Source organism: Semicossyphus pulcher, unplaced genomic scaffold (assembly GCF_022749685.1).
Source record: "Semicossyphus pulcher isolate SPU_LCO1_2020_fin unplaced genomic scaffold, fSemPul1.0.p SCAF_1, whole genome shotgun sequence".
Classification (NCBI taxonomy): Eukaryota; Metazoa; Chordata; class Actinopteri; order Labriformes; family Labridae; genus Semicossyphus; species Semicossyphus pulcher.
Genome location: NW_027211603.1, coordinates 26,262,919 through 26,551,276, shown reverse-complemented (window position 1 = coordinate 26,551,276; position 288,358 = coordinate 26,262,919). Strand labels below are relative to the sequence as shown.

The 288,358-nt window shown below is 44.1% G+C and overlaps 6 protein-coding genes across 9 annotated transcripts in view; 5 read left to right on the top strand and 1 right to left on the bottom strand.

Annotated features, from left to right (window-relative positions):
• LOC138589823 (serine/threonine-protein kinase pim-2-like) overlaps positions 1–395 on the top strand; it is a 3,186-nt gene extending 2,791 nt beyond the window's left edge. The window contains exons 7-8 of the mRNA XM_069660288.1: positions 30–206; positions 304–395. Coding sequence (XP_069516389.1) covers positions 30–206; positions 304–395 — 269 coding nt within the window. The remainder of the gene's footprint in view (positions 1–29; positions 207–303) is intronic.
• Positions 396–39,345: 38,950 nt separating this feature from the next.
• LOC138589805 (serine/threonine-protein kinase pim-2-like) lies at positions 39,346–42,492 on the top strand. Its single transcript, XM_069660263.1, has 8 exons — positions 39,346–39,409; positions 39,557–39,730; positions 40,140–40,406; positions 41,004–41,098; positions 41,480–41,695; positions 41,792–41,969; positions 42,127–42,303; positions 42,401–42,492. The coding sequence occupies exons 1-8, from the start codon at positions 39,346–39,348 to the stop codon at positions 42,490–42,492; spliced, it is 1,263 nt and encodes a 420-aa protein (XP_069516364.1).
• Positions 42,493–67,974: 25,482 nt separating this feature from the next.
• LOC138589784 (serine/threonine-protein kinase pim-1-like) lies at positions 67,975–71,152 on the top strand. Its single transcript, XM_069660240.1, has 9 exons — positions 67,975–68,038; positions 68,221–68,394; positions 68,802–68,936; positions 69,666–69,760; positions 69,884–69,931; positions 70,141–70,356; positions 70,453–70,630; positions 70,787–70,963; positions 71,061–71,152. Exons 1-9 carry the CDS (start codon positions 67,975–67,977, stop codon positions 71,150–71,152), a joined length of 1,179 nt encoding a protein of 392 aa, XP_069516341.1.
• A 37,478-nt stretch (positions 71,153–108,630) lies between these two features.
• Positions 108,631–111,823, top strand: LOC138589768 (serine/threonine-protein kinase pim-2-like). The gene is made up of 8 exons (XM_069660216.1): positions 108,631–108,694; positions 108,877–109,050; positions 109,458–109,592; positions 110,322–110,416; positions 110,812–111,027; positions 111,124–111,301; positions 111,458–111,634; positions 111,732–111,823. The coding sequence occupies exons 1-8, from the start codon at positions 108,631–108,633 to the stop codon at positions 111,821–111,823; spliced, it is 1,131 nt and encodes a 376-aa protein (XP_069516317.1).
• Positions 111,824–117,174: 5,351 nt separating this feature from the next.
• On the top strand, positions 117,175–119,732 carry gins2 (GINS complex subunit 2). Its single transcript, XM_069663819.1, has 5 exons — positions 117,175–117,294; positions 117,542–117,656; positions 118,074–118,173; positions 118,285–118,411; positions 119,375–119,732. The coding sequence occupies exons 1-5, from the start codon at positions 117,205–117,207 to the stop codon at positions 119,501–119,503; spliced, it is 561 nt and encodes a 186-aa protein (XP_069519920.1). The 5' UTR covers positions 117,175–117,204; the 3' UTR covers positions 119,504–119,732.
• Positions 119,733–122,951: 3,219 nt separating this feature from the next.
• On the bottom strand, positions 122,952–259,097 carry gse1b (Gse1 coiled-coil protein b). 4 transcript variants are annotated; one of them, XM_069658380.1, is made up of 16 exons: positions 259,019–259,097; positions 151,028–151,225; positions 142,843–143,051; positions 137,051–137,217; positions 136,674–136,874; positions 134,407–134,574; positions 133,897–134,255; positions 133,423–133,753; positions 131,425–132,068; positions 130,638–130,750; positions 130,271–130,538; positions 128,184–128,297; positions 127,650–128,024; positions 126,953–127,288; positions 126,364–126,467; positions 122,952–125,516 (listed from the first exon to the last, which is right to left on the bottom strand). In XM_069658380.1, exons 2-16 carry the CDS (start codon positions 151,221–151,223, stop codon positions 125,376–125,378), a joined length of 3,726 nt encoding a protein of 1,241 aa, XP_069514481.1. In that variant the 5' UTR covers positions 151,224–151,225; positions 259,019–259,097; the 3' UTR covers positions 122,952–125,375. The 4 variants fall into 4 exon arrangements, with proteins under 4 accessions (XP_069514481.1, XP_069514454.1, XP_069514471.1 ...); XM_069658353.1 differs by lacking the exon at positions 259,019–259,097 and adding an exon at positions 195,166–195,241; XM_069658370.1 differs by lacking the exon at positions 259,019–259,097 and adding an exon at positions 167,590–167,730.
• Positions 259,098–288,358: the final 29,261 nt, after the last annotated feature.

Sequence of the window (288,358 nt, the reverse complement as noted above, 5' to 3'; positions counted from 1 at the left end):
TTCTTACTTTGTGGCTGGTTGAATTGTAGGAACTTATGTGTACGTCTCCCCTGAGTGGTTCACGAAAAAGATGTACAGGGCCGTACCAGCTACAGTGTGGCAGCTTGGTGTTGTGCTTTTTGAGATCCTGCATGGTACTGTCCCCTTTACTGACAGCACTGAGATTGTTTATGTAAACCCTGACATCAGTGAAAGTCTTTCCATCGGTAAGTTATTAACACCCACATGCAGTCAAATTAAGCACAGGGAAACACATATTAAGTACAGTGTGTATTCAACCATGATTCTTTTTTGTCTGTCCAGACTGTCAGGGGTTTCTACGAAGCTGTCTGACCAAGACCCCGGAGGCCCGACCCACCCTGGAGACACTAAAGGACCACCCCTGGCTGAAATGAATCTCCACACCCTCCCAGAAGCACAGAAGAACACCCCAGGACAACAAATAGACATATAGACAGACATATAGACAGACATTTCGACAAACAGACAGACATATAGACGAGCAGAGAGACATATAGACAAACATACAAACAGGGCTGCACGGTGACTGCAGTGGTTAGCGCTGTTGCCTCACAGCTAGAAGTTTACTTGTTCAAACCCCGGTTTGGACAAAGTTGTGCGGAGTTTGCATGTTCTCCCCGTGCATGCGTGGGTTCTCTCCGGGGTCTCCGGCTTCCTCCCACAGTCCAAAGACATGTTTGTTAGGTTAATTGGTGACTCTAAATTGCCCATCGGTGTGGGTGTGATTGCAAAAAGTTGTCTTTCTCTATATGTCATCCCTGTGATTGACTGGTGACTAGTCCAAGGTGTACCCCGCCTTTCGCCCGAACACACACACACACACACACACACACACACACACACACTAACTAACTACCAATGATTCATGTATCCACATTGTACGATAAATATAATATGTAATATATTATATGTAATAAACATGTAATAAACTAAACAAATGTATGTCTTTATTTTTTGTAGGTTGCCAGAAAACGCATTCAACAGGAAGAAGTTGAACGCACATCTATGGTAAGTGATATATTCTTCTTTCTCATTCCAGCATGTTGATACATTGTTTAAATACTTAGAGCAACATTTATTAACATTTCTCTTTTTTCATAATGAATACAAAGAGAAAATGCCCATGTTCTTCCTTTACCTCATACAATGTAGAAGTTTACTTTTATTATGTAAACATATGAGATTCATCTTTTTCCCACTTTGGCTCTATGTATAAAGCTGCTGGACGGGGAAAACAGCATGGTCCCTCTGGAAGTTGCACTGCTGCTGAAAGTCAAGCCACCAGCAGCAGAGACCAGTGCAGCCGTGACCCTGCTGGACTGGACCGTGAGCCACATAATTTCAATCTCCAACTGATGATAAAACATGGTTGAAAAAATAAATAAATAAAAATACGTAACAAACTTGGTGGAAAAACTCTTAAAAATGGGTTATAAAACTTGGTTAAAAAACTCTTAAAAATATAATCAAAGTCTTGAAAAACTCAGACAAGCAAACACTAGAGACTGGCAGAATCTGATGCAAAAAGACTTTATTCCTGTATAAATACAAAGAAATAAACCCGAGTCCATCCGGATGAGACTGCCCACAGGTCAGCCGCTCGGGTCTTATATACTCTAAACCAGTGGTTCCCAAACGGTGTGGCGCGGCACACTGGTGTGCCGTTAGGCAAGTCCGGGTGTGCTGTGGGATTTTGTGACAATCATACGTTATTATTGCAATATACAACTACACAAAAAAAAAAATATTTTTAATTTACTATATCAGTACTTTATATGCGCTCATTTCATAATACAGAGGCAAACTCTATACCTAAAAACAATTATTTAAAAAAAAATCCTCAGTGAACCCCATATTTCGCTGTTAACGCAGTTGCGCAAGTGGGAATTATAAGACTGTGACACATCAAAGGCTGAAGGACAACATTAAAAAAAGAGGGAAAATGAAGCGCTTTCTTGTGCGGAGCAAACCACCAACCACCAGTGCAGAGACTGCCGACAATCCACCACCGAAAGAAAAGAAGAAAAAAACTGTCAGCAGGCAGTATCATGACAGTTACCTGTCTTATGGCTTCAGTTGGACCGGGGATGTCAACAAACCGCAGCCCGAGTGCGTCCTCTGTGGGCAAACTTACCCTGTGGCGCGAGGCTTTGGAACAGGGCTGCATGGACATGTTCCCGCTGGCATCAGCTGCGCCACAGGCAGCGAGGGAGCGCGCTATATATGCCGAACACCTTCAGACCTTAAACGAGAGGTTTGAGCGCTATTTTCCATGTGTGGCTGACATCGAGGACTATGACTGGATCCGAGACCCATTCAACCAGGAATCCTCAACAGAAAAGCTCACTATGAAAGAGAGAGAGGAGTGCGCAGAGCTCCGTGTGGACCGCACACTGAAACTCAAATTTAGTGAGCTCCCACTGGATCAGTTTTGGTTGGCTTCTGCATCAGAGTACCCAAGCATCTCCCACCACGCAATTGAGCAACTTCTTCTTTTCCCCACTACCTACCTGTGTGAGTTGGCGTTCTCTACGCTGGTTTACATGAAGAACAACAGGAGGTCATGGCTCTCTGTTGAACAGGACTTGTGAGTGGCCCTCTCCTCAGTGCCACCAAGGATTAAAAAAATCTGCGCGCCCCGACAGGCACATGTATCTCACTCATTTGTAAGTAGGCAAAAATATTTACAATAGCACATGTTTCAATGCTGATTGCTGAAATGTTACATTTATATTTTGTAGTTCAGAACCATGGACAGTGCAGCTTCCTTGCATTGACAGTTCTCTGTGCTGAATTTCTGCCGAGTTTCCTTTGCCTCATTTTTAATTTTGTGACCTGTCTGGTTTGAATGAGTGAGTTGCTGCTTTGATGAAGCCTAATTTGATAAAGTTTCAAATTCATTTTTGAAATATTTCGTTAATAAATATTTCATGAGTAATATAGTTGTCTTTGTCACATTTTATTTGACATTAGTAAATAATTATGCACATTTACAGATATTATACATGATATGAGTGATAACACGTGTTATAAGGGCTATTTGCACAATAGGTGTGCCTTGAGATTTTTACTTGTCCTTTGGTGTGCCTTGGGCACAAAAAGTTTGGGAACCACTGCTCTAAACCCCTCCCTCGCTGGGCTTCAGCGTGCATCAACACCTGTTGGAGCCCCCCCCTCGCTCTGGCTCTCTGCCCTCAGTTTGTTTCCTTTCAGTTTTGCCCGACCCATTTCCAACTTTTCCACAGGACTCTTCCTCACTCCGGCCAATTAGGCACGTTCATGCACTGTACAACAGATAAGGGAGGGGCTCGGGGGGACACCTGTTTTTCTTGGACACCCTGCACCTGGTTTTTATACTGAGCCCAGCGAGTTTCTCAGCTTAGGATTCTAGTTTTAGTGTTTTAACACTTCAGATTATAAAAACTTATTATAAAACATTAGAATATAAAACCTTAACTATAAAACATTTGACTGTAAAACCTTAACTATAAAACATTTGACTGTAAAACTTTAACTTTAAGACATTTGACTGTAAAACTTTGACTTTAAGGCTTTAGACTATAGAAAAGTTAACTATAAGACATTTTAACTATAAAATCTTAAACTTTAAGGCATTAAAACATTTAATTTATAAATCTTATGGATATATAACTTGGACTCTAAAACATTTGATTATAAAGCTTCAACATTTTTTCCAACATTCCCTCCTGTGGGACTGGAAAGTCACATACTAACAATTTTAAGTGATCATCAAGACGATTAATATCACTCATGACAAATGCATCCTTCAGGCAAAAGTTTTTTCAACATTTCCCTCCTGTGGGACTGAAAAGTCACATATCAAAAACTTTAAGTGATCATTCAGGAATAACATAATTTCATAACAGATATATTCAAAAGCTTATCCTGTACCAGGCCTATTAGTTCTGCCCCCAAAGCCAACATGGGCGTCAGTTACCAAGTAAATATCTCACCAACTCAAGATGTGTTTGAGAGAGCTATTGGCAGAAGTAACAGGTCCCGCACAGACCTACTGACAAGAGGACAAACCGCCACCTCCCTAAGAGTAGCCTGTAGTTGTAGTGTGGGCAAACTCTCTTGACTAACATTGTGGGCTGTGGAAAAAAGACCTCCTGCGACTAGCTACTCTATCTGGGCAGAACAAAAGGGAAAACCTTATATCGGCGAAAAAAAGGAAAAAACCCTATGATGCTCAATCCCTAACAAAGAAAGCTATCTTTAAAAGATATCAAATATTCACAAACAAAAACAAAAACTGTGCTCTTTAAAAAATCTACTGCAGTGGGCTGATTTTGGTGCTAACATAAGTTTGTGGCAAGCAAAACCTATTCTATCATAACTACAAACTGTGAGTATACTATAAGTCTCACTTAAACTCAAATAGAAACAACAAACAAACATGTGATGAAGAAAACAGTAGATAATGTAGATGCTATACTATGCACCCTAAGGTGCACACAGATTGTTGAGTATACAACACACAATTCAAATCACTCAAAAGTCGATACATACAAGTTATCATCACTGCACTTGAAATAAATCAGGAACCCTATCACTCAGCAAGGTATTGGACTTTTATGGTCATGATATGCAGTCCTTTGATGGTGAAGATTACTCATATGGGGGCAGGTCCAATCATGGGTGCGTGACCCCAGTGTATGCTGTGCCAGTTCAGTTCATCCCGGTAGAACAGCATTTGCTCCACAGCAAAGTCCTTCTGTCGTCCAAGGAACTCACTCTTTTGCTCACACTCATGATTCTGGCGTGACACATTGTCATAGGCATCCTCTAACTCCCTAATACGACTACGTTGGCGTACAATTAAAGCAATTCTTACCTTTCTGGCATGTCCCTCAGCACTTAGTTAAAATTTGAACAAGAACTCCGCCTCCCTTCAAAGTCCCACCCTCTTCCCCCTGCCTGACCTCTGACGCTCCCCTCCCTCCCTCCCTCCCTCCTCCATGCATCCCTGACGCGTGCGGTGAGAGAAGCAGCGCGAGTGAAACGGGTCAATGGAGTCAGAGTCAGAGGCACAGGTAAGTGAAAACTAACCAACGGTAATTAAATAATATTCAATTCTGCATGTGGTATAAAATAAAATTCCCTCCCTCGTAACGTTTAGTTACCTTTTGTAGTCTGACGAACTACCAACGTTACTATCGTAATTATAGCATTTCATCGCCTGTTTGTTTACAGTCAAATGCGTCGTTTTTCGGCAGAATTAATATTTTCTTGCTGTCATAACGTCTTACCTTGCCTGAATTGTCCCGGTAACGTTTGTCATTAAATTAGGAGCAGTTGAAGCAGTTTGTTTACAGGTTAACTTTGTTGAGAACCTGTTTGTCAGCTAATGGTAGCTAACTTTAGCCCTCGTTCAGACGTTTAGCTTCAACATTTTTTCCTTTCAACTTTATGTTATATAGTCACAAAGTAAAAGGCTCTTTCTTTTTTTAAATTGTGGTGCTTCTTGGAGGAGAGTGTGGTTGGAGATCCTGACTACGTTCCGGATCTTCAGAGGCAGGGGCCGACAGCAGCAGCCTACAGCAGGAACCAGCACAGGAGGTGTAAGAGCCCCGAGAAGGGCGGGTCCTTCCAGGTTAGGAGCAGCAGGGCCGTGGGGTGATGCAGAGTGGGGAATCTGCTGAGGAGAGGCCCGGAACCAGCAGACATGCTGCACCAAGATCCACAACAAGAGTCAGAGGTCGGAGGGCACGTGGACCTGCTGTACTCAGTCCTGACGATCTCATCCAACTCCAGCAGTTCATATAGTTTTGTATTTTTTCTTATTCACGTTGTTCAATAAAACCTTGCATTGTATAATTGCCTTTGTCTTTTTACTCACATAAAGTAATGTTTATTATGCTTTACTTCCATTATGCCCCTTTTTTCATATTCCCACTTCATCTGAATGAACTGCAGTGAATTGCTAAAATCAATTTTTTAGAAAAACATTTATTATTGTTCACAGCTTATCTTTTTTTAAATTTTTTTTTTACAGCTGTCTTCTATAACAAATTAGTCATTTGGTCCCAATAAATAACATAAGGCACTTGCAAGTTTACTTAGTAATGCAAACAAATCTTTTAGATGTCACATTCAGCTCTTCATGAGTTCCAGGGGTACTAAGTCTTGGCTGGTGCTGGATGTCCTCCATTACTGTGGGAGTGGTGTACCTTGACAAAGAGTAAAAAAAAATAGAAACGTGACACAGGATATAAATTGCATAAACTCAAACAGGCTAGATTTTATATAGATCTTAGGCTGTTTTTTCACAGAGTGATGTTATAATGTACAGTAAGTGGAGCAAGTGTATGTATCAACTTATAACAATTTAAAATTCCATACTGGTAAATAGTACTTCTTCCCAAGGATGGAAAAAGTCACAAACATAGACAGATCGGTCTTATTTACACAGATGTCAGCTAGCCAGCATGATCTATTAGCCGGAGAAGTCTTCTAGCAATATGCTGAACTACCTCTGGTTACTGTACAACCAACCAAGTCAAACGCAACCCCGGAGTTATAATACTAGAACTGGGTTAATGACAACTTCCACAATAAACACTGAGGCTAACGCTGAAGCTAACGTCACCGGTAGTGTAACGTTTAACAAACCAAGCTGTGGAGTCAGTTTGTTTACACTACCGGCGCTAACGCTAACGCTAGGCTAAATTTTCCCTGCACAAATAACATAATATTACAGAACGATATGGTAACTGATGTTATCACATGTAATGTTGTGTTCTAGGATTAGGTAAACTAAAAGTACCTGTCCAGCAGAAACTCCACCACCATCTCATCTCTTTTTAGCTCCGGATGTAGCTGCATTAGCCTCCTCCATTGCTGGAAAGCAGAGCCGATGTTGACTCGAGTCTTGCCTCTTGCCGCATCAAGCTCTTTCTTTATGGCAGCTTTTTGTGAAATAGTCTTCTTTGTCCTGATACTTTTCTCTGTGGGGGCAGCTGATGATGGAAGTGGCGGCTAGCCTTGGTCAGTCATTGTCAGTTCTCCGTTCCTTGCTCTCTCTCACCACTCTACTGCTCTGCCAGAGAGGCGCGCAACTTGCGAGCCGTGACAGCGGTGCAACTGGGAGGGACGCGGCGACGGATGACAGACAGGAAGCTCGGCAAATCAATTTACTCGGACCAAATAAAATGATTGGTCAGACTTTTATCAGAAATATATGAGAATTAAATATTGATGAGTTTCAACGCCTAGTGGATTTCTTTTACATTTTATTGTGCTATACGCTTATTAGGAGCATTTTATGATTACAAAAGAAAAGTGGAAAAATGCCAGAAAGGTAAGAATTGCTTTAATTGACTTGTCTCCCTTTGTCGACGTTCATTTTGGGCCTTATAAAGCTTGACCTTCCTTTTCCTCCTCTCATTTTTAACTCCCTTCTGAAACTGTGGTGGCGCTGTATTGAAGAATTGCTTGAACTGCGGGATGGACATTGTGTCCAGGTCATGTGGTAGGTAAGGTATTGGCGGGACATCATCAGGATTTGGAGGACTGACGACGGGCTTGTTCTCAGGTTGATCAGGTGCAACTGGGGATGGATGAGGAGGAGTTGGGGGAAAAGGGGAGGGGGTCAAACTTGATTTTCATAACATAGTCACAGTCATGAAGCTTCATCTTCAGCCAACTACATAAGATTCAAAGTGCTGCATTGCTGGGAATCAAATTCAGGAACACAAAATACTACTTCATTGTTAGTTTTCCTGGTTCGTGTGTGACAGCTGGGTTATGCTCTAGCGCCCCTGTGACCCTGAACAGGATAAGCGGTATAGATAATAATGGATGGATATAGACAAACACAGACAGACATGTAGACAGACAGACAGACAGACAAATAGACAGACAGATAGACATATAAACAGACATATAGACAGCAAGGACAGACGGATAGAGCCACTGTTTGGTCAGACTTTATCTTTGACGCAGCTACTGTTTCAAACACCCAGCCGTCCGTGGAAGGGGGTTCTCTCTTTGAATTGCCTCTCCTGAGGTTTCTCCTGTTTACTTGTATATGAAGGTTTTTCAGGAGTTTTTCCTTGTCTTCTTAGAGAGCTTGGGCTGGGTTCAGAGCTGCTAATCGGGACCTTAGTTTTCATATACATTGGAGTACAGGATTAAGACCCTCATTAGATGAATTTGCTAGCGATTTAATGGTAACTAGAAGAGGATCCCACAAATTAATTGACATGTCTTAGATAGTATTGGTCCCAAACTATTATTTTCAGCCCAATGCAATTCAGTATTATTGGAATTTAAAAACTAACATCTGAAAAAAATGTATTTTATGCTAAATTGATTTCTCTTCTTGAGCCTAACAATGAGGTTATTTAATTAGGAGATTTTAATATAATTTGGAACTTGATTTTAAGTAGAAGGTCCCAGTAGGATAATTAATACTACACAAGACTACAAAAGAGTTAAACATTATATAATTTGGACATCATAAAATGTGTTAACTAATCTTGAAAATTGAATAAAAGTAAAATAAATCAGCATCTTACTCATTAAAGTTTTGCTCAGAACTGTAATTCTTTCAAGGCTGGAATTCAAACATGGGAGAACATGAGAGGCATTTATTTCCTACAATCTGACATAAAACAATAAAGCAAGGTATAGAGGGAAATATGAACCATGATCCAAGTAAAGTGGCGGCTGCATTTAATACTTATTAAATTTATTGTGTAAAAACAATTTTTCCTGTTATTCTTCTAGATACTGATGGTGTGATTGTGACGCCAACGCACATTTTCTCTCATTTCCTCTCTTAAAGTTCCAGGATGCCTTTGGGATAAAAAGTATTTGTCAAAACCCATGGTTATTTCAAGTGCTTGGAAACTGCAATAATTATTCTATTGTTAAATCATGTTAACACATGAAAATAAGTAACTACAGACCCATCAGTATTTTTCTGGCAGTATCAAAACTTGCCTGGGAACAAGTCATATTTATGTATGTTGGATATTTATGTTGGTTTACCTCAAAGCTCAACATTGGATTGTCTGTTAGTCTGTATATTAAATGTATTATATACCTTAGGGTTGTTGCCCGACTGTAACATCCAGTCTAGATATTATTATAGTAGTAGGGTGAAAACAATCAGTTCTGCATGACTTGAAATATTTACTCATAATAATAGATGACCAATGTCTGTGAAGGTTTTCAGTCATCCAGGTCACGGTAATTCTAAACTTAATCCAAAAGGCAACTGGACTTGGTAGATGTGTTACACATCTCTTAGCATACTAATGACCTACAGAGGCTTATATTTCTAGCTCTGTCCACCAGTCAGAACTGAAGAAGCCTTTCGGATGAGAGATGAAATATCGTCAAGAACTTCAACCAAGTCCAGTTGCTTTTTGGATTAAGCTTAAAATAGATGAACTACTTACATTCATAACAAGGTTTCAAAGAGTTATGAACAAAATCAAATTCAATTTGGTAAATTTGGACATTTTAGGCACAATTTAATTTCAGAGGCCTCAAAGCTGAACCTTAATGACATGGTTTTCTTTTATATGAACTAGTATGTTAGCAGATGGGTAGACCACATAACAAGCTAAGTACTTTGTAAGTACTGCTCATGGTGGAATCATGCTGGGTCTATACAGTCTAGACTTGCTGTGTTTGTAAAGTGTACTGAGATAAATGTATAAATGATACATTTAATAAAATGTGATCGAATCAATCTGCTGCACTGTTGCCTTTTCCAGTTGCTATGTACTGAGATACTGTGATACTACTAACAATGTGTTTAACTTTAAGTTACATAGAGGCTGTTGACTAAAACACTCTTTTGTATTTGAACTAAAAATGCAATTATTCAGCACATTTCCTGTCATCAGTAATGTTGTCAGGTGGTGCGACCAGGTAAATAGTAATTTAAAGCAGTAATTAAAGGTTAAAGTGAACAAATGGTTGCTAATTATAATGTAAATAACTTCTGTAATTAATGCATTTTTTTGTACACATATATGTATCATTGTTTTTCTGTCTTGAAATGTAAAATCGATAGTAAATTCCATGGACAGTAGAACGCAATAATCCTAAATTATTATAAGTACAAAACACTCACAAAATAAAAAGGTGAAAGTCACTAAGGACACTCTAAGGCAGTGGTCTCCAATACTCGCTTGCGAGCTACCGGTAGCTTTCAACCTGGTTTTTAGTAGCTCACCAATAGTACAAAACATCTCATGACAATAATCGTACCTTGAAAACGTCTTCAAACTTCAATACAATCAAACACACAGATGCCCCACCCCCTCCAATACAAAATAATAGGATTGGCCTATCAACTGTTAATAATAACAGTGATGCCCTTGTCAAGTTTCTCAACTTCTGAACTTAACCAATCAGAGCAATGGTGCAGCAACCTCCATTGACAGGTCAGGTCAGTTTCACTGTACACTAGTTGAGCTACAGTTCAGTGCTATTAGCCAGCCTGTTAAGATTTACAATGGACAAAAGAAGGTGGCCACGCCAAGAAAAATATATTTTTCCAACATATATATTCAATATATTTCCACGGGGAGTGGGAAAGCAAGTGTTTATCCATGAATGTAAAGGACAAGTGTGTGTGCCTCGTGTGGTACCAGCGTTTCAGTCGACAAACGAAGCAACGTGGTGTGCTACCACACTCCAGTAAACGGTAACTTTGCACGGGACTTCTACGGCAGCACACTACGAACTAAAAAAGGTTTAAAGACATGCATACCTTTGTGAAGCAGCTTGAATGTCATGAAATCTAAATTCTGAACAAGACTAAACATTTAAATTACTCATTAAGTTTCAACTTAAGTGGATACACTCCAGCATACACCTCTAATGTGGACTCAATGCAGTGCCAGTCATCTCACCAACTGTAGAAAAGACTGAATGTACTTATTTTTTGTGTACTTATTATGTGGGCCATAAACGAGTATTCACTTTTTTGTGAATGAAGGTGATGTGATACACTGATATGAGAACACAGAAAATAAGTTTAAGAAAAGAATAAGAAGTGATTTTGACTGACTTTGATGTGATATGATGTTTGACGCATTGAAATTTGAAACATTGATGCAGAACATACATTTGACATGGTAGTGAAGTTAATAAAGATAAGATGCTCTGATCCAAAATGTAAGCTTTGGGTATTGACAGTTGACCAGGTATACAAAAAATAGTTTTATTAAGCTGGTTCATTTGTTTTGATACGTCGTGTAAATAAACGCAAGTGATGTATTGCAAGTAGCTCTTGGCCACTTTCATTATTTCAAAATAGCGCTCAGGTAAAAAAAAATCCGGGGCCAGGTCGCGGTGGCAGCAGGCTCAGCAAGGTGAACCAGGCGTCCCTCTCCCCAGCAACATTTTGCAGTTCCTCCTGGGGGATTCCGAGGCCTCTCCAGGCCAGATGGGATATTGAATCCCTCCAGCGAGCTCTGGGTCTGCCCCGAGGTCTCCTCCCAGTTGGACTTGCCCGGAAAACCTCCAAAGGGAGGTGCCCAGGAGGCATCCTTACTTTAAATAAAATAATAGGACAATACATACATATTTACAAATGGTTGTGCCACCTGTTTTTAGGCGATAAATGTAAAAATACTGTTAAATCATTTTAACTCTTTGAAAAGTTATTTTACATAAAAGACTTAAACACATTGTTTCAGACAGAAACACATGCATTACATCCATTTTAAATTCCTTTTGAAATTACATTTTTGGAAGCCTTATTTGTCATTGACCCATATAACGCACTTAGTCACTATTTAATTACTGTCACAGTACATTTTTTGAAGGTTTATTTGTACAGGGGCAAGTAATATTTCCTTTGTAGATAACAACACAAAATCAACAATAGCCAATAATTCCACTGATAGCGAGCTAATTAATAAATATAACTAATGTAACATGGTAGTACAGTGAAGTGAATCTTAAATATTTACTTGTTAAAAATGTGGGAAAATATAATTGTTTTGGAATTATGGGAGTTAGAGTATCAGCATGTTCAGTCTCAAGCTACACTACAATGTTCAGGTAAACGACAACACTGATTTCATATTCAGTGTTTTTAAATTTAACAGCAAATTGACTATTGTCTTTGGTGAGCCTTGGACATCTTCTTTGGAGAGGAGCTTGATAAGACCGGCCATTTCCTTCTCAGAATCTTCGGGCAGGTATGGTTTTCTTCCTGATGCATTGCCAGAGCCAGCAACTTTAATGTGCCTTTGTAATGTGGTCATTGGAATATCCCAAGCCCTTGCTAAAAAGTTAATCAATCAAATTCAATCAAAATGTATTTGTATAACGCCAAATCGTAACCAGAGTTATCTCAAGACACTTCACAAAAAGAGCAGGCAGGCACTGACTCTTTGTTATGTTATTTAAAGAGAGGCCCAACATGAATCACCATGAGTTGTCTTTTACTCTTCTCCCTTTCTTTTCCCCGTCTCTGCCTGTCCTCCTGCCATACTGTCTACAACAAACAAAAACAAAAAAGGATGATTAAGATTGCAGGGACACATATTTTGACCTATGAACTGGTTTTGCATCCTTAATTTTTGTCTTTCTTTTGGGAAAGAGTGTTTATTTATGAGTCCCATTTTAGCTGAAAAACGTGGCCCATTTTAGCAAGCTGCTTAAGCAAAAATGGGCTAGTGCCTAAAATCAAAGTGTCTTTTTAGATTTCAACCTTTTATTTATGAACATTGTGCTTTGTTGGTGAACTTACTTTAAATTGATTTATCCCCCTTGTCAGTGATTCATGAAATGAGTCATTTTGCCATGTCAAGCTCACTTACTGTACAATTTCCCTCCTTCACTTCATTTGACAGTCTGATAAATGTCAATTAGTGTTGTCGCAACATTTCATGATAAGTTGTTGTGATTGGCTGTAAACTTCTAAAGAGCTATGATGGTAGGGTAACCAGATCCCAATTCACCAGATGTGGGACAAAGACTACGTTTGTGTGGGACAGTGTGGGACAATGTGGGATACCAATGCATCGAGGTAGTCAAAAATAACTTTAAAAAAAATAAACATTTCTATTCTGCCCCTTAGCTTATAACATTACTATGCTTTGCAATCTGCTTGATTCAGTAGCACATAACAAGACTGCAAATAAAAACTTAACAAATATATCTTATTTAAATGCAACTTTCCCAAGTTCTCTCACGTGAGAAAACATAGTAAGCATGGAGCTTTCATGCTATTTCAAAATGCCTCTCAAGTTAATCTTGCTTTTCAAACCCAGCTCTGGTGTCCACTATCTCAAAGACAGTGGGAAGAGTTTTGTAGTGCCATGATTAGATGCATCTGAAGCCACTGAAAAAAATGACTTTTTTATCACTTGGGAGCTCTCGAACCACTGGCGTTTTTAATTCTCTCAAACAACTCTCCACAGAGGCAGGTGCAAGAACATCTGTAACTATGGATGCTGCCTTTGTGCGACCACATGACATTTTCTTTGCAATCTCAGAGTCTGGAAACATGGTCGATGTTAGTTTATTACCACAGTCTTCTGACCTATATGATAGGGAGTGTTTCACAGTGTGTTAAACGCTAGTTACTTCAGCTGCTGTTACCTTATCTGTGTTTGAATCTTGTTTGGGTTTTAGCTGGAACGTCTGCATGGACTGGGAAGCCTCCTTTTGAGCAACACGTTTTTTGTGAGTCTCGTATTGTCTGTGTTGTTTCACGTCGTATTCACCTCCATGTGAAACAGAAAAATGACTCAAGCAAACTTCACACAAGACTCGCCTTGCACTGGTTTCACCCAGGGATAGATAGTTTCCCAGTCTTTGTTGTAGCTGCATTTCCTTTTCTTAGCCGTACGGGTCATGCTTTCCCTTTCCTCCATGTCTCGTGCTGCATGCCGGTGTAGTTCTGACCTGATTTGCATTGTTTGTTGTTGTGGGCGTGTCCCTCTCACCAGCAACGTTTTCCAGTTCCTCCTTGGGGATTCCGAGGCATTCCCAGGCCAGACGTGATATATAATCCCTCCAGCTGTAGATGTTTTGCTTGATATATTTATGATTGTGGTGGTTTTAGACAAAGTCTGTACTTGTTATTTCATGTCTTTTATTGTATTATAGTCACATATTCTGTGTTATGTTTGTATGTATGGCTGCTCACTGTTTGTCAGAAACTTTGTTAATGTGCTGCGGCCTGTCTTGGATAGGACGCTCTTGAAAAAGAGATTTTTAATCTCAAGAGCTTTTTCCTGGACTTCCGGTGGCACGCTACACGGCATGGCAGCATAGTAACTGAGCTCCGGGCATCAGCCTTAAATTCAATTATCTTTACTCATTAATACTACACACAAACAAACAAATTACATTTCGCTTCGATGATGGATGGGGACAAAGGCAAGAAAGGAGGATATGGACTACGCAGTAACTCTGAAAGAGAACCCGAGATGGAGGCTGAAGCTAGCGAAACTCCAAAACAAGATGGAGGCCGCAGAGAGACCGAAACTTTGGATTCAATACGTATGGCGGTGAGTGAAGTTATGACTACGGGAATGGCAGCGCTCCAGGCCGAATTGAAAAAAGACCTCTCAGACCTCCGCGCGGGCTTCAGGGAAGATATTAAAAAACAAATGGACGAATTTGTATCAGAAGTAAACCGGAAAATACAAGGTGTGACAGGCCAAATTGAAGGGGCAGTGGAACGCGTAGGCCAGATGGAGGAAAACATGCTCGTCATGGAAAGATGGGACATCGGAGTCAAAGATACTCTCACCCAGCTACTCGCTAAACAGCGGGCGCTACAGGAAAAAGTGACCGATCTGGAGGGGCGCTCTAGGCGCAATATGGCATCCCCGAGGACGCCGAGGGCACGTCAGCAGTGACTTTTATTGAAAACTTCATCAAGACAGAGCTGGGGAGCGAACTCGACCGTAGACTGGGGATTGAGCGCGCGCACTGCGCCATGGCACCGAAACCACCACCGAGTGCCCTGCCACGCTCTATGGTGGTCCGTTTCCTCCAGTTCTCTGTCAAAGAAAAGATCCTTCACGCCGCCTGGAAAAAAGAGCTCTGTGTCCAAAACAAACGGGTGTATTTTGATCATGATTATGCAACGGAGGTGCAGAACAAAAGGAAGGAATATATACCCATCAAGAAAATACTACGGGATAATGGCGTACGTTTCCAGACCCCACTAACAAGAATGTGTGCTTTTTTTGAAACGGGCCCTGTAACGTACAACAGCGCTGCACACGCAGCAGAAGACCTGCGGAGGAGAGGATACACGGTGGGTGAGATCCCCGGCGGCAGGACCAAGAGCAAAGACATCTCGGAGGAGACGCTGGCTCGGCTTCTACCCTGGGAGACAACGGAGGCCCGACCCGGTGGAGAAAAGCACTGGTTCCAGAAGCAGATTCGGGAGAAGCTGAAGGAGTACCGCAGAACGGAACCAGGAGCCACAGCAAGGGATGAGTGAGACATGTAATCATAACTTCCCCATTATCTCATTATAATGATGTTCAGTTAAAACATAGGCTGATGCCCACGGGCAAAAGACACAGCCACCAAACTCTCTTTTTTTCCCACTACTGAGGGCCCCCACCTTGTGGCCAGCCCCCTCACTGTCTAAAGCGACATGACAGCTTTTCTGATGGAAGTTCAGTTCACTGTTCTACAAAGTTCTGTTCTATACTGTGTTGTTTATTACCACTGGTCCGGGGTGATAGAAGAATGGTTTAAATGTAAGACTGACGCATTATCAACACTATAATATACTGTCTCTGAATGTAAATGGGCTGAATAACCCGGTCAAAAGAAGCAAAATGATAGCTAAAATAAAAAGGGAAAAGATAAATGTGGCATTTTGGCAGGAGACGCACCTTTCAGGTGCTGAACATGAAAAACTTAAAAAGATGGGATTTAGAAACACCTTCTTTTCATCATATAAGAAAGGAAAAAGAAGGGGAGTAGCTATATTGATTTCTAATGCTGTCAAATTCGAATTAATATCTCAAATTAATGATAGAGAAGGTAGATTCGTTTTGGTAAAAGGAAAAATAGACCAGAAAGAAGTAACATTATTTAATGTCTATGCTCCCCCTGGGAGCAATATAACCTTTTTCAGAAGGATATTTGAACTAATTACATCACAAACGTATGGGACTCTTATATGTGCAGGAGATTTTAACATACTTCTGAACCCTTCTCTAGATACAACTAATAGAACAAGAAGAAGGAATTTGATTGAAAAACGCATAAACAAAGTACTTAAAGACTTGGGACTTATTGATGTATGGCGGGCTCTGAATGGTTCAACTCCTGGATATACTTTTTATTCTGCAAGACACACAGCCCACTCAAGGATTGACTATTTTTTCATGTATAACAAAGATCTACATAGGCTGAAATATTGCAGAATAGGTCAGAGGGATCTTTCAGACCACTCAGGGATTTTTCTAACTTTACATTTAGATGGTAGACAGCGAAAAACTTTGTGGCGACTTAATACCGGTTTGCTAAATGACCATACCTTTAGAAATTCAATGGAGAAGGACTTAGCATTATACATGCAGGACAATAATAATGGAGAAGTGAACCCCAGTATATTATGGGACGCAGCTAAAGCTGTTCTCAGGGGGAAGATTATAGCTAGGACAGCTGCACTAAAAAAGGTGAAAACTCAAAAATTAATTGGTTTACAGGAAAAACTGAGAGACCTGGAACAAATACACATAACAAATAAAGAACCCTCGATTATACAACAAATCAGACATACTAAACAGGAAATAGATAAAATATTAGGTGAGGAGGTGGAGAAAAATATAAGATTCATGAAACCAAGATATTACGAGGCGGGCCCTAGGGCTGCAAAATTGTTGGCTTGGAGGCTCAAAAAACAACAGGCAGAAAACACTATCCACAAGATTAGAGACCCTACCACAAATAAAATTACTAACAATTTGGACGGCATACAAAAAGCATTTGAAAGATATTATAAATCTTTATATTCTCAATCAGAACAGGTTAATAACCACTCAGCTGCTGAATTTCTGAGCTCCTTAGACCTTACCACACTAGGTAAAGAAGCTAATGATAAACTCATCTCACCAATTACAAAGGAGGAAATAAGTAAAGCTATCTCAAGTTTAAACACTAACAAATCACCTGGCACGGATGGCTTTCCTCCAGAATGGTATAAGTCAATGAAAGATCACCTGCTCCCTTATTTGGAGTCCAGTTTTAATTACATTCTAAAAGGAGGCTCCCTCCCTCCCTCCTGGAGAGAGGCCTTCATATCTGTGATCCCCAAAGAAGGTAAGGACAGAGCGGACTGTAAAGGGTACAGACCTATTAGTGTTTTAAATTCAGACTATAAATTGTATGCCACCATTTTAGCAAAAAGAATGGAACCTGTAATGCCCTTGCTAATAGACGAGGACCAAACAGGATTCATAAAGAATAGACAGACACAGGACAACATAAGAAGAGCCTTACATACCATCGAACAGATTAACAAAGACCAAATTAGTGCCATCATTCTTAGTTTAGATGCTGAAAAAGCTTTTGATTCAGTAGGGTGGGAATTTCTGTATTTAGTTATGAAGAGATTTAACTTTAGTAAGGATTTTATACATTGTATCCAGGCACTTTACACCTCCCCCACTGCGAGAATTAAAGTTAATGGCAGTCTGTCTGATTCTATAACTTTACAACGTGGTTGCAGGCAGGGCTGCCCCCTCAGCCCCAACCTATTTAATTTATTCATCGAACCTTTAGCCCAAGCAATACGTCAGGAGACAGAATTAGAAGGTTTATCCATGGGACGAGAGGAATATAAAATAAGTCTGTACGCGGACGATGTATTGATCACAATAAAAAATCCTAATTCAGGCCTGCCTCTATTAATAAAAATGCTGGAAACATATGGGGAATATTCAGGATATGCCCTAAATATACATAAAACACAGGTTATGACATTTAACTACACACCTACAGAAGAACTCAACGTAATGTATAGTTTTAATTGGAACGCACCCTTCATTAAATATCTGGGAGTGAGTTTGCCTAAAGATATGTCACAATTACTCAATATTAACTATAACTGTATTAACAAAAAAATATATGATGATCTTGATGGGTGGAGCCTGTTGCCTCTTGACTTTGGAAGCAGAATTAGATCAATAAAAATGAATATCCTCCCTAGGTTATTATATCTCTTTTTATCATTGCCAGTGGAAATCCCTCTGAAACAATTTAGAGAGTGGAATAAACATATTTCACAATTCATCTGGAATAAACAGAGACCAAGGGTTAAATTTTCCACCCTTCAGCTTCCGGAGGAGAGGGGCGGTAAGGCCCTCCCATCTTTAAGGGACTACTATTTAGCAGCCCAACTGAGACCTCTAATATATTGGTGTAATTCTTCTTATGTAGCTAAATGGAAAACCATGGAGTTATCATTAACAGATGCACCAATACAATCACTGCTTGGTAGTGTAGGAATGGAGAAAAAAATACTACAAACGGAGAGCCAATGGGTGAACTGCTCTTTGAAGGTATGGGCCGAGGTGGTTAAAAAATTTGAACTCCAAAAACAGATAAAACTACTTACATGGCCAGCGTATGACCCCGAATTCACACCAGCATTACTAGATCATAGATATAAACAATGGACCTATTATGGTGTTACTGCTGTATGCAAAATTGTTAAAAAATGGGAGCTTAATAGCTTTAACAATTTATGTCAAATGTATGGACTAGGTGGGCATGACTTTTATAGGTACTTACAGTTCCGTGACTATTTTTGTAAAAAGCTGAAAGGTGGTAACCCAGCAGAGCCACCAGCGATTATTCATATATTTATGGATGCATACAACTCTGGGAATATTAAAGGACTTGTAAGCAAGTTATACCACAGCATTACCTCATTGAAGAAGGATTCTACAGACTATGTGAAACAACGATGGGAAAAAGAGTTGAACATTGTGATAACAGAGGACATGTGGCTGAACGCTTGGGAAACGCAGTCATCCTCCACCAACTCCTGGACTTGGAGAGACTTCTGTTGGAAAAGCTTGATTCGTTTTTTTATAACTCCCAAGTAGAAGTCCAAACAGACTGGTACACAACTGGCCTGCTGGAGAGAATGCGGAGAGGTCTTTGCTGATCATGCCCATATTTTTTGGTCTTGCCCCTCCATCCAGTCTTTCTGGAGAGAAGTGGCAAAAATTATCTCAAAGGTTCTATGCTTTAATATGAATGTATTATTCACAACACTTTATCTCAGGAATATGCCAGATGGGTTGAGTAAAGCTGATATATATCTACTTAGGGTCCTGCTGGCTGCAAGTAAAAAGGCCATCACAAAATGTTGGCTCCAGAAAAATGCTCCCACTACAGAATCTTTTGTTAATATCGTAAAACAACTACATGTACTAAAGCAAATGACTTACTCAGTCAGACTCCAAAAAGATCTAGGTGAAAAACGATGGCAGAAATGGCAAGCCTATTTGGCCAATGAGTGAGACTGTATGCACGTACTGGGTTTGATACTTTGTCTTTTGTATTTACTGATCACCCCCGGACCTTGAATATGGGTAATTGTTCAATGTTTTGTATTTGTCTTTTGTTTTACCTTCCTGTACTAAAAGATGAAAATGATCTATAAATAAAGAGTTTAAAAAAAAAAAGAGAGAGCTTTTTCCTGGTTAAATAAAGGTTGAATGAAATACATTAAAAAAGATAAAGCCAAGACATTCAAATTGTTTATGGCCTTTACACTCATGTAGAAAGGGCTGCAGGTAACCTTAGCTCCATGTCCATAGTTCACACCATGTTATTAGTTATATATTTGAAAACCTTCTCAGCCTATTCGGCAGGCTCTGCACACTCAGCTGTGTGTTAATTTTGACAATAGCATGAAGTTTGGGAATCATCCATGTGAAAAATAGGGGCACCATGACAGCAGAAAAGTAAATTAAGTTTAAATTCCTCTTGTTGTTGTTAAAGTCTCGATCAACTAATTACAAAAGTAAAAACAAAACACCAACACTATATAATTGAAACCAGATTACTGTAATAAAATTGGAATATTCTACATGCATCCCAAAATTTTCTTTAAGGATTTTTTCCGTTGACAGTTCTCTTAATAACTGATTTTCCCTCAACAGTAACCATTTTTTCTGATCTGATTACATGTAATACCCCTCCAGTCTTATAAGTTTCAGATTTCTTTTATTATCAGTTGTCATCACTTTTTATTTTGCTGTCTTTTTCCCCAAAAATGCCTCAAAATTACATTTACAGGGGCGCTGGTTTAGCTCAGTTGATAGAGCAGGCGCCCCTTATACAGAGGCAATATCATATAAATGTAATTTGATGTTACCTGAATGAGCATGTGTATATAATACCACCAAAACAGTATGATCATATCTGAGTCTGAACATTTTGGAAAAAACCTAAAAAGTAGCTGAAACCACATGAAAATTGTTTTCAATAATCTTCACAGATATTTTAGCCTTTGACAATCAGGAAGAAACTTTTACCTTACAACTGAGTAAATACACTAATAAAACACATCATGATTTCACCTATGTATTGATTAGAGGTCTGAGGTTTCTTTCATAACTTAATTGTACCAACTCTAACGACCTCATGAAATCATCAATGCGGAAATTTAATGTTTGCATTTTTATTTATTTATTTATTTATTTATGTTTTAGATCTTAGTGGAATATTTGTGACAATTTCGACTACCCAAATTTTAATTTTGTAAAAATGTTTTAATTAAAAAAGAAAAAATGTAAAAAATGTGGGGAAACCGGAGCATCCTGGAGAAAAACCAAAAGGAGGTGGGGGGGGTTGTGGGGCTGGGGGGTTAGGGGAGGATTGATGGGAGACGGGCTAGATGGGGGTTAAGGAGGGGTCAGCGGGATCAGGGTGAGGGTGAGGAGTTGAGGATGAGTTCCTCTTCCACCTCTTTAGTTTCAACAACCCCAGAAAATGTATGAACCTCGTCCAGAGTGACTTCTTTTTAGTCACTCGGACTGGTTGTTCCTTGGCTGTTCTCTCCTCCTGGTTATCCGTCTGCTCTGCAGAGTCGTCGCTGAGTCCCTGGTATCCACCTGCTGGTGACTCAGGGAGGTTCAAATATTTCTCCAAGGTCTTAAACTGAGAGTCTTCAACTTCCGCTTTCTTAGCGTCAAGCTGGAGCCTCAGCTGTTCCAGCTCTATCAAGTAAACCCTCTCTTTTTCAGTGAAGGCTTGGTGCAGGAAGGGACAGAGAGACAGTGGGAGAGAGGTTTGAGGTTTAAAAAAATCCCTTTATTAACCGTTAGCAGGAGAAACATGTCACTGTCACATTCTTTAAATGCAACACAACATCAACAAAGAAAATTTTCCTCAAATCAAATATTCACAACGAGCTCTCCGTCCCCTTCCACAGAGCACAAAACCCCCCCTACAGCCCACACACGAGCGAAGGCCTGCACATTGTCCATCATAGAGGCATAGGCATATTCCACCCTCAGTCTGGCCTTAAAAAGTCCCTCCAGAACCGATACCAGCTCCACACTACCGGCACCCTGAGCCCGGTTCCTGCGAGTCAGCCAAATGGCCAGCTTGGCAGAAGCAGATAAAAAGTTCACCATCGTGTGTGCAGTCTTTTTCTTGGCCGAATATTTTGGGCCAAAGATGAACATAGCAAAAGAAAAATCCTCTCTGATGGCCTGAAACCAAGATTTCAAGAGCACAAAGAAACATGACAGGCTGGGACACTCAACAAACAAATGTACAAGGGTTTCAACCTGGGAACAAAACAGACACTCCTCTCCCATCCCAGGATCAATGTGCACTCTGTATCTGTTCGTAGCTATTGCCCCGTGTACAACCTTCCATTGGAGGTCTGCTGACCGCCAGCTGCCTTCCGGGGTAACGTCTGGGCCAAAGAACTCTGTCCACCTCGACTCCTTCATCCCTGACAGAGCCTGCAGGTGAAGGACTTTGACACAGGTCTGATAAAGTTCCTTTTTGCCTGCACCCTTAAACTTGTCCGGGTGAGGTGTTGTAAAGGACAGCAGCTGGCCTCCTCCTTCCCGCCATTCCCCCACGGCTGGAGTAACGGACAGAGAGGGGAAGCCATACTCACCGTCCTCGCTCCACTGGTCATACAGAGTTTGGTCTCTTACAAAGGCCCTCAGATGTTGGGGTAGAGCAGTGCAGACCTCCTCCACCACTCAGTTGACCAACCTGATGGAGGTGATGTTGCTCCTCTCTCTCAGGATGTCCACAGAGGTAGCTGTCAGCCTCATTACATGGCCCAGTTTTGTACAGCCGGCCTCTCTGAGACCGGACCTCAAACTGGCAGACTGCAGGGTTTGAGTCCTGATGAGGTTGTTATAAAATAGAGGCTCCTCAAACACCCACATGCCCAGAGTCTCATTTACTGCATGTGAAGATTTTAGAGTCTGCCAGGCCTGCAGCACAGAGCCGTAAAATGGAGTCAGGCCAGTGATGTCCATATCCTCACTTCTTAAAAGGAAAAGCTGCTTGTCGTAGCCCAGGCTACCAGCTCTCCTCAGCAGCAGACGAGCAGTGTCCGGCCAGCTTGGACCACAGTTGTAGAGCAGCCTCTGTGCAGTCTGGAGTCTGAAAGAGGCGACTTTGGACCGGATGTTGATAAGTCCCTGCCCTCCTTCAGCCACTGGCAGATAGAGGGCTGCTGCCCTGACCCAATGATTGCCAGACCAAAAGAAGTCCAGGATGACCCTCTGAATGTCCTCCATCAGGCCTCTAGGTGGAGTCAGAGCGATGAGTCTGTGCCAAAGAGTCGAGGCGACCAAGTTATTGACGACCAGAACTCTTCCCCTATACGACAACTGTGGCAGCAACCATTTCCATTTAGACAACCGAGCACACACCTTCTCCTTAACTCCCTCCCAGTTCTTTGTTTTGTAACCCTCTGTGCCCAAAAAAACCCCAGCACCTTCAGCCCCTCCCTCCCCCACTCAAGTCCTCCAGGCAGACTGGGCACCGCCTGATCCCTCCACTGTCCCACCAGCAGAGCCTCGCTCTTTGCCCAGTTCACCCGTGCAGAAGTTGCTTTTTCATACAGGGACAGGGTGTCCTGCAGACACCGAACATCCCCCTGGCTGGAAACAAAAATATTCACATTATCCGCATAAGCAGAGAGTGTTGGGGGACGCTCAATGCCACAGGACCCGGGCAAAGAGAGTCCGCTGAGCCGGTCCCTCAACCTGCACTGCAAGGGCTCAATAGCTAAGCTATATGTCATGGGTAAGCCTTCCCCTTTCCATTTTACCCCACCCCTCAATCATGGCAAGGAGGAAGGAAACCAGTGTCAGCTGCTTCCAGTTAGTAGCCCCTTAAAGGAAACAGTTTGTGGCTCGATGCGAGCTCACCTTGCCATTCCTCCCCTGTTGCGGTCGGAGGAAGATTTGGACAGACTGCTTGCAGTATTAGAGTGCGGTGTGTATGTGTGCGTGTGTCGGATCATACAGAAGCCTAGTTCAGTCACCGTAACTCGCAGGCTTCCAGGTATGCATTGTTTGGTTTCAACTTGTGATAGTTTGAATATTATTGGTACCGGTAATCATGTGTGCTTCTCGCAATAGAAACAAGGACATGGTGTTGGCGTCCCTCATCATCTAGCGGTGCTGTACTTGGCGAAGGTAATCAGATAGAATCGCCTTGTGCTTCTCCATTGATTTAAATAACAATTTTTAAAAAATCAAAATTTTGTTCTTTTGCCCTATTAGGAGGAGCTCGGTTGCCACTGCTGTTTTTGTCCCTTTAGTTAGTTCCTTTACTTACTTTCTTATAAATTTGGGTATTTTGCGTTTAGTTTAGTTTGTTTATTTGTCTCACATTGTTGGTTTATTTACTTGAAGGTTTTGCTTATTTTTGCTTATTGTTGTTCTTGCTTTAGTCAATTTTTTCCCATTAAGTAGAGTGAAGGCCCCCAGTTCTTCAGTTAGGCCAGGTCTCCTTTCTATGGCAACAAAGAAAGCACCGCTCGCTGACAGGAAACAGGAAGAGATCCTGTTTTAAAGCACTCCACCAAAACACTGTGTAAATCGTGACCAAGAACGTTCCAGAACCCTTTATAAAAGTCAGTAGAAAGGCCATCAATCCCTGGTGCCCGCCCAGATGTCATCTGATTGATGGCAGACGTTAACTCCTCCAGAGTCAGCTCACAGTCCAGAGCAGCTGTTTCCTCCTGGCTGAGCTGAGGAAGACCCTCCAGGAGCTCCCCACGGCACTCCAAGCTGCAGGTTTCTGCCCCAAAAAGGTGCGAGTAGAACTCCACAGCATGGCTCCTCATCTCGGCCGGATCTGTGGTCACTCTGCCCCCTGGCAGCTTCAGACAAGACATCAGCTTCTCTACGCCACCGATCTCTCCAGGTTGAAGAAGAAAGAGCTCGGGGCGTCCATGTCTTTAAGCTGGAGGAAGCGTGACCGGACCAGGGCTCCCTTTACGTTCTCCTGCAGGGAGGAGCTCAACTCCAACCTCTTCTCCCGCAGCAGAGGACAAGTGGTGGGTTCGGAGCTCCTATTTAAACCCCCCTCAATGTTTTTAGTTTGGACCTCCAAATCTTTGACAGCTGCCTTTATCCTGGCAGAAGAGTGAGAGGTGTACTGCTGGCAGAAGACCCAAACCTGACATTTGCCTACCTCCCACCACAACTTCAGGTAACCAAATTCAGCTTTTTTTGTTTTCCACTGTTTCCAAAAGCGCTCAAAACTTTGGCAGAAAACACTATCCTGTAAGAGTCTGTTATTAAAGTGTGTTACGTGTATAGAGTGGTGTGTGCAGGTGTCTCTCTCTCTCTCTCTTGCTCTCTTCTCCATTTGTCCTGCAGGTGAGAAGTGGAAGATTGGCTGCCACCTCGGAGCTCCAGAAGAGCTGTGGATTGGTTCACACTCCAGCCAGTTAGCCAATCAGAGACGGAGGGCACCATTTTAAAAGCCTCTCTTTTGCTTTGTTCGCCCCTATGTTGCTTGGCTGTCTAAGATGGTTTGTGGTGGGGAGGTAGAGCTGAGGTAAGGCTGGGGTACCCTATACATTCACGCACTTAGCAGGAAATTGTTACTACACCAGGTTATGGGTTGTTGCCACTGTTGTACTTTTATTATATTCAGACACTTTGTAGATAAGGTAGTCAGGCCTTTTGTTTTCGTTTTCTTTCCTCACAGATGGAGTTGAGCTAGGCCCTATTTTGTTGTACTTTGTTTATTTCGTTTGGCACAACCCCCACAGTTCCTCCTTCCCCCCACATTTTTCAAACCTACGTTTGTTGTTTACCTTCATTTAAATATTGTGAATAAACCTTTTTTCTTTGACTGCCTCACGTCCGCCCTGAGCTCTTTCTTTGTTGGTTGTCAGCGTTATTGTTTCTGCTTAAAGGGAAACAAAGTGCCAGTAGGATTGAACCTTTTCACCTGGCGAAATGATCAACCCTGCTGTGGTAAGGTGATGGTCTGTGAAGCCCACTGGACTGATGTTACCGTTAACTAATTTGGGGCTGAGGCTTTTTGACATGTATATTCTATCCAGTCTGGCTGCACACCTTACATCCCAAACTCACAGCCTTAAACCCGCTGGCAAACTTTCCTTTTCGTTCTCTAACAGCTCGTTAGAAAGAAACGGGGGAACACCGGATACGGTGATCCGTGTGGAGGGAACTGACAGCTCTCAATCAGCTGATGAGCAAGAGGCTCATTTTTCAGGAACACGACCACAGCGTTGTTCATCCGGGATGCATACGATAGGTTATCATGTCCTACCTGCTCTCCGACAGCCAAAAGAACCTCCTCCACAGAAACGTTGGCGTCCGGCGGGACTATCCGCACTCCCTGCCGGATTGACGGAGGTGGCGTCTCGGTGGATGCCATTCCTTCCGAAAACACGAGGGAACACAACCAACGATCTGTCAGTCACAGTCAAACACTCAAAAACACCAGTAAAAGGCTTACCTGGCCATGCAGTAGGAAACAGTGGAAAATACAGGTTAAAAAACAGGGACAGAAACAATTCAAAGAGAGAGAGAGAGCGAGAGAGACAGAGGGAGAGAGGAGCTTGGTGTGTCAGATCCCCCCTGGCAGTCTAAACCTATAGCAGGATAACTATAGGCTAGACCAAGCCTGAGCCAGCCCTAACTATAAGCTTTATCAAAGAGGAAAGTTTTAAGTCTACTCTTCCTGGTAATTGAAGGCTCTACCTCCAACACTACTCTTAGAGGGGTAATATGGCACTATGAGCTCTTTAAGATATGATGGTGCCTGACCATTAAGAGCTTTGTAAGTAAGAAGAAGGATTTTAAATTATATTCTAGATTTTACAGGAAGCCAGTGCAGAGAGGCTAATACAGGAGAGATGTGATCTCTCTTCCTAGTTCTTGTCAGCACATGTGCTGCAGCATTTTGTACCAGCTGAAGAGTTTTTAGTGACCTATTAGGGCAGCCTGATAGTAACGAGTTACAATAATCCAGCCTGGAAGTAACAAATGCATGGACTAGTTTTTTTGCATCGTTTTGAGACGAGATGTGTATGATTTTTGCTATGTTGCGAAGATGAAAGAAGACTGTCCTTGATATGTGTTTTATGTGGGAGATGAAGGACATATCCTAATCAAATAGAACTCCCAGATTCTTAACAGTAGTGCTGGATGCCAGGCTGATGCCATCTAGGGAAGCTATATCATGGGAGAAAGAGTCTCTGAGGTGTTTTGGGCTGAGCACAATAACTTCAGTTTTGTCTGAATCAATAGTAGTCTATGTTTATTCACTTTTGGGTTAATTGACCACAAAGAATTTTCACATTGTATCTAATAAAAGGGAAAGTTAAGATTGTGGACAGTTTAGGAAAGCACAACCTGCATTCACTTGCTATCTACAGTAAAAGATGGGACAAAAAGTGATTTCCATTGAATCATAGTAGCTCTTTCGAACTGGTTTATAACATTATAATCTCCGTAGACGGATCATGAGAGTTGCACACCAACCATGTTTTGATTCGAATTAAGAATCCCAATCTGTCGCTTTTGTTTCTGTGTAAGTACTATAAAGCCTTTGAATGTGTTTATGTTTGATTAAACACATCTCTTGCATTTGAATCCACTCAACATTCTGAATGTATTCTATAGAACACGACACACAGCAGAATATTGTGAGGTCAAATTTGTGTGGCCAAAGCATTCCGGAACAACCTCTTCAAAGGCATTCTGGAACAACCTCTTCAAAGGCATTCTGGAACATAACATAACTTACACTTGAATGATCCAAATTAGTTCATTTTCATTTGTCATTTCAACGGAGAAGCATTACTTTTTGAGAGTCATGTCATCCAAATCGTGGACACCAAAAAGGACCGTTCAGTGGTGGGCCTCAGTTGCAAAACGGAGTAAGTATTGAGGAACACAATTCTGGCAAAAAAAAAAATGCTATTTTCCTTTCTCTTTAAACCACATGATTAAACTGGTTCACTCAGAACATAAATAATGTAATGGACTGTATTAAGCACATACTGAATTGTCGTTTTCTGTTCTTGCAGGTTGCCGCACTGACCCCATCATCTACACAGAGAAAGACTGCAACTCAGATCGAAAAAACATCTCGAAGAGAAAATCTGAGGAGAGTCTTGAAAGAGCCAGCAAGAGGAGCAGGACAAGTCAAAGTCCCTGCGAGGGCTGCAGCAGGGACCTCACTGGCCCAACTACCAGCACAGGTAAGCTCAGAAAAATCCTAAAAAGATTCATTGTATTTGTTTTCAGTTAAGTAAATGTTAAACTAAAAGAGGAGAATAATTGCACGCTCAGTAAAGGGGTACTTTGTTAAATAAAGCCCATTTACAAGAAGCTATATTGAGAGTCAGCAACTAAAGTTGACTCATTCTCACCTAGATCGAAATGTATTTGGCATAGTTATCTGAAATCAGGCTTTTGCTGAACTTTATGTGTTATGTCTTTTGTCTTCATTATATTTTCAAATTATTTAAACCACCAAAAAAATTGTATAGGGCTGAATTGTCTACAGATAAATACCTCTGATTTGTCTGAATACCAATGTGCACAATTTGTTTTTAACTCCTAATACTCGCATGCTCATGATTTGGCTTTATCTGTTGAATGTCACAGTTTCAGGAGAAACTCCAAGCTCCTCTGGACCCAGCCATGGTGCTGTGTTGGGTTCTGGGAAGACCAGCAGCAAGAGGAAGTCCAACGACGACATCCCCGATGACAACGTACCATCCACATCTGCCAACATCTCGAGTAGAAAGAGGAAATCTGAGGAGACAGAGGGTCCCAGGAAAAGGAGCAGAAAGACCCATTATCCCTCTGAGGCCTCCAGTGACAACCCTGACACTTCCTCTTCAGCAAATACGGCCCATCGTCACAGGAGAGGCAAGCTAGGATAGGCAGAATTATATTTAGCCTGTAGAGAATGATGTAAATGTCTACTTTGGATGTGGAGGGAGGTCTCCAAAGTCAAAATAGCCGTGATTGTGTCATCATGGGGTTTGAAAAAAATCTGCAATTAGAAGACAGAGTGACCAATGACATATGCTTATGAGTTCTATTATTGGAAGTGAAGAATCCAGTGTTTATGGAGTTCGACACATGCAAGAGACTAAAATCTGGATACCTTGGCTGCTGCAAAATCAGTTTCTACCATTTTTGTTTCAATGTATCTTCTGTGAGAAGCACAACTGAATGCTATGACATGCAGTTGCTTAACTTAGCATAAAGACTGGAAATAGTATAAGTCAGTTTTTTGTACTGATTTATCGATCATGACAACTAGTGAGCTTTAGAAATGTTGGTAGGTGGATTTATTATGTTTCCTTTGGACGGATTCTGGCATGCTTTGTCCAGCCATGATGCTCAGCTACGCTAATAAAATGAGGTTATTGTGAGAGATTAGTTTTATGTATTAGTATGTATATTTAAACTGTATATGTTTGTTATATATTTCTGCAGATGCCTTTGAGTCCAAGTACGAGGAGGGGAAACTGCTTGGTGAAGGAGGCTTCGGGGCAGTCTTTGCTGGCTTCCGCAAAAAGGACAATCTACCTGTAAGATTCATTGTCATGCTATACAACACACACACACACACACACACACACACAAACTACCTATGATTCATGTATCCACATTGTACGACTAATAAACTAAACAAATGTATGTCTTTATTTTTTGTAGGTTGCCATAAAAAAAATTGAACAGGAAGAAGTTGAACGCACATCTATGGTAAGTGATATATTCTTCTTTCTCATTCCAACATGTTGATACATTGTTTAATACTTAGAGCAACATTTATGAACATTTCTCTTTTTTCATAATGAATACAAAGAGAAAATGCCCATGTTCTTCCTTTGCCTCATACAATGTAGAAGTTTACTTTTATTATGAAAACATATGAGATTCATCTTTTTCCCAATTTGGCTCTATGTATAAAGCTGCTGGACGGGGAAAACAGCATGGTCCCTCTGGAAGTTGCACTGCTGCTGAAAGTCAAGCCACCAGCAGCAGAGACCAGTGCAGCCGTGACCCTGCTGGACTGGTACGATCTGGATCGCGACCTGATACTCGTCCTAGAGAGACCAGTCCCCTGCTGTGACCTGTATGATTATGTCGAATCTAGAGGGTCCTCCCTGCAGGAGCACGAGGCTAAAGTAAGTAGCTGATACAAACTGTGATTCAGTGTTTTTGTATCTGTGTCCATGAACACCATGTCACTCAGTCTTGATGTCTCTCTCTTTCTCCCCCAGACCATAGCCAAACAGCTGGTGGATGCTGTCATTGAGATCCACTCCAGAGGAGTATTTCACAGGGACATCAAGCTGGAGAACATCCTCCTTGAAACCGGCTCTGATGTCCCTCGAGTACGGCTCATTGACTTTGGCTGTGGAACATTTCTGTCAGAGGAGAATTACATTTCAGGTCCAGGTAGGCTGTCCCTCTTATTGTTCTTATTATTAGTTAGTCTTAGTCTCTTATATTTGTATTGCTTGAGCTGATGATCATTGCATAATTGCTATCTCTGTCCTTTATCTCTGTCTCTTACCATTATATTTTCTTACTTTGTGGCTGGTTGAATTGTAGCAACTTATGTGTACACCTCCCCTGAGTGGTTCGAGAATGGGATGTGCAGGGCCGTACCAACTACAGTGTGGCAGCTTGGTGTTGTGCTTTTTGAGATCCTGCATGGTACTGTCCCCTTTACTGACAGCACTGAGATTGTTTATGTAAACCCTGACATCAGTGAAAGTCTTTCCATCGGTAAGTTATTAACACCCACATGCAGTCAAATTAAGCACAGGGAAACGCATATTAAGTACAGTGTGTATTCAACCATGATTCTTTTTTGTCTGTCCAGACTGTCAGGGGTTTCTACGAAGCTGTCTAACCAAGACCCCGGAGGCCCGACCCACCCTGGAGACACTAAAGGACCACCCCTGGCTGAAATGAATCTCCACACCCTCCCAGAAGCACAGAAGAACACCCCAGGACAACAAATAGACATATAGACAGACATATAGACAGACATTTCGACAAACAGACAGACATATAGACGAGCAGAGAGACATATAGACAAACATACAAACAGGGCTGCACGGTGACTGCAGTGGTTAGCGCTGTTGCCTCACAGCTAGAAGTTTACTTGTTCAAACCCCGGTTTGGACAAAGTTGTGCGGAGTTTGCATGTTCTCCCCGTGCATGCGTGGGTTCTCTCCGGGGTCTCCGGCTTCCTCCCACAGTCCAAAGACATGCTTGTTAGGTTAATTGGTGACTCTAAATTGCCCATCGGTGTGGGTGTGATTGCAAAAAGTTGTCTTTCTCTATATGTCATCCCTGTGATTGACTGGTGACTAGTCCAAGGTGTACCCCGCCTTTCGCCCGAACACACACACACACGAACACACACACACACACACACACACAAACTACCAATGATTCATGTATCCACATTGTACGATAAATATAATATGTAATATATTATATGTAATAAATATGTAATAAGCTAAACAAATGTGTGTCTTTATTTTTTGTAGGTTGCCAGAAAACGCATTCAACAGGAAGAAGTTGAACGCACATCTATGGTAAGTGATATATTCTTCTTTCTCATTCCAACATGTTGATACATTGTTTAAATACTTAGAGCAACATTTATTAACATTTCTCTTTTTTCATAATGAATACAAAGAGAAAATGCCCATGTTCTTCCTTTACCTCATACAATGTAGAAGTTTACTTTTATTATGTAAACATATGAGATTCGTCTTTTTCCCACTTTGGCTCTATGTATAAAGCTGCTGGACGGGGAAAACAGCATGGTCCCTCTGGAAGTTGCACTGCTGCTGAAAGTCAAGCCACCAGCAGCAGAGACCAGTGCAGCCGTGACTCTGCTGGACTGGACCGTGAGCCACATAATGTCAATCTCCAATTGATGATAAAACATGGTTGAAAAAATAAATAAATAAAAATACGTAACAAACTTGGTTGAAAACTCTTAAAAATGTTCAAAAACTTCAACTCTAAAACATTTGATTATAAAGCTTCAACATTTTTTCCAACATTCCCTCCTGTGGGACTGGAAAGTCACATACTAACAATTTTAAGTGATCATCAAGACGATTAATATCACTCATGACAAATGCATCCTTCAGGCAAAAGTTTTCCCTCCTGTGGGACTGAAAAGTCAAATATCAAAAACTTTAAGTGATCATTCAGGAATAACATAATTTCATAACAGATATATTCAAAAGCTTGTACCAGGCCCGGACCCGGGTCGGACCGTACAGAGCCGCGCTGCTCCGGGGGCCTGGACCCCCCAGGTCCCGCGCCGCCACGAGGCCACGAGCTCCGGGGGCCGGACCCCCCAGGTCCCGCGCCGCTCCGGAGGCCTGGACTCTCCAGGTCGGACCGCAGAGCCGCGCCGCTCCAGGGGCCTGGAGGGTCCAGGTCGCACAGCATGGAGCCGCGCTGCTCCGGGGGCCTGGACCCTCCAGGTCCCGCGCCGTTCCGGAGGCCCGGAGGGTCCAGGCCCTCGGGCCGCGTGGAGCCGCGCCGCTCCGGAGGGTCCAGGTCTCAGCATTGTGAGCTCCTTTCCTCGTCCATCAGGACACGCATGAGTGGTTCTTTAACGTCGTACACATTAGTCACAACCAAAGGGGAATAATGGAACCGTAAAATAATCAAGTAATAAAAGTGCATTAGGTGCGAGAAAGGGAAAGTGAAGGCTGTTGTGTTTGAAAGACATGTTGGAGAAAATATGTGAATCTGAAGCAGAGAGATGCAGACGTACCTCATAGTAGAAATAAGAGACCGAAGAAAACTTTTAGGATAGATGCCACAATTTTATTTTGAAATCAAGCCAGCTTATGACACGCAAAATTGATAAACAGGCTTCGTATGCAGTAACAGGCCATATAAATGTATTAACAGAGGTGAAGATTAAATGATCAAGATCAGGATAATAAGAAAAATGTAAAGCAAACTCACCAAAACCCGCTGTGTGGTGCTTCTTTCTCATAAAGAATCCATGGATGTTTGCTCTTCTTTAAAGTATCCATACTGATAACCTGAGTCTCACTGTTTAAACCCTTCTATAAATCCAGATTGGTCAGTGTTACAAGCTCTTTAGATCAATTTCCGGGTGACAAACGCAGATGCAACCACAGCCCAAAGCTCCCCTCGAGTCCAGCCTGAGATCGTCCGAGTGTTCCCAAACCCCCTCCTCTGTCTCTTCAGGCAAACCTGATTTGCTCAAACAAAGCCTCTGGAGGAATGTATGTCCTGGTCCACTCATCAATAAGCCATCCGTCAGTGTTTGACCACCTTGAGAGTCAACACATCACTGGGGAGAGACAGCAGGTTTCCAAAATGACTGTGAGTCTGCTGGGGGTAACAGAGACACAAACCTCACAGACAAGCCCTCAGTGGTTAACCATTTAAAGAGGCCAAGTTAGTCGGGACCCAGGAGGGTTAACATTGGTGACTCACGCCCCAGGACAATTCAGCTGAGCTTTCATAATGAGGAATAGAAGATGTTAAAGTAGCCCATGTGTATTACAAATACTCAAATGTGACACAAAAGGAAACACAAGCTAAATAAGTTGTCGTACAGTTATAGCCTCACAGACTTGTATAACTAATGCTGTTTAATTATTGCCTCAGCACCTTTGCTCACCACTTCAGCGAGCATGAGCTAACAGAGCGGCCTCCCACTATGTTTAATGAAGGTATCAGGTCCCAGTGGAGTCTGGTCTGCAGGGCAGTTCCTTGCGCCTGGTCTAATATTAGACCAACACACACTAGTAGCTCACAGTGTAACTGGCTCTAATATCTACATCATTCATCTGACACATGATGCAACAACCAGAAATGGACAACAGGTAATACAGGTATATAACAAGAAGACACCTCGACTTACCACCGCAAGAAAAACAACATTAGGACGGCCTTGCTCCATTCAGGTAATACTCTTATTTCATCTTATCTAATCATATTTAATGCTCAAACATAAAAAGTGCATCAAAATAGAACACAAAACAAGCAAATATTGTCTTACATGAAAGATATGGCACCTTTATTGGATTCCCTTTTTGCAGGGAGGGGGTCACAAACTATACAGTTAACATATCAACTATGTTATTTGACATCAATAAAGGTTACAAGACTTTCAAACACTAAAATATAAATGTAAAAATGTAAAAAATAATCCTTTAAACTGCAGCAATTAACTGCAGGCTGTTAAAACAGAACTGAAATATTCACCTTATATAGTTGATGTGGTTTGTCTTTGAATGCTTTGAGCAATGCAATTCTTTTAAAGCAAACAATTCAACATCGACTGCAGCATTACAGCACTCACTATAAACACAGTGTCCAATGTGGTAAGAACACGTGCCATCTCCATGAAAGACTGCTTATTGTAGGCCTTCATAATAGTATACAGTGTCAATGCTTATTTTGTGCCTGAAAACTGCATTTTTGCACAAGGGCAGATCAGAGCAGATTTTTAGATATTTAGCAATGTACTCTAGGTTTTTAGATGTTCGCTGCCACTCACTCTGACACTATGATCCCTAATGGGGGAATGGCTGTGGGCAGTAATTCACTTTGGCTTTTTTCGGCTTCTTCGCACCATATGCAGGACTGCATTTGCCATCAGGTTTGTGTTTTAAGGCATTCACAGTAACTTCAGGGCATCCAAGCCGCCTGAGTTTTGTTCGGTAGTTACCAAGTTTATACTTCAGGCTCGTCTTCCATCAGCCATACCCGGTGACCGAACCTGGCTCTTTCAAACACGGATGTGTTGTTACAAGAGCTTCTGCTGCCTCATCAAACTCCCTGTCAGAGAGGTACACTTTGTACTGGACGATCGCTTCAGCTAAGCCATCAAGAATGGCAGATTTAAGTTTAGTATCAGGATTCAACAAAGCTCCAGTTTCTTTGAAAGCAGCGTTGGCCCTGTCCAGCTGTAGCTGAGTATCATAAGAGAACCGGGGCATGGGGAAGACAATGGGCCATGCAGTGGATCTTGAGGAGGTGGACTCAGGAGAAGACAATATGTCTGTATCAAATGAGCTACCAGCAGATGAAAGGGATGAGGAGTCATCTACAGGGCAGGAGGTGGCAGCAGCTGAGTAGGGAGGGAGCAGGGAGGTGGCAGCAACTGAATAGGGAAGAGGCTGGGCAGGTGCAACTGAGTTAAAGATGACCTTGATGGAACTTTTGTCCTGGATGTCTGATATTTAGACCAAGTTGGTGAATTCATTCCCAAACTCAGCATCCATGAATTGAAGCCTGAAGTCCCCATCTACTCCACACTGTCTCTTTATTTGCTGTGCAAGTTCACTGACAGACTCTGGCATCCCATCTGGAAGGATCAATCTCCGGGAATCGTTTTCTCCAAGAATGACTCCGAGTTTCACTGGAGCAGCCATTTCACGACAGTCTGATTGAGGAAAGAAAAGATGAACTGTTTTAACAAGGGTAGATCTGATTTCAACAGAGCAATGAGGGCAAAAGTATGGAATGCCATGTCCATTAAATAAATCCTGAAACAAATGAGGGAACTTTGATTTCATAATGCCACATTTATTTCCCAGCTGTTTTTAATTTCCATTTCTAATATTCAAATTAATGGGGCCTGGTTATCACAGATTCAGAACAAAGCAACAAGAGTGGGGCAGCACTACCACCACCAGTTGGAGGAGAGGAGAAGATGAGAAAGAGGCGGAGGAGAGGGAAAAGGAGGAGAGGAGGAGAAGAAGAAGAAGAAGACGAAGAAGAAGAAGAAGAAGAAGAAGAGGAGGAGGAGGAGGAGGAGGAGTGGGGAGAAGATGAGAAAGAGGAGGAGGAGGAGATGAAGAAGAAGAAGAAGAGGAGGAGTGGGGAGAAGATGAGAAAGAGGAGGAGGAGAAGAAGAAGAGGAGTGGAGTGGGGAGAAGATGAGAAAGAGGAGGAGAAGAAGAGGAGAAGGAGGGGGAGAAGAAGAAAAGGACGAGGAGAAGCAAGAGTAGAAGAAGAGTGCTGCTGTATGTGATTCAGTGCCATCCCTCTGCTGTTGCTATGGTCTGAATCTATGATAACGCCCCATTCATTTGAATATAAGAAATCAAAATAAAAAGAGATGGGAAATGAATGTGGCATTATGAAATCACAGTCCCCTGAAATAACAGAGTCCTTTGAAACTTTAATGTAAATGATGTGTATTCATACCTGTGATGTGAACCAGTTGAGGATGACCCTTGCACAGTCACTGCTAAGCTGGAGGGACAGAAGATACAAGCAGTAATTAACAGGATGCCTAGAAACTGTTGGAAATATGTCATTATCAAATTAATAAACCAGCCTGTCACACTCCAACATCAAACTCAAGGATTTCCCCCAATTTTTAAAAATGGCATCATAGTGTAGCAGGACAAACTACTGAAATAGCTTATATGCATTTCACCTGTTAATAAGTAAGCCGGAATAAAAACCAGCAGGTAACGCCACGCACGGCTCATGCATGTAATGTGAACAAGCCGTTGCAACCTTGGGAGCCTTGCGAGCTTTGACGCACCTGTGTTGCGTAGTGGCAACACAAAGCAGCACATTCAATGCAAACTAGTGATGTGCATGTCATGAGTCAATCGAAACTGGAGATTCACTTCAGTAAACCGGGAGTGCCGATTCCTCATCCCAGTGAACTCGTTCACTGGGCTTTTACACTACAGAGCCGCGCCGCTCTGGGGGCCTGGACCCAGGCTTGACCAGAGCAGCGCCGCTCCGGGGGCCTGGACCCAGGTCGGACCGTATAGGGGAAGAAGAAAGAGCTCAGGGCGTCCATGTCTTTAAGCTGGAGGAAGCGTGACCAGACCAGGGCTCCCTTTACTTTCTCCTGCAGGAAGGAGCTCAACTCCAACCTCTTCTCCCGCAGCAGAGGAGCAGTGGTGGGTTCGGAGCTCCTATTTAAACCCCCCTCAATGTTTTTAATTTGGACCTCCAAATCTTTGACAGCTGCCTTTATCCTGGCAGAAGAGCTAGAGGTGTACTGCTGGCAGAAGACCCAAACCTGAGCTTTGCCAACCTCCCACCACAACTTCAGGGAACCAAATTCAGCTTTTTTTTGTTTTCCACCGTTTCCAAAAGCACTCAAAACCTTGGCAGAAAACACTATCCTGTAAGAGTCTGTTATTAAAGTGTGTTACGTGTATAGAGTGGTGTGTGCAGGTGTCTCTCTCTCTCTCTCTTGCTCTCTTCTCCCTTTGTACTGCAGGTGAGAAGTGGAAGATTGGCTGCCACCTGTGAGCTCCAGAAGAGCTGTGGATTGGTTCACACTCCAGCCAGTTAGCCAATCAGAGACGGAGGGCACCATTTTAAAAGCCTCTCTTTTGCTTTGTTCGCCCCTATGTTGCTTGGCTGTCTAAGGCTGAGGTAAGGCTGGGGTACCCTATACATTCACGCACTTAGCAGGAAATTGTTACTACACCAGGTTATGGGTTGTTGCCACTGTTGTACTTTTATTATATTCAGACACTTTGTAGATAAGGTAGTCAGGCCTTTCGTTTTCGTTTTCTTTCCTCACAGATGGAGTTGAGCTAGGCCCTATTTTGTTGTACTTTGTTTATTTCTTTTGGCACAACCCCCACAGTTCCTCCTTCCCCCCACATTTTTCAAACCTACGTTTGTTGTTTACCTTCATTTAAATATTGTGAATAAACCTTTTTTCTTTGACTGCCTCACGTCCGCCCTGAGCTCTTTCTTTGTTGGTTGTCAGCGTTATCGTTTCTGCTTAAAGGGAAACAAAGTGCCAGTAGGATTGAACCTTTTCACCTGGCGAAATGATCAGCCCTGCTGTGGTAAGGTGATGGTCTGTGAAGCCCACTGGACTGATGTTACTATTAACTAATTTGGGGCTGAGGCTTTTTGACATGTATATTCTATCCAGTCTGGCTGCACACATTACATCCCAATTTGACAGCCTTAAACCCGCTGGCAAACTTTCCTTTTCGTTCTCTAACAGCTTGTTAGAAATAAACGGGGGAACACCGGATACGGTGATCCGCGTGGAGGGAACTGACAGCGGGGAAACCTGCACAAATAAATCCCAGATAACCACACCGCTCTCAATCAGCTGATGAGCAAGAGGCTCATTTTTCAGGAACACGACCACAGCGTTGTTCATCCGGGATGCATACGATAGGTTATCATGTCCTACCTGCTCTCCGACAGCCAAAAGAACCTCCTCCACAGAAACGTTGGCGTCCGGCGGGTCTATCCGCACTCCCTGCCGGATTGACGGAGGTGGCGTCTCGGTGGACGCCATTCCTCCCGAAAACACAAGGGAACACGACCAACGATCTGTCAGTCACAGTCAAACACTCAAAAATACCAGTAAAAGGCTTACCTGGCCATGCAGTAGGAAACAGTGGAAAATACAGGTGAAAAACAGGGACAGAAACAATTCAAAGAGAGAGAGCGAGAGAGAGAGAGAGATGGAGAGAGGGAGAGAGGAGCTTGGTGTGTCAGATCCCCCCGGCAGTCTAAACCTATAGCAGGATAACTATAGGCTAGACCAAGCCTGAGCCAGCCCTAACTATAAGCTTTATCAAAGAGGAAAGTTTTAAGTCTACTCTTCCTGGTAATTGAAGGCTCTACCTCCAGCACTACTCTTAGAGACTTTAGGTACCACAAGCAGGCCTGCATCCTGGGAGCGCAATGTTCTAGAGGGGTAATATGGCACTATGAGCTCTTTAAGATATGATGGTGCCTGACCATTAAGAGCTTTGTAAGTAAGAAGAAGGATTTTAAATTCTATTCTAGATTTTACAGGAAGCCAGTGCAGAGAGGCTAATACAGGAGAGATGTGGTCTCTCTTCCTAGTTCTTGTCAGCACACGTGCTGTAGCATTTTGTACCAGCTGAAGAGTTTTTAGTGACCTATTAGGGCAGCCTGATAGTAACGAGTTACAATAATCCAGCCTGGAAGAAACAAATGCATGGACAAGTTTTTCTGCATCGTTTTGAGACAAGATGTGTATGACTTTTGCTATGTTGCGAAGATGAAAGAAGACTGTCCTTGATATGTGTTTTATGTGGGAGGTGAAGGACATATCCTGATCAAATAGAACTCCCAGATTCTTAACAGTAGTGCTGGATGCCAGGCTGATGCCATCTAGGGAAGCTATATCATGGGAGAAAGAATCTCTAAGGTGTTTTGGGCTGAGCACAATAACTTCAGTTTTGTCTGAATCAATAGTAGTCTATGTCTATTCACTTTTGGGTTAATTGACCACAAAGAATTTTCACATTGTATCTAATAAAAGGGAAAGTTAAGATTGTGGACAGTTTAGGAAAGCACAACCTGCATTCACTTGCTATCTACAGTAAAAGATGGGACAAAAAGTGATTTCCATTGAATCATAGTAGCTCTTTCAAACTGGTTTATAACATTATAATCTCTGTGGACGGATCATGAGAGTTGCACACCAACCATGTTTTGATTCGAATTAAGAATCCCAATCTGTCGCTTTTGTTTCTGTGTAAGTACTATAAAGCCTTTGAATGTGTTTATGTTTGATTAAACACATCTCTTGCATTTGAATCCACTCAACATTCTGAATGTATTCTATAGAACACGACACACAGCAGAATATTGTGAGGTCAAATTTGTGTGGCCAAAGCATTCCGGAATAACCTCTTCAAAGGCATTCTGGAACAACCTCTTCAAAGGCATTCTGGAACATGACATAACTTACACTTGAATGATCCAAGTTAGTTCATTTTCATTTGTCATTTCAACGGAGAAGCATTACTTTTTGAGAGACATGTCATCCAAATCGTGGACACCAAAAAGGACCGTTCAGTGGTGGGCCTCAGTTGCACAACGGAGTAAGTATTGAGGAACACAATTCTGGCAAAAAAAATGCTATTTTCCTTTCTCTTTAAACCACATGATTAAACTGGTTCACTCAGAACATAAATAATGTAATGGATTGTATTAAGCACATACTGAATTGTCGTTTTCTGTTCTTGCAGGTTGCCGCACTGACCCCATCATATATACAGAGAAAGACTGCAACTCGGATCAAAAAAACATCTCGAAGAGAAAATCTGAGGAGAGTCTTGAAAGAGCCAGCAAGAGGAGCAGGACAAGTCAAAGTCCCTGCGAGGGCTGCAGCAGGGACCTCACTGGCCCAACTACCAGCACAGGTAAGCTCAGAAAAATCCTAAAAAGATTCATTGTATTTGTTTTCAGTTAAGTAAATGTTAAACTAAAAGAGGAGAATAATTGCACGCTCAGTAAAGGGGTACTTTGTTAAATAAAGCCCATTTACAAGAAGCTATATTGAGAGTCAGCAACTAAAGTTGACTCATTCTCACCTAAATCGAAATGTATTTGGCATAGTTATCTGAAATCAGGCTTTTGCTGTACTTTATGTGTTATGTCTTTTGTCTTCATTAAATTTTCAAATTATTTAAACCACCAAAAAAATTGTATAGGGCTGAATTGTCTACAGATAAATACCTCTGATTTGTCTGAATACCAATGTGCACAATTTGTTTTTAACTCCTAATACTCGCATGCTCATGATTTGGCTTTATCTGTTGAATGTCACAGTTTCAGGAGAAACTCCAAGCTCCTCTGGACCCAGCCATGGTGCTGTGTTGGGTTCTGGGAAGACCAGCAGCAAGAGGAAGTCCAACGATGACATCCCCGACGACAACGTACCATCCACATCTACCAACATCTCGAGCAGAAAGAGGAAGTCTGAGGAGACACAGGGTCCCAGGAAAAGGAGCAGAAAGACCCATTATCTCTCTGAGGTCTCCAGTGACAACCCTGACACTTCCTCTTCAGCAAATACGGTCCATCGTCGCAGCAGAGGTAAGCTAGGATAGGCAGAATTATACTTAGCCTGTAGAGAATGATGTAAATGTCTACTTTGGATGTGGAAGGAGGTCTCCAAAGTCAAAATAGCCATGATTGTGTCATCATGGGGTTTGAAAAAAATCTGCAATTAGAAGACAGAGTGACCAATGACATATGCTTATGAGTTCTATTACTGGAAGTGAAGAATCCAGTGTTTATGGAGTTCGACACATGCAAGGGACTAAAATCTGGATACCTTGGCTGCTGCAAAATCAATTTCTACCATTTTTGTTTAAATGTATCTTCTGTGAGAAGCACAACTGAATGCTATGACATGCAGTTGCTTAACTTAGCATAAAGACTGGAAATAGTATAAGTCAGTTTTTTGTACTGATTTATCGATCATGACAACTAGTGAGCTTTAGAAATGTTGGTAGGTGGATTTATTATGTTTCCTTTGGATGGATTCTGGCATGCTTTGTGCAGCCATGATGCTCAGCTACGCTAATAAAATGAGGTTATTGTGAGAGATTAGTTTTATGTATTAGTATTCCGATGAAAGTCCTGAGCATGTATATTTAAACTGTATATGTTTGTTACATATTTCTGCAGATGCCTTTGAGTCCAAGTACAAGGAGGGGAAACTGCTTGGTGAAGGAGGCTTCGGGGCAGTCTTTGCTGGCTTCCGCAAAAAGGACAATCTACCTGTAAGATTCATTGTCATGCTATACAACACACACACACACACACACACACAAACTACCAATGATTCATGTATCCACACTGTACGACTAATAAACTAAACAAATGTATGTCTTTATTTTTTGTAGGTTGCCATAAAACACATTGAACAGGAAAAAGTTGTACGCACATCTATGGTAAGTGATATATTCTTCTTTCTCATTCCAACATGTTGATACATTGTTTAAATACTTAGAGCAACATTTATTAACATTTCTCTTTTTTCATAATGAATACAAAGAGAAAATGCCCATGTTCTTCCTTTGCCTCATTCAATGTAGAAGTTTACTTTTATTATGTAAACATATGAGATTCATCTTTTTCCCACTTTGGCTCTATGTATAAAGCTGCTGGACGGGGAAAACAGCATGGTCCCTCTGGAAGTTGCACTGCTGCTGAAAGTCAAGCCACCAGCAGCAGAGACCAGTGCAATCGTGACCCTGCTGGACTGGTACGATCTGGATCGCGACCTGATACTCGTCCTAGAGAGACCAGTCCCCTGCTGTGACCTGTATGATTATGTCGAATCTAGAGGGTCCTCCCTGCAGGAGCACGAGGCTAAAGTAAGTAGCTGATACAAACTGTGATTCAGTGTTTTTGTATCTGTGTCCATGAACACCATGTCACTCAGTCTTTATGTCTCTCTCTTTCTCCCCCAGAACATAGCCAAACAGCTGGTGGATGCTGTCATTGAGATCCACTCCAGAGGAGTATTTCACAGGGACATCAAGCTGGAGAACATCCTCCTTGAAACCGGCTCTGATGTCCCTCGAGTACGGCTTATTGACTTTGGCTGTGGAACATTTCTGTCAGAGGAGAATTACATTTCAGGTCCAGGTAGGCTGTCCCTCTTATTGTTCTTATTATTAGTTAGTCTTAGTCTCTTATATTTGTATTGCTTCGAGCTGATGATCATTGCATAATTGCTATCTCTGTCCTTTATCTCTGTCTCTTACCATTATATTTTCTTACTTTGTGGCTGGTTGAATTGTAGGAACTTATGTGTACGTCTCCCCTGAGTGGTTCACGAAAAAGATGTACAGGGCCGTACCAGCTACAGTGTGGCAGCTTGGTGTTGTGCTTTTTGAGATCCTGCATGGTACTGTCCCCTTTACTGACAGCACTGAGATTGTTTATGTAAACCCTGACATCAGTGAAAGTCTTTCCATCGGTAAGTTATTAACACCCACATGCAGTCAAATTCAGCACAGGGAAACACATATTAAGTACAGTGTGTATTCAACCATGATTCTTTTTTGTCTGTCCAGACTGTCAGGGGTTTCTACGAAGCTGTCTAACCAAGACCCCGGAGGCCCGACCCACCCTGGAGACACTTAAGGACCACCCCTGGCTGAAATGAATCTCCACACCCTCCCAGAAGCACAGAAGAACACCCCAGGACAACAAATAGACATATAGACAGACATATAGACAGACATTTCGACAAACAGACAGACATATAGACGAGCAGAGAGACATATAGACAAACATACAAACAGGGCTGCACGGTGACTGCAGTGGTTAGCACTGTTGCCTCACAGCTAGAAGTTTACTTGTTCAAACCCCGGTTTGGACAAAGTTGTGCGGAGTTTGCATGTTCTCCCCGTGCATGCGTGGGTTCTCTCCGGGGTCTCCGGCTTCCTCCCACAGTCCAAAGACATGCTTGTTAGGTTAATTGGTGACTCTAAATTGCCCATCGGTGTGGGTGTGATTGCAAAAAGTTGTCTTTCTCTATATGTCATCCCTGTGATTGACTGGTGACTAGTCCAAGGTGTACCCCGCCTTTCGCCCGAACACACACACACACACACACACACACACACACACACAAACTACCAATGATTCATGTATCCACATTGTACGATAAATATAATATGTAATATATTATATGTAATAAATATGTAATAAACTAAACAAATGTATGTCTTTATTTTTTGTAGGTTGCCAGAAAACGCATTCAACAGGAAGAAGTTGAACGCACATCTATGGTAAGTGATATATTCTTCTTTCTCATTCCAACATGTTGATACATTGTTTAAATACTTAGAGCAACATTTATTAACATTTCTCTTTTTTCATAATGAATACAAAGAGAAAATGCCCATGTTCTTCCTTTACCTCATACAATGTAGAAGTTTACTTTTATTATGTAAACATATGAGATTCATCTTTTTCCCACTTTGGCTCTATGTATAAAGCTGCTGGACGGGGAAAACAGCATGGTCCCTCTGGAAGTTGCACTGCTGCTGAAAGTCAGGCCACCAGCAGCAGAGACCAGTGCAGCCGTGACTCTGCTGGACTGGACCGTGAGCCACATAATGTCAATCTCCAATTGATGATAAAACATGGTTGAAAAAATAAATAAATAAAAATACGTAACAAACTTGGTTGAAAAACTCTTAAAAATGGGTTATTAAACTTGGTTAAAAAACTCTTAAAAATATAATCAAAGTCTTGAAAAACTCAGACAAGCAAACACTAGAGACTGGCAGAATCTGATGCAAAAAGACTTTATTCCTGTATAAATACAAAGAAATAAACCCGAGTCCATCCGGATGAGACTGCCTACAGGTCAGCCGCTCGGGTCTTATATACTCTAAACCCCTCCCTCGCTGGGCTTCAGCGTGCATCAACACCTGTTGGAGCCCCCCCCTCGCTCTGGCTCTCTGCCCTCAGTTTGTTTCCTTTCAGTTTTGCCCGACCCATTTCCAACTTTTCCACAGGACTCTTCCTCACTCCGGCCAATTAGGCACGTTCATGCACTGTACAACAGATAAGGGAGGGGCTCGGGGGGACACCTGTTTTTCTTGGCCAGCTGCCCACCCTGCACCTGGTTTTTATACTGAGCCCAGCGAGTTTCTCAGCTTAGGATTCTAGTTTTAGTGTTTTAACACTTCAGATTATAAAAAGTTATTATAAAACATTAGAATATAAAACCTTAACTATAAAACATTTGACTGTAAAACCTTAACTATAAAACATTTGACTGTCAAACTTTAACTTTAAGACATTTGACTGTAAAACTTTGACTTTAAGGCTTTAGACTATAGAAAAGTTAACTATAAGACATTTTAACTATAAAATCTTAAACTTTAAGGCATTAAAACATTTAATTTATAAATCTTATGGATATATAACTTGGACTCTAAAACATTTGATTATAAAGCTTCAACATTTTTTCCAACATTCCCTCCTGTGGGACTGGAAAGTCACATACTAACAATTTTAAGTGATCATCAAGACGATTAATATCACTCATGACAAATGCATCCTTCAGGCAAAAGTTTTTCAACATTTCCCTCCTGTGGGACTGAAAAGTCACATATCAAAAACTTTAAGTGATCATTCAGGAATAACATAATTTCATAACAGATATATTCAAAAGCTTATCCTGTACCAGGCCTATTAGTTCTGCCCCCAAAGCCAACATGGGCGTCAGTTACCAAGTAAATATCTCACCAACTCAAGATGTGTTTGAGAGAGCTATTGGCAGAAGTAACAGGTCCCGCACAGACCTACTGACAAGAGGACAAACCGCCACCTCCCTAAGAGTAGCCTGTAGTTGTAGTGTGGGCAAACTCTCTTGACTAACATTGTGGGCTGTGGAAAAAAGACCTCCTGCGACTAGCTACTCTATCTGGGCAGAACAAAAGGGAAAACCTTATATCGGCGAAAAAAAGGAAAAAACCCTATGATGCTCAATCCCTAACAAAGAAAGCTATCTTTAAAAGATGTCAAATATTCACAAACAAAAACAAAAACTGTGCTCTTTAAAAAATCTACTGCAGTGGGCTGTTTTTGGTGCTAACATAAGTTTGTGGCAAGCAAAACCTATTCTATCATAACTACAAACTGTGAGTATACTATAAGTCTCACTTAAACTCAAATAGAAACAACAAACAAACATGTGATGAAGAAAACAGTAGATAATGTAGATGCTATACTATGCACCCTAAGGTGCACACAGATTGTTGAGTATACAACACACAATTCAAATCACTCAAAAGTCGATACATACAAGTTATCATCACTGCACTTGAAATAAATCAGGAACCCTATCACTCAGCAAGGTATTGGACTTTTATGGTCATGATATGCAGTCCTTTGATGGTGAAGATTACTCATATGGGGGCAGGTCCAATCATGGGTGCGTGACCCCAGTGTATGCTGTGCCAGTTCAGTTCATCCCGGTAGAACAGCATTTGCTCCACAGCAAAGTCCTTCTGTCGTCCAAGGAACTCACTCTTTTGCTCACACTCATGATTCTGGCGTGACACATTGTCATAGGCATCCTCTAACTCCCTAATACGACTACGTTGGCGTACAATTAAAGCAATTCTTACCTTTCTGGCATGTCCCTCAGCACTTAGTTAAAATTTGAACAAGAACTCCGCCTCCCTTCAAAGTCCCACCCTCTTCCCCCTGCCTGACCTCTGACGCTCCCCTCCCTCCCTCCCTCCCTCCTCCATGCATCCCTGACGCGTGCGGTGAGAGAAGCAGCGCGAGTGAAACGGGTCAATGGAGTCAGAGTCAGAGGCACAGGTAAGTGAAAACTAACCAACGGTAATTAAATAATATTCAATTCTGCATGTGGTATAAAATAAAATTCCCTCCCTCGTAACGTTTAGTTACCTTTTGTAGTCTGACGAACTACCAACGTTACTATCGTAATTATAGCATTTCATCGCCTGTTTGTTTACAGTCAAATGCGTCGTTTTTCGGCAGAATTAATATTTTCTTGCTGTCATAACGTCTTACCTTGCCTGAATTGTCCCGGTAACGTTTGTCATTAAATTAGGAGCAGTTGAAGCAGTTTGTTTACAGGTTAACTTTGTTGAGAACCTGTTTGTCAGCTAATGGTAGCTAACTTTAGCCCTCGTTCAGACGTTTAGCTTCAACATTTTTTCCTTTTAACTTTATGTTATATAGTCACAAAGTAAAAGGCTCTTTCTTTTTTTAAATTGTGGTGCTTCTTGGAGGAGAGTGTGGTTGGAGATCCTGACTACGTTCCGGATCTTCAGAGGCAGGGGCCGACAGCAGCAGCCTACAGCAGGAACCAGCACAGGAGGTGTAAGAGCCCCGAGAAGGGCGGGTCCTTCCAGGTTAGGAGCAGCAGGGCCGTGGGGTGATGCAGAGTGGGGAATCTGCTGAGGAGAGGCCCGGAACCAGCAGACATGCTGCACCAAGATCCACAACAAGAGCCAGAGGTCAGAGGGCACGTGGACCTGCTGTACTCAGTCCTGACGATCTCATCCAACTCCAGCAGTTCATATAGTTTTGTATTTTTTCTTATTCACGTTGTTCAATAAAACCTTGCATTGTATAATTGCCTTTGTCTTTTTACTCACATAAAGTAATGTTTATTATGCTTTACTTCCATTATGCCCCTTTTTTCATATTCCCACTTCATCTGAATGAACTGCAGTGAATTGCTAAAATCAATTTTTTAGAAAAACATTTATTATTGTTCACAGCTTATCTTTTTTTTTTTTTTTTTTTTTTTTTTTACAGCTGTCTTCTATAACAAATTAGTCATTTGGTCCCAATAAAAAAGAAAATAAATAACATAAGGCACTTGCAAGATTATTTAGTAATGCAAACAAATCTTTTAGATGTCACATTCAGCTCTTCATGAGTTCCAGGGGTACCAAGTCTTGGCTGGTGCTGGATGTCCTCCATTACTGTGGGAGTGGTGTACCTTGACAAAGAGTAAAAAAAAATAGAAACGTGACACAGGATATAAATTGCATAAATTCAAACAGGCTAGATTTTATATAGATCTTAGGCTGTTTTGTCACAGAGTGATGTTATAATGCACAGTAAGTGGAGCAAGTGTATGTATCAACTTATAACAATTTAAAATTCCATACTGGTAAATAGTACTTCTTCCCAAGGATGGAAAAAGTCACAAACATAGACTGATCGGTCTTATTTACACAGATGTCAGCTAGCCAGCATGATCTATTAGCCGGAGAAGTCTTCTAGCAATGTGCTGAACTACCTCTGGTTACTGTACAACCAACCAAGTCAAACGCAACCCCGGAGTTATAATACTAGAACTGGGTTAATGACAACTTCCACAATAAACACTGAGGCTAACGCTGAAGCTAACGTCACCGGTAGTGTAACGTTTAACAAACCAAGCTGTGGAGTCAGTTTGTTTACACTACCGGCGCTAACGCTAACGCTAGGCTAAATTTTCCCTGCACAAATAACATAATATTACAGAACGATATGGTAACTGATGTTATCACATATAATGTGTTCTAGGATTAGGTAAACTAAAAGTACCTGTCCAGCAGAAACTCCACGACCATCTCATCTCTTTTTAGCTCCGGATGTAGCTGCATTAGCCTCCTCCATTGCTGGAAAGCAGAGCCGATGTTGACTCGAGTCTTGCCTCTTGCCGCATCAAGCTCTTTCTTTATGGCAGCTTTTTGTGAAATAGTCTTCTTTGTCCTGATACTTTTCTCTGTGGGGGCAGCTGATGATGGAAGTGGCGGCTCGCCTTGGTCAGTCATTGTCAGTTCTCCGTTCCTTGCTCTCTCTCACCGCTCTACTGCTCTACCAGAGAGGCGCGCAACTTGTGAGCCATGACAGCGGTGCAACTGGGAGGGACGCGGCGACGGATGACAGACAGGAAGCTCGGCAAATCAATTTACTCGGACCAAATAAAATGATTGGTCAGACTTTTATCAGAAATATATGAGAATTAAATATTGATGAGTTTCAACGCCTAGTGGATTTCTTTTACATTTTATTGTGCTATACGCTTATTAGGAGCATTTTATGATTACAAAAGAAAAGTGGAAAAATGCCAGAAAGGTAAGAATTGCTTTAATTGACTTGTCTCCCTTTGTCGACGTTCATTTTGGGCCTTACAAAGCTTGACCTTCCTTTTCCTCCTCTCATTTTTAACTCCCTTCTGAAACTGTGGTGGCGCTATATTGAAGAATTGCTTGAACTGCGGGATGGACATTGTGTCCAGGTCATGTGGTAGGTAAGGTATTGGCGGGACATCATCAGGATTTGGAGGACTGACGACGGGCTTGTTCTCAGGTTGATCAGGTGCAACTGGGGATGGATGAGGAGGAGTTGGGGGAAAAGGGGAGGGGGTCAAACTTGATTTTCATAACATAGTCACAGTCATGAAGCTTCATCTTCAGCCAACTACATAAGATTCAAAGTGCTGCATCGCTGGGAATCAAATTCAGGAACACAAAATACTACTTCATTGTTAGTTTTCCTGGTTCGTGTGTGACAGCTGGGTTATGCTCTAGCGCCCCTGTGACCCTGAACAGGATAAGCGGTATAGATAATAATGGATGGATATAGACAAACACAGACAGACATGTAGACAGACAGACAGACAGACAAATAGACAGACAGATAGACATATAAACAGACATATAGACAGCAAGGACAGACGGATAGAGCCACTGTTTGGTCAGACTTTATCTTTGACGCAGCTACTGTTTCAAACACCCAGCCGTCCGTGGAAGGGGGTTCTCTCTTTGAATTGCCTCTCCTGAGGTTTCTCCTGTTTACTTGTATATGAAGGTTTTTCAGGAGTTTTTCCTTGTCTTCTTAGAGAGCTTGGGCTGGGTTCAGAGCTGCTAATCGGGACCTTAGTTTTCATATACATTGGAGTACAGGATTAAGACCCTCATTAGATGAATTTGCTAGCGATTTAATGGTAACTAGAAGAGGATCCCACAAATTAATTGACATGTCTTAGATAGTATTGGTCCCAAACTATTATTTTCAGCCCAATGCAATTCAGTATTATTGGAATTTAAAAACTAACATCTGAAAAAAATGTATTTTATGCTAAATTGATTTCTCTTCTTGAGCCTAACAATGAGGTTATTTAATTAGGAGATTTTAATATAATTTGGAACTTGATTTTAAGTAGAAGGTCCCAGTAGGATAATTAATACTACACAAGACTACAAAAGAGTTAAACATTATATAATTTGGACATCATAAAATGTGTTAACTAATCTTGAAAATTGAATAAAAGTAAAATGAATCAGCATCTTACTCATTAAAGTTTTGCTCAGAACTGTAATTCTTTCAAGGCTGGAATTCAAACATGGGAGAACATGAGAGGCATTTATTTCCTACAATCTGACATAAAACAATAAAGCAAGGTATAGAGGGAAATATGAACCATGATCCAAGTAAAGTGGCGGCTGCATTTAATACTTATTAAATTTATTGTGTAAAAACAATTTATCCAGTTATTCTTCTAGATACTGATGGTGTGATTGTGACGCCAACGCACATTTTCTCTCATTTCCTCTCTTAAAGTTCCAGGATGTCTTTGGGATAAAAAGTATTTGTCAAAACCCATGGTTATTTCAAGTGCTTGGAAACTGCAATAATTACTCTATTGTTAAATCATGTTAACACATGAAAATAAGTAACTACAGACCCATCAGTATTTTTCTGGCAGTATCAAAACTTGCCTGGGAACAAGTCATATTTATGTATGTTGGATATTTATGTTGGTTTACCTCAAAGCTCAACATTGGATTGTCTGTTAGTCTGTATATTAAATGTATTATATACCTTAGGGTTGTTGCCCTACTGTTACATCCAGTCTAGATATTATTATAGTAGTAGGGTGAAAACAATCAGTTCTGCATGACTTGAAATATTTACTCATAATAATAGATGAACAATGTCTGTGAAGGTTTTCAGTCATCCAGGTCATGGTAATTCTAAACTTAATCCAAAAGGCAACTGGACTTGGTAGATGTGTTACACATCTCTTAGCATACTAATGACCTACAGAGGCTTATATTTCTAGCTCTGTCCACCAGTCAGAACTGAAGAAGCCTTTCGGATGAGAGATGAAATATCGTCAAGAACTTCAACCAAGTCCAGTTGCTTTTTGGATTAAGCTTAAAATAGATGAACTACTTACATTCATAACAAGGTTTCAAAGAGTTATGAACAAAATCAAATTCAATTTGGTAAATTTGGACATTTTAGGCACAATTTAATTTCAGAGGCCTCAAAGCTGAACCTTAATGACATGGTTTTCTTTTATATGAACTAGTATGTTAGCAGATGGGTAGACCACATAACAAGCTAAGTACTTTGTAAGTACTGCTCATGGTGGAATCATGCTGGGTCTATACAGTCTAGACTTGCTGTGTTTGTAAAGTGTACTGAGATAAATGTATAAATGATACATTTAATAAAATGTGATCGAATCAATCTGCTGCACTGTTGCCTTTTCCAGTTGCTATGTACTGAGATACTGTGATACTACTAACAATGTGTTTAACTTTAACTTACATAGAGGCTGTTGACTAAAACACTCTTTTGTATTTGAACTAAAAATGCAATTATTCAGCACATTTCCTGTCATCAGTAATGTTGTCAGGTGGTGCGACCAGGTAAATAGTAATTTAAAGCAGTAATTAAAGGTTAAAGTGAACAAATGGTTGCTAATTATAATGTAAATAACTTCTGTAATTAATGCATTTTTTTGTACACATATATGTATCATTGTTTTTCTGTCTTGAAATGTAAAATCGATAGTAAATTCCATGGACAGTAGAACGCAATAATCCTAAATTATTATAAGTACAAAACACTCACAAAATAAAAAGGTGAAAGTCACTAAGGACACTCTAAGGCAGTGGTCTCCAATACTCGCTTGCGAGCTACCGGTAGCTTTCAACCTGGTTTTTAGTAGCTCACCAATAGTACAAAACATCTCATGACAATAATCGTACCTTGAAAACGTCTTCAAACTTCAATACAATCAAACACACAGATGCCCCACCCCCTCCAATACAAAATAATAGGATTGGCCTATCAACTGTTAATAATAACAGTGATGCCCTTGTCAAGTTTCTCAACTTCTGAACTTAACCAATCAGAGCAATGGTGCAGCAACCTCCATTGACAGGTCAGGTCAGTTTCACTGTACACTAGTTGAGCTACAGTTCAGTGCTATTAGCCAGCCTGTTAAGATTTACAATGGACAAAAGAAGGTGGCCACGCCAAGAAAAATATATTTTTCCAACATATATATTCAATATATTTCCACGGGGAGTGGGAAAGCAAGTGTTTATCCATGAATGTAAAGGACAAGTGTGTGTGCCTCGTGTGGTACCAGCGTTTCAGTCGACAAACGAAGCAACGTGGTGTGCTACCACACTCCAGTAAACGGTAACTTTGCACGGGACTTCTACGGCAGGACACTACGAACTAAAAAAAGGTTTAAAGACATGCATACTTTTGTGAAGCAGCTTGAATGTCATGAAATCTAAATTCTGAACAAGACTAAACATTAAAATTACTCATTAAGTTTCAACTTAAGTGGATACACTCCAGCATACACCTCTAATGTGGACTCAATGCAGTGCCAGTCATCTCACCAACTGTAGAAAAGACTGATTGTACTTATTTTTTGTGTACTTATTATGTGGGCCATAAACGAGTATTCACTTTTTTGTGAATGAAGGTGATGTGATACACTGATATGAGAACACAGAAAATAAGTTTAAGAAAAGAATAAGAAGTGATTTTGACTGACTTTGATGTGATATGATGTTTGACGCATTGAAATTTGAAACATTGATGCAGAACATACATTTGACATGGTAGTGAAGTTAATAAAGATAAGATGCTCTGATCCAAAATGTAAGCTTTGGGTATTGACAGTTGACCAGGTATACAAAAAATAGTTTTATTAAGCTGGTTCATTTGTTTTGATACGTCGTGTAAATAAACGCAAGTGATGTATTGCAAGTAGCTCTTGGCCACTTTCATTATTTCAAAATAGCGCTCAGGTAAAAAAAAATCCGGGGCCAGGTCGCGGTGGCAGCAGGCTCAGCAAGGTGAACCAGGCGTCCCTCTCCCCAGCAACATTTTGCAGTTCCTCCTGGGGGATTCCGAGGCCTCTCCAGGCCAGATGGGATATTGAATCCCTCCAGCGAGCTCTGGGTCTGCCCCGAGGTCTCCTCCCAGTTGGACTTGCCCGGAAAACCTCCAAAGGGAGGTGCCCAGGAGGCATCCTTACTTTAAATAAAATAATAGGACAATACATACATATTTACAAATGGTTGTGCCACCTGTTTTTAGGCGATAAATGTAAAAATACTGTTAAATCATTTTAACTCTTTGAAAAGTTATTTTACATAAAAGACTTAAACACATTGTTTCAGACAGAAACACATGCATTACATCCATTTTAAATTCCTTTTGAAATTACATTTTTGGAAGCCTTATTTGTCATTGACCCATATAACGCACTTAGTCACTATTTAATTACTGTCACAGTACATTTTTTGAAGGTTTATTTGTACAGGGGCAAGTAATATTTCCTTTGTAGATAACAACACAAAATCAACAATAGCCAATAATTCCACTGATAGCGAGCTAATTAATAAATATAACTAATGTAACATGGTAGTACAGTGAAGTGAATCTTAAATATTTACTTGTTAAAAATGTGGGAAAATATAATTGTTTTGGAATTATGGGAGTTAGAGTATCAGCATGTTCAGTCTCAAGCTACACTACAATGTTCAGGTAAACGACAACACTGATTTCATATTCAGTGTTTTTAAATTTAACAGCAAATTGACTATTGTCTTTGGTGAGCCTTGGACATCTTCTTTGGAGAGGAGCTTGATAAGAACGGCCATTTCCTTCTCAGAATCTTCGGGCAGGTATGGTTTTCTTCCTGATGCATTGCCAGAGCCAGCAACTTTAATGTGCCTTTGTAATGTGGTCATTGGAATATCCCAAGCCCTTGCTAAAAAGTTAATCAATCAAATTCAATCAAAATGTATTTGTATAACGCCAAATCGTAACCAGAGTTATCTCAAGACACTTCACAAAAAGAGCAGGCAGGCACTGACTCTTTGTTATGTTATTTAAAGAGAGGCCCAACATGAATCACCATGAGTTGTCTTTTACTCTTCTCCCTTTCTTTTCCCCGTCTCTGCCTGTCCTCCTGCCATACTGTCTACAACAAACAAAAACAAAAAAGGATGATTAAGATTGCAGGGACACATATTTTGACCTATGAACTGGTTTTGCATCCTTAATTTTTGTCTTTCTTTTGGGAAAGAGTGTTTATTTATGAGTCCCATTTTAGCTGAAAAACGTGGCCCATTTTAGCAAGCTGCTTAAGCAAAAATGGGCTAGTGCCTAAAATCAAAGTGTCTTTTTAGATTTCAACCTTTTATTTATGAACATTGTGCTTTGTTGGTGAACTTACTTTAAATTGATTTATCCCCCTTGTCAGTGATTCATGAAATGAGTCATTTTGCCATGTCAAGCTCACTTACTGTACAATTTCCCTCCTTCACTTCATTTGACAGTCTGATAAATGTCAATTAGTGTTGTCGCAACATTTCATGATAAGTTGTTGTGATTGGCTGTAAACTTCTAAAGAGCTATGATGGTAGGGTAACCAGATCCCAATTCACCAGATGTGGGACAAAGACTACGTTTGTGTGGGACAGTGTGGGACAATGTGGGATACCAATGCATCGAGGTAGTCAAAAATAACTTTAAAAAAAATAAACATTTCTATTCTGCCCCTTAGCTTATAACATTACTATGCTTTGCAATCTGCTTGATTCAGTAGCACATAACAAGACTGCAAATAAAAACTTAACAAATATATCTTATTTAAATGCAACTTTCCCAAGTTCTCTCACGTGAGAAAACATAGTAAGCATGGAGCTTTCATGCTATTTCAAAATGCCTCTCAAGTTAATCTTGCTTTTCAAACCCAGCTCTGGTGTCCACTATCTCAAAGACAGTGGGAAGAGTTTTGTAGTGCCATGATTAGATGCATCTGAAGCCACTGAAAAAAATGACTTTTTTATCACTTGGGAGCTCTCGAACCACTGGCGTTTTTAATTCTCTCAAACAACTCTCCACAGAGGCAGGTGCAAGAACATCTGTAACTATGGATGCTGCCTTTGTGCGACCACATGACATTTTCTTTGCAATCTCAGAGTCTGGAAACATGGTCGATGTTAGTTTATTACCACAGTCTTCTGACCTATATGATAGGGAGTGTTTCACAGTGTGTTAAACGCTAGTTAGTTCAGCTGCTGTTACCTTATCTGTGTTTGAATCTTGTTTGGGTTTTAGCTGGAACGTCTGCATGGACTGGGAAGCCTCCTTTTGAGCAACACGTTTTTTGTGAGTCTCGTATTGTCTGTGTTGTTTCACGTCGTATTCACCTCCATGTGAAACAGAAAAATGACTCAAGCAAACTTCACACAAGACTCGCCTTGCACTGGTTTCACCCAGGGATAGATAGTTTCCCAGTCTTTGTTGTAGCTGCATTTCCTTTTCTTAGCCGTACGGGTCATGCTTTCCCTTTCCTCCATGTCTCGTGCTGCATGCCGGTGTAGTTCTGACCTGATTTGCATTGTTTGTTGTTGTGGGCGTGTCCCTCTCACCAGCAACGTTTTCCAGTTCCTCCTTGGGGATTCCGAGGCATTCCCAGGCCAGACGTGATATATAATCCCTCCAGCTGTAGATGTTTTGCTTGATATATTTATGATTGTGGTGGTTTTAGACAAAGTTTTTACTTGTTATTTCATGTCTTTTATTGTATTATAGTCACATATTCTGTGTTATGTTTGTATGTATGGCTGCTCACTGTTTGTCAGAAACTTTGTTAATGTGCTGCGGCCTGTCTTGGATAGGACGCTCTTGAAAAAGAGATTTTTAATCTCAAGAGCTTTTTCCTGGACTTCCGGTGGCACGCTACACGGCATGGCAGCATAGTAACTGAGCTCCGGGCATCAGCCTTAAATTCAATTATCTTTACTCATTAATACTACACACAAACAAACAAATTACATTTCGCTTCGATGATGGATGGGGACAAAGGCAAGAAAGGAGGATATGGACTACGCAGTAACTCTGAAAGAGAACCCGAGATGGAGGCTGAAGCTAGCGAAACTCCAAAACAAGATGGAGGCCGCAGAGAGACCGAAACTTTGGATTCAATACGTATGGCGGTGAGTGAAGTTATGACTACGGGAATGGCAGCGCTCCAGGCCGAATTGAAAAAAGACCTCTCAGACCTCCGCGCGGGCTTCAGGGAAGATATTAAAAAACAAATGGACGAATTTGTATCAGAAGTAAACCGGAAAATACAAGGTGTGACAGGCCAAATTGAAGGGGCAGTGGAACGCGTAGGCCAGATGGAGGAAAACATGCTCGTCATGGAAAGATGGGACATCGGAGTCAAAGATACTCTCACCCAGCTACTCGCTAAACAGCGGGCGCTACAGGAAAAAGTGACCGATCTGGAGGGGCGCTCTAGGCGCAATATGGCATCCCCGAGGACGCCGAGGGCACGTCAGCAGTGACTTTTATTGAAAACTTCATCAAGACAGAGCTGGGGAGCGAACTCGACCGTAGACTGGGGATTGAGCGCGCGCACTGCGCCATGGCACCGAAACCACCACCGAGTGCCCTGCCACGCTCTATGGTGGTCCGTTTCCTCCAGTTCTCTGTCAAAGAAAAGATCCTTCACGCCGCCTGGAAAAAAGAGCTCTGTGTCCAAAACAAACGGGTGTATTTTGATCATGATTATGCAACGGAGGTGCAGAACAAAAGGAAGGAATATATACCCATCAAGAAAATACTACGGGATAATGGCGTACGTTTCCAGACCCCACTAACAAGAATGTGTGCTTTTTTTGAAACGGGCCCTGTAACGTACAACAGCGCTGCACACGCAGCAGAAGACCTGCGGAGGAGAGGATACACGGTGGGTGAGATCCCCGGCGGCAGGACCAAGAGCAAAGACATCTCGGAGGAGACGCTGGCTCGGCTTCTACCCTGGGAGACAACGGAGGCCCGACCCGGTGGAGAAAAGCACTGGTTCCAGAAGCAGATTCGGGAGAAGCTGAAGGAGTACCGCAGAACGGAACCAGGAGCCACAGCAAGGGATGAGTGAGACATGTAATCATAACTTCCCCATTATCTCATTATAATGATGTTCAGTTAAAACATAGGCTGATGCCCACGGGCAAAAGACACAGCCACCAAACTCTCTTTTTTTCCCACTACTGAGGGCCCCCACCTTGTGGCCAGCCCCCTCACTGTCTAAAGCGACATGACAGCTTTTCTGATGGAAGTTCAGTTCACTGTTCTACAAAGTTCTGTTCTATACTGTGTTGTTTATTACCACTGGTCCGGGGTGATAGAAGAATGGTTTAAATGTAAGACTGACGCATTATCAACACTATAATATACTGTCTCTGAATGTAAATGGGCTGAATAACCCGGTCAAAAGAAGCAAAATGATAGCTAAAATAAAAAGGGAAAAGATAAATGTGGCATTTTGGCAGGAGACGCACCTTTCAGGTGCTGAACATGAAAAACTTAAAAAGATGGGATTTAGAAACACCTTCTTTTCATCATATAAGAAAGGAAAAAGAAGGGGAGTAGCTATATTGATTTCTAATGCTGTCAAATTCGAATTAATATCTCAAATTAATGATAGAGAAGGTAGATTCGTTTTGGTAAAAGGAAAAATAGACCAGAAAGAAGTAACATTATTTAATGTCTATGCTCCCCCTGGGAGCAATATAACCTTTTTCAGAAGGATATTTGAACTAATTACATCACAAACGTATGGGACTCTTATATGTGCAGGAGATTTTAACATACTTCTGAACCCTTCTCTAGATACAACTAATAGAACAAGAAGAAGGAATTTGATTGAAAAACGCATAAACAAAGTACTTAAAGACTTGGGACTTATTGATGTATGGCGGGCTCTGAATGGTTCAACTCCTGGATATACTTTTTATTCTGCAAGACACACAGCCCACTCAAGGATTGACTATTTTTTCATGTATAACAAAGATCTACATAGGCTGAAATATTGCAGAATAGGTCAGAGGGATCTTTCAGACCACTCAGGGATTTTTCTAACTTTACATTTAGATGGTAGACAGCGAAAAACTTTGTGGCGACTTAATACCGGTTTGCTAAATGACCATACCTTTAGAAATTCAATGGAGAAGGACTTAGCATTATACATGCAGGACAATAATAATGGAGAAGTGAACCCCAGTATATTATGGGACGCAGCTAAAGCTGTTCTCAGGGGGAAGATTATAGCTAGGACAGCTGCACTAAAAAAGGTGAAAACTCAAAAATTAATTGGTTTACAGGAAAAACTGAGAGACCTGGAACAAATACACATAACAAATAAAGAACCCTCGATTATACAACAAATCAGACATACTAAACAGGAAATAGATAAAATATTAGGTGAGGAGGTGGAGAAAAATATAAGATTCATGAAACCAAAATATTACGAGGCGGGCCCTAGGGCTGCAAAATTGTTGGCTTGGAGGCTCAAAAAACAACAGGCAGAAAACACTATCCACAAGATTAGAGACCCTACCACAAATAAAATTACTAACAATTTGGACGGCATACAAAAAGCATTTGAAAGATATTATAAATCTTTATATTCTCAATCAGAACAGGTTAATAACCACTCAGCTGCTGAATTTCTGAGCTCCTTAGACCTTACCACACTAGGTAAAGAAGCTAATGATAAACTCATCTCACCAATTACAAAGGAGGAAATAAGTAAAGCTATCTCAAGTTTAAACACTAACAAATCACCTGGCACGGATGGCTTTCCTCCAGAATGGTATAAGTCAATGAAAGATCACCTGCTCCCTTATTTGGAGTCCAGTTTTAATTACATTCTAAAAGGAGGCTCCCTCCCTCCCTCCTGGAGAGAGGCCTTCATATCTGTGATCCCCAAAGAAGGTAAGGACAGAGCGGACTGTAAAGGGTACAGACCTATTAGTGTTTTAAATTCAGACTATAAATTGTATGCCACCATTTTAGCAAAAAGAATGGAACCTGTAATGCCCTTGCTAATAGACGAGGACCAAACAGGATTCATAAAGAATAGACAGACACAGGACAACATAAGAAGAGCCTTACATACCATCGAACAGATTAACAAAGACCAAATTAGTGCCATCATTCTTAGTTTAGATGCTGAAAAAGCTTTTGATTCAGTAGGGTGGGAATTTCTGTATTTAGTTATGAAGAGATTTAACTTTAGTAAGGATTTTATACATTGTATCCAGGCACTTTACACCTCCCCCACTGCGAGAATTAAAGTTAATGGCAGTCTGTCTGATTCTATAACTTTACAACGTGGTTGCAGGCAGGGCTGCCCCCTCAGCCCCAACCTATTTAATTTATTCATCGAACCTTTAGCCCAAGCAATACGTCAGGAGACAGAATTAGAAGGTTTATCCATGGGACGAGAGGAATATAAAATAAGTCTGTACGCGGACGATGTATTGATCACAATAAAAAATCCTAATTCAGGCCTGCCTCTATTAATAAAAATGCTGGAAACATATGGGGAATATTCAGGATATGCCCTAAATATACATAAAACACAGGTTATGACATTTAACTACACACCTACAGAAGAACTCAACGTAATGTATAGTTTTAATTGGAACGCACCCTTCATTAAATATCTGGGAGTGAGTTTGCCTAAAGATATGTCACAATTACTCAATATTAACTATAACTGTATTAACAAAAAAATATATGATGATCTTGATGGGTGGAGCCTGTTGCCTCTTGACTTTGGAAGCAGAATTAGATCAATAAAAATGAATATCCTCCCTAGGTTATTATATCTCTTTTTATCATTGCCAGTGGAAATCCCTCTGAAACAATTTAGAGAGTGGAATAAACATATTTCACAATTCATCTGGAATAAACAGAGACCAAGGGTTAAATTTTCCACCCTTCAGCTTCCGGAGGAGAGGGGCGGTAAGGCCCTCCCATCTTTAAGGGACTACTATTTAGCAGCCCAACTGAGACCTCTAATATATTGGTGTAATTCTTCTTATGTAGCTAAATGGAAAACCATGGAGTTATCATTAACAGATGCACCAATACAATCACTGCTTGGTAGTGTAGGAATGGAGAAAAAAATACTACAAACGGAGAGCCAATGGGTGAACTGCTCTTTGAAGGTATGGGCCGAGGTGGTTAAAAAATTTGAACTCCAAAAACAGATAAAACTACTTACATGGCCAGCGTATGACCCCGAATTCACACCAGCATTACTAGATCATAGATATAAACAATGGACCTATTATGGTGTTACTGCTGTATGCAAAATTGTTAAAAAATGGGAGCTTAATAGCTTTAACAATTTATGTCAAATGTATGGACTAGGTGGGCATGACTTTTATAGGTACTTACAGTTCCGTGACTATTTTTGTAAAAAGCTGAAAGGTGGTAACCCAGCAGAGCCACCAGCGATTATTCATATATTTATGGATGCATACAACTCTGGGAATATTAAAGGACTTGTAAGCAAGTTATACCACAGCATTACCTCATTGAAGAAGGATTCTACAGACTATGTGAAACAACGATGGGAAAAAGAGTTGAACATTGTGATAACAGAGGACATGTGGCTGAACGCTTGGGAAACGCAGTCATCCTCCACCAACTCCTGGACTTGGAGAGACTTCTGTTGGAAAAGCTTGATTCGTTTTTTTATAACTCCCAAGTAGAAGTCCAAACAGACTGGTACACAACTGGCCTGCTGGAGAGAATGCGGAGAGGTCTTTGCTGATCATGCCCATATTTTTTGGTCTTGCCCCTCCATCCAGTCTTTCTGGAGAGAAGTGGCAAAAATTATCTCAAAGGTTCTATGCTTTAATATGAATGTATTATTCACAACACTTTATCTCAGGAATATGCCAGATGGGTTGAGTAAAGCTGATATATATCTACTTAGGGTCCTGCTGGCTGCAAGTAAAAAGGCCATCACAAAATGTTGGCTCCAGAAAAATGCTCCCACTACAGAATCTTTTGTTAATATCGTAAAACAACTACATGTACTAAAGCAAATGACTTACTCAGTCAGACTCCAAAAAGATCTAGGTGAAAAACGATGGCAGAAATGGCAAGCCTATTTGGCCAATGAGTGAGACTGTATGCACGTACTGGGTTTGATACTTTGTCTTTTGTATTTACTGATCACCCCCGGACCTTGAATATGGGTAATTGTTCAATGTTTTGTATTTGTCTTTTGTTTTACCTTCCTGTACTAAAAGATGAAAATGATCTATAAATAAAGAGTTTAAAAAAAAAAAGAGAGAGCTTTTTCCTGGTTAAATAAAGGTTGAATGAAATACATTAAAAAAGATAAAGCCAAGACATTCAAATTGTTTATGGCCTTTACACTCATGTAGAAAGGGCTGCAGGTAACCTTAGCTCCATGTCCATAGTTCACACCATGTTATTAGTTATATATTTGAAAACCTTCTCAGCCTATTCGGCAGGCTCTGCACACTCAGCTGTGTGTTAATTTTGACAATAGCATGAAGTTTGGGAATCATCCATGTGAAAAATAGGGGCACCATGACAGCAGAAAAGTAAATTAAGTTTAAATTCCTCTTGTTGTTGTTAAAGTCTCGATCAACTAATTACAAAAGTAAAAACAAAACACCAACACTATATAATTGAAACCAGATTACTGTAATAAAATTGGAATATTCTACATGCATCCCAAAATTTTCTTTAAGGATTTTTTCCGTTGACAGTTCTCTTAATAACTGATTTTCCCTCAACAGTAACCATTTTTTCTGATCTGATTACATGTAATACCCCTCCAGTCTTATAAGTTTCAGATTTCTTTTATTATCAGTTGTCATCACTTTTTATTTTGCTGTCTTTTTCCCCAAAAATGCCTCAAAATTACATTTACAGGGGCGCTGGTTTAGCTCAGTTGATAGAGCAGGCGCCCCTTATACAGAGGCAATATCATATAAATGTAATTTGATGTTACCTGAATGAGCATGTGTATATAATACCACCAAAACAGTATGATCATATCTGAGTCTGAACATTTTGGAAAAAACCTAAAAAGTAGCTGAAACCACATGAAAATTGTTTTCAATAATCTTCACAGATATTTTAGCCTTTGACAATCAGGAAGAAACTTTTACCTTACAACTGAGTAAATACACTAATAAAACACATCATGATTTCACCTATGTATTGATTAGAGGTCTGAGGTTTCTTTCATAACTTAATTGTACCAACTCTAACGACCTCATGAAATCATCAATGCGGAAATTTAATGTTTGCATTTTTATTTATTTATTTATTTATTTATGTTTTAGATCTTAGTGGAATATTTGTGACAATTTCGACTACCCAAATTTTAATTTTGTAAAAATGTTTTAATTAAAAAAGAAAAAATGTAAAAAATGTGGGGAAACCGGAGCATCCTGGAGAAAAACCAAAAGGAGGTGGGGGGGGTTGTGGGGCTGGGGGGTTAGGGGAGGATTGATGGGAGACGGGCTAGATGGGGGTTAAGGAGGGGTCAGCGGGATCAGGGTGAGGGTGAGGAGTTGAGGATGAGTTCCTCTTCCACCTCTTTAGTTTCAACAACCCCAGAAAATGTATGAACCTCGTCCAGAGTGACTTCTTTTTAGTCACTCGGACTGGTTGTTCCTTGGCTGTTCTCTCCTCCTGGTTATCCGTCTGCTCTGCAGAGTCGTCGCTGAGCCCCTGGTATCCACCTGCTGGTGACTCAGGGAGGTTCAAATATTTCTCCAAGGTCTTAAACTGAGAGTCTTCAACTTCCGCTTTCTTAGCGTCAAGCTGGAGCCTCAGCTGTTCCAGCTCTATCAAGTAAACCCTCTCTTTTTCAGTGAAGGCTTGGTGCAGGAAGGGACAGAGAGACAGTGGGAGAGAGGTTTGAGGTTTAAAAAAATCCCTTTATTAACCGTTAGCAGGAGAAACATGTCACTGTCACATTCTTTAAATGCAACACAACATCAACAAAGAAAATTTTCCTCAAATCAAATATTCACAACGAGCTCTCCGTCCCCTTCCACAGAGCACAAAACCCCCCCTACAGCCCACACACGAGCGAAGGCCTGCACATTGTCCATCATAGAGGCATAGGCATATTCCACCCTCAGTCTGGCCTTAAAAAGTCCCTCCAGAACCGATACCAGCTCCACACTACCGGCACCCTGAGCCCGGTTCCTGCGAGTCAGCCAAATGGCCAGCTTGGCAGAAGCAGATAAAAAGTTCACCATCGTGTGTGCAGTCTTTTTCTTGGCCGAATATTTTGGGCCAAAGATGAACATAGCAAAAGAAAAATCCTCTCTGATGGCCTGAAACCAAGATTTCAAGAGCACAAAGAAACATGACAGGCTGGGACACTCAACAAACAAATGTACAAGGGTTTCAACCTGGGAACAAAACAGACACTCCTCTCCCATCCCAGGATCAATGTGCACTCTGTATCTGTTCGTAGCTATTGCCCCGTGTACAACCTTCCATTGGAGGTCTGCTGACCGCCAGCTGCCTTCCGGGGTAACGTCTGGGCCAAAGAACTCTGTCCACCTCGACTCCTTCATCCCTGACAGAGCCTGCAGGTGAAGGACTTTGACACAGGTCTGATAAAGTTCCTTTTTGCCTGCACCCTTAAACTTGTCCGGGTGAGGTGTTGTAAAGGACAGCAGCTGGCCTCCTCCTTCCCGCCATTCCCCCACGGCTGGAGTAACGGACAGAGAGGGGAAGCCATACTCACCGTCCTCGCTCCACTGGTCATACAGAGTTTGGTCTCTTACAAAGGCCCTCAGATGTTGGGGTAGAGCAGTGCAGACCTCCTCCACCACTCAGTTGACCAACCTGATGGAGGTGATGTTGCTCCTCTCTCTCAGGATGTCCACAGAGGTAGCTGTCAGCCTCATTACATGGCCCAGTTTTGTACAGCCGGCCTCTCTGAGACCGGACCTCAAACTGGCAGACTGCAGGGTTTGAGTCCTGATGAGGTTGTTATAAAATAGAGGCTCCTCAAACACCCACATGCCCAGAGTCTCATTTACTGCATGTGAAGATTTTAGAGTCTGCCAGGCCTGCAGCACAGAGCCGTAAAATGGAGTCAGGCCAGTGATGTCCATATCCTCACTTCTTAAAAGGAAAAGCTGCTTGTCGTAGCCCAGGCTACCAGCTCTCCTCAGCAGCAGACGAGCAGTGTCCGGCCAGCTTGGACCACAGTTGTAGAGCAGCCTCTGTGCAGTCTGGAGTCTGAAAGAGGCGACTTTGGACCGGATGTTGATAAGTCCCTGCCCTCCTTCAGCCACTGGCAGATAGAGGGCTGCTGCCCTGACCCAATGATTGCCAGACCAAAAGAAGTCCAGGATGACCCTCTGAATGTCCTCCATCAGGCCTCTAGGTGGAGTCAGAGCGATGAGTCTGTGCCAAAGAGTCGAGGCGACCAAGTTATTGACGACCAGAACTCTTCCCCTATACGACAACTGTGGCAGCAACCATTTCCATTTAGACAACCGAGCACACACCTTCTCCTTAACTCCCTCCCAGTTCTTTGTTTTGTAACCCTCTGTGCCCAAAAAAACCCCAGCACCTTCAGCCCCTCCCTCCCCCACTCAAGTCCTCCAGGCAGACTGGGCACCGCCTGATCCCTCCACTGTCCCACCAGCAGAGCCTCGCTCTTTGCCCAGTTCACCCGTGCAGAAGTTGCTTTTTCATACAGGGACAGGGTGTCCTGCAGACACCGAACATCCCCCTGGCTGGAAACAAAAATATTCACATTATCCGCATAAGCAGAGAGTGTTGGGGGACGCTCAATGCCACAGGACCCGGGCAAAGAGAGTCCGCTGAGCCGGTCCCTCAACCTGCACTGCAAGGGCTCAATAGCTAAGCTATATGTCATGGGTAAGCCTTCCCCTTTCCATTTTACCCCACCCCTCAATCATGGCAAGGAGGAAGGAAACCAGTGTCAGCTGCTTCCAGTTAGTAGCCCCTTAAAGGAAACAGTTTGTGGCTCGATGCGAGCTCACCTTGCCATTCCTCCCCTGTTGCGGTCGGAGGAAGATTTGGACAGACTGCTTGCAGTATTAGAGTGCGGTGTGTATGTGTGCGTGTGTTGGATCATACAGAAGCCTAGTTCAGTCACCGTAACTCGCAGGCTTCCAGGTATGCATTGTTTGGTTTCAACTTGTGATAGTTTGAATATTATTGGTACCGGTAATCATGTGTGCTTCTCGCAATAGAAACAAGGACATGGTGTTGGCGTCCCTCATCATCTAGCGGTGCTGTACTTGGCGAAGGTAATCAGATAGAATCGCCTTGTGCTTCTCCATTGATTTAAATAACAATTTTTAAAAAATCAAAATTTTGTTCTTTTGCCCTATTAGGAGGAGCTCGGTTGCCACTGCTGTTTTTGTCCCTTTAGTTAGTTCCTTTACTTACTTTCTTATAAATTTGGGTATTTTGCGTTTAGTTTAGTTTGTTTATTTGTCTCACATTGTTGGTTTATTTACTTGAAGGTTTTGCTTATTTTTGCTTATTGTTGTTCTTGCTTTAGTCAATTTTTTCCCATTAAGTAGAGTGAAGGCCCCCAGTTCTTCAGTTAGGCCAGGTCTCCTTTCTATGGCAACAAAGAAAGCACCGCTCGCTGACAGGAAACAGGAAGAGATCCTGTTTTAAAGCACTCCACCAAAACACTGTGTAAATCGTGACCAAGAACGTTCCAGAACCCTTTATAAAAGTCAGTAGAAAGGCCATCAATCCCTGGTGCCCGCCCAGATGTCATCTGATTGATGGCAGACGTTAACTCCTCCAGAGTCAGCTCACAGTCCAGAGCAGCTGTTTCCTCCTGGCTGAGCTGAGGAAGACCCTCCAGGAGCTCCCCACGGCACTCCAAGCTGCAGGTTTCTGCCCCAAAAAGGTGCGAGTAGAACTCCACAGCATGGCTCCTCATCTCGGCCGGATCTGTGGTCACTCTGCCCCCTGGCAGCTTCAGACAAGACATCAGCTTCTCTACGCCACCGATCTCTCCAGGTTGAAGAAGAAAGAGCTCGGGGCGTCCATGTCTTTAAGCTGGAGGAAGCGTGACCGGACCAGGGCTCCCTTTACGTTCTCCTGCAGGGAGGAGCTCAACTCCAACCTCTTCTCCCGCAGCAGAGGACAAGTGGTGGGTTCGGAGCTCCTATTTAAACCCCCCTCAATGTTTTTAGTTTGGACCTCCAAATCTTTGACAGCTGCCTTTATCCTGGCAGAAGAGTGAGAGGTGTACTGCTGGCAGAAGACCCAAACCTGACATTTGCCTACCTCCCACCACAACTTCAGGTAACCAAATTCAGCTTTTTTTGTTTTCCACTGTTTCCAAAAGCGCTCAAAACTTTGGCAGAAAACACTATCCTGTAAGAGTCTGTTATTAAAGTGTGTTACGTGTATAGAGTGGTGTGTGCAGGTGTCTCTCTCTCTCTCTCTTGCTCTCTTCTCCATTTGTCCTGCAGGTGAGAAGTGGAAGATTGGCTGCCACCTCGGAGCTCCAGAAGAGCTGTGGATTGGTTCACACTCCAGCCAGTTAGCCAATCAGAGACGGAGGGCACCATTTTAAAAGCCTCTCTTTTGCTTTGTTCGCCCCTATGTTGCTTGGCTGTCTAAGATGGTTTGTGGTGGGGAGGTAGAGCTGAGGTAAGGCTGGGGTACCCTATACATTCACGCACTTAGCAGGAAATTGTTACTACACCAGGTTATGGGTTGTTGCCACTGTTGTACTTTTATTATATTCAGACACTTTGTAGATAAGGTAGTCAGGCCTTTTGTTTTCGTTTTCTTTCCTCACAGATGGAGTTGAGCTAGGCCCTATTTTGTTGTACTTTGTTTATTTCGTTTGGCACAACCCCCACAGTTCCTCCTTCCCCCCACATTTTTCAAACCTACGTTTGTTGTTTACCTTCATTTAAATATTGTGAATAAACCTTTTTTCTTTGACTGCCTCACGTCCGCCCTGAGCTCTTTCTTTGTTGGTTGTCAGCGTTATTGTTTCTGCTTAAAGGGAAACAAAGTGCCAGTAGGATTGAACCTTTTCACCTGGCGAAATGATCAACCCTGCTGTGGTAAGGTGATGGTCTGTGAAGCCCACTGGACTGATGTTACCGTTAACTAATTTGGGGCTGAGGCTTTTTGACATGTATATTCTATCCAGTCTGGCTGCACACCTTACATCCCAAACTCACAGCCTTAAACCCGCTGGCAAACTTTCCTTTTCGTTCTCTAACAGCTCGTTAGAAAGAAACGGGGGAACACCGGATACGGTGATCCGTGTGGAGGGAACTGACAGCTCTCAATCAGCTGATGAGCAAGAGGCTCATTTTTCAGGAACACGACCACAGCGTTGTTCATCCGGGATGCATACGATAGGTTATCATGTCCTACCTGCTCTCCGACAGCCAAAAGAACCTCCTCCACAGAAACGTTGGCGTCCGGCGGGACTATCCGCACTCCCTGCCGGATTGACGGAGGTGGCGTCTCGGTGGATGCCATTCCTTCCGAAAACACGAGGGAACACAACCAACGATCTGTCAGTCACAGTCAAACACTCAAAAACACCAGTAAAAGGCTTACCTGGCCATGCAGTAGGAAACAGTGGAAAATACAGGTTAAAAAACAGGGACAGAAACAATTCAAAGAGAGAGAGAGAGCGAGAGAGACAGAGGGAGAGAGGAGCTTGGTGTGTCAGATCCCCCCTGGCAGTCTAAACCTATAGCAGGATAACTATAGGCTAGACCAAGCCTGAGCCAGCCCTAACTATAAGCTTTATCAAAGAGGAAAGTTTTAAGTCTACTCTTCCTGGTAATTGAAGGCTCTACCTCCAACACTACTCTTAGAGGGGTAATATGGCACTATGAGCTCTTTAAGATATGATGGTGCCTGACCATTAAGAGCTTTGTAAGTAAGAAGAAGGATTTTAAATTATATTCTAGATTTTACAGGAAGCCAGTGCAGAGAGGCTAATACAGGAGAGATGTGATCTCTCTTCCTAGTTCTTGTCAGCACACGTGCTGCAGCATTTTGTACCAGCTGAAGAGTTTTTAGTGACCTATTAGGGCAGCCTGATAGTAACGAGTTACAATAATCCAGCCTGGAAGTAACAAATGCATGGACTAGTTTTTCTGCATCGTTTTGAGACAAGATGTGTATGATTTTTGCTATGTTGCGAAGATGAAAGAAGACTGTCCTTGATATGTGTTTTATGTGGGAGATGAAGGACATATCCTAATCAAATAGAACTCCCAGATTTTTAACAGTAGTGCTGGATGCCAGGCTGATGCCATCTAGGGCAGCTATATCATGGGAGAAAGAGTCTCTAAGGTGTTTTGGGCTGAGCACAATAACTTCAGTTTTGTCTGAATCAATAGTAGTCTATGTTTATTCACTTTTGGGTTAATTGACCACAAAGAATTTTCACATTGTATCTAATAAAAGGGAAAGTTAAGATTGTGGACAGTTTAGGAAAGCACAACCTGCATTCACTTGCTATCTGCAGGAAAAGATGGGACAAAAAGTGATTTCCATTGAATCATAGTAGCTCTTTCGAACTGGTTTATAACATTATAATCTCCGTAGACGGATCATGAGAGTTGCACACCAACCATGTTTTGATTCGAATTAAGAATCCCAATCTGTCGCTTTTGTTTCTGTGTAAGTACTATAAAGCCTTTGAATGTGTTTATGTTTGATTAAACACATCTCTTGCATTTGAATCCACTCAACATTCTGAATGTATTCTATAGAACAGGACACAGCAGAATATTGTGAGGTCAAATTTGTTTGGCCAAAGCATTCCGGAATAACCTCTTCAAAGGCATTCTGGAACAACCTCTTCAAAGGCATTCTGGAACATGACATAACTTACACTTGAATGATCCAAGTTAGTTCATTTTCATTTGTCATTTCAACGGAGAAGCATTACTTTTTGAGAGACATGTCATCCAAATCGTGGACACCAAAAAGGACCGTTCAGTGGTGGGCCTCAGTTGCACAACGGAGTAAGTATTGAGGAACACAATTCTGGCAAAAAAAATGCTATTTTCCTTTCTCTTTAAACCACATGATTAAACTGGTAGATTAATAAGTTAGAGTGCTGCCACTTACTTAATTCCCTCAGAACATAAATAATGTAATGGATTGTATTAAGCACATACTGAATTGTCGTTTTCTGTTCTTGCAGGTTGCCGCACTGACCCCATCATATATACAGAGAAAGACTGCAACTCAGATCGAAAAAACATCTCGAAGAGAAAATCTGAGGAGAGTCTTGAAAGAGCCAGCAAGAGGAGCAGGACAAGTCAAAGTCCCTGCGAGGGCTGCAGCAGGGACCTCACTGGCCCAACTACCAGCACAGGTAAGCTCAGAAAAATCCTAAAAAGATTAATTGTATTTGTTTTCAGTTAAGTAAATGTTAAACTAAAAGAGGAGAATAATTGCACGCTCAGTAAAGGGGTACTTTGTTAAATAAAGCCCATTTACAAGAAGCTATATTGAGAGTCAGCAACTAAAGTTGACTCATTCTCACCTAAATCGAAATGTATTTGGCATAGTTATCTGAAATCAGGCTTTTGCTGAACTTTGTGTTATGTCTTTTGTCTTCATTATATTTTCAAATTATTTAAACCACCAAAAAAATTGTATAGGGCTGAATTGTCTACAGATAAATACCTCTGATTTGTCTGAATACCAATGTGCACAAATTGTTTTTAACTCCTAATACTTGCATGCTCATGATTTGGCTTTATCTGTTGAATGTCACAGTTTCAGGAGAAACTCCAAGCTCCTCTGGACCCAGCCATGGTGCTGTGTTGGGTTCTGGGAAGACCAGCAGCCAGAGGAAGTCCAACGACGACATCCCCGACGACAACGTACCATCCACATCTACCAACATCTCGAGTAGAAAGAGGAAGTCTGAGGAGACAGAGGGTCCCAGGAAAAGGAGCAGAAAGACCCATTATCCCTCTGAGGCCTCCAGTGACAACCCTGACACTTCCTCTACAGCAAATACGGTCCATCGTCACAGCAGAGGCAAGCTAGGATAGGCAGAATTATACTTAGCCTGTAGAGAATGATGTAAATGTCTACTTTGGATGTGGAGGGAGGTCTCCAAAGTCAAAATAGCCATGATTGTGTCATCATGGGGTTTGAAAAAAATCTGCAATTAGAAGACAGAGTGACCAATGACATATGCTTATGAGTTCTATTATTGGAAGTGAAGAATCCAGTGTTTATGGAGTTCGACACATGCAAGGGACTAAAATCTGGATACCTTGGCTGCTGCAAAATCAGTTTCTACCATTTCTGTTTCAATGTATCTTCTGTGAGAAGCACAACTGAATGCTATGACATGCAGTTGCTTAACTTAGCATAAAGACTGGAAATAGTATAAGTCAGTTTTTTGTACTGATTTATCGATCATGACAACTAGTGAGCTTTAGAAATGTTGGTAGGTGGATTTATTATGTTTCCTTTGGACGGATTCTGGCGTGCTTTGTCCAGCCATGATGCTCAGCTACGCTAATAAAATGAGGTTATTGTGAGAGATTAGTTTTATGTATTAGTATTCCGATGAAAGTCCTGAGCATGTATATTTAAACGGAATATGTTTGTTATATATTTCTGCAGATGCCTTTGAGTCCAAGTACGAGGAGGGGAAACTGCTTGGTGAAGGAGGCTTCGGGGCAGTCTTTGCTGGCTTCCGCAAAAAGGACAATCTACCTGTAAGATTCATTGTCATGCTATACAACACACACACACACACACACACACAAACTACCAATGATTCATGTATCCACACTGTACGACTAATAAACGAAACAAATGTATGTCTTTATTTTTTGTAGGTTGCCATAAAACACATTGAACAGGAAAAAGTTGTACGCACATCTATGGTAAGTGATATATTCTTCTTTCTCATTCCAACATGTTGATACATTGTTTAATACTTAGAGCAACATTTATTAACATTTCTCTTTTTTCATAATGAATACAAAGAGAAAATGCCCATGTTCTTCCTTTACCTCATACAATGTAGAAGTTCACTTTTATTATGTAAACATATGAGATTCATCTTTTTCCCACTTTGGCTCTATGTATAAAGCTGCTGGACGGGGAAAACAGCATGGTCCCTCTGGAAGTTGCACTGCTGCTGAAAGTCAAGCCACCAGCAGCAGAGACCAGTGCAATCGTGACCCTGCTGGACTGGTACGATCTGGATCGCGACCTGATACTCGTCCTAGAGAGACCAGTCCCCTGCTGTGACCTGTATGATTATGTCGAATCTAGAGGGTCCTCCCTGCAGGAGCACGAGGCTAAAGTAAGTAGCTGATACAAACTGTGATTCAGTGTTTTTGTATCTGTGTCCATGAACACCATGTCACTCAGTCTTGATGTCTCTCTCTTTCTCCCCCAGACCATAGCCAAACAGCTGGTGGATGCTGTCATTGAGATCCACTCCAGAGGAGTATTTCACAGGGACATCAAGCTGGAGAACATCCTCCTTGAAACCGGCTCTGATGTCCCTCGAGTACGGCTTATTGACTTTGGCTGTGGAACATTTCTGTCAGAGGAGAATTACATTTCAGGTCCAGGTAGGCTGTCCCTCTTATTGTTCTTATTATTAGTTAGTCTTAGTCTCTTATATTTGTATTGCTTGAGCTGATGATCATTGCATAATTGCTATCTCTGTCCTTTATCTCTGTCTCTTACCATTATATTTTCTTACTTTGTGGCTGGTTGAATTGTAGGAACTTATGTGTACGTCTCCCCTGAGTGGTTCACGAAAAAGATGTACAGGGCCGTACCAGCTACAGTGTGGCAGCTTGGTGTTGTGCTTTTTGAGATCCTGCATGGTACTGTCCCCTTTACTGACAGCACTGAGATTGTTTATGTAAACCCTGACATCAGTGAAAGTCTTTCCATCGGTAAGTTATTAACACCCACATGCAGTCAAATTCAGCACAGGGAAACACATATTAAGTACAGTGTGTATTCAACCATGATTCTTTTTTGTCTGTCCAGACTGTCAGGGGTTTCTACGAAGCTGTCTAACCAAGACCCCGGAGGCCCGACCCACCCTGGAGACACTAAAGGATCACCCCTGGCTGAAATGAATCTCCACACCCTCCCAGAAGCACAGAAGAACACCCCAGGACAACAAATAGACATATAGACAGACATATAGACAGACATTTCGACAAACAGACAGACATATAGACGAGCAGAGAGACATATAGACAAACATACAAACAGGGCTGCACGGTGACTGCAGTGGTTAGCGCTGTTGCCTCACAGCTAGAAGTTTACTTGTTCAAACCCCGGTTTGGACAAAGTTGTGCGGAGTTTGCATGTTCTCCCCGTGCATGCGTGGGTTCTCTCCGGGGTCTCCGGCTTCCTCCCACAGTCCAAAGACGTGCTTGTTAGGTTAATTGGTGACTCTAAATTGCCCATCGGTGTGGGTGTGATTGCAAAAAGTTGTCTTTCTCTATATGTCATCCCTGTGATTGACTGGTGACTAGTCCAAGGTGTACCCCGCCTTTCGCCCGAACACACACACACACACACACACACACACAAACTACCAATGATTCATGTATCCACATTGTACGATAAATATAATATGTAATATATTATATGTAATAAATATGTAATAAACTAAACAAATGTATGTCTTTATTTTTTGTAGGTTGCCAGAAAACGCATTCAACAGGAAGAAGTTGAACGCACATCTATGGTAAGTGATATATTCTTCTTTCTCATTCCAACATGTTGATACATTGTTTAAATACTTAGAGCAACATTTATTAACATTTCTCTTTTTTCATAATGAATACAAAGAGAAAATGCCCATGTTCTTCCTTTACCTCATTCAATGTAGAAGTTTACTTTTATTATGTAAACATATGAGATTCGTCTTTTTCCCACTTTGGCTCTATGTATAAAGCTGCTGGACGGGGAAAACAGCATGGTCCCTCTGGAAGTTGCACTGCTGCTGAAAGTCAAGCCACCAGCAGCAGAGACCAGTGCAGCCGTGACTCTGCTGGACTGGACCGTGAGCCACATAATTTCAATCTCCAATTGATGATAAAACATGGTTGAAAAAATAAATAAATAAAAATACGTAACAAACTTGGTGGAAAAACTCTTAAAAATGGGTTATAAAACTTGGTTAAAAAACTCTTAAAAATATAATCAAAGTCTTGAAAAACTCAGACAAGCAAACACTAGAGACTGGCAGAATCTGATGCTAAAAGACTTTATTCCTGTATAAATACAAAGAAATAAACCCGAGTCCATCCGGATGAGACTGCCTACAGGTCAGCCGCTCGGGTCTTATATACTCTAAACCCCTCCCTCGCTGGGCTTCAGCGTGCATCAACACCTGTTGGAGCCCCCCCCCTCGCTCTGGCTCTCTGCCCTCAGTCTGTTTCCTTTCAGTTTTGCCCGACCCATTTCCAACTTTTCCACAGGACTCTTCCTCACTTCGGCCAATTAGGCACGTTCATGCACTGTACAACAGATAAGGGAGGGGCTCGGGGGGACACCTGTTTTTCTTGGCCAGCTGCCCACCCTGCACCTGGTTTTTATACTGAGCCCAGCGAGTTTCTCAGCTTAGGATTCTAGTTTTAGTGTTTTAACACTTCAGATTATAAAAACTTATTATAAAACATTAGAATATAAAACCTGACTGTAAAACCTTAACTATAAAACATTTGACTGTAAAACTTTAACTTTAAGACATTTGACTGTAAAACTTTAACTTTAAGACATTTGACTGAAAAACTTTGACTTTAAGGCTTTATACTATAGAAAAGTTAACTATAAGACATTTTAACTATAAAATCTTAAACTTTAAGGCATTAAAACATTTAATTTATAAATCTTATGGATATATAACTTGGACTCTAAAACATTTGATTATAAAGCTTCAACATTTTTTCCAACATTCCCTCCTGTGGGACTGGAAAGTCACATACTAACAATTTTAAGTGATCATCAAGACGATTAATATCACTCATGACAAATGCATCCTTCAGGCAAAAGTTTTTTCAACATTTCCCTCCTGTGGGACTGAAAAGTCACATATCAAAAACTTTAAGTGATCATTCAGGAATAACATAATTTCATAACAGATATATTCAAAAGCTTATCCTGTACCAGGCCTATTAGTTCTGCCCCCAAAGCCAACATGGGCGTCAGTTACCAAGTAAATATCTCACCAACTCAAGATGTGTTTGAGAGAGCTATTGGCAGAAGTAACAGGTCCCGCACAGACCTACTGACAAGAGGACAAACCGCCACCTCCCTAAGAGTAGCCTGTAGTTGTAGTGTGGGCAAACTCTCTTGACTAACATTGTGGGCTGTGGAAAAAAGACCTCCTGCGACTAGCTACTCTATCTGGGCAGAACAAAAGGGAAAACCTTATATCGGCGAAAAAAAGGAAAAAACCCTATGATGCTCAATCCCTAACAAAGAAAGCTATCTTTAAAAGATGTCAAATATTCACAAACAAAAACAAAAACTGTGCTCTTTAAAAAATCTACTGCAGTGGGCTGATTTTGGTGCTAACATAAGTTTGTGGCAAGCAAAACCTATTCTATCACAACTACAAACTGTGAGTATACTATAAGTCTCACTTAAACTCAAATAGAAACAAACAAACATGTGATGAAGAAAACAGTAGATAATGTAGATGCTATACTATGCACCCTAAGGTGCACACAGATTGTTGAGTATACAACACACAATTCAAATCACTCAAAAGTCGATACATACAAGTTATCATCACTGCACTTGAAATAAATCAGGAACCCTATCACTCAGCAAGGTATTGGACTTTTATGGTCATGATATGCAGTCCTTTGATGGTGAAGATTACTCATATGGGGGCAGGTCCAATCATGGGTGCGTGACCCCAGTGTATGCTGTGCCAGTTCAGTTCATCCCGGTAGAACAGCATTTGCTCCACAGCAAAGTCCTTCTGTCGTCCAAGGAACTCACTCTTTTGCTCACACTCATGATTCTGGCGTGACACATTGTCATAGGCATCCTCTAACTCCCTAATACGACTACGTTGGCGTACAATTAAAGCAATTCTTACCTTTCTGGCATGTCCCTCAGCACTTAGTTAAAATTTGAACAAGAACTCCGCCTCCCTTCAAAGTCCCACCCTCTTCCCCCTGCCTGACCTCTGACGCTCCCCTCCCTCCCTCCCTCCTCCATGCATCCCTGACGCGTGCGGTGAGAGAAGCAGCGCGAGTGAAACGGGTCAATGGAGTCAGAGTCAGAGGCACAGGTAAGTGAAAACTAACCAACGGTAATTAAATAATATTCAATTCTGCATGTGGTATAAAATAAAATTCCCTCCCTCGTAACGTTTAGTTACCTTTTGTAGTCTGACGAACTACCAACGTTACTATCGTAATTATAGCATTTCATCGCCTGTTTGTTTACAGTCAAATGCGTCGTTTTTCGGCAGAATTAATATTTTCTTGCTGTCATAACGTCTTACCTTGCCTGAATTGTCCCGGTAATGTTTGTCATTAAATTAGGAGCAGTTGAAGCAGTTTGTTTACAGGTTAACTTTGTTGAGAACCTGTTTGTCAGCTAATGGTAGCTAACTTTAGCCCTCGTTCAGACGTTTAGCTTCAACATTTTTTCCTTTCAACTTTATGTTATATAGTCACAAAGTAAAAGGCTCTTTCTTTTTTTAAATTGTGGTGCTTCTTGGAGGAGAGTGTGGTTGGAGATCCTGACTACGTTCCGGATCTTCAGAGGCAGGGGCCGACAGCAGCAGCCTACAGCAGGAACCAGCACAGGAGGTGTAAGAGCCCCGAGAAGGGCGGGTCCTTCCAGGTTAGGAGCAGCAGGGCCGTGGGGTGATGCAGAGTGGGGAATCTGCTGAGGAGAGGCCCGGAACCAGCAGACATGCTGCACCAAGATCCACAACAAGAGCCAGAGGTCGGAGGGCACGTGGACCTGCTGTACTCAGTCCTGACGATCTCATCCAACTCCAGCAGTTCATATAGTTTTGTATTTTTTCTTATTCACGTTGTTCAATAAAACCTTGCATTGTATAATTGCCTTTGTCTTTTTACTCACATAAAGTAATGTTTATTATGCTTTACTTCCATTATGCCCCTTTTTTCATATTCCCACTTCATCTGAATGAACTGCAGTGAATTGCTAAAATCAATTTTTTAGAAAAACATTTATTATTGTTCACAGCTTATCTTTTTTTTTTTTACAGCTGTCTTCTATAACAAATTAGTCATTTGGTCCCAATAAAAAAGAAAATAAATAACATAAGGCACTTGCAAGATTATTTAGTAATGCAAACAAATCTTTTAGATGTCACATTCAGCTCTTCATGAGTTCCAGGGGTACCAAGTCTTGGCTGGTGCTGGATGTCCTCCATTACTGTGGGAGTGGTGTACCTTGACAAAGAGTAAAAAAAAATAGAAACGTGACAGGATATAAATTGCATAAATTCAAACAGGCTAGATTTTATATAGATCTTAGGCTGTTTTGTCACAGAGTGATGTTATAATGTACAGTAAGTGGAGCAAGTGTATGTATCAACTTATAACAATTTAAAATTCCATACTGGTAAATAGTACTTCTTCCCAAGGATGGAAAAAGTCACAAACATAGACTGATCGGTCTTATTTACACAGATGTCAGCTAGCCAGCATGATCTATTAGCCGGAGAAGTCTTCTAGCAATGTGCTGAACTAGCTCTGGTTACTGTACAACCAACCAAGTCAAACGCAACCCCGGAGTTATAATACTAGAACTGGGTTAATGACAACTTCCACAATAAACACTGAGGCTAACGCTGAAGCTAACGTCACCGGTAGTGTAACGTTTAACAAACCAAGCTGTGGAGTCAGTTTGTTTACACTACCGGCGCTAACGCTAACGCTAGGCTAAATTTTCCCTGCACAAATAACATAATATTACAGAACGATATGGTAACTGATGTTATCACATGTAATGTTGTGTTCTAGGATTAGGTAAACTAAAAGTACCTGTCCAGCAGAAACTCCGCGACCATCTCATCTCTTTTTAGCTCCGGATGTAGCTGCATTAGCCTCCTCCATTGCTGGAAAGCAGAGCCGATGTTGACTCGAGTCTTGCCTCTTGCCGCATCAAGCTCTTTCTTTATGGCAGCTTTTTGTGAAATAGTCTTCTTTGTCCTGATACTTTTCTCTGTGGGGGCAGCTGATGATGGAAGTGGCGGCTCGCCTTGGTCAGTCATTGTCAGTTCTCCGTTCCTTGCTCTCTCTCACCGCTCTACTGCTCTACCAGAGAGGCGCGCAACTTGCGAGCCATGACAGCGGTGCAACTGGGAGGGACGCGGCGACGGATGACAGACAGGAAGCTCGGCAAATCAATTTACTCGGACCAAATAAAATGATTGGTCAGACTTTTATCAGAAATATATGAGAATTAAATATTGATGAGTTTCAACGCCTAGTGGATTTCTTTTACATTTTATTGTGCTATACGCTTATTAGGAGCATTTTATGATTACAAAAGAAAAGTGGAAAAATGCCAGAAAGGTAAGAATTGCTTTAATTGACTTGTCTCCCTTTGTCGACGTTCATTTTGGGCCTTACAAAGCTTGACCTTCCTTTTCCTCCTCTCATTTTTAACTCCCTTCTGAAACTGTGGTGGCGCTGTATTGAAGAATTGCTTGAACTGCGGGATGGACATTGTGTCCAGGTCATGTGGTAGGTAAGGTATTGGCGGGACATCATCAGGATTTGGAGGACTGACGACGGGCTTGTTCTCAGGTTGATCAGGTGCAACTGGGGATGGATGAGGAGGAGTTGGGGGAAAAGGGGAGGGGGTCAAACTTGATTTTCATAACATAGTCACAGTCATGAAGCTTCATCTTCAGCCAACTACATAAGATTCAAAGTGCTGCATTGCTGGGAATCAAATTCAGGAACACAAAATACTACTTCATTGTTAGTTTTCCTGGTTCGTGTGTGACAGCTGGGTTATGCTCTAGCGCCCCTGTGACCCTGAACAGGATAAGCGGTATAGATAATAATGGATGGATATAGACAAACACAGACAGACATGTAGACAGACAGACAGACAGACAAATAGACAGACAGATAGACATATAAACAGACATATAGACAGCAAGGACAGACGGATAGAGCCACTGTTTGGTCAGACTTTATCTTTGACGCAGCTACTGTTTCAAACACCCAGCCGTCCGTGGAAGGGGGTTCTCTCTTTGAATTGCCTCTCCTGAGGTTTCTCCTGTTTACTTGTATATGAAGGTTTTTCAGGAGTTTTTCCTTGTCTTCTTAGAGAGCTTGGGCTGGGTTCAGAGCTGCTAATCGGGACCTTAGTTTTCATATACATTGGAGTACAGGATTAAGACCCTCATTAGATGAATTTGCTAGCGATTTAATGGTAACTAGAAGAGGATCCCACAAATTAATTGACATGTCTTAGATAGTATTGGTCCCAAACTATTATTTTCAGCCCAATGCAATTCAGTATTATTGGAATTTAAAAACTAACATCTGAAAAAAATGTATTTTATGCTAAATTGATTTCTCTTCTTGAGCCTAACAATGAGGTTATTTAATTAGGAGATTTTAATATAATTTGGAACTTGATTTTAAGTAGAAGGTCCCAGTAGGATAATTAATACTACACAAGACTACAAAAGAGTTAAACATTATATAATTTGGACATCATAAAATGTGTTAACTAATCTTGAAAATTGAATAAAAGTAAAATAAATCAGCATCTTACTCATTAAAGTTTTGCTCAGAACTGTAATTCTTTCAAGGCTGGAATTCAAACATGGGAGAACATGAGAGGCATTTATTTCCTACAATCTGACATAAAACAATAAAGCAAGGTATAGAGGGAAATATGAACCATGATCCAAGTAAAGTGGCGGCTGCATTTAATACTTATTAAATTTATTGTGTAAAAACAATTTTTCCTGTTATTCTTCTAGATACTGATGGTGTGATTGTGACGCCAACGCACATTTTCTCTCATTTCCTCTCTTAAAGTTCCAGGATGCCTTTGGGATAAAAAGTATTTGTCAAAACCCATGGTTATTTCAAGTGCTTGGAAACTGCAATAATTATTCTATTGTTAAATCATGTTAACACATGAAAATAAGTAACTACAGACCCATCAGTATTTTTCTGGCAGTATCAAAACTTGCCTGGGAACAAGTCATATTTATGTATGTTGGATATTTATGTTGGTTTACCTCAAAGCTCAACATTGGATTGTCTGTTAGTCTGTATATTAAATGTATTATATACCTTAGGGTTGTTGCCCGACTGTAACATCCAGTCTAGATATTATTATAGTAGTAGGGTGAAAACAATCAGTTCTGCATGACTTGAAATATTTACTCATAATAATAGATGACCAATGTCTGTGAAGGTTTTCAGTCATCCAGGTCACGGTAATTCTAAACTTAATCCAAAAGGCAACTGGACTTGGTAGATGTGTTACACATCTCTTAGCATACTAATGACCTACAGAGGCTTATATTTCTAGCTCTGTCCACCAGTCAGAACTGAAGAAGCCTTTCGGATGAGAGATGAAATATCGTCAAGAACTTCAACCAAGTCCAGTTGCTTTTTGGATTAAGCTTAAAATAGATGAACTACTTACATTCATAACAAGGTTTCAAAGAGTTATGAACAAAATCAAATTCAATTTGGTAAATTTGGACATTTTAGGCACAATTTAATTTCAGAGGCCTCAAAGCTGAACCTTAATGACATGGTTTTCTTTTATATGAACTAGTATGTTAGCAGATGGGTAGACCACATAACAAGCTAAGTACTTTGTAAGTACTGCTCATGGTGGAATCATGCTGGGTCTATACAGTCTAGACTTGCTGTGTTTGTAAAGTGTACTGAGATAAATGTATAAATGATACATTTAATAAAATGTGATCGAATCAATCTGCTGCACTGTTGCCTTTTCCAGTTGCTATGTACTGAGATACTGTGATACTACTAACAATGTGTTTAACTTTAACTTACATAGAGGCTGTTGACTAAAACACTCTTTTGTATTTGAACTAAAAATGCAATTATTCAGCACATTTCCTGTCATCAGTAATGTTGTCAGGTGGTGCGACCAGGTAAATAGTAATTTAAAGCAGTAATTAAAGGTTAAAGTGAACAAATGGTTGCTAATTATAATGTAAATAACTTCTGTAATTAATGCATTTTTTTGTACACATATATGTATCATTGTTTTTCTGTCTTGAAATGTAAAATCGATAGTAAATTCCATGGACAGTAGAACGCAATAATCCTAAATTATTATAAGTACAAAACACTCACAAAATAAAAAGGTGAAAGTCACTAAGGACACTCTAAGGCAGTGGTCTCCAATACTCGCTTGCGAGCTACCGGTAGCTTTCAACCTGGTTTTTAGTAGCTCACCAATAGTACAAAACATCTCATGACAATAATCGTACCTTGAAAACGTCTTCAAACTTCAATACAATCAAACACACAGATGCCCCACCCCCTCCAATACAAAATAATAGGATTGGCCTATCAACTGTTAATAATAACAGTGATGCCCTTGTCAAGTTTCTCAACTTCTGAACTTAACCAATCAGAGCAATGGTGCAGCAACCTCCATTGACAGGTCAGGTCAGTTTCACTGTACACTAGTTGAGCTACAGTTCAGTGCTATTAGCCAGCCTGTTAAGATTTACAATGGACAAAAGAAGGTGGCCACGCCAAGAAAAATATATTTTTCCAACATATATATTCAATATATTTCCACGGGGAGTGGGAAAGCAAGTGTTTATCCATGAATGTAAAGGACAAGTGTGTGTGCCTCGTGTGGTACCAGCGTTTCAGTCGACAAACGAAGCAACGTGGTGTGCTACCACACTCCAGTAAACGGTAACTTTGCACGGGACTTCTACGGCAGCACACTACGAACTAAAAAAGGTTTAAAGACATGCATACCTTTGTGAAGCAGCTTGAATGTCATGAAATCTAAATTCTGAACAAGACTAAACATTTAAATTACTCATTAAGTTTCAACTTAAGTGGATACACTCCAGCATACACCTCTAATGTGGACTCAATGCAGTGCCAGTCATCTCACCAACTGTAGAAAAGACTGAATGTACTTATTTTTTGTGTACTTATTATGTGGGCCATAAACGAGTATTCACTTTTTTGTGAATGAAGGTGATGTGATACACTGATATGAGAACACAGAAAATAAGTTTAAGAAAAGAATAAGAAGTGATTTTGACTGACTTTGATGTGATATGATGTTTGACGCATTGAAATTTGAAACATTGATGCAGAACATACATTTGACATGGTAGTGAAGTTAATAAAGATAAGATGCTCTGATCCAAAATGTAAGCTTTGGGTATTGACAGTTGACCAGGTATACAAAAAATAGTTTTATTAAGCTGGTTCATTTGTTTTGATACGTCGTGTAAATAAACGCAAGTGATGTATTGCAAGTAGCTCTTGGCCACTTTCATTATTTCAAAATAGCGCTCAGGTAAAAAAAAATCCGGGGCCAGGTCGCGGTGGCAGCAGGCTCAGCAAGGTGAACCAGGCGTCCCTCTCCCCAGCAACATTTTGCAGTTCCTCCTGGGGGATTCCGAGGCCTCTCCAGGCCAGATGGGATATTGAATCCCTCCAGCGAGCTCTGGGTCTGCCCCGAGGTCTCCTCCCAGTTGGACTTGCCCGGAAAACCTCCAAAGGGAGGTGCCCAGGAGGCATCCTTACTTTAAATAAAATAATAGGACAATACATACATATTTACAAATGGTTGTGCCACCTGTTTTTAGGCGATAAATGTAAAAATACTGTTAAATCATTTTAACTCTTTGAAAAGTTATTTTACATAAAAGACTTAAACACATTGTTTCAGACAGAAACACATGCATTACATCCATTTTAAATTCCTTTTGAAATTACATTTTTGGAAGCCTTATTTGTCATTGACCCATATAACGCACTTAGTCACTATTTAATTACTGTCACAGTACATTTTTTGAAGGTTTATTTGTACAGGGGCAAGTAATATTTCCTTTGTAGATAACAACACAAAATCAACAATAGCCAATAATTCCACTGATAGCGAGCTAATTAATAAATATAACTAATGTAACATGGTAGTACAGTGAAGTGAATCTTAAATATTTACTTGTTAAAAATGTGGGAAAATATAATTGTTTTGGAATTATGGGAGTTAGAGTATCAGCATGTTCAGTCTCAAGCTACACTACAATGTTCAGGTAAACGACAACACTGATTTCATATTCAGTGTTTTTAAATTTAACAGCAAATTGACTATTGTCTTTGGTGAGCCTTGGACATCTTCTTTGGAGAGGAGCTTGATAAGAACGGCCATTTCCTTCTCAGAATCTTCGGGCAGGTATGGTTTTCTTCCTGATGCATTGCCAGAGCCAGCAACTTTAATGTGCCTTTGTAATGTGGTCATTGGAATATCCCAAGCCCTTGCTAAAAAGTTAATCAATCAAATTCAATCAAAATGTATTTGTATAACGCCAAATCGTAACCAGAGTTATCTCAAGACACTTCACAAAAAGAGCAGGCAGGCACTGACTCTTTGTTATGTTATTTAAAGAGAGGCCCAACATGAATCACCATGAGTTGTCTTTTACTCTTCTCCCTTTCTTTTCCCCGTCTCTGCCTGTCCTCCTGCCATACTGTCTACAACAAACAAAAACAAAAAAGGATGATTAAGATTGCAGGGACACATATTTTGACCTATGAACTGGTTTTGCATCCTTAATTTTTGTCTTTCTTTTGGGAAAGAGTGTTTATTTATGAGTCCCATTTTAGCTGAAAAACGTGGCCCATTTTAGCAAGCTGCTTAAGCAAAAATGGGCTAGTGCCTAAAATCAAAGTGTCTTTTTAGATTTCAACCTTTTATTTATGAACATTGTGCTTTGTTGGTGAACTTACTTTAAATTGATTTATCCCCCTTGTCAGTGATTCATGAAATGAGTCATTTTGCCATGTCAAGCTCACTTACTGTACAATTTCCCTCCTTCACTTCATTTGACAGTCTGATAAATGTCAATTAGTGTTGTCGCAACATTTCATGATAAGTTGTTGTGATTGGCTGTAAACTTCTAAAGAGCTATGATGGTAGGGTAACCAGATCCCAATTCACCAGATGTGGGACAAAGACTACGTTTGTGTGGGACAGTGTGGGACAATGTGGGATACCAATGCATCGAGGTAGTCAAAAATAACTTTAAAAAAAATAAACATTTCTATTCTGCCCCTTAGCTTATAACATTACTATGCTTTGCAATCTGCTTGATTCAGTAGCACATAACAAGACTGCAAATAAAAACTTAACAAATATATCTTATTTAAATGCAACTTTCCCAAGTTCTCTCACGTGAGAAAACATAGTAAGCATGGAGCTTTCATGCTATTTCAAAATGCCTCTCAAGTTAATCTTGCTTTTCAAACCCAGCTCTGGTGTCCACTATCTCAAAGACAGTGGGAAGAGTTTTGTAGTGCCATGATTAGATGCATCTGAAGCCACTGAAAAAAATGACTTTTTTATCACTTGGGAGCTCTCGAACCACTGGCGTTTTTAATTCTCTCAAACAACTCTCCACAGAGGCAGGTGCAAGAACATCTGTAACTATGGATGCTGCCTTTGTGCGACCACATGACATTTTCTTTGCAATCTCAGAGTCTGGAAACATGGTCGATGTTAGTTTATTACCACAGTCTTCTGACCTATATGATAGGGAGTGTTTCACAGTGTGTTAAACGCTAGTTACTTCAGCTGCTGTTACCTTATCTGTGTTTGAATCTTGTTTGGGTTTTAGCTGGAACGTCTGCATGGACTGGGAAGCCTCCTTTTGAGCAACACGTTTTTTGTGAGTCTCGTATTGTCTGTGTTGTTTCACGTCGTATTCACCTCCATGTGAAACAGAAAAATGAAAGAAAGCAAACTTCACACAAGACTCGCCTTGCACTGGTTTCACCCAGGGATAGATAGTTTCCCAGTCTTTGTTGTAGCTGCATTTCCTTTTCTTAGCCGTACGGGTCATGCTTTCCCTTTCCTCCATGTCTCGTGCTGCATGCCGGTGTAGTTCTGACCTGATTTGCATTGTTTGTTGTTGTGGGCGTGTCCCTCTCACCAGCAACGTTTTCCAGTTCCTCCTTGGGGATTCCGAGGCATTCCCAGGCCAGACGTGATATATAATCCCTCCAGCTGTAGATGTTTTGCTTGATATATTTATGATTGTGGTGGTTTTAGACAAAGTTTTTACTTGTTATTTCATGTCTTTTATTGTATTATAGTCACATATTCTGTGTTATGTTTGTATGTATGGCTGCTCACTGTTTGTCAGAAACTTTGTTAATGTGCTGCGGCCTGTCTTGGATAGGACGCTCTTGAAAAAGAGATTTTTAATCTCAAGAGCTTTTTCCTGGACTTCCGGTGGCACGCTACACGGCATGGCAGCATAGTAACTGAGCTCCGGGCATCAGCCTTAAATTCAATTATCTTTACTCATTAATACTACACACAAACAAACAAATTACATTTCGCTTCGATGATGGATGGGGACAAAGGCAAGAAAGGAGGATATGGACTACGCAGTAACTCTGAAAGAGAACCCGAGATGGAGGCTGAAGCTAGCGAAACTCCAAAACAAGATGGAGGCCGCAGAGAGACCGAAACTTTGGATTCAATACGTATGGCGGTGAGTGAAGTTATGACTACGGGAATGGCAGCGCTCCAGGCCGAATTGAAAAAAGACCTCTCAGACCTCCGCGCGGGCTTCAGGGAAGATATTAAAAAACAAATGGACGAATTTGTATCAGAAGTAAACCGGAAAATACAAGGTGTGACAGGCCAAATTGAAGGGGCAGTGGAACGCGTAGGCCAGATGGAGGAAAACATGCTCGTCATGGAAAGATGGGACATCGGAGTCAAAGATACTCTCACCCAGCTACTCGCTAAACAGCGGGCGCTACAGGAAAAAGTGACCGATCTGGAGGGGCGCTCTAGGCGCAATATGGCATCCCCGAGGACGCCGAGGGCACGTCAGCAGTGACTTTTATTGAAAACTTCATCAAGACAGAGCTGGGGAGCGAACTCGACCGTAGACTGGGGATTGAGCGCGCGCACTGCGCCATGGCACCGAAACCACCACCGAGTGCCCTGCCACGCTCTATGGTGGTCCGTTTCCTCCAGTTCTCTGTCAAAGAAAAGATCCTTCACGCCGCCTGGAAAAAAGAGCTCTGTGTCCAAAACAAACGGGTGTATTTTGATCATGATTATGCAACGGAGGTGCAGAACAAAAGGAAGGAATATATACCCATCAAGAAAATACTACGGGATAATGGCGTACGTTTCCAGACCCCACTAACAAGAATGTGTGCTTTTTTTGAAACGGGCCCTGTAACGTACAACAGCGCTGCACACGCAGCAGAAGACCTGCGGAGGAGAGGATACACGGTGGGTGAGATCCCCGGCGGCAGGACCAAGAGCAAAGACATCTCGGAGGAGACGCTGGCTCGGCTTCTACCCTGGGAGACAACGGAGGCCCGACCCGGTGGAGAAAAGCACTGGTTCCAGAAGCAGATTCGGGAGAAGCTGAAGGAGTACCGCAGAACGGAACCAGGAGCCACAGCAAGGGATGAGTGAGACATGTAATCATAACTTCCCCATTATCTCATTATAATGATGTTCAGTTAAAACATAGGCTGATGCCCACGGGCAAAAGACACAGCCACCAAACTCTCTTTTTTTCCCACTACTGAGGGCCCCCACCTTGTGGCCAGCCCCCTCACTGTCTAAAGCGACATGACAGCTTTTCTGATGGAAGTTCAGTTCACTGTTCTACAAAGTTCTGTTCTATACTGTGTTGTTTATTACCACTGGTCCGGGGTGATAGAAGAATGGTTTAAATGTAAGACTGACGCATTATCAACACTATAATATACTGTCTCTGAATGTAAATGGGCTGAATAACCCGGTCAAAAGAAGCAAAATGATAGCTAAAATAAAAAGGGAAAAGATAAATGTGGCATTTTGGCAGGAGACGCACCTTTCAGGTGCTGAACATGAAAAACTTAAAAAGATGGGATTTAGAAACACCTTCTTTTCATCATATAAGAAAGGAAAAAGAAGGGGAGTAGCTATATTGATTTCTAATGCTGTCAAATTCGAATTAATATCTCAAATTAATGATAGAGAAGGTAGATTCGTTTTGGTAAAAGGAAAAATAGACCAGAAAGAAGTAACATTATTTAATGTCTATGCTCCCCCTGGGAGCAATATAACCTTTTTCAGAAGGATATTTGAACTAATTACATCACAAACGTATGGGACTCTTATATGTGCAGGAGATTTTAACATACTTCTGAACCCTTCTCTAGATACAACTAATAGAACAAGAAGAAGGAATTTGATTGAAAAACGCATAAACAAAGTACTTAAAGACTTGGGACTTATTGATGTATGGCGGGCTCTGAATGGTTCAACTCCTGGATATACTTTTTATTCTGCAAGACACACAGCCCACTCAAGGATTGACTATTTTTTCATGTATAACAAAGATCTACATAGGCTGAAATATTGCAGAATAGGTCAGAGGGATCTTTCAGACCACTCAGGGATTTTTCTAACTTTACATTTAGATGGTAGACAGCGAAAAACTTTGTGGCGACTTAATACCGGTTTGCTAAATGACCATACCTTTAGAAATTCAATGGAGAAGGACTTAGCATTATACATGCAGGACAATAATAATGGAGAAGTGAACCCCAGTATATTATGGGACGCAGCTAAAGCTGTTCTCAGGGGGAAGATTATAGCTAGGACAGCTGCACTAAAAAAGGTGAAAACTCAAAAATTAATTGGTTTACAGGAAAAACTGAGAGACCTGGAACAAATACACATAACAAATAAAGAACCCTCGATTATACAACAAATCAGACATACTAAACAGGAAATAGATAAAATATTAGGTGAGGAGGTGGAGAAAAATATAAGATTCATGAAACCAAGATATTACGAGGCGGGCCCTAGGGCTGCAAAATTGTTGGCTTGGAGGCTCAAAAAACAACAGGCAGAAAACACTATCCACAAGATTAGAGACCCTACCACAAATAAAATTACTAACAATTTGGACGGCATACAAAAAGCATTTGAAAGATATTATAAATCTTTATATTCTCAATCAGAACAGGTTAATAACCACTCAGCTGCTGAATTTCTGAGCTCCTTAGACCTTACCACACTAGGTAAAGAAGCTAATGATAAACTCATCTCACCAATTACAAAGGAGGAAATAAGTAAAGCTATCTCAAGTTTAAACACTAACAAATCACCTGGCACGGATGGCTTTCCTCCAGAATGGTATAAGTCAATGAAAGATCACCTGCTCCCTTATTTGGAGTCCAGTTTTAATTACATTCTAAAAGGAGGCTCCCTCCCTCCCTCCTGGAGAGAGGCCTTCATATCTGTGATCCCCAAAGAAGGTAAGGACAGAGCGGACTGTAAAGGGTACAGACCTATTAGTGTTTTAAATTCAGACTATAAATTGTATGCCACCATTTTAGCAAAAAGAATGGAACCTGTAATGCCCTTGCTAATAGACGAGGACCAAACAGGATTCATAAAGAATAGACAGACACAGGACAACATAAGAAGAGCCTTACATACCATCGAACAGATTAACAAAGACCAAATTAGTGCCATCATTCTTAGTTTAGATGCTGAAAAAGCTTTTGATTCAGTAGGGTGGGAATTTCTGTATTTAGTTATGAAGAGATTTAACTTTAGTAAGGATTTTATACATTGTATCCAGGCACTTTACACCTCCCCCACTGCGAGAATTAAAGTTAATGGCAGTCTGTCTGATTCTATAACTTTACAACGTGGTTGCAGGCAGGGCTGCCCCCTCAGCCCCAACCTATTTAATTTATTCATCGAACCTTTAGCCCAAGCAATACGTCAGGAGACAGAATTAGAAGGTTTATCCATGGGACGAGAGGAATATAAAATAAGTCTGTACGCGGACGATGTATTGATCACAATAAAAAATCCTAATTCAGGCCTGCCTCTATTAATAAAAATGCTGGAAACATATGGGGAATATTCAGGATATGCCCTAAATATACATAAAACACAGGTTATGACATTTAACTACACACCTACAGAAGAACTCAACGTAATGTATAGTTTTAATTGGAACGCACCCTTCATTAAATATCTGGGAGTGAGTTTGCCTAAAGATATGTCACAATTACTCAATATTAACTATAACTGTATTAACAAAAAAATATATGATGATCTTGATGGGTGGAGCCTGTTGCCTCTTGACTTTGGAAGCAGAATTAGATCAATAAAAATGAATATCCTCCCTAGGTTATTATATCTCTTTTTATCATTGCCAGTGGAAATCCCTCTGAAACAATTTAGAGAGTGGAATAAACATATTTCACAATTCATCTGGAATAAACAGAGACCAAGGGTTAAATTTTCCACCCTTCAGCTTCCGGAGGAGAGGGGCGGTAAGGCCCTCCCATCTTTAAGGGACTACTATTTAGCAGCCCAACTGAGACCTCTAATATATTGGTGTAATTCTTCTTATGTAGCTAAATGGAAAACCATGGAGTTATCATTAACAGATGCACCAATACAATCACTGCTTGGTAGTGTAGGAATGGAGAAAAAAATACTACAAACGGAGAGCCAATGGGTGAACTGCTCTTTGAAGGTATGGGCCGAGGTGGTTAAAAAATTTGAACTCCAAAAACAGATAAAACTACTTACATGGCCAGCGTATGACCCCGAATTCACACCAGCATTACTAGATCATAGATATAAACAATGGACCTATTATGGTGTTACTGCTGTATGCAAAATTGTTAAAAAATGGGAGCTTAATAGCTTTAACAATTTATGTCAAATGTATGGACTAGGTGGGCATGACTTTTATAGGTACTTACAGTTCCGTGACTATTTTTGTAAAAAGCTGAAAGGTGGTAACCCAGCAGAGCCACCAGCGATTATTCATATATTTATGGATGCATACAACTCTGGGAATATTAAAGGACTTGTAAGCAAGTTATACCACAGCATTACCTCATTGAAGAAGGATTCTACAGACTATGTGAAACAACGATGGGAAAAAGAGTTGAACATTGTGATAACAGAGGACATGTGGCTGAACGCTTGGGAAACGCAGTCATCCTCCACCAACTCCTGGACTTGGAGAGACTTCTGTTGGAAAAGCTTGATTCGTTTTTTTATAACTCCCAAGTAGAAGTCCAAACAGACTGGTACACAACTGGCCTGCTGGAGAGAATGCGGAGAGGTCTTTGCTGATCATGCCCATATTTTTTGGTCTTGCCCCTCCATCCAGTCTTTCTGGAGAGAAGTGGCAAAAATTATCTCAAAGGTTCTATGCTTTAATATGAATGTATTATTCACAACACTTTATCTCAGGAATATGCCAGATGGGTTGAGTAAAGCTGATATATATCTACTTAGGGTCCTGCTGGCTGCAAGTAAAAAGGCCATCACAAAATGTTGGCTCCAGAAAAATGCTCCCACTACAGAATCTTTTGTTAATATCGTAAAACAACTACATGTACTAAAGCAAATGACTTACTCAGTCAGACTCCAAAAAGATCTAGGTGAAAAACGATGGCAGAAATGGCAAGCCTATTTGGCCAATGAGTGAGACTGTATGCACGTACTGGGTTTGATACTTTGTCTTTTGTATTTACTGATCACCCCCGGACCTTGAATATGGGTAATTGTTCAATGTTTTGTATTTGTCTTTTGTTTTACCTTCCTGTACTAAAAGATGAAAATGATCTATAAATAAAGAGTTTAAAAAAAAAAAGAGAGAGCTTTTTCCTGGTTAAATAAAGGTTGAATGAAATACATTAAAAAAGATAAAGCCAAGACATTCAAATTGTTTATGGCCTTTACACTCATGTAGAAAGGGCTGCAGGTAACCTTAGCTCCATGTCCATAGTTCACACCATGTTATTAGTTATATATTTGAAAACCTTCTCAGCCTATTCGGCAGGCTCTGCACACTCAGCTGTGTGTTAATTTTGACAATAGCATGAAGTTTGGGAATCATCCATGTGAAAAATAGGGGCACCATGACAGCAGAAAAGTAAATTAAGTTTAAATTCCTCTTGTTGTTGTTAAAGTCTCGATCAACTAATTACAAAAGTAAAAACAAAACACCAACACTATATAATTGAAACCAGATTACTGTAATAAAATTGGAATATTCTACATGCATCCCAAAATTTTCTTTAAGGATTTTTTCCGTTGACAGTTCTCTTAATAACTGATTTTCCCTCAACAGTAACCATTTTTTCTGATCTGATTACATGTAATACCCCTCCAGTCTTATAAGTTTCAGATTTCTTTTATTATCAGTTGTCATCACTTTTTATTTTGCTGTCTTTTTCCCCAAAAATGCCTCAAAATTACATTTACAGGGGCGCTGGTTTAGCTCAGTTGATAGAGCAGGCGCCCCTTATACAGAGGCAATATCATATAAATGTAATTTGATGTTACCTGAATGAGCATGTGTATATAATACCACCAAAACAGTATGATCATATCTGAGTCTGAACATTTTGGAAAAAACCTAAAAAGTAGCTGAAACCACATGAAAATTGTTTTCAATAATCTTCACAGATATTTTAGCCTTTGACAATCAGGAAGAAACTTTTACCTTACAACTGAGTAAATACACTAATAAAACACATCATGATTTCACCTATGTATTGATTAGAGGTCTGAGGTTTCTTTCATAACTTAATTGTACCAACTCTAACGACCTCATGAAATCATCAATGCGGAAATTTAATGTTTGCATTTTTATTTATTTATTTATTTATTTATGTTTTAGATCTTAGTGGAATATTTGTGACAATTTCGACTACCCAAATTTTAATTTTGTAAAAATGTTTTAATTAAAAAAGAAAAAATGTAAAAAATGTGGGGAAACCGGAGCATCCTGGAGAAAAACCAAAAGGAGGTGGGGGGGGTTGTGGGGCTGGGGGGTTAGGGGAGGATTGATGGGAGACGGGCTAGATGGGGGTTAAGGAGGGGTCAGCGGGATCAGGGTGAGGGTGAGGAGTTGAGGATGAGTTCCTCTTCCACCTCTTTAGTTTCAACAACCCCAGAAAATGTATGAACCTCGTCCAGAGTGACTTCTTTTTAGTCACTCGGACTGGTTGTTCCTTGGCTGTTCTCTCCTCCTGGTTATCCGTCTGCTCTGCAGAGTCGTCGCTGAGCCCCTGGTATCCACCTGCTGGTGACTCAGGGAGGTTCAAATATTTCTCCAAGGTCTTAAACTGAGAGTCTTCAACTTCCGCTTTCTTAGCGTCAAGCTGGAGCCTCAGCTGTTCCAGCTCTATCAAGTAAACCCTCTCTTTTTCAGTGAAGGCTTGGTGCAGGAAGGGACAGAGAGACAGTGGGAGAGAGGTTTGAGGTTTAAAAAAATCCCTTTATTAACCGTTAGCAGGAGAAACATGTCACTGTCACATTCTTTAAATGCAACACAACATCAACAAAGAAAATTTTCCTCAAATCAAATATTCACAACGAGCTCTCCGTCCCCTTCCACAGAGCACAAAACCCCCCCTACAGCCCACACACGAGCGAAGGCCTGCACATTGTCCATCATAGAGGCATAGGCATATTCCACCCTCAGTCTGGCCTTAAAAAGTCCCTCCAGAACCGATACCAGCTCCACACTACCGGCACCCTGAGCCCGGTTCCTGCGAGTCAGCCAAATGGCCAGCTTGGCAGAAGCAGATAAAAAGTTCACCATCGTGTGTGCAGTCTTTTTCTTGGCCGAATATTTTGGGCCAAAGATGAACATAGCAAAAGAAAAATCCTCTCTGATGGCCTGAAACCAAGATTTCAAGAGCACAAAGAAACATGACAGGCTGGGACACTCAACAAACAAATGTACAAGGGTTTCAACCTGGGAACAAAACAGACACTCCTCTCCCATCCCAGGATCAATGTGCACTCTGTATCTGTTCGTAGCTATTGCCCCGTGTACAACCTTCCATTGGAGGTCTGCTGACCGCCAGCTGCCTTCCGGGGTAACGTCTGGGCCAAAGAACTCTGTCCACCTCGACTCCTTCATCCCTGACAGAGCCTGCAGGTGAAGGACTTTGACACAGGTCTGATAAAGTTCCTTTTTGCCTGCACCCTTAAACTTGTCCGGGTGAGGTGTTGTAAAGGACAGCAGCTGGCCTCCTCCTTCCCGCCATTCCCCCACGGCTGGAGTAACGGACAGAGAGGGGAAGCCATACTCACCGTCCTCGCTCCACTGGTCATACAGAGTTTGGTCTCTTACAAAGGCCCTCAGATGTTGGGGTAGAGCAGTGCAGACCTCCTCCACCACTCAGTTGACCAACCTGATGGAGGTGATGTTGCTCCTCTCTCTCAGGATGTCCACAGAGGTAGCTGTCAGCCTCATTACATGGCCCAGTTTTGTACAGCCGGCCTCTCTGAGACCGGACCTCAAACTGGCAGACTGCAGGGTTTGAGTCCTGATGAGGTTGTTATAAAATAGAGGCTCCTCAAACACCCACATGCCCAGAGTCTCATTTACTGCATGTGAAGATTTTAGAGTCTGCCAGGCCTGCAGCACAGAGCCGTAAAATGGAGTCAGGCCAGTGATGTCCATATCCTCACTTCTTAAAAGGAAAAGCTGCTTGTCGTAGCCCAGGCTACCAGCTCTCCTCAGCAGCAGACGAGCAGTGTCCGGCCAGCTTGGACCACAGTTGTAGAGCAGCCTCTGTGCAGTCTGGAGTCTGAAAGAGGCGACTTTGGACCGGATGTTGATAAGTCCCTGCCCTCCTTCAGCCACTGGCAGATAGAGGGCTGCTGCCCTGACCCAATGATTGCCAGACCAAAAGAAGTCCAGGATGACCCTCTGAATGTCCTCCATCAGGCCTCTAGGTGGAGTCAGAGCGATGAGTCTGTGCCAAAGAGTCGAGGCGACCAAGTTATTGACGACCAGAACTCTTCCCCTATACAACAACTGTGGCAGCAACCATTTCCATTTAGACAACCGAGCACACACCTTCTCCTTAACTCCCTCCCAGTTCTTTGTTTTGTAACCCTCTGTGCCCAAAAAAACCCCAGCACCTTCAGCCCCTCCCTCCCCCACTCAAGTCCTCCAGGCAGACTGGGCACCGCCTGATCCCTCCACTGTCCCACCAGCAGAGCCTCGCTCTTTGCCCAGTTCACCCGTGCAGAAGTTGCTTTTTCATACAGGGACAGGGTGTCCTGCAGACACCGAACATCCCCCTGGCTGGAAACAAAAATATTCACATTATCCGCATAAGCAGAGAGTGTTGGGGGACGCTCAATGCCACAGGACCCGGGCAAAGAGAGTCCGCTGAGCCGGTCCCTCAACCTGCACTGCAAGGGCTCAATAGCTAAGCTATATGTCATGGGTAAGCCTTCCCCTTTCCATTTTACCCCACCCCTCAATCATGGCAAGGAGGAAGGAAACCAGTGTCAGCTGCTTCCAGTTAGTAGCCCCTTAAAGGAAACAGTTTGTGGCTCGATGCGAGCTCACCTTGCCATTCCTCCCCTGTTGCGGTCGGAGGAAGATTTGGACAGACTGCTTGCAGTATTAGAGTGCGGTGTGTATGTGTGCGTGTGTCGGATCATACAGAAGCCTAGTTCAGTCACCGTAACTCGCAGGCTTCCAGGTATGCATTGTTTGGTTTCAACTTGTGATAGTTTGAATATTATTGGTACCGGTAATCATGTGTGCTTCTCGCAATAGAAACAAGGACATGGTGTTGGCGTCCCTCATCATCTAGCGGTGCTGTACTTGGCGAAGGTAATCAGATAGAATCGCCTTGTGCTTCTCCATTGATTTAAATAACAATTTTTAAAAAATCAAAATTTTGTTCTTTTGCCCTATTAGGAGGAGCTCGGTTGCCACTGCTGTTTTTGTCCCTTTAGTTAGTTCCTTTACTTACTTTCTTATAAATTTGGGTATTTTGCGTTTAGTTTAGTTTGTTTATTTGTCTCACATTGTTGGTTTATTTACTTGAAGGTTTTGCTTATTTTTGCTTATTGTTGTTCTTGCTTTAGTCAATTTTTTCCCATTAAGTAGAGTGAAGGCCCCCAGTTCTTCAGTTAGGCCAGGTCTCCTTTCTATGGCAACAAAGAAAGCACCGCTCGCTGACAGGAAACAGGAAGAGATCCTGTTTTAAAGCACTCCACCAAAACACTGTGTAAATCGTGACCAAGAACGTTCCAGAACCCTTTATAAAAGTCAGTAGAAAGGCCATCAATCCCTGGTGCCCGCCCAGATGTCATCTGATTGATGGCAGACGTTAACTCCTCCAGAGTCAGCTCACAGTCCAGAGCAGCTGTTTCCTCCTGGCTGAGCTGAGGAAGACCCTCCAGGAGCTCCCCACGGCACTCCAAGCTGCAGGTTTCTGCCCCAAAAAGGTGCGAGTAGAACTCCACAGCATGGCTCCTCATCTCGGCCGGATCTGTGGTCACTCTGCCCCCTGGCAGCTTCAGACAAGACATCAGCTTCTCTACGCCACCGATCTCTCCAGGTTGAAGAAGAAAGAGCTCGGGGCGTCCATGTCTTTAAGCTGGAGGAAGCGTGACCGGACCAGGGCTCCCTTTACGTTCTCCTGCAGGGAGGAGCTCAACTCCAACCTCTTCTCCCGCAGCAGAGGACAAGTGGTGGGTTCGGAGCTCCTATTTAAACCCCCCTCAATGTTTTTAGTTTGGACCTCCAAATCTTTGACAGCTGCCTTTATCCTGGCAGAAGAGTGAGAGGTGTACTGCTGGCAGAAGACCCAAACCTGACATTTGCCTACCTCCCACCACAACTTCAGGTAACCAAATTCAGCTTTTTTTGTTTTCCACTGTTTCCAAAAGCGCTCAAAACTTTGGCAGAAAACACTATCCTGTAAGAGTCTGTTATTAAAGTGTGTTACGTGTATAGAGTGGTGTGTGCAGGTGTCTCTCTCTCTCTCTCTTGCTCTCTTCTCCATTTGTCCTGCAGGTGAGAAGTGGAAGATTGGCTGCCACCTCGGAGCTCCAGAAGAGCTGTGGATTGGTTCACACTCCAGCCAGTTAGCCAATCAGAGACGGAGGGCACCATTTTAAAAGCCTCTCTTTTGCTTTGTTCGCCCCTATGTTGCTTGGCTGTCTAAGATGGTTTGTGGTGGGGAGGTAGAGCTGAGGTAAGGCTGGGGTACCCTATACATTCACGCACTTAGCAGGAAATTGTTACTACACCAGGTTATGGGTTGTTGCCACTGTTGTACTTTTATTATATTCAGACACTTTGTAGATAAGGTAGTCAGGCCTTTTGTTTTCGTTTTCTTTCCTCACAGATGGAGTTGAGCTAGGCCCTATTTTGTTGTACTTTGTTTATTTCGTTTGGCACAACCCCCACAGTTCCTCCTTCCCCCCACATTTTTCAAACCTACGTTTGTTGTTTACCTTCATTTAAATATTGTGAATAAACCTTTTTTCTTTGACTGCCTCACGTCCGCCCTGAGCTCTTTCTTTGTTGGTTGTCAGCGTTATTGTTTCTGCTTAAAGGGAAACAAAGTGCCAGTAGGATTGAACCTTTTCACCTGGCGAAATGATCAACCCTGCTGTGGTAAGGTGATGGTCTGTGAAGCCCACTGGACTGATGTTACCGTTAACTAATTTGGGGCTGAGGCTTTTTGACATGTATATTCTATCCAGTCTGGCTGCACACCTTACATCCCAAACTCACAGCCTTAAACCCGCTGGCAAACTTTCCTTTTCGTTCTCTAACAGCTCGTTAGAAAGAAACGGGGGAACACCGGATACGGTGATCCGTGTGGAGGGAACTGACAGCTCTCAATCAGCTGATGAGCAAGAGGCTCATTTTTCAGGAACACGACCACAGCGTTGTTCATCCGGGATGCATACGATAGGTTATCATGTCCTACCTGCTCTCCGACAGCCAAAAGAACCTCCTCCACAGAAACGTTGGCGTCCGGCGGGACTATCCGCACTCCCTGCCGGATTGACGGAGGTGGCGTCTCGGTGGATGCCATTCCTTCCGAAAACACGAGGGAACACAACCAACGATCTGTCAGTCACAGTCAAACACTCAAAAACACCAGTAAAAGGCTTACCTGGCCATGCAGTAGGAAACAGTGGAAAATACAGGTTAAAAAACAGGGACAGAAACAATTCAAAGAGAGAGAGAGAGCGAGAGAGACAGAGGGAGAGAGGAGCTTGGTGTGTCAGATCCCCCCTGGCAGTCTAAACCTATAGCAGGATAACTATAGGCTAGACCAAGCCTGAGCCAGCCCTAACTATAAGCTTTATCAAAGAGGAAAGTTTTAAGTCTACTCTTCCTGGTAATTGAAGGCTCTACCTCCAACACTACTCTTAGAGGGGTAATATGGCACTATGAGCTCTTTAAGATATGATGGTGCCTGACCATTAAGAGCTTTGTAAGTAAGAAGAAGGATTTTAAATTATATTCTAGATTTTACAGGAAGCCAGTGCAGAGAGGCTAATACAGGAGAGATGTGATCTCTCTTCCTAGTTCTTGTCAGCACATGTGCTGCAGCATTTTGTACCAGCTGAAGAGTTTTTAGTGACCTATTAGGGCAGCCTGATAGTAACGAGTTACAATAATCCAGCCTGGAAGTAACAAATGCATGGACTAGTTTTTTTGCATCGTTTTGAGACGAGATGTGTATGATTTTTGCTATGTTGCGAAGATGAAAGAAGACTGTCCTTGATATGTGTTTTATGTGGGAGATGAAGGACATATCCTAATCAAATAGAACTCCCAGATTCTTAACAGTAGTGCTGGATGCCAGGCTGATGCCATCTAGGGAAGCTATATCATGGGAGAAAGAGTCTCTGAGGTGTTTTGGGCTGAGCACAATAACTTCAGTTTTGTCTGAATCAATAGTAGTCTATGTTTATTCACTTTTGGGTTAATTGACCACAAAGAATTTTCACATTGTATCTAATAAAAGGGAAAGTTAAGATTGTGGACAGTTTAGGAAAGCACAACCTGCATTCACTTGCTATCTACAGTAAAAGATGGGACAAAAAGTGATTTCCATTGAATCATAGTAGCTCTTTCGAACTGGTTTATAACATTATAATCTCCGTAGACGGATCATGAGAGTTGCACACCAACCATGTTTTGATTCGAATTAAGAATCCCAATCTGTCGCTTTTGTTTCTGTGTAAGTACTATAAAGCCTTTGAATGTGTTTATGTTTGATTAAACACATCTCTTGCATTTGAATCCACTCAACATTCTGAATGTATTCTATAGAACACGACACACAGCAGAATATTGTGAGGTCAAATTTGTGTGGCCAAAGCATTCCGGAACAACCTCTTCAAAGGCATTCTGGAACAACCTCTTCAAAGGCATTCTGGAACATAACATAACTTACACTTGAATGATCCAAATTAGTTCATTTTCATTTGTCATTTCAACGGAGAAGCATTACTTTTTGAGAGTCATGTCATCCAAATCGTGGACACCAAAAAGGACCGTTCAGTGGTGGGCCTCAGTTGCAAAACGGAGTAAGTATTGAGGAACACAATTCTGGCAAAAAAAAAAATGCTATTTTCCTTTCTCTTTAAACCACATGATTAAACTGGTTCACTCAGAACATAAATAATGTAATGGACTGTATTAAGCACATACTGAATTGTCGTTTTCTGTTCTTGCAGGTTGCCGCACTGACCCCATCATCTACACAGAGAAAGACTGCAACTCAGATCGAAAAAACATCTCGAAGAGAAAATCTGAGGAGAGTCTTGAAAGAGCCAGCAAGAGGAGCAGGACAAGTCAAAGTCCCTGCGAGGGCTGCAGCAGGGACCTCACTGGCCCAACTACCAGCACAGGTAAGCTCAGAAAAATCCTAAAAAGATTCATTGTATTTGTTTTCAGTTAAGTAAATGTTAAACTAAAAGAGGAGAATAATTGCACGCTCAGTAAAGGGGTACTTTGTTAAATAAAGCCCATTTACAAGAAGCTATATTGAGAGTCAGCAACTAAAGTTGACTCATTCTCACCTAGATCGAAATGTATTTGGCATAGTTATCTGAAATCAGGCTTTTGCTGAACTTTATGTGTTATGTCTTTTGTCTTCATTATATTTTCAAATTATTTAAACCACCAAAAAAATTGTATAGGGCTGAATTGTCTACAGATAAATACCTCTGATTTGTCTGAATACCAATGTGCACAATTTGTTTTTAACTCCTAATACTCGCATGCTCATGATTTGGCTTTATCTGTTGAATGTCACAGTTTCAGGAGAAACTCCAAGCTCCTCTGGACCCAGCCATGGTGCTGTGTTGGGTTCTGGGAAGACCAGCAGCAAGAGGAAGTCCAACGACGACATCCCCGATGACAACGTACCATCCACATCTGCCAACATCTCGAGTAGAAAGAGGAAATCTGAGGAGACAGAGGGTCCCAGGAAAAGGAGCAGAAAGACCCATTATCCCTCTGAGGCCTCCAGTGACAACCCTGACACTTCCTCTTCAGCAAATACGGCCCATCGTCACAGGAGAGGCAAGCTAGGATAGGCAGAATTATATTTAGCCTGTAGAGAATGATGTAAATGTCTACTTTGGATGTGGAGGGAGGTCTCCAAAGTCAAAATAGCCGTGATTGTGTCATCATGGGGTTTGAAAAAAATCTGCAATTAGAAGACAGAGTGACCAATGACATATGCTTATGAGTTCTATTATTGGAAGTGAAGAATCCAGTGTTTATGGAGTTCGACACATGCAAGAGACTAAAATCTGGATACCTTGGCTGCTGCAAAATCAGTTTCTACCATTTTTGTTTCAATGTATCTTCTGTGAGAAGCACAACTGAATGCTATGACATGCAGTTGCTTAACTTAGCATAAAGACTGGAAATAGTATAAGTCAGTTTTTTGTACTGATTTATCGATCATGACAACTAGTGAGCTTTAGAAATGTTGGTAGGTGGATTTATTATGTTTCCTTTGGACGGATTCTGGCATGCTTTGTCCAGCCATGATGCTCAGCTACGCTAATAAAATGAGGTTATTGTGAGAGATTAGTTTTATGTATTAGTATTCCGATGAAAGTCCTGAGCATGTATATTTAAACTGTATATGTTTGTTATATATTTCTGCAGATGCCTTTGAGTCCAAGTACGAGGAGGGGAAACTGCTTGGTGAAGGAGGCTTCGGGGCAGTCTTTGCTGGCTTCCGCAAAAAGGACAATCTACCTGTAAGATTCATTGTCATGCTATACAACACACACACACACACACACACACACACAAACTACCTATGATTCATGTATCCACATTGTACGACTAATAAACTAAACAAATGTATGTCTTTATTTTTTGTAGGTTGCCATAAAAAAAATTGAACAGGAAGAAGTTGAACGCACATCTATGGTAAGTGATATATTCTTCTTTCTCATTCCAACATGTTGATACATTGTTTAATACTTAGAGCAACATTTATGAACATTTCTCTTTTTTCATAATGAATACAAAGAGAAAATGCCCATGTTCTTCCTTTGCCTCATACAATGTAGAAGTTTACTTTTATTATGAAAACATATGAGATTCATCTTTTTCCCAATTTGGCTCTATGTATAAAGCTGCTGGACGGGGAAAACAGCATGGTCCCTCTGGAAGTTGCACTGCTGCTGAAAGTCAAGCCACCAGCAGCAGAGACCAGTGCAGCCGTGACCCTGCTGGACTGGTACGATCTGGATCGCGACCTGATACTCGTCCTAGAGAGACCAGTCCCCTGCTGTGACCTGTATGATTATGTCGAATCTAGAGGGTCCTCCCTGCAGGAGCACGAGGCTAAAGTAAGTAGCTGATACAAACTGTGATTCAGTGTTTTTGTATCTGTGTCCATGAACACCATGTCACTCAGTCTTGATGTCTCTCTCTTTCTCCCCCAGACCATAGCCAAACAGCTGGTGGATGCTGTCATTGAGATCCACTCCAGAGGAGTATTTCACAGGGACATCAAGCTGGAGAACATCCTCCTTGAAACCGGCTCTGATGTCCCTCGAGTACGGCTCATTGACTTTGGCTGTGGAACATTTCTGTCAGAGGAGAATTACATTTCAGGTCCAGGTAGGCTGTCCCTCTTATTGTTCTTATTATTAGTTAGTCTTAGTCTCTTATATTTGTATTGCTTGAGCTGATGATCATTGCATAATTGCTATCTCTGTCCTTTATCTCTGTCTCTTACCATTATATTTTCTTACTTTGTGGCTGGTTGAATTGTAGCAACTTATGTGTACACCTCCCCTGAGTGGTTCGAGAATGGGATGTGCAGGGCCGTACCAACTACAGTGTGGCAGCTTGGTGTTGTGCTTTTTGAGATCCTGCATGGTACTGTCCCCTTTACTGACAGCACTGAGATTGTTTATGTAAACCCTGACATCAGTGAAAGTCTTTCCATCGGTAAGTTATTAACACCCACATGCAGTCAAATTAAGCACAGGGAAACGCATATTAAGTACAGTGTGTATTCAACCATGATTCTTTTTTGTCTGTCCAGACTGTCAGGGGTTTCTACGAAGCTGTCTAACCAAGACCCCGGAGGCCCGACCCACCCTGGAGACACTAAAGGACCACCCCTGGCTGAAATGAATCTCCACACCCTCCCAGAAGCACAGAAGAACACCCCAGGACAACAAATAGACATATAGACAGACATATAGACAGACATTTCGACAAACAGACAGACATATAGACGAGCAGAGAGACATATAGACAAACATACAAACAGGGCTGCACGGTGACTGCAGTGGTTAGCGCTGTTGCCTCACAGCTAGAAGTTTACTTGTTCAAACCCCGGTTTGGACAAAGTTGTGCGGAGTTTGCATGTTCTCCCCGTGCATGCGTGGGTTCTCTCCGGGGTCTCCGGCTTCCTCCCACAGTCCAAAGACATGCTTGTTAGGTTAATTGGTGACTCTAAATTGCCCATCGGTGTGGGTGTGATTGCAAAAAGTTGTCTTTCTCTATATGTCATCCCTGTGATTGACTGGTGACTAGTCCAAGGTGTACCCCGCCTTTCGCCCGAACACACACACACACGAACACACACACACACACACACACACAAACTACCAATGATTCATGTATCCACATTGTACGATAAATATAATATGTAATATATTATATGTAATAAATATGTAATAAGCTAAACAAATGTGTGTCTTTATTTTTTGTAGGTTGCCAGAAAACGCATTCAACAGGAAGAAGTTGAACGCACATCTATGGTAAGTGATATATTCTTCTTTCTCATTCCAACATGTTGATACATTGTTTAAATACTTAGAGCAACATTTATTAACATTTCTCTTTTTTCATAATGAATACAAAGAGAAAATGCCCATGTTCTTCCTTTACCTCATACAATGTAGAAGTTTACTTTTATTATGTAAACATATGAGATTCGTCTTTTTCCCACTTTGGCTCTATGTATAAAGCTGCTGGACGGGGAAAACAGCATGGTCCCTCTGGAAGTTGCACTGCTGCTGAAAGTCAAGCCACCAGCAGCAGAGACCAGTGCAGCCGTGACTCTGCTGGACTGGACCGTGAGCCACATAATGTCAATCTCCAATTGATGATAAAACATGGTTGAAAAAATAAATAAATAAAAATACGTAACAAACTTGGTTGAAAACTCTTAAAAATGTTCAAAAACTTCAACTCTAAAACATTTGATTATAAAGCTTCAACATTTTTTCCAACATTCCCTCCTGTGGGACTGGAAAGTCACATACTAACAATTTTAAGTGATCATCAAGACGATTAATATCACTCATGACAAATGCATCCTTCAGGCAAAAGTTTTCCCTCCTGTGGGACTGAAAAGTCAAATATCAAAAACTTTAAGTGATCATTCAGGAATAACATAATTTCATAACAGATATATTCAAAAGCTTGTACCAGGCCCGGACCCGGGTCGGACCGTACAGAGCCGCGCTGCTCCGGGGGCCTGGACCCCCCAGGTCCCGCGCCGCCACGAGGCCACGAGCTCCGGGGGCCGGACCCCCCAGGTCCCGCGCCGCTCCGGAGGCCTGGACTCTCCAGGTCGGACCGCAGAGCCGCGCCGCTCCAGGGGCCTGGAGGGTCCAGGTCGCACAGCATGGAGCCGCGCTGCTCCGGGGGCCTGGACCCTCCAGGTCCCGCGCCGTTCCGGAGGCCCGGAGGGTCCAGGCCCTCGGGCCGCGTGGAGCCGCGCCGCTCCGGAGGGTCCAGGTCTCAGCATTGTGAGCTCCTTTCCTCGTCCATCAGGACACGCATGAGTGGTTCTTTAACGTCGTACACATTAGTCACAACCAAAGGGGAATAATGGAACCGTAAAATAATCAAGTAATAAAAGTGCATTAGGTGCGAGAAAGGGAAAGTGAAGGCTGTTGTGTTTGAAAGACATGTTGGAGAAAATATGTGAATCTGAAGCAGAGAGATGCAGACGTACCTCATAGTAGAAATAAGAGACCGAAGAAAACTTTTAGGATAGATGCCACAATTTTATTTGGAAATAAAGCCAGCTTATGACACGCAAAATTGATAAACAGGCTTCGTATGCAGTAACAGGCCATATAAATGTATTAACAGAGGTGAAGATTAAATGATCAAGATCAGGATAATAAGAAAAATGTAAAGCAAACTCACCAAAACCCGCTGTGTGGTGCTTCTTTCTCATAAAGAATCCATGGATGTTTGCTCTTCTTTAAAGTATCCATACTGATAACCTGAGTCTCACTGTTTAAACCCTTCTATAAATCCAGATTGGTCAGTGTTACAAGCTCTTTAGATCAATTTCCGGGTGACAAACGCAGATGCAACCACAGCCCAAAGCTCCCCTCGAGTCCAGCCTGAGATTGTCCGAGTGTTCCCAAACCCCCTCCTCTGTCTCTTCAGGCAAACCTGATTTGCTCAAACAAAGCCTCTGGAGGAATGTATGTCCTGGTCCACTCATCAATAAGCCATCCGTCAGTGTTTGACCACCTTGAGAGTCAACACATCACTGGGGAGAGACAGCAGGTTTCCAAAATGACTGTGAGTCTGCTGGGGGTAACAGAGACACAAACCTCACAGACAAGCCCTCAGTGGTTAACCATTTAAAGAGGCCAAGTTAGTCGGGACCCAGGAGGGTTAACATTGGTGACTTACGCCCCAGGACAATTCAGCTGAGCTTTCATAATGAGGAATAGAAGATGTTAAAGTAGCCCATGTGTATTACAAATACTCAAATGTGACACAAAAGGAAACACAAGCTAAATAAGTTGTCGTACAGTTATAGCCTCACAGACTTGTATAACTAATGCTGTTTAATTATTGCCTCAGCACCTTTGCTCACCACTTCAGCGAGCATGAGCTAACAGAGCGGCCTCCCACTATGTTTAATGAAGGTATCAGGTCCCAGTGGAGTCTGGTCTGCAGGGCAGTTCCTTGCGCCTGGTCTAATATTAGACCAACACACACTAGTGGCTCACAGTGTAACTGGCTCTAATATCTACATCATTCATCTGACACATGATGCAACAACCAGAAATGGACAACAGGTAATACAGGTATATAACAAGAAGACACCTCGACTTACCACCGCAAGAAAAACAACATTAGGACGGCCTTGCTCCATTCAGGTAATACTCTTATTTCATCTTATCTAATCATATTTAATGCTCAAACATAAAAAGTGCATCAAAATAGAAATCAAAACAAGCAAATATTGTCTTGCATGAAAGATATGGCACCTTTATTGGATTCCCTTTTTGCAGGGAGAGGGTCACAAACTATACAGTTAACATATCAACTATGTTATTTGACATCAATAAAGGTTACAAGACTTTCAAACATTAAAAAATAAATGTAAAAATGTAAAAAATAATCCTTTAAACTGCAGCAATTAACTGCAGGCTGTTAAAACAGAACTGAAATATTCACCTTGTATAGTTGATGTGGTTTGTCTTTGAATGCTTTGAGCAATGCAATTCTTTTAAAGCAAACAATTCAACATCGACTGCAGCATTACAGCACTCACTATAAACACAGTGTCCAATGTGGTAAGAACACGTGCCATCTCCGTGAAAGACTGCTTATTGTAGGCCTTCATAATAGTATACAGTGTCAATGCTTATTTTGTGCCTGAAAACTGCATTTTTGCACAAGGGCAGATCAGAGCAGATTTTTAGATATTTAGCAATGTACTCTAGGTTTTTAGATGTTCGCTGCCACTCACTCTGACACTATGATCCCTAATGGGGGAATGGCTGTGGGCAGTAATTCACTTTGGCTTTTTTCGGCTTCTTCGCACCATATGCAGGACTGCATTTGCCATCAGGTTTGTGTTTTAAGGCATTCACAGTAACTTCAGGGCATCCAAGCCGCCTGAGCTTTGTTCGGTAGTTACCAAGTTTATACTTCAGGCTCGTCTTCCATCAGCCATACCCGGTGACCGAACCTGGCTCTTTCAAACACGGATGTGTTGTTACAAGAGCTTCTGCTACCTCATCAAACTCCCTGTCAGAGAGGTACACTTTGTACTGGACGATCGCTTCAGCTAAGCCATCAAGAATGGCAGATTTAAGTTTAGTATCAGGATTCAACAAAGCTCCAGTTTCTTTGAAAGCAGCGTTGGCCCTGTCCAGCTGTAGCTGAGTATCATAAGAGAACCGGGGCATGGGGAAGACAATGGGCCATGCAGTGGATCTTGAGGAGGTGGACTCAGGAGAAGACAATATGTCTGTATCAAATGAGCTACCAGCAGATGAAAGGGATGAGGAGTCATCTACAGGGCAGGAGGTGGCAGCAGCTGAGTAGGGAGGGAGCAGGGAGGTGGCAGCAACTGAATAGGGAAGAGGCTGGGCAGGTGCAACTGAGTTAAAGATGACCTTGATGGAACTTTTGTCCTGGATGTCTGATATTGAGACCAAGTTGGTGAATTCATTCCCAAACTCAGCATCCATGAATTGAAGCCTGAAGTCCCCATCTACTCCACACTGTCTCTTTATTTGCTGTGCAAGTTCACTGACAGACTCTGGCATCCCATCTGGAAGGATCAATCTCCGGGAATCGTTTTCTCCAAGAATGACTCCGAGTTTCACTGGAGCAGCCATTTCACGACAGTCTGATTGAGGAAAGAAAAGATGAACTGTTTTAACAAGGGTAGATCTGATTTCAACAGAGCAATGAGGGCAAAAGTATGGAATGCCATGTCCATTAAATAAATCCTGAAACAAATGAGGGAACTTTGATTTCATAATGCCACATTTATTTCCCAGCTGTTTTTAATTTCCATTTCTAATATTCAAATTAATGGGGCCTGGTTATCACAGATTCAGAACAAAGCAACAAGAGTGGGGCAGCACTACCACCACCAGTTGGAGGAGAAGGAGGTGGAGGAGAGGAGAAGATGAGAAAGAGGCGGAGGATAGGGAAAAGGAGGAGAGGAGAAGAAGAAGAAGAAGAAGAGGAGGAGGAGGAGGAGGAGGAGTGGGGAGAAGATGAGAAAGAGGAGGAGGAGGAGTAGAAGAAGAAGAAGAAGAAGAAGAGGAGGAGTGGGGAGAAGATGAGAAAGAGGAGGAGGAGAAGAAGAAGAGGAGTGGAGTGGGGAGAAGATGAGAAAGAGGAGGAGAAGAAGAGGAGAAGGAGGGGGAGAAGAAGAAAAGGACGAGGAGAAGCAAGAGTAGAAGAAAAGTGCTGCTGTATGTGATTCAGTGCCATCCCTCTGCTGTTGCTATGGTCTGAATCTGTGATAACGCCCCATTCATTTGAATATAAGAAATCAAAATAAAAAGAGATGGGAAATGAATGTGGCATTATGAAATCACAGTCCCCTGAAATAAAAGAGTCCTTTGAAAAAAAAAAAAAAAAAAGTAGTCATTTGAAAAAATGTCCTAAAATAAATTTAACTTTAATGTAAATGATGTGTATTCATACCTGTGATTTGAACCAGTTGAGGATGACCCTCGCACAGTCACTGCTAAGCTGGAGGGACAGAAGATACAAGCAGTAATTAACAGGATGCCTAGAAACTGTTGGAAATATGTCATTATCAAATTAATAAACCAGCCTGTCACACTCCAACATCAAACTCAAGGATTTCCCCCAATTTTTGAAAATGGCATCATAGTGTAGCAGGACAAACTACTGAAATAGCTTATATGCATTTCACCTGTTAATAAGTAAGCCGGAATAAAAACCAGCAGGTAACGCCACGCACAGCTCATGCATGTAATGTGAACAAGCCGTTGCAACCTCGGGAGCCTTACGAGCTTTGACGCACCTGTGTTGCGTAGTGGCAACACAAAGCAGCACATTCAATGCAAACTAGCGATGTGCATGTCATGAGTCAATCGAAACTGGAGATTCACTTCAGTAAACTGGGAGTGCCGATTGTTCATCCCAGTGAACTCGTTCACTGGGCTTTTACACTATAGAGCCGCGCCGCTCCGGGGGCCTGGACCCAGGCTTGACCAGAGCAGCGCCGCTCCGGGGGCCTGGACCCAGGTCGGACCGTATAGAGGAAGAAGAAAGAGCTCGGGGCGTCCATGTCTTTAAGCTGGAGGAAGCGTGACCAGACCAGGGCTCCCTTTACTTTCTCCTGCAGGAAGGAGCTCAACTCCAACCTCTTCTCCTGCAGCAGAGGAGCAGTGGTGGGTTCGGAGCTCCTATTTAAACCCCCCTCAATGTTTTTAATTTGGACCTCCAAATCTTTGACAGCTGCCTTTATCCTGGCAGAAGAGTGAGAGGTGTACTGCTGGCAGAAGACCCAAACCTGAGCTTTGCCTACCTCCCACCACAACTTCAGGTAACCAAATTCAGCTTTTTTTGTTTTCCACTATTTCCAAAAGCACACAAAACCTTGGCAGAAAACACTATCCTGTAAGAGTCTGTTATTAAAGTGTGTTACGTGTATAGAGTGGTGTGTGCAGGTGTCTCTCTCTCTCTCTTGCTCTCTTCTCCCTTTGTCCTGCAGGTGAGAAGTGGAAGATTGGCTGCCACCTGTGAGCTCCAGAAGAGCTGTGGATTGGTTCACACTCCAGCCAGTTAGCCAATCAGAGACGGAGGGCACCATTTTAAAAGCCTCTCTTTTGCTTTGTTCGCCCCTATGTTGCTTGGCTGTCTAAGGCTGAGGTAAGGCTGGGGTACCCTATACATTCACGCACTTAGCAGGAAATTGTTACTACACCAGGTTATGGGTTGTTGCCACTGTTGTACTTTTATTATATTCAGACACTTTGTAGATAAGGTAGTCAGGCCTTTTGTTTTCGTTTTCTTTCCTCACAGATGGAGTTGAGCTAGGCCCTATTTTGTTGTACTTTGTTTATTTCGTTTGGCACAACCCCCACAGTTCCTCCTTCCCCCCACATTTTTCAAACCTACGTTTGTTGTTTACCTTCATTTAAATATTGTGAATAAACCTTTTTTCTTTGACTGCCTCACGTCCGCCCTGAGCTCTTTCTTTGTTGGTTGTCAGCGTTATTGTTTCTGCTTAAAGGGAAACAAAGTGCCAGTAGGATTGAACCTTTTCACCTGGCGAAATGATCAGCCCTGCTGTGGTAAGGTGATGGTCTGTGAAGCCCACTGGACTGATGTTACTGTTAACTAATTTGGGGCTGAGGCTTTTTGACATGTATATTCTATCCAGTCTGGCTGCACACCTTACATCCCAAACTCACAGCCTTAAACCCGCTGGCAAACTTTCCTTTTTGTTCTCTAACAGCTCGTTAGAAAGAAACGGGGGAACACCGGATACGGTGATCCGTGTGGAGGGAACTGACAGCTCTCAATCAGCTGATGAGCAAGAGGCTCATTTTTCAGGAACACGACCACAGCGTTGTTCATCCGGGATGCATACGATAGGTTATCATGTCCTACCTGCTCTCCGACAGCCAAAAGAACCTCCTCCACAGAAACGTTGGCGTCCGGCGGGACTATCCGCACTCCCTGCCGGATTGACGGAGGTGGCGTCTCGGTGGATGCCATTCCTTCCGAAAACACGAGGGAACACAACCAACGATCTGTCAGTCACAGTCAAACACTCAAAAACACCAGTAAAAGGCTTACCTGGCCATGCAGTAGGAAACAGTGGAAAATACAGGCGAAAAACAGGGACAGAAACAATTCAAAGAGAGAGAGAGAGAGCGAGAGAGAGAGAGATGGAGAGAGGGAGAGAGGAGCTTGGTGTGTCAGATCCCCCCTGGCAGTCTAAACCTATAGCAGGATAACTATAGGCTAGACCAAGCCTGAGCCAGCCCTAACTATAAGCTTTATCAAAGAGGAAAGTTTTAAGTCTACTCTTCCTGGTAATTGGAGGCTCTACCTCCAGCACTACTCTTAGAGACTTTAGGTACCACAAGCAGGCCTGCATCCTGGGAGCGCAATGTTCTAGAGGGGTAATATGGCACTATGAGCTCTTTAAGATATGATGGTGCCTGACCATTAAGAGCTTTGTAAGTAAGAAGAAGGATTTTAAATTATATTCTAGATTTTACAGGAAGCCAGTGCAGAGAGGCTAATACAGGAGAGATGTGATCTCTCTTCCTAGTTCTTGTCAGCACACGTGCTGCAGCATTTTGTACCAGCTGAAGAGTTTTTAGTGACCTATTAGGGCAGCCTGATAGTAACGAGTTACAATAATCCAGCCTGGAAGTAACAAATGCATGGACTAGTTTTTTTGCATCGTTTTGAGACAAGATGTGTATGATTTTTGCTATGTTGCGAAGATGAAAGAAGACTGTCCTTGATATGTGTTTTATGTGGGAGATGAAGGACATATCCTAATCAAATAGAACTCCCAGATTTTTAACAGTAGTGCTGGATGCCAGGCTGATGCCATCTAGGGCAGCTATATCATGGGAGAAAGAGTCTCTGAGGTGTTTTGGGCTGAGCACAATAACTTCAGTTTTGTCTGAATCAATAGTAGTCTATGTTTATTCACTTTTGGGTTAATTGACCACAAAGAATTTTCACATTGTATCTAATAAAAGGGAAAGTTAAGATTGTGGACAGTTTAGGAAAGCACAACCTGCATTCACTTGCTATCTACAGTAAAAGATGGGACAAAAAGTGATTTCCATTGAATCATAGTAGCTCTTTCGAACTGGTTTATAACATTATAATCTCCGTAGACGGATCATGAGAGTTGCACACCAACCATGTTTTGATTCGAATTAAGAATCCCAATCTGTCGCTTTTGTTTCTGTGTAAGTACTATAAAGCCTTTGAATGTGTTTATGTTTGATTAAACACATCTCTTGCATTTGAATCCACTCAACATTCTGAATGTATTCTATAGAACAGGACACAGCAGAATATTGTGAGGTCAAATTTGTTTGGCCAAAGCATTCCGGAATAACCTCTTCAAAGGCATTCTGGAACAACCTCTTCAAAGGCATTCTGGAACATGACATAACTTACACTTGAATGATCCAAGTTAGTTCATTTTCATTTGTCATTTCAACGGAGAAGCATTACTTTTTGAGAGTCATGTCATCCAAATCGTGGACACCAAAAAGGACCGTTCAGTGGTGGGCCTCAGTTGCACAACGGAGTAAGTATTGAGGAACACAATTCTGGCAAAAAAAATGCTATTTTCCTTTCTCTTTAAACCACATGATTAAACTGGTAGATTAATAAGTTAGAGTGCTGCCACTTACTTAATTCCCTCAGAACATAAATAATGTAATGGATTGTATTAAGCACATACTGAATTGTCGTTTTCTGTTCTTGCAGGTTGCCGCACTGACCCCATCATATATACAGAGAAAGACTGCAACTCAGATCGAAAAAACATCTCGAAGAGAAAATCTGAGGAGAGTCTTGAAAGAGCCAGCAAGAGGAGCAGGACAAGTCAAAGTCCCTGCGAGGGCTGCAGCAGGGACCTCACTGGCCCAACTACCAGCACAGGTAAGCTCAGAAAAATCCTAAAAAGATTCATTGTATTTGTTTTCAGTTAAGTAAATGTTAAACTAAAAGAGGAGAATAATTGCATGCTCAGTAAAGGGGTACTTTGTTAAATAAAGCCCATTTACAAGAAGCTATATTGAGAGTCAGCAACTAAAGTTGACTCATTCTCACCTAAATCGAAATGTATTTGGCATAGTTATCTGAAATCAGGCTTTTGCTGAACTTTGTGTTATGTCTTTTGTCTTCATTATATTTTCAAATTATTTAAACCACCAAAAAAATTGTATAGGGCTGAATTGTCTACAGATAAATACCTCTGATTTGTCTGAATACCAATGTGCACAATTTGTTTTTAACTCCTAATACTTGCATGCTCATGATTTGGCTTTATCTGTTGAATGTCACAGTTTCAGGAGAAACTCCAAGCTCCTCTGGACCCAGCCATGGTGCTGTGTTGGGTTCTGGGAAGACCAGCAGCCAGAGGAAGTCCAACGACGACATCCCCGACGACAATGTACCATCCACATCTGCCAACATCTCGAGTAGAAAGAGGAAGTCTGAGGAGACAGAGGGTCCCAGGAAAAGGAGCAGAAAGACCCATTATCCCTCTGAGGCCTCCAGTGACAACCCTGACACTTCCTCTTCAGCAAATACGGCCCATCGTCACAGCAGAGGCAAGCTAGGATAAGCAGAATTATACTTAGCCTGTAGAGAATGATGTAAATGTCTACTTTGGATGTGGAGGGAGGTCTCCAAAGTCAAAATAGCCATGATTGTGTCATCATGGGGTTTGAAAAAAATCTGCAATTAGAAGACAGAGTGACCAATGACATATGCTTATGAGTTCTATTATTGGAAGTGAAGAATCCAGTGTTTATGGAGTTCGACACATGCAAGAGACTAAAATCTGGATACCTTGGCTGCTGCAAAATCAATTTCTACCATTTCTGTTTCAATGTATCTTCTGTGAGAAGCACAACTGAATGCTATGACATGCAGTTGCTTAACTTAGCATAAAGACTGGAAATAGTATAAGTCAGTTTTTTGTACTGATTTATCGATCATGACAACTAGTGAGCTTTAGAAATGTTGGTAGGTGGATTTATTATGTTTCCTTTGGACGGATTCTGGCGTGCTTTGTCCAGCCATGATGCTCAGCTACGCTAATAAAATGAGGTTATTGTGAGAGATTAGTTTTATGTATTAGTATTCCGATGAAAGTCCTGAGCATGTATATTTAAACTGTATATGTTTGTTATATATTTCTGCAGATGCCTTTGAGTCCAAGTACGAGGAGGGGAAACTGCTTGGTGAAGGAGGCTTCGGGGCAGTCTTTGCTGGCTTCCGCAAAAAGGACAATCTACCTGTAAGATTCATTGTCATGCTATACAACACACACACACACACACACACACACACACACACACACAAACTACCTATGATTCATGTATCCACATTGTACGACTAATAAACTAAACAAATGTATGTCTTTATTTTTTGTAGGTTGCCATAAAAAAAATTGAACAGGAAGAAGTTGAACGCACATCTATGGTAAGTGATATATTCTTCTTTCTCATTCCAACATGTTGATACATTGTTTAAATACTTAGAGCAACATTTATTAACATTTCTCTTTTTTCATAATGAATACAAAGAGAAAATGCCCATGTTCTTCCTTTGCCTCATTCAATGTAGAAGTTTACTTTTATAATGTAAACATATGAGATTCATCTTTTTCCCACTTTGGCTCTATGTATAAAGCTGCTGGACGGGGAAAACAGCATGGTCCCTCTGGAAGTTGCACTGCTGCTGAAAGTCAAGCCACCAGCAGCAGAGACCAGTGCAGCCGTGACCCTGCTGGACTGGTACGATCTGGATCGCGACCTGATACTCGTCCTAGAGAGACCAGTCCCCTGCTGTGACCTGTATGATTATGTCGAATCTAGAGGGTCCTCCCTGCAGGAGCACGAGGCTAAAGTAAGTAGCTGATACAAACTGTGATTCAGTGTTTTTGTATCTGTGTCCATGAACACCATGTCACTCAGTCTTGATGTCTCTCTCTTTCTCCCCCAGACCATAGCCAAACAGCTGGTGGATGCTGTCATTGAGATCCACTCCAGAGGAGTATTTCACAGGGACATCAAGCTGGAGAACATCCTCCTTGAAACCGGCTCTGATGTCCCTCGAGTACGGCTCATTGACTTTGGCTGTGGAACATTTCTGTCAGAGGAGAATTACACTTCAGGTCCAGGTAGGCTGTCCCTCTTATTGTTCTTATTATTAGTTAGTCTTAGTCTCTTATATTTGTATTGCTTGAGCTGATGATCATTGCATAATTGCTATCTCTGTCCTTTATCTCTGTCTCTTACCATTATATTTTCTTACTTTGTGGCTGGTTGAATTGTAGCAACTTATGTGTACACCTCCCCTGAGTGGTTCGAGAATGGGATGTGCAGGGCCGTACCAACTACAGTGTGGCAGCTTGGTGTTGTGCTTTTTGAGATCCTGCATGGTACTATCCCCTTTACTGACAGCACTGAGATTGTTTATGTAAACCCTGACATCAGTGAAAGTCTTTCCATCGGTAAGTTATTAACACCCACATGCAGTCAAATTAAGCACAGGGAAACACATATTAAGTACAGTGTGTATTCAACCATGATTCTTTTTTGTCTGTCCAGACTGTCAGGGGTTTCTACGAAGCTGTCTGACCAAGACCCCGGAGGCCCGACCCACCCTGGAGACACTTAAGGACCACCCCTGGCTGAAATGAATCTCCACACCCTCCCAGAAGCACAGAAGAACACCCCAGGACAACAAATAGACATATAGACAGACATATAGACAGACATTTCGACAAACAGACAGACATATAGACGAGCAGAGAGACATATAGACAAACATACAAACAGGGCTGCACGGTGACTGCAGTGGTTAGCGCTGTTGCCTCACAGCTAGAAGTTTACTTGTTCAAACCCCGGTTTGGACAAAGTTGTGCGGAGTTTGCATGTTCTCCCCGTGCATGCGTGGGTTCTCTCCGGGGTCTCCGGCTTCCTCCCACAGTCCAAAGACATGCTTGTTAGGTTAATTGGTGACTCTAAATTGCCCATCGGTGTGGGTGTGATTGCAAAAAGTTGTCTTTCTCTATATGTCATCCCTGTGATTGACTGGTGACTAGTCCAAGGTGTACCCCACCTTTCGCCCGAACACACGAACACACACACACACACACACACACACACACACACACACACACACACACAAACTACCAATGATTCATGTATCCACATTGTACGATAAATATAATATGTAATATATTATATGTAATAAATATGTAATAAACTAAACAAATGTATGTCTTTATTTTTTGTAGGTTGCCAGAAATCGCATTCAACAGGAAGAAGTTGAACGCACATCTATGGTAAGTGATATATTCTTCTTTCTCATTCCAACATGTTGATACATTGTTTAATACTTAGAGCAACATTTATTAACATTTCTCTTTTTTCATAATGAATACAAAGAGAAAATGCCCATGTTCTTCCTTTACCTCATACAATGTAGAAGTTTACTTTTATTATTTAAACATATGAGATTCGTCTTTTTCCCACTTTGGCTCTATGTATAAAGCTGCTGGACGGGGAAAACAGCATGGTCCCTCTGGAAGTTGCACTGCTGCTGAAAGTCAAGCCACCAGCAGCAGAGACCAGTGCAGCCGTGACTCTGCTGGACTGGACCGTGAGCCACATAATGTCAATCTCCAATTGATGATAAAACATGGTTGAAAAAATAAATAAATAAAAATACGTAACAAACTTGGTTGAAAACTCTTAAAAATGTTCAAAAACTTCAACTCTAAAACATTTGATTATAAAGCTTCAACATTTTTTCCAACATTCCCTCCTGTGGGACTGGAAAGTCACATACTAACAATTTTAAGTGATCATCAAGACGATTAATATCACTCATGACAAATGCATCCTTCAGGCAAAAGTTTTTTCAACATTTCCCTCCTGTGGGACTGAAAAGTCACATATCAAAAACTGTAAGTGATCATTCAGGAATAACATAATTTCATAACAGATATATTCAAAAGCTTATCCTGTACCAGGCCTATTAGTTCTGCCCCCAAAGCCAACATGGGCGTCAGTTACCAAGTAAATATCTCACCAACTCAAGATGTGTTTGAGAGAGCTATTGGCAGAAGTAACAGGTCCCGCACAGACCTACTGACAAGAGGACAAACCGCCACCTCCCTAAGAGTAGCCTGTAGTTGTAGTGTGGGCAAACTCTCTTGACTAACATTGTGGGCTGTGGAAAAAAGACCTCCTGCGACTAGCTACTCTATCTGGGCAGAACAAAAGGGAAAACCTTATATCGGCGAAAAAAAGGAAAAAACCCTATGATGCTCAATCCCTAACAAAGAAAGCGATCTTTAAAAGATATCAAATATTCACAAACAAAAACAAAAACTGTGCTCTTTAAAAAATCTACTGCAGTGGGCTGTTTTTGGTGCTAACATAAGTTTGTGGCAAGCAAAACCTATTCTATCATAACTACAAACTGTGAGTATACTATAAGTCTCACTTAAACTCAAATAGAAACAACAAACAAACATGTGATGAAGATGTAGATGCTATACTATGCACCCTAAGGTGCACACAGATTGTTGAGTATACAACACACAATTCAAATCACTCAAAAGTCGATACATACAAGTTATCATCACTGCACTTGAAATAAATCAGGAACCCTATCACTCAGCAAGGTATTGGACTTTTATGGTCATGATATGCAGTCCTTTGATGGTGAAGATTACTCATATGGGGGCAGGTCCAATCATGGGTGCGTGACCCCAGTGTATGCTGTGCCAGTTCAGTTCATCCCGGTAGAACAGCATTTGCTCCACAGCAAAGTCCTTCTGTCGTCCAAGGAACTCACTCTTTTGCTCACACTCATGACTCTGGCGTGACACATTGTCATAGGCATCCTCTAACTCCCTAATACGACTACGTTGGCGTACAATTAAAGCAATTCTTACCTTTCTGGCATGTCCCTCAGCACTTAGTTAAAATTTGAACACTTAATTAATTAATTAATTTGAACATTTTATTATGCTGTCTTTTTTCCCCAAAAATGCCTCAAAAATTACATTTACAGGGGCGCTGGTTTAGCTCAGTTGATAGAGCAGGCGCCCCTTATACATATAAATGTAATTTGATGTTACCTGAATGAGCATGTGTATATAATACCACCAAAACAGTATGATCATATCTGAGTCTGAACATTTTGGAAAAACCTAAAAAGTAGCTGAAACCACATGAAAATTGTTTTCAATAATCTTCACAGATATTTTAGCCTTTGACAATCAGGAAGAAGCTTTTACCTTACAACTGAGTAAATACACTAATAAAACACAATCATGATTACACCTATGTATTGATTAGAGGTCTGATGGCAGACAACGCTTCATATCCTGCAATACAAACTGTACTTATACCAAATTGGTTGCAAACCAGCAGTTTATATGCTGCTGGTGTAACAAACATTAAATGTGTTTGTTTTTATTTGCATGATGTTATCATTGTTCACCGAATAATAATTCAATATACTTCATTTATGCCAAAAAAGCATATTGAGTTAACAAGTTCCTACATTTCACAAGAGGTTTCTTTCATAACTTAATTGTACCAATACGAACGACCTCATGAAATCATCAATGGGCAAATTTAATGTTTGCAGTTTTATTTATTTATTTATTTATGTATTCGATCTTAGTGGAATATTTGTGACAATTTAGGCTACCCAAATTTTAATTTTGTAAACATGGGGGCTGGGGGTTAGGGGAGGATTGATGGGAGACGGGCTAGATGGGGGTTAAGGAGGGGTCAGCGGGATCAGGGTGAGGGTGAGGAGTTGAGGATGAGTTCCTCTTCCACCTCTTTGATTTCAACAACCCTAGAAAATGTATGAACCTCGTCCAGAGTGACTTCTTTTTAGTCACTCGGACTGGGACAACATCTTTCTGGGCTGTTTTGGGCTACAAAAATAGTTTCTTTACTGAAACAACAGAGTTTAAAAGGAAAAATATCCAGGCAGGCAAACCAAGTACGAGGAATCAGGCTGAGGCAGAGTCGGGAAACAGGCAGGGTCGAAACCAGGATCAAAAACAGATAATCAGGCAGGACACAAAAACGCTGGAAGGTATAGGTACGAGACACTATGACAATCTGGCAGAGGGTGAGTGGGGAAGCACATGTTAAATAGTGTGGGGGAGTGATTAGGGAATGAGGAGCAGGTGAGGTGAGACTACAGGTGCAGGGACTTGTCTAGATGAGGTGGGAATGGTTAGGAGGTGGAACTGGAGAGGAGGCGGGGTGAGTGAACTAAGGGTGAGGGGAGATGAGGATGACCGGGTCTGAAATGACAGGAGAGTTAGTAAACAGAATATTGCAGGCAACCAGAATGAATATTGCAGGTGTATAACTAAAACCATGACAGTCTTGTAGTCATGTTTGATTTTGTGCTCCCTGTTTTACATTTGGTTTTATTGTAGGATATTTTGTATGTATTGTTATATCTGTTTTATTGCTGTTGTCTGTTTTGTACTGTCTCTTGTGACTTTGTTGTTGATTTCATGTATTTTAAAGGCCCATCTAGGGATGGGAATTGCAAATTAGCCAAGGCTATAAATGCTGTAGTGTTTGGTATCGGTTTACTTGTTTCATACTTGTCCCTATACGAATAAACATTAAATAAATAAATAAACCAAATGATACAGTATGTTGTGTCAGTATGTCCAATACATGATACATTTTGCATCACCTTCACTTCATTTAAGTAGGAAAAATTGTAAATGTTTACTTTACTTTACAATCATCTATTATCATAAATTTGTATATACATATACTTATTGTAGTCATACATTTTTTTGCATTCAGTCTATAAACTGCCAACTTGTAGCCTATATAAAGTAATTAAAATTGTTTTCACATTAACCTCTACACTACTCAGACATTAATTCATTAGAACTAATAATATATAAAATAAAAAAATATATATTTTGCTTATACATAGGCCTACCAGTAGCAAAGTAAAATGATGATGAATTAAGTTTTATATTTTGAAGATTTAAGGTCTAAATATTGATCAACTAAGTCATGGCTTCTATAAGCTTACTTTGTAAAAACCACTACATCAATGTCCGGAGAGTATCAGCAACAACGTCCAACAGCCCAAAACCTCCATGAAGAAAACCGTTTAACCACCTGTGTAGGTGGTTGGTATACTGCAGGTATACTGCTCATCTCTGTATATAGACAAACTGTATATACAAAGAACAAATAACTGTAAATACATTTTTAAACTAAAATAGAAAAGGTTCTGGTTTACACCATAGTCGTCACTTAACTGCTGTCGACACTTTTCTATTTTGTCTAAAGTTATCTTAAATTATCTACACTCATCTGTTTATATTTTACATTCAGCATTTTCAGTTTGTATTTTCAGTTAAACACCACATATTTGTGTGTGTGTTTGTGTGTGTGTATATATACATATATATAGTGATTATAATGCTGCAGTTTTATACAGCTCTGTTTTCACATTTGTCTCTATCTTCTTTTACTTAATTTGTATTTTTATCTCTTTTTTTCACTTGCTTTGGCAATGTAAACGTATGTTTCCCATGCCAATAAAGCTCTTTTGAAATAAATTAAAATAGAAATGAATCAGCAGTGTCCTCTTCATTATCACTTGGTAAATGTTGCCACCTAGTGGAACTTACCTGCTATTGTCATTGCTGTCACGTGACCCACTTCTTCCGTCTGGCCATGAAAAAGCAAAGATTAAGGATTCGCCAGTGTGGTCACGGCCATCCGGCTTTTTGCGTTTCAGTAAAAGCCCTCAAATTCCCCTGAAGATTTCGATGCGCCGGATATAGTAAAATGTCATACAAAGACGCCGAAATAGGTAAAATAACCTGTACACACTAGTCAAAGCGAAAGATAGCACTTCCTGTTAATGACGAGGCTGTCGTATCCTACTCTTCCCTTGTAGGCTCGTGACGTGCAGCCTGAAGCGCGGGAACAGTAAGCATTGTGGATCCGAGGGTGAAGCTCTAGGGAACTAAATAATTGAGGCAAACAGATAGATATGGACCCCTCGGAGGTGGAGTTCCTAGCCGAGAAGGAGACGGTGAAGATAATACCAAATTTCAGCCTAGACAAGATCTATTTAATCGGGGTAAGTACATTTAAGTCAGTTGTACTTGTTTGGACGTGACTTAACAGGGTTTAACAGCTGACTTTGAATAGATAACTCGCATAACTTAACACACAGTTGCTCAATAGTTAACGTTAGCATTAGCCAAATTCAACACCTTATGATTTATTGTCCTTATTTGAGAATGCAGGTTTATCTAATGTGTAGTTTAATGTTCATTAGGTTCAGTTAGTGTAACATGTTGGCCCCGGTTTTCTCTCGTCTTCAGGGTGACCTGGGTCCCTTCAACCCTGGTCTGCCGGTGGATGTCCCTGTGTGGCTGGCTCTTAACCTGAAACAGAGACAGAAATGTAGAATTGTTCCCCCTGAGTGGATGGATGTTGGTAAGATATACAGGGCATCTCTTCATTTGGAAGCAGTGGTTGTCTTATTAAATTTTACACATTTTGCAACCTAAAAATATCTTGGTTCCTTCGGGGCTGTGGGATCTTAACTATAATATTTAAGCGTTCACCAAACATGAGTATACAGCATAGGTTAATGCTGCTTCTTGTCTGAAACTGTGCTCGTGTGTATTTACAGTAGGAGGGCAGTGTTTGTGGGACCAAAAAAAAAAATCATGTTTTTCACAATGCAGGCACAGGGCACTCATTATGACAGTGTGGTCTATTTGTGTGTTTGTACTACACAGTCAGCTTTGCGCGCACAGGATACATTTGTTGTAGGATTATTAAATTGCTTAATAAGAATATAGCATATTTCCAGTCTGAAGATGGTTTGCTGTGGTTGATTCTGTGCAGAGAAACTGGAGGAGATGCGAGATCTTGAGAGGAAAGAAGAGGCCTTTACGCCTGTTCCCAGTCCGTACTACATGGAGCTGACCAAACTGCTACTGAACTAGTGAGTCATATAAACTAATGTATTTCAAAATTGTGCTCAGTGTTTATGGTAATCAAACAGTTACTGTATGTGGCACGTACCGTTTGAAAAATGGTTTGTGTGTCTCTTTAGTGCGTCTGACAACATCCCTAAAGCAGATGAGATCCGCACACTGGTCAAAGACATCTGGGACACGCGTATTGCAAAACTACGCCTCTCCGCCGACAGCTTCATCAGGCAGATGGAAGCTCACGCCAAGGTGAGACTGATCACCAAAAATCATGCTCTGAGCATTTAGTCTACACAAACTCTAAGAAATATTGTGGAGCTCAAATAATCCATCGACCTCCACCTTGAGAAGGTATTTTACTATCTCATATACAAGCGATTTAGACCGTTAATCAACAGACTAATGAAGCACTACTAGGATATTGGCAACATAGCTTCATTCTTAATGCTTACACTTCAAATGGCCACTGGAGATTGTATTAAAATGTTGAACCTTTGAGCACCTTGATTGAGGCCATGTCCAGACTTCCGGTATTTTTCCAAATGGAGTTTTTCCTTCCTTCGCTCCCAAAAAAACACCCAGTCCACACAAGCACGGTTCTAAAAAAACCAAACTAAACTAAAACACGACAACAGAAACACTGTCATGAGAATGCCACACCAGCAGGCGAAAATAAAGCCCAGTCATGTATAGAAGATGTAGTGTATCCCAACGCCTCTGTTCCTCAATGTAGTGGACGAGTAACTGTACATATGTGTAAACATGTAAAAAGTCCTGTTAGCAAGGTTACAAGCATCACTGTTATTGTCACGTCCATCATTTTGCAAGGAACGTCATAAACCTCATTTGTGACGCCTTACAAAGGAGATAACTGCACACAGCCTGACTTCACTAGCCATAAACGCTGTTTACCCCGTCTACACGTCTCCATGGAAACGGAGTTTCTAAAAGCCTTCACCCTGGCCGTAGTTTTACAAAAGATCGTTTTCAGTGACCTAGAAAAAGCTAACTTTTGAAAAACACGGACATGGCCTGATTGTTACTTGAGAAGATTGACTGCTATGTTCACAGTATGTTCCAAGTCAGTTGGGAGTGTCCTTCTATCCCCTCATATTTTGGCCCTACTTCCTGTCTTACTGTCCTATTAAGATCCTGCAGATATGAGCCTAAGTGTAAATGTCTCCTGTCTATTTTGCTTCCTCCTCTCTCTAGCTGGACAACCTCACTCTCATGGAGATCAACACCATACGCTCGTTCCTTCTTGACTCTCTCAACTGTATGTTCAAACTACGATCCAATCTGCAGCCTGGTTCAAGTAAGGGACAGTTGACGGACTATTAATCCATGAGTTTGATGCCTGATCAACAGGTGTGGATCTTTTCCCAGACCGGGGTGAAAGCCTTGGACTGAGGTGTGTACTCTCACAAGGCCCTCGGTTACTATGACGACTGTTTGGTCAGAAATTGAAACCTCATGATTTACACTTGTGCCTGATTGAAGTTAACTGAGTTTTACTTAAAATTTTTGAGGGACACGTGTATTTCTCTATTGTACAAAAAGTATTTAGGCTTTATAGAAATCTGCTGTTTGAAATATGTAAATATTAAATTTGATTATAGTTGCTCATTGTAGTGATAATAAATGTGTTCATGTGAGTTGTATTTTGATTTTGGTTTACATGCAAAGTTGTTACAATTTCATTTAGCAGACGCTTTTGTCCAAAGCGACGTACATCTGAGAGTTAATACAACACAAGCAACGATCAAGACAGGAGGGAACAAAGTCAGTGAGTGCCAACAAACAGCTTCAAGTGTGATCGGACACTGGTGCAGACAGGCAGTGCACAGAGGCAACACACAGCGTGCGTGGGTACTTTTGTTGTTGTTGTTATGTATTATCATAATCAAAAAGGTCACTATCCTGTGGGGCGGCTGTGGCTCAGTGGTAGAGTCTTTCAATCGGAGGGTCGGAGGTTCGATCCCCAGCTCCCTCAGGCTACATGTCGAAGTGTCCTTGGGCAACACACTGAACCCCAAATTGCTCCCAGACAACGGGTATGAATGTGATATCTGATTGACAGTTGGGCACTTTACGTAGCAGCCTCTGCCATCAGTGTATAAATGTGTGTGTGTGTGTGTGTGTGAATGGGTGAATGTGACATGTAGTGTAAAAGCATTTGAGTGGTCGCAAAGACTAGAATAGCGCTATATGAGTACAGTCCATTTACCAGTTACCATCCTCATCATCATCATGAATATCATAATCAACATCCTCAATGTCATCATCAATAGCATCAATACCACTATCAGCACCAGGCGCCATTCATTGGCGGAGCGTAGTGTGCGGGAGGGAGTGTAGACCTGGATGAGGGCGTTCAGGTCGGCAGGAGCCGTTTTTGTTGCTGTTTTGTAAGCGAGCGACAGGGTTTTGTATTTGATGCGAGCAGCAGCTGGGAGCCTGTGGAGGGATATGAGCAGCAGAGTGACGTGCCGTTTTGCTTCTGCGTTCTGGATCATCTGCAGAGGTTTGAATGTGCATGCAGGAAGGTCTGCCTTTCGGGAGTTGCATTAGTCAGTGTGTGATATTACAAGAGCCTGTACCAGCAGTTGTGATTGAAGAACGCATTTTCAAACCTTACTTCATCATGATGCATAATTTCAATACACTTTTTAGTTTAAGAGGTAAAACGATTAGAAAAGTGATTATTTTTCTCTTAAGGGAAAAATGGAGAACATTTTCTGGTTTCTAAATTGTTCTACTGCATAAAAGTAAAAGTAAATAAAACAACCATGTGAGTTAATTTATGGATTAAAATATTAACTTTTGCTTTGAGGCTAATTTAAACTCGTATGGTAATTTGAAGTCTAAAAGGGACACTGCCGTATTCATAAGAAAACCGAACAAGGGGTTTGTTCTGTTCTCTTTTTTTCTGAATATTAATGTAGTGTATAAAAATCTACTAATTGAAGTCCTTGGGGGACATTTGCCCTGCATTTGACCCATGATAAAGAGAAGTGAGGAGCTGCAGAAGAGCAAACAAGCACCAACAACAGAACTTTTTTGTAAAACAAAAAAATGCATCGCTTGCGGTGGAAGAACGCCCACACTCTTACCACCACACATTACAAGTTTAACGTTCAACAAGAGACAAGTACATTTTGGTTGGAGTTAAAGCATTTTGGCAAGGCAAGGGAAGTTTATTTATACAGCACCATTCATACATAAGCAATTCAAAGTGCTTCACACAGTTACAAGCAGAGCATTAAGAACATTATCAAGTAAAAGTATATAAATATCAATTGAATTAAAATTAGATAAGTTGTGGGCATGCAGCTGAAACAGAAGCTAAAATATAACAAGACTAGGTCAAAACCTAGTATGTGGCTGACCGCGTCAGGTCAGTGTGCGCTGAGTGGGCAATGTGATGCAAGGATTGTCCTTATGAGGCTGATGACAATGTGTTTAAAAGCAGGTGCGCGCTGCTGAGCATAAAAACTAAATGCTGCTTCTCCATGTTTGGTTCTGACTCTGGGTACAGAAAGCAGACCTGTCCCTGATGACCTGAGTCAGTAGATCACAATGTATTTTGGCCCTAGACCATTCACTTTGTAAACCAGCAGTAGTATTTTGAAGTCTATTCTCTGTCAGACAGGGAGCCAGTGTAAAGACCTCAGAACTGGAGTGATGTGATCTACTTTCTTGGTCTTAGTGAGGATTCTAGCAGCAGCGTTCTGAATCGGCTGCAGTTGTCTGATTGATTTTTTAGGGAGACCTGTAAACACACTGTTGCAGTAATCTCTATTTACAGATTCTACATAGTAGAATAGTCTATATAGTAGAATCTGTAGGCAGGGACGTGGATTTCACGTATCAGCAGGCTGCGGCGTATGCAGGAAAAACAGTCCGTGTGGAGAGCAAAAGCAGGCAGCATCCTCTGACACGATTTAGCTTCTTATTAATCTCTATAAACAGACATCTGCATGTAACAATACGTGCTAGACCTAAAATTTAACTTTCCATTGACGCTGTGTCACGAAAGCTGTTCAGCGTTCAGATTTCCCATTTCCTCGAATGCATTTTAAAAGTTTTCTTCTCCTCTTGAGGACAGACCTGACAAAGTTTGAATTTTTACTTCTTACAAATCTGCATCATGATGTTGAAATTTCAGCAAAGGTAAGACCCGTTAAGAACAAGTAAATCAAGAAATGAAAACGGTTTCTCTTTCTGTAACAATGCAGCTCGCGGAAAAGGAAGTTTTGACGGGAAGTCGCTTACTGCCCGGCACGTTCACTGGTGTCCCCAGGGGCTATATCATCTCAGACTACAGCTGATGGGATCCGAGATTGCTGTAGCAGTCATCGAGTCGACTGAAGATAACTGCATGGACCAGTTATGCCAGATCCTGCTGAGACATAAGTCCTTTAATCCTTGATATATTCTTGAGGTGATAGTAGATTTCTGTCTTGGTCAGTGGTTTTCAACAGCAATGACTGAAGCTGCACGCTGACTCGCTCCTCTTCTAGTTCCAAAAAACAACCACCTCAGTTTTGTCCTTGTTTAACTGAAGAAAAGATGGCACATAAACTCATTGATTTGTTCAATGCATTTAAGTAGTGCTTGTATGGTGATATTGTGATGAAGATCTGTGTCGTCTGCGTAGTTATGGTAACTCTGGTAATAGATCCACGAAGAGTCCAACATCATCAGTCTTCTTTCAATATAAAGGTGTATGATTTTAGCGTTGTATCCACCGAGCAGCGCCCACAAACAGCCACGTGTTGATATTGAACATTTTTGAAATATTTTATTTCTTTTTTGTCTGAAATCACAGCCATATATTCATAAATACCTAATTACTACATTCAACAAAGAATATATTACATTACAATGAATTCAAACAAGTACATTTTAAAAACAGAATTTCACAGCATCTAGACATCCTCCACTGAGTAATGGGGCTATTGCATGGGCGTGCGGGGGCTGGAGAGACACAGGGATGCTGGGTTAAAGGGGGGTCGCTGTACTGCATCCCCCTCCCCAGGTTGTTGGCAGCTTACCTCAGCATGCGGACCCCCTAATTAACTGACAGGCTGCGCTCTTTGCTCTCTTCTGCTCTGTAAAAATGACAGACTACACTCTGGATCCACCTGATCCTCTGAAGTGGTGTGGGCCTCGTGAATGAATGAATTCTCAGAGATGCATTTAGGAATTCACCGTTGGTTCTTGACATGCACATATTTGAAAGGTGTGAGACATACAGTAGACACTTAAAATGTAAAGTCCCTGATCACTGATGCTAAGTGTAGACTGTCCAACATGTGGACTCATTCACATGCTCCCAAATCTTTGAGGCACTTGTAATTACTAAACTGTATGTGAGGGGGAGTTGTGCTTCAATGTTTTAATAACTTAACTTTCTGCACATTTTAAAGTTCGTAACACCGATTACACCACCATGACGTGCAGCTGGATCAAAACAGGGATTTTTACTCCTTCTACATGGCTTTTTGGGAGGTTACATGATTAAAAGACAGTCATGTCATGACTTGTGGCTGAATGTCAGGGCAGCCGACGAGGAGGATGAAGGTTGTAAACAGGTATGAGGCAAGATAAATATGATTTTATACCTTCAGTTTGATCTGCTTTTGTCTGATTCGTTATATGTTGGCAACTTTGGATAGCGATGCTCCTAGAAATGGGTAAATGCATAAAACGAGGGTGTTGTAGCAGTGACAGATGGCCTTTGTTGTTTGAATGTTTGGCTACCGAATTGAAGCTCAATTTCAAATTAAGAATCCAAAATGCTACAGTTTTTAATTTTGGCACTATGTCCTCTCATGGCTGCTGATAAGGGCTTGTAAGGCGTAACATTATGCAAACCGTCCTATAGTTTGAGTCCAATGTTTTATGGTGTCATACAAAGTTAAGTGACAGGTCTGATGGGAGGATAAGCATCAAGAACCAGCGTCATCAGCCGGTTGCTTAAGAGACTCTTCATGTCTTTACAAAATAATCAAGTAGGTCAAAGTAAAAAAATAAAAAACAAACAGAAAAATCTAATGTTACTGTGGATTTCATCTGGTGTGTGTGAGTGAGAATCACAGGCCAGCAGCAGTGAAGCTGAGCACAGGAGTTGTTGAAGTGGGCATTCAGACAGAGAGACACATGTTGCTGCGATGGGGGGGGGGGGTTAAGAGGGCAGAGCCGTGTCTCAGGACCTCTGGGTGAGCTTAGCTGACGCTCAGATGCCAGATGAGGCGTCTGTGGCTGGGTCAGGAGCGAGGAAGAGGAGGAGTCTGTATCCTGTTCACTCTCTCTCTCTCTCTCTCAATCGGTTAAATGTCTCAAAATGAGCTGTTCTGGCCAGCAGCAGTACAAACACTAAAAGCAAGGCTTTCTTTTCCAACCCAAAAAAAGCAGAAACATATAAAAATGGCAGGCTTTTTTTCTTTTAAAAGAACAATGATTAAAGTAATAAAAACATACAAAATTCTTTTAAGTCTTCATATTATGTACAATACAAGGCTGAAGCACCTTTTAAAATTCTTATTCTCAAATTTTCTATTTCGAAATAAAACATTTCCTTAATTCTTTCCAAAAATGTGCATTTTCTAAGTTCTTCCCTAATTCGAACAGTTCTTTGTTGTAACACAGTACCACCAGGTAGTTCTTCAGCTTTTATTCATAAGTGCATTTCCAGTTCTAAAAGCTCACGTGGCCACTGTGATAAAATCAGTCCCGACTGGCCAGGAGCCTTTGGAGCGTTCAAGTCTCTTGACGACGCCCCCGGTGGGGCAGCTGCTCCCTCATTGGCAGGATTGTCTGTGTGTCTGTGGCGGTGAGGGATGCAGGGACTGAAGACGCTGTGAGAAGCAGGTGCGTATGTGTTTCTTTGTGTGTGTTTGTGTTGATCTTCAGGTGCTCCTGCTCCACGCTCTCACTGATGTCGGGGGGTTGGCTACATTGGCACACATTAGTGGCTCGTGGCACAGTCCCTGGCTGGCCACAAGACTGCCGGTCCTTCACTGTATGGTTCTGCATCATCCATCTATCCAGTCATTCATTCATTCACTCACTCATTCATCTCATCTAGCCAGCCATGGAGTCTCCTCCATGGAGCCATGTGGACCAGGCCATGAAAAATAAACTCTGGGATTCAGTCTGAAAGGGGAGCTGGGCCGGGCCGGGGGGCCGTCAGGCGGGCGTGTCGGGGTCACCTGGGAGGGTAGCCCTTGTAGTGGCCGCCTCTCGGCCAGTGTGTCTGTGGCAGCGTCAAACACTTCCTGAAGTGCTCCAGCTCTGCTTGTAGCTTCTCCCTCTCCACTGCCAGCTTCTGTCTCTGGGACATCAGCTCCTACAGGACCAGGGTAGACACAGGAAACACATTAACAACACAGAACAGCATTAAGGATGTTATATGACACAGAGGGGGAAATTACAGGATGAACCAGGAACTTTGTTATAAGTTGTCAGTTTTCAAGAGGGAACACCCCCATTTTAAGGATTATAGAATTTATTTAAAGGTATAATAAGTAGGATATTCTTAGAAAAATAAAACACAGACTTCTACAAATATAATCTAATATAAATCATCACTTATGGGCCTCTATATGTGTGTTGGTGAGTGTGTGTGCAGACCCTTGTGAGACCCTTCCCTCTGCATCTATTCAGTTGTTTTGCTTTGCACGGGACGTTTTCAGGACGGGCGCTGTTGTGGTTCCCTGAGCCAATCACAGCGTAGAGGTGAGTGTGGGAGTGGTTCAAATTAGTAACTGGGCCCCATTCAGACTGGCGAACACGGCGAAAGAGCGACGCAGAGTTGGCCTTCTTTCTGTTGGACAGGTAGGTGCCTCACACCGGGTAGGACAAGCTAAGCAAGCAAGCGCAAAGGTAACCGTGATGCTGTCGGTGTTAGCTCAGCGGGGCGGGTGTGTTCTCGCACAAGAGAGTGAGAGTGAGCTTCTGGTGACGAAGAGCCAGAGGGGCCCAGTTTGAATGTGTTGACAAAATGCTAAGAAAAATCCTGCTTATTATACCTTTAAAGTCATATTGTCCACCTTCTGGATATGATGTCTATATTATAAAGGACAATAAAAGAGGTAGAAGAAAGAGTGTGTAGGAGGTAGGGTTTCATGACTTTGGGTTTACAGATAAAGCATGTAAGAAAGAAGGAAAAGAGCTGTGCTGTGTGTTCATCTTACCCCCATGCTATGAGACAGCTGCTCAGCTGTCAGACTGAGGTTGTAGTTCTGAGCTTCTAGTCTTCGACACTGACTCTGCAACACTTGTCGCTCCAAACATTGCTCTACAGGACATCAAATTGGACAGAAAAAAAAGGGTACAGGGTTAGAGAAAAATAAATCTAGCCTCTTTTACCATAAAAAAGTAGCATACAGTTCCAGTATACAATTCCAAAGATGCATTTGTGTTCATATCTTAAGGTAAAAAATAAAAGACTAGTTAAATTGTGTGTTTTAAAATGCTCCAAATTATGAGAACATCTACATATAACTGAACTGTATGTATGAAGGACCTCTACCCCCCTCTAGTGACGAAACCCTACAACAACAAGCCTTTTCATTTGTACTGACTTTAACTAAATGTGCTGGAAATATTTTATCTCTAAACACAGTGTTTTTCAGCCATGAATGGTACCACCAAATATTGAACCTTTAATAAGATACTGATGGCTTTAATAGAAGTAATGACACCTATGATGCAGGGTAGAACGCCATAAAAACAGATTTTTTAACAGGATAATTACTGCGTGTTCAGTGTCCTCACGCTCACCTTCAACATATTCCTGATATGCCTCAAATATCGATTCAATCCCCTGCCACTTCGAAGAAGGAGCCTCCTCCTCCTCCTCATCCTCCTCCTCCTCAGAGTCATCCGGACCAGACAGGTCCTCCCTCGTCCCCGAGGCCTCCCGGTGGTGTTGTACGGAGAAGTGCTGCCCGTTGGGCTGAGGGTGAGAGTGCGACTGGTGTGGAAATGAATGTGTTTTTGAGTGAGATTGTGAATGAGGCTGCGGCGGTCTGCCGGGGGCGCTCTGAAGCTCTGGAATGTTGTAGTGAACAGACGACTCCTGGAGTTGAGACGACTCCGACATCCCCGAAGCTCCACCTAAAGGACGAGAAGGAGATAAAAGGTTTATTCAATTGATAACTATATTTTACATAATCTGCTGAATGTTTTCTCAAGTCATTTATTATTTGTTAGGTCTTAAAAATAGGGAAACTGTCCATCCGCAAATGTTAGAAAATACAAAACATCTGTTGTTTGAGCTCCTCAAATGTGCAGACTTGCTGCTGGTTGAATACAACATTTAAAGACGTAACCTGTGATGACCATTTTTTAATATTTCCTTCTATTTTCTGAAAGTAATGGTCCTAGCTAACATGTAGGCTGTACCTTAGTCTTAATGCTGGTAGTAAATGAAAGTGTTGTTACTAGTCACCTAATCACTGTCGCTTGTGCGTCTTACCTTTGTGTTTCTGCAGAGCCTTCTGGGTGGACTGAAGCACAGATTCATGGAACTGCTGGGCAAATTCCTCCGGGGTGAAGCTGTCCCAGGGTTTTGTGCGCCCGTTGACGCTGTGAAGGCCCTCTTTAGCCTGCAGGGGGAGCGGGGGCCGCAAGCTGTTCAGCAGGCTGGAGCTCCTCTTCGAGATCGGCCCCTCACCGGGCCCCCGGGCCTTGTCCGGGTAGACAGCTGGAGAAGGGGGTTCCTTTGGTCTTAATGTTTCCCCAAGGGGTTTCGGATGGCCATTGGGGGACGGCGGGCAATGTGAGGGGGGGCTATGTGGTCTGACACTGTGGTGGTCTTCTGGTTCAGAGGGAGGCGGGGCTAATGAAGAATCTGTAATCATTTGAACATGTGTTAGTCCTGATGAGGTCAGGAGCAATATTACTGCAATTAGACAGTGTAGATGCATCTCCTGCTCAGAAACACAAAACCAACCAACACATACAACTAACCAGATACTACAGTGTGCATGTTTTTGTTCTGCAGTCTCACCAGAGATCGGTGCTGGAGGGCTCTTACACAGCGGATGAGGGGCATGCCTGATGGTATCCAAGGTTACGCTCTTTTCTTTAATGGCCTGAAGCAGCTCCACCGCCTTTTCATTATCTGAGAGACAGAGAGAAAACACCATGAGTCAATCTTTGTACTATTAGTCCTGTGTGTGTGCATCTCATCTTATTCACAATTTCGCAAGCACCTATTTCTCCTTGTGTGTGTGTGTGTGTGTGTGTGTGTCAGGAGGAGTGTGGGAGGCTGTGCGCTGCCATCTGTAGGCAGCAAACAGTAAATCAAGAGGATTAGACGAGGATCACTGTAAGCCCACTGCTGCCACTCCCAATTCCTCGTCAGTATGTGTGTCAGCGTGTGTCTGTGCGAGTGTGTGTGTGTATAACGAAGTGTCTAGAGACGGAGCCTTGACAGCAGTCCGCTCTGCTAACTAGGGCACTGTAAAGCTTTACATTATGCATACACTGTTTAATGTATGCTGCATGGAATATAGAGGCTTGAGGTAGACATGTTCACTGTTTGACCCCTCTATGATTCCCTCCGAGGCTTGAGTCAACATGTTAATGAGCAGACGGTGCATGTAAAGCAGGCAGGGCTCAGCCGAAGTGAAGCGTCAGCAGGATTTAGAGCCGACTGAGGATGACTACTACTTTCCAAAAGCTAAATGAGCATGCAATCAGTCTTCTTCTTTACTCTGCTGAAATGAGACGTCAAAGAGAGGAGACATGATATGAGTAATGGATGGGGACGTTTCTGTGCCGTGTAAAGGGCACTGGGTCGGCTCTTTGATGCAGCGGCTTCTAAGTAGCTTCCTGAAGCAATTGCTTTGCCTTGGGATAATGTTGAAGTGTTTATCAATGTCAATAAAAACTACTTCCTTCACTTAATTCTGAATGTTTCCATTGAAGGCAACGGAGGAAGCTTCCTCGGCACTTTACTTGAATAATAAGGGAGCCATGGTTTATTTAATTAAGAATAGCTAAAGGGATTGTTGTGCACGGTTAAGTCCTCCACTAATTAATTACTTGAAACATAATTAAAACAGTTGGTAAACAATCACCAGGTTTTTAAGAGAAGCTTTAAACATGACTAAACCTGCTTTTCCACCCAAAGGACCCAGGACTTTCATCCACAAGAGCTGTTTCAAAGGGCTTTAAGGCTCCTCCAGCCTTTTGTTGATTTGTTTCCACAGACCCGTGAAAATTAAGAAACTTAGTTGACGTCAAAGACGGAAAAGCCACACCTGTTCTCCACCAATCCAAATGTTCAGCACTGCATGGCCCACCCCAAAGTCCCTGTACTTTTGGAAAGGACTGCTTTCATTTAGACCCTGGTCCTCGTGGTGGATATGCAACAATCCCTCCTCCCCGGGGAAGGTCCGAGCTTGAGGACATTTAAAGTGTAGGATGGAATACTTGCTCCGATCAGCAGCGTCGGGGATAACGTGTTACAAAGTAATCCATTAGAGTACTCGGATAACTTTTTTGTTGTAACCAGTAACGTAACATGTTACTTTTGCAATTCAAGTAATCCGTTACTGAAAAAAAAAAGCCGTATTTCCCTTTTCCATTTGTCGCCACAAAAAAAGAAAATCCCCAAAGCACTGTTTCTGTTTCTCTCCTCCTTCTTGGCAGGTAGCTGCGTACCAGCAGAAGGTAAACACAGCTGTGTCAGTGTGCATGTGAAGCTAGCTAACTCAACGAGCAAGATGGCAGAGAGGAAAGCTTTTACTTGGTGGAAATATTCACATTATTTTGATTTTTTGGGGAAAGGGAAAAGGAAACATGACGGTGAAATGTAAGTTGTGTCTGGAGGATAAGTGCTCGTCAGTTGTAAAGAGCTCTACTTCTGAAGTAGCATCTGCAGCTCTGCAACAAGAGCCTGTGTTATATGTTGTTGTCTTTGAAACAGCTGTGCCTGTAAAGGTTATATTGCGTCTGTCAAAAGTAATCTAACGTGTTACTTTTCTCAGTAGGTGACGCAGTAATGTAACAAGTTACTTCTAAAAGTAACATTACCCAACACTGCCAATCACTGAGCTTCATCTGTGTGTTCCTATAACACTTCCTTACCTCTCCTCTGCTGCACAGTGACGTGGGACAGTCTGAACATGGTGAGGAAGCGCTTCTTATCCTCCAGCTCTGGTGCTCGGTCCATCTCCTCGGGGGTGAAGCGCGTGCTGAGGTTGGGAGGGGGAGGAGGAGTGCGTTTTGATTGCGAGGCAGGCGGCGAGGGGCTGCGCTCCCTGAGCATCCTCCTCCTCTTCCTTCTCTTCTGATGCACCAGCTCGTCTCGCCGGCCAACAGTGGTGAGGCCAAACACTCCCAGGAAGTCCAGTTTCTGTGCAAGAAGAAGGAAAAACAAAGATATCAGCGCGATGTTCTTCTTTCATCAAAAAAAGTACAGAGAGCGTTTGTGTGTTACAGGCAGGAGTGTTACCTCTGTGGAGTCGTCCAACTTGAGTGGCGGCTGCTCTGCTACTCTCCTGAGATGGGCTCTCACCTCCTCCTCATCACTCTCATCATATGAGTCATCCAGCTCATAGTAGTAACCTGCAGCGAACAAAGAGGTCACTACTGGCAACCTACTTTTTATGTCTTAAGTGTGGCTGTTACATCAAACAAGATGTGGGCTGCCCACGGAAAGTTGAGGATTCGAATAATCAAAGGAGACCTGAACTGAACTCTATTTTGTCAGTTAAATCTCTCCAAAACAAATTGACCCTGTGATTAAGTGCAATCAAAAACACTGAATAAAAAGCAGTTTCACGTTGAAACTGAGTGTTACTCCTACAATCATCTTGGTGGACCCAGGACGTGACAGAGCTGTGGGCAGAGCTGCTGCTTGCTTGTTATATGTCACCATTCTTTCAGCTTTCATCGCTAACAAGGTTGCAGTTGCAGGATTAACTGCAAGTTTCCTGTTTGAAACAAACCAACCCGGTGCTTAAAACAGCTAGATGCACTAAAATAGACAGATTGATCTGTGTTCAGTGTTTCTCTAACCCTGTTCAGAAGGGTTTCTTGGCCTGAGAGAGGAGCTGTCTCACTTAATCTCACTAACTTACTGAAATCCTTCATTCTGTTAAATCATATAGTTGAAAAGAGTTTAAAGTACAAGTCGAAGCTTTGTATTGAACAGGAATTACAAAGTTCTGAATCAGGTAAAGCCCTGGATTTTTCACAGCATGTAAGTTTGCACGATGTGTAGCGCAACTGTTGAATACCTTTCTCCCTGGCCTCCCGTCTCCTCCTCTCCTCCAGGTCCAGCTTGCTGACCGGCCTCCTGTGCTGCTGCAGCAACTCGTCATAAATCAGCTTCGTGTCTGGACCCATCCCCAGTGTGGCTACCTGTCCCATCCCTGACCCAGCGACCAGTCCGAGCCCTTGTCCGTGCCTGCTGTGCCCCGGGTGTCCCTGCAGACTCTTAAGTCCAGCATCCCTCTTCACAGCTCCCTCCAGATCATACTGGCTGGACAGAGACAGCGACGCCCTCTGCTGGCTGAAGAAGCTCTGGGTGGATTTCTCCAGATCAGCGAGGAATGTGCTTTGCTCCGGCAACCCCGGAGGACCTCTCAGCGGGGGATACTTCTCCATGCCTCCCCCGTCTCTCCGCCGAGCTCCGTCCTCGTACTTGGAGGGCCCCGGGGGCAGCCGGCTGAGCTCGTAGTGTCCCATCCCTGAGGGCTCGTGGTTACGTCTGGAGTCTGAGGTTGTTTCTATGAGAGATGCGGGGTTCCACAGGGTGGTGGGAGGAGGAGGGTGGTGATCACGGAGTTGCTGGGGAGGTTTAGGGGAGATGAGGGGTGGAGGGGCGCCTAAGTGAGGGTGGAGGTCCCGGCTTCCTGGTTCATGGTGATTTGGTAGAGATCTGCAGAGATAAAAAGAAAACAGGGGTCAAGTTTAACGCTTTTAACATAGAGTAACACAGAACAAACCACAGTGCTTATATACCTTATATGCTTCCCTCCATCCCTGTCAGTGTGTGTGTGTGTGCAGAGCAGTGTTATCAAGCCCAGACAGTGTAGCCCAGAGCAGAGTGAGGATGTGGCCAAGGCACACAATGTCCTCCAGATATACAGGCCTGGTTTTGATCTGTTAGGTCCTTGTAGTGTGGGACGTAGGCGCGCACACGCACACACACACACACACACAAGCACGCACACTAACACACACACACACACACGCACAGAACAGAGGGAGTTCAGAGAGCTTCTACTGAAGAAGAGTCCAAGAGGAAATGTTCTCCTGACAGGCAGGTTGGAAGAGAAGAAAGTGAGTGACATAGGGAGGATGAAGAGACTGATGGATTGCTAGAGAGGGATCATACTTAATGAAGAGAGAGAGAGGGGAAGAAAAGATGTGGGGAAAAAAGGAATGATGATGGGAAAAAAGGCAACGGTGAGGAGGACAGACAGGCAGACAGCTGATGGACACTGTCTCGAGCGTCTTTCCAAATCAAACCTGGCAGGAGCTCACACCGCATGACCAGTCAAATTATCTATGCCTCCCTGTTTGTGTTTGCATTTCTGTGCGTGTGTGTGCTAGCAAGTAAATGTGTGTGTTATCTGCAATCTGCAGCCTGTTAGCTGTGATTGGGCGATTATACCGTAGGGTTACCGATAGCAGACGTGTGTGTATCTCTCCTGTCCTACCAGTTCAGCATTAACATCAACCTCACTCTGGAATTAAACACAACAACACAAACACAGGCGCAGGCACCGTCACAAAGGAGGGTAAGCAGGGAGCTTATGCTGTGCAAGGTTGAGAGGATTAGCCGAGAATTAGCCTTTGTGTATCTTAGCCGTCCAACTCGCTGCCTGTTTGAAACCCCTACAAACTACTCATGAAACAGCAGTCATCAGGACCCCGCTTTACACCCTGCAACGAACCTAAACATAGCTGGCTGTTTGCTACATGTCGGGCCTCCAAGGAAGCATGGACAGAAATAGAGTAGACGTGATGCTTCTGACAGGGTTTATCTTTTTTACAGTCCTGCCTGAAAACAAACTTCTAAAGCCTGCCAGCTTCTGAGGCTTCAAAACACAGGCACAACTGTCCCTATCGGGCTAGCAGAGGCAGCCAAACACCCAGAAAATAGTGTTTGCACTGAGAGCGTGCATTCAATTTAGCAGCACAGACACCCTGGAAATGCTATTTCCAGGTCATGTGGAAATACTGCCATGGCATGTGGTTTGCTGGCTGCGATGTGAGTGTTGTCTCACCTGTGTGAGTCTGTCCTGTGGTCCGGTGCGTCGCCCGGCCGGCCCATGTCCAGGTGCTGCTCCAGAACCTGCTGGCGGAACTCAGACACCTGGTACTGACGGTCCTCTTTCTCCTGCCGCAGCTTGCGTTGACGCGCCAACCACCTCTCCTCCTCGTTGTTCCTCTGAGCGAGCAACGAGGCAGAGAGTCCCGCCCCTACAGCGCCGGGCCCCATGTAGAGGCCGTGGCCTGAGATCAGACCGGGGACGGGGTGATGTGATTGGACCATTGAAGAGTGGAGGCCAGGCGGGACTGGTTTGGGAGCTGGGGGGACGGGCTCTTTGGTTTTATCTGCAGGGGGAGCATAGAAACTTTAGAGCTGCAACAAATGATTACTTTCATATCTTGTCAGTTATAAAGTGTTTACAGGGAAAAATGTTAACAAGCAGTAAGAGTGTAGCTTTAGGAGCTTCAGGGGCGGCACGGACACATACCAGCCCGATTCGGGGTGAGTCTCTCAGGCTTGGTTCGGTCCTCCTGCCCCCTCATGGCATGGAGCTCAGCCAGATAGTGGCTCTCCATGGCCTTGGACGCCTGCAGCTCCTTCTCCCTCAGTGCTCTCTCCTTCTGTCTCTCCAGCTCCTTCTCTCTCTCTCTCTCCTTCTCCCGTTCTCTCTCTCGCTCCCTTTCTCTCTCGCGCTCTCTCTCCCTCTCGAGCTCCTTCTCGCGTTCCCTCTCACGCTCTCGTTCTCTCTCCCGCTCCTTCTCTCTCTCCGCCTCGCGCTCTCTCTCCTTTTCGCGCTCCCGTTCGCGCTCCCTCTCTCTCTGCCGCAGCTCATCCTCCAGCTGAAGCCTAAAAAACGCAAAAGTGGACAGGGAGGTGGAGGTAGGAGGAAAATGTCAGTGAAATCCGAAAGGACAATCCATTATCACGGCACACCGCTGAGATCTACAGTGTGCATGTACTTGTGACTGTACGCACGGGTGACTTAAGGGGACTTTACCTCTCAGACTGCAGCGCTGACAGTGAAGGGTGCGTGAAATCTCCAGGGTAGCGGACCCCTGGTAGGTGCATGTGAACGGCTGAGGGATGGATGGGGGGTAAAGCTCCCCCTGCTTGCAGCGAGTAGAAAGGTGACCTCAAAGCAGAGAGGCAGAACGGGTCGTCCATCCTAGTAGAAAATGAAAAGAAGAGAAAGAAAGAGACAGAGTCAGTCTCCCTGTGTGACAGTGCAGCATTCACTTTCATTAACCTGCGTGCGACATCACAGAGTCTTCCATCTTTCAAGGAAGCAGCAGAGTCTGGCAGCTAACCTCAATCACCACACAGCAGCGGGCGAGAGACGGCGCTGTGTGCTGATGTGTGTTTTTGTGTATGTGTGTGACATCCACTGCTCATCCCCTCATTAAATCCATTACGGCGCAGTGTGTGATGGGTGCTGCAGTCCTCTGATCTTGCTGGGTTGACAGACCGGGGCATGCAGCCTGTGTGATAGCCCTAAGCAAGCAGGATCCTTCTCCTGGCACACACGCAGTCCACAGGATCCTACGTGTGTACATTTAAAATGTATGTGTTTTTAACAAATACGGCAAATAGATTTTCTGCTCATGTTTCCTCAGTATGAACACTGGGCTGCGAGTGTAAAGAACACCAAAGTGCCTCAAACAAAGCCGAGTTTTTCTCATTTAACATGGATGTGGTGAGCAGGATACGTCTTATCCCACATGTATAAACAATTCAGTGATGCTTTTATAGCAATTTCTCAAAAAGCATTTATGACAGGCTCCAGATACAATGAGTTAAAAGCCCAACCAGCCATGCACTACTTTCTTATGTTCATATTTTATCCATATGTTAAACCCCGTATGGACAAGAACAAAGGCTCTTGTGACTGGCTTTGTTTAGGAAGCTAGAAATCCCAAGCTAAATGTTGGGAAACTGTCAAGTAAGAGTGTTGCTTCTTTTTGCAACTCAGCATCATTACCCCAGCTGTGGAGGTTGTATTTGACGTGACTGCAGCCTTTTGCAGGAAATAAAAAATGATGTATATCTATTTTTAAATCAATCTCTTAAAAGCATTTTGACACAGCTGACCAGGATATTTTCAAACAGATGCTTCTCAGCAGCAGCCTGTCAGATGATGCGGTACATAAAGACTGCAGTACAGGAGCAATTGGCCCCTGGAAAAAGCCACTGTCAGTCAAAGCTGGTGTTCTCTGTAATCGATAGGAGCAATAATATATGAAATTGGCGCCATAGCTGTGGAGAAAGTTGTACAAACAGCTTGTGGTTTCGCCCATTCTACATTCCTACAACACCCAGCATGCATTGCAAACCCTCCCTCTGAAAAGAACGGCCCAGCGAGAGACGCTGGAGTGAAATACTATCGTTTCGCTGCAGGCAATGGCTCAGAGCGGTACAGAATCCTAAATACGACGAGAATATACCGGTGGATTGTGTAAAAAATCTTCATGACTTCAGTCTACATTTCAAACCTGACGATTTTGAACGAGACATGACTCTGTTATAAATGTGGATTGTCTGGGAGGGAAAACAGAAGAGCAGGCAGCGTTTCAAGGCACCTCACAGAACAAACGATTACATTTTCCGGTATGTGTTTTACTCAACTAAACACTGCAGACATCGGAGGCGGGCGTCCTAGATTGAGGAAGTGTAGTTTAGCGAGCTCCCTGGCCTCCGCCAGGTGACGCGTTTTATGTAGTCTGGCGGAGGTTTTCCAGGGCCCATTGGAGAAACGGATAGCGTCCTCCAAAGGCACAGAGCGAAACTGTATTTTTTCCTACCATAATGGCATTAGCTCCCCATAACAGCTTTTATATCTACAATATAATAAACTCCCAGTTGTCAATGTGAGAGTGTAATTGTTTCAAGTGATACTCTGTGACCTTTGTTTGAGGGGACTTCCTTACTTCCTTTAAATGCTGATACTGTGAGTTTTCTTACTTCTGTTTCTGCATGTGTTACTTTGCTTCCTGTTTACACCTGAAACTGTCTTCTTTTCTAAGTCCAATCTCCCTTTAACTCTCACACTCAACAAAACCTCCCGTCTATTTAATATACGAATAAAGAACATCAACAAAATATTTTACCCCTGGGACCGTGGATTCAAGGTCAGCTATACACTAATGTGTTTACTGCTGAGTATAAGCAATAAAAACACTTAGTTCAGTCATATGCACTCATATGCACAATTTGCTCTCAGAGGACATGTGTGCCAAGTCAACAAAACAAATTAATGCGGACTCTCACCTGTATGGCGTGAAGGAAGGGTGGGGCAGGTAGCTGGGGTGGTAGTAGGCAGCTGCTGCAGCTGCAGTGGCAGGGTCCAGGCCCAAGGGCAAAGAGGGCATGCGGAGGGCATCCTCGGTTGTGGCATAGGGCCGGAAACCCCGGAGGTACTCTTCTGGTACGGGACCAGGCGGCACTGCGTTAGGCAACTGTCTGGGAAGACTGAAGGCAAGAACAAGGGGAGGGTAGAGAATAAGAGAAAAGTTATAGTGAGTTTGATATGTGTGCAGAAGCTCTATAAATTATAATAACAAGACAAATCTAAGCAGGCTGATAATATCAACTACCAGACATGTCGGTAAGACTCCAGTACAAACGTCCAGAGCAGTGTGACTCACCTGAGCTGCTGGAATCGTGAGTCCTGCATGACAGCGCCGGGGGTGAGACCGAAGGCATAGGGGTTTCCCAGGAGGTGTGCAGGGACTGAGGGGCCGCCCTTTTCCTGGGAGAGGCCCCCCTCTGCACTCAGACGTTCCCTGCTGGCCCCGCGAGGCCCCGAGTCAGCCTGGAGAAGAGACAAACAGAGAGAGTCTTAGTCATTGTTCGTGAGGACCTGTGACCGTCACGGTTGTCAGTGCTCATGGAGCCGTCCTGTGAGGGGAGAGACGGGGGAGAGAATGAGAAAGAATAGGCCTGTTGATGGTGCAGCAGCATCCCTCAGCATCGCCTCCTACCTCAGGCACTTTTATCCACCGTCTCACACAAACCACCTCCCTGTAAAAATAGACGGATCGACACGTCTCTCAGGGGGATTTATGGTAAAATGGAAAAAAGCAGGCAGAGAGTGGTTAAAACACGGCCTCACTGTTTTTCCTCTAATTGTAAACAAGAGATGTCATCCTTAAGATCGATGAGGATGTGGTAGTGCTGGATGTACAACAGCGGGGCTTCTAGAGAGACGAAGGCTTTGATCCTGGCAAAGTGTGTGCGTGTGTGCACGTAACTTGCACACTTTTACATCTACAGGGACGACAACAAAGTCCAACAAGCAACATCCCTCTGCCTCTGTTTCTGTTCCTCTTCCTTCCCTCTTCTCTTTCACCTCCCTCTCTCCCTTTTGGCAGCAAGCCTGGTCTCACTTATCCAATCCCACAACTAACTCGCACACACATACACCGTTTCAGAGCTACAAAGACACCCTGCTGAGGGAGTGGGAGTGCATTTTCTGAAGCCTTGGTTTCCCTTTGCCTACAAATGCAATCGCAGAACAGAGAAACTTAGAGCCTTTCTAAGTTGTACAAGGAAATTGTTTATGGGAAGATCCACAGTCGAGGAAGATTTTCACAGGTATGGTGGAGCAGTTAACTCATCCCGCAAAACGAGACTTCAAGTTTAAGTTGGCAAAGAAATAACTAGAAAGAATGGAAAGAGAGGGAAGAGAGGAATTATAGAGATGAAGACATAAAGAAGAGGTGAGAGAGGAGAAGGCAGTTCTCGCCCCAGTAAATTAACCTGCGGGCTCCCTGGGACTATAGAGAGACCCTCCAGCAGCACTGTCCTCTCCCTCACACCGCCTCTGATAAAATAAATCCAATTTAGGGAGCCATTACATCCCCGTCCTGCTCTACAGCCACTGACCCAGGCTGACACGGATGCGCTAACATCCAATCTTAAATGCCTCTAATGTTTAGACCCCCCTTTGTTCCCCTTGGCGCCCCTCCACCTTCCACTAGTTTGATTTTACTGTTTGCTGCCTGTTGTTTGTTGCGCTTCACTGAACACTAAGGCACTCTGCTCCATCCTTGTAAACCCCCACCCCTGTTCGATCCTTTCAGAGCTTTATGAGCACAGGAGAAGGTGGACGTTCCTCCCAATCAGCAGCCAAGTGGAAAAGAGGTTCATATATGTCAAAAGAAGTCAATATCAGATAGCGGCTCGGGAGCCGCAAAAGCCAGGCTCTCTGTTTGCCCTTTGCTCCCTCTCCTCCTTTTCCCTCATCTGCCCTGCTGGACAACATGACAATATCTGTGGCCGTCTGGAAGTGTTAATAATAAAGCCGCCATAATAGTTCTGACAGGCCAGCGGACCTATAATTTCTTTAACTCACATTTACTTGCAGATAAAGTGATGCACACATGTACAATGTATATTTCTTCAGAAACAACCTCCTAAAGACGTCTGCTGCAGGTACATGTTAGTGGTGAGCAATGCCTCGCTGTTAACATGCCTGAAAAAAACAGGAAGTGCTGCTTTCTATCACACTTTCTGTCAGTTAATCGATTGCTGTAATGACAAGTGAACTGTGCTTAGAAAGCTGCCATCATTGCTCGATGTATTTACTTGTTTGTGATGCGCGTTTAGCAGGCAGCAACCTCATTTACCTTTCAGCGTAGCACTAAGTTTAGTCCAGTGTAACGTCATGTGACAGTTGTTTGGTTCAAAAGTGGTTTAGGTTACTTAACTGACTCATTACTGGAGCAGAGAGCGACAGAGCAGCCAACAGAGCGGAGTCTTGCAACCCTCCATCTCTGTTACCGTCCTCTGCTTCCATCACAGCTAGCTTTGTGGTTTGGGGTCATATTGACAGGTGGTTTGCAAAGTGTACAGCCTGTCATGCGTGTGCACCTGCATTGTTCCGCATACAATTATGCAGATAACAAACTTCCATTGCAATGATTCACTCGGGACACTGTTATATGCCAATTTGGCTGACATTGCCCAAGTCTAAGTAGCACCTGTGCCTCAGTGTGTTCCCTAACTTGACCACTCATCAAGCTGCTGCATGGAAAGAGAGCAAACAAAACAAGTCATGCTGTAGTTAAACCAAATAGCACTCCACTGGCAAGATTTGATGACGTCACAACACGAGAAAATTCTTAGCAAATAAAATTAAGCTAGTCAGAACCAGCCTAATTGGCCGAGAATGTGTTTACATGTCCGAGGATCAGTAGTTTTATCAGTCAAACATGGGTTGAACCTGTGTCCGATATCCTGCGTCATACACACTGCTGTTTGTGACAGTGGCATGGTTTCATAATCACGGCAATGACTCAAAAACTGTCACTTGGTGCAGTTGCCAGACACACATTATCGCTCAAATTGAATCAACTGTTCTGCCACAACAAATTTCACAGAAATCCCCTAATAAGATGGAAAAGAGATGCCTGTAAAACAGCAAAGCATGGTGGTGCTGCTACTTCAATATGGCAGCTTCGTGGCTTACGCTTCATGCTTTTGCAATTAATATAGTCACTGAAAACCAGCAAGTCCCTCCTATACAGGGGATGAACATAGACTGTATTAAAAGATGGACGACAAGACAGCTCCCTACAAGTGAAGCCAAACCCTCTCTATCACCCCCTGCTGACTGGCTGCAGTATAACTCATAAAGCCCGCCTCCTCCATGTTCACAGATGGGACATGAGTCAAACTATAAAATCAAAACACACGTCAAATATCAAACATGGTTTCTGTCATTATAGTTAGTTCTTATCACGCTGATTTACGTCTATTTTTCTGACAAGTTTAGTTTTAATTAGTTATTTGATGCTGTAAAAATGATGATTGACAGCTCTGTTGACAAATCTGGCTCCTGCAGCCGATCTGTTCCTGATTAGCAGAGGAGGAAAGACGAGAGGAGACGTAACTAAAACAATCACTACAGTCATTGAAGTTTCCATATCCGTCTGCTTCAGACCAACACAAAGAAGCTTTTTCTGCTGTTAAATAAGTGTACATCTATATATACAGTCACTGGTGATAAAAGTAAAGTGGAAACCTGTATGTAAATTAGGATGTGCCCATATGGCTGCCATGCTTTATGTGTATTGTCTGTGTGTGTCTGTGTGGATGCACGCCTGTAGAAAAACATGCAAAAGGTGTAGGTGTAACAGGTCACCACCTTGCAAAAGCACACACACCACAAAGACAGAGCCTTCCATCCCCATTAGAGAGGCACCTTAGTCACTCAGCCGTTCCATCGTGACCTTTCACCCTGCCAAAAAAACAGCTTTCTATCCTCCAACACACACTATTCACCAGCAGCTAGTCACATACACAGAACACAGAGCACAAACACAAGCACTCTGCCTCAAAAAACACCATCCATTAACAGCCATCTTCCTCTGTGTGAGCCAGGCCCCTGTAACCCCCCCCAGCGAGGGTGGGAGACCCCGCGCATTGTAGAGCACTCGTTTACGCCTCTCAGATGGAGCCATGAATCCAAATTGCCAATTAAAAAGCAATTACAGGCAGCAGCGGGAGCAGACTCCTGCAGTCATTAAAGCAAAATGCCAACGCACTGAGCCCTCCCTCCTTTGCTGCCGTGCCTATCACCCCCCCTCCCTCTGAAAGACGGACTCATATCTCAGCCAGAGGGACACTAATCAACCCTCCTAACAAACAAAAAGCAGGACACACACACAGCAGTACACAGAGCTAGGGACACGCTTTTGTTGGATGCTTTACAGGTGATCCAGAGGCCTCTCACTTTTTTCTCTTTGTCTTTAAATCTTATTTTCTGGTTGTTTGCATCCCATTGTCATTGTTCCCAACACTTTTTAAAGATAATGCCATTGTTGTTGTTTAAAAAAAGATCATAAATAAGGCAAACAGTGGTCCTACCAAAGAGAACTTCTGTCATAAAACTTGAATTATAGAGGTTAAGAGAAGGAGACAAAAGTAAATGGGCAAAGTCAATGTGCCAGAGACCTTTCTTCCCTCATGCATGCTTCCTGCTCGGCAATTAGCAATGGAAGCAGAGCTCCAGACAGTATCATCTTTGTTTAAGAGGGACGTTCGAATGGGACGTATACGTGCGTGTGTCATTGGTTCTTTGTGACCAGAGAGCTATATGTGCTCGCTGAAGCGTCACGGCAAAAATAAGGGAGATGCTTTGGTGACGCTGTCCTCTCCCAACCTCAACCCCCTCAGCCCAACCAGTCCACATCACCTCCCTTAACCCCTTCATTCTTCGGCCGGGTGGCCTCAAGCGGCTGGAGGCACCGCAAACCCAGTGACACGACCTTTTCAGTTCGAATTTGACCTCTTGCATACACACACTAAACAGCCATGAAACAGCACACAAACAAAAAACAAATGCCCGCAAACATACACACAAGATTAGCAACGCTACAAACAGGCTGTGTGGACGGGGCCTCTTCTTTATTTCTTCTTGTTCCATTTCTAACTCGCCATGCTGAAGGAATGGCAAACAGGGTGACGTCATTTGGAGAGAGGTCCCCTGTCTCCCTCCAGCCCCTCCCTCCTCTGGTTGACCCTTGAACTGCGGAAGGGTAATTTGGTAAAAGCTCGGGCTGCAGAAGGTGAGGGTCATGAGGGGGTTTGTCCAGAGGAGGGGACAAAGGCCTGGATGCTCCCACACACTGCTGGCTGGCTGACCTCCTCCTCCCTCACCCTTCTCTGTCCCCCCTTTTGCCTCCCTCTCCGGGGAAACGTCAAAGAGTCGCGGAGAGTTTCCGCATGTTGCCGAGTGCTGGTTCTAACCGTGCGCTTGGCCTCCACTATTAGCCCTGAGCTGAGATAAGAAGGCTTAAAGCAAGGCCATAATCCATAATCCACTCCTTATCAAAGCAAGCAGCTCTCCCTCTTTCTCTCTCCCCCTCTACGTAACACAGTAGAGAGGGTGTCGGGGTGACGAGGCGGAGGATGCACTTGACTGCTTGGGTGAAGAGGGTGAGGATGGAGTGGGGCGTGTTAGGGGGCCTAAAGGTTGGGGACTTGGGAGGGGGGCTGGTCCAAGGGCAAGAGGGCCGAGCGGGAGGGGGGGCCGGAGGGGCACAGATGTTAGCTGCCGTTGAAGCTGTCACCTCAACGCCACAGCGGCAGCTGGCATTGTTTAACACCAGGGAGGGGTGTTGAGGGGAGGTCTCGGGGAAAGCAAGCCTGCCAGCTATGTTACATGTACATATGTCATGTACAGTACGTGCTGCCATGCTATGATGTGTTTCAGGCAATCTACACAATCTATTAATCCCCAGAGAGCCTGTCAGTGAGCATGTTTGTGCTAGCAGGTGAGCTGGTGAGGGAGAACATTTGAATTCTGCTTTGACAGAGAGATAAAAGACGGAGAATAAAATACATCGCAACAATCTGAGAGTTAAAAAAGAGCAAGTGAAAGAAACAGAAATACAGCTAGCTCAAGGTCAGCGTGAGCAGTGTGTGGTTTTACCTGGCGTGCCTCTGTCCTCCAGAGGCCGTTGCTGGTCTTTGTTGGAGCAATGGTGACTACAGGTGGGGTGTTTGGCACGCTGTGGCCCGTGGGGGGAACCAGGACAGGCCCTTGACCGAGGGGACCCCTCTTGGGTGTGCTGACTGGGGAGCTGTGGTTGGTGGCCGGGGAGGACACTGGAGAGGACTCACTGCTGATGGAAGATGCAGCTGCAGGGAGACAGAGAGAGAAAATGAAACATGAGATTGGGGAAGACAGAACATAAGACACACTAACAGTCAGTATATTGATAAAAAGGCAAATAAGAGCAGTGTGATCCTGCAGCTCCTTCAGGAGGGAGGAGGAATAACAGGGGATTGCTGCTCTATAATAACAACATGCACACACAGGGCCAGATGGATGGCCCTAGGCCCCCATTATGAAGTGACAGTGATCAGGATGAGCAGCCCTGTGAGAGTCACACAGCCTTGACACACACACACCAAAATAACACACTGCTTGGGACTGAACAGCCATATTGAATGTATATACAGTCAGTGGCGCTTGCAGCCACACACAGGCCCCCCACACCCCCTCCTCTCCTCCACACACACACACACACACACACACACACACAGCAGGTGGTGAAGAGCTGGCCCAATGAGCTTCTCTGCTGCGCTGTAGCTGTGCCACATTAACAAAGCCCTCCAGGGAAACCCTGTAGCGCAGGGTCACGGTCTGGTCACATGCCTCGCTTTCCACACATCTCGTTTTCTCTCTCTCTAGTTTCACAGCTCTCCTATGATACACTCCCATTCACGCACATATATCACAGCGATTTCATCTCTACTTCCCAACATACAGGCAACACCCTCTGTTCCTCTCAGCTGCATCTTTCTTTCCGTCTTTTTATCCTCCTCTCTTCCCTTCTTTGCTCTCTGTTGTGTTTTAACCTGTGTGTCGTCTCTACATTCCCCCCCTCCCGTCCTTCACCTCTTCTCCTGACAGTTCAGTGTGCTGCACATCTCCTCCGCTCAGAGCGAGCGCGGCATTACACAGTCAAACTGGGTCACAACCCTCTCAGTGGGACACACACTTTGGTGCTGCAGCAAGGACAGCAGGAGATGTGCGCTCATGTTTGTGCGTGCATGCGCAGGTAGTGTGCTTTTGTGCATCAGCGTGCTTAAATGCAGCCATGTATAAAAGAATAAGAAAAAAACAGCAGCTGAAACCTCAGGCTGGTTTCGGGTCTACTTCCCCTCCAATTATCACCATCAGAACAAAAAAACCACAGATCTCTACTCAACCGCCATTTCTTCCCTGCTTTGGTTTTCAGCTAACAGTAGGTGCGGTCTTGATATTGACTCATTTAAACACCTCATCCTAACTAATACCACTAAATAATGGAAGGAATCAATAATGGCAGCGAGGTGAAGCTCCAAATCTGCGTGTAAGTGGCGGAGGGAGCGAGAAAAAAAAAGGGCGAGGAAAGAAGGGGGCAAGGAGAAAAAGATGCGTGTGGAAAAGATGGTGATGATACATGTGAGGTGACACATGAAAATGAAAAATGAAGCGAGAGGGGGGAGGAAAAAAAACAGGGAGTGAGAGTGCAAAAGAGGTGCGAGGTGAGGCGAGAGATGGAGCGAGAGGAAAGCAGAGAGATAAGGGGTGCAGATGGGTGAGTGGGTGGCGGGGACAGAGTGGGGGAGATTGGTGGTGGTGGTGGTGGTGGTGGTGTTGGGGGGGGTATATCTTGTCTGCACAATGGCAATTAGTGGCCTAATCCTCCCCCCCTCACCTCGGAGAGCCATTACTCTCCCCTGCAAGACTAGGCCAATCAATAGCAGCCCACTCAGCCTGGGGAATGGAGCTACACTTAATACAGCTCTAGTGTCACAGCCTATTCACTCACACACACACTCACTCGCACACAACATGCATACGCGGGGATGAGGGGAGAAGGAGAGAGAGAGAGGGTGGTGGTGGTGGGGTGTTCAGTGATTCTCAACTGCTAAGCAACAGACCTCTCTACTCCATCTTTTCCTCCCTCGACCCCCTCCCCCTTCACATCTCCTCCTCTTCCTCCTCCTCTTCCATGTAGAGGGAGAAGCAGACTGAAGAAGAGGCAGGGCAGACTAAATAATTAAGGGAGCAGGAAGAGAAGCAGGTGAGGAGAGGAGGGAAATAAAAGAGACGAGGGGCCGCCGTCTACCGTCTTTATTCTCTTCACGAGAATCTGCGCGCACTTCTACGCGGCGTCCTTCCTCAACACACAAGAAACACACACAGCTATTATTCCTGTATCCATCCCTCCTCCTCCTCGTCTCCAACACCCCTCACAACCACCAACCACCCACCCGCCACCTCTTCATACACCCCAATTCCTTTTTCCTTCTGTTCTTCAAACACAGTCAGCCTGCCAACCAGACGTAGATCTGTCAGACATTATTTTCACAAACACATTGACAATAGTTACAGCCCAAAGAGCTCGGGGATATATCTGAGAGAGTGGTTGCATGTTTGCATGTGTGGATCTACGTATGCTCCCGCTTTATCTTCCTGTTTAAACCACAGGAAGTCATGTGTGTCCATAAGCCTGCTCTCCTCCTCTTGTCCGTTTTCAACCTTCCTGCTCCAATTTCCATTCCAATCCTTTCCCTCGCCCCTCCCTCACTCTGAAGTGCCATCTGATAGGAGAAAACTCATATGAGGCATGTGATTGGCACCAAGCTGGTGTCATTTCTGCGTTAAGCTCCTCCTCCCTCTTCCATTTATACAGAGAGAAGACGGCCATACGTTCTGGCCCTGTAGGGAGCCAGAGAAGGAGGAGGAGGAGGAAGAGTGAGGCACAGCCTTCGTCCCCAGAGTCTAAAATAGGCTCATCAGCTCTCAACCTGCACTTCATTAGCTGTACTGATTGTCACTTGCCGGGTGTGTGTGGTGCAGCGATGGGGTCGGGGTGGGGAAAGAGATGGAAAGAGGGAGAGGAGAGGTGGAGACAGAAGGAGAGAGCGAGAAAGGGAGAGAAAAGAAATCAAGCGCTGTCTCAGACCCAAGCTGTGTGTGATTAATGTGAAGCTCCTTTCTCTATCGCCTCCTCTATTACCAGTCGCACTCTCCCAGACTGCCTCCACACTTGACCGCTCAAGCTGAGCCACACATGCGCACACACACACACACACACACACACACACATACACACAAAGATGCAAGCAACAGCAGGAGCAAACAAACAAACCAGGCTGTGGTCAGAGGCTGGGGCCAAGTGTCCCTGCACAGACAGCACCTTTTTCTTCAGCCACTGACCCGATCAAAAAGAATCACCGCGGCTCTTCAGCAGGTTCTCTCCTTCAGTGAGGGAGTCGAGCAGCCATAGCAGTGAATCCCACCGGATCGCTAAGCCTTGATGGGAAGACAACACCACACAAAAATGCTCCGGTGTTGCCAAATGGCTCCTACCAATTCTCATCCTCCACCGGCGTCTCTGCCAAAACAGCCGAGCATCGCCGGCCCCAGCCCTGCCAGGCAGAAGGTGCTCCCCTCCACCCCGCCAACACACCCACCCTACCCCACCCCGCACCTCCTCCTCCACCTGCCTCCCTCCCAGCATGCATTACAACAACATCAGCACTTAATTAAACAGTCCATTTCACACCTGGTGTGCATAGCAGTGCCCAGCCAACCCTGCATCCATATGCCACCCCACCAGCATGCACAAGCCTCAACACGTGCACTCTAACACACACGTATGCATCCACACAGTTACACACACACACAATAACCACTGATGCACACAAACACCGCACACACCTGCTACTACAGTCTTGGCCATGCACTGACAACACACCACAAAGCCTGTAATCTGCATCACTGGGTGGGGGGAGGGGAGAAGCACAGTGTGTGTGTTGCTGTGCCAGCGAGGGGAAGAAAGACGGTACAAGATGGCGGATAGAAATAAGAGGAGCAATCCTGTGTGCCTTCTGCTGACTGTACAAACTGTATATTATGCTTAAATGCTGCTTTGCTACTGAACAGAGTCATGAGAGGTGTAAGGTTGCTGTGTTATGGAGAGAGAGGGAGGAGGAGGGGGGGCGAGATTGTTTGTGAGTGTTTCAGGGACAGTCACAGCCTGGAGGGTTTTGCCTTCAAGAAACACACACACACGCTCACACACAGACACACTGAGCGCAGTGAGGCTGTGTGAGCTCCAGGCAGGCTCCAGATGGAGAGGTCACAGACACACTGCCCCGCTGTCCCAGCATGCTCTGGGCTCCCAGAAACAAGGGGAGCCTCCGGCCACACACACACACACACACACACACACACACACACACACACACACACACACACACACACACACACACACACACACACACACACACACACACACACACAATCTGACAAACACACTCAGGTTTTCACAAATCCACTAATTACTTCCTGTTCCTCTTTTTTCCAGCCAATTCACTCCATCCATCTTGTACACCTTTATTCTCCCGCTCTCTCGCCGAGCAGGGTGCTAGAGTTGATGCGACCGCAGTCATAACACTCCGCTGGTGTGTATGAAGAAAATAGTGAGAGGATTAAACCCAGGTCTGCCTAATTAATCAGATATCAGCAGGCATGCCTCTTTGTGCCTCGGTGCTATCTGTTGTGTGTTTGCGCACACACATGTGAGTGCCATCCTGTGTGTTCACGAGTGTGCATGAGATGAGAGTGTGTCCTTTACGCCGCTCTGATACTCATTATCACTCACCTCCCCTCTTCAGCGCAGCACTCAGTACACAGAGCTATTCATTATACTCACCACCGACAAGTGACGACGTATGTGTCTGTGCGCGCGTGTGAGGGTGTGTGGGTGTGTGTATAAACAGCAGCCGTGCTCAGGGTCTTAAATCAGTTCAGCAGCCAGTGGCAGTGATACTAGCACTCAAACCTAACTAATTCCTCCAGGCCGTAGGACTGAGTCATGGCACCTCATATATATACTGCACTCCTCACCTCAAAGCCTCAAACAGAGGGTGAGAGACAAAGAGAGAGAGAGAGGCTGAGTCAATGCAGCTAATGAAAGGACAGCAGGCTGCAGCATGCTAAGAAATCACGAGGCTTACACAGTTGCAAAGACAACTGTTAGCATGTGCGGGGGTGTCTGGGTGTGTGTGTGTGTTGCCTATAAATACAGGCTCCGCAGACAGAGAGGTGACTGCAGCTCCAGGGGCTGCATGCCTCTCTGCCCACCCTGGAGCCGGTGCTCCTAACACGGGCAGAGTCGCCCCTTATGCCTGACGGCTGACTCACCCACACACACACACACACACACACACACACACACACGTCTCTGCCTACACCAGCCAGTTAGTCAGGAAGGCACAGTCAGCAGGCCTTGAAATAACAAAGGGGCTTTTTTGTGCTTTTAATAAAAAGGTGGTAGAGCTTCATCACACAGAATGTGGTGTCTGCTTGTATGACACAGACACCGACAGGAGCTCTCTGCCTTTGTAGATTGTGAATTACAAATAGAACAATTATTCTCACCTCGCAGCACAATGGAAAATAAGAAAGCAGAGGTTGTTAAGAGGTGATTAAAACAACATGACCACAAGAAAGCATCCTTCTGTTCTCCAGCTTCAGCTGACAAAACAAAAAAAGCAGGATCGGCAACAGGGATAAGAAGAAAAAAAAAATCCCAATAAAAAAAAGACGGTGAAATGATCAGACACGACTGAACTCTGGAAGTGGATTTGTGTTTTTGAGAGACAGTGTGAGAAAGTAATCAGGCTGGCATGCAGGGATGAGGGAGTGAAGAGAGATGAAGGGGAGAGGGATTGAAGGAGGTGAGGAGAGGTTGGAGCCGAGCGCTCCCTCTCTCTCTCTCTCTCTCTCTCTCTCTGGGTAATAAATCATTTGCAGGGTTCTGGGTCCTGGGCTGCCAGTGGGCTGGGGAGCAAGGTATCCAGGGACAGCCAGGAAGGAGGGGACCATCTGATTTAAGAGGCAGAGCAAGGGTGGACAGCTGGGGTAGCTGGGCCTCTCTGTGACGGAGGCACAGAGCCACACACGTACATATGCACACACAAATCTAACACACTCTCAATTAACTCCACAATAAGAGCCTTGCTACTGCAGCCATCCTGTGTAGGATCGGCTTTATCAGTTGTTTTCATGTGGATCTATGTTTTTTTTTTGACATTGGGTGCAGAGATTTAGACAATACTTGCATGGAAATGTGTTTGGGAGACCAGTTTTGCATTTACCAAAATATGAAAACCCCCAAAACGCATCCCTGAGCATCCACACAAACACATTCGCACGGATCTTATAAAGGAATAATTCAGAATCTCTGACGTGTCGTACAAGTTAATGACCAGTAATTCAACCACCTGATGCTTATTCCATATTCATACAACCACAGCGTAGCGCTCTGGGACACGGGGAATTCAATGAAATGTTTTGTTTGCGCAGGCACTGACAAAGACGAATGTATGACAGTGAATTATAACACAGTCATACACACATTGACAAGCGAACATGCACTCACACACAGCACATTAAGTGGGTCAGCTAGAGTGGCTCCTCTACGTCCCAGCATCTCCAGGGACACCGACTAATTCAATCCTGTGTGGATATCATCCCATTGCTATTAGCAGCTCTGCACTCAGCTGCATGAACGGGCGATGCAACATGGCACGCACACACCTATATGACCCCCCCCTCACACCACACGCATACAGAGTACAGGAGGTCCAGAACACCTAATCCATCAGGTTTAGAGGTACGAGTGAGAGATGGATGCAACAATACATTCAGCTCTTATTATGGTTTGATACAAAATAGACTCCTGGGATCATGGTTTGATCTTATCACAATATTTTCAGAGGAAGATTTGGCAGTCAGACTGTGAAATCTAAAACATGTTGAGAGAAGATGAAATCAATCTGTACATGGTAACAAGATTTTACACCTTTCAGGACGCAATACGAATAAATTGAAACACTTAATCCCAGTACAGTAAAAGCCCCAACAGAAAACCTACACTGTTGCTCAACCTGGAGTCTATTCTTCATTCATCTTTAACCATATTCACATTTTCCTCTGACGCTAAGCTCAGGACGGAAAGCGCTAACGCTGCTATTAAACGAGCGACCTGTACTCCAGGTAATGTATCGTATTAACACAGATAATTTGACAAATTGTTGATATTTCAGCGCTTCCACATTGAAAAGCAAGGGGAAAGACAATGGATAGTGAAAAACCAGACGTACATGAGCCCATTTTTAAAGCTAAACAACTTATTTGATAACCCATTATCTACCAGTGGACAACAGTTAGCATTAGCATTCAACCGCTTCCTAGCTAACATCAGCTTTGATGAGAGTTGTAAGAGTGTTTTAGAATTTATTTACTAAGTATTTGGTATTGTAAGTATTTTATTTACAATTTAATTTCCAAAGTATCAGATTTGTTATCAGATACCTCATTAGCTACCACTGGACAAAAGCTTAGGTTAGCATTCAACCATCTGAGCTAACATGATGTTTGATACTTGTTTTGTTGTTGTTTGCTATAAATTATGGCCTGATATCCGTACAGATCACCATACATTGTCTTTTCAGCTGCTGATCAATCAGAAACCAGGGAAATTATAACAATTTGTTGGCTTTTACGTTTGCAAACCTGGAACACAACACCTAAGGGATAATGTAGTGAGAAGGTTGTTATCGCGGAATGGAACCCCGACAGGGTGAGCAGGAACCTGACGCCAAGCGGAGGGATCTTGTCTCACCCTGAAGGGTGATAACAACCTGCTCACTATACATTATCATGCTAATAACACGGCTTTTTACTTATGAAATCAAATATTTGACACAATAAATTGATTTGGAAATGATTTTAATAATCTAAAAATGATTATATTTCCATTTAAAAATAGTCTGTAAGTGATTAGAGTCGCATCCCAAGCAACAGTCTGTTCTTCATAACAATGTTATCGAGAAATAACAGACCTCGGAATGCCGAAATTATCCAATCAGAATCAAGTATTTAACACAGCTGTGTAATAAGACATTATAACAGCCTTTGAGCTTCCCACCCTGAGCGTGATGTTGGAGGAAAATGGCAGCCATGTGAATATGGTGAATACAGCCAAGAGGGTCAGAAACCTGACAGTGCTCTAAAACTCCCTGTCGCACAGCCTGTGTGGCTTTACCTCGAGGTTCTTCAGCCTGTTTAGCCAGTTTACGGAGGGCTGCAGCGAATCCAGAGTGAGCAGACTGGGCGGCCGGGCTTCCATTGGCTACGATGGAGCCGTTGAGAGGCGACGGGGTGAGGGGGCTGACCGTGGCCGTGGTACGGGTCGCCGTAGAGATCATTCCTAACGATGGTGACTTTGGCTCATGGCTCATGCCTATAAAGATGACAAAAGGGAGGAGAATGGGTATTCATAATCAATACTGCATTCAGATGAGTTAAGCAACAAAAAGATTTGATTTAGAGGGACAAGACTATGGCCGCACAGACACATACATATACTGCGAGAAATTTGCTCCATGTAGACAAACACAGGCGAGTGGAGTAAAGCACATAGCTGTTAACACAGAGGCAGTCAGGGCAGAGTGTGGTGCTGGGTATCTGTGTGTGACAGCTGGGGCTGATGGGGATTGGTGGTGTGAGGGGCAGAGGGGCTTTGGTTGTACGGCTTAGGGTCAGAGGTGAGAGGTTAGGAGGGCAGGGTCAGCCTTCCCTTGCTCTGAGAGCTCCAGCCTGGCTGTGTGTCTGCCAGAGGTCCATGGTCACATAGTAAGCACAAAACCTCTACTGAGCATGCTCACACACTGCAAGGGGGACTGTATTTCTCGGTGGTATTATGGTGCCGTATATATTTACAGTTACGCATCCAGTGCCCTCGCTGTTGTTACAAATAAACATGTTGTAAAAGAAAAATAATTACATTCATGCTGAGTTTAATCCAATGAGTTCTGACTGAATTTCAGGATTTCCTGAAGCTTACAGAGCATTAAAAACTTTGCATAAAGAAAAGTTAATACTACGTGAAGTTGTCACCTGACAGTAACAGCGAAAGGGAGATTTTATTATGTCTTTCTAGCCTCAGATTTTTTTGAAGCTCTGAAGGGGGATAGGCGGTGAGGAGGGTTCAGGCGGCTGTCCCTTTCCTTCCTGTGTATTCTTGTGTATGTGTGTGTGTTGAAAGGTGACACCCTGTTGACAGCCCCTCAGTCCGTGGAAACCCTAAATGCCAGAGCGTCGTGTGATAGCCCTACATTCTCGAACAAAACTCCCACACTAAAGCATTAAAGTGGCTTTTCGAAAGGTGTAAATTCAGACTCAGAGGAGTGTGTGTGCTGCAGAGGTCTTAGCAGAACACACTCACACCTCTGGGATCTTTCAGAATCATCCTTAAATAAACATGAAAAGTAAACTTCCAGCCAGACATACCCGTCAAAATAAAAGCTGCTTACTTACAGTATATCAATAGCATAATTAGATAAGTGCAAGCTATATCTGGGTTTACCCCAGAGGCTGGGAGAGCTATAAAAAGATCATATTCCCTCCTGAGAGGAGAGCAGAGGCACAGTGCCCTGTGCTTTAATGTGTGTGTGTGTTTGAGTGGACACACACAGCGGCAAGTCAGGCATGAGAGAGTGAATAACATTCCCAACACCTCTCGAGTTGTCCTGCCTGTAACCTCCCAGTTACCCAGTGCACTCCCAATGAACCCAGCACACAATTAATAATGGAATCAACAGTGACTACTGTCTGAACAACACACACGGCGCCATTCAGAGGCAGGCAAACAAGCACGAAGACACAACCGCCTGCTTCAGTAACATGACTTTGTCAAACACTAGAGTACTGATTGTCCCGCAGTCTTTAGAGAAAGTCCGAAAAAGTCAGAGAAGGAAGTAAAAGAAACCCACACGTGGAACTTTTTCTAACGCACTTTAGAGATAGAGCACGCTGTATTTAAAGTCTGTATCAACCACACACACAAAACCACAGTACACACAGACACACACATGCGAGGGACACAGTGAAAGAAGAGACAGACAAGCGCACAGCTTGACAAATACACACAGAGGCACATATCCGGAGGTCTGGCTCTGGTTCATGACCCCCCCTCATAGATTAAAAGCGTGGCCGAAGCTCCTTACTGCACAAAGGAGAGGAGCCGCCCGGATCCCCCATGGCTGCATCTTCACGTCGAGCCCAGCCCCGCACACACCGGCAGCCACCGACAGGACACACACCATCTTCCTGCTCCCCTCTCTCTCTCTCTCCGTCTCACTTTCCGTCTCTCTATCTCCTCTCGCCCGTCCGTCCACCCTCTCTCTCTCTCTCCCTCCCTGCCTTCCTGTCTCTGTTGCTGGCGCTCACAAAGACCGTTTAGAGCTTATCTAACAAAGCAACACACCACACACGCTGGCTGCCTATCTCTCCCCTCCTCGCTCTAGCTCCCTCTCTCTCTCTCTCTAAGTGAGAAAACAGAAATTCTTAACCCAGCAGCTGCTGCGATGTCACATGACCTCACCCCCCCCTCTCACACTCTCCCTCACTCCTCCTCCTCCTCCTCCCCTCTCAACCTATAATTCCTCAGCCATTTGTAGATAACAGACACAGGCATGCATGCCCTGCCAAGGCGAGCTGTAGGAGGGGGAGGGGAGAGGAGGAGAGGAGGAGAAGGGCTGAGGAGGAGAGGGAAGAGAGAGGAGGAGGAGGGGGGCGCTCAGTCGGTCACCACATCTGACCCCATTGCTGGGGAGCGACAGGCAGTGTGTATGTATACAGATGGATGGGGGGGTAGGTTAAATATGTGAGGCGCCCTTCCCTTCTTCAGACAGAGACAGAAAAAGAAAGAGGGAAGGAAAGAGAAAGAAAGAGGACATGTCCCGGCCTGTGTGGAGCTCTTCAGCGTGACAGAAAGCCTTTTGTGTTAGAATATGTGCCGCAATTAATTTCAATGTGCCTTATTAGCTTATTAATTGTTCCATAAAAGGTGCAAAAGAAAGGAAACCTTATAAAAACAACAGGAAGTTAAGAAAGTAATGAAATCCACTGCTACAATTTCCCATAAACAAGGAAGTCGTACCAAAACATAGACATGCAATCAAACAAGCTAAATGCTACACACACAAACACACACACTGCAATTACTAGGAGCTGTTATCAGGGTGGAGGAGACTGCTGCGTAACAGTGGTCGGGGGCGGAGGATTCAGGAAGAGAGTAGAAGCGTGGGTCTGACTTCCCCTCTGTCCGTCCTGCTGTCATTGCATGGGTGTGAATGAGTCGTTTCTTTAGTCATTTCCGCCTTCCGTCACTCGCCGCTTTTCTCAGAACAGCGAGGGAGCGAGAGAGCGATGACAGGGAGAGAGATTATCTTTGGGGGGGGGGAGCTGCAGGGTGCCCAGTATTGTGCCAAAGGCCACCTCTCGACAAAGCTCCTCTCTGTCGCTGCAGCCACGGTCTGACTCCCCTGAGAGGACACGGAGCGGCTGAACTCTTCTGTCTTTGTCTCTCTCTCTCTCTCTCTCTTTCACCCCGTTTTCCTGTCTAGCATCATGAAGATCGCCCTGCTGGTTTTGGAGAAGAGTGTTTTCGTAGTATGAAGCGAACACAGCATCAGAGAGTATCGTGGCAGGGAGGGGGCTGAAGGTGCTAACAAGGCTTTCCCAAAAGTGATGCTTGTTCTTGTCCTCATCCTTGAGGGTTGGCCCCTGTTTCAAGCTTGGCTTCATTTCATCTCTCTGCCCTCACTTCCTGTCAACCCTCCATTGTCAAACACAAAAACAGAGTGTAGCTTTACCAGAAATTAGTAAGAGCATAACAGCTGAGAGCTCCTAAAGAAGGAAAATGAAGAGTGGCGTATTTCCATTAAGCTCCTACATTAAGAACAGCTAGCGTAGAAAAACACTTACTTCTTCACGGTGCTGAAGATTGAACCAAGCACAATAGGATTAAGTGGAAGTGGATGATAGTATTAAGGTAATGTGGGTGTTAATGGTCTAAAAAGAGAGAGCTTTCACGACTTTCTTTCCACATGTTCTCTCTAAACCACAAAAACAGAAGCCGTGCAAGTCAAAGCTTCTATTTCTGACTAAGTGTTGATTAACAGCATCAAGTAAGCAACCCAGCATGAGTAATGTCTAACGAATTTCCAGATAAGCGAGCCTGCCTCCACCTCTTAACATCACTCAGTTTCAACACACTTCTCTCAGTATTTTACACGCTCATCATTCTGTAAAACGTCCAGCAGATGGCGCCGTCTTCCACTGAATCAGAGGGAGTCCTCTGTGAATGTAGCAGCATATGTCACAGCCCTTTAATCCAGTGACACACAGAGGAAGAGGAGATTTTAAATGATATTGCCGTGGATTATAAAGAGGACAAAGGCCGCATCCACCGGCGGGGTTTAGACCCTTAGTGCCAAAAGGTTTCAGGAGATATAAATAAATGAGATCTTTTGGCACAGCGGATGAAAGTTAAACATTGTAACCGACATACGAAGGGTTAAAGGAGTCTGTTACAAACCCTGCTTCCTCATGAAATTAACCCTTTGAATGCCGTTACGCCCTGAGGGAAAACAAAACAAAGCCCTGACAAAAAAAAAAAAAGAGGAATGTAGATTACAACAAACCACACACAAGCACGATCCCGCCCATACACACACACACACACACACACACACACAGCAGATTGACTGCTAAATGGCATACAGTAAACATACAGTTTTAACACCCCGCTGGGAGTAAAGCCGATCACTAACTCCCATAGTCAAACAAACACACTGGCACACACACACACACGCACGCAGTTCCACCCTTTGCTGGTTGGAATGCAGATTACTCTTTCTCCCTCACAAACACACACACACACACACACACACATAAAGTAAATCCTCTTGGCTCCTGTATGCCCCGGCCAGCGGGGAGATAATGCAGTGGCAGCTCTAGTGAGTGGTTAATCTTTAACCTGGAAGGGATTTGCCTATCAGCTCGTTAAAACTAGCAGGGCCGTGCTGCTGGTTCATCTGTCCGATCCAGACACCGACCTGGCCCGGCCAAGTTCACCGCAGCACAGAGAGGAACTGTGCCGCCTACGACTCACTGCGTGTCCATGCTTTGATGCCTCACATGCCTCCCTTTTTCTGTGGCTTTATATTGCACACTTTAGCCATGCCAAAGCAGCCCGTGTCTGCCCTCCCATGAAAGATGTCATCATAATAAACTTGTTGGCTCAACATGTTTGGTTAGACGGGCAGCCGTTTCCTAAACTCTCTCGATGCTCAGCTTTGAATACTTTTGTAACACTTTTGAAACGCTGCCTCTGTGGTTCGGTGCTTTGTTCGACTCCTACATTCCTGCTCTTACTTTTCTCTAACAATCAGCACCCTCGCTGTTTTCTAATAATCTGTTCTTTGCTCAACGATCAGAGCTGTATTTGCCGATACAAAACAAACATTTACCGCTTCACCGGCTTCTTACTAGAAGGCTTTTATTGTGAAGCAGCAACAGGAAATTTAGCTCAATTTTCTTATAACTACTGATAACTGTAATAGGTGTACACAGCGGGGGATGGAGTTCTTTCAGGGAGGGATAGTAAAGAAGATGTGGTGTTTACAGGTGACATGTGTTTACGGCTGTTTGTGCAGACCAGCAAGATAAGCAACAACTTCTGACTTGTCTTAAAAGAAAGTGGAAACCCCCTCACAGCTCATGTCGTCCACCCTGATCACAGTCGCTCAGCGTACGATTAAAAAACAGAAGCGCCACTCAGCGAGAAAACACGAGGACAAAGGTTCAACCATCCACCCTGCTGAAATGACTCAGAGTAAGAAGCTCAGCCACTCACACAGGAGGGATTTGGAGTCGTCTGCATGAGTGTATGTCATCATTAATTGCGGACTGATTTAGCGAGCCGGTTGGAGACGTGCTGACGGGGGGATGAAAAGGATGAAGGAGTAGATGTAGGGTGTTTAGCATAAAGGAAAGTTCAGACTTAAGACAGAAATGAATAAATGAGAATGTGTAAAAGTGAGGCAGCAATGTGGATCAAACCAAGCAGCAAAACAGGATGTAATATGGTTATGATAGCCACAGCCACAGCAAACTTGTTAAGTGCTTCTATGTAAAGATTGCTTCAGAAATGACGGGCTGAATAACTTACTCAATGACAACAGGAAACAAAACTCTGCGGCTGAAAAATCAACACTAAAGGTGATATAATGTTTATATTTAGCACTGACATGCTGCATCAAAACGCTGAAGGTGTGAAGAAAGAACAAGAGGAAGCGCTGATCAGCGAGCGGGACAGGATTCATAAAGACTAAACTAAGCAAACATATTTCATGTAGGCCAAACCAGAGTGCAGGAACCCAACCTCACTGTACACACTCAGACACATGAATGCCAGGACTTCAGCATAAACTGTACAAAGTATGTATGTCATGATCTCCGTCTTGAACACACATAACCCTGCAAATGCACGCACACACACACACCAGGAGCACAGCAGGATAAACCTGCTCTGGTGGTTCCAGGTTTGTTTGACTTCTGAGATGAGATGTCAGCGCAATCTTCCCTCAGGCACTATAGAACGGATGTGTATGTGTTTGCACGTGCACGCACACCTGCCAGTGCACGTCTGTGCGCGTGCATGGCATCTCTTTCACTTCATACCAAAGAGAAAACCCTGATATCAGAGAAACTCTGAAACAGTCGCTCTGTGGCTGCAGAGACGCAGAATCAAAGGCGACAATTCCACGGGAGAAAGAGAGAGACAGAGAAGAAGAAAAGAGAGGAAGGGAAGAGAGAAAGGAGGGAGAGAGGGGGTGAGAAAGAGAGAGAGAGAGCAAGAGATCAATCAAGAAGCTGTAAGAGAGAGACAGGGAGTATTGCCTGTCTCTGAGCTGTCATTATACAGAAGGCCTCCATTATGGAGCTACAGCAGAGAACAGAGTACATCTCCTTCTGACCTGGCTCGCTGTCACTGTCTTGAACACACATGCACACACACACAGAAAAACACACACACCTCTGTGCAAAGAGCAAAGAGAGCAGTCTTCCTGTTTTGTGTGGCTTTAAATGATATGGTTGCGTATGTGTGTGCATGTGCACACACCTTATTATTCATCCCTCACCTCCTACTCCTCTTCCTCTCCTCCTCTCGCTCTGTCCCCCCCCCCCCTACATCGCCTGCCAGCAGCTTGCAACAAAAACACAGAGATTTCAAAAGACCAGCCGGCATCTCTCTCCCTCTCTTCACCTTCCTCTCTTTTATTCTCCAACACACACAGCCGCACAGAAACAGATTGTGTCTTGAGGGTAGGCACGAGCTGAGATGATTTTCTTTCCTCTCTCCTCCTCCCTTCATCCGACTCACCCACCCCAACAGCGCCATTTCCTCTGTCTGTTAATTACACAGCGGCTGTGGTAGGGGTTGCTGGGGTTGTGTGTGTGTGCGTGTGTCTGTGTGCGCACATGTCATCTGAGGAGTGTGTGGCTGTGTTCTCGGAGACACCAGCGTGGGCGTATGACAGAACAGTCTGGTTACGCTTCACAACGCTGCTTAGAGAGGGTGAGCACACACACAAACACACACACAGGAGCCTTCTGTCTGTGTGCGTGTGTGTGTGTGTGTGTGTGTGTGTGTGTGTGTATGTATGTGTGTGTCTCTGGCTCTTTGTGGTCCCTGCCCCAGGAGTCAAGCTGCTGTCTGTGTGGCTGTGCCCTCTGTAGCCTCTCAGTGAAGGGGACACAGCCCTCCCGCTGCCTTGATGAGAGGGCAAGCTTCAGCCCCAGCCCAGCTGTTAGACTGACACGCCATCAACATCATCATCACCCTCATCATCACCAGGCTCTGTCGACTGCCTTTGAAACAACCTCACCTGCTACAGACTGACAAGTAAAGGCAGTGGGTCTCGACGCACAAAGCAGAGCATGACGGATGTTGCAGATCAAACATGGACCCTTGAGCTGAAACGATTAATTGATTAATCAATCCAAACATATTCATTGACAAATATTAATTAAATTATTTTTCATGAAAAAATGTCAGATAGTTTCCTGTTGAAGCTTCTTTGCTGCTTTTCGTCATTTCGTAAATATAAGGTTTTGGGATTTGGCAAAAGAAGCTATTTGAAATAAAACGATTAATCGATTAATCGTTTAAATATTTGGCAGATTAACTGATAAAGAAAAGAGATACTTAGTTGCAGCCCTTCAATAAAGGACTTCTCATCGATCATATCACGGTTTCTGCACCTGCATGTCGTTCAGACTTGGATAAATTCTGCACTGTAAAGCTCTCAGAGCCTGCATGTTACATCTTTCTCCCTCCTTTTCTCCTCCTTCTCTCCTCCACCAGCCTCCTCCTCGGGAGATGAGAGGAGAGCTGTTTTTTGCTGGCTCCCCCCACACACACACACTCCTCACTTCATCCTCTGTTCAACCTCACTCGCCCCTCCATTCTCCCTCTCTCTCTCTCTCTCTCTCTGTGATGTACTCTGCTGGGCTGTGGTTGGCTAATTAGCACTCCAAGTGCTCTGCATGGGCCCTGACTCCCAAGCGGCTCCACCGCACAGACACACACACACACACACACAGACACACATACACAGAACCCACTTGACTTTCCATAGCCGGGTCTGGTTGCAGAGTTGCCCTGTTGTAATCTTGTAATTGGTATAATTGGTGTGTGTCCCTGCCTGTACATGTGTGTGCATGTCTGAATGTGTGGATGCTGTATGGTCTGTGTGGAGCGGTCCGTTTCCCTCTAGGTGGGCAGGAGGCAAGCTGTCGTCACCGGTCACGACACATCTCGGTGAGAAGCCACAGGGGTTTCTATTGGACACGGTGGTGAGACCCTTATTCTTAAAGCAAAAGAAATGATCGAAAGGGTTTATTAGTCAGTAATTTCAGTAATATATGTCAAATCTGAGGTAATTGTTTCTAAAATTATAGTTCTTATCGTAGGATTTTAATCCATCTTAGCACTGGTATTGTATTTTGTCAGATGGACCAGGAATGTGTTCAACCCTTCAATTACAGGCCGAGGATAAATGAGCTCTGTGTTGACAAATGAATGAGCCATTCTGTCAAAAGCACAGATTGTCATGAGGGCACAATTACCACAGGTTTCACATGACTTTGGCTTGAGGTCGAACTGAAAAGATGAGTCAAGAAATTGATTTACTGATTTGAAAAAAGATGACAGGCAACTGTTTTTGCAATTGATTAATTGTTTGAGCTATTTTTTATTCAACGTTATTCAAATTCAACATTTGTTATGCTCCAAATAGGAGATTTTTCTGTTGCTTGTTAGCAAATGTCAGTTTGTTAGATTTTTGGTCTTAGAAAACAGGACATTTTTTTACATTTCATAAATTATCTGCAGATGAATTGATAATGAAAATAAGGCCAGTATTTACATTAACATCTTATCCTGAGACGCATATATTCATTAGCTTTCATGTAGATGATGAATGCATATTTACTGTACTAATGTACTAACTTACAGGGACAGTGCAAAGCGGAAGCACGTATGGTTGATGCGAAACTGAGAAAGAAACAACCCACGTGTTAGTGAATGTGAAATGGGGCATTAACAAAAAATTAATACATGCCCAAAATGTATCCCCGTTAGTAACGTAAACACCAGGCAGATTAAACAAGTCCAGCAGGTGACTTGGACTTGTGCGAGAGCACGTTTAGCACGACAACTGTACCCTCCGCTAACACAAGCACGTCTGATTAAAACACTCGGCCACAAAACCCACTGCACTTCTTCAGGCACATTACTGACCTTGCCCTCATAGACGAGGAGGCATGCTAACAAACAGGCACACACAATATGACAGTCAGCTGATTTAGCAGATATCTGAGAGAGAGGAAGAGATAGAGAGAGAGAAGGGAAGAGGCAAACAGGCAGACGTGCTGAGGAGAGATAGAAGCTCACACAGTGAGAGGGGGAAAAGACAGATGATGATGTGATAGTAACAGAAAAGGCCCTTTGTTAAAGAGTAGCCTTTAGCACAATGCTGGGTTATCCTGTGAGAGGGTGACTGCAGAAAGCACAGAGGCAAGGCGAACAGACACAGATACACACACTGTACGGCCGAAAAATGCTGAATGAAAGAAGCTCTATTTGGTGAGGGCAATAGTCAAGTATGGTCAGTATGAGTGTGCGTATGACTGGCTTATCTCCTGCTCTCATGTTGCCTGTGTTGTGTTTGTTTGGCCAAAGCTTATCAGGCCCTGCGGGTACGACAACGACAGCAGCAAACATCAGAAACACAACACACATAATCTTAAAATATCTTCAACATGGTCTGGGCTGGTGAATGTAGCAGGACTGGCTTTTTGTGTGTGTGTGTGAATGAGAATGTTTCTTTCCTCTCCAGTTGCTCTCAGATAATTCACTCCAAGCTGCAGATGGAGAATCTAAACTAAGTTATCATTGTGAAAAGGTTGCTGGTAATGACTCCACTGCTGAGCACTGTGTCGGGTGCTGCTGCTGCCGCTGTCTAAATGAAATCACACTGCATATGGAAGCAGCATGTGTCCAATGCAGCTCAGAGAAGAGGAGCAGAAGCATGGGATTCAAACCGCACAGAAAGAGGAGCATGACTCTGCTTATCTTAACTGGCCTGCATTGCGATTCACTGGTATGGCACAAACACACAAGGTTGGTATATGAATAAAAACTACAACAAAATGAGGTAACGACATTATGAACAAGCATGTAATCAAGCTGGGTAAACAGGAACAGAAAGATAAGAGGTTAAAGGTCACATGAGATCAAAATAGATGCATATTAATCACATATTTCTTGCGCTGATCGTCACCTTTATCTGTCCGCAATCGAGACTTAAACGCAACAATCCAATGGTTTTAGGGATGTGCATTTAGACTTACTCTTTTTTTGACCTGTTAAACAACACTCTAAACCAGTTAACCGACAAGGTTAAAATTTACTGTCTGGATTGGACCGTCTGGGACCGATGCAGACACTTTCCCAGCGAGTCCCTAGGTCTCCACCGCAGCAGTTAGCGTAGCCGCGAGGTTGTCAGCTGTGTGTCTGGCTGCCAAACTCTGTGTTAGGAGGAGAGGTGCTGGTGTGTTGTCCCCACTGCTTTTTCAGGCAACCAATCAGATTGGGGCGCTACTCGTCACCCTGGTTACCACCAAACCTGGAGGAGCAAATTGTTTTGGACGTTCGTGTCTACCCGGAGATGTACATATGACAAACATACAGTATCACAGTAGAGACTGAAAGGACCATTTGTGGGAGCAGATCGGCCGGACACTAAATCTTGCTGGTAAGTGTTGCGCTTTTATCACGCTACACGTTGTAAGCTTGTATTTAGCTGTACAATAAGTTGAACTCAGTAGCTCCTGAAACCCCTCGCCACTGACAGGCAAAATATCTTTTTCTACCATCAGACAGATTCTCTGCGTTATCCCCTCAGACCACCGCGCATCCCTGCTAGCATGGAGTTGGTTGAGAAACTTGTGCTGGACCCACCAGTCGGGCGCTTGTAGATGCTTGCTGCGCATGTGGTATTGCATTGTGCTTGTCCCACCGCTGCTTTTAAGCACTGCATTGCATAATTTACAACATTGTCGCCGTGGTCTAGGGTGAAATCGTCCCACATGCTGCTTTTTTTTGCTCGTTTCATTTTGCTCTCCTCTCAGGCTCAGCTCAACAAAACATGTGTATCCAAAATATATATTAAAAAACAAGACCTTTTATTTAACTGGTAATATTAACCGGTTAAAATTCTTAACTGTCGGTTAAATTGCACATCCCTAAATGATATTTTAAAGTTTGTAATTTCCTGGCATTAACGGCTCATCCTGGGGCGCTGGTTTAGCTCAGTTGGTAGAGCAGGCACCCCAAATACAGAGGCTTCAGTCTGCAGGTTCGACTCCCGCCCTCGGCCCTTTGCTGCACATCATCCCCCACTTCTTCTCTCTCTCATCCCCATATTTCCTGTCTCTTTTCAGCTGCCCTATCAATAAAGGCAAAAATAATGTTTCATCCTGTATTTAGAAGCATAAACTAATTTTTTGTCCATTAAAATGCTCATTCATAACACACAAGGACCTACAAGCTAGCAAGCGGTTACGTTTAGTCACTGTTTGTTCCCACATTTAGCCCTGCTGGCTACTTCAAATGTCAATCAACCTCCATGCCAAGTCCTTCCCTTGCTTCCTGCTTTTAATGAAAACATGCAAATACGTGAAATCAAATTGTGTTGTGCGAGCCGTTTCATGGGAACATTAAGTAGAATGAGCGTTAAACTTTAGAGCAAACAACACCAATGCCTTTTTTCTTCCGTTTGTGTATCTAACAAGGCGATTAGTGACAAGTTAATTATCCTGCTACTGAAAAGTAATGGAGAAAATCAGGTGACAAGGCACCTGTTTAACATCTGCTTACCACATCCTTACACGAGGCCACACCCACAGGTGTTGAAATGAGAGTGAACTAGAATAAAACTCACTTATCTGTCACTAGACATGGGATATTAGATGAGTTGGTGGATTGTTATAAGAAAGGGAAAGCAGAGTGGGACATCTGCTTGTCAACACCAGCAGGTGTGTGTGAACTAACCACTTCTTTAAAGCAGCTCTAATTGATGACCCGCCTTTGTTTACATTCCCCGCAGACTTTCACTCCGCTAGATCAGGCCATTGTTTGGTATGTAAGTTTTTATGCATGAACAAGTTATTCATGTCAAGCCATAAATTTAACGCGTCTCCATGTGTGTGAGTGCGTGCCAGGGCTGTCAACAAGCAAACAAGCACCACGCCCTTAACATCTTTGAAAGCACCATCGAAAGCACCCCCCCCCTCCCACACACACACACACACACACACACACACACACACACAAACACACAAAGCAATACCTGGTGGTGACAAACTAAGTGCTGTTTAACGGCAGCGCTGGGTGACACAGGGACATGTAGGCCAAGCTTACAGAGCAGGTTAGGCTTGATCTCACACACTCGGAGAGTAAACACACACTCGCACAGAAAGTGATAAGTAGCTTTATCTGTGAAATGCAGAGAAGAAAAAAAAACGCATGAAAACAGAAGTCATGAGCTGGTGTTTGGTTCTGAGGTTATCTACATCACAGCGTCTGTCTAGCCATATTTCTGTCTTGTCTTCCTCTCAGATAAATACTTTACGACCTGTTTGTTCAGCTGTCTTCACTGGCCATCACATTTACAGCTTACCTTTACTACCTGCTTTTACACCCAGCAGGGGACGCTTAGACACACACGATCACACTTCTTTTCTTTATCCCAAAAGGAAAAGCTGTCAAATAGTGCCTACCACTCCCACAAAATCTAAACGATGTATCCCGAGAGCTAGGGAAACAGAGAAGGGATCGTGAGAGAGAAAGAGAGACGCAGGCAGAGAAGAAGGGAGCAGCCGTAGAGGAGTTGGAAACATGTTGGTCGAGGGAAACCTTTATTTTCTAAACATCCTACAGTGGTTTCTCTTCCATCACACGGGCAGACCACACAGCAGCCCTGCCCTCACACACAAAGAGAGCGGTGTGTGTGCGTCCACATTTTCATACCACCTCAGGACAATGTTGTAATGCTAGTCAAATCCAAGCCTCGCCCAGTCAAACGCATCCCATTCTCTCTAATAGGGAACTATGTAAACCCATGCAAAGGCCTCTCTACAGTCTGTGCTATTCAAAGCTATCAATGGAAGCTGTTGATAAGGAAATGCAAAGTGGGTCACCTTTAACTCCAGGCTCCTTGTGTAAACAGTATGGGGAGCTGCTTGGGACTCTCCTAATCACTCTCTAAACAGAGCCAGGTGCTGTTGCCACAGACAAACTGTCACCAACACTCTGCTCCACACAGCTGCTGTCTAGCCCCCAGACACTCACAGCACTGCAGGCTACCGCAGCATGACAAACAGCACAACGACACCTGAACACATGCCAACCTAGCATAGGCGCTATCACGGTATGGGAGATTTGGACGACTTCGAAGTGGCAGATCACAAGCGGGAAGAAAATTCTGTTCCTCAGAGTGAGATTTGCATAAGTAATCTTACAACAGTCTTATCATGTGCTGAAGCATCAGACATGTGTAAGTCTCTGACAAGGGGGGATAAATCCAGCTGAAGTTAGGTCACATATTTTTACTACTTCTGCCACTGAGGTTGTGTTTTTACTTAATTTGTCTTTCTGTAAATAGAAACAGACAGATGCATCACTTTACATCAAATCTGCTGGACCGATGAGGAACTCAGAGTCCTGCAACTGTACTTTTTTTTTGCTAAGATGAGTCTGGATCCAAAAGATTGCAGCGTCGATAAGTCAACACAAATTAAAACATAACGATGTGTCAAACCATTTTGGAGAACTCTTCACAATTAGTGGCAGTTAGTTCTGTTGAACTGTGCCAGGGGAGGTGGATGTCTGCCAGGTGGAGGAACAAACTGAACTGCATAGGGAAGTTGTGATAGAAAGACGCTGTACAGGGGTTTCTAATGACAAAAAGACAGTTAGCACAGCATCAAGGGCAGACAGGGCAAACGTGATGCATATTAATTCATAAAATACTTCACAATCACTTCTCAATGATCTTAGCTTTAAAGTTGTGAGAGTTACACGCTTATATCAGCTCAGGTATTGACACAAGGCGGACTAATAACAGAGCAGTCAAATTACATAATTACAACTAAAACAACCGGTACATTTAAGTAGCAGCAACGTCAGGCTCCACCTTAAATGAGATACAATGCAAACTGCATCAAAGTGCCTCCTTCTAGGACTTCAGATGAGCAGTCGGCAAATTGAGCATGAATTCCAGAGTATCCAGACAGTGCATCAGCAGCTTACTCATGTCTGCATGAACACAGACAGAACCAAGCTTCACACATGTTTACCACATAGTTTATCTGCTTTGATGGTATTTTAATTCACCTTCTATGCAGTTTCAGTTTGACTAAACATCTATGCCATGAGTCAAAATCCCTTGTAACACGCTATTGTGCGGCTGCACAGACTTAGTTTACCCGTATTAGTCATTACAATAACACAGTCCACTCATCCTGCTCTGGGAAAACGTGCAAAAGTGCACCCTGCATTTCTCTTGCCTGAAATTAAACAGAGAGATGCCAAACAACGAAAATAAAACCTCCAAGAACAGATAGGAAACACAGAGAATAGATCAGAGATTCACCAGTGACAGTCTAACCTGAACAGGTCAAATGGCAGGTTAAGTGTGCGGCCACATGGAGGGTTTTTCCCCTGTATGAAAGAGGTAATAGCTGAGTGGTGACATTGGCTGCCATCAGTGGTCAAGGTGATAGTTCAAGCCCTGACTTTGACCGCAACAGAAGATAATTCACTAATGTTAGTAAGTCCTCTGAGAGCACATACATCCAGCACGGATTAATCTGGATCAAGACTTTCATCAGAATACACAGAGCATAGGATAAACATGCCGTACGTCAATCTACCAGGGCATTTTAGACACATAATTTTGTTAAAACTATATAGAATATAGTACACAATGATCAAAGAACAACATAGCTATGTTGCATGGCAGACAGATGCCCATGTAATGAATGACCTGTCTCCAGCACCAGTTAGTGACAGTGTAAGGGCCCAGCAGGACAGCCGGACCATAAAAACCAGGAGGCTCTAATTCCCTGCTGCTCGTGCAGTTACATGGCTAACCTTATCAGCAGCAGCTAAAACACACAACAAGGCTCCTTCTGGCTGCAGATAAACTCAACCCGCAGCAGCACAGTGTGCACTGAAGCCTGTTGCTTCACGGCTGTGTTTGCAGACCGTGTTTTAAACCCGAGAGGTGTGTGCTCAGTGGTGTGTGTGCGTGTGTGTGTGTGTTCACTACAGAAGCAGCTGTTGTGCGCGCCTGCAGTTCAAGAGAAGTGAAGGAGCGCGTGGGAAGTGATTCAACACGGTCCACCTGCCACGCGCACGCGTACATACACAGACATACAGGGTCACATCCTTCACCCGAGAGCACCAAATGGTCAACATGTGTCACGATCGCAGTCACAGGCGCGTTTACACAGAGGGAATGCCGCTTTCAAAGACAGGCTTCCCTGCTCTGTGGGAGCAGCCCTGACCAGACGCTCTCCAATAATGTTAAATGGAGCCAGCATGACTGGAAACTACGAATTACCACCCAAGTAAAGCCAATAATACTATTTTATATAAAAAGGCCTACAGTGCGCGTAAATGGCTTATACAGAACCCTCTGGGCTGTGCTTTACAGAATAATCACAACAGCGCGCCGGTTACAATGTTACAAGAAGTTAATTTGAGGGGGTGGGGGTCGCCAGCTATTCTTTTCAGTCCTTTTGGCTTATCTGCGTCTTAAAACACGATTGTTTTAAAATCCTAAACATAAAGGCATTTAAATGCTTGGAAAAACATTTCAAATCGCAGTCTGAACGCACCAGAGAGGCTCTTTCTTTCTCTTTCTGTTGCACTGACTCTCCTTATCTTGTCTTTCTTGTCTCCCTTCCACACAAACACAGGCACGCACACACAAAGCACGCGCGCACAACCGCGTGCATAGCGTACACAAGGGCTCGGCACCGACCTTCGGAAAAAAAAAACTATCACCCGTTTCCTCGATATCGTAATGACTTCCTCAACAAAAACCCTCGCTGTATGCTCGCTCGTTTACACAAACAACCTCCGGGTTTGAAAGCAGAACTACAAATTTACACACAATCACTCACCGCAAACAAGTATGGGCTAATCCAGAGCTTCTAAATGAGTAAATTTCTCCCTCCGTCAGCGGGGAAAGCGCGGGTCCATCCCTCCGTCGAGAACAGAGACTCTGCACTTTTGTTGTCACGCAGGAAGCTCCGACGCCGAGCGAGGCCACAGGGACGGAGCGGAGCGGAGCAGAGCCGGGGAGAGGAGGAGAGAGGCAGGCGGCCGGCTGCTGGGAGCCGGGAGGTGGGGCTTCCTCTCCGGCGGGGGCCGGACAGACACACAGACAAGCCTGAGGGGGCGGGGGGTAGAAGCACCTGCTCCCCCCGCCGTCACGCCTCCAGACCACAGGGCTGACCCCGCATTGTCCCCCCAATGGGATAAATAATGTCCCGTCCGTCCCCAAACAGGATAGAGTATCACTTCCTGTTCATTAAATTATAACACAAATTTGTACTGAATTACATCTACAAGTTCATATGCAAAGGAAAGGAGAATTAATTCATCCAATATTTAAAAGTATCAAATAGAACAATTACTAGTATTTATGCTTTTACAGACAACATCGGCTAATTATGGGTTTTTGTTTCATTTAATTTTAATAATTCATGTTGCTATTTTTACATGCATTGCCCTTTTTTTTTTAAGTGCAATGATCTGCACAGTCATTATATGGTGGATGAAGATGATCAAAGGATGATATTAATATATTAATAGATTAATGGAGCTATTTTCTGCAGGATTAGGATGTTACCAGCCAAAATACAAGGCAGACTATAAAAAATGTACAATCCTCCTCTTACAGTCACTCCATAAAGAAACTCACTACATAATGTATTACATTTTTATGACGTCTTTACAATAACTAAGGTATGCATCACCGTATTTCTCTCAAAATGCATCCAAACTAACAATACAGCTATTATACCTGCAATAGATCCACCTCAAAAGGTCATGTGACTTTATGGGAAGCTTACAGCATCTCAACTTTAATCATAATTTGCAATAATAAACGATCGAAAGGAGTAAGACCTCTTTTTTGGCTAATAAAGCATGATACAGTAGGTTAATAAAGAAGAGGGTGTAGTTCCACTAAGTGTCCACAAGGGGACAGCCACCCACCAAGAGCTCAGAGAAGCCTCAGCTGACAACCTCTTCCCCTGTCTGGCTTATCAATGGTTTTACTGTGGATTAGATACCAGCCACTGCATCAAAGCCACTCTTGTAAGCAGTAAAGACGGGGTGTTCTTCTAAAAGCCACGGATGAAAATAAGGATTAGGCAGGTGATGGCTGGGGAGGAAGTGGGATGAGGCCCTTTTCACATTGTGCTGTAAACTGCTAATTGCTGTGATGCATTGGATCAGATGCGAGTCTAATTATGTATTGTGTGTCTCCTGTCTCAGCCCACTTCTCTACGCTAACAGAAGGCAGAGCGGAGAAAAGAAACACAAACCTAAGACACACTGCAGTCTCTTTTAGGTGCATGATAGTACAAGTGTGTGGATGCATTCAGGCAGCGAGTGGGAACGCCTGCCTGTCTTGTCTTTCATCCAAGTGATAGTGTTTCCCTCACCTTTACTTGACCTGCGAGAGAGGGCGAGGGAAAGCAGGTAGACGAGGTACTAACGACGCAGCAGTGAGACCTCAGCCTTTGATCTGCCTGCTGTCTGTACACATGCTGCCCCCAGGACACCGAGAGAGCCCCCTTCTGTTCCATTAGTCAAATCATCACTCATTTGGGTATTAGCATGTCTTAGTTGACTAAAAATTTCTTACTCAATTAGTCATGTTTTATGGTCTTTTTATCACTAATCACTAATGAGCTATTAGTCGTATTCATTTCTGGTGATTAGTCATTGCTATTAGGGATAAGCAATTACTAGAAAATTACAGTCACACCTCTGGCATCATAATAATATGCACTAAACAAAGCAGTGTTTTGGCATTTAATAAGCAACAGAAAATGCTTTTTAATTAAATTAACTAATGAATTTGTGAAAAAAAAAGATGCAACTCTCACACAAATGCTCTGAAAAAAGACATGATTGTGCATCATCACATAACAAATGATCCTCTAAACCCGCTGCAGATAAGAACAAACATTTAGCTTTTATCACACGCTTCTATTAACATCTAAAGAGTTTGAAGGCCGCTGTAAAATACTGTTTCTGGCCTCCAAACATACTTGGAAAAAAATGCACATTTGCACCTTGCTCCTCTAAACCACAGGTGCACAACCGCTCCTCTTACTGTCCTCTTTCTCCAGCCCTCCTTTCCGCCGCCTCCTTTTTTTTTTGATACTTAACGCCCCCCTCCCCCTCCCACTATCCCTCATTGATTTGACTACTTGCCATTTCACATCCTCGTTCTCAACATCGCCTCCTCCTCTTTATCTCTGCAGCCTTTACCTCCCTCCGCACCACCTCCCCCCCCCCCCCCTCCCTCTCTCTCTCTCTCGCCCCCCATCTCTCTCTCTCTCTCTCTCTCTCTCTCTCTCTCTCTCAGCAGCAGACCTGGCCTTAGGCATCGTTAGCTTAATTTAATAAAGGGGCTTAAGCTTTTGAGAGGCTTTTGAAGGATCTGACTGCTGTTACATTCATTACAATCTATCAGCCACTGGAGACACAGCCTTGTTGCATGGCTGAGAGAGAGAGCGAGAGTGTGTGTGTGTGTGTGTACATTGGTAAGAATTGCTCTAATTATTAGAGCTATGATAGAATCACACACCTTGTGAACTCATCACTCCTGCTCCTCATCAAAGCAGTAGCGCAGAGTTGCATGTACAGAGTGTGTGTGTGTGTCTACATCATACGCACAGTATGTGTGTGTTAGCATACACATGTTGTGCACACCTGTCTGAACATTGGGCGTCATGGTGGATGAATTGCCAAGCACTGTGAAAGCATGCACGCTTTCCTCCCCCTCGGCATCTAAAAAAGAATGGCTCTTTCACCTCCTTTTAGAACTCCCTCGCTCCTCTCAAAAACAAACGGCAGAAACCCCCCCCACCTCCTTCCTCGACTCCATTATGTGGACGACAAGTGGCAGCGCTTTTAGCCTTCGCCATTGGGAAACACGCTCAGAGAGAATGGGTAAAAAAATACTTCAGCCCCCTTTGTGGTCTTCCTTCCGAGGCCCCCTTTTACTCTCAACCTCCTATCCAAGTTGTCCTAGAGCCCTCCTGCCCCCATCACCTCAGCAAACCAGCAGCCCAAGCGAGAGCAATGTACTCACATGTAAGCGTATGTGTGCGCGTGTGAGTGACAGCTGCAGGGTCTGTGCTGCATCTCTGGGGTGTGTGTTCCACATCCTTCCCAGGCAGATATATTAAATTAAGGCGAGAGAGGTAATTAACATGCAGATCAGATGCCACACGAAGACAGAGGAGGATCTGCGCAGAGTGACAGGTAAAACAAGGAAGAGACGGAGGGATGGACTGAAATGAAAGGATACAAAACAAGAAAAGTGATGCCCTGCACTGTTATTTAGCTCGCTGACTGACATGCTGTCATTATTGTTTTGCCACAGAGGTTTTCACAGTTGTCCCACACATATAGTGTTGGACAGTGTCAGTATACAAACAGCAAGAATGTAACAAGCAGCAGCTAATGATTTTTGTCCATTATAAATTAAAACAGTTGGTTTCTTGATTTCTTGCAATAGCGAAATAATTGCAAATTATTTTAAAGTTATTATCTCGAAGTTCTCAGTTTTGTTCTCTTTGGCGGCACCTAATGGCGATAAACAGTAATTGCAGGAGCACACTTCCCAGATATCTAGACAGTGTTGCATGTGTGACGTCCATGGTTGGCTCTGGTTGTAGCTCTTGATTTTCCTCGCTTTCCTTTTCAGACTGTTTGCCTTCATCTGAGCGTTAAATTTGTTTCTTTTTCTTTGGATTTCCACTTATTTTTGAAGTTGTATCCGTAGTCATCTATCTTTTCTTTGTTTGTTCAGCCATAGTAGATTACTGTTTACTCGCAACTCTTGCAGAGACCGGAAAAGCAGCCGCTTAGCTCCACCTACCCTCTCTGGCAGACCAACCACTGCTGGGTGATGGAAAACACGTCACTGACTGGGCACCGCTTGAGATTTTTTTCTGCCAAAGTTGCCACAGACAGCCAGTCTGTAATACTGCAAATGCAAAGGCTTTCATCAGTGGGCCATAGGCTCAACCACCATTGTGTTACCTCATAGATAGTGACTTAACAGACACTTATTTAAATGAAAATCTTTGAGATTATCACTTTAAAACAAATGTAATGATTCAGCTTTTCACCTCATTTCAGCTCTTAATGCCATCTAGTAAAAACTACACTGAGATTAAATATCTTACTGGTCTGTGACCAGTGCAGTCTAGAAGGTTGCTGGTTCCACTCTTGGTTCGGACGTAGGGGGTCTTTCTGTGTGGAGTTTGCATGTTCTCCCAGTGTATGCGTTGGTACTCCCTCCGGCTTCTTTCCACAGTCTAAAGACATGCTTGATAGGTTCATTGGTGACTCTAATAGGTGTGAATGTGAGCGTGAAAGGTTGTCTGTCTCTATGATTGACTGGCGATCAGTCCAGGGTGTACCCCGCCTCTCGCCCAATTACAGCTGGGATAGGCTCCATCCCCCCTGCGACCCTGAACAGGATAAACAGTAAATATAATCGATGGGACATTATTCTTTTTTTTTTAAGATTATTTATTTAAAGGACAGCTGAAGAGAGACAGGAAATGTTGGGAGGAGAGAGTGGGGGATGACATGCACAAAATGATCAGCAGGCCGGGAGTCAAACCTGCGATCAGTGCGTTGAGGACTGTAGCCTCTGTATATGGGGCGCCTGCTGTAGCAACCGAGCTAAACCAGCACCCTAACATTATTATTATTAAAGGTATATCTACTGGTTAACTTGTTTACCAGTTTATTTGTCACAAAATGTACAATGTTGTGCAATTTAATGTAAAAAAGATCACAGCTTTCTGAAGCTTAAATGTTTCCATTTTTATAGATAAACATTAAATTGTTAATTAAACCAGTAGCTCAGTCAACAATATATATAACACCAGAATATAAAATTGTGAAACAGCTACAAAAAAGCTGTAAAATAATCTGCAAAAATTAAACACGTAGATCTAAAATTATTTAAAAAAGAAACCAACAAAGTAACAGCCTCTTGTCTGTAATATAAAACAGTCCATTTAGTGACCCAGGCCCAAGCCTCACAACCATCAGACACCTTCTGACTGACAGCTATAAAGAACCAATCACGAGACACTTCCGTATCCATCAGCCAATTACAAACCCAGGGAACAAGCTGTCTTCAGGCCTGTGTGTGCTCCAGTAGACTTTGAGGAGATTAGATGAGGGCCACACAGTAATCTCTCTCATATTTATTTTACACAGACATGAATATGCAGCTGGTCTGCCCCTCCCCTTATTTACATACATGCACATGCAGCACCATATGTTCCTCCTGTGAGAACGGGTCAAAGGGCTCAGAAACAAATACGAGGGAGAAATGTGTAGGAGAGACGGGTTAAAACAGGGAGTTGGTTTGTGGGTTGAGCACGTCTGGTTGTGTTCCCGTCCTCGCTATCCTCCCACTATCCGAGATCCTGTGTGTGTGTGTGTGTGTGTGTGTGTGTGTGTGTGTGTGTGTGTGTGAGCAACAGGGGAGTGCGGTGAGGCCTATTAACAGACGTAGTGGTAATAGGCAGGGGGAGCCAGGATGTGTCTGAGCCACTGACCTGCCCATTAGCTCTCTCCACTCCGCTAAGCCCTCACATCGATCACCCAGCCACACATCATTGATCTGGAAAACCAGGCACGAGCGCACTACTTAGACATACCCCCCGTCTCTCACGCTCTCACCCTGTGTGTGTGAGGGGGGGGCGGTGGTGAATGTGTGTTCCTGCGTGTGCTCTTGTGTGTTTCATCTTTATGAATGTTGGGTCTGAGTGGACACAGACACCTGTCATTACACGTACGAAAGGGCCGAGGAATTTGAAAAGCCTGCTGTTATATCATTGCTCCCATTATTCAAATGTATTCCAACCTTCCCACCTCTCTGCTGTGACATAATTAACTATGTACACTCCTCTATTAGCCACACGGCGGCGGCTAATTGTTAGCTGTCAGTGTGAATGTTCGGAGCACGTAGACACCCTTAACCCTCTCTGTGGTTTCCCGCGTGTGTGCGCACAGACGAGCAAAAAATGGATCCAAACTCATACTCCTACACTTACTGTACCTCACTGTCTCATTCTACCCTTTGACCTGCTTTCTACTCATACTGCAGCAATAGTTAGTTAAGAATCGAATCCCAATGGGCAATATGTGCTGCTAATTATATCAAATTGTTCCCTCCTTACTCTCACTGAAGCAGAAGGAGAGAGAAAGCAAGATTTAGAGGGAATAGCAGATGCAATGGGAGGTTAGAGAAATGGCTATTTTACTGTCACGCTTACAGCAGAAAGGGGAGTAATAAAGGGAGGAGAAAGGCTGAAGAGGGAGGCAGGAAACGGGAGCAGGATCCAAATAAGAATCAGATTTATTGTGTGCACTCGTACAAAGAATTTGAGTCCAGTTTTTTGTTGCAAATATAGAGAGAGTGGGGACATGGAGTCGTGCAGATGGAGACGTCAGTCAGCAGCAGATGTGACTGTATGTTTCCGTAAAGGCAAAATAAACATGTGAGAGGGAGCAGGTACACAGCGAAGAGTTAGAGAGTGTGAGCTGCTTTAACACAAACACAAAGAGGCATCTGTAAATTCATGCAAACACATTCTAAAGCACGACATGCTAATCATGGTGCTATAGCAGTTTTAACAAAACACTGACAGCAAACAAAGCAATTAAGGAGATGAAACAGCTCCTAGCTTGGAAAACCTTACTGTAAACAAGCACTTTAAAAATAAGCTTTGGTATCACTTTTTCTTAAAGGGCCAGTTCGCCGATTTTTAACCTCAGTCCTGTCATGCTTTCATGGGGAGCTAATGCCATTATGTTTAGGGAAAAAAATGCAATTTCACTCTGTACCTTTGGAGGACGCTATGCGCTTCTCCAACAGGCCCTTGAAAAACAGGCCAGGGAGCTCGCTAAACTACACTTCATCAATCTAGGACGCCTGCCTCCAATGTCATGTCTCGTTCAAAATCGTCAGGTTTGAAATGTAGACTGCAGACCTGAAGATTTTTCCGGATATCCACTGGTATATCCGTATTTTAGATTCTGTCCCGCTCTGAGCCATTGCCTGCAGCGAAAATGGTCGTATTTCACTCCAGCGTCTCTCGCTGAGCCATTCCTCTCAGAGGGAGGTGCGCAATGCATGCTGGGTGTTGTAGGAATGTAGAATGGGCGAAACCACGAGCTGTTTGCACAACTTTCTCCACAGCTATGGCGCCAATTTCAAATATTATTGCCTCTATCGATTACAGAGAACACCAGCTTTGACTGAAAGTGGCTTTTTCCAGGGGCGAACTGCTCCTTTAAAGTTGCAGGAGTTAAATATGGAATTGTATAGAGAACATGAGAGGGGTCCAGTGGACTGAACAAGGAAAGTGGGAGTGTTATGCAAAACTGCAAGGACGTTCTTTTTTAAAATCAATACATAACCAGTAAAGAACGTGTTTTTTAATATTATTTCGCCCTCTCTCTCTCACTCCCTATCCTCGCACCCACCCCCACCCCCATACCCTCAAACAGATGGCACAGGGATGATGATAGCCAAACCAATTATTTACCTAATTATGACTTACCACTTAACAGCGTAATCTCCCCTCTGCAATTGGTAGGTATTAAAACAGGGCTGATTAGGGGGGTTATGTAAATCTGAACAAAATCATTACGCTTGCAGTGGAGTTAACGGGGACAACCCAGCGTGTTTGACCACTCTGCATGAGAATCCAAACACGCTCAGTGCTGTAATTTAAAGTGCTGTTTCTCTGGCTGTCTGGCAGACATGTCTACAAATGTATATCATCATGCATAGGGCAGTTAACGTACAGGAAATGGAGGGAGAGAGGGGGAGAGAGACGAAGCAGCCACCAGTGTGAGTTCAAGCCCATGCTAATAGGGTAATTGCATTGATTTCCATTTAGCTGCACTCTCTGATGTTATTTACAGCATTTAGTCCAACAAACAAGGCCCCTCTCTCTTCTCCCAGCTTGCTTTTAACCAGCCGTGACACGCTGTCAACCCCTTTTCCTCTACCCTCTGCCCCCCTCCAACCTTTTCACAACTGCCAAAACAGCCAAATACATTATTAGGCCATTAATAGCAGTCACGCTTACACATCCCTCCACCCTCTCTCTCTCCCTCCTGATTCTTTCCAGTGTTGCCGTCCCTCCCTCCCTCCCTCCCTCTCCTCCCTCTCCTCCTCTCAGCTCTGCTGGCATGGGCTTTGAGCTGCTTTGAAGTGGCCTTGTTTATTCAGCCTGCCTGAGATGTGCCTGTGTGTGCTGGGTGAGGGGTGGGAGGGCTTTGTTTCACTGGACCAAATGTCAAGGCCCTTACAAGTGTTCAGGCCAAATAATTCTCTTTATTTAAGGTGTTGCGGACCTTGGTGCAGGCTCCCATCACAGCGGAGGCGGGCCTCCTGAAAAGGTGCATGAACTGAACGTTTGGGGTGCTGTGTTTTCCTCCCGATGAATGTGGTGTGGGCAGTGTTTGTTTATAGTGAATCACCGGGATAAATGCACATAAATACAGAACTATCCAAGGTGGTGATAGGTCTGTATACTTAGATAGTACACACACAATCGCCACGATCACTTTGATGTTTCTATTTGAGATATGTACGCCAAATCCTGACATCGATCTGAGAAATACAGCAAAACACAAAAGAGACCACTGCAAACAAAGTTTTTCTCTGGTTCTACTTTTTAAAGGAGTGTGTCTGTGTAAAATGAACTTTTTGTTGTATGAAACATTTCTCCCGACTTCCAAATCAAATATTCTCATTTAGGTCTTTCATTTGTAGAAAATGACGACTGGTTAAAGATGCAAAAAAAGATGTTTTTCAGAGCTGGAATAATGCAAAGAAAAAAAGTTCATGTTCATGTTTAAACAACAGAATGCTCATGTTTTAACTGAGGAAGAGTTCAGACATCAATATGTGGTGGAATAACATATAATGTCCTAAAATTCACTTCACTTAAAATATCTTGTCATATATTAGGTGCATCTTTGATGTTCTGCTGTAATGATGAGGGGAGGTCTGTATACTGAACCTTGCATTCTTGAATTTGCTACAGATACGGCTATAAAGAAATTATGTAATATTAGCAACTGATCAGTAAAATCAGTAAAAGTTGTCTATTTTGCATAAATATCTATGACTATGTCCAGATAATGTCCGGCTGAGTCAGTATGAAAGAAGATATAATAACTTTTCTTTGTATCTCTAACTGGGGCGACACCTGCGAGCTAGTTCAGGCAGGCAACTCGAGCTGCACTGATTTCACACTTGACAAGCGTCATTCTCCAAGATCACCTGACAAACACTTTTGGCGCTCTATTTAAGCTGCAAGATGTCCGGTCTCTCCCTCTGCTATGTCATTTCCCACGCTGCCTTGCACCAGTACTGCGCTCATACTTTCAGCCCCACCTCCACCCCAGAACCCACCTGCAGGCTCCGGCTAGGTGGGTTAAAATATTATCTCATCACTCCTCAAAGTTTTGCATGTAAAATAAATCGGCGAGGAGTGATGAGGTCAGAGCCTAGGCGCCAAACACAAGCTGTGATCTGCTTTTTTCAAACGTTTCAGAGTATCACGAGTTGTCTGACAGTACTATATAAAGTCTCCTGCAGTCTGATGAGGCCATATTTGCAATCTTTGTAATGTATGAATCTGGTATTTTAACGAACATATGAAATCATATGTCGACAACATCCTGAGCGTCTTCGACGGATCAGATCTCCTTGCATCCTCTCCGTAAACATCATGGATATGTGACAGATCCAGTATCGTTCCCTTGGATCTTTCCGGAATAACGACATGATGAAGTGTACTTTTTGTGATCTAACAATATGTATTCCTTATGCAAATATTGTGCTTTCACTAACTGTTGAATGACAGATGTAAACATCATTACTCCTGGCATACACGCAGCACCTCCTGATAATACATGAATCATCCATCTGCCTGTTGCAGTCCTATGACAGCCAACAGGTCAGATCTATTCAGCCTTTACATTAGAAGTCTCTCATGTCTGACAAACAATAGACGACATGAGAGAGAGCGTGAGAAGGAGAGCGTCAGTGATTAGCATGCAGCAGACAGCGCATCGTATTAGTGCGATATTAATGTGGTGGTCACGTCCAGGACACAGACAGACTGCATTAAGCTCATCATCACTCCTCTGCACACATCAAGGACTCTGCCGGGACCTGCAACCTCGCACGCTGGTTAGAGAGCAACAGGAGATGTGGGTGATCTCTGCGAGGAGTGCATAAAGTTCACTTTTTCTGCATGTGGGTTAACGCTGAGACAGGGCCGGAGGTGGCTCAGTAAGGATGAGCACTTTGTATGTAGGAGTGTTTTGTTCGTTCAAGGGGAACATATGTGTTCTGCGTGCTATGTTTGTGAAGAGCGTCCTCACATATGACTCATTTCATTCACATCCAAGGGCTGCGTGGGTGGCAAAGTGGCTCGGTGTTAACACCGCAGAGACACTAGTGTGTGCAAGTGTGCGTGTTATACATACATACGAGTGTAACATATGCCTTTTTGGGTTCAGCATGAGCCCACACATTTTGGCATCGCCACAATTAAACCTCTAAAGGTAGCAACGTTTGCATCACACGGAGCTCCAAGGTAAGGGCGTCTGAATTCATGGAAAGGTTGTCGTCTTCACAAAGGCAGCGAGAGAGCGAGGAGAGTGTCAGGGATCATTCAGCTGAATATGTCGTTGGAGTGGTTCGAGAGTGTTCTTTCTATCACGGCCTTTTCTCGGTAGTTTAACAAGGTGATGGTCCAAAGAAAAAAACAGCCTAAGCCTTTTCCTCTCTCGCTTCCTCCTTATCCATCCCTGGTCTCATTTCATTGAATATTGATGGCCTATTAGCTGTGGAGCATCTAGCTCCCTGTCAAAGCAGCCATCTTCATCTCCCTGCTCGCTTTCTCCCGCCTGTGAGACATATTGGATTAACTCGGCTGATAAAAAGGTCTGCCATGCAAAAAAAGCTGTAATGGTGTCATACGCCTAAAGAAATACAAGGAATACACCGAGACATCATTCATCATCGCCCACTGCTACAAAGCTGTTTATGGCGGTGCTTTTACAAGAAAAACAGGTGTGGTCTCTCTGAATCCCTGATACTTTACACACTGTATAGGTATGTTTTCCTCACCCTCCCTCCCTCGTCTACTTTTATATCCCTGCAGGTTCAAACAGCAAAAGCGAACGCCCCTACAGTAAGACGATAAGGGAGGCTAAAGCGCTTCTATCCCTGCAGAACACACACACTCAGAGGGATAAGCTATGGACTACTCCGGATCCTGGAAACACACAAACATGAAGAGGCAGACGTGACAAAGCAGAAGCTCTCGTCTCACCGCTAAGCGTGCCGAGGAAGGAGGAAGGGATGATGAGGAGAGAATGAAAGGATTTAAGTCCTCATCTGAGGATGAACATGCTATCTCCTCCTCCCTGTTAGCACAGATTCCCCTGCTTCTCTTTACCTCTAATTGCCAGTTCAGCCCTCCTTTTCAGCTCTGCCAGCCTTGCCCTGCAAACACCCACCATCTTTGGACAACTGGGTTACTGATGACTGACGACGTGAAGCGTTTGCTCACACTCTTTACATTCCAAAGCAACATAAGCTATGGCTATGGCTACATTAGAAACACATTTCCAAAGCCAAGCACACGCTTCACACTCCTCCGACACACTTTCCCCGCATGCAGATGGTGTGTGTTTAAAGCCAGCAGGGCACGGCCGTGCATGCGTGTGTATCTGGGATGCATGTGCAAATGTATGAGCGCGTTTCTCCGTGCATGCGAGCGCTTGAGGTCTCACCTGGGGGACGAGAAATTAACACAGGCAAATTTTAGTGCGTTCATTTTCATTTTGCTGGTAACAAGACCATCTGCTAGCCATCCTGCTCCTCACAGGAACAGGGGGGGAAAAAGAAGTGGGCTCAGTGCAATCACTCCAACAGGCCCCTATCTCTCCCCTCAACCTCCCTCCACCCCTCTCTCTCTCTCTGCTACACAGTGAGGGGCAGAGATAACACCTCAAGGCCATGGTGTTGCTGCCAGCCTTTAAACCTCTCCGTCTCCCTGTGCCTCGCTCTCTGTGGTTTTTGTGATGAAAGAGGGATGGCAGATCAGAGGAAAACATGGCAGCCAAAAGACTTGTATCCACAGCCAAGGCTAAAACCAGAGCACAGAGTCACTGCCCCTCATCGCTCACCTACAGCACCGGCCTGTGGACACCTACCGTCACACACACACACACATACATCAGTTAGCAAACATGTGCATATAAAACAGACTTTGACATCTATAATAACCTGATTTATTATGTATATCAGTGAAGTACGTCTGATCTGCACTGCAAAAAGTCAGCTCCCAAAAACAAAGGAAACAAAGGAAGAGGAGGACAAAACAGACAAAGAGGAACAAAATGTGGAAGATATTATTAAAAATAATATTAACAAAACAAAAAAACAAGACATCTTAAAACTAGTGTGTCAAAACTAAAAGGTAGTACATTTGTCTAAAGATTTAGGAATTATTTTCCCAGAATGTAGAAAAATGTATCAACATTTAGCATCAAAGTGTCTTTGATTAAAGGCATCAGAAATGCAAATTGCACTTAAATTAAGTTTACCTTTTTTTTTTTTAAGATTACGTTTTTGCCTTTTGCCTTTATTTTATAGGACAGCTGAACAGTGACAAGAAACATGGGGAGTAGAGAGTGGGGGATGACACACACCAAATGATCACAGACCGGGAGTCCAACCTGCGATCAGTGCAACGAGGCCTTAAGCCTCTTTACATGAGGCGCCTGCTCTACATACTGAGCTAAACCAGCGGCCCAAGTTTCCTTTTTAAAAATACTTAATAATCTGGAAGGAATCAGTGTAAAATAAATGTACTATCAAACTTTTATAAAAGTACAATTCTTTCTTGGGGATGTGACAGAATTGTAAAACTGTTTAAATGACTCATATAATTTGCCCTAAAACTGCTCTGCACATTTGTGTGAACACATGATTGCTGTGCTGTTGTTTAAGATTGAAAATAAAACATTGAATTCCATTTGGTCATTATCTGTTCTTAAAGAACAGCTCCAGTCATGTTTTAAGACATATAAAATGTTCTGCTTGAAATAATAAATTGTGTCTGATATGATTTTTCTGCAAAATACATTAAATCACCTTGTAAAAATCCTTCCAAGGCATCTCCTTCTTCTCCCTCATTAAAAATGATTGAATCTGCATAGTTGCTGCTGATTATCATAAAAAAAAAACGCCCAATGCACTGCTTGTCGGCACCAGTGTCCAGTGTCACTTGAAGCTGCTTGTTGGCACTCACTGACTTTGTTCCCTCCTGTCTTGATCGTTGCTTGTGTTGTATTAACTCTCAGATGTATGTCGCTTCGGACAAAAGTGTCTAAATGAAATTTCAACATAGTCTCCTTCCACAATGAAATTTCCAACCGCCAAACAAAACTTGTCTCTGCCATCATTTAGTGGCAACTTGTAGAAACTTAGCTAGCTTAAAATGTAATAATTAGTAGTAGTACCGTTAACGTTAGTATTCAGCAGTTTGCAAACGTTATGATGACGGTTACAGCTGGCTTTCGCATCGTTGAAGTGGTTGCCATAGGTTACACATAATGATATGCATAGCGTCACCCCGTCCATTAACGGGATTGGCTCCTTAGGTTTGTGATGTCTCAAACCTGCCAATCTGAAAACGTGTTGTTCAGCCTGTCCTTGGTACACTGCGGTTTAAAAGCAGACAGGCCCAGCCATGGAGATGACTGCTGATGTTGTCCCTGATATGTCTTGTAGCACATGAGAAACACCACATGGAGATGTTTACAAGGTTAAACACTTGATTTTCACTGGAGTGGGTCTTTAATAATGTGAAGAATAAAAAGGATAAAAAATACTTTTTTTCACTTTCCAGTGTTGATCAAACAGATTTCAGTTTCAAGTTTGTCAGAAGCAGAAAAATCTCAGTCATTAAGGATAATAAAACCTTGAGTGAGTGAAACGCTCTCACATGAAAACTGCCTGAAAAAATAAGTGTATTGGTGCGCTGGTTTAGCTCAGCTGCTGGAGCAGGCACACCATGTACAGAGGCTACAGTCCTCGCCGCACTAATCGCAGGCTCGACTCCCAGACTGCCAGTCGTTTGGTGCATGTCGTCCCCCACTCTCTACTCCCCACACTCCCTGTCTAACTTCCGCTGTCCTATCTAATTTAGGCAAAAGTAAAAAATGAGTATTTTCATTATTTAATGTTGCTTAGATTTCACTTTTTGCAGTGATGAATCTGAACTGCTTGACTGTGCATGTGTGTGTGTGTGTGTTAGATACAGATGGGCTCCAGTGGGCTGTTACAAACGCTCTCTGACAGCGGCTTAACGAGGGCACTGGCCTTTGGCTTCTGCATCTGTGTCGGTGTTGGGCAGCCAAAACACACAAACACACAGACTAATACAAACTTAAATGTCTCTATTACGTATATCTACACAAACATATTCAGTACACTGTGCAATATAAGATCAGATTTGATCCAGAATCTGTTAGAAAGACAAAAACCACCTGCTTGCTTCCCACTGCACGTAGGAAGAGTGTTGCACTGTATGGGTAAAACACTTGGAGGTGTTTTGTTCACGGAAAATCATGACAGAAAAAGAGACGGAGTGAGAGGAATTCACTGTTCTAATTAGCAGCTAGTTAGCAGCAGAACAGTCGAGTCCAATTAGTGGGTGTGTTGTCGTGTATTCAAGGAAGGGTTTAAATAATATCCTATTACCAAGGCTGTTTGTTTGTTCTCTACCAGGAGACACTTGATGCATCTGAGGGCTGGGTTTAGACAAACAAGGAGAGAGTAGAGAAGGGGGGTTAAATATTAGCATGTCTGATTGTGTGTGTGTGTGTGTTAAAGGTTCATGTGTTGGGGAATCCACCTGTGTGCATGCGTGTGTCTCCACTGGAAGAGGCCACACAGTTGTCTGATACACTTACACTCCTCATTAATATCCAAACTCTTCAGAGACTGTTTCCAGCAGCCCCGAAACTCTGCTTCACTGCCACTTACCACAAACACAACCCCTTCCCCTCTCTCTCTCTCTCTCTCTCTCTCGCTGCTCCCCCCCTCCCAACCTCTTGGCAGAGTCTCCCCCTGTCGGCAGGTGCACGCTCCGGTGGCAGCCAAAGTGCCAACCTGCCCTCCATATGCCCGCCTCCGCAGTGCCAGCTTACTCCTGCCACTCCCCACCAGGATTCAGCTGGCCGGCCCTCCCCAAATCTGTTCCCGCTCCCCTCCACCCAATCCATCCTCCCCCACACTCATCAGCCTTTCTTCTCCCATACACACCCCTAACCCTCACACGTGCCGTGCCAGTACTCTCTCTCTCTCGTCTCTCACAAAAGCTCTTTCGGCATCATCCGCTTGTCCTATCCGTCCGTGCTCTTCATCCTTTCCCCCTTTAGCCTTTTTCTCACCTTACGCCCTGGACTCCTCTGACCTTCATGTGCTGTTCTCGTCCCCTTCCTAAGCATCCCTGGCTCTTTTTTCTGAGACCTCCCTTGACATGATGCCGAGAGACCGGAGCAGACACTCGCGGAGCCGGGAGCCAGGCCACATCAATCAACACCGGAGCGCAGGACGACTGCGTGTCAGATCGATGCATCACCCTTCAACTGGTTTTACTTTGGGATTTTATAGGAGAACTCGCTCCCGGACCAGCGGTTTAGAGCACATATTACAGCTAGCAAGTTACTCTTTATTTACTACAGTGTGAGAGGAAGTGTGTTTATGTGTGTCCAGAGCTGCTGATGTAACCTTGTCCGACCTTTCAGCTTGTACAGTTTCCCCTGAGGGTGTGAAACAACCCTTATGGAGGCCGCACTCTGACACGGTGCAGCCAAACAAACACACAAACACAGCACCCACAGGGCTGCATGTGAAGGAGGACGAGCTATATCACAAAACCCTTCTGCCCCCCCTTCTTATGTCGTCATTTCTTCGGTACATATTGTACACATAGGTTGGCAAACACGAGCACAGTGTGCGTGAGATTTATCCTCATCTATAGCCGCCGTGCTATTTGTTTTGCAGTCCCTGTAAGGCTGCCATACACGTAGAGTGATGGAGCGGTAATCCTGTGCCCTCTCCTCATTACTCCTCCTCCTGAGGAAGTCATCTGACCGCCCCGGAGCCATCTATTCAGGTCACAGCTATCATCTATCATCCATCATGCAGTCTCTCCCTGTCTCTCCGCCTCACACTCACTCACTCCAACACAAATTCAGCGTGTGACACAAATTTTAATGGGATGCTTTCGACCCAGTCACTGATCACCCGCCCCGTGCCAAACCACTGTCTGAGAGCGACAGACAGCGGAGGAGAGAGGAAGTGAGTGAGCGGAGATATGGACAGGGATGGATAGAGAGGAAGAAAAAGGATAGTGTGCGCGCGCGCACGAGAGAGACCTTGCCTCCAGTCATCTCCAGTCTTTAACAGGATGTGATGAGCTCTCGCCATTCTCTTAATCTGTCTCCCATGATTCATTTCCATTTCCTGTGTGCCGGTGGGCTGGCAGCTCGGCACCAATCAGCCACACAAACAAGCGCACACACACACACACACACACACACACACATACACACACACACACACACACACTCTATACAGCTGAAACCTCTGCAAATAAAGTGGAGGACAGGTTATTCATTCATTACGCCGATAAATGCGGTGTAGTCTCTGACCCCGGTCATTCATCCCTGGTGGGGGAGATAACTGACAACCCCGGACCTGCTGCCCCTTTCAGACCGACCGCACCTCCTGCTGACTCCCTGAGGTCACAGGCCGCTCATCCTTAACCCCCTCAAACGCTCACATGTTGAGAGGAGAGAAGCCCCATGCTGACACAGGTATTTACAACCTTGTCTATAAACACTGCAGACCTATGCCTCAGCACTCTCTGGACCCTTCAGAGTGGCCAAAGGGGCCAAGAGGGCCAAAAACTGCAGTTACTCAAGTGGCCACTTGAGGCTGTTTTGAAGTGAGTCAATCCCCATTAGGTCCTGTATTAAATGCCAAACATGTTTACAGCCTGGTACAAAGAAGTGTTCTCTATTACGGCACTTGTCTTTCACATGTCACTCGAGCGTGCCACGGGTCCACTACTTTCCACAAGCTCTCTTAGCTTCTTTAGTCTCATAAATGAACAACTCTGGTTACCAACTACCACAAATATCATTCTGTGGGAAAAAAAACATCCAGGTCTAGGTAATTTGCAAGGTAATTGAAGGATTATCTATGGGCATAGACTGTATCGCTATAATAACTTGCTATATGCTAACCCCTCGCTCCTCTCCAGCGCCACCCTCTCGTCCAAATATGGTAACTTCTGGCTCAAGAAAAAATGCCGAACTTGAGGATTCAAAAAGGCCATTGACCAAACAATGGGTGACATCAAAGTGGCCACGTCTACGTTATACAGTCTATGGAGCGGCCATGGGAGGTGAGAGGTGGGCCCTGTCGCAGGTCCAGGCCAGGAGGAAGGCTACTGACACAAACTACAACACCAACTGCACATAGAGACATACTGCATGTCTAAATAGGAAGGACAAACGCTCAACACATTTAACAAAGACGAGGAGAGGGGATGGAACTCAGGCAAATTGCACTTTCTTCATTTCTTGTCTTAAGTGAAGGGGCTGCTTTGATGGCTAAGCTCTGAAATCCCATCGACTAATGATTGGAAAGCTGTCGGCTTAAAAGGCCGCTCCCACCCACCACAGAAAAAAACATACACAAACACACAAGCAGAGTCGAAAAAGTGCAGTTTCCAAATCCCTATTACCCTCTCCCTGGGTGGTACACTTCTCTGTTTTGCCCTCCTCTTCCTCCTAAATCGTAGCCTCGCACACTCCTAATTAGCGGAGGAAGTGAGGGAGGATTACCCTGCGCCTCCTTTTAACCTCATCTATCTCCTTTTTTCTGCTTGTTTCTCTACAAGCCGAGCGTTTACGGTGCCATTAACGGAGCAGGGAACATTTGACATCAATGACATGTGCAAGTGTGTGTGTGGGAGTTCAGGTGAACCTGTTTATTAAACCGGTAAGTGTGAGGACCTGGAAACTGAGGCCTGCTGGTTGAGCCAGCAGGTGCTCTGCCTGGAAGAGAGAGTCAACTGGCAACAAATACAGCCTATCCTCTGTCTGTTGGTCTGCTTCTGCATGTGTCTGAGTGTAAAAGCATTAACATTAACAAACCTTTCCCTGACACACTTCTGCCTTTATGGTTTTATTTACTTTACAGATTCCTTTGAGTTTGGAATCTGCAACTGTAAGGTTTCATCATGGCTCCATGTAACTCTATAAGATCATTATCCTTTTTCCAAAAGAAACAAAACATGTTTGTTTTTTGTTATCTAAGGCTGGAGATATACTTGATTTTTAACCTTGCATTTGCGTACACAACATTACGCAATTGTTAACGTCATTAACGTTATTGTTCACATACTTGTCTATGCACTATGTGTGTTACTGGAGGATACCTCTAGAGGGCGCTCCAGAGAGCTCAGGTCGTATGCAACTACCGTATGTGCGGGATGTAAACAACAGACATGGTGACACTCGAGGAGGTTACTATTATGTTCATTTTCTGAGCTTTTGTGTGTCCGGTGGACAGAACACACCAACATTTTCCTCCGTGCACGAGCGTAACGGTCCCGGACTTGTTCTCTGCGAATTCTAAACTAGAACTTACCTGTCTCCAGCTATTTTGTCAGGCATGTTGTCGCCGTGCAGTGCCAATGACACATTGTACGGATCAGCTTGTCTTCAAAACTTTCTGATATTGTTGTCCCAGCTGCTGTGTTGACCCTGTCACATCTCCTCTGCCTCTACACTGCCCCTACCGTTGATGTGCACACTGCATCTTGCGTATGCGTGGCGACGCTCCAAACAGATGCAGGGAACGCGGGGCATCATCATGGGCAGGCGAACGGGTAGTTAAAAGCAAGTATACGCACGGCTTCAGTTGGATGTGCTTATGTGAAATAGGCAAAATAAACAGGCTCTGGACAATACTGCTGGTGAAAGGATGTGTTTCTCAGAGAAAAAATATGCCTTCCAGGCGTCCCGTGCTTTGCCTGTATTTTGGACTGAACTTCTGTGTACTGGAAATGCTTTAGTAATCTTGATACCGCAACTGTAACCTTCAGGAGTCAGCGTCTTGTCCAACATGGTGTCATGGTGCATGCTGTGTCAACAGTCCTGTAAAGTCCCAGAGCGAGGGGTCATATCGGTGCTGCAGGCCAGAATCAATAAGAGGTTCTCACCTTAAACAGATCATATCAACTCTACCTGCATCTCATTCTAGCTCGCTCTCTCTCATTCAATATCTTGACATTTAATTTCTCTCAAGAAAACTAAAACAAGGACTCAGTTTACACAAATGATTGCCTCCTCAGAGCATCCTAATAATTGCATTAATATATTAAAGCAGATCAATGACACAAACCCCCCCAGAGTGCAGCTTTACAGCCGTGCTTTCCACACCCATTCTTAATGCAACTTCTAAATGTGGTCAAGTGGTAGGAAGCTAACAAACAAGTCAACACTCTGCTCTCTGATGTTAAACCGCATCACATCCGTGTGCACATAGGTGACAAATAATACTGTCAATGATAGTGTGTGTGTGTGTGTGTGTGTGTGTGTGTGTGCGTGTGTGCGTGTGTGCGTGTGTGCGATCCAGTACCATCAGATGCAGGCAGGGTTTAATTAGAAATCTCTGTAGTCTAATTTGATTAGTGGAGGCAAAGGAAGATGAAGGTAATTAGTGCTCGACTATTTCTGCTGCTGGAATAATGTTTCAGAGAGAGGTGACACCATACACACACACACACACACACACACACACACACACACACACACACACACACACACACACACACACACACACACACACACACACACACACACACACACACACACACACACACACACACACACTCCAAATGGGGTTCATGCAAGTTCACATCGACTTAACACAAAAGAGCAGAGGTGAGCGTCCGTCATGATATCCGAGTGTTTGACAAGCACTCTGCAAACTAATACCCCTGAGCTGTGAAGAAACCGTTTACTGTACCAGCCCACTGCTGCCGCATGTGTGTGCGTGTATTTGTGTATGTGTGTGTGTGCGTTGTCCTCAGCCGCACAGGAGCAGAACAAACAAACCCACATTCAACACAATGCACTACACAAACAGCATAGCGTCTCCCTGGTGCCAAACTGACACTGGGAGCAGAGAGGGAAGAGAGGGAGCTAACTGCAGTCCATAAATCATGGCTGTATGCTACAGCGACACCAGAAAAGCCCCCATTACCTCCCTGCACCTGTTAGCTCAGCGGATGTCTGTTGGAATAGTGTGTCGTTGAGTGAGGGGTTTTGTGAGTCTGTGTGTGTGTGTGTGTGTGTGTCTGTTTGTGTGTTTTGAATTCCAGTGCAGGAGAACCAAATGTTCTGGGTGTGATAATAAGCTTAAAAAGACACTTTTTTACGCTATCATACAAAGGAATAGTTTTGGGAATGCGTTCTTTTTGGGGCATTAGATTTTAAGATTAATACCCCTCTCATATCTGTGTCATATTAAAGTAGATTTATAAGTTCAGCAGTTTGTGAAAATAGTCCGAGGAAGAAACCCTTTAAAAACGTGCTGTGCATATACTTCTGTTTTGTGCAGGTTAGGCAAACAAGATACAAAATATTAAGTGAACTTTAAAGAGGTTTCTTACAACTTGTGACAGAGCCATGCTAGCTGTTCCCCATTGTTTTTGGTACTTATGCTAAGCTAACATAACCACCTGTTATAGGTTGCTTCACAAATGCTATACAAACATGACAATGTATCAATTGCCTAATCTAACCTTCTGTAAGAAAGCTAAATAAGCACATATCCCCTATATGACTAACTCCCCCTGCTGCTAGTCTTTATGCTAAGCTAAGCTAATCTTCTGCTGCCTTGTATGTAGTGTACCGACATGAGAGTGGTATCAATTTTCTCATCTAAGTCTCGGCAAGAAAGCAAACATGAGCAGAGGTGTAAAGAGTTCTGAAATATTCTACCTAAGTACTTAACTGACATTGTACTCAAGTAAAAGTAAAAAGTAGCTCACTTGAAAAGCAATCAAATTAAAAGTTACTGAGTTACTTTCCCACCTCGCAGATTTTCATAATAAACAAATGTGGTTACCTAACACATGCATCCTATGCAGATGAAATAAAACGAAACTGATCATAGGTTTGACTCCCGGTCAGTTGATCATTTGGTGCATGTCGTCCTCAATTCCCAACATTTTTACTGTCTCTCTTCAGCTGTCCTGTACAAGAAAGGCAAAAGCCAAAAAATAATCTTAAAAAGAAAAAGAGTAAGATCCTTTGTTTAACCAGAAACGGTAGTTATGTAGCTCTCTTCATAGCCACCAGACATTGACAAAAACAGTGATTTTAAGTTGCAGAACACGGGGGTTGCTGATGGTCTACCGCTGCCTCCATCGGCTAAGTTGATTGTGTTGTTTTAAAAGGTTAGTTCGGTTCCGAACGTGTGTTACAACGTGTAATGATTCAGCAGTAGACCAGCAAGTCCCGTGTTCTGTGAGGTAAAATGACAAATGTTTTTTTGTTAATGGTGGCTTTAAAGAGAGAGCGATCTAACGGCTGTTTCTGGTAAAGCAAAAGACTTCCTTCAGTCTGTGTCGAAGGTGTTGTTTCCTCTGAACTCTCTTCTGTCCCATTCATGGTTCACTCACGTTCTGCGTCATGTTAGTAGTTGCAGCTCTCCTTCTTCGCTTCAGTTTAGTGAAAATCAACCAGCACAGCTGTTTAGACACGATGCATGACACTTTGATCTGATTGGCCTGTTTTTGATGCGATGCATTTGATTGGTGTCTGGTCCAAGCCAGTTTGTCTTTCTAGCTCACAATATCCGCAGATTAATATTTTACTCAGCAACGGTTGGATGTACAAATGTAGCAAATTACTTTTCTTCATTAAAACACAGTAAAAGTTAAATTACTGACTTTGAAAATCACTCAGAAAAGTACACGAAAAAGCTACTTAATTACAGTAACTTGAGTACTTGCAATTCGTTACGTCCCCTCTGTATATGAGCATTTCTCAAAATGAGCTACAACCTTAAGTACAAAGCTGAAGTCAGGACGTACCTAGCCCGCTTACCTTAGCATAAATGCTAAAGGCAGTGATGCTAAACGATTCATTTAAGTGGTCGAGTTTGAATGCATTAAGGATATGCAGTCAATTTCAGTTCTCACAAGTGTAGTCATGGGTGTATATGTGAGCGTGTGTGTATTTGTGGATCTCCCCCGTCACTGTAGATGGTGGTGGCTTCCATCCAGAGCCGAGCCGCGGCCACAGGTGTGCGGGGTCAGGGTTTAACAGCTCAGGGTTTACGAGGAGGCTAACGGGGCAGCCGGTTAGACGCGCCACCACCGACCTTTACAGCCGTGACCGGGGCAGTGCCACCTGCGGACAGGCGTGGAACAGATGCCACACAGAGAACGGGTCAGAGCTTTTATAGCCGGGGCAGAGCGAGCGAGAGAGAGGAAAAGAGAGGGAGAGTGGGAGAGAGAAAGGGCGAGGGAGCTAGCAGTCCATCATTGTGACTGCTTTACTGCTGCTACTGCCATCTAATGACAGAGCTGTCAGAGCACATGGAGAGGGAGGGATGGAGGGAGCGAGGTGCAGAGGGGGAGTAAAAACAGACAAATGGATACAATGATAGAGTGAACCGGGGGATAAAAGCACAGAGGGAGGAGGAGAGAGACGGAGAGAGGATGGTGACACTTGAGTGGCTTAAAGAGAGTGGTGGATGCAGCGGGGAGATTTGAAGGGATTGATCGGAGGAAATGGCCTCAGAAGGAAAGATACTGTAGTTAACTGGATATAATTATAACACTGCTGCACGGATAATATTCGGACACAGTACCGACTCTTCTGCCGACTATGTAAATGACCACTCTCCCTTTGGCTTAAGGTTACCAGCGTGTAACGCCAGATGCCCAATATGCACATTTATCAAAGAACACGCTCTCGACACACACTTCTCTGGTGCTGAACGAGTGCTCAGTAATCACCAGTGATTAGACCACACTCTGATCCAGGGCTCAACACGCAGACACATATTGATTACCCTGGTGTGTGTGCGTGCGAGGAGAGTGGCTTTCTGTCTGTGTCGCTGCGGTTTGGAGGATTGATTTTTAGAGAGACCCAGGGAAACAGGAAGAGAAGACCACCAAAATCAGACTGGCTCAGTCCTGGATTTTATGTGTTACTCCGACTTTATATGCAGGATAATGTTCTTCAAGACATTTGGTTACACATTTTCTTCTGTCTCCAGGCTTCACTAGTGGAGTGGATTTTAAATGTATTGTCTACATGAGGTCTTCGGACTGTGTTTAGCAGCTAAACATCCATCTTCTCAGACAGGCTTTTAAGTAGCATGTGAGAATTATAAGCTGTGTCCCAATCCAGGGGGCTGCAGCCTTCGAAGGCCCGGCCCATGGAGGATGCGTCATTCATAGCCTGTGTAGACCATTAAAGCAGAACTGAAATGAGGCAGTCTGGTCTATGAAGGATCTCCTGTTTACGTCACCAAACGCCGCTCCTGTCACCTAGCAACAGGTAGCTAGCGTGCTAACTAGCTAGCATAACTAACGTCGAGTATTATATTAAAGATAAGGGCCCTTTTATTTTTTAAACATGCAACACTAGCAATTTGATTGAGTTGAAACCAAAAACATTTTAAAGTGTGTTCCTCGGGCACGTTCGTAAGAGTTCGCCGTCTCGTTTGAATTGGCGCTCAGTGAATCTCGGGATACGTTTGGGTGTGAAGGATGCACCCGATGGCGGCCCGGGAAAAGGAGGACAGATTTTTTCGGCCGCATCTGAAGGAGCCTTCGAATTGGGACAGCTTTCAAATACGGCCTTCGAAGGATGCAGCCCCTGGATTGGGGCACAGCTATAGTTTGCATGACGGTCCTATGTCTTTCTTCCTTGTATATTTTATCTGGTGTTTTATCTTTATTCTTGTATTTTGATTTCTTTCGACGGTGAAGCACCTTCTGGCTGGTGTCAGTGTCTTTTCTTCCTGATTTGCTTGTCTGAACGAATCTTTCTACCCATTATGAAGAAGGAGAAACACTTGTGAACAATAACCGATGCTCCTGCATCTCTGGGTTTTGCAGGATTATCTCTCAACACAACCCCCCTGTCAGTCTGCGGCCTCTTACAACAAAGCATCAGCCCTTCCTGCTTTTTAACCTCACTTCCCCTTTCTCCTGCCTGCCTCTGTGGTTTGTGGTTTCGGCATCACTTGACTTTTGTTTTTTTTTTAAGCCTGTTTCACTCTCATGCTCTCTGTCCATCAAACTTTCTCTCCTCTTTTTTCTCGTTCAATCTCTCTGCTTTGCCCTCAGGCTAAAAGCACAGACAGTTTTCGGGGAAAACAACAACAACAAGCGGTAAGCGATCCCGTCTATCTGAGCAGTCAGCTTGAATACAAGTCTGCACAACAGACACATAAATGCCGGAAAGAGATGCAGACAAATGCACACAGGCATCACAAGCACACACATTCAGCGCATAAGAGGTTTAAACAAGGTTGTTATCGCTTTGAAATCACCTTGTAGGATATAGGAGGGCGGGTGGAGGAGGGTGAATAGAGGGAGAACGGATACAGACGGGAGGAACAGATAGAAAGAGGGGGAAAAAAAGAGTGTGAAAGTGAGGAGGAGGCATAACCAGAGAGAGTGACCATGAGCCATCCTCCATTTTGAAGTGCTTGCTCTCTGGCTCTGCTCCACCTCAGCTGTGATGTAAATGCAACCAGAGTTCAAGTGCTGTTTTTCCACTCTCCACCTTTATCTCTCCGTCTCCCACTGTCACTCTCTCTCTTTTATATCACACACACACACACACACACACACACACACACACACGCACACATACAGTCACACACACACACACACACACACACACACACACACACCCAAACCCGTTCCCCTTTATTTAACCCAACCTTTTTTTTTTGTTGTCAAATAATCATGGAGGACTAGCATGTGTCTGACATGGTCTCCAAGGCAACGGCGGTTAAGACGGGAAGGCAGGCAGGGGCTCATTCAGAGGCTGAATGAAAGAAGGGGGGAGAGAAGAAGCAACCCACAGTGCAGGACACACACACACACACACACACACAAAAAGAGAGAGAAACACACACCGTGCTAAACCACCGTTGGCCACTGTCACAACCAACACCTCCTCTCTGTGCCGGCCTCCTGCTGCGAGTGAAGATGGAGTGGGGTTTTCAGAGGTCATAGGAGGCAACACACACGCACACATAGACACACACAGACACACACAGAGGAAAGGGTTGTAGGTAGCAAGAGGCAAACGAGAGAAGATGGGTGAGGAGGAGGATGAAGGAGATGGCAGGGTGATCGAGGGGGCAGAGAAAGCCCAGAGGAGATAGAGGAGGTGAACAGCAACTTTCTTTCCTCTCTCGACTGATTTCATCCTTCCTTTTTCTTCTCTAATTTCCTCTCAGTTTCTCTCTCCTTTCCTTGTTCTTGCAGTCTCGTGCATTCCTCGTGTTTGATCCAACCCTCACCTTTAAGTTTAGCGCGTGGTCAAAGACTGTACTCCTCTATCACGCACACACACACATGCATACACACACTGTTCTCTGTGTTTCTTGCTGTCTTTTCTCTCTCTCTCTCTCTCTCACTCAGCAGGCGCTCTGTGGCTTTTACCGGCAGATCTCCATTTCAAAACCCTCCTCCCGAACAAGAGAGGGAGGCTCGCAAGACACAGAAGACACGGCGAAGACTGGAGCCGCGCTGAGGAGCAAGTGCAGAACAAAAAGAAAACAGGGAAGTGCAGGAGATAAAAGGTGGTACAATTTGTCAGTTGGAGTGAAAGTGAGGAAGTAAAAGCGCTGCAAATGTTGCAAATAACCTCGCATCAGACTGATAACTAGCTGAAGTGGTGACACAGGTTTGCTTATACACACCTTATGCTTATAGATGTGGTGATCCTGCAGAGAGAGCTCATTCGACATGCATTGTGCGTTTAACTGTAAAGGTTATGGGTAAAAAAAACTTGTGCATATGTGATATTAATCGATGCTGCAGGAGGACAGGTAATGTTTGAGGATACTGCAAGTCCATGTTTTTGCACAGGTAGGCTGTGACTGTAGAGGTAGAGGCGTCTATAGATCAGGTCCTGGTGTTGCACAGCGGAATGTAAGGGGCCAAACTAAAGCCGGTGTTGGTAATGGTCTAACTGCACGCCGTACCTGCTGACTAAAGCACATAAATAATTCATCACAGCTAAGTGAAGCCACTTCTGCTGCAGGGAGACAAAAGTCACACACACACACACACACACACACACACACACACCGAAACACACACTGACCAGAGGACGAGCACCTTTGTGCAGATCTTACATTCAGGAACTAAACAGACTATGCAAACAGCAATATGCATCAGTGGGGTGAATGTTAGAGGAGTGAATCAGCCCTCGCTGCATACATTTGGCACGACACGGTGCAGCTATTTTTGTCTGCTTCACAGGTGTGCAAGTGTACAGAGTGAGTGTTTAACAAGAGAGGAGAACATTTATGGGCATGGATGCACAGAAATATGGTAGAGTAACCCGAATAAAGAGGCACAGTCTTAAGTTCCCTTCTCTTTCATTCTCCCTGTCTGTCCATCACTCTCTCTCCCTGCCCTCTCTTGGCCGTCCTCTCCACAATCAGTGCCCAGTGAGCCGTGAGACGCACTTAAGCGCCGACCGGCAGTAACCTCACGCTGCCCTTGTACTCACTCGTTTTCACACACAAACCACAAACACACACACACACACACACACGTGTGCATGCATGCGTGCACAAGTCACCGGCACAGACACAAAGACACACAGAGGCGAACACGAACAGGCAGATAACACACATACAAAACCATACATTTGCCTCCCTCCTCTGCTCGCTGTGCGGTTGTTGCTGAATAAAACACACGCTGCCACTTAGCGCCCTGTTTACCTGCTGACTTCCTCGCTGATAAAGGGCTGAGAGCTGGGAGAAACGGAGTGAGAGCTGCTGTCACACAGCATTACCAGCCTCAGATCTCAGGTTCCAACCTCAGGACCAGCAGCACAAAGACAAGCGTCTCCTCAGATGCACTCTGGAGCTAAAACCTCAAAGCTCCTGTGCACTTTTCAAACACACTGGGAGGCACACACACACATTTACACACTGTGCGTGTAGGAAATGGATTTGGAAGCATTAAAACATAGAAAAACAAGAATTACCACATCAAACACAAGTGAAATCTTCTTACCTGGCAAGTAGTAAAGTGGTGCTTTTAGTCCAAACATGGTTACTGTGTAAGTGTCATGAAGAGAGAGGAACTTGTGTGAAACGCGCCGGCAGCCGTCCTGTCCTGGATGACTGAGCGAGAGAGGGACTGTGCCCTCGCAGCCACCCAGAAACGAGGCTCTGTGTGTGGGGAGGCTGGGCTGGGACTCAGCCTGTCATCCCCGCTCTCTGGTCCTCGCTAACCAAGCGTGAGGCTGGGACCGCCCAGCCAGCTAGGACACACACATGCACACACACACAGACACAGACAGTCACACAGATACACACAGACAGAGCGGTGCAAGGGTCAACCCCCTGAGCACGCCCCCGCTCTCGACCCCCTCGCTCTCGCCCTGATCCCCTGGGCGAAGGGTCACACACTCTCGCCGTCCGTTTCCAAGCAGCGGCAGCAGGAAGAGCGCTTTCCTTTTGCTCTTTCTTACACACAAACACACACACACACACACACACCCAGGGAGACGGGACAGCCGGAGAGAGATGTAAAAGCTTGCAGTCCAGTGCCAAGAAGAGGTGAAAGGAGGCAAGAGGGAGGATAAAATACAGGCTGGGTAAATCCTGCAGACGAGAGCGACGACTGAATCCTGGGACTGTCTTTTATCCCTCTATCCAAGAAAGATGATCAGAGGAGAATCGCTCTGCTTCCTCCGCTACTGCTGCCACTCTCTCTCTCTCTCTCTCTCTCTCTCTGTTTGTCGCTCTCTCATTTTCTCACCCTCCCTTTTTTTCACCCTCTCTTTCACGGCTGATACGGAGAGAAGGAGGTGGAGGAGAGGAGGAGGGCAGAATGAACTCCCTGCAGGCAACAACACAGCCAGATACTGAGAAAGGGTGTGTGTGTGTGTGTGTGAGAGAGAGGGGGGTGGTTGTGGTGTTAGAGGGAACACACATAGAAGAAAGCGAGGGTGCAGATGAGAGAGGAAAAAGCCGGCCGGTGCTGATGCTTCACCAGAGGAGGAGAGTGGTCACAGTTCAGTTTGGAGTCAGGGGTGGCAGCTGATTGGACGGCCCGGGTGACGGCGAGAGGCCAACGACTATCAAGGGAGCATCTGTTCACACTGTATCAGACAGTGAGGCATCAAGCAGCGGAGAGTGCAGGGATGAGAGTGCCGTGGGTCTTCAAGGGCAGCTCACAATAGAACAGCTACGTGTTTTGGAAGAGGAGAACATAAAAGATCCCCCGCCTCCATTCTCTCCTCTGAAAATAAGAGTCCTCCTCGTCTCTGTCTGCGAGTGTGTGGGTGCGTTTGTGTGTCCGTCTAGGAAAACTTGGCTTGTGCAGCCTAGCGCACAGACTGCTCAGCATGCTGCGCTGACAGCAGACTTTCCCCCCTTCTCTCTCTCTCTCTCTCTCTCTCGCTCTCTCTTCATCACACACACATGAATAAACACCCGAACCTGACTGAGACGGTGGCAGTACACGGGTGAGGAGTTAACTATCTTTTGGGATGCAGCCATGCCAAACAAAACCAAGAAAACAACAGGAGAGTGGAGGCGAGAGAGGGAAAGAAAGATGGAGAAAGGGAGAAATGATGGGGAAATAGTCCAGGAAGACAGTTTGCCTTGAGGGCTGACTTGCCTCTCGAACCCATTCTGTGAGACTCGCAGCGGGGGAGAAGGAGAGAGAGGAGGGGGAGGATGGTAGGAGTTTAGTGAGGAGGGAGAAGGAGGTGTCCTACGCCTTTAGGAAGACTCAAGAGGACACAGAAACTCCACGACACAAGCACAACAAGCACAGTGAGAGTGAGCGAGAGGCATGCTCACAGGCAAATAGGGCAAATAAGCGCTAATAGGGTTCGATGATTGAAGGAAGGAGGAGAGACAGGCAGAAGGAGAGAGCGACGGGAGGGGAGTCCATAGATTGGGATAAGGAGGGGGAAGGGAGGGGGGGAGGGGGAGTTATTCAGAGAACAAAGCCCTTTTTTATTTACCCAGAGAGGAAATCTGCAAATGTCTAATTAAGACACGTGTGTAGGTGCGAGCGCTCCAACGTAAAGACATGATACGTGAGCTGGTGCAACACCCGTCACGTTATATTACAGTACAATCAGTGCCGAGTGCGTGCGAACAATACACATTATCATAGCTGGGAGGCATGTGCGTGCTCCTGTGCCGCTTCTGCGTGTGCAGGTGTGTGCGCGTGCGAGGTAGGTGTTGAAGTGTCTCGCACCTTGTGAGACAGGTTGGGAGGTGATGTGTCCCCCCCCGAGGTGCTACACGACCAAGTCTGATGACAAACTGACAGACAGAGACGGACAGAGGACTAAAAATACTGCATCCGATATTTGGAAGGTGGACACGGTGGAGACGGGGAGGGTTTGTTTTTAAAGTGGTGCAGGTGCAAGGAAAAATTTTAAAAACAGTGCCTTAAAAATTCAGGAAAGGTGTCAGCTACACTCATGTAAATGTTTCGAGGAGGGTACGGTAATTTAAGAGAGCACCTGTAACACTTCCATCAGCACAAATGCATCTTTGGATTTGCTTCCCAGCTGTTAGAGCAGTGTTGTTTAAAGTGTTTTATAAGGAGCAGGTTTTCTCAGATCTTTGGATTCTACTTGGTTTTTATTTGCTTTTAGGTTTGGTGACAAATTCTAACTATTAAAAATTAAACTGCGAAACTACTCTTCTTTTCCCTTCCAGTGTCATCGCTGCTTATTATTTCGTTTATCAGCTTGTTTCACACAAAACACATTATTTTTTGTGTGCCAGAAAGTGTTTCTTATCTTAAGCCGGGCCCACAACAACAAACAACATTTTTTAACAGATGTTGAAAATGTGAGAGACCCCGCACGTGACGACAAATAACGACAGATGTAACAGTTTTGTTCCTGTAGTGTGTGGAGAGCAACGACATGAAGCAAACAGCACACTTCACACTAACAGATTCATTCACCAACAACCACAGTCCTGACTCTCAACACTGGAACAACACACGGCCCACTCCCCAACTTGACAGGGACGCTCATCCAGCCCCTCAGTCACCCAACAGTTCACCAATGTTAAGACTCTAAACCAGACTTGTTACATTAACGCACACTGGACTTACTGTCTGTACACTGCACTGATTTTAATTTCATACTGTTAGCTTTTTGCACTCACCAATATCCTGTTGTACATATTTTGTATTATACATATTGCTTTTTATATTTTTATTCTTATAGCCTATTTTTTTTATCTTGTTCTATTCAAGTCTTTTACTTATTTTTATTCTGTTGTTTTAATATTTTTGCACCAAAATCACCAAAACAAATCCTTGTATGTGTAAACCTACTTGGCAATAAACCCTGATTCTGATTGCAAAATCTCTCGCGGTTAAACTTTAGAGGAAACAAACATGGCGGATGATGGGCAGGAATAATTGGCGATGATAGTTTTTCAAGAAAAAAAGAAAAAAACGATGGATGAAGTCTTGGAGACGGCGTGAAATGGTAAATGGACTGTACTTATATAGCAACATGTCACATTCACACGCACGTTCAAACACTCGTTGCAATGACTTAAGCATCTACGCATTCATACCTGATGGTTATACCACCGGGGGCAATTCTGGGTTCAGTGTCTTGCCAAGGGACACTTCGACATGTGACTGTAGCAGTCAGGGATCGAACCCCAAACCTTCTGATTGAGAGACGACCGACTCTACCAAGTCTGTGCTTCCTTCCTCCGTCAGCTTGCTTCCCAATTGGCTATCGCTTTCGTTCCATGTGACAATCCACAGAGGGCATGCTCGGCTGTCCTTGGGGTTCCCCCCACACAACAGGATATCAGATTGTACACATTGAACATAATTAATATTTAAAATCACTCTTAACTCTGAACATCTGGCAAGATAACATTTAGAACCATTGAAAAATTGAGACTCGGGAATCGGACCTAAAATCTGCTTGATCATCTTGTAGTGTGTACCCATAAGAGACATATGAGAGTGAAAATAGAGATCAAATATACTGTTTTTATATCAGTGGCTGAGAAAGAGGTTAAAATACATCATTTCAAAGTCAAAGTAAGTGACTTGAAATCACAAGAAGAAGAAGAAGACACAATGAGTGTCACAGAGCTCAGTGATGGAGGGGAGTATTGAAAGGAATTTGTTTGCTCCCTTTAATTTTGCTTCTCGTTAATGGACAGGCTGTGCTAGAGAACAACTATCATCCTCTCCTCTTTAAGGTAGTGTAATGATTCACATTTGACAAGTGCACTGCAGAAGGAGGCACGCACAGACACTCTCACACACACACATACACACACACCCTGAAAGGCTATAAAGGCTCCCTGGGGACGAAGATGGTGTGTGTGACTGAAAACACTGTGATCAAGAAGTAAGAGCGGGAGAGAGCGAGAGAGGAGAAGGGAAGAGGGGAAGAACAAAACATGTGGAAAAGGGGGTGTTCGGAAAAACAAGGGAAAGAAAGATGAAAACGGGATGGGAGGGAGGGCACAGCAGCTGAGGGATGAAGAGAGAAGAAGAGGAGGAGAGAGAGAGACACACACACACACACACACACACACACACACACACTCAGAGAGCTGCCACGCTCACTTCCTGTCAACCCACCGTACAATTGTCTTTCCTACAACCCCCTCTTACAAAAAATAATCACTCTCTCAATCGTGTGTGTGTGTGTGTGTGTGTGTGTAGGTGTGTGTGTGTGTGTGTGTGTGTGTGTGTGTGTGTGTGTGTGTGTGTGTGTGTTGGAATGGGTTGAAAGATGGTCTGTCTTCTTCCACAGCAGGGGAAGCAAAGATAAGGCATTACTATAATCTTTCCCTACCACACACAGCCTCTGGAGGTGCACATAGAGTCCCACAGACACGCACACACACACACACACACACACACACACACACACACACACACACACAGTAAACTCCTGTGCTGCACTCTGACATGATTGCAACAAAACAGGTCAGATCTTGAGAGCAGGTGCAGGATTCTCAGAGAGAAACGGGGTGTGTGACTTGAGAGTAGATGTGCGATCCTCACATGCTGAATATATTTTAATACTTAGTTTAGGACATTTTAATGTATAAATGTGTGTTTTTCAAATGGGAATAGGTGTAAACATTATTATTGACAACATCTAAATTGATATTGCTTAATTGAGATAAAACAGATAAAAAAGCATTTACTGTTGTCACAAAATAAAACCACATCCCCTGGCCAATCAGAATTATGTCTTTATGTAATCACATATACAGTATTGTCACCACTCTCTTCTTGTCCTTCATGACAGGCTTATATAAGATATCCAGGTCAAACTGTGACTGTTAAAATACACAAACATATATATCAGTTTTCATATATTGACCGTGGTGATATAATTAAAATGTTTTAACTCTGTTAAGCTACCTGAGGTTATGTCTTTGTTTCTTATATTTTCATTTTGTCATTTCCCGTTTTATTTTGAAACATACCCGTGTATCTGTCAGGGGTGCAAAATATCATGCTCGAACCCAAAGATAGACGGAAATGTGCGATCCGGAACCAAATGGGATCTGTCCAAGAAATCCCGGAACCGGACCCGTCTATTATTTGAAAGCTGGGACCCAGGCCCATGCAGAAACGAGAAATGCCGGACCCGGCTTCTATACTCTTTGCTTTCATCATGACCACTGCTTCTAAACACGGCCAGGTCTTCCCGGATCCTCTCAGGTATTACACATAATGTCGAACAGGACCGAAACCCGGAGTTAGTGGTTGCCCACATAAAACGTGGACTCAAACCGGTCTGAATCCCGGTTCTGGTCCTGGGTCCTAGGGTTCCGGTGGACACGTGAAGACCTCTAGCCTGTCTTCGAGATTCCTGCTCCCTATGTCTCCCGCATTTTGTGTCAACCACGCCCTAATTGGACTCACCTGTGTCTCGTTTCCCCTTCATAGTGTGTATACAGTATGTACCCTGTGTGTCTTCCCTCTTGTTGCCAGTTTGTTGTGTATGTGTTCCTTTGTGTTGCCTCGTTCCAGCCTGTTTCCTGTGTTTGTGAGTGTTTTCGTGTATTGACTGTTTATTGACTCTGCCTTTTTGCCTGCCCCTCTGGATTTGTGGCTGATTTTTGACTTTCTGTGTACTGAACTTGGACAGGACATTAAAGAGAGCCTCCTTTTTACTGTATCCTGCTCTGTCAGAGTCGTGAGTCCAACACCTGTTATTCCATTGGCTGTATCACTCATATCCACATACATTTAAAGCATATGACCTGTGATTGCTAGTGGATGGATGGATGGATGGATGGATGGATGGACAGTTGAGAGTTTGAGATATCTGACAAAAAAAATCAGCAGGATTATCGTACAGTCCGTCGCCTCGTATCAAATCTGACCAGAAATGATATCTCGTCACCCCTCACTAACCCCCATTTGCAGAGACCCGCACCCGCTCCACCACTACACACACCCATTTAACCTGACCCCTCGCTGGTGATTAGAAGCCTGTGAAGTGTGTGTGAGCACGTGTGCGTGTGTGCGTGTACGGGCCTTTGTGTGTGAGATGCTTCTCTCCGTATGCTAATCACAGCCTAGCACTGAGAATTAATTTGCAAATGTGTCATTACCCATCAGGCTCAACAGCAATAACCCTGCAATTACACAACTCTCGCCTGGCCAGCTGAGCACCACACACACACACACACACACACACACACACAGGCAGGCAAATGTATGCACACACACATGAACACAGCCACACACACACGCTGCTTCTACAGTTCTGGGTAAAAAAAGCTGCATTCAGAGAGAAAAACAGACTTCCAAGTGATATTGTGCGTTTTTACAGTGTAATCACAGCTCCTCACCTCAGTGTCAACAGGACGCAACCAAGGTCAGCTGAGCACTTTCACACACTCCTGTTTCTTAGCAACATTATCCAGGAGTGTGGCCTCCAACGGCATCACACACACACACACAACAGATAGCAGATAACTGAGCAATGCATGCGTGTGTGCTTGTGTGTGTTGCTACTTGAGTTTAAGCACTTACCTGTGAAGTGAGGGGTCGGGATCAGAGGTGAAGTGTGCAGCGGCCGTGAGGAGGAGGAGGAGGAGGAGGAGGAGGAAGGTTGACATGGAGAGGAGAAAAAACACAAAGCAGTGAGGATACATGCATCAAATATTTAACAGACAAGTATTATTTCTTTCAGTAGAAACCTTATTAACAACTTGAATCATCCTGTGCTGTAATTAATCTGCTGCATGTACAGATAGGTGACAAATGAAAGAAACATACATGTGAACCTTTTGGAGGTTTCTGACGATGTTCCTCCACTCTCAAATCAAGGACGGAGAAATACATGGACTCCTTAGTGAGTTTTTTAGATTATTACCTGAGAAAAATGCTCCTAAAAAAGACTTTCTGTATTTCAAAATAAAGTCCAAGCAAATTTCAAAATAAAACTAAACGTGTGCTTTGTCGCCGGACGCTAATCGGCCCTCAAAACCCTCTTATCATTAAACTATTATCCACACACCTCTGTGTCCGCTGTGAACAGTAGCAAACGCTCAGCCAAAGCATGTCACACACCTGTCACACATGCTCTACAGCCCACTGCAGTCACACCTGAGGGTGACAGCAAAGGTGCGCACACACATGCAAAGTATTTGTCTATTTCTTCCCTAAGAGTTGAACCAGATGGACCTTGACATCAAACAAGAAAGTAGATGCTGAAACTGTGTATATTTCTGAACATGACGTCCATTCTCTGCTGACGTATAAACAGTTGAATACACCTACATGAGAAAGACACCGCAAACCAAGAAAGACAAAGAGGAAAAAGAGGAAGTCAGTTAATAATGAAATGGAACAAGGGATGTTTTGTAATCTTAGGCAACTATCCAACCACTGATGAGACTTCAGTGTTGCTAATCCTGCTGAACTGTAGTGAAAACAAACACAACAGTCTCCAGTTAACAGATTCCTCTACTGGAGACCCTGCTGGCAACAAGAGAGACTGTATTTTGACAATTTTACCTTGGCAAAATAAATCAGACTGCTTTCTGAGTAACCTCACACTTCCAGCGAAGATGGCTTTAACATGTAGTACAGAGTAAGCTCCGCGACCTGAAGGCAACTTTCACACACAGAACATCTGGTTTGAGTTCTGCCCACAGAATTTGCATCAACACTGTAGCTGGCAACAACGCTCTGATACATGTGAGTAACTGTGACTGTATTGATTAAAGGGGCCAGATCTTTTCAATGGATGTTCTCATATTTTCATGTGTTTCACATCTTTGGGTGTTTATTGTTCACAGTGAAAAAGTGAAAACTGCATACTTCAGTGTTTTTCCAGAATGACATGTTTAAAAAGGTCGCCTCTGAAATGGGCCGTTCAGAACAGCTGCAGGTTTCTGTTTAGAACCTTGCTTAGGCTGAAATCGACCAATCGTCATTCACCGTCATTCACCGTCATTCACCTCAGGCCGCCTTCTTGCACTGGCTTGTAGTCAAGTCATCAAGATTTCAATTTACCATTCCAATACCTCCTGGTGATTCTGGCTCGTACATATAAAGCCAAATAACCACCATGTTTTCTACAACTATGGAGTGACTGCTCCCATATGTGGGATCGCACACATGAGGGAGGGGCTACGCGATCACTCCAAATACTGTCAGCCAATCGTGGCTCAGGTCTGAGCTTTGAATAGCAAAGTGGCTCGTTCGTTAAAATACATAAAATATGTATAGAATTTTTAAAACAAAACAAACTTTACCAACGTGATTCAAAAACACATTCGAATAATAGAAAATTGATGCACACCTAAAATATGTCACCTTTAAAATCAAGATTTGTATCACTTAAAGACAGGCCTGTACAACAAGATGCAAACTGTAGTCTCTGTATTTTCCCTTCTAGTCCTGTCTTATGGTCCCTTTTAATTCAGTTATTAGCAAGATAACACACAGGGTTGGGTTTAATCGAGCATTAGATACATTTCATTCTGAAGCCAGGGAAGCTTTTGCAGTCTGTCCTTATATACACATTATTCTTTTTATTTTGAGCTTTGGTGACTTCCTTTTTGCAACTTCTGGCACCATGCTCTTAGTCCACAGCAACGCTACTGTTTCCAATAAAACAGATGTCTTAAATTCCCTACATGCCAGTTATTATAACCAGTGTATGTACGCAAGAGATTAATCCACACACTTCACGATGAAACAGACATTTAACTGCAGAACTGAAGTGATTTCAATCTGAAACAAACTAATTTATCTCTTTCAATTCAAAATGTAGCTCCTACTTTGAGTTAAAAAGATATTTTAACACCTGAACCCGAGTCTAGATGAAGTTCCTCATATAAATGTGTGATTTTTGCAGCGTGGACAGACCCCTGAATATCCTCCAGAATTCCTCTTGATGACATCTTCAGGGGCCTCTTGTATTTTTGTGCTTTGAGAATCACATTTATATTCACACAAATCAGGCCTGCACAACACTGTCACTCCTGATTTACAGTGGATTTGCCTTTTAAATGGCCCTTAATGTTGCCCATACACACACACAGACACACACACACACATACTCAAGGGAGCCAGGTAGGGGGGGGAGCTGACCGGAGCTGACAGCCTGATGTGCCATCATATCATCACATCCCTCCCACAATGCCTTGTGGCACACCTGCTTTCTAGCGCAGACGACAAAAGCGTCCCTGTTCTCAGCCGAGGGAATGCATCGCGCCGCACGTCTCCGCTCTGATGAGGCTTTTTATAGTCGCTCATCTCTCTTACCTGCATCCTCCAGCCCTTCATCTGTCTCCATATCAAACACATCAGATCTGCTGCCTCTCCGTGAGCCCGTTGTTATTAGACACAAGAGCAGAGCACCACAGACAGAGTACTGAACCAGAGCGAAGGAGGAGGAGGAGGAGGAGGAGGGAGGGAATCTTTAAAAGCACTGCTCATTTGATTAACAAATATGTGTGTACATGTGTGCTGCATGCTCTTCTGTGTGTGTGTGTGTGTGTGTGTGTGTGTGTGTGAAATGGCCTAGGGGCAGGTGTGCGGTATGCAAACGCAGCTCAGGGAACCAAGAGAGCAGACGCAGCAGGAGAATCCTGCTTTACAGCAACACGCCGCAAAGACGCTGACAACAGGCTGACAGGGTGGGATCACACACAAACACACACACACACAAACATGTTGATGTACATGCAGGAATAAGAATAGCCCACACACTCCACTGTACTTGATTTAATATTTAATTACGTGTACGCATCCACACACACTACAAGCCCACACAAAGAGCTGCCGGCGGTGTGTTTCTCGCTTGACTTGTGCTCTCCTGTGACATTTCCTCATTGGCTTGTTTGTCTCAATTATCCCTGCTTATTGGACAGAGATGGTTAACCCATTAACTCACACACAGGGGCGAGCGACAGAGAGAGAGAGGGAGCTGGATTATGGTTTCGACCAGCCTAGGGCGTGTTGTGAATCACACAACTGTACGAGGCCACAAACCCGGGCCTGGCCTGGCCGGGCGCCAAACAAACACACAGGTTGCAAACACACACACGCAGGCGGCGGAGAGCAGCTGACGGGGCAGCGAAAGCACCAGCACCATGAGGCCTGTTGGAGGGCCTGAGCTGACCTTCCACACTCACACATGTGCTCCTGGATTTAACACACTCTCTGACAACATGGCTGCAGCTTTGTGTGTGTGTGTGTGTGTGTGTGAGTACTGTAACAGTGGGTGAACCAATATGTGTGCCTGCATTGTGTGTGTGTGTGTGTGTGTGTGTGTGTGTGTGTGTAAGAGGAGGCTGCCCTGCCCTGTGTCAGACCTCTGCTGTGTTCAGTAAGTGAGGCGTGCTAATACTGCGTGTGCTCAGGTTTCACGCATCAGCACACAGTCGAAGAGACTTACCCGAGGTCACAGACTGTCAAACCCCTCCTCCTCCTCCTCCTCCTCCTCCTCCTCCTCACCCTACCTACTCCTCTTCCTCCTCCCCTTCTTTGACTCTTTCCCTCTCACTAAACACTTTACCTTCAGCAGAGCTTCTGTCTTTCACTTTCTTTTTTTCCTCTCCCCCTCCTCTCTGCCACTTCTCCATCTTCCAGTCCTCCCTCTGTGTCCCCTCCTCCTCCCTCCTCTTTACTCCCCCGAGGATTCCATCAGGCTCAGTCTTTTAGTATCTTTAATGTCTTTTACCTGTCAACAGAGGAGAGAATGTGCGAGCAGCTCCCCAACAAAGGAAAAACACCCTCCTGTCATCTCGGAAAATGCTGCAGGGAGGAGGGGGGTGGGGGGGAGATCGACAGAGGGGGACAGAGGGAGCGAGATAACACGGGGAGCGGAATAAAAAGGGAAATGTTGAGGGAAGGGGATGGAAAAATGAGGCGGAGGGAATGTTGTGCTCTTAACATGTGTTAAATAAACACAGGCACAAAACATGCATCACTTTGCGACACCTCCGTACAGTTGGAGTCAACACGCCCGATTTGTAAACTACTTTTGCACAACCAGCCTTTGTTTCATCGACAAAGCGCGACTCATGTATGAAGTATCAAACTCTCACACACACACACACACAAACACACACACACATGACCTCTCCAGCTTCAGGCGTGAATCCTCTGCGGCTCAGTTCAGCTCCACCACGCTCCACAACAACACACATCCGCGCAGGATAAAACTATAAGCCACACAATCCAATAGGCACCTCACTCAATCTGTGACTGTCTCTGTATCCCATGCCCAGTGTGTGTGTGTGTGTGTGTTTGTGCGGCTGAGTCCTCTGCTATTACTAATCTGCTGGCACAGCCCCCCGTCCTCGGCGCTGCATGCCCTCCTCTTCGTATTATTCTGGGATTAGCTCGTGTGTTAGCCTAGCCGCGCTGGAGAGAGAGGCAGCCATCTTAGAACAATGCCTATTGATGAAACACTAAGAGGCTTGATTGGATTAATCATCTCTTCCCTATATCCTCTTTTTCCCCCTCTTCTCTCGCTGTCCCTCTTTGTTTCCTTCCTCTTCTGCCCTCACGCCTTTCCTCGCTTCCCTTCAAAGACCAATAAGACGCACATTTCCTTGTTTCTCCCCAGTGATGAGATGGCGCTGTTAACGCCCCCTTGTTGGATAATGAAAAGAAATAACAGGCTGCAGGTTTACGAGGGCACTTCAAGGTAAAAGTAAACATCTAATTAAAAGGAGAATCAAATAGCTGCGAGCTGTTTTAGTGTCATAATACGCTTTACATTCCAGTAAGTGGAAGGCCCCTCCTTGATGAGTGAAACACTGCCTCTGATAACAGCTGATTATGACTGCAACCAACACTCTTTTATATGCACGAGGTGGAGAGGAGACGCGTTAACATGGCTTGTGTCTACCTTTCTATGAAACCCATGAAGAAGAGCTGCCAAAGTGTGAGGCAGAGCAGAGAGGAGTCGGGGTGAATCTCTGCAGATTTGGCCTGTGTTTAGCCGGGGCACGCTACCAAGTGGCAGTCGCTAGCCTGGGCGGCCTTTGGCCCGCTGTCCCCACCAATCACATTCCAGCTCCGGCTACGCCAGCGAGGACCCACAGCAACCCTCCGGTCTGGTGCCAAACACCCGCACACACACACACACACACACACACACGAGGGAAACCACAGCTCATGCAAACGCTGCAGCCAACTCCATTTTCAAACATGGATAACAACTGAATTAACACTCTGTGATCCTCTGCCAAAGCAGAAGGATGCTCCTTTATACGTTCAAACACACACACTACACATGCATGGATGCAAACAATTACACATATCCACAAACACACACACAAGGGGCTGTTTGGGTGGAGTTATCTGTGGTTAGATTTGTCTCATCCAGTCCTTATGTCTGCATCTCTCTCTCTCTCTCTCTGTGGCTCTGTTTCACTCTCACTCTGTCTCTTCTGCTGCTGCAGAGATAAAAGTAAATGACTGTCTCACGCTGGTGTTGTTAGCGTTAAAGCTGTTTAGATGGTGGCTCCTCTGTGTGACGCTGCAGTGTGTGGAACCAAGAGAAAAAAAAACGGGTTGAGAACAAGGGCGAGTCAGAGCGGTGAGAGTTAAGTTAAGGCGAGGCGGAGGCAGGGGCATCACATGTTCTCTGACCTGAAGCGGGAAACACTCGGTCTAAATGCATCTTATTCATATCTGCAATAATCATGACCCTTCTTCCCTCTTTCCTCATCATCTCTCCTTTTTCTCCTCCAGAAGTTATCCCACACATTCCCTCCATCCATGTCCGAAAATGGTCGTCTTTCTCTCTATAATCCTCCGATCACATCACCGGTCTAATCTGAGCACATCTCAGCCTCCCTAATTCCTCCTCCTTTCTTCTCCTCCCTCTCTTGTCCCGGTGCCACGCTCGCCTCACAGGAGAGCTTGTTTACGTCACACAAAACGCACACGCACAAAGACTTCACACATGAGCGCAAGATCTGAGACTACTTGTGTTTTTGTTTTTGAACAAAACCCATTGTCACAGCTCTGGATATTTACGGATGTTTCTCTCTGTTGAAAATCACAGTAGGAGTTAAAAAAAACAGAAAAAAATGGCAACCAGCTAAAAAACCGAGAGAGGGAGAGAGAGAGAGAGGCAATCACCTGACATCGCAGCTATTCATCGTGCCGGGAGGAGAGAGCTACTTGCTCCTCCACCAGCATGAAGAGGAGAGGCCTTCCAAGAATCCCCCTCTCTCTCCTCTCTCTCTCTCTTTCCGCAGATTAATCTGTCCAGCAGCCGTATAAATCTGTGCGCTCACTGTGGAGAAATGCTCCATGTGGATCATTTCTGTATGACACAAAAGGAGATAAACCTCGGTAAACCTCGCTTTAAACGGCCTAAACTGACCTCAAGCTACACACACACACACCGCGTTAGCCGGAGCATGGAGGCTAACACCGTGTGCTTCTCTGCCGTGTGAGCGAGGGGCGAGATAAGAGCTGAGCTGCAGGTTACATTAAACAGTGTGAGTGTGCTGCTTGTTAAGGTGTCACGACCGTTCAAGGACGAGGTCAAAACAACTCTCTCCCTTCCTTAAAGATGGGAGGAGGGGGGGACTAGGGAAAGACACTGGAGGGGGAGAAAGGGGAGGAGGGGGTTGAGATGGCTTCAAAGGGTCCTGCTGTAACCATGGTGCTGCTGAGCTTGGTCACCGTGGGAACAGACCTTCCACAATGTTGAGGAAGGGGAGAAGCATTTTTGTAAAGGAGGGGAGATGTGCCTTTTATTCACCTTTGTCACACAGTCCCTGTTCACACACACATAACACAGTGTTTAGTGCTTTGAGAGCTAATTATCAAGTCATTTGTAATTAGAAAATAAGAAAAGACAATAATAAATTGGGATAAACCTTAGACTGAATAAAAGAAGTGGATGTAGCCTCTGGTTTCAAAAGGGCCTTAAAACTGCGTTCTTTCTAAAGGCCAGCAGGGGGCGACTCCACCAGTTGCAAACAGCTGGATGCTAACTTTGTGAACAATAGTCCCATTTAGCAGAAAACCGAAGATAAAGCATGCAGGATATGTTTCAAAGCAGCGCTACCTCTAATTGTCAAGTCGTTGCATATTTGCCGCGTCTGCCAAATATGATCACTTCTGGCTCCAACAAAACCGAGATGGGTGTACTGCTTAAATGCCAAACTTTAGGCTTCTAAACTGTAGTCCATGAACCAATAGGTGAGTCACAGTGACTACGTCCACTTCTTATATACTGCAAACTACATGTACAGTGACGTAGACTCCACAGTATGTCGACATACAGCAATTTAAAAAGGGCTTGCACTCTTTAATGCCATCTGTAATAGTCGGTCTATAGACCAGTCTTATAGTCACTCAGCCTGTCATCATCATCCTTCTATTATTGTTCCAAAGATTTCCTTTTTGAATAATGAATAATTTATTGGAGAAAAGGGTAAAAGATGACTAAAAATGGCATAACAAGCTAATGTCCTTGTTGCACTTTCACCTGATAATCAGATAAAACATCATCTGCTGCTGTCCTTCTTGAAGAATAATGTGGTCATTTTTTAAAATGAAAAAGTAACATAGTTATGGAAACACTTAAGGCACGAGATGCCTTTAAACCTCGCGTTCGCGTACACAACCGGCTGCATCATGGACGGAATTGTTCACATACTTGTCTATGCACTACCCGTGTTACTGGAGGAAACCTCAGGACCCACCACCGCCTTTTTAGTGACAAATCAAGGCCCACATTTTTCAAACACTCACATTTATTTAATTAAAAACAATTGTGTAGTGTAGACCTGAGATGGAACGAAACATCACGGCATGTGAGCTTCACAAAACACAACAGTATGATAGTCAACCAAAATGAGCAGCAGGTAGCAGTGTGAGGAAAATATTCCCTCTTTTTCCCGCCTTTTTTAAACAGAAATAAACTATAAAAGTGCAACATAAATGCAACTACTGTCAGGCTCATCAAGTTTCCTTAATGTAAATGTAACTGTAGCTGTGATAAACCAATCAGTGGATACAGGGAGTGTGAATAAACTACACTACTACATGCACATCATAGGAAACCCAAGTCCTTTTTGCCACAACTTTTTTTTTTCAAGCACTCTTCCACGACCCACTGTAAACAGCTCCGCGACCCACTTTTGGGTCCTGACCCACCAGTTGAGAACCAGGGCTTTGGAGGGCACACCAAAGAGCTCAGGTTGTATGTTGTATGTGTGGGATGAACAACATACATGGCGACACTCGAAGAGGCAACTATCACGTTGACTCTGAGATCACGGCAGAATAAAGTGACTGCTTTTGTGTGTTCGGTGGACAGACCGTCAGCACCAACCCCACTCTGTTTCTCCAACACGTTCCTCCCTGCACGGACATAACGGCCCCTGACTTGTTTTCATTTATGTTTGCAGGTTTCCACGACAACATCTAAAATGAAACTTATCAGCTGTTTTGACAGGCATGTTTATCGCTGTGCGGTGGCAATGACACATCGTCTGTGGATATTGCAGACTTGGTTTATCAAGGTTTGTCAAGGTTTTGGTTTGTCCCTGCTGCTGTGTCGACCCCGTCGCATCCCCTCTGCCACTTCCCTGCCCCTACCGCTCACGTGCACACTGCATCTCACATACGAGTAGCCTTCATTTTTGAGGACGTGCACAGCCGACGCCCCAAACAGATGCAGGGAACATGTGGCAGCTATCATGTGCACGCGAACGCAAAAGCAGTATATCTCCGGCTTCAAACTGATTATCTTGCTTGATAGATGGTAAAAACTATAATAGGTGATACATTTTAGACGCTATAGTGTAAAAATATTTGGTTTATGTGCCTGTATGTATTTTTTGTACTCATATCACCTTATATTAGTAAAAATAACTGGTTATCTAATCACTTCTTAGCATATTCTCCTCCAGGAACTGATTAACGCTTCAACCCACAAGATGGAAGTGCATGTTTCTGACTTCTTTTGGCAGCGCCTCCAAAGTGTGTGTAAATCGTGGCTGACAGTTGGATGGAAACAGCTTGTGTCTCCTCGCAGGAACCTCTCCTATTAGATACAGATGATGAGCACAGTTTTCCAAAGAGTTTGTTGGAGAGGCAGCGCGTGATCAAACAGAGACTCTTCTGTTTCAGGACACTGTTACTGCAAAATTAGCTCCATCAATCTCTGCTGAACGCGTTGGCAAGACCGGCCTCTATTCTGAGACCTGATCTGTGTGTGTGTGTGTGCTTACACCAATGATACTATCTCCAATATGGTCCCACAGAGAGCTGAAGCTGTGTGATTTAGGTGATATTTGCTTGCATGAATGGAGCATAAGGTGTGCTCATGTGTGCGCTCATGTCTGTGCATGTGTGTGTGTGTGTGATTGATTTCCTGTCAAAGTAAACAAGCAGGCTGAATCCGTCATAGGGAGGCACTTTTAGTAGTGACCAGCAGCAGGATTTACAGCACTCTTAACGATCACACCCTCAATTAGACCTGCAGAATAGTGTGTGTGCGCGCCTGTGTGTGTGTGTGAGATAATAGCTACCGTACGAAATAGTAGGATGAAGGGGTTATGAGTAAGCGCTGCAACACTTCGATTTCCACTCTCGCTGTGATGTCACTGGATTTATTACTAGCTCTTGCTTAAGACCAATCTCGCCATAAATCAAACACACACACACAAACACACTCAGAGACACACCCGTCGCTGTGTGTTCCTGATGATGAGGAGCAGAGCGGAGAGGGGCTGTGATGAGGGGGAATCAAACAGAGCGGGGAGACGGATGACGGATGGCTCCAGACGGAGATGAACACACACTTCGGCGGCGTGTTCCTCGGTCTCGGCCTCCAACTTCCTGTCTCCTGGGCGGCGACAGATAACAGTACGACACCTTGATGTGCTGATAGCTACGGACCAGCAGCAAGAAAAAAGATGATTCCTAGGCCTGACTGTCGCACAGCAGCAGGTAGAGATGTGACACCGGTAGCAGGGTGATGACTCCCTCCGTGTGAAGAATGAGGATAATAGAGGGAGGACCGCTCAAAGAGGAGCAGGGAGCAGAGGCAGGGCCGCTGGGGGTGACAAGAAGGGAGAGTAATTGCCTCAAGGTGCTTGAAATGATCTGTGACCCGTTACGAGTGTGTGTGCGATTGAATGGAGGGAGAGGCCAAGAGAGAGAAATGACCGCTGCAAATGCCCATTTCCTGCCGCCACGGGGTCACGCCCGAGCGCGGCGAGGAAGTGTGGGAAGGAGCGGAAGGTGGAATAACTGAGGGATAATCTTGTCTGAGCTCCAGCGAGAGAGGGCAGGGGGCTTGTTATGAGGAAATGAAAGGGGAGAGGTGGAGGAAAGGAGAGCCACGGGCCATTAGAGACACCCCTGCTAGACATAATGGCAGGTAGTGGAGAGTGGGACGTAAGGAGCTCAGTGGAGTGGAGGGAAGAGAGGGAGGATGCAATACAGGCCATGTGCAAGAACCGACACATGTACACAAACATCCAACATGGCGTTTTTATGAGATACTGTGATCACGTTTTACCTTCCCTATGCTGATTACCTACCTAACATACCTATTAGGTAGTATTGGCCGATACCGAGGACACCTGGGCAATAAAATATACATTTTTAGGGTGCTTTCCCACCTGACAGCTTTGGTCTGGACTTTCAGACTTTACTCTGAATGTCCAGTGAGAACAAGCATTCAAACCCTGGTGTGGACCAAACAACCGGTCCATGGTCAAGGTCCGTTTCCAAATGAATGAATCACGGTCCGGTTCGATTTAGGTGAGAACATAAACGACTTAAAATAGGACCTAACACAGGAAGCAAACTTAAAGGAAAGGAAAGTGGAACTGATCGAACTGTGAAACAATGTTGGTTTAAAGTAAAAAAAACTGACAGCAAGACATTTAAGTCTGCGATTCTCTGTAGCTTTGTTGGAGTCCAGCTCTCTCTCTCTCTTTGTTCACTTCAGGGAGTTTCCCATGTGGATATGCTGACCAATCAGAGAGCAGTTTCCTCGCGCATTAAAACTTTTGGTCCCCTGGTAAAAGCTCTCGTGTGAACACAAACCAAGTTGAGGCAAAATGCAACATTGTAACAATTTGGTCTTTGATTCGGACCAAACACAGCAGCCTAATTCTACATCTGCTTTAACAGCTGATACCCTCATTTACAACATGACCTGCTTTAACTTGTGTTTTTACCAGTTTTAGTTGCCTTAACTCAAATTTAAAACAAGATACAGCTTGGAAATGTGACAGGAAAACACTGATTGCTGACATTGCTTGCGCGGTTGTCACATGATAAATGACCAGTTCTTCTTTTCAGCTCTAAATCAGTAGGTGCTTGTGGCAGCCATATCTAAACAGTTAGCCCTATATACATTAACATAAAGGGATGGGTCATGAATTTCGAATATTCTAATAGTTATTAATTTATAAAAAAAAATGTATTATCTCATTTAAAAAATATATTTCTTCCATTGTTTTTACCGGCACCTGGTTATCATGTGGTACTCCCGCCAGACGGTGGCTGTAGCGCATCTGAAAGCTGTTTGCTATCCGCCATTAAATAACGAGAGAAGAAGAGAGCATGAGCGCTAGGTGCTGGTAAAACGGGTGTGACGGGCTGTGACATTCGGAAACCTGAGAAAAATGCAGAGACTTCAGCAGCTGCCAGAGACTTCTGTGTGGAACTGCTTCAAAAAAACGCAACTATGCACAGTATGATTCATGTCTGTGTACTTTGTAGGGAAGATGCACAGTTTATTATAACTAGGGCCATCAAAATAACACTTTCAATTTGATTAATTAATTAGAGAAAATTAGGGCGTCAAAAAAATGAACGCACTGTATTATATCCCCGGACCTCATACGTCACTGAGCATCCGTATACGGCAGCTTTGAAAATGGGGCGAAGCTTCGAGTAATAGTTGAATAGTACCTAGTGAATATCGAATAGTATGTTTGCTTGAAATACCCATCCCCAATATGTATATATATATATGTGTATATATATATATATGTATATACATATATATATATATATATATATATGTATATATATGAATATATTCTAGGGAATTCTAGTAAATCTTTAAAAACGAGGTCTTTTCTCATTTCACCCACCAAGAAAAATGAACTCTAAAAGCTCAGAAAATTATGTCGCTTGCAAAAACTCAAACACAGTTAGAAAACTCCCCAGTGGCTTTCTGTCTCATGTCTTGATATTAACGTTACATTCATATTCACAGTGTTGAATTTTACACCAGGCATCTCCTGCTGTTTTCTCTCTGTAGACACATTCTTGTCTGCAGAAGAATAATAGTTCTTTATCACCGTGTGGTCTTAGTGTCTGCATCGCTATTTTTTTGTCAGTCTCTCTAATCTGTGCAACTGCAGGCAGTAGAGAGAGGAGAATGAGGATATATGGACAGTCAGAGGAAACGGAGAGAGACGTGGGTAAACAGGAGAAGAGGAGAGAGACGGTGAAGAAAGGTTTGTTTTTCTGAGCTCAACTATTCCTCTCCCTTCACATCACTTTCTTCCTCTAACGGCCCTCTCCGGCACAAACACACTTATCATCAGAGTATCTGCTGGGCTTAGTCCTGAAAACAGAAATAAGAGTGTGTCCTCAAATCTCTCTCTCCTCTTCCTGTTTCACTCTCTTTATCCCTCGCTGACTTACATGCTTCACTTCCACATCTGTAATCTCAGCAGCATTTACTGAGCTAATTAACAGGGCAGAGGGTTGAGTACTGCTCAGCTGAGACAACTCCTTCTCTTTGTCTCTCGCACACATGGATAACTACAGAGAGAAGCGGAGGACGACGACGTGTGCGACCAGGGTGAGAGAAACAGGAAGATAACATTACTGACAACTTTGCCCGGCCCCTCCAACACATTACTCTGCCTAAATATGAAACACATTGATAGATAGCAGAAAATAGGTTTATCTCAGACTGAAAACTTTGTCGTTAATATTGTCATATTAGATTAGAAATACATGATTAGAAATACATAACAACCTTATAGAGGAGTGACAAAGATAAAGAGATAGAAGTAATAAAATGTTCCCTCCGGGTACTCCGGCTTCCTCCAACAGTCCAAATACATGCTTGTTAGGTTAATAAGTGAGGTGTGAATAGTCTGTCTCTGTGTGTCAGCTCAGTTATAGCCTGGTTATTGTTAGTGGGTGAGAGGCGGGTGTACCCCGTAGACAGCTGGGATAGGCTCCAGCCCCTGCGACCCTGAACAGGATAAGCAGTACAGATAATGGATGGATGGACGATGTTCACTTAGCAACACTGAAGAAAATTCACTGCTACCTTCCAGACACAAACCTGGAAGTCCTGCTCGTCTGGAAACAATGACATAACAGTTTAAGTACCATTAAGAGTACTGATTGATTTTAAAATACTTGTCATTGTTTTTAAATCAATGCACAGCTTAGCTCCTTCCTACACTGGTGACATGCTCGCTGAATACACACCGAACAGATCCCTTAGATCAGCAGGTCCCACACTTTTTATGCAACGCACCCCCTTCTACATCCCGACCAGGTTGATGCAACCCCAACCCCGACACAAAAAAACACAACATAGCCTATTTATAGGTGCATTAAAGGCATCAAGCTTAATTCTGCACAAATAATCAAGATATTCATAACACACATCACAACAATGTGTTCTTACATTTGAAACTGAAACGAGTGAGAGCGAGGAGAAACGCACCGGCTGATAGGCCCATCATGAGAGAAGAGGGGGAACATGCTGTCGTGTTCTAAGCCGCATTAAAGAAAAATTTAATCAAGTTACACAACGTAGCAGTTACGGAAATTAGAACATCAGCAGCCTGATTTGAATCAAACTGCAGAAGAGTTACACACGATCCACCAAGTGAACAAAATGAGACTGACACATGCAGAGGCTCAGAAACCGATCGCATGGTCAAAAAGCAGATCCATTTGAGGATTTTCAAGTGAAAAATCCCACTTGGTTTAATAAATACACCATTACATTTTCCCCCACGCGCACCCCCTAGAGGTAGCTCACCCACCCAAAGATCATCAAGTAACAGTCTCCTCATTACACCTAGAATTAACTCTAAATCCGCTTATGGCTCCTTCAATCATTATGGTCCTACTCTCTGGAATTCTCTACCAATTGAATTAAGGTCTACTACAACCACGTCTTCTTTTAAAGTAAACTCAAAACATCTTTTCTTGAAAGCTTTTAGCCAGGTTAGACCCGTTGGGGAGGATTCGGGTGTTTGATCGTGTCTTAGCTGTTTGTGGCCAGTTGTGCGGGTGGGTCTCGGGTTGGGTGTGCCGGGTTTGCCATTGTCGGTGCTTCTTGTATCTGTTTTCTGTACATTGTGTCTTTATATGTTTTATTTTCTTATTGTTTATGCTTCTCATGTATGATTTTTACCTACTTAGGCACATTGAATCTGTGCTTATCATATGAAATGTGCTTATCAATAAACTTGATTTTTTTTGCTAAAAACAGCTACATCTGCACAAAGCTAAACTCTATCCATGAGAATACTCTTTCTATACTCATCTAGGCTGAATATGCAGAAAAAGTAAGCCATGTCACGGTGTGAGCCAGGCTGATACAGCACCTTGCTGGCTAAAAACATACCAAGTTCCACGTGTCTTATTACTGGGTTCATCCAGTCAATAAGGTTCAAATAATAAGGATGAGAGCGAGCTTCAAACCGGCGACAGAAATCTGTAGTATAAGTAGAGAGAGGGAGGCAGATAAAAGGCCAGGGGGAGAACAGATGTATCGTAGGTGTAAGAGAGCAAAAAGCAAAAGGCTCTTATCCAGACGCTATGCTGAGTAAAATGTCACCTTATTATCGGAGCAGAAAGGCCAGCGTCTCTTTCTCTCTGCCACCCGGGGAACATGATACCGAACAAATTTGCACTCAGAGAGCACAAGATGTGTGGGTCAGTCAGGACGAGGGCGTTCCGACACCGAGAAGCATTTAATCATTCCCAAAGAAGCTTCAGATGAAACGTTAGTGTCATGAAATAATGCAGAAGAGTTACCCTTTCAGTTTACACACAGCTAACAGAGGTAGTTCAGTGCTTTATAAACAATTAAAACACCATTTTATAGTGTAGTGTTTAATTAAACAATATGTGATAAAAAGGTTGATCTGTGTGACTTGTAAAATCTAATTAAATAATTGCTCGTATTGCTGCTCACAATGTTAAAAGCCACCTTACTTCTTATTAAACTCGACAAGACTGCGTTGTAATTCAATGTTTTCTTACTGAATTAACACCAAGGTCATCATTTCACATGTCAGAAAGAAGCAGCGTTTCAGTCTCTTTAAGCGTCAGTTGAATGAACAGTGGTAGAAATAAGCTGGTGTGTAAACACCATCTGGGCTTCAAACAGCCAGCTCCACATCGCCTGCATTTATCACAGCGTTTGTGTTCAGTACAACTAATGCCACATATTTCATGTTTTCATCCCCAAATCTGTCCCACAATTTGTCATGTTTTTATCACAACACTTTGAAAGTCACGTCGAACAACACACAAAGAATATTTGACAACATGTCTTCTTGATGCTAGATTACAGACTAGAGGGAGACCAAGCTGAGAGAGCAGGAGGATTCTTTATAAACACTCGTTAGTTATGGATCCAACGCTCTCATCCCGAGTCGATTTTCTATTTTATTAAATCCATCTTATTTTCTGCTTCCTCACTCCTTTCCCTTTTGTTGTATTCCTTTATAATCCAAAGCAGACTCAAACTCCCTCCGTATACTTACTAGGTCTCGTGCTAATATCCTTCCTGCTGTCTCTTTCTGCCTACCTGCTCATTTGTACCTGTTTTTCAAGACGCACACACACATCCGCCCAAAATGCTAGGTGTTGTGTTTTTGTTATGGTTCTAGTTGTGAACTTATTTGATTGTTGGAACCAGACACAGAGAATAATGAACAACTCAGCATGATAAATTCTGTTTGTAGAAGTCTGGACAGCACTGAGTCTTTCTTTGTGTTTGTTTGTATGCAGCAGATCCTCATATACAGCGCATGCTATATTAGCTGTGAGACCACTGAGCAATATGTGTCCTGTACAGGCTGCGCAGTCTAATATTACAGCCAGTGTTTAAGCAATATAAAGCACTCTTTAATCAAAAGTAATGATTAAATAACTTTTATGTTGCAGTGATTGAACACCTTCAGTCTTCATGATCTATAAGGCTCAACATTTTTTACATATCATCGAGGAAATATGCTGTTAATGCAAACCTAATCTCTATTTACAGATTCTACATAGAAATGTAGAATCTGAAGGCAGGGACGTGGATTTCTGGGACGGCAAGTGTTCTTGTTTCCGTTTGTAGTACGCTTGTAGTCCGAGTAATGTTGACCAATCACGTATCAGCAGGCTGCGGAGTATGCAGGAAAAACAGTCCATGTGGAGAGCAAAAGCAGGCGGAATGTAATCCACCGTAATGACATCCCGGCTCCCATCAGCGTGATCTGATGATGATTTAGTTTCTTATTAATTTCTATGAACAGACATCTGCATGTAAGTTTAGCTAACAATCTGTTCTAGATCTAAAGTTTAACTTCAGATAAATTCCCTTGACGCTGTGTCACGAAAGCCCTTCAACGTTCAGATTTCCCGACTTCATTAAATGCATCAGAAATGATCAATCTGACCTCCGTTCAACAAACAAGCATTTTAAACGTTTTCTTCCCCTGTTGAGGACAGACCTGACAAAGCTTCATTTTTACTTTTTACAAATCTGCATCATGATGTTGAAATTTCGGCAAAGGTAAGACCCGTTAATTAAAGTCAATCACAAGAAAAATTGTTTATTTTTCTCTAAACGTTGCAGGTCGTTTATCGCTAACCGCCGGCTACACGCCCGGCGTGTTCACCGTTGTCCTCAGAGGCTATATCGTCGTCAGACTATAACTGATAGGATCTGAGATTGATGCAAACCCAATTCTTCTAACTTCCTTCAAAAGTATTACTCAGAGGAAAATGTAATATAACATTTACATGAAAACAGCTGCAAGAAGAGTTATAGTGTTTTTCAATAAGTAGACAAGAGCTCAGGTTTGAGCTTTTATTTTGGTAAACCTTTTTATCATCTTAAGACCAGCCTTATCCTTCACCCTAAAGTCACAAATAATAATACTTTTAAATATTCATTTAAGCAAATTGAGCTATAAGAATAATGAATTAAAAAAAACCACATAATAGATTTATGCGGAAGCCTTATGTGGACATGCATTTATTATCATATTTCATTATATTTGCAACATAATTTCGGATTAATTTCTTTAGATCTCGACTTATTTTTCTCTTCATCTGGAGAAAACAACGGGGTACATTTTCTGCCGATCTAGAAAACGAAACAACAGACTGGTCATGACATGCCATGTTGCCGATGCCCACACTAATGAGGTAAGTTTAGCCTGTTTCTATGTTCGTTTTGTGCTTTTGCAACTCTGGGGATACGAGTTATGATTATGTGCAGCGTTGTTATTCAGAGATAACAAGATAAATAAGTCGATTAATAAAAATGTATCGACGCATGTCCACTTAGGGCTTCCGTAGATTTATGCCGTGTCTTGCCATTATTTAAAATTCAACCATTTGTTGTATTCAAGAGCAAAAAGATTTTATAATTTGTTGAAGAAGGTAAAAACTATGAATATTTTGAGATCATCTGTTTTATATTCTTAGGCTTTCTAATGTTTTAGCTTCATTTTGTTGATGCAGAATATTTGGCTCAGAAATATCTAAACTATTAAATCCAGGCTCAGGATGCACATGAGAAAATGAGAAAAGCAGATTCATGATGTGTTTTGGAATTGTTTTGCATAATAAAACTGAACCATTTGTTGTATTTAAGAGCGACATTATTCGGAGATAAGGCCCTGACTGTGTTCATTAATGCTCCATCAGTGAAAAGGTGAAGAGTCAGAGCAGGTCAGGGTTAAAGATCACTGCTGTGGTCATTCATTCCCACTCTCCTCCCCCTCTCCTCCCTTATTGAAACATTGTCACCTAGGTTACTTAAACCTTTGATCTTTGCGCACTCTCTCTCACACACAGACACACACAGACACACACACACACACACACACACACACACACACACACACACACACACAGAAAGCTCCATATGGATGCTGGTGGTGCAGCAGGGAGAGCCGGGCAGGCAGGCAGGCAGGGGGATGTTATTGATGTGTGCTCTCACAAAGCCAAGGTCTAGGCCATGAATCGCAAACTCCAGCCTCCACCGGCCTCAGACATTAGCAGTCTGAGATAAGACATGAAGGATAGCCTGCATTATAGGAAAACAGCTTCACTGCATTACGCCCGGCCTCACAAACCCTCCTCACCGATATCTACACATACACACATGAACACATACACGCAGCCCAGCTAGCTTTATTCGAGGCCCAGATGTGATTCTATAAGGAGCTGTATGTTTGTGTTGCACCGAGAGAGTTTGGTTTGTGTGGCGGAACAGAGGAAATTGTTAGACTGGGCTTTGTTTGTGTAGATTTGGGATCAGACCGAAGAAATAGGCAGGATAAGAAAAATAACTCACATTTTTTTCACGTTTGGATGTAGGCAACGGTAAAAATTAGGAATGTCTTTCGTTTACCCCCCGTGTCTCATCAATTGTTTCATACTGCTGCAGCAGCTGAAATAACAAGTACAACAGCATACATGTTATAAACTAGGTGTGTGCACATTTGGGTAGCAATTGTATGTGCATGTGCAGTGCAAATAGGGCATTCTGTCATTCTGTTTTAACACATTTCATTTGATAATTTGACACGGAAATTGACCAGAAGTGATGTCAGAAGACAAACAGCTCGTTCAGCCAATCGATGGCTTTATTTGAGTGTTTGTCCCAGTCGCTCACAGTGGATGTGTAATGTGTGAAACAGGAAAAAAAAAGCTGCAACTTTTTTAAAAAGCTTCCACGAAGTCAGACATATTTGGCCACAACAATCACAGAAAATCCTGGTGTGCCTGATTAATTGACCAATTTTAGGAGAAAAAAAAAAAATTCCCCATCTATTTTAGGTCCTTGTTTTTTCTTCTGTGTTTGCTGTATTTAGCTCTCACACATTACTAAATTTTCTTTCTAATTTAGGCTGATTATGCACATGAGAAATTATAATAATAACGCTAAGGAAACCAAATCAGTGCATGTTGAGTATTCAAAGAGGAAAGACTTGGGTCTGAATTTGACGCAACATCCTAAGTCATAAAAACAAGCAGTTAAAAATGTAAATGGGAACGCTTCCTGGACCCAGAGTTATATCAGGTCATCTTTGGTTACGGATACACATGGACATCAAATCATGAGAAGACTTCAAACAAGTGACGCCCCTTTACTGTCTTCAACATGGAGTTAAACATGAAGGTTTGATGCTGGAACGACATTTCAATTGATCTAAAACAGTGAGCCTCAGAGTTTTCTTGTGAATTCATGTCTAAAGAGCAGTTACCCAAATCCTGAAAGTCATTCAAACCACCAGTGCACCAGCATGACCACACAGCCATCATCCAATAAGCATTACCTTTGACCTTTGCCCCACACTGATCTGAGGTCAGAGGTCAGGCTCTGGCGACTGCCCGTGGCCTCCCGCCTGAACCATTCTGGTCAATAAGTTCAAAGGTCGAGCTGCAGCCTCTAAAGTCACTGGACATGTGGTCTGAAGCCATCCATTACGATCTACGACCCAGAGACAGCAACAGGCTTTTATAGCTTGTGACCTTTCACCCCACTGGCATGGAAACACTGCCCTGCACCTGAACCACGGACTGCCAACGGCTGCCTGAACACAGATAAAGCCAGAAGTCGCTGAAACGCGAGAAAAATGGTTTCCTCTTAGAGTTTTCTGAGCTATTTTTGATGAATGAGGAGCTACAGAAGGAGCTACATGTGTACAAGTGCCAGCAGAGGTACAAGTGCAGTATGACGCAGGCCTGCAGGTTGCACGAGGGACGTCAGTCTGAACAGTCAAGAGGCCTTTTTATGTCGAATCGCATTTTATTTTGAAGCCAGAAATAATAAACACTTAAGCAAAATGAGGTGTTTCTCACTCCCCTGATTGTTCGCGTTGATTACATCTTGACGCTCCCAGCGAGTGTGTGCGGACACGGAGGAGGTCTCTGCTCTGCAGCTGCAGATTACCGTCAGCTCTGAAATGATTTTTAGCACTTTTCCTGTCAGGAGGACGTGTGTGAGCTCCGCTCTTATTTTAGTTATTATGGGCTGGGACGACATCTACGAGCAAGAAGCTTGTAGATGGATAAAGCGTGTCCCCTACGCACAAACACACACACGCACTCTCACTCGCACACACGATCTTGATCATCAGTGCCAAGCTCCTTCATTATTTAATCAGAACCACTCTTTGCAGTGGCTGAATTATTGAGTGTAGTGTATGTTCACACAATCCCTCGCTGAAAGGTAGTACAAGGGTTTTCTGAAAACCCACACAGACGCTTTGAAACGCACTGTGCCCAGCCTTTAACGCTTCTCTTTCTCTGCCATCTTTACATCTCCTCCTGAGCTCTTGAGTCATACTTTTACCACCGCAACAAGAGAAATTAAGCTAATTAGTGTGCTGCATGTTACAAAAACTAATTTGCTAAAAGGCAGAGAGAGGCAGGAGCAGTGTGTCTCCATCCCTCTCTCCTCCGGGCATCCTCTGGGCTCCTAGAGGCAAACACAGTCAGAAAGACAGAGACACCAATTCATGATGCAGATGGACAGGCAGACAGACAGATGGACTGAGGGATGGACATGCAGATTTTCATTGGCTAGACTCGGCCGCGGCCATCCCTGTCAGACCGTCTCCCCAGCACCACCCCGTCCTGTTGGTCAGAGATCTGCAGGTCCAAGCCACCAACTTGCTCCCTGCTCCCCTTGGCTTCCCTTCCTCCCAGGCTGCAACCGCCTCCCCAACCCTCGCATATTACACACACACTGCACACAACACACACATGCACACACCCCCGCCCAGCGAGGAGGAGGCCCTCCCTGCAGGAGCCCGGTGACTCTTCCAGGGACCAGACAGGTGGTGGGAGCTGAGCGGGCACGCGAACGCCAGCCCGCTGCCAAGGGCTCAGTGCCAGCTGGCACACAGTTAACAGGAGCACTCCCTCAATGTAGAGCACAGTGCACACATGATGATAACAGGCCTACACACACGGCTGTCTTAATGTACTTGTGAGGACCTTTCACCACAGCATGATACACTCTTATCTAAACTTCACTTCTAACCCTAAATAAACCACTTGAAGAGTCGAGGACCAGAAGTATAACATCGAATCAACTCAGCATCTTCACCCTGACACACTCAGTCTAAAAGAGTGCATCCCACACATACCAGTGCACAGGGAAACTCCACAATAAAAGCTTAAAAAAACACTAATTAAATAAGGAAATGGGAGGAGGAAACCAGACAGAGGGGGGGGAAATGTTTCCCTCATGAGCCACCATACATGCAAACATTATTATCATAAAAATGGTCGCCTACCAGCACAAAACACTTCAGCACCAGACGCTGTCGGACAGCGCCAATGCATGGGCATTGGAAGATGTTGAATGTTGCTCATAGGTTCAATACTGTATAGGTAAAGTTAAATACATTTACCTTTATATTATATCTTGTAAACACAACACTGAACCAAATATTGTTATACACTCAGTTTACGTATTGTTATATAGTTTACAGCTAACGAGGCAGCTCAGCCATTACGCACGACTGGATCGAGGTATATTGCCGTTATATAAGGCCGTGGCGAGTTGGTGCTCAGGGCCCGTGGTCATGATAAACCCTCCATGAGTGAGAGGACCACAAAATCAGCCTCATTGATTGACAAAAACATTTTGTCTCGTATTGCAAATTTTTGGATAGAATTTGAAAACGCATAGAATAATAAAACACATCAGACTCCAAGGTTTCTGAGTGATGATTTTTACAGGATGACGGATTAAAAAAACGCAAACGAAAAATATAAACTTGTGCCTTTACTCGGACAGTTCACACCTGGACACACTGACACAAAGATAAACAGTGTAATTTCTGGACAAAGCATTGCAACAAGGTAAGTTAAAGCCATCCTCAAGTGTTATTGTCTGTGTGTCAGGTTAGGGTGGGTTAGAAAACACAATGAGTTAAAGTTAGACATGATAATACAATTGCAATTATGCCATGGCTCAAAAGCTCAATGGTGAGGTAAAATAATGTCAAACACTCAAGGGTATTATCCATTATCAATTAAAATATAAATCAATAAATCAAAGCAACAGGCTTTCATTTTGAAGTGATGTACTGTATGCATTGAGACTGACAAGTCAAACTTCCAATTGATCTTGAACGTTCCTCCTGAAGCAAACATGTATTTAGCTGTCTTTTGAGAGGAGCTGTGGTACAATTATGTCCTCTTGTGGCTGAAATTCGTTAGAATGTAGACATAGCTTTAAGAGCCCAAAATAATAAAGATTTAACAGGCAGATTATCATTTGGCACTGCAGACTTTCCGGCACTGTTTTATTATATCTTAAAATCATTGCTTGCACTTAGCATTTAGATTGTAAAAAAACATCTCCAAGCTTGTAAAAGAGTTGGTTGAGTGTGTCCTGCTGTTTTATCTACACACACTGTAACTGTTTATTTTAATATAACTTGTATTTCCTAAAATGTAAAACTGCTTTTAATTTCCCCGACGACTGAAATGTCACTGAACGCATCATTCATATTCAGTTGTCTGGTGGCACAAATCGCGCCCCACACAGCGACGTGCATCCCCTCTCACACATGTCACTGGCAGATTTTGCAGCATGTGTGTAATCACCATATGCCAACTAAAAGAGAGGCCTCATGTCTCCAACAACAGACTGTCTCTGCATCAGACACCCACACATCATGCTGCACCAGCAAGCGCTTATATCCTCTGCTGCACATTACAAAGCCCCTTTAAGCACATTTATATTTACACTTACAGATTCTACACCTGTACCAACCGACCCTGGACGTACATTGAGTTTATGGCATTGTTTTGTACGTGTGTATTTGTGTGTGAGGAAGCGTGTCGCTGCTTGTGAGTCTGCGCATGTGGGATTAGCTAATGAAAATTCTCCTGACTGTGCAAGGAGCCTCTAATTATAAACAGGCCTACTTTTCTATTCAACTCAAACTGACAAACTGACAAGAACAATTGTCTTCCCCTCCCTCTGGAGACATTATACTTTGATAAAGAGAGTGCTTTTCCTGTGTGCGAGCAGAACACAAAGTGTCATAATAGCATTCCTCAACAGCGCTGGATGTGACAGGACGGCTACAGGAGGTTTTATACGATGGAGGGAACTTGTTTTGTCGCTTTACTAATTTATACGCCGCTTCCACGATGATACGCTGCAGCAGGGTGGAGAGAGAGCCCGGCGTGGCCATGTTTTGTGAAACATGGCGGCCATGGACAATGTGCTTACAGACTCCAACAGACAGGCAGACAGCTGAACATACAGAGAGACAGGCCTTCAAACAAGCACACAGACAGTCTCTACAGTGCAGGGGTGTTAAACAGGCTTTCATAAACCTTTAACTCTCACAACTGTGGCTGCACTTTTCTCTCTCTTTATCCAACCTTCTCATTTTACTTCTCTGTCCTCCTTTTTCTCCTGTCATCATCACCCCCTTCATGCATTTTCTCCAGCCCCGCCTCCTTTTCTCTCCAAAACAATCACTCTATTTTCTTTTCTCCCCAAAGATTAAAGCTACTTCAAGATTAAGGAGCCTGACAAGATTAACAACTGAAGCAGACATTTAAATTCATAGGCCCCACTCAAAGGGTCCAACCTGCATTTCCCGCACACACACATTTCCCGACGATAAACACGTCCACATAAGCCAGGAGGGGGAGAGCGGGGAGGATAACCGTTACAAAACTAACACAGCTTAATGGCTTTCTATTCTCTCCTGCTTCGCTCAGGAGCCTCCTTTAGCTGTGTGCTAAAGTCTTTGCTCTGTAAAAACACTCCCCTCTCCTTTCTCCTCCCCTCCTCCGCTCCCGTCGCCTCCCCCCCCCAGCTCTTGAGAGAGGAGGTGCTGTCTTGGGCCGGCAGAATTGTGGCCGACCTTTAACCCCTGCTCGCTAATTACAGCACCATGGCGACACCTCAAGTACCTCGTCACCCACAGCACTACAAAAGTGAACGCGTGTGCACACACAAAGGAACACACACACACACACACACACACACACACACACACACACACACACACACACACACACACACACACACACACACACACACACACACACACACACACACACACACACACACTTGTCAGACCTGCATTCCAAAATACATCAGCAGGGACACACAAAGATGCAGACACATGCACGCACACACACTGTTTCTGCTACTTGCTCTAAGAAGTCATTTAATTGGGGCCTTTTTTCAATCCTGAATGGCAGGGATCCCTCTGACCCGGCTATTACAATAGAGACCCCCGTCCCCCCCTCCACCTCATCACTCCCACTCCACCACCAACTCCCCCCCCGCTCCTTCTCCCTTCACCTCCCTCATTCTTTCTTCTTATTTTGTTTACAGAAGGCAGACAGGAGAACGGGGATGACGAATTCTTTCGACCTCTCTGGCATCATGAGAGCCCCTTCCTCTCCTCCTCTGCCAAGTGCACACTGTGATCCTCCTCGTCGCCCGGGCCCAGACGCATCAACACCTCAGGGTCCTGCCCCTCAGCCTCAACACAAGATAAAGCAAACATTTAATCCAGTGCATCCAGACTGCTGCACTCTGCTTCTATATTTGTACGAGCTTGTTTGAGGCCACTTTTGTTGCTTGTCCATCGTTGTTTGTCCCGGGGTTCTATTACTTAACCGGGTCTTTTATCAATATGTTTTTTAACCTGACAAAGATGCAACAGGTATGGAAGCTGTATCTATTTCATAAATGTGTTGTTTGGAGTCAGCAGGCAGGCACTACTTTTTGCTGTTTTGCAAAAGCCTCGCGTTTACCGTATGTATAATGTATCACTACGCTCCTTCTGTTGTTTGCTTGCTACATGAAAATGAAGCTTTGTTATTCATACAGGTGCAGATATTTTGCCTGCAGGTAACACAAGCATTAATCCTCAGACAGAAGCATGCATTATCTTCTGGTTCTGCTAGTTTATAATACTTAATATTGTCGCGACTATTCTAAATTAATGAATGTATATGTATCAAATATTGTACTAAGCCTTTGCCCTTTCTCATTCTAAAGACAGCCATAAACACATGCATGCTTTATGATGTCACGTTGCTACTTTTGGTCCCACTACAGCTGCGTTAGAAGACTTCAGCCAATCACAGTGGAGCCTTTGCCATCAAACTGCCACTGTGTCAAAGATGGAGAATCACCTCCAACACCTGTTTCCACAAGTGTCTCAAATGCAAAGCTGCTGCAACGTTAACGGGTTAAGTTACATTAAAAGGATTCTATGGATGGAGAGACTGTCATTCCTGCTTAGTTGCAGAATGGTCTGACCTCTGAACTTTGAACCTTCTTTGCCATTAGAGTGCAGCAGCAGGCTCTGTCATGCTCATGGTGTTGAGAAGGAAATTAAAACCGCTAAAAACACATTTATGCCTTCATTTTGTCTTAATGTATTTGAGTGACCACCTGTCTGCCTGTCTCTCTCTGTGTGTTTGGAAAGCAGCAGCACACGGAGGAACGATGTGCAATGGGGCTCAAGAGGATCTGGATTGAGTACATGTGCTATCGGTGTCTAACAGGTGGAAGACTCTTCTCTGGAACAGTTCAGGAAACAAATGACATTTCTACTGCAAAGGGGCAAGCCGGTGTACTGCAGCCGGTTTGAAGAGCTGAAGACACAAGTAGGCAGAAAGGGAGAGGAGATGCAAATGCCTGTATTGAAGAGAAAAAAAACACACTGTATAAAACAACAAAGATATAAAGAAAAAGTTAGTTTAATTGGTAATAAGTAATTTTAAAGAGGTTAATGCTAAAGATGACGGGAGTTCACCTCATGGCAAAGTCCTTTATGATAAGTTATGGATGTTACACACTCCCTCTCTCTTGTTTTTTATCTCCCCCTCTCTCTCCCCCTTTCTCTCTCTCTCTCTCACACACACACTCGGGCAGCCTTGTTAAGCTGGGAATCCCTCACGGCACTGTGCACTCTTGTGTGCGGCAGGCAGAGCATCCATTATGTATGCCCCACACACCGTCTCTTTACATGGGTCAGTGCCACACACACGCACGCCTCCATGTGCACACAGACACACACTTGTGCGCACGCAGACACAGATGCAAACAGGCGTACATGCATGCATGCACAAAATGGCCCACAGACACCCAAGCCTTTAGTCAAATGCCAGGGAACCTGCCTCCAGGGCTGCCTCACACACTCACAGACACACACACAAAGACACCTTGCTCTCAGACATTGTGTTTCCTTCAGAAGCGTGGCATCCTGTGGCTGTGCTAACACCCTGCTCCATCTCCTTTTCATTTCAGATGGAGAGATATGAGGGAGGGTGGGAGAGTGGGAGATATAAAGATAGAGAGGTGGCACGGAGGTAGAGAGGGTGAAGTCGTGCTTCAACAGAAAAATAAATGATTGCTGAATGATTCATCCTTAAAGAGGCGGAGGAAAGAAAGGAAAGGACAAAGCAAGAAAAAAAGCCTCCCTTCCCCACAGCCCCCATTTCTCCATTACTCTAACTCCACCCATCCTCGCCTTCCATCCTCTGCTGCCTCTGCCTCTAATAAGCAGGTATATCGCTCTCACCCTCCTCTCTTTTATCTCTGTTTGACCATATCTGTCTTCTCCAAGCCTATATCCTGTGCTATCCGTTTTTTCCCCTCTCTTATCTGTGCAAATCCATGTTGTGCTGCTGTTCTCTTTATGTGCTTCACTTCACATCCCTCCTCTCTCTCTCTCCTTCTTCTCAGTTTGACCCCACCTCTCGCTCTCTCAGCGTTACTGAATGTCCTCTTTCTCCTTCTCTATTGTGCTGACGGCAGAGCCAAAAGAGGCACACTGTGCCTGTGTATGTGTGTGTAGGTTTGTAAGTGTGTGTGTGTGTGATGCAGCTCTGACCCTCTAATCAGTGCGAGGAGAAACAGAGGAGGACTTGTGCTGCCCAGCAGGGTCAGAGGCCGTGTAGAGTCAGCCATTACCCTCTTTCACCGAGACACACACACACAATTCCTGGGCTTCACGCCCAGTGAGGCATCTGCCTCCAAACAGACAGTCTTGTGTACAACAGAAATACACACACACACGCACGCAGACACGCACACACACACGCAGACACAGGAATAGATAGGAGAGACCGAGCCACCCTGTATCTGTGCACTGTTTGACTGCTCCGACCCCAGGTCCCCTTATCAGCTGTCGCTCATCCATCTCAGCCTTACAGACACAACTCTCACTCTCTCTCTCTCTCTCTCTCTCTCTCGCTATATCTCTCTCTCCACACACACACACACACACACACACACACACACCTCTTAGGAGGCCATTTCAGTTGGCGTTGACACTGCTCCAGCCCCAGCTGACTACTCTGGTGTACAGGGTGAAAACATTGTGTAAATAACTTTGAGTCATATGACTCATCAACTTGTAGAGGATCATCTGCAGTATATGCACACACACACACACACACACACACACACACACACATCTTTAACAGACATTTGTGTATAGAAGCAAAGTAACTCAAAGGACGACAGAAGTCATCATTAGTTAACAGCAGCTGCAGATCTGTCTGATGTTTGATGCCTGTCGGGTAAGCATCTTACATCTGACACACGTTTGAGCTTTTGAGTCGCACGCAGAGTTACAGTATACAAAACTATACTCACACATTATATGAGAGGTCCTTCCAGTAATCAAGATGTGAGGTGGAAAACAAATAAAACATTGTTAGACTGAGCTTTATTAGTTTGAAAACTGCATTATTTAGCAATAAGGGTTTATACATGTTGTACTAGGAAAAGCAGGAATAAACTAAATGACTGATGACTGAATTCCATTTAGCCTCTTCAGTTCAGGGTCGTGGCATTGTGCTGGCTGGCTCACAGTCATGGCTAACTGCACACCTGAATTAAACGAGGCCATCGTTAATGTGATTAGGAACACCTGCGCTTTTCCTGCTGTGACAAGTCTAAAGCTGTGTCACCATCCAGGGGCTGCAGCCTTCGAAGGGAAGCGGTCCACAGAGGACGCTCCATTCACAGCCTGTAAAATGAGACGGCCTGGTCGACCCTTGCGTCACCAAACGCCGCTCCTGTCGCCTAGCAACAGTCGAGTAAGTTAACCTATTATTTTAAAGATAATATGTTTCAAGGGCCCTTTCGTTTTCTTAAGCATGTGTATCTCTAGCCATTTTAAAGTGTATTCCTTGGCCACGTAAAAGTCATTTCTTTTGAATTGGCACATAATGCTTCTATATGAGGGATATGTTGGGTCGGGAAGGATCCATGGGGTGCATCCTTCGCGGCCCTGGAAAAGGAGTACGCATTTGTTGGCCGCATTTGAAGGAGCCTTTCGAATTGGGACAGCCTTCGACGCACTTCTGTGACGCAAATGGCCTTCGAAGGCTGCAGCCCCTGGATTGGGACACAGCTTAAATGTCTGTTACTATTGTTATATGTCATCTTACTTAGACCACTTTAAAAATATGCTGCTCAAAATTAAAGGAACAGATTTAATCAAAATGTATTTTATTGTCAAAATAGTACAAGGTTGTCACCATCATACTTCATACAGAAATGCTTGGTAAAGATCACTACATCTAACTTTTATAGTAGTCCAGGTGGGCCATTGTTAAAATCTGTTCCTTTCATTATTTTAGCAGTATATTTTCATCCACATATTAAACTATTTTTTACATTTGGTCCATGAAACTTGGGATCCTCTATCTTCCCGTTTTCAACCTCCACGTCTGAACAATTAGGACGTCATGGCTCTTTAGGTTCCAGGATAAACAGCTGTGGCGTTAATATGCAAGGCAATTAAGCAGGCTGGACTAACAACCAATTAATACCATTCACCTTTTCTTCAGAGAGCACCCTACACGGAGCTCACAGCAGCCTCCTGCCCTGATGAGAGCAGAGCAGAGTCAGTGTAGCACCGTAGGATGAGCTGGCAGCAGGACGAATGATATCAATTATGAAAAGCTGCCGTTATCGTCATTGTCGTCATCATCGCTGTCGTCATCGCCCTACAGCGTGCATCCTCATCACCCATATGTTCATGTAGAAAATGCACTCCATCCCTTTGTTCCCTGTTTAATCCTATCATCTCTCCTGTCCTCTGCTTTGCTCCGTCGCCCTTCTCCTCCACCTCTCTTTCAGACTCATCCCCCTTTCCTCTCCTGCTCCGTGTGACGGTCCCACACTGTTCCCTATAGACCGAAAGAAAGGCCAGCTTAACATTGTAGCAGCTTGGCAACCAGGCACTAAAAGAGGGGGTGTAAAAAAATGGAGAAAAAAAGCCCTGTGTTTTCCCTGGAGCCTCTTCTTCCCTCCATCTCTGACCCCCGTCCCTCTCCCCTCTCTCTCCGTCTCTCTGATTCTCTCCTCTAAGCTGGCTGATGGTGGCGGGGTCGGGGACCCTGGCTGAGTGGAACTCATTACAGACTCCCTTCATTTCCATTCTGAGTGGGGCCTGTAGAGAGAGAGCGCACCAGGGCATTGAGGTGCACTCGCACAGGGGAACGGGGCGAACACATTGAGCAAGACACCACTTATGAAGAGTGACGGCCAACAGAAACAGCCTTTAATACCCCCACAGAGGAATAAGAAGAGGGAGGAGGAAGGGGGGGGGGGGGGGCGAGCTAGAACGGCAACCACGGAGAGAGGGAAGAAGTGACGGGAGAGGAGGGAAAGAGCAAAAGCAAGGAAACAGTAGGGCAAGGCAGAGAGCAGGGCGAGCTGCGGGGCTGACACAACAAGCAGGCTCATTTAATAAACATGAGCTGGAGCCCAGCGCAATCGAGTGCTACAACGGAAAGCTTATGCAGATGAGAGCCGACCTAATGACTAAATGGAGTGGAGAGAGAAAAGAAAAGAAGAGGGCGGAGGGAGAGATTAAAGAGGGAATGGAAGGCAGAGGCGAGGGAGTAGTGTTTAAGTGTCTGTGATGGAGTGTAAACAGAGGAGTTTCTCTGCTGTGTGGAGGAAGACTTTGTTTAACACAGAGGAGGAGGAGAAGGAGGAAGAAGACAGCTTTTCCCATCATGCAGCGGTGCATGCTAACAACAGACAATCAAGGGGAAAATAGGAAGAGAAGGCCTCGTACAGCCTCATCAGGAGAGGAGCTGTTTGTGATGGAGATTTCTCAAACTCACACGAGACCTTAAACGCAACACAGACTAGACAAAAAATGATGCTCTGTCATTTCTTTAAGCGCCTAATCAGCCACAAACATCAGGCTAATTTACAGCAATTACTGAGCAGCATTGGTGCATCAGTGAGTTCCATTACAGATAAGAGGCCCCGAGCTTTAAGAAAGAAGGAGGGGGGTTTGAAAGGCGTATGAAAAAGAGCGTTTTTTTTTTATGGTGTGTGTGCGCGCAGGAGATGGGTCCAGGCTTTTGGAGGAAGAAAGCTGTTTACCTGGAACAGAGGATTATGGGACAACTCCCTGTGGCATGTTGGAAGCTGTGGGGGTCTGGGAGGGCCGGGCCTTAAATCAGTTTAGGGAACAGTCACACCTCGCAAAGTCCCTCAGCAGCACCGTCTCCTCTTTTCCTCTGGGTCTGTCTGCCTCTGCCTTTCTCACGCACACACAAACGCACACACACTCTTCATCACCCCTAAAATATTTATTCCCTCTCCGTTTGCAAAAGGTTTTAAGTTGCAGTTAGTTTCCAAACTTAATCCATCAGAAAGTATTTCATTTTCTGCCTGTCGAAGTTTTTCTTTTGGCTTTTTTCCCCCCAAAATTAAAAAAACGTGACTTAAAATTGCAGGTTTTAAATCTTTAAAGTGTAGAAAAAAGTGTGCAGATTGTCAATTAACATGAAGTGGCTGAGCGTCGAGTGTTAAACTGAGCTGCAGATAATTAAAAAGTTGCAATTCAATCATCCAAATATCTTAAAGGAAGAATAAAAAGTAAGCCTTGGAAGAGAATCTACCAGGGGAATGAGTGCGTGTCGCCCTGCTACCCTGGGATTTGCCTCCTGCCAAATTCTGCCATGATATGGAAACAACAGCACACGAATCAGAGATAAGGGGAAAAGCCTTGTCTTGGCTGAAACAGAATCCATATGAAGCCACTGAAAGCTTTGTCTTCATAACACCAGTGACAGCTTTGTCCTCCCCACAACGTCCAGGGACCAGGAGAAATGCTGCAGTGAGATCAGAGAGGAGGAGAGCGGTGGGTGGACGCCAAATAGAACACTCCTCCTCTAAAGTGGGACAGTCTTTTGGCAGCATCAAGTCCGCGCGCCTGTGTGTGTGTGTTTGTGTGTAAGCGTGTCATACAATTGTTTCTGTTCCCGTGTTATAAATGTTAGCGTTCCTCACATCCAATCCAGAGAGTGTGGGTGGTTTCTCCTTTGTGTGTGTGTGTTATTAGAAGCGCACAGTAGACGTGAGCTGGCGTGTGTGTGTCTCTCAGTGTGAGTGTGAGTGCCACACTGAGTTTAATTAGCCTAGCGTGGTGCTACCGGGGCTGTGGTCAGACACGGTGAATGGGAGCAGGTGGCCTCTGCTACTTGGGGGAGTCAGGGTCCAGCCTCAGGAGCGCCATCCCCCAACCCCCTCTCCACCTGCACACACAGCCCTGGCCTTGACTGATGGGGACAGAGGGCTTATACCTGCATGCCTCTCCAAGCCCGAGGAAGGCAGGAGGATGCTAACCGCTAATCGCTAACATGCTGTCTTTTGCCTGTCTGGCTTATTCGCCTCGCAGCGGGGAGGGTGAAGCCTTTAAAAGAGGGGATTTCTCTGCTTTTAAAGTAAACTGAGAAAAACTGAACTCTGCTACACCGCCGCAGCAGGAGCTCTGGAGGAAGAGCAGGTCAAGAGCTGATAGCAATATTATGGCTGAGGGAGAGAACAAGGGAGAGAAGGACACGGGGTGGTGAGTGCCAGGTGGCAGCAGTGGCATGTCTCTGCCACCTGTCCCGGGGAATATGAACCCTTCTCGCTCCTCCTGTTCTCCCAGTGTGGGATAACACTGGCTCTCTGTCTGCCTGGCTGGCTCGCGAGGCTGTCAGCCTTTCCATCTATCCGTCTGTCCGTCTGTCAGTCTCACTACTTGTCAGTTGGTCAGTCAGTCAGGCTCCCTGTTTGTCAGGCTGTCTGTTAGCCCATGAGAGCAGTGTTTCTGAAACGGGGGTTCTTGTACTCCTGTCAGGGCTTGGTTTGTTGGAAAAAGTTTGAGACTCATTTGGTTTGCTCAGTCCAAACAGCTTGTTAGCACCACCTCGTTTCATCATCCCTACTCCACTGTAATGATAACCACCATCCATGTGTACATATCTCCTCCTCTTTTTACTTTTGGTTTTTCCATCTTTGCATCATTCTTTCTCTATCCTTCATCCCTATTCCTTCCTTTCTTCCTTACCTCCTGGCCCTAGTTTAGCCAAGCCAATCACGCTAACAAGCTTTAGCTAAGCACAAGCTATCATGGCAACTAGCGATTTCAATTGCAGCAACCGCACATACGCACAAACGCAGACACACAAATAGTACACAGAGCAACAGAAAACAATACCTCCAGCAAAACACAAAGATACAAGAGCTCGTTTCATTCTCTGCCAGCTACATTCAACTTCAAACAGGTCCTCCTCATGCTTAATATGCACAGTCTCCACTCTGCAGTCTCTTAGAGAGGAAATGACTCTAACAAAACACTGTGACGGGATTGGAAAAAAAACGCCTGTGAAGACATAGAGGTTGTGCTGGGGGTAACATTTCCTGACACCTAGCTTGGCAACAGGAAGCAGTTAGGAGAGGCACTGCTAGCGTAGCCTAGAGCTGGTGTGTGGAGTACAAAGTGATGTTTGAAAAATGCACGGAGACACAGGAGAACGCACGCACGCATGCACAGGCACATATGCGCATAAACAGCATACATATACACACTTTCATACACACATATACGCGCACAGAGGACAGCAGAAACTCCTCCTGCCAGCCCTGCACCATCTGTCTCTCTGTCTGTGCTTCACAGCCGTGCCCAAGCAGGGCCCCAGCAGAGTCAGTGTGAAATTAGCTGCCTTTGTGGGGCTTTGTCTGCTCGTACATGTCTGTTTGGGTGTACCAGCATGCTCGCTTTCGATGCGTATTTCAGAACATATTTGCTGTCAGACTGCCGAGAGGTAACCCACGTCGGAGTGATAATATGTGTGTGTGTGTTTGTGTACGCAAAAGAGATAGAGGCAGCGAGTAAATCCGTGGTCTGATCTAATGGCTATTTCCCCTGACCTTTGACCTTTTAACAACCACACTGACCTTACACTCCACCTACACCAGCCTGCAACGGAGGTGTGTGCATGTGTGTGTGTTTACATGCTATTGTCTGGTCAGTCAGTCCCCTCGCCGGATCGGGGTCGGCCGCATCTTTGCTCCCAGGGTGCTCTTTGATATTCACTCAGCACTCTGACCTCTTGTGACCTTTGATCCGACCTTGTAACCCCCAGGCTTTTTGAGAGCTCTGTCCTCCTCCTCTCTGCCTACCAATACGTGATAAATCATGTCTGCTCTGACACCGCTCTGAATGCACACACACACACACAAACACATGCACGCTCACACCAATTATCCCCCCTCGCCACATCATCACCCCACACCCCTCACATTAATGAGACCAGAGGTTAAAGGTTGTTGACATTCCTCTCACGCTGCTGTCTGAACGCTATTGCACAGCCCACACACACACACACACATAGATATAAACCACAACAAAGACACACTAGCTCACAGCGCTGTGTTACAGTTAGAAGCTGCTCTGAAGGCCCTTTAAAGTGCATCAGGCCTATAATAAACATTTAAAACATCTCACCACGGAGACAACATGAACAAATATAGCACATTTAGAGCTCCTGAGTTGTAAAGGTCCCGCGGCTGATTCAGTGTGTGGTCTGAGGCTCGTACAGGGGGCAGTCTGGGCTGTTGCTAGCCAGACTGATGAAGAACGCTGCTGCCTTGTGACAGATAATCATTGTATTCTTCTCTGCTGCACAGTCTTGGCTAGGAGACAAACCGTCTGGCAAACAGACAGCTTTACGGCGCAGAGCTCAATCAAACTGTCTCCCTATCCGACGGTAAACACACACACACACACACACACACACACCAACACCCGTAGAAGCAAAGCCTTACACACATATGCGCAGATGAAACAAGCCTAGAGCCAGCAGAGCCTAACCCAGATTGATAACACCAAACAAATCAGTCTGTCGATTCCCCCCGCTACTTACAGGAACTTAGCTTTATCAACAGTGACATTTTGATTGTTGCATACTTTACTTTTCTAATTAATTTAGAAGTGTTCTAATTCAAATGCCATTAACATTGTACACTGGTTGATTTCAGCCATTACTCCTGCATAGATGAGCAGTGGAGTCAGCAGTCATGACAAAAGGAAGAGAACCCCGAGCATCTCTGTGCCAAGCGCCCTCTGCTGGACAGATGAGGTCTAACAACACTCATCCCATCACTCCTCTACTGTGTGTCTCGGCAATTGAGGAAATTGGCAACAGTGAAAGTCAAAGCTGATAGGCTCGGCTGCCCTCATAAGACACCCAATCCTCTCCCTAAGGAGAGGTGGGCTCCTCACTAACAACACAAAAGAGGAATAATGCAGGAAAGGCTTTAGCTAGTCTGCTGCCTATTGAGTGTATATATGGTATGTGTGTGTGTCTGTGTGTGTGCAGTGATGTGAGGACAACCTAGCTTCTTTGCTGCCCAGTGAGAAATATAATGAGCAGAGGAAAATGGGAAATAACACACATTATGTTTGGGTAACCAGAGTGTGTGTGAGAGAAAAAGAAAGTGGATGATGGGGAGGTGAGTTCTTCCTCTAATGTGGTAAAAATATTTTTAATGCATGTGTGTGTTGGTGTGTGTGTGTGTGTGCAGAGGCATGTGTGTGTCCTATCTTTTCCCCTCTGATGGCTGACCCCTCACCCTCACCGTCACCTCTGGACCCTGCAACAATTGTTCCTTTGAGGCCCAGGGGCCCCTATGGCCCCTGAGGGCATGTGTGTGTGTGTGTGTGTGTGTGTGTGTGTTTGTATGTGTGTCTGTGGTAGAAGACCAGTCATGGCAGTCTGATCCTGAGCTGAGCTAACAGGATTAGCAGAGCCAGTGCTTAGAGGAGACGAGTCCCCCTGTCTCGGTCCCTTGGGGATCAGAAATGACACTCAGGCTCAGCAGATGCCCTTACAGCTGCAGACAACTAGCCGGTTATATTGACTCAACTGTGGACCTACTTTTTACTCCTGGACGTGAAAGAAAAAGCACACACATTTTTTTTCTACTGTTGAACCCCCCTATCACAAGGCACGTCCCCGAACTTAAACTCCCTCCAGTGGAGGACTTTGTTTGAATGAAAATGTGTTGTGATTAATGGATCTCTTGGGCAGCGATTGGTTCAAAGTGATTTAAACCTGCAGAGCTCACGGAGGATGAATCTGATGCAGTCGACAAGCTGAAACCAAATCAAACATCCACAGACCAGTTTACATGTGGCTCTAATGACGCCTGGCTAAATCACATTGGGTTAATGAATTTAGGGAGTCTCTAATGAAATCTGTGTGATCTGGCAACAAGACTGACATCCGCGTGTGTGTGCGATTAGAGATGGGAGTGTGAGCATCGATAACAAGAGGAAATAAATCCATATGGAGCCGAGCGAGTTAGAGAAACTCTGTGTACACGCTTCAAATGCAGAATGAAACAGGGTGTCAGGGTTTTTCTAAAATGTAATAATAAGCATGAAGACATCAAAGTGTTGGGAGGGGGGGGGGGGGGGGGGGGGAGGAAGAGAGGGGGAGAAATGAGCGGACTTGCTTGTATGCATGTGTATGAGAGTGCATGCATGCATTCATGATTGCACATCTGGCAGCCCAAAGACCGAGGTTCCACAGTGACCCTATTTAGCTCTCCATAATATACTCACACTCTCATTAGCAGTGTGTGTGTGTGGTTGTGTGTGTGTGCGCGTGTCTGTGCATGCGTGTGTGTGTTATTCTAGCCGCTTCTCCCATTATGCTGTGTTTAAACATGAGAGAGCTCTTTGAGACAAGAGAGAGCTGCATGAGGGGATCAAACAGCCACACATACACAAACACACACAGACTCATGCATGCTTCAGCGTGCTTATACACACGCGCGCACACACGCAGTGCGCAGAGGCACAAATGCAGAGCACCCCCTCCCTACTGCTCTGATTAATAAAGGTCAATTAGCAATTATAATTTCCATATTTAATCAGTCCCCTGTGGTGTCGCTCTGTGGCCTGAGCTTTGACAACTGGCTCTCTCTCCCTCTCTCCATCCCTCTTTTTGCTTTATGTCACGCTCCTCCGCTCTTCCCATCTCCTACGTCATTAACATCTGAGCATCTCTCCCTTCTCCACCTCCTCCTCCTCTTCTCTCAGCCCCTCCCCTCTTACGGTGTCATCCCTCTCTCCTCCCCTCCCCCTTCTCCCTCCCATCTTTCCCTCCTCTCTCTCTCTCTCTCTCTCTGATGAATGCCTCCCCTCATTAATCTTGATGTTTTTCCTCTTGCTGTGTTCTTCCACAGGCCTTCAAACCTCTCACTAATTGCAATTAATCACCGAGGGAAACAGATGCTGCGAACAAAGGCAACCTGGGGGGGCCATGAGACTGTACATGTGTGTGTGTGTGTGTGGGTATCGGTGTGCATGTATGTGTTCATGTATGTGTACAACAGGGCGGGGGCTTGATGAAGCTGTCAGTCAGGGTGACACACAAAAGTTAGGAGCCTGCAGGGCTCTGACATCAGCCCCGGAGTGTGTGTGTGTGCGTGTCGAGGTGTCAGGAGGATTGTGCGCGTGTGCTTCAGAGTGGGTGATTTTCCTGTGCGTCGTACAGCGCGCACCTGACCCTGTCACAGCTCCACGTAGCATCTGTCCAACCCCACTGTGTGGCGACGACAATCATAGAAAGGATAACGACATGAGCGAGCGGACGACAGGAGAGCAAGGAGGGAAGAAAAGAGCAGCGTCTTGCTTTCACAGGTCCGCAAATGGCCGTCTCCGTGATGCTCGTCTGTCATTTCTGAGTGAAGACAGCTGCAAAGATTACAGGCAACAGCTTTATAAGAAAACAAACAAACATTATAAGAATTACAATTCAACATGTTGACTTGAACATGGTGATTACTGATCTCCGGGCGGTGTTATTTTATTCCACCTGCAGAGAATAATCACAGCTTCTTTCTTTCAATCTTCTTCCCTCTCCATCCTCCTCCTCCTCCCTCCCTCCATCAGATGTCTGTCGTCACTGCCGGGCCTTCTCCACATTAAAAACACACACTATCTTTCAGGAGAATAAAGCACCCACAAATACACAGGCACAAAGACACAACTCATAACCGTTCAGCTGAATCAGAGAGAGGGGAAGAAGAGAGGTTTTATTGAGAGAGAGGTGTGTGTGCGTGCGTGTCAGGCGATATTATCCATCACAGCTATCTGCATCAGTTATCAGCCACAAGGAGGCGGAGAATAAAGCCTCCTGGAAAACGCAGACACTCGAAAACAAAATGGAGAAGAAATGAAAAGGAGCCACGAGTCATATTTTCCACACATGAAATAGCATGCACACACCTAAGGAGCGTATATTCAAACGACACGACTCAAAACAGGCACGAGCGTTGCAAAAAACCCATCAAATAATCAGTGGGAGGTGATACAGAGGGAAAATGGGAAGGATGCAAGGCGCTGCTGTGTTTCAACACAAGCCTGTTCTGCTCCAAATCCACTCCAGGAACGCGGCAGAGCGTCCAACACAATAGAGTCCAGCTCCGTGGCAGATAACAGACTGCAGAACAGCTTCTCTTCTGCCATCACCAGGAGAGGATCATTCTAAGTAGCTTTGAGCCCCTGCATATGGGGCATCAGAGGGACAATAATGAAATCAAGCTCATCTGACATGTTCTCCAGGATTAACACAATATGGCGACCCCCGCGTGACCCCCGGGAACGTACGATCAGCCTCCAACTGCAAGATCTGAGAGATAGTGTGGTTTGAAGAGTGAGTGTGAGACACAGGGAGGGGAAGGGAGGGGAGTGTATCACCTCGTAAATTGAGGACGAGAAGCAGGTGCTGGGTTAATGCTGAAGGAGGTGTGGGCCTACCCCATTTAGCCTTTTTCTGGATCATTTCTCTTCCTCATAATCAAAAGCAAAGACTGTGTATAAGAAGTGATGTAGCCTCTGGTTTCAAACTGAAATGCCTTAAACCTGCATGATGTGCCACTACATGAAACCAAATGGGGAAATTAGCTTATTTCTCACTTGATTTATCACCTGAGAACATATTTGTAAGGAGTTTATGGTCTTAATTTCAACAATAATGATGTTAATTATGCAAATAATGGTCCCATTCAGAGGTAAATCAACAAATTTTCTATTATTCTAATGTGTTTCTGAATCACTTTGTTAAAGTTTGTCTAGTTTTAAATATTGTAAACACATTTTAATTTCATTATTTGTCGCCTTTCCTTCCTCCTGAAACGAACAAGCCGTTTTGCCATTCAAAGGTCAGGCCCAGTATTTGGAGTGACCGTGTGTGTGCGATCCCACGTGTGGGAGGGGCCTCACTACACTGCCACTCCAGAGTTGTAGAAAACACGGCTGCTCTAGGATCGGTTATTCGCCGTATGAACCAGAATCAACAGGAGGTTTCGGAAAGGTAAGTTGAAATCTTGACAACGACTTGACTACAAGCGAATGCAAGAAGGCAGCCTGAGGTGAATGACGATTGGTCGATTTCAGTGAAAGCAAAGTTCTACGTAGAAACCTGCAGCTGTTCTGAACGGCCCATTTCAGAGGCGACCTTTTTAAACATGTCATTCTGGAAAAACACAGAATTATGCAGTTTTTACTTTTTCACTGTGAACAATAAACACCCAAAAATGTGAAACACATGCAAAATAAGAGAACATCCATTTAAAAGATCTGGCCCCTTTAATGTGTGGCTACCAGTGATCGACAAGTTGCTTCCAAGGCAACCAGGATAAAGAAATACGTATCAACCCTGACGTCCAAATATGGTCATTCCTGGTTTAAAGAAATGATGGTGACAGCCAAAATGCCAACTCAAGTTTGTAAAAGAGGGATGCACAAACCAATGGGTGGAGTCAAGGTGGCTACATCCAATTCTTTCATACAGTCTATGATCACAATGAGCACAAATCCCACATTGTCTTTCCTACATAGGAATAAACCCATACTGTGGGATTATGAGGAATAGACATGGTCTATACGTATTTCTCTCTCAATGTATACACCTGTGTCAATGAGTCATTGATAATGACAGCACAGTACACACAGCCTGGCCCTCTACCTCTGTTCTGCAGCGGCTTCATCTGTCACCGCTGCTGTCACACTTCAAAGCATATTGAGCTGTTTTTCATTTCCAGTAAAAAGCAGAGTGGGAGGAGATCTTTGCTGAAAGCCTGGAGGAAGATCTATTAAGTCTCTACTGTTCTCTACCTGACAATCCTACAACTTCAAGAAATGACAAAGCCTTCCTTCCCAAAAACACAACAGCAGCCCCCCGCCCCTCTCTCTCTCACACACACACACACACACACACACACACACACACACACACACACACACACACACACACACACATACACACTCACAGCACAGTCCCCTGACAATTCCTTCCCAGCAGGCTCCACTCAGCCTTTATTCATTTTTTATACATCACCTCCTGTGAGTCTATTGCACGGCACGCAGCAATCGCTGCACTTAACCCATTATGCTAGGTAGCGCTCCCCAGAACGGTCGCTCCCTCCCCGGGATAAATTATTAACTTCCTCCACATCCCGCCATTTATCACTGAGCCCCATCGAGCAGAACGGGAGAACCATTGCTCATATCCATGGCAACAAGGGCCCATTTGTGCAGCAGTTGGATGCTGCTGATGATGAGGGGAGAGATGAAGAAAAGGAGGAAGAAGGCGATAAATAATACCTGCTTTTATCAAGCTCTCTATTGTTTGCATCAGATCAGGCTCTTCTCTTTGATTTCTCCTCCTCTGCCTCTGTTAACGCACTGTGCCGCTCCTCGCTGGCTCCTCTCGCCTTCTTCACGCCACCCAGCCCTCTCCTCGGGTCTGAGATGGCAGCAGTATGGGTAATTAGATCAGAGCTTTTCTCTTGTCTCCTTGGAGATGAATCATACAGTCGGGGTGACAGTCTGAGCTTTAGCACTCCAGGATAACCTAATCAGAACGTTTGAACCCCAGCCAGAGCGGCAACGTAACCCGATAATACCAACATGAACCTGCAGTGACCTGCATCCCTGCACACAGCGGCACACACGCAGGGGTGACGGGCAGGTCTGGTTAAACACACCGGGTCACATCCCAGGATATTTGTGCGTGTAATGTGCACAAGTGAGCGTCTGAGCTGGGGAGAAGGAGGCCTCACAGGTGTCCTGATTCATGAGCAATCGCAGCTCATGAATAATTAAAGACAAAATGCAAATGTGCTCCTTTGATCATTTACATTCACGTCTAACAGCATTAATTAATCAAACAAACCTTTTCTTTATCCCCAGTGGAATAGAGACACACACACACACACACAGGCAGGCAGATGAGTATACAAGAAAAAGCAAAATCCACACAGTAAACAAGTTTACTAATCGCAGCATTTAGCCACATCTGAGGGAACTAAACTCTGTGTGCTGAGCAAATGACTCAACCTTCTACCCAGCACATGCTGAAGGTGACTCACCGTAGTATCTCCCCGTGTGAGATTACTCTAATCTAGCATCCACTGTATGCTAATGCAGTTAGCATAAAATCCCAGAGCGATGACGAGGTGTGTTTGGTGAATGCAATGTCTCAGCAGCTAACTGCACCGTAGCTTCTTCTTTATGATTCACACATGCATAGTTGGACTTAGTCAGAGGCAAACACAACATAAAGCCCAATCCTTAATCCAACCTCTTGGTTCTACCCCCCGTTTTAGAGCGGCCTTGACTGGGTAGTGGCTCCTGAGGATGGAGTTACAAGCGGTTGGGGTTACAATTTGTATCGAGGAAATGGGATACCACTAGTTGTGTCTTATTCTTCAAGCTTCTTACATATGACACGGATAAAGCTCATTCACAAATCATCGCTTAAGTCTGGCCCACACTAAAATGTTTTTAAAATCATAACAGATGTTGAAAATGTGAGAGACCCCACACATGACAACGGTATGACCCAAACAGCACACCACACACTCACCGATTCCATCACCAACAGCCAGAGTCCCAACTCTCAAAGCTGGAAATCTCTCCAAATCTCTCGCGGTCAAACACAACTTGAGAGTAAACAAACATGGCAGAAGACGGGCAGGAAGAATTGGTGATGATAGTTCTCAGGCTCCTTTTTTACTGAAAACTCCCAAATTCATTCATGGAGCCATGGCTGCGGTTGTTGCGCTTCCCTCTTCAGTCAGCTTGCTTCATAATTGGTTTCGTTCCACGTGACAATCCACAGAGTGCGTGCTCGGCTGTCCTCGGGGTCCCCCCCACATAACAGGATATGAGGTCATAAAGATTGGGGTAGGTAAGATCACTCTGAACATACCTCACACACAGGAAAATCTTATCTTACTTTTGTCAGAAGGGGGAATCGGGCCTAGAATCAGCTTGATTATCTTGTAGTTGGACAAGGTTTTAATGACATTATGAATGGCAGTTTTTCTGAAGCTCTTGTTATAGTGATCCAGTTACATGTTCATTTGTATCAACATACATTTTTGATATTCCAACAGGATTTTAAATTTTTGCATCATTATTTGCAAAGATATGGCCTTCTTCCTCTGCACTGTTAACTACTTCTCATACACCGCCTCAGATTACAAATCATTCAAGTAAGATCTCCATACAGATGTCAATCTATCAAACGAAAGGGGACACCCTACCCTCACGGGAACACTCAATACAGAGAGCTAGGGCTAAGTGGGAGAACTGGGATGCAGCCATACTGTATCGATGCTAACTCACGCTAACTCGTTACAGTTGTAATCTCAAAGATCTCAGTTTCGTTCCCTTTGATTTTCCTCGCTGACGGTCGCTTTGCTTTTTAGACTGTTTGCCTTCATCTGAGCGTCAATTTGTTTCTTTGTCTTTGGATTTTCACTTATTTTTGAAGTTGTATCTGTAGTCATCGATCTTTTCTTTGTTTGTTCAGCCATAGTAGATTACTGTTTACTCGCAACACTTGCAGAGACCGGAAAAGCAGCTGCTTAGCTCCGCCTACCCTCTCTGGCAGACCAACCACTGCTGGGTGATGGAAAATGCGTCACTAACTGGGCGCCGCTTGTAATTTTTTTTTCTAGAGTCGCAGACACCCAGTCTGTAATATTGCAAATGCAAAGGCTTTCATCAGTGGGCCATAGGCTGAATCACCATTGTGTTACCTCATTTGACGACAGACTTAACAGACATTTATTTACATGAAAATCTTCAAGAATATTACTTTAAGTATTGCACACAATGCAAAAAGAGTGAGGCTCTGACTTTACCCTTTTACAATGTGAGACAGATGGTTTCTAACAGTTCTGATGGATAACACAACCGCACAATAAAACACACAAACACACACCGCAGGCTGATCAGGATTTCATGGGCTTTTTGATACGCTCAGTGAGAGATGGACCTTATAAACAGCCTCTCTTCAGCTGACCTCTTGTTTATAGCAACAGTATCATACACAGAGGGAGAGCTCATAAAGACAGACACAGGTCTGCCTCCCTCCTCCTTCTCCCCTCTATCAGTCCACATCTCTGTCTCACTTCCCGATTAGCCGTCTCCTCCTTTGCCTAACCTGAACCAACTCCTTCCTCTCCGTTAATCAGTCTGTTTGTATGCAGCGCACACTTGTAGAGGCCTCACACAAACACAGACTCTAATACACACACATCCAAACTCCTGCGACTCCCTGCCAGCTCCACTCCCCGCCTGTCACACCCTTCTGTCATCAATTTCTCCTCAGTAACAGAGAGAGGCACGTCTGACTTATGGGGGATATCAATATCTGCGGCATAAAGGGGCGGAGGGAGGGGCGCACACCTCGGGCTTCTTTTAGGACACCTCGTAAAGCTAAATGATAGTTGAAGGGGATGGTAGACGTGCGACGGAGGGAGGAAAAAGCCAGTGCCGGTTGTTAATGTGATGGCAGGGGGTCGTAAATAACTGAGATACAGCGTGTGTGTTGCTCGAGCGTGAGGTACGTCTGTGTGTGGACGCTGGCATTAAGAAGGTTAAAAAGGACTGAGTGGGTGACTGAGTGATCGCCGGCTGTATACAGTGTGTATGTATGTGAAGATTTACGTTACAGCGTGGTCGACATTGTGTATTATCCCCCGGCTGATCCCAGCGGGGGGATTTATGCTAACTGCCAGTCTCCCAAGTGTCTAACACGGGGCTGTAAATAGCTGTCCGTCTCCGCTGACATCGCCAAACTGTCCATAAACATGTCACCTAGGACACTTTCAGTCACACAGGACAGGACAGGCCAGGCAGCCATTAAACTATCAGTTTACACTAAGAAGGGAGGGTGTGTGTGTGTGTGTGTGTGTGTGTGTGTGAGGGTAAATGTGTGTGTTGGAGGTGCTGCATGATTTAAATGTAATGCAGGAGTGTGGGGCAAAGGCGGAGCGCTGTGTGCGTCTAAATATTCATGATGCTGCTAAAGGGTACAGGTTGACACCAGTTGAGATTCTCTGTGGTTATTGTAAACAGATACATCGCACGATGGCGAGGCCTTTTACACACACACACACACACACACACACACACACACACACACACACACACACACACACACACACACACACACACACACACACACACACACACACACACACACACACACACACACACACACACACACACACAGAGGTGCTTCTGAGTGAGGTCAAGGAGTCAGTGTTGAACTGAGGAGAGGATCAATAGAGCGCTGAGTGTTTGTGCACCTCTTGCCTCCCTCCCACATTTTCTATGCCTTTTTCAGATCTCTCCATCTTCCTCTCTTTCTCTCTCCTTTCCCCTCATAAACAGAAAGTCCTCTGCCAGCACACACACAGCAGCGGCCATTACACTTGGACCTACCAACACACTACTTTTGATCATTTTTAAATACATTTGTTGAAATGATAGTCATGTAACTACCCTTAAATGGATAAAACGGTCAGTCTGACCTTCCCAGGAAGAGAATATCATGAAAGTTTGCTTAACTAACAGATTCAAAAAGTACTATAAATTTTAATGATGAAAAAATGTTGTAAATCTAGAATAAATATATCATGCTGAAAAGTAGAATAATAATGAAGCATTCTCTCTCTTAACGAGGCTGCAGGCTGTTTCAGACGAAGACATCCTCCTTGTTTCAGCTCAAAGCTTAAGCACGCTTCTAGTTTTGCGGTAGCTTAAAAACAACCAGAAAATCTTCTTGCTCTGCAACAGTGACGAGCATTTTCAAGAGGGGAAAAAAGCAAACCATTAAATAACTCAGATGTGTTTTGGAGTTTTAATGAAATAACAATGTTAGACGTATTGGGAATATCGTAGTCCTATGCCTTCCAAGCGTAACGTGAGCCCTTTTTACACTGCGGTTCCCCCACAGCGCCGCAACAACGCTCCACCCTCATGCCGCCTTTGCCATTTTACATTGGACCAGGCAAGGCTGTAGAAGCTGCCTCCGTGTGCGTTTCGCCTCTGTTACTACCTCAGAGGCCTTCGCCCCACTATTCTTCCTCCATGTCTTTTACATAGAAGACGGAGCGTAACAGAGGCGTAATGATCCCGCCATGAACTGGCAGTGTAAAAGGGGCCTAGCTTTTACTGACAAGTACATATTGATGATGTATTTTAAAGTCCTTCTATCCTTAAATCCAAGGAAGAATCAATTGCTTTTACTTTAACAAAGAACATAAAAGATATGATCAAATTCAATCTTGTGTCTGCAGCTTCTGTGGTTATTGATTTACTAATAAATCATAGTGACACACTGTGTCTGGATCTACATTTACCTAATTCTGGGGCTTACCCGCCTCACAGATCCTCCCAAGTCAATTTCTTCTTATATTTAATATTGATTAAATAATCTTTCAACAATCAGAACAGCCGATATGGTCATTCTAGTTATTACAAAATTGAAGAAGTCTAACAGGGAAAGACCAAAAATCACAGAGAACATCAGGCTCTTGTCAGCTCCGTCTCTGCTGTGTATTGTAGCTGTCAGTGCTGCTGTGCGAGTGTGTCTGGACATGTCCCAGAGGCTGTGTTCATCCTACTGTGGGAGATCTGTGGCTGATGACTCCAGCTCGCTGGCACCCCACGAGCAATCACCCGGATGTGATCGGCAGATGAAAAGAGAACAAGGCAGTGACAGAGCGACAAGCTGAGCAGAGGCAGAGAGAACATGTAAAGGACAAAATGCTTTCTTCCCTGGATGGGAGCATCTCATTTTTTCTCATTAGGGGAACTCATCTGAGCTCCGAGGATAAAAGGAGGACTGATAGCCGGTATTTTTCTCTCCCTCCATCCCTCCACTCCCTCTTTTTTTTCTCCCACTGTGCACATGCCACCTAATTAATTACACCCTAGCATTGCTTTGCTACAACAACCACTGCCGGCTAATTAACAGCACGCCTCAATCCTGACCCCACTTCAAGGGTTCTGGATGTGTTTGTGTGAGAAGGAGAGATGGAGGAGGAGTAGCAGAGGGAAAAATCTGTGTGACATGCAATGAAGGGAAATAAAAAAGCAGCAGGAGAGGGAGAGGGAGAGAAGATAGCTAACAAGAAGTGCTGAGAAAGGACAAAGGAGGATGATGGAGGAGGAGATAGATGGAGCACCTCCTCTCCACGCCCAGCTGGACTCCATCAGCCAGGCTGGAGCCAGCGAGGCTGCCGGGGAGTCCCAACTATGGGGTGTTTCACCCCGGACACGTCACTCCCAATCCCCCCTGAGTCTCCCTGAGCCTGGCCAGACCTCAGAGCTGCTGCAGCACAGCCACATCCAGGCTCCTCGGCCCCTCCTGCTCCAAACACACTCATACTGATCGTATCAGAGAGAAAAATAGAGCCTACGACAACACACACGGGCTGCACAGGCTGAAAACTCACGTACGCCACATGTAACATCCTCATGGTTGATTTGAGAGTGAAATGAAATGAAGAGAGAGAGATGGAGAGGGGAGAGAGCTGTAATTTGTTTAGTGTATGTGATTGCATTAGTGTTAGGGTCATATTATTCCTCACCCACGTCACACACACGCAGAGAACTGAGGCCCAGTGGGGCAATCAGAGTATTAATAGTGCTTGACTGGGCCTAGAAAGATACTCTCTCTCACACACACACACACACACACACACACACACACACACACACACACACACACACACACACACACACACACACACACACACACACACACACACACACACACACACGTGTTTCCTGTGTATGTGCTCAACAGATTATAGAGAATGAGCACAGAGATAATAAGGCCAAAAACAGAGAAGATGGACCACAGAGCAGTCTTCATTTCGTTAACGTAAATAATGACTACAAGTGTTTGTCAATGACCTCTTTTCCGTGACGAAGACGTTGACGGGCTAAAAATAAATCGTTGACAATAAAAACTCTGAGGACACGTATGTTTGGTTTTTGTTAAAATGTTAGTGGTGAGCTGTCTGACATTCAAAATGCATATTTCCCCCACTGTGCGTCTAATTTATCTGTTGGAGACAACAGGTATCACGGAGGTGGTTGTGAACTGTCTCTGTTAACTCAGGCTTTCTGCTCCCGGCTCTGTGCGCGCTCACATTTAACGCGTCATTTGATGCTTCTTCCGCACAGAAACGAACGATCATCGGCTGTCTGATTCTGTCAGACTGTTTAAATGAGAAGCGATGATGAGAAGTTATCTTTAGATGCAGTGTCTTCATCATTCTTTTACTGTATGGATGATCTGCTGAGATTAAAGAGTTAATTTTACCTGAAGCAGACAGGTAAGAAGGAGAAGAGGGAGACTGGGGGGGGTCATATTTTCTCAAGAGAGAAAACGTTGTGACTAAAGTAATAACTAAAGTGTAATGACTTTTTATTGACTAAAACTGGACTAAGACGAGAGTTGTCTTCGACTAAAACTATAATGGATAAAAATGACTAAAATGTGACTAATAAGCTTTTTCATCTGAAGACTAAGACGAAGAATAACTCTAAAATAGCTGCCAAAATTAACACTGCCACAAGATATAACAAAATCAGTCTTACGAGTGCTAAATTAACATTGTTAAAGGAAGAATGAAGAACAAAGTAACTGATCAGCATTGTCAATGCATCCAGGGATGTAAATATAAGAGAGAACGCATCGATATTTTTGCCAACCAGACGAAGTCTGTGCTGCCTTTGGAACACAAGAAACAATGCTCAGAGTTCATTTGTATAATTATTTTACTTTAGATGGCTGCTGTTACCAAGTAATACGTCCGGTGAAGCATAAAGAAGTACATTTAAGAAAGATGAAAATGGCTTAGAACGGAGCTAAATTTAATATTTGCACACCAAGGCAGAGTGAAAAGAGGTGGAGGTGATTATTCATCAATGTCATTAACATTTAATGGATGTTCAACCACCAGAAAAAGGATGGTGGAGAAATGATGAATTCATATATCCTCTTAAATATTAACCGTTTTACATTTCTTTATTTATATTGGAGACAATTATAAGACAAGTGTTCGTGTTGATAGAAAAAAAACTAACATCTACTGTCACGAGAACATGAATGTAAAATGTTGAGGGGGAAAAAAGAGGACAACAGAGAGAGGAAGAAAGAGTGAGAGTGAAACAGAATGTTCTAGTGACGGGCCAACAGCCGAGCAGAGAGGCCATGTTCGCTGTCAGCCATTAACATGGCCCCGACTAAATTATTCACTGCACCCTGTCACCTTACACAAGTCTGGGCTAACTCACACTAAAGAGGGCTCTGTGTGTGTGTGTGTGTGTGTGTGTGTGTGTGTGTGTGTGCACATGAACTGTGGCTTGCAGGAGGAGGTAAAGAAGGATTCCTGTAAAGAAAGGGGGCTCAGTATTGCCATCCTGTGGCTACAACAAGGAAGATACTATGTACGGCCATTTCTAATAGAAGCTACACACACGCGCGCACACACACCGGAACAGGAAAATGGGTGTAAATGACTCTGAAAAACATGCATGCAAATAGAGCACAAGTTCAACCTTTAGATGCCCTTTGAGTGTAATGGGCAGTTACGAACGCACACATGTACATGAGCACAGACGCACGTACACTGTGTGCAAACATACACAGACAATGGGGGGAACAGAGAACTGTTTTGTGTGGAGGAAGCTGATTTCCATGCAGCCTGCTGGTTTACTGTGGAACAGGAGAGACTGGTTAGCAGCAGCAGCAGCAGCAGCTGGGCAAACAATACAACCTCACCTGGAGTCATTTACATGGATTATAATGTGTGTGTGTCCCTGTGTTTATGTGTTTGTGTGTGTGGTTGTTATGTTGGGAGGGGTGTCTCCTGTTGCTGCTCTTCTTCATCATGTTCCTAAAAGTGCCGTTGGCAAGGAAACCAGAGAGAGAGAGAGAGAGATGAGAGACAAGTCAAGGAGCACAGTTTCGGGTAAGAGCGAGACGAAATGGGGAAGAAAAGGCGGACAAATGAGAGAGGGGGAAATAAAAGCAGAGGATCTTGGAAGGGAGAGGGTTGGTGGTGGTGGGGGTTAGTAAGGAGATGGAGGAGGGAGTTAACAGAGGGGAGGCAAAGAGCATGTGACAGTGCGACCCATGCCTCCCACCGACAAGCTTTATTACAGTCCCACCTGCAGCGAGACAGCAAAAAGCACTTAGCCTCAGCCGAGTCGCCTGACAGTGGAGGACAGGAGGGAAGGAGGGAGGGAAGGAGAGGAGAAGGAAAGGAGGGAGAGAGGGATGATTGGAGTCATGAGGCTGCAGAAAGGGAGGAAGAGTGAAAGAGGAAGGAAGGAGAGGAGAGGAGGAAACAAAAGGAAGGAACGGATGAAATATTGCTCTGTTGTTAAGCTAACAGCACCAATAAAACGTCCCTCTGTATAAACAAATATGGATTGATTTGTAGTTCTTCTGACGTTGTAGTTTCTTGCAGCGTTTTATTCCATTATTAGGTTTTCCTGTTTCTGTCCATCTGCTGTAAATAAAGCGAGAAGGATACAACCACACACACCCGACACAGGCCCGCTGAGCTCAGAGTGCGCCGCCAGTCAGGCTTAATCGTGCTGGAACACCTGTTTCCTGGTGAAAGTGAGGTCAAAGGTCAGAGTCTGGAGGTCTCTTACTAAGTGCTCGTCTTTTTTCAGTGCTACTGCTGAAACATGTGTGTAACCTGACCTCTGTGCGCTACACTGAGACTTAACCTCACATCGGGTGGCCTCAACAAGGCCTAAATATAACTCTTCTCCAGCCAATTACTTCAAATTGCAGTGGGTGTACGTACAGTGTATATAAAAGGCTTTTTTTCACTGGAAGAAGAAGATAAATATTCAGCTTTTGAACATAAACTCTCAGATGCTTTTTGCTTTCCTCATTTAGTGCAATCCGTGAGCAGGAAATAATTAAGGGGCTGAAATGAAGAGAGCTTTATTACTTCCTGATCGGCGACAGCTCGCATCTATTAGCGCCCCAGCCTGCTGATGTATCTGCTGATGAGCAACGGCCAACTAATGACGTGCTCTGCTGGCTGTGAATCCATAGGTCTCTCTCTAAGTCGACTCTTTCTGGCTCCCAGGCTCTGGATGGAAAACCACAGTCAGTAAATCAAACCCATCCGGAGTAAAAGACGCAAGAGAGAGAGGGAGAGGGAGTCGGGGGAGAGAGAGAGAGAGGGAGGGGGTAAACGGCCTGTTTCTCAGCCTTTCAGAGAGAGAGAGAGAGAGGAATGTGTTGGAAAGGGTACAAATCAACCAGAAGTGACTGCACAATGAGGTCAGTGTGATCAGAGGAGAATCCTGACTCAAATGCTAGACACGCACAAACACACACGCACAGAAACAAACACATTAGACACACACATGCAAACACAGCGAGTGATTGAGCTGGGGCATAACCCCATGCCCACCCTGTGAGTGGCTAATAACCGTGGCCGAGTGCCAAACCCACTGTCTCCTGACTAATTCCCCCATGCCCGCCAGGACTGGCGCCACACTGCAGAACAGAGCTCTGTTTTCTCAAAAATCCTGTGATCATTACATTACTGAATCACTCCGATAGAGGGACGAAAAAACAGCCACACAGGCCACGCAGCCCGCTGCCCCCTGAAGAAAAGATATAATGGAACAGACAATGGGAGCACTGTCAATTAATATTTGTTTGTTGAGGCTGCTTCCCCTCACTAAACAAACACTCACACACACACACACACACACCTCGACGCCCACTCTGCCGGGCTGGAAAAAGAGGGCAGTGATGTGGCGTTCTGCCAAGCGTGGCACTGCCAAGAGACTCGGTATACCCTGGTCTCCAGTGGCATTTTAATCACACATACACACACACACACACACACATTTCCATCTGCTGTGCTTCATGGGAGCTGTGGCAAGCTTGTCACTGTCATTCCAAGTTAGCCCACCCTCCTGCTATCCCTACAGAGGGGGACAAAGGAAAAAGAAGAAAAGAGGGAGAGAGAGGGAGTGGAGGGGAGAAGGGGCGAGCAGTGGCATTCCTCTCCCTGCCTCCTCTGACACCCTCTGATCTCTCTCTCCAAGCACACCCCCCTGTCGTCTTTCCATTCAGCGTCCTTGTCCTCCTCTCGCCATCCTTTCCATTCCTTCCTCCCCTCCTCTTCCAGCACACTGCTCCTGTCATCCCTCTGCTGCTCTCATCCCTCCACCTGCTGCTCTGTTCTTTGGACAAGTGATACAAGAACATGCTGTTCTCACTCCCTAGTCCTCGCATACAGCAGGCTGGTACGCGGCCCAATTTGCTGAAGTACAAGCTGTAGGGAACCCTGTAGCATCATTCATTGATGATGTCCTTTAGGTTATTGTTTTAACGTTGAAGTCTGGTGATCTTATGTAAAACGCACAAATGTCCACTTGGCTGTCAGAAGTGTTGGGTGGGTTACTTTAGTTACACAACATCTCGTACATTAGTCACATCATACACTGATCAGCCCTAACATTATGGCCGGGTGCGTGTGCATCGCTTACCTGGGGACGACATGGCACCAGGATGCACTTTGGGAAGAAGGCAAGCCAGCGGAGGCAGTGTGATGCTTTGGGCAATGTTCTGCTGGGAAACCTTGGGTAGTGCCATTCATGTGGATGTTACTCTGACACGTACCTAAACATTGTTGCAGACCAAGTACACCCCTTCATGGAAACAGTATTCTCTAATGGCAGTGGCCTCTCTAAGCAGGATAATGCGCCCTGCCACACTGCAAACATGGTTCAGGAATGGTTTAAAGAAGAGGACAATGGGCTCAAGGTGTTGACTTGGCCTCTAAAAAGGATCTGCTGCTCACGTCTTGGTGCCTGATACCTCAGCACACCTTCAGAGGTCTAGTGGAGTCCGTGCCTCGACGGGTCAGGGCTGTTTTGGCAGCAGAAGGGAGACCTGCACAATATTAGGCAGGTGGTCGTAATGTTATGGCTGATTGGTGTATATGGTGCATTAGTTACAAAACATACATAAGCTAAAGAATTGGTGTATAATTAAAGCTAAACCTTGGTCTATTTTATAGATCGTACCAAGTTGTCTTGGAACCTAAATCTAATCAAGTTATTTTTGTTCCTAAACATATTGACTGCCCCTTTTTGCAACTTTAACCCAATCTAAATGATTGCTCAAAGAATCATTAAATTCTAACTTTTTTTGGCAAGCTTTATTTTGAAAATCTAACCAGATACTTTTAATCTAACTGCTGTATTTTGAGAGTCTAACCAGACGTTACATATGTATTATAGGTAACCTGACCACAAAGTCCTGCTGCTGACGCGAGATTTTACATGGATTTTCATATTTTGAATGTTGAAGCCACAGACCAAGCTGCCAGATTAATGGATTGGGAGTGAGAACATGTTGCCAAGAAAAGGCGGCTGTTTTCACCCTCTTCAGGACACGCTGTTCCTCATCTAATGTGTGTGTGCAGTGCATGTCCATTGTAACGTCTGCTTTTGTATTGAAGCTGGCTGCTGTGATCTCCATGCTATACCGGTAATGTGAAACGTTAACTGCAGAGGCTGAAGCTACGGCTCAGACATTGATCCTCCTCCCAAGAAAATGTGGGTTGCCAGATCCTGTGAATGACCCCCCTCTGTGCCCCCACCAGCACCCACAGCCCGTCTTCAGTGGTGCTCCATGCTCCCTCGGTGGCTAATTGTAATTGTATTGAACTGGCCTGCAGCCAAGCGCACAAGACTGCCAAGTCTGCCAAGTCCAGCTGTGCCGTCGCAATCAAAACACACTCAAGGCTTATCTCATGACAATCACATCATCAGCATGGGTAATTCCAAAACACACGCACTTATGTACACAAAAATATCTCTGAATGTATTTGCTCAGTATGAGGAAAGAATGAAAGAGTAAAAAGGGATCAGAAAAATGTTGAGACAGGCTAAAGTCAGAGACACAAGAGAAGACGGCAGGGAGCTTCACCTCGTTCCCTCCCCTCTAACAGTGATGTATTGACTGTGTTTGTTTTGAGCCTCAGTGACTGCTGATGTATGTGTAGTGTTCAGTTCACAGGCCTGAAGTACAATGTGTTCAGTCCCAGGTGTCACATCCTCCTAACTCCGGTCTGTTTCCTGTCTGATAGGGGCTCGATGTCGGGACATTTAAGATCTCTTGTCTAAGTTTTTTACATATTTGATTTTACCAAAGAGTTTTAAATACCAATAAGACACTTTTAAAGCTTCTTAAAACTTTTTACTGCACTTAATGGTGATTGAGCCTATAGCCCTCTGATGAAAGCCTTTGCATTTGCAGTATTACAGACTGGGTGTCTGTGGCGACATTCGCTGAAGAAATCACAAGCGGCGCCCAGTTAGTGACGCGTTTTCCATCACCCAGCAGTGGTTGGTCTGCCAGAGAGGGTAGGCGGAGCTAAGCGGCTGCTTTTCCGCTCTCTGCAAGTGTTGCGAGTAAACAGTAATCTACTATGGCTGAACAAACAAAGAAAAGATGGATGACTACAGATACAACTTCAAGAATAAGTGAAATTCCAAAGAAAAAGAAACAAACTCGACACTCAGATGAAGCAAACAGTCTAAAAAGGAAAGCGACCGTCAGCGAGGAAAATCAAGAGTTACAACCGGAGCCAACCGTGGACGTCACACATGCAGCACTGTCTGGATATCTGGGAAGTGTGCTCTGTCAGTTACCGTTAATCGCTATAGGTGCCGCCAAAGAGAACGAAACTGAGATCTTCGAGATTACAACTTTAATTTATTAAATTGTGATTTTTATATCTAGGTTTTAATGACTCATCATTTTAAAATGTGTAATTCTCCATTTTTTTGCCATTGCAAAGCACATTAAATTGCCTCTTTGTTTAAACCCGCAAAATAAATAAAGCTGCCTTTCCTCTCCTTGCCTATAGATCTCCTCACTCTCTCACACACACTTACATACCCACCTCCAACATGTGTGTATAAGCGCACACTGCCCTCCTCTCTCTGTGCACCCCTGGCCAAAGCAAACCCAAATTACAACTGTGACCATAAAGCCATTAAATATTCACACATGCACAATTAAAACCCTGCAGAGAGCAGGCTGCAGTGGACAGCAGGACCATTTCCCTCCCTGTGGCCTCCCTCTGGCTGTTGCGTAGGGGCCCGTTTAATGATTTAAACCCAGCAGTCTTAAGATCATGACTGATCGTGCACCTCTCTGCTCTGCTCTGTGTGAAGACCGCAAGCGTGTCTTGTGTCACGTTCCCAGCCTGAGCGGAGGAAATGGGCCGTGTCATGTCAGTGTGAGCTGCCGCGCAACACGCATGATGGAGAGCTTTTAAATAACTCATGAAAACCCTGTTCTCAAGCCGCACTAGACCACTGGGAGGAACGTTCAGTCTGGGGACATGCGGTGGCCCCTTTCGTCATGACTGTTTAACCGAGTGTCTTAGAGTGTGTTGTGGTTCAGCTAGTGTGCGTGTGTGTGTGTGTGTGTTTCGTTGGAAAGATAGCTAGAGATGAGTTTCTGTAAACGACAGAGGGGCCCTCGCGGCTAAACAGGAATAGCCTTAGAGAACAGTGAGAAAGCGGCCCGAGCAGGAGGAAGAAGGAATATAGAGTAGGAGGAGAGAAAGTAAAAAACAGAGGGTGGAAATTAAGAGAATTAGATTTACAAAACTCCCGTGTTTATACGTGTAAATGATAATGTAAAAAAGGAGAGGAAGTGAGAAGGAGAGGGAAAAGATACCCAGTGAAACGGCAGTCCAGCAACACTGATAAGAGGAGACAGCAGCACTTTCCACATAAACGCACTGAGCTCCACAACTCACTGTAGTGATGGCCTCCCTCGGGGCATACTCGCGCACACACACACACACACACACACATCTCTTTTTTTGTCTGTGCCTGCTCCATCATGACGTCTACCAACTTATCTCTCAGTCTCATTTCATTGCTACATCCTCTCCTCCACCAGCATCCGAACTGCTTGCTTATTCATCTATCAGGCTGAACATTATAGTGTGCATGAAGGAGATGCAAAACCTGCAAATCCCATAATTCATTGCTCTTGGTTAAGGTTGGCAGCGATAAGAAATTATCCCATCAGTTATTTCCTAAGATGCAGCTCGGATTGAGTACAGAAGTGAGTGAGACATGGTGTGTAGGCATGTGCATTTGTGTTTTAACGTCATTAGATGTCCTTTTAGGGACGTCTGGGACACTTAGTTTGTTTATTTTGTGGACAGGTCGGCTTCACTGGTTTTAATTGTTGATAGTAAAAATCAGTTGCCATTAAACAATGCATTCAAATCAGGTGGAAGGAGCAGATCCCTTGCACATTTGCAAAACAAACTGCAGGGAAATCACTGTTATCTCCTCTGATCTCACAGAGTAGCACATGTAGGCTGACTGTAGTAATGCCTAAAGATGGAAACCAAGAGTTAGTTTGAGTGAGAGGCTAGTGTAGGCCTATATGATACAATACAATGGTGTTCATAAAAGAGTCGGAGGAGGGGTTCAAAGACTGGAGAGAACAAGTCAAGTCAAAAAGAAGTGTTTGTCACTCTATGATTTGAGTGTTAGAGCCGCCTCAGACCTCATCTCATTCACCCCAGGGGTCTCACTACTTCCTGTGTTTTCACACAGCAGGGTCAGGAGGACAGCTCACACAGGAAACAGGAAGCAGTGATGAGATACCAGCTAAGAGGGACATATATTCAGAGGTGATAGCTTTTTCTCAGTAGTGTACTGGCGGCTGAACAAAAGCATTTAGGATTGTATTGTTGTATTGTATGTACTGTATTTTCTGCAGAGAAACAAGTCAAATGTTTAAGATAATGCTGTCTGTGACTGGAGAATGGCATCATGGCGGTTTGTACTGAGATATATCAAAGATCACATTCATGCAACAGGAATTTTACAGTTTCTATAGTCACATCCTATAACCAGGACTTCTAAGAGAACCAGACAGCACTATTTAAAGGTGCGATTCTCCCCTGGAAAAAGCCACTGTCAGTCAAAGCTGGTGTTCTCTGTAATCGATAGAAGCTATAATATTTAAAATTAGCGCCATAGCTGTGGAGAAAGTTGTACAAACAGCTCGTGGTTTCACCCATTCTACATTCCTACAACACCCAGCGTGCATTGCGCCCCTCCCTCTGAAAGGGACGGCCCAGAGAGAGACGCTGGATTGAAATACAACCGTTTTCCATTCAAGGATTGAGGAAGTGTAGTTTAGGAAGCTCCCTGGCCTGGCCAGACTATCCAGGGCCCAGTGGAGAAGTGGATTTTTATGGCATTAGCCTCCCCTGATAGCATGATAGGACTGAGGTTGAGCCACAGCAAGGCAAAATAAAATAAAAACTTAAGACAGCGGAGATGAGAGTAAAGAAATGACATAAACAAGACTTTAGTAGTCTGACATCTGGCGTACTCACTGGAAGGTGGGCGTTCGGCTCGGTCAGCTTTCTCCTGCTCCGAGGTCACTGGCTGAGACGGTGTGTGGCCACCTGCAGGTTGTGAAGGCCCTGACTCCACCTCCTTACTGCCCCCGGCTGTACTCTCGATCACAGAACACACCTGGAAGATAGAAAGAAAAAAATCAGCATGAGAAAAAGGGAAGAGTTTTGCACTATGATGCTCTTTTGTGAGACAGAGGTGGAGTTAATTAACTACAGCTGAATCAATGAGTGTCTTCAATAAAAGTCCACTACACTAATTACCCACAGTCTCCGATCCTGCTAAACACACTGCCCTGTAAATGTTACAGAACCAACATGTCCCGGGAATATTGACGTCAACTTTAAACACTAAAGAGACACACACGGTGCAAATATAGCAATTAGCAGCTGATGTAGCCCATCATAGGTGCAACCATTTTTAGCTGCTGTGACAGATTTCTGCTATAAAAAGACAACAACTAAAGGGGACGCAGCGCTGGGTGAAAAAGTGTCCCTTCCCAGAAGTGACAGAACTGTGAAACAGACAGACAGAGAGACAGAATCAAAGACGGAGGGAGACAGAGAGAGAGAAAGAGTTTTCCTGACAGCCCGAGTCTGTTTGGATGTGTTCTGCTCCTCTCCACGGCTGAAAGAGGAAAGAGGGATGAGCCTTCAGGAGGGAGACAAGCTGACCATGAAAAGCAGAGGGAGAGGCAGAGGGTGGCTGTCAGCGAGGAACGAGAGAGAGAGAGAGAGGAGAGAGGGGGAGAGTTTAAAAGAGGCTGTGATGGCTCCCTCCATTGACGAGCAGCAGAGAGACAGGCAGGGGAGGTGCAGAGCATCTTAAGACAAAAAGGCACCCTGGGCTTATGAAATATACATAGCTCTCAGCTGGAGACAGAGACACAGAGCGACAGAGCAGAGGAAGGGCCCTGCAGACTGACGAGACCCCTCCTAAACACACACGGCTAAAAATAAAACACACAGACACGTTGCTAATGACTTCTCATGAGGCGCCGGGGGGGAAGTAGTTAGCGCTTCTTTCTGAGCGTGTGTGCGCACATTCACACACATGCAGGTGTTTTTAGCATCAATACTTCCTCTTACAGTTACAGACCGAACCACAACAGTCGCCACGACACAAAAACCGACAAGTGTTTTGGCTGTTGGCCTGTATGTAAATCCACCTGCTGGTCAGGGGGGGATTTTTTCTTTTTTGTGGATTGAAGTTTCTTTCAACCGCCTCGCTCAGACCGGCCCACCTGCCCTCTCTTCAAGCCCAGACAGCTGCCTCAGTTGAAAAGCAGTTAAAAACCATTTAAACAGACCTCACTTAACAATAAACTCACCCTTTGTGCGAGCTAACGATCCACCTCTCCCACGCACTCTCCGTAATGGCTCTGCCACTGAAGTATTGGGATTCTCATGCAAGTGTGTGTGTGTGCATGTGTGTGTGTGTGTGTAACCACAGAGTGGATACGTTCACTCTGCTGTGCTCCCTGCTTATCTTATCCCTCTCATCAGACGTGTTGGGTGTGCCTCCCCTGTGTCTATCCCTAACACGTCAGGTGTGAGCAGGTAAATAGTCATGTCTGAGCTCGGGGATTACTTCAACTCCAGAAACATAAACAACAAACATGCCTAAAGGTTTCCTAACCTTTTCCGCCTCTCGCTCTCTCTATCAGCCTCTTTGCTGTCTTTATCTTGTCTTCCTCTTTCTATAGCGGTTAGTTTATCAGTTCCTAACCATCCGTATTAAACTATGGAAGAAAAAAGAGAAGGTTTTAGAGAGTGTCTGAACTGCTCTGTCAGGTCAGGGCCACGAGCCTTTAGTATTTAATCACTGAGATATTGTTGCTTCTCTCGTCCAAAGAAAACAGATGGTGGAGTTTAACACTAAACACACTGGCCTTAAAGAACATGCTGGGCTGCCAAGATCCGATGCTACACATTTAGATTATGCTACCATTTCTCTCAAGTGACTCATTTATGCTCTTATAATTAGGGAGAGGCATGATTACTCACAGCATGTCATGTTTCACAACATAGACTTACTGTGGGCACAGTCATTAAATAGCTGTTGGCTTAGTAAGACCCAAAAGCTACAGCCGTGCGAGCAGCCCTTTGAGGTTACAGCAATGCTTTGAGCTACAAGCTAACATTCCAGCAATGACAAAGTTATGGTGATGTTTGTCAGGTAATGTTTAGCATTAGTGTGCTTATAAGCTTTAAACTGAAGTTGATGGTTATGTCCATAGTTTTGCACATATCTGGTTACAGTCACATTACTGGACGGTTTTAAAAAATGACCTGACAAATGGCCCTACGCTAGAAGCTAGGGGATTGCCAAAGTGATTGTAATTAACCCTTTGCTAAGAATGTTGTTGCACAGCAGGGTAAGTCAATATGTTGTTTTATTTTAAGCTAATGTTTAATTATGACTCCCTATAACTTTCATTATCTAATATTTTTTAGCACATTGCTAGCAAAACTAAAATACTGCACTTTTTCATGTTGCTTAAAGAGCGTCAGGATATTGCTTGCATATCGTGGGTTTGATCCATACACTGGATCTCTGAAAGGCACAACAGGAAAGCCCAACAAGCTCCTGTATAAGTTTGCCACAACAACACAAACGAAGGGGTGGTAATATAAAGGCTATGCTGACATCATCGGTGGTGGTAGCGAAGGCCAGGCAGGATCGCAAGCAGAGACCAGTTAACCATTTTCCACAGATTTTAATCCATATCCGACATCTCTCCTCTTGAGTTGTTGGTTACCCCCCCTCTACACTTTGAGGTTATCTGCAGTCGGACTTGCAGATTCCATATGCACACCGTTTCAGCATTTCTCCCTGTTCTGAAAGCTTGACAGGCCTCCTGCACCTAGTTACGGTTGCTAAGGTAGGATTGGACAGCGGCCGTTCAAGGTAGGGGCTTTGCGAAGGGTCAAATCATCCAATGGAGGATATGAATGTCAGCATCAAATTTGAGTCAGTAAGATGCATTGTATAGGTTTCATGGCAATCCATCTCAAAACTGAGCAATGTTGAATGGCTAAAAGTAAAATATGTGTGCAGTGATGCAACAACTGGCTTCATTAACATAGAAAAAAGCTAATCATTGGGGTTTTTTTAAATACAAGAACTGTGTGTTGCACATTCATGAGGATATATGGCCTCTGATAAGAGCAGGGACAGAGCGGGGGACTTGTGAGATGCAGCTCAGGAGTCAGGAGGTGAAATGAGACGGATCTGGAGAGGTAGGACTAATTGAGGTTAATTCCAGAGTTCAGCATTATCTCCTCTAATCGGTAAGGAGGAAGTTGGTAATGGATGATGCTGCAGGACAAGGAGAAAGTCACACAGCACTGTGGAGCAGTGTATGCCCTCAAAGGATCACAAGACATTAGCAGCCGAGTGCAGATCTTGATATGAAGCTGCAGATAAACAGGGAGTCCGGAGGGCCTGCAGGCTTGCACAGGGAACACTGAGTGCTCATGCGCATGTGTGAGTGTGTTAGAGAGAGGGGGCTTGTCAGTCAAGACAGTCACAACCTCTCCAGTCATTTGCATGTCCCACATTTCACCTGTCACCAGAGCTGACACCGTCTTACAAACAAGCTCCCTGCTCTGGACTCAATATCACTTCCTGGGAGTGATGGGTTTCTACACACGCATATCTCCCAGAAACACACTCACCCTCTTACAATAACTCCATCTTTCTCTCTCATTGTCACCAAAACCTCTCCAGGGACAAGCTCTTTCATCACAGCCGTGCCTGTCGATAGTTCAGCCCCGCACAACATCTGCAGTTCAGCACCTACCGGATTCATTAAGGAGGAGGACGGAGTCAAAGGGATACATCGATAAACAGAGGAGGTGGGCACAGATGTGTGTGTGTGTGTGTGTGTGTGTGCGCCTGCGTGTGTGTCACCAGGGGGCAGGGCCATCCATAACCACTACTGACAGTCTAGACAGGAAATACACTTGAGGATGTCGATAAGTTAGTCAGCGGGGGTGAGGACAGATCAATAGGAACACAGGATGATGTCAGTGGCTGCAGATGAGATCACCTGAGGCAACCAAGGATCTCCATATGAGTTTGGTGTGTTTAATCTTCTCTTACAGGAACAAAGGAGTGAGTAAGAGCAGTAATTAAATCAGTGTTTATTGCAGTAGTTTTATGAATAAGTCCTTGAAATACAGAGTCAACGAAGTCGGTGTTTTCAAAGACCTTCAAGCACTAAATCATCTAATTATCCCTCGTTTTCCCTCTGGTGCCAATTCCAGCTGTTTCTTTTTCTCCACTACACTGGCATTACAGCTACAATAATATTTTGTTACATAATTTTATGTAAGAGACGTGCAAAGTAGACATTTATTCATGCGAAAATGCCACAGATTACAACTTCGGCATCATTGGGAATAAAACCCTCCACAGGCAAAGAGCGATTCTCCCCGGAGATGCTGAAAAACGAAGGAGAAGGAGCCGATTCACCCACAGGACGTGACTGCCCTATATCACGTTGCTTTTCTTGCCACGGTGTTGAGTGCCGGTGTGTGTGTGTGTGTGCGCACACGCTCAAGCCGCTCTGCGTTTGCGTGTGTTCTCAGCTCGACTGACATTTCCTCAAACGTGGTTGACATTTCCAGGGGATTTGAAGATTTGATCCCTTCTGTGTTTGAAGAGTTGTGTGCTGCCCTCCTCAAAACACGGAGGGAAAAGGCTGCAGCAGAGCCCGCAGCGTGGCCTGCCTTCAGGGCCTTACTCTACAGCATTCGGAGCAGCCCCGGTCTCACTCGCCCGAAGTGTGATCAGGAGGAGACCTGCACTATACATCGCCTGCCTTTTTAGACGCTGGTTCACTGCTTGGTCTTTTACTTAGTCTTGCTGTTTTCCCCTGAGCTGTGGAGTGTTTCTGCTTCTCTCAACTGAGGCAGAAAAGCTATCACCAAAAGATATGAGAGCAGAACGGAGATAGAGATGGTGTGGGAGGGAGAGGAGGCAAGAAAGTGTGAGAGTGAGGGAGGGAGAGATCTGTTTCTCCTGCTACGGGCTGGTTAGTGGAGCGAACTGACACAGACTGACATCTCTCTTCCACGGAGGCCGAGTTAAAAAGAGCCTCACCACTCTTTGTCCATTACTCTCTCTCTCTCCCTCTCCAACCTTTCCTCCTCTTACTCTCTCAGCTGCCCTCTCTCTCTCTCTCTCTCGCTCGCTCCTTCTTCCTCCGTCCACCCGCAGGCTCCCATGTCTTGCTTTTTCTGCCTGGATGGACTCCGCAGCAGTCCTGTACTGGCCCGGGGCTCAAATTACACCCCACCACCCTGCGCAGGCCACACATGCACACGAACACACACATATGTACACACACACATACATTAGCCACGAGGAGGCCCAGGGCCCAAACACAGGTCAGGCTTGGGTCAGTCAAGGGCAGAAGGACAGGAAGCCCGATGGAAGCAAGAATCTCACTTAAGGCTGATCTGAGGGCAGCTGGATACACACAATAAGACACAAATAGAGGTGCACATGCATGCACACACTTTGCTGTCAGCCATCTTTAGCCAGTTGCCCAATACTTGTGAAGGACTTTTTAATGTTTACTGAGAAAGAGTTTGTTTTGCTTATTTAAATGCACGCATGACTGAAATGACAAGTATCAAGATTCATTCCTCAATCGGCTATCCTCCAAAATAAAACACCTGCAATTACATCACATTTAACCACACATCATGTTTCAAAATAAAAGACCTCTCTCGCTGAAACACTGGGATGGATGCTGAACATGACCCTGTAGCGAGCCTGAATTAGCTTCAGAGAGTTGTCCAAAGAAATGCCTCAGCAAACATTATAATTGCTAATAAGACAGAGCCTGAATCAACACCTGCATGTTGCGTTCACAGCAAGAGTTAACTCCCCAGCAGAGCAGGAAGCTGGAGGCCAGTCCTGATCTGACCTCAGCGCTCACTATCATCCTGTCTGTTAAATGCCAGTGATGTCACGGCTGTGAAACATCCGAAGGGAAGCACCACATTATGTGTATAACAGTTAACATTTTGGTACTTCCTGGGTTGGTTTGTACCCTGGAACAGGACACAAGTGGCTCAATAGCTATAGCTGTGTCCCAATCCAGCGGCTGCAGCCTTTGAAGGAGGTGGTCTACAGAGGATGCTCCATTCATGGCCTGCGTAGACCGTTAAAGCTGAACTGAAATGAGCTGGTCTGGTCTACGGAGGATTTCCTGTTTGCATCACCAGCTATTCCCACCCTTACCCATACGTCACTAACCACCGCTCCTGTGGCTTAGCAACAGGAAGCTAGCGGGCTCACTAGCTAGCATAATTAACGTCACATAACTTAACCTATTATTTTAAAGATGTTTCAAGGGCCCTTTCGTTTTCTTAAACCTGTGAAATGCTAGCTAAGTTAAAACCAAAAACCTTTACATGAGTCCACGCTCTCATCTGAATTGGTGCGCAATGAATCTCGGGTTCTGTCGGGCCGTGGCACGGGGAAATGGAGGACGCATTTGTCGACCACATCTGAAGCAGCCTTCAAATTGGGACAGCCTTCGACGCGCCGCTGTGACGCAATCAGCCTTCAAATAAAGCCTTCGAAAGGCTGCAGCCCCTGGATTGGGACAAGGCTTATGTGATACTTGATCCCTGTAGAGCATTTTCTCTTGAACAGAAAGAGAGAGTCACATTTAGAGCAGGACTTCATAGCATGGCATATATCTGCAGGAATACATGTAGTGTCTCTTAGTCCTGACGCTTTGTTATTTTTAGTTAATCCTCAGGATTCACACACACAGCTGATGACGACTGCAGGGCTGCATCTTTCTCCCAAGTCTGTTGGGAACTCGAACAGGATGAGGGTAAGTGCTATCGATTGTCTTCTTCCTGCTTGGCCCGGCTGTCAGAGCCAAAACAAGCTGACCGTTTGACTGCTTTTCAGTGCAGCTCTAACTACATGTACACACACATATGGGCGCACACACATACGGTCCCTCTAAGACTTGAGGATACACTTGAAGCAGTCCAGTATCAAGTCCTATTGTGTTTGAGTGAAGAAGGCATGCATCAATTCCTTTTGGCTTTAATTTAGTAAGCCAGAGGACTGAACCTAAAAGACATCATCTATATTTGTTATCCAATACTTCCTGACAGCGTGCTCGTCTTGTACACTGCCTCTGCCACAACACACATAAAGCAAGAGAAGTTAGTTTGGAGACAGACACACGGGTCAATATAAAACACTCCTCTGGGCAGCTCTGTGACATTATGAACAGAAATCTCTGCTGCTCTCGGCTCTCGTCGATGGCATTTAGATACGAGGCGGAGGGATAGAAATCAGGAGGAGGATAAGTGGACGGGCGGATTAACAGACTGATGGAGACAGAGAGGCTTCTCGATGTGGTCGAAGAAATCAAAGGGAGGGAACACAAAAACGGCAGCATGTGTGTAAAATGCTTTATTTAACTGACGTGAACACACACCTTGATGCGACATGTAATGAATCCTCTCTGCCTCCAACAAACACCACCTGTTTTGACATCACTCGACAAGTAGTGGGACATGAATGATGTCGACCAATGTTGCTTTTACTACTGTGGCAGACAACTGTTAAAGCAAATGTTAGAGACTAGTTTGGGAAAACTGCCAAAGTCAGCCATAACATTATGACCGACAGAAAAAGAATGCTGGTTCTGACAGAAAGGTGTCAGAACACACAGTGCATCACAGTTTGTTGCGTAAGGAGCCGCTTAGCCACAGACCGCTCAGGTTGCTCATGCTGACATGGAAACAGTATTCCCCAATGTCAGTGTCCTCTTCCAGCAGGATAATGCGCCCTGCCACACTGCAAACATGCTTCATGAACGGTTTGAGGAACACGACGAGTTCAAGATGTTGACTCGCCCTCCAAACTCTCCAGATCTTAATCCAGTCGAGCATCTGTGCCATGGACAAACAAGTCTGATCAATGGAGGCGCCACCTCACAACTTACAGGACTTAAAGGGTCTGCTGCTCACGTCTTGGTGCCAGATACCTCAGCCCACCTTCAGAGGTCTAGTGGAGTCCATGCCTCTACGGGTCAGGGCTGTTTTGGCGGCAAAAGAGGGACCTACACAATATGAGGCAGGTGGTTATAATGTTATGGCTGATCGGTGTAAAATGTATTTTCTTATCAGGAAAGCTTCTCACAAAGATCAACACTTAAGAGAGCCACTCTTGTTAGGGTTTTGTCGTTGTTGTGCTTTGTTGCTTTAGGAACACTGTTTTTATCAAACTTTCTTGCCAATAAAGCCATTAAATTGAACATTGACAATAGTGCGTAATAAGATGGTTACTTGTTAGTTCCTGTTTCCTACAGTATTCAAAATGTGGCTTGTTGCTGAATACCATATGCCAGATGACACGCTGTCTCTGTTTATAGCATCTGTGCACGTACACTAATCATACACATACTCCAAGACTGACAAAACATAGCGAAGACAACTGGAACAATTGTTATCTCAAAGGACTTAGCTAACAAAATCACATCCTATATCATCTGGTGAAATACACGTTCAATAAACACTGGACAGCTAGGGAAGTTGAATCTTGACACAGAGAATAAATCAATCACAGTGTCAGAGTTGTGAATAAATACTCTTTAGCCTCGGTTTTCTGCAAAACTGAAGAACACCAAGGCTGTAAAGCTCACCCTGATGCTGTTAATTTACCACGATTTAGCACATCATATCAAAGACTCAGTACAAAGACCCACATCTTCAGACTTAACTGCGTTTGTATCAAAATGTCATTCTTTATGTACAGGCTTTATTGCTCCATTTGCCGGTAAATGTGAAAGGCTGGTGTCAGCCAAAAAACACTGCTGCAGTCATATATCTGTTGTCAGGCCCCAGGAAAATATATACAGTAGGTAATATAGTGTGTAAAGCAGAGCACAGCAAAACAACTCTATTCTCCAGGGGGCGAAGAAAGTGGGGAGACAGCGAGAACAAGATAGAGAGAGATACACAGATAGAGGGAGAGAGAGAGAAGCACAAAGGGCTGTTTTCTGCTGGGTGGGTAAAGTGTGTCCAGGGGGGCAGCTGAGTGAGCACACACAACACAAAGCCTGTCATTAGTCCCAGTTTTCTGCAGACACAACAAACTATGTGTGTGTGTGTGAGTGTGTTAAAGAGAGAGAGGATGACGATGCGTGCATGCGCGCCTTTGGGTGTGCGTCGAGGCTTTGTGCATATGTGTGGAGCTTCAGATGTTGACAAAAGCGTGTGTTGTTGTGCTTGTCTTCTCTGATGTACGGCTCCTTCAGGATCACAGCCCTGCTCAGTCAATACTCTCCCTGCCTGCCAGTGTGAATGTGTGTGTGAGATTAGTTGCAATGTATAGCCCCCCCTCCTCCTCCTCCCCTTTTCTTCCCCTCCGCTCTCTTCTCTCTATCCTCCTTCTCTCTGTATCTTCCTCTGACACCGCCGCACACACACACACACACACACACACGCCTCCTGTCTACCAGCTGCCACTTTGCAGCCATTCATCAGCGCTATGATTAGCGAGTAGAGGAATGTCATGTAGCTACTGCCGACTCCTCACCCCGGCCCTGACCTTTCACCTCTGGACGACCCCGGACGACCCCGGGGCCGCGGCAGCTGCTTTTACACTACGCCGACACACTCCATTAGGCCTGACACCTGCTTCTTCTTCTACGCACATCAAACCACATGTGAAATGCACACAAAAAGAGAACACACACACGCACACACACAAAGATGCAAAGGATGGCAGCAGAGGCAAGATTCAAAACAGTTACTTATGCACAGGCACACACACACACACACACACACACACACACACACACACACACACACACACACACACAAAGGCCTTTACACATGCTAATGCATCGAGGCGGCCCTTTTATGAGATTACACAGTCATTACAGTGAGAGGGGTCGTGAGGGGCACCTGTAGCTGAGCCGCTGCACAGTCTATCAGGAGCATATGTGCGTGTAAGTGCGTGTGTGCGTGGAAAAACATAAAAGAGTGTGACACGGAGAATGTGTGCTGAATAAACTGGAGTATAAAAAGACATAGAGGAGTGTTATAGAGCCAATACGAGCGCCATTCACTGGACTCTGTGCATATGTTCTGTGTGCAATAAGACACTCTTTGTATGAGTGACTGTTTCTCTCTCTCTCTCTTTGTGTGTGTGTTTGTGTGTGTGTGCGTGCCTGTGTGTGGGCCCCAGGCTGACTCTGACAGCTCAGTGCTAGCCATCTGCTGGCAGTCACACCAGGAGAAAGCAACCGCAGCCAAACAATGGAGAGCAATGACAGGCCAGGATTTGTGGGGAGTTTTGTGTGTGCGTGTGTCGGAGTGCGTGCACGTATTTCGGCGGGGTGTGCGCGTTTTCCCTTCAAAGATCCAAATGAGCCCCTTCTCTATGAGCATGTGCAGAGGGGCGTGGCTGTTGTTGATAGGCTGTCTCTGTTACCAGGCGATAGATTAACAAGCCCAAATGGCCATCTGAGGAGGATAGATAGCATGGGCGAGTGTGGGCTCACTTTTTGTCTTTCTATGTGTCGTTTGCTGTCTGCCTACTTCATGTTGTTGTTTCTGTCCATCCCTTTTTTTCTGTTATCTCCTCTCCTCTTCTCTTTGTAGATTGGAAAACCAGTCAGAAGCTAGGTGGATGTGCACTGCTGCATTTCACATACAGCGTACTTGCCAGCCTTTCTTGCAGGTTTCAGTCTTTTCAAAATAAAGTACGTCTGCACACTCCTCTCTTTTCCCTCTCTCTTTCTGCAGGTAGAGTGCCATCATGGATGCAGACAGATGGTCGGGTGCTGTGAGGAAGCTGGCTTGCCTGGATGTGACACGCCAGTCTGACAGCAAGCATCATCCAGCTGGGTGGAGGCCTGCAGTGCCTCCTAGAAAGAGCGTGCCAGGTGGCCGAGAAACAGGCTGCTGGTCTCCTGCAGCCGCTACACACATAACCCTCTAGTCACTATTCTGCTATGTTATCAAAAAAAGAAACAACACAGGGTTTTTTTTGTAACAAGAAATACAAATAAGTCGAGACCGAAGGCCAAAAAAAGGAGAGGAAATGAAAAGGAAGTGGCCAAGTAAGGACAGGAGGCAAATGGCTGATTATGAAAAGAATCCCTCTTCCTGCTCTCGTTTTGAAGAAGAGTGTTTGTGCCCATGTGCATATGCCTGTGTTGTGTGTGTTGCTTTGGCCATCTATGCTTTTTTGTATGGCAGCACTTCAAAGGCAGCCTTCAGTAAGTTTCTGCTCTTCCACCTCCTGCTGCTGCTGGTTTGTGTGTTTGTTTGTGAGTGTGTGTGCCTGTGGAGCAGTGCCTCCTGTAGCTGGGGGCTACTGCTGATCACCACCACCGCAGCGAGGCTGGCATGGCATGCCCGCTGGCACACTTACAGGGCACACCTATTTACACAGGCCCAGACTGAATGGCAGGCATTGTCTGGGTGAGAATGCAACACTTAAGCTCCTGATTAAGGCAGAACAAAGCCCTCAGGGGCAAGAGCGATGAATGCATGCAGCGAGAGAGGGAGGGAGGGAGGAAGAGATGAAGGGAGGCTCTGAAAAAAAAGGGGAATCTCATCTGCTGTTGCTGCGGGAATGCAAGAAAGGAGGGGGGAAATGGAGAGAGAGAGAGGGAGAGACAGGAAGAGAAGGATGTGAAAAAGGCAAGAGGGCAAGATTTGGCAGCGATGTAAGCGACTAGAGGAGAGGCAGAGAGGTGAGAAGGGGGTGAGGAGAGAGGCAGGTAAGGATGAAAGGAAAAGGCAGGGAGGGAACCGAGAGGGAGGCAGGGAGGAGAAGAGGAGGAGGGAGGGTGAGCAGAGAGGCAGGCTTAGAGAGGAGATAAAAGACAACAGAGGGGGAGCCAAGCAGAGAGGTAAAGAGAGGAGGGAGCTACTGTCGAGGTATCCTCACTGATAAGGAGGAAGTGATGCTACAGTATTACACGAGGAGGTAAATAGACACATAGCGCCCTCTAATGGTACTAGTGCACACAGAATATGCTCCCCATCCTGCCCCCTCCTGTCCAGGGAGTTAACTGCAGACGAAAGGGAGAAGAGAATCACTGCCTAAATGAATTGGCATTAATTGAAATAACAATTAACTCATTGTGGCACCACTTTAAAGCCCTGCTGTAAAATTAAATTGCACACTTAGAAGAAGAACGGCCCCAAGGTGGAGAAAAAACAACAATGATCTTGCTGGAGAATGTTCTCCTCTTGATGTAGTGTCGTATTTACAGGACCACATGAATTTCACTTGTTTGTATGTGTATGTGTGTGTACACGTAGTGGCACCTTGGCAACGTATGGGCACAAACAGAATGTGTATGACAGGGGTGAGCTACTCCCTGAGTGTGTGCGTATCCTAGCAACAAGGCAGACGTAGTAGCAGTGCAGTGAGCAGCTGGCAGAATGGGACGCAGAGGCCATGATGGATTTATCATTTAGTGTGTGTTTGTGTGTGTGTGTGTGTGTGTGTGTGTGTGTGTGTGTGTATCAAACAGCTGTGAGAGGTTCAGGTGTGAGTCCATGCATGTTTAATGCTTAAGCACCCGGTATCGTGTCAGGCTAGCAAGTGCGATGATAACGACCAATAGGCAGCCACTGATATCACAGTTTTAAGAGTCGGTCGATAAAATGAAACAACATTTTGGTTGCAATCTGTCACTACATGTGCTGTTATTGAGCATATTGTAAGAGAGACAGTGGATCTAAGCATGAGTCTGTGTTAATGTAGACAGCAGGTGTGCTTTTGTGCGTCTATGAAAAATCAAAGCTCAAATAAATGTAACTACAAAGACACCTGAATAATGTCTTAGTGTAGCCTCCGAAAGTGGCTAAAGTCATCATCAACACACACTCCAAACATCAGCCCAACTGTGTTAAAGGAATGTAATGCTCAAGTCGGTGGAGTAGTTTTAAGGGGATACGGTGGGGCTAAAAACATAGTGCCAAAGGAAAGGGCTGAAAAACATCACGTTGAATCAGGAAATAATCCAAAATGAAGCGCACAATCAAACTGTTTTGTTTTTTTCATAGGACTTTTTTTAAGTTGTTGAAGTGGTACATAGCTTAGCTTTCGTGTCGCTACTCCAGCCGGCTTCTCCAAACAATCTTGACACATACACACATCAGCCAAAACATTATGACAACTGACAGGTCGAGTCTAAAACATTGATTATCTCGTTACAACGGCCCCTGTCAGTGGGTGGAATATGTTAGGAAGCGAGTGAACCCTTTGTCCTCGAAGTTGACGTGTTGGAAGCAGGAAAAATGGGCAAGCGCATGGATGTGAGCGACTTTGACTCGGAACAAATTGTGATGGCTAGACGACATTGCCAAAACTCTATGCAGCTCTAATGGGGTGTTCCCGGTCTGCAGAGGTCAGAACCTACCAAAAGTGGTCCAAGAAAGGGGAACTGGTGGACCGACGACTGGGTCATGGGTCCACCAGACGGTGGTACGTGCCGTACTTGGCCCCACCTCACACCTTACAGGACTTAAACGTCTTGGTGCCAGATAGCTCAGCACACCTTCATAGGTCTAGTGGAGTCAATGCCTCGACAAGTCAGGGCTGTTTATATTACATTATTAGGTAGGTGGTCTTAATGTTATGGCTGATCAGTATACCTCATACAACCCCACTTTAAAAGACTTTGTAATACTGTAATAAACGCAGCGAATGTTAGCCATCAGACAGACCTTATCTAATCTCACACTCCATCTTATCAACCGTGATGTTCTGCGAGTCTCATCGTCAGGAAGCAGATGATTTTGCACACACGATCACAAATTGGTTGCAGTGCCAGTTGCCAGTGATCCTCAGGCCCAGCTGTGCACCAGTCACTGTGGAAGTTCCCCATGGTGAGAAGGGGCTGGCTTCCAAACCCCAGCCCCGTCGGAGGGCCCTGGCCTGGGCAGAACTCTGTCTCCATGGGCCTCACCGCCTGCCAGCTTCTGCTCCATGGAGGTGCAGCAGGCTGCAGCTAATCACCGACTCCAAACTGCTTCTGGAGCGCAGAGCCAAGCCACAATAAGGAGATAACACATTTCACTAACACTGCTGCAATCATCTGGCCTCATACCATATGTCCCTGTGCTCTTTTCTGTGTCTGTCATCAGATACTTAGCGGTGGGGTGAAAGAGTCAGCAAAGATGAGTCACAGAAACTCCCCACATCACTACATCTCCACAGATCTGAGCACTTACTTGTAGTATAAACAAAAAGGGAAGTAGAGAAAGAATAGAGAGGAGAGAAGGTGAGCTGCTTTGTTTCTATCCGACTCTGTGAGGTACGCTGTTGCATCCTCAGTCACCCCCCGCCTCCACCTCCCCCACCCCTAACCCTCTCTTCTCTGTGTTTCTCTGCAGGCTGTCTTGGGAGGTGTGATGTCTTTTTAAACGGCGCCGGCTTCTTGTGTTTTTATGTCTGCTCATAAAAAAAAAGCGGCTTCCTCTAAAGGCTCCGCTCACCAATGACTCGCACTCTCGCTGTCGCTGGATGACAAGCGACACTGGGAATGACAACAGAGAGCCTGACAGAGAGTGACAGTGAGAAGCAGAGAGGGGAAGTTTGAGAGAGAGAGAGACAGAGGAAAAAAAGATTGAGATGATTGTGATGCCCTAAATCATATTCATACAAGGACATTTATAATCTGCGAACAACCACAGCTCTCTTAGGTAGTGATTTAGCAGGGCTGAGAGTCTCTACAAAAACTAAGGGGTCACTTCTGTAATAGTTGCTCAGGGAAAGTTCCTTACCCACAATCTCCTGCTCAGCTTGGGAATTCAAACTGTCAATACATGTATCAACCACCTTGAATGCACCGCCATAACATGTTTATCATTCACAAGGTGTTTACCAGAAACTGAATTATTGCAGAGGCCTCTCCAAGATAAACAGACCCAGTGACTAAAACCTGTAAAAACCCCGAATAGAGTAGTTTCACATGAAAAATCACTGCAGCTTTCTAGCTGATTAAAAATACTTCATCAGGTTAACTGATGTAGTCAAAACCACCGTGACATGACTCGAAAGCACTCGGCTTGAAATGTTGATAGATTGATAAACTCTGCTCAGAAACTAAACATGCATCATGCAGGGAAAACTTCGGACCCACACAGGCTTATAGAGGAGTTTGGTGCGGAGCTGAACTAAAACTAAGAGGTAAGAAAAGTTGGAGCGTCGTTTTCAGTCGCCAAATGGGATTTGACGGCCAACATTCAAAGGCGTGTACAGCCCTTAAAACATCTACTATCTACTCAGGATGTCCTCAATACTCGTGCTGCTGCTTTCTTTGTTAGCCATCAGTCCAGACGAGAGGCTGTTAGGCTTTTCCGCAAACTGATCGTGTGGTTTGTAGGGGATTCACTAAGCACGAGAGGCACACTTACACACAGGCCCACAGCTGGCTCACATGCAGACCCTAAGAAACAGACCTCAACCGAACCAGAAAATGCTCCATTGCAGCCGACCTGGTTGTGATCCCCATCTGGATCGGTTGGGGTGTGTGTGCGTGCGTGTGTGTGTGTACTCATTAATACTGTGAATACCCAGCGCAGCATCTCTGACCACATTAAGAAACCCATCCTCTCGATCACACCTCTCTATCTGTGTTCACCGTGTCTCTTTTTATCTCCATCTTCCCTGCAACCATCCCACATTCCCTCCTTTCCAATCCTTGTGAGAGTTTGTCCACGGGCTTAACACGATCGATCACTCCTAACTCCTTGTACTCCCTGCTAAATCAATGGCTCTTTGTCTCGTTAAGCAGTGGAAGGAACTGTGCGCGCTCTCTCTGCTTGCGTGTGTGTTGAGAGGCAGAGGGGCAGTGGGAACGAGAGGGAGAGAGAGAGAGAGAGAGAGAGAAAGAGTGTGGTACTTTAGAGGTGTAATGTAACGGGAGAATCTCACTGCGGAGCAAGTTTGGGTTTATCCCGGGACACAGACGGACCGTTAAATATGAGCTGAGATCATCTTGGGGGGGCAGGAAGGCAAAGAGGGTGGGCATACTGTGGGCTAAATGAAAAGAGGATTTTTGTGGATGGGTCAGGGAAAGAGAGAGAAAAAGAGGATGGTAGAAGGGACTGAGAATGAGCGACTGTGTGTGTGTGTGTGTGTGTGTCTGTGTGTGTGCAGTGTTGCAAGGAGGGAGCCAAACCTCACCGCTGACTTGGCCAGGGCCTCTGGAGCCAGAGAGAAAGCCCTGCTAACCACAAACTCCCTTTCTGTGTGTCTCTCTCTCACCAAACACACCCTCGCTCAAAGTGTCTCGCTGTGCGAATACGTCATTTCAAAACATGTGCTTCTGGCCAGGAGAGAGCGAGGGGAAGTAGCTTGTGAAAGAGAGACGGCTACAGAGGAAGAAAGAAACGGCGGCGGCTTGGAGACAAAGTGAGCGCAGAACAACGCGGCAATTCACTCTCATCCAGAGCAAAGCAAACAGGAAACACACTCTCTCTCCTCCACTTGTGTCGCCCTCTCTCATGTTCTGCCCTCGCCACTCCACAGTATTTAAATTCCCCTCGCTGGAGCTCATTATATTTCCCAAATGCACCGGAGTAGGTGGTTGCATGGCTGCACTTTAAGTCAATAGCGGGGCTGCAGAGGCATGAAAATGAATAAGGATAGGGGCTCTTCACACAGCAGCACTGTGGAAAAAGACCCGCGAGTGCTCATCTACAGCACGGCTGCTCCCGGCCCATTTATATTTCACAGTGACACTACATTAGCCGCCCCTGGATGAGCACACAGTCTGCAATCCCTGCTCTGTCTCACCCTGCCAACAGATATGCAGCAAACACACCAGAATGTGACTGCGAGGGCGTTGCAGTGCCAAAATAGTGAGGAGAGAAGAAGAAAGAAAAGCAGGAGAGCAACAGGTGTCCTCCAGATGCAAACACACAGGTGGGAAGGGTTAACAGAAGCAATTAGAGGAAGGAGATGAAGAGGTAAAAGTGAAGGATACCAACCTGCGTAAAGGTCTCTCACCTCAAACTGGTCAGTCTGTCTCCACACACACGCACACACACACACCGAGATATAATCAGACACACACACCTCTGTCTGTGTCAACACAAGCTTGTAAGAAGATGAGAAGTGTTGCTACAGGGGAGCGTGTGCCGGCTCTCTTTGGCATGTTTGTTTTTGTTTTGCGCTTTTTTTCTGACGCTGAAGGTTGAGGCAAAGCTACTCAGAGCAGTGTGTGTGTGTGTGTGTGTGTGTGTGTGCGGTGTGTGTGTGTGTCGAGTGGAGACAAAAGGAGCATATGGCAGCAGCAGCCAAGGCTGTAAATTAAACATAGAGGAAGATTAGATAATGAATGTGCGCTCTGAGACACAGAGACAGCACTGAGCCAGGGGCGGAGCAGACCACTTTGAGACCAGAACCAGGGGTGGAGGGGCGGGGGAGGTAAAGTGTGTGCGTGCACTTAACCACATATTAACGAATTATGTGACCTACTAGCATGAAAGCATTTTAAAACAATAAAAAAAGGAATAAAATGACACCCACATGGGGGGAGACAGATATGTGGAAGCCCATTATTACAGTGACAGAGGTCAACAAGAGTTGAAGCAACATGAAGACGACCTCCCGCCTCCCCACTGCTAAACAGAACTTGACCCCGACGCACCAAACGAGACAGCTGCCGATGAACTGAAGCAAAGCTGCATCCCTGCCAAAGGGATTACCAAACACACAGTCTGACACATGCTCACACATTCAAACACATCCACACACACTGTGCATACACACTCCAACTATAGTTCAGTACAACAGATACATAATGGAAAAGAGTGAATGAAAATTGAGAGGAAAAAAATATCAGTGTACATTCTTGTCTGAAGTGTTTTCTTCCTTTGCTGCAGAAATGTGAAAAGTGCCAGTTCATGGCCAGGTAGCATCTATATCATGGCTTGTATTCATGCTGCTGTGTGTGCGCATTTGAAAGGCTCAGACTCCACCTCTGAAAGCAAATACTCTTAGAGCAATTTATGGTGAATAAAAACAGATCAAGGTTGCACTTTGCATCAGATTGCTGTTATTAGGAGTACATTCACATTTCCTCAGTTGAACAAAAGATTAAATATTACACAGACAGAGGTGTGATACAACAAGTCACCTTTGCTACATCGAAGCAGTTAATCAAAGTTTTATGTATTATGTAAAACATTACATTTAGCTTTTCATTCAACCAACCAACCAACCAACCAACCACACCCACCAATGTTCATGTACTAACCAACAAGAGCACACTGGGGTTTGGTGATTTGCCATGGAACAAATCAACAGCTGGAGACCGAACTGTCATCCCTCTGATTGATGACCTGCTCAAACTCCAGGGAGACAGTGGGTGCTTAAAGGGCCAGTTCGCCGATTATTAACCTCAGTCCTATCATGCTATTACAGGGAGCTAATGCCATTATGGTAGAAAAAAATGCAATTTTACTCTGTGCCTTTGGAGGACACTATCCGCTTCTCCAGTGGGCCCTGGAAAACCTCCACCAGACTACGTAAAACGCGTCGTCTGGCAGAGACCAGGGAGCTCGCTAAACTACACTTCCTCAATCTAGGACGCCACCTCAGATGTCATGTCTCGTTCAGAATCGTCAGAATTGAAAGGTAGACTGCAGACCTGAAGACTTTTTAGACGATCCACTGGTATATTCTCATTGTTGAATATTATTGCTTCTATCGATTACAGAGAACCCCAGCTTTCACTGACAGTGGCTTTTTCCAGGGGCGAACTGCTCCTTTAAGACTGGTTTAATATTTTACGTGAAACAAACACCAAAACTATCTTATGATAATTTGAATACAATACATTATTGTAGATTCAACAGCATATATAACTCTTGCTCCAGCTGTGTAATGGTAGAACATAGATTGTAGGTGATTGACAGCTCTGTTGACAAATACGGCTCCGGCAGCCGATCTGTTCTGGATTAGCGGAGTGGAGGAGGATCGACAAGAGGAGACATAACTAAATAATCACTGCAGTCACTGAAGTGTCTATAACCGGGAATGTCTGCTTCAAACCAACACAAGAAGCTGTTCTGCTACAGACTGAGCCAACATGAGGGATCTTTGTCGCTTTGTTGGTTAGTTAAATTTGTGTTTGGTTAGCAGAGTAGGCGGGACATGCACCAGCCAAACTCCACGGTGCAGACTCCAATTGTGCAAGATGGCAGTGCCTGCTGAGTGGAGGTTCAAGATACAGTATGAAGTCATTTGTATATACAGTCACTGTGCTAGAAGCTTATCAAATGTCCAACTCATGCATATTAAAATACAGTGTTCAATCTAATGAAATCAATGTCCCTACAGCCTGGGATGAGTAGTGCACAAAGGTGATAGCATTTTTCATCATACACATAGGTGATGGTATCATACCCAAAGGTGATACTGAGCCTTACTGATGTTTAATTCTCCTTTTGGTCTACCTGCCAACTCTCTTACAAATTGGCACTAACTGTCTGACACGGGATTAGAAACAGAATCTGAACCGCATGAACCATATCACAGCCCGGTCACCTGAGCTCACAAGCTTACACGCTTCAAACGTAACTTGCACATCCATGCACACACAGGGCTAATAAACCAGGCTCATAGAAAGCATCTATCTCTGTGTGACAAGGGGGGAGATGGAGGGAGAGATAGAGAGGGAATGGTTTAGGGTAATCTGTCACTGTCTCATTACTGGGCCACATAAAGCAGGGAGGGAGGGTTAGGGAGGAGATAATGTAATAATATATAAAAAAAACACACGAGAACAAGAAGAGAGAGAGGGAGGGAGGGGAGAGGAGGGACAAGTTATCCTAATTCAATAATGGGAATCAGTTGGGAGCAGATTAAACTGATGTGTACCTAACTTGAGTTCCTGTGTAATCGTTTGCCTCGAGAGCAGCAGCAGCAGCAGCTCGGGGAGGAATTCACTTCAATCAGGACTCAGTGCTGACTTTTTAAATATTCTGTTAGATTTACATTTTCTGACAAATTAGGCAATGCTTCCAGATACAGGAGTTCTTTCAATACTGAGCATAATGATATATTAATATGGAAATTAACTACACAGGAATATGTATATAGGGTCAAGCTGGAAGTAGTTTTTAATCATGCAAGGCGGATCAAATGGCGACGTCGGTCCATCACTGAAATACCTCAGTGGCTATGCAGGGATTGTCAGGATATTTTGAACACTTGTTGTTTCCTTGACTTCCAGGAACAACATTTGCTTCACACTTGTGGTTTAAGTGACTCAAAAACTGGATTGTTACAAAAATTGGTTCAGACATTCATGCCTCATTTAGGATGAATTGTATGTTGTGTTACTTTGCTAAGGGCGTCATATCGTCAAAATCTGAATGGGGAACATTAGAGGTGGGAGAAAATATCGGCAATATATCATTGTCCTGACCCGTACAAAACTATTAACAATAGGCTGGTAACAAATATCGATATTTTCATTTACAAATATACAGTCACCACTTCATGACTCCTCGCGGGGTCGCTTATTACAAAAATGAGGGTAACATGAGTGGAAATTGATTGGCCGAAGAAGAAGAAGTTAACAGCAGGATAAAAGAAGAAGAAGAAGAAGTTAAGAGATGAGCCAGCCACTTTCAAATCCAAAGTCCTCAATTGTTTCTACAGTTGTTCAAAGTTCTACACATTAATCCTGCACTTTACCTTTTTAGGGGGATATTGTATTCTTCAGTTAATCCGATATCAAGATGTTTCGTTATGTGATTGTCTTTTAATCATCGCAGAATCGCTGTATCGTGATATTATCGTTATCGTGGGCCGTGTATCGTATCATCAGTTGCCCTGCGATTCCCACCCCTAGTGAACATGCTAAACATCACACCTCGTTAGACTCAGTGTTTTAGCATCATCATTGTGAGAATGTTAAAATGCTAACAAAAACATTTAGCTCACTACTGTGCAAAGTACAGTCTCGGAAGGCAGCTAAGATACAAACCTATAGATGTTTATCATGGTTTAATGGCTGTCACAAGTACCCCTATTTTTAACCCTAACTCTAACCTGAATTTCAAGAGACTTACATTGTAGAGCCCAAACGCCAATGTGAAATCTATAAGCTTCTTCTTGTATAGCTATGTGTTCAGTCAGACATTCTTCAAGTGTACTGCAAGTCCATATGATTATAAAACATCTGCATGCTTTTAAATAATGTCTCTTCATATGTCAGTCACAGGGCCTGTCGGATCCACACAGTCACTTGTGAGCCAGAAAAACAACACAGGCACACACACAGGTCACTTTGGCTGCACCCACATGCACCAGTGCTGCCTGTAACGCTACCAGAGGGGAACCATAATCACACACACAGGAGGTAAAGGTGATCTGCTGCAGCCATAATGAGGGAACACTGTTGTTGTGATCCTCTCACTGCAGCTCTGATTACAGCCCGGTGTTCAGTTTCTACGCTACGAGTAAACACATGAGAACACAGCCGCTGTGGGGATTGACAATACATCAGCGCACACACACACACACACACACACACAGGGGCAGGTACGCCATGCATACACATGCAGAACACGAGAGCCAGAACTTGAATGTTGCATGGGGCCTTCATGTGTGTAAGTCTAGCAGGCTGCAGCCCAACACGCACCACTTTCCCCCGCTCTCCGTCTGTCTCTTCAGAAAGACAAAGCGTGGCCTTTCTGCCCTCGGCTCATTAGCAGCGGCGCAGAAAGAGACAAACAACACGTATGCACACACGGCCGTGTTTTCCCGCTGACATGTTATAGACGTTTTGGCAGTTCAATAGCATTCTGCAGAGGGAAAAACACTGTCTTCCGCATGCTGGTATACACACACAGCATGGTCTGACACACCACTTATGATGTGTTACAAAATCATTACTATATTGGTAACATCCCCCGTCCTCGAGCAATCCACTGTGGCACTGTAAGTGAACTACAATATGGCTTTTTTTTTTTTTACAGCCTGTCAGTGGCTTCACAGAGCTTCCAGCCTGCCACCAGGGATTAGCTCGAAACTCAATTCTCCTCTCAATCTCACCCCCACACACACTGTATAGGGGGATCTCTATGTGTGTGTGCGTGACCGTGCATGCACATGTGCGGTGACGTCTGCGTGTACATACACTCTGGGGTAATATTAGTTAATCATAGCCTTCACTCAGCATAAATAAAGACCAATTACGGTGCTTCCCCATGGACCCTTCACTATTAGCACACTAAAGACCCCAAAGAGTGCGGCCCCATAGCCGGCACAGCCTCTGTGTAGCAGTGGGCCTGCTGAATCACCATGATAAGCACTACAGAGGGGAACAGAAGGACAGCATCCACAACATCATAGAGACTCAGGCTGGATTAGCCAATGGAGATCAGTAAGTGTAATAATCAAAAGAACAGTGATAAAGTCAGGATACTTTATACCTTATCAGTAAAGACAAAACTTAACAATTAGCTTTAGAATTTGTGCGTCAGCTTGTATGAATGAGACTGCTGGAGGTCTGTGAAAAAGATGAAGCAGGTAATAGACTTAACACATCATTATGCAGCAGTACAGGCAGCCTACTCTCACTGGGTGCATTTGCATAAGACTGTTACATAACACATCGGACTTCATATCAATCCCAGTACAGGAGGTCGAATGAACTCCTACCTGTAGGGTTCAAACGTCACTAAATCAGCTTATAATAAAGCCACACACACACAAACACACCCATAACTGTGACAGGAAGCAGAGAGTGAGGCATTGCTGCAAATTCTGTAAAAGAATTAACATAAATATTTACATAAAAGGTGAGCAAATCAAAATTATGTGAGTAAGTAAGTAATAATCTCAAAGATTTTCATGTAAATAAATGTCTTTTAAGTCTCTATCTATCGCCAAATGAGGTAACACAATGGTGACTGAGCCTGTGGCCCACTGATGAAAGCCTTTGCATTTACAGTATTACAGACTGGGTGTCACAAGCGGCTCCCTGTTAGTGACACGTTTTCCATCACCCAGCAGTGGTTGGTCTGCCAGAGAGGGTAGGCGGAGCTACGCGGCTGCTTTTCCGCTCTCTGCAAGTGTTGTGAGTAAACAGTAATCTACTATGGCTGAACAAACAAAGCAAAGATCGATGACTACAGATACAACTTCAACAATAAGTGAGAATCCAAAGAAAAGAAACAAATTTGACGCTCAGATGAAGGCAAACAGTCTGAAAAGGAAAGCGACCGTCAGTGAGGAAAATCAAGAGTTACCGGAGCCAACCGTGGACGTCACACATGCAACACTGTCTGGATATCTGGGAAGTGTGCTCCCACAATTACCGTTTATCTTCGAGATTATAACTTTAATCAAATCAACGGGCAAACAGAAGAGACACAGCTACAGGAAACAGACACCTGCTAGCTATGATAAGATTCCCCACCAAAAAAAGCTGAAGTAAGACATAGAACAAACTTTGCTTTAAAAGGTATAACAGTGTTATTTTGGGTGCTTTTAGTTATGTATTTTTGCATTGAGAAAATACAAAGTATTTTTTTCTCTTGCTTGACAGCTAGTAAAGCTTTTCACAATCACTTTTTCTAGCTGCAGTAACTGGTAACAGCTGCAGCAAACACTAACCCCAAATGAGATTTCAAAGCTTCTAATCATAACCAGTGGAGTCATACATACCCAGTGTATGTTACACAGTATGTCCTGTATAATATTAGCATAACAAACACGAACAATATCTCTGTGTTTTGACTTTCTCTGCAACAGCGCTACTTAAAAAAACTTTAACACCCCCTCCACAGGAACAGTCTAAACCAGAGGACATCACATGCTGACACGCCCTTTAACAAGCGAATCCTGCAGTTAAGTTTAGACTGCTGTTTATCTTTCTTACAGTCAACTGTCAACTTCTGTCATGTGATATCGAGCCAGGAAAAACACACACTGTGCCACTGTTTCCTTAGTGCCATCTTCCTTTGTCCTCTCCTTGGGTGGATGCCTACGTGTGGACACGGCAGCTGGAGACATGTGCTTCACGGCCCATGCACACATACAAAAATATACACACACACACACACGCACACATGCGCATACACACAAATAAAGTGGACCCTTGCTGGCAGCCACTCATCACCCAGAGAGGCCAACCTAATTTGGAGGACAGGCTCCTCTCTGCCTGCTGGGGAGGCAGCAGGGATTATGAGCCTTTATACACACTAATCTAGTTTAGCCACGCTGGGAGAGGGAATCTGTGTGTGCATACGCGTGTGTGCGTGTGGACGAGAAAGAGAAAGGGAATATACATGAATGGAGTGCATAAGCATGTGTGCGTGCACAGTGTGTATTTTTCGCTATCAGTGTTTGTGCCCGAGTGCATTTGTGCGTGGGTTTGTACATGCGTGCGTGTGTGTGCCCGGCAACCCAGTCTGTGTGAGCAGAGATAGGGAGGCTCTCAAGCTGGTTAGAGATGTGGCTTAGCCTCTTGTCCTCTGACGACGGCTGGCAGTAAGTACATAGGAACACTTACACGCATACACACACAGAGGGACAGAGGTAAGACTGAAACACAAACAAACACATTCCTACTGGCATGATCAAAGACACACAACTGGTTTTATCTGGTGTGTAGTAAGAAGGTCAGAGGTCAAAGAAGCTGCTGGCAACTGTCTGTGACTCCAGGTGTGGCTGGACTGGACCAACAGCTGGTTCACACATGCACACACGCACACACACACACACACACACACACAAACGCACAACAAGAGAGCAAAATGCTGAGCAGACTTTTTCAAAACCTGTCTGGTATGCGTTAGCTCACTCCTTCAGATGTGTGTATCTAAACAGAGTCATGTGTAATTGGCTCGCTGGCTGGGTCAGGCCGCTCAGAGAAGCCAAATACATTATGATACCTCTGCTTGTGTGTGTGTTTGTGTCTGTGTGTGTGTGTTGCCAACGAAGCGTGAGCATCGGGGCTGAACTGGCCAGAAGCGCCGACACATTCCAAAAGCACAGGAGACAGATCTGAAGGCCAAACCCGGAGCTGGGACCACACTGGGAATCTCAGAGGAAGAGTTTAGAGGAGAGAAAGAGAGAGCGAGGAGGAGGGGAGGGGGGGGGGGGACCACAGACTCTACAAGCTTACAGTGTGTATGAACGTTGGCTTTAGTAATTACAGACTCGCCTGGTGTGTGGAGCCGAGAGTCTACCACAACACAGCCCAAGTGATGACACCATACACCACACACACACACACACACACACTTATACACACACACACACACACAAGAGCAATTACAGTAGAAAGCATTTAAACAGCTGCCCCGTATCCCCATCCCTCAAAACCACACATACATTCATGCACACTTTCCAAGCCACCCGGTGGTGCAGAATGACTTCAACTGTTGCACAAGCTAATATTTGCACACACAAATGGACGTGCAAATTTGAACACACACACACACACACACACACGGAAGCCGAGGATATTACATTCTGTCTGCTTTTAATATGACACAAACACCTGGATCATGTCCCTCTTTATGTGACCAATGCATGCTCCATTTTTTTATCAATTGGAAGATCTCCACCTCTGCTTTAGCCCAGCGTCAGCTCACCTCACCCCGTCCTGAGTGGAGCTCTGACACCATCTGGTGGCCGACAATAGTATTACACTTTCTGCACAAGACATACTGTAACTGCCAAAAGCCCTCGCATCCTACAAAAACCACTAATGGGAGTAACGTTGTAAAGAAAGGAAATAAAACTCCTAACTTCTTCCAGTTTGCGCGACAATGAAGATGACTTGCAAATTCCCCGACACGTCATGAGGAAAGGCAAGCTGCTGCCGGCGCGCAGGAGACGGAAACAGAGCATCTGTCCGGCCTGCAGTCGCTCGGAACAAATCAAACATTGACGGCGGACGGCGGCGGTTTTTGATCTCTGGAGTCAGCCACAAGGACCTAATCTATTCTCTGAGTGGATGTCTGTCTGTCGCACGGCACTTCCTGAAAACGAGCGCTGCAGAGAGAGCGACAGAAAGAAAGGAAGAAAGTGGGGGGTTCACACTCGGGACAATTAATCTAGACAGGTTACACGCTGTTTTCTACATGTATGTTCTCTATGGTCGTGCTAGGGTAAGACAAATACATTGTACCGCACAAATAAAACACTATATGATTAGAAAAGAGACTGTAACTGCACAGAAACACACACACACACGGATGTTTACCCATAGCTTACAACCCAACAGCTGTACTTGACACTCAAGTCAACCTACTTAAATTTTAATGCCAAGGTTGCTTTTGTTCAATCAATACACACACACACAGAAACTGCGACTGTGCAGTAAGTGAAGCCATATTGATGAGTCATGGCGGGCACTTTCTTCCTTCTCCCTTTATCCCGTTTGTCTCCCTGTTGTGTCTCCTACGACCAACTTCACCCACCTCCTCATCCTCCCTCTCCTCAACCTTTCTCACAGCTTTCCCCTCCCCACCTAATCCTCCCCCCTCCTCTCGTACTTCTCTTCCACACTTATCACCCCCGGTGAGTTATTACACCCCCTCCTCTGGTATCTGTTCCATGTGGAGTCCGCCTCACAGAGACGTTTCCTCCTGCATCAGAGAGGAGAGAGAGAAATGTTTGAAGGATATATAGGGATGGATGGATAGATATAAGATGTAACTTTTGTCTGCTTCTACGGCTTAATTGCAGCAACCTTTTAATTGATCCATTAAGACAGAGAGGCAGATTGACTGATGGAGGGAGCTGCCCGAAGGAAGACAGTGAGGGAGGGAGAGGAAGAAAAAAGGAGGCAAGAGCAATATATAACATTTACAAGGGGATTAGTGTACAGCAGTACAGGACATGAAGACCCCCACACGTCAACTCTGAACTTGTTAAGGTAGAACATCTGTGGTGGAGCGGGAGGGAGGAAGAGGAGGAGGAGGAGGAGGGGGGAGAGGAGAAGGTCAGGGGTAACCAGAGAGAGAAAGAGAGCGAGGGGAGGGGGAGGAAAAGGGAAAAGAGCAGATCAAAGCACGAGAGCTTTGTGCTCCCTCTTTTGGCAGGAGTCTGCGGCTGTGTGTGTGTGTGTCTGTGTGCAGTGTGTGTGTGTGTGTGTGTGTGGGGTGAGCACACGCATGCCTGTGCTCCTGGCAGACTCAGACTAGGCATTAAAATTATTGGTGCCGCCAGCATGCCGCGGCCCCCTCTGAAAAGGGAGGGAGGTGAGCGGGGAGGGAGGGAGGGAGTCACCAAGTGCTAATCAGACCCATGTGTGTGTGGCCAGCGCTGCTCCGAACAGCTGTTCCCATGCTGAGGAGCTGGACACCACACACACACACACACACACACACACACACACACACACTTCCTGTTAAGCCACACAGGTATTATCAGTTTGCACTTAACGCAAACACCATAAATACATAACTGTGTTTGTAAATGAGTGTATGATGAGATATGATTGTTACACATATTTGGATTTTCAAAATAAAATACAAGCAAATAAAAGAGCCAAACAAAGAGAGAGAGAGAGAGAGAGAGTGACAGAGGTGTGGAAGTGGCGCGTCTTTTCCTCCCTCCACCAAGGGGGACAACAGGAAGAGTCAGAGAGCAGAGGGAGGAAGCTCTGTTATTTATTCTATCAAAGGAGGGAGGAAGAGACCCCCACTTTACAACCTGACCCATTACAGCATCACACACACACACACACACACACACAGGGCACGCTACAATAAAGAGAGCATCAATCCGTCTTACTTTGCTTGTTTAGATTAGCTGTTTCAGGTTTAGTAATTGGATCGTTCGGCTGCAACGGTGCCTTCTGATGCGGTGCTAAGCATACTGTAGAAGGAGGATTTTTTTGTGCCTGTGTGTGTGTGTGTGTGTGTGTGTGTAACGAGGCAGAGCTGTGATGAGCCTTGGGGAATGGGTCTCTTTGTAGCGGGCAGGGAAGTAAAGGAATGTCAGGAATCTCCCCAGAGGATGCAGGGTCTGTCCGGTCAACTCTCTCCCTCTGTCTCTCTCTCCCTCTCTCTCTCACACACACACACACACAAAAACACTCTCTCTCTCATGTTAAGGGATATGGCTATACATGGTGCACATATACATGCACAAGATGAACGCAGCAGCTGAGAAGAGTGTAAAAAGATTCTGAGCCAATTAAGTTCACTTACAGCCCAGGAGCAAATAAAATAAAGCTTTTACCAGAGGCCTTAGGTTGTGTGTGTGTGTGTGTGTGTGTGTGTGTGTGTGTGTGTGTGTGTGTGTGTGTGTGTAAGTTGTGTGTTGCGTGTGTTAAATAGGAGATGAAAGAGCTAGCTCTAATAGTTTTACCGCTGACACTTGATAGTGACACGACATAGTGTTGTGTTTGTGTGCGTCACTCTCCCCTTTCTTCTTGTCAGAGGTCACGTTCACAGCTTTGTGTGTTTTGTGTGCTGAAGTGTGTGTATGTGTGTGTCCGCCTGTCAACCCCAGGCTCGAGCGAATTCCTCGCTGCGGTGCAGTTTTCAGCGGTGATGTTTGTAACACAAAATGTGCTGGCAGCCAATCAGAGCTGAGCATCCGGTTGATGACGGAGATTTTGCAGATCGTGAGTGAATTGGGGTTGGAGAGCAGGCAAGCAAACGCAAGTGTGTGTGTGTGTGTGTGTGTGTGTGTGTGTGTGTGTGTGTGTGTGTGTGTGTGTGCGCGTGTGTAAACTAAACGCAGCTCCCCAGCGGTGCTCCGTTCTGCTTCAGAGATCAGACAAAAACACACACACATCCACACAGCGAGCCGTGAGTCATGGTGGCACTTGCTGGAACAAAAAAGAGATAAGATAAGCAGAGTAGATAAAGACGGGCTATGATGTGAATCACTGGAGGGAGCATACGCATGCTTGCAGATGACACATCACAAGCTGCGGTGTTACACTGGGAAAGAGAGCGTCAGCCTGAGCAGAGTGAGGACATTCACAGTCAGAGCTGATGGGTGTGGAGAGGCTAAGCAGAAACACACAAAAGCTGCATCATGCACAAAAGAACAGCTTTTGCTCACACACGCCAAACAGATGAAAAAGAGAAGCAAAAGATGTCCAGAGGATGGAGGGAGAGAAGAGAGAGACAGAGAGAGAGAGAGAGAGAGAGAGGGGAAGGCATTGAGTGATGCTGTGAGTGAGTCCAGACTCCATCAGCGAACAGATGTTCAGCGCAGCACACATGAGCTGTGATTCAGTCACTGTAAACACACATTGTTTCCTCATGGAAACTGATATCGCTCATGTCTATCTATTTAAA

Coding starts and splice junctions, on each gene's coding strand:
- LOC138589805 (XM_069660263.1), top strand. CDS start 39,346: ATGTCATCCAAATCGTGGACACCAAAAAGGACCGTTCAGTGGTGGGCC. Junction 39,410..39,556: donor GGCCTCAGTTGCACAACGGA/GTAAGTATTGAG, acceptor CTGTTCTTGCAG/GTTGCCGCACTGACCCCATC. Junction 42,304..42,400: donor CAGTGAAAGTCTTTCCATCG/GTAAGTTATTAA, acceptor TTGTCTGTCCAG/ACTGTCAGGGGTTTCTACGA.
- LOC138589784 (XM_069660240.1), top strand. CDS start 67,975: ATGTCATCCAAATCGTGGACACCAAAAAGGACCGTTCAGTGGTGGGCC. Junction 68,937..69,665: donor CACATCTACCAACATCTCGA/GTAGAAAGAGGA, acceptor ATATTTCTGCAG/ATGCCTTTGAGTCCAAGTAC. Junction 70,357..70,452: donor TGCAGGAGCACGAGGCTAAA/GTAAGTAGCTGA, acceptor TTTCTCCCCCAG/ACCATAGCCAAACAGCTGGT.
- LOC138589768 (XM_069660216.1), top strand. CDS start 108,631: ATGTCATCCAAATCGTGGACACCAAAAAGGACCGTTCAGTGGTGGGCC. Junction 110,417..110,811: donor GCAAAAAGGACAATCTACCT/GTAAGATTCATT, acceptor CTATGTATAAAG/CTGCTGGACGGGGAAAACAG. Junction 111,302..111,457: donor GAATTACACTTCAGGTCCAG/GTAGGCTGTCCC, acceptor GTTGAATTGTAG/CAACTTATGTGTACACCTCC.
- gins2 (XM_069663819.1), top strand. CDS start 117,205: ATGGACCCCTCGGAGGTGGAGTTCCTAGCCGAGAAGGAGACGGTGAAG. Junction 118,174..118,284: donor ACCAAACTGCTACTGAACTA/GTGAGTCATATA, acceptor GTGTCTCTTTAG/TGCGTCTGACAACATCCCTA. Junction 118,412..119,374: donor AGATGGAAGCTCACGCCAAG/GTGAGACTGATC, acceptor TCCTCTCTCTAG/CTGGACAACCTCACTCTCAT.
- gse1b (XM_069658353.1), bottom strand. CDS start 195,202: ATGTTTGGACTAAAAGCACCACTTTACTACTTGCCAG. Junction 134,575..136,673: donor CCTTCCTTCACGCCATACAG/GTGAGAGTCCGC, acceptor ATTTTCTACTAG/GATGGACGACCCGTTCTGCC. Junction 134,256..134,406: donor TCAGCGCTGCAGTCTGAGAG/GTAAAGTCCCCT, acceptor TGCGTTTTTTAG/GCTTCAGCTGGAGGATGAGC.